This window comes from Phalacrocorax aristotelis, chromosome W (genome assembly GCF_949628215.1).
Source record: "Phalacrocorax aristotelis chromosome W, bGulAri2.1, whole genome shotgun sequence".
In the NCBI taxonomy this organism is placed as follows: domain Eukaryota; kingdom Metazoa; phylum Chordata; class Aves; order Suliformes; family Phalacrocoracidae; genus Phalacrocorax; species Phalacrocorax aristotelis.
Window position 1 is genome coordinate 5,913,943 of NC_134310.1, and position 227,883 is coordinate 6,141,825.

The 227,883-nt window shown below is 50.4% G+C and overlaps 2 protein-coding genes across 6 annotated transcripts; one reads left to right on the top strand and one right to left on the bottom strand.

The window, feature by feature from the left end:
- The first annotated feature begins 33,638 nt into the window (after nt 1-33,638).
- Nucleotides 33,639-78,165, top strand: CTXN1 (cortexin 1). Of its 3 annotated transcripts, XM_075077243.1 has the most exons (4): nt 33,639-33,769; nt 69,939-70,056; nt 75,942-76,052; nt 76,579-78,165. In XM_075077243.1, the coding sequence occupies exon 4, from the start codon at nt 76,740-76,742 to the stop codon at nt 76,992-76,994; it is 255 nt and encodes an 84-aa protein (XP_074933344.1). In that variant the 5' UTR covers nt 33,639-33,769; nt 69,939-70,056; nt 75,942-76,052; nt 76,579-76,739; the 3' UTR covers nt 76,995-78,165. The 3 variants fall into 3 exon arrangements, 2 of the variants coding, with proteins under 2 accessions (XP_074933344.1, XP_074933343.1); XM_075077242.1 differs by lacking the exon at nt 69,939-70,056; XR_012657737.1 differs by lacking the exons at nt 33,639-33,769; nt 69,939-70,056 and adding an exon at nt 71,835-72,158.
- Nucleotides 78,166-79,868: 1,703 nt separating this feature from the next.
- FBN3 (fibrillin 3) lies at nt 79,869-195,832 on the bottom strand. 3 transcript variants are annotated; one of them, XM_075077991.1, is made up of 65 exons: nt 195,686-195,832; nt 192,516-192,818; nt 175,151-175,233; nt 172,840-172,938; nt 167,751-167,846; nt 165,603-165,698; nt 146,275-146,472; nt 144,749-144,874; nt 133,497-133,622; nt 125,917-126,069; nt 125,071-125,268; nt 124,248-124,391; nt 121,319-121,438; nt 119,451-119,576; nt 118,812-118,934; nt 117,820-118,095; nt 117,392-117,445; nt 115,529-115,654; nt 115,026-115,151; nt 114,179-114,298; nt 113,243-113,380; nt 113,112-113,162; nt 111,717-111,842; nt 111,124-111,351; nt 110,851-110,976; nt 110,375-110,503; nt 105,781-105,906; nt 105,324-105,449; nt 104,828-104,950; nt 104,402-104,527; nt 104,134-104,259; nt 103,568-103,690; nt 102,721-102,843; nt 102,220-102,345; nt 101,651-101,773; nt 101,107-101,229; nt 100,245-100,406; nt 99,654-99,722; nt 99,226-99,351; nt 98,784-98,909; nt 98,154-98,303; nt 97,500-97,571; nt 96,311-96,436; nt 95,720-95,845; nt 95,021-95,146; nt 94,666-94,782; nt 94,309-94,437; nt 93,556-93,675; nt 93,069-93,194; nt 92,830-92,982; nt 92,311-92,376; nt 91,895-92,020; nt 91,534-91,653; nt 90,937-91,059; nt 90,516-90,647; nt 89,773-89,898; nt 89,328-89,534; nt 88,939-89,064; nt 87,642-87,764; nt 86,828-86,944; nt 86,444-86,572; nt 85,732-85,851; nt 84,993-85,224; nt 83,293-83,461; nt 79,869-82,497 (listed from the first exon to the last, which is right to left on the bottom strand). In XM_075077991.1, the coding sequence occupies exons 2-65, from the start codon at nt 192,683-192,685 to the stop codon at nt 82,123-82,125; spliced, it is 8,622 nt and encodes a 2,873-aa protein (XP_074934092.1). In that variant the 5' UTR covers nt 192,686-192,818; nt 195,686-195,832; the 3' UTR covers nt 79,869-82,122. The 3 variants fall into 3 exon arrangements, with proteins under 3 accessions (XP_074934092.1, XP_074934093.1, XP_074934095.1); XM_075077992.1 differs by lacking the exon at nt 195,686-195,832 and adding an exon at nt 194,555-194,722; XM_075077994.1 differs by lacking the exon at nt 105,781-105,906 and having other exon boundaries at nt 195,686-195,831.
- Nucleotides 195,833-227,883: the final 32,051 nt, after the last annotated feature.

Below are 227,883 nucleotides of genomic sequence, written 5' to 3' on the forward strand. Positions count from 1 at the left end.
AAGAGCTGGCAAGCTTGGAGCAGGGACCTGTGGGAGGCCTGGGTGTATCCACTCTGTCCTTGATGGAAACCGCCAGGCAGGAGAGTTGGTGCTGGTGCTGAGGATGGTGATGGTGGGCCCTGTTTAACCAGTGTCCAGCCCCTCACCAGAGACACATCTGAGGAGGCCAAGCATCCTCTCTGGCCCTGAGCAGGCTTCTCCGTCCTGGATGCTGTCTGAGGATGCTCAGCCAGCCTTTCTCAGAGAGGAAAGTCCTCTCGCACATGCTGAGCTTCTTGCTCATGTTCTCTGTCTGAAAACTGGGTTGGGGTGCTTCGTGGGGCAGCTGCAGTGTTTCAGGGGGCTCATTGACAGAGCAGCTTGCCGGGCTCTTGCGGGGCTAGCAGAGAGCACTGCACTTTGGGGACCAGTAACATCCTTCCAGGGGAGAGGGAAGCAAAGAGTTGCTGGGGCTCATGGTGCCATCAGCGCTCAGAGGGCCACAGCTGAGCCCCTCTGCCAGTCTCAGCCAGGCTGTGTCCCAGGGGCTGGGTTTGCCCTTGCGGAGGGCAGTGCCATGGCATGGCAGAAAGAATAAGGCTTTGAGAAGGCAAAGCCCAAACTGGAAAGCAGAAGAGGGACTAGAGCAGCCCAAGGTGAGGTGAAGGATCTGTGGGTGCCAGCCTGAGGGGCTGGGGTGGGTGGCTTTGGGCAGGGAGCAGGGTGTTGGCTCCCCAAGCCTGGCTTAGCCCCATGCAGCTGCCAAGATCTGCCGTGGGGAGACCTCCCCTCCTTCAGTGCCCTGGTGAGTGGCACCAAGACGGTGTGGATCCCACCAGCCTGGCACCGGTGGTTTGGGGACACCGGTGGTTTGGGGGACGGTAACCGTCCTTCCTCCCAAGAGCTGGCATTAGGAGACACCACAGCCCTACACATCCTGAACCCCAGGGGACCCTCTGCTCATGTGAATTTACATTTCATTAATAACAAATGAAGGATAATTTGCTGTAATTAGAGCCTGAACCCTGCCAAAGTGGAGGGGTTTTTGGCTAAGCCAATTAACGGTGGCATGTTGCAGTGTTTAACAAGCTTGGGGAGGCCGTGTGCTGCAGGGCACGAGGCAGCGCTGAGATCACTGCAGGGGGGCACCAATTACCCTGGGTGACAAAGCACTGCCCAATTACTCATCAGGTACAAACAGGCTCCTGCATTTATCCTGAGTGATTCTGTAGGGCCTGGGCAGGAGTAAGGGGGAGCGAGCCTGCAGCAGACCGAGCGCGCAAGAGCCCGACGGGGCTGCCTGAGGCCCTGGATGGGCTCCCCCCACCCCAGCAAAGAGCCCCACCCCCAGGTGGGGGAGTCCCAGTCACCCACCCCAGCAGGGATCCAGCCCGGGATGCAGCTGACCCTGCTGAGGACGTGCATGAGGGGCACCTGCAAACTTCTGCTCCCCATCCCTGAGGTGGGATGTGGGGTGACTCGGTGCTGGCCCGTCAGCTGCAGCTAGCGGCATCCCGCGATGGGGGGATGCAGGGCTGCGCGCACGGCCCCGGCACCAGGCTGTGATTGATATTATTTTTTCCTCCCTGGTATTTGCCAAAACTCTCAAAAGATGGTTCATTATTTCCAGGAAATTAAATAATTTTTATGGGCAGAGGCTCTATTTAGAAATCATAAAGAAACAAACAAATAAAAATGTGTCACTACAGCTGTTTGGAATTAGCTTTTCATATAAAACTTTGATGGAAGTGGCAACGTTCGTTACAGACATTTTCAGCATAAAATTTCAGCCATTTGTGGAAAGAAAAAACCACTTCCCTGCATGGATGTATTTGACCCAATATAACAAATGGGTTGGTATTTTCTTGAGAAGTGTTCTCATTTGGATATTCCCATGAAAACGGAATGATTTCAAGGCAAATAGGAATTTCAGGAGATGACATTAGTTTGGTTAAACCCCACATTTTCTGTCATTCCCTTGGCACAGTCGGCTTTCTGTGGTGGACGCAGGTCCTCCTGGCCAGGCGGGGATGTCCTCGCATCACCCGCAGCGACGGTTCGGGCTGCTCAGGCGGCGGGTGCTGCTCGAGTTAAACCATATCCAAAGCAAAGCGAGGTGCTTCCCTCTGAGCCAGGCCATGTGGGGAGGAGGGCAGGCTGGGGCTGGTGCTGCTCCCACACGATGCCCTGGCCTTGGGAAGGAGAGGATGGGGCAAGACCACCCCCCGCATTACCCCTGCTCCTCCTCGGAAGCACCGCTGGCCTCTCTGTGATGAGGCCTTTTGCTCCCCAGTTTTGCCGGTGGCCACTGATTAGACACCTCGGGCACACTGGTTTGTGGGACTGATAGAAGCAATTGATGTGCCCACTGGGAGACAGAATGGATTGAAGCAAAATGGTCCTTGTGGTAACTTCTCCGCTGCTTTTCTCCCAAAGTAAGCTCTCTCGGCAGCTCCCCCCCCCGGCTGTGCCTGTGCAGAGGCGCGCGAGCACCCACCACCACCAAAGCTGGAGAGGGAGACCAAGGCTGCACGATCTCACTGGGGAGCCCAGCAGGCACCAAAGCCACCGTCCCCTTGGCGGGGGATCTGCCAGGCTGCAGCCCAAGCCCTCTCTGGGCCATGCGCCACAGGGAAAGGCTGGGAAAGGGCTGCTCCTCAAGGCTGTGTTGGAGAGTATCGGTGACACCAAGTCCCGTGTGGGGGCGGATTTGGCAGCCCCTCGTTCCCCTCTGCTGCCCATCTTCTGTCTTGGGCTTCTGCTGGCTTGTGGGCCCCGTAACCAGGCGTGGGGTTGTGGCGGGCAATAAAGGCACACAGCGTTTAGATGGCAACGATGAAGCTTGCGATGCTCGTCCCCTAAGCAGTGTCCTGCCTCCGTTCCCCGTGGAACCCTGGCCAGAGGCGTGCAGGGCAGATCTGCAGGGGAGGTCGATTCTGGAGAACCAGGCTTGATGTCTTTCCCAGCTTGGCCAGAGCACAGACCCCTGGCTGCTCTTCCATTTTTCTCGGTGATACGGTCTCCCTGTGGCTGTCTCTGAGCACAGCGAGAGCTGCTCTGAAATGTTGCCTCCAGACAGGGCACGAGCCTTGTGTCCGTTCCCAGGCAGAAGAGTCACGCGATTGATCCAGCCATAAGCTGGCCCTGGGAGGTTGAACTTGACTTACTCCTGTTTTTTTCTCATGACAGCAGGGTAATCGGGAGACCCTCTGGGAGCAATGAGGTGGGAAGAAGGTGACAGTTGGCCAAAGCACCTTGGCGGCTTGGTGCTCAACAAGCTGTGGTGGGCTTGTTTCTCCATGCAGCTCTGCCCCGCTCCAGCACGGCAGGCAGCTCCCTGCACCGCACACGGCGTCGGCGCTTGGCAAACGCGGCGAGCACCGAGCTGGGAGCGACGGCCTCCTCCTCTGCATCCCCTGCACAGCCGGGCTGTCACTGTGCGACTCCTTCGAGATGGATGGAATCACTTTAGCTCATCTCGGCGGTGTCAGAGTGATAAACACATCCCTTTGTAGCCTCTGACAAATCCGACCCTGTGAGGCGTGCCTGAGGAGCCGGCAGGGTGGAGAGGAGGGTGTTGGGTTCACCGCGAAGCTGCCGTCGTTTGGAGTAACTGGTGCTGAAGAAGCTGGGCTTTGTGAGGGCCGTACTCAGAAATAAGCCAGGCTCAAGAGGTGGGATCACCTGGGGATGTGATTCCCTCACGTGTGAGCAGGAGAGCTGGAGGAGTTGCACAGACACAGCAAAGCGCCGCAGTCACTTTGGACATGGGATGCCCTTTCTCCCTGGCACCGGGTTGCCAGAAGTCAGGCCAACGTTCAGGGACTTGGGGGTCCAGCCCCAAAATGCACATGCAAGATTTGGTGAATATGATCTGACTTGCAGATGCTGGGCACTTCCCTCTGCCTCCAGAAGCCCGTGCTGTCGGGTATCAACATCAGTACAGTTACAGCCTTCCATTCTTGACAGCTTTCTCTTTGGAGAAGGTATGAGCTTCAGGATTAAAGCTTCCTTAAGAAATTAGTTCAGTATTTTTTTGTATGCATGGAAACATCAAACCCGAATTTGTTACTCGCAAGCCATTCCCACAAGATTTTGCTCTTTGGCCCTGGGCTATGAGGTTTTGTTATGAATATTCATAGCTCATCCCATTCCTCCTGCTGTTGTAACTCTGTGATTACCGTTGTTATAAATAAATTTCTCGTTTGCTGAAAGCAGTGGCTTGTGCAGGATCCAGAGCTGCCCGGGGTAGCTCTGGTGTTGCGCTGGCTGGGTGCTAGCTCACATCTCTGGGCCAGATCAGGGATGTTCCCGCCCTGTGGAACGGGTGTGAACGCCTCAGCTCAAATCCTGCTCATGGAAACTTACAAATCCAAAAGAAAACGGAATGACTTTTTCAGTGAGGTGACTTATCTCGGTCCTTGCCCCCTCCCTCTAGCACTCAAATCCGCTGGTGTTGACTGGTTTCCAGTATTTACCCTGATCCATCCCGAAGCTGACACACAACACCGCAGGCCTCTGGAAACTGGGGAGCTCTTGGCCACATGCTGCTTGTTGGGACGATGAGCCACGAGCTCCTCAAATTGCTCCTCTGGCTTTCCTTGAGCATCACCTGAAACTGAAAAATATTTTCCTTGGTCATCTCCAGACTCTAATCTTTCGTCATTTAGCTTTGCCAGCTAATTCTTAGCCTGCCTGCAATGGCTCCTGCTGCATGTATTCAGATCAGACACAGTCATGATTCACTGTAATAGCTCCTAAATACTCATTTAAGGCAGTTAAGTGACCATGACTGTAATAAACAACCTCTTGTGCTGTTTCTGCTCTGGCTTTCTACAGATCCAGCTGTGCCTTGAGCTTTGCAAGGTGCTACCACTGCCCCAGTGTGTGGGGCCATATTCCATCGCTGAGTCAGGGGCTTTGGTGGGCCGGCTGCTGCGGGGTGGGGGGCTTGCCCTGGCTGTCCATCCTGGCCTAAGCCTGTTCCCCGCTGGACTCCTGGCTGTATGGTGGGAGAAAAAGCCCTGCAGTACCCTAGGACAGTTGAGTACACGAGACTGCCCCTGGTGAGAGGTCCTTTCCGCCTGCTCCTCAGCCTGTCCCGCACCAAAAGATGATGTTGCCACAGTGCAAGCACAGCAGGGGCAGGTGGCAAGCTCAAACCTTTTCTGTCTGGCTCCTGTTCTCCCTTCTTGGCATTGCCATCACTTCCAGATCCTCTCTCTGTGGTCATAATCAACCTCTTCCAACGTCTGCAGATGATAGGAGACATTTCTGCTCGCCAAGAGGCCAAGCAGCGGAGGCTCTCTGCAGCCAAGTCAAACCCAAGCCCTTTGGGCTTGTCCTTTGCCTTTTCAGATGAGGATGGAGGAAGAGGATCCGTTGCGGAAGATGGTCACTAAATGAGAGTCATTCCTATGCTGCCAAGGCTCATTTGAGGGCTGAGTAGGGCTCTCCATTTTCTGTTTGCTCTGAGATGCTCTTCACACCCTACATTCCAAAGATTTCTCTCTCCAAGCAGTGTTGGATGGTAGGTAGCTCAGGGGCACCTCTCCCTGCATGCTGCTCTACCACTGCTCTGCAAAGGCTGCCATGGCAGCTGATCCAGCTTTACTCCATCCTCCAGAGATTTCTTTTTTCCTCCTGGACAGCTCTGGAGATAATAACTCCCTGGCCTTTGCAGTGAATCTCAGTGCTTGGGACAGATTTATACCATTTGACCTTTAGTATTTCCCTCAGTTCTTTTTTTTCAGCAGCACTCTGATGTCCTTCTGCACCTTTGGTGGGTTTCCAGCCTTCATGCCATATATTAAGGCAGAAATCACATTAGAGATGAGCAGTCACAGTTTGCCTTGTAAATTATAGATTTTCCATGACCAAATCAATCAAAGATGGTGGCTGTGGCTGCCCTTTGCTGGAACATGCCTGGTTTTCCTTCTAGACATTTCCATTCACTGAGGTGGTGTGCCAAGTTTCATGGCTCATGGAGGTCAGTGCAGCTCCAATGACTGAGAGCCTACTTGGTGGGGTGATCTCTCCTGGTGAAGTCCGGCCTGCTCTTCTCTTTGATGTTTTATCTTTATTTTCCTTCAGCAATGTTCCAGAGGAGACCATATGTCCCTGACAAGCGCCCGGTGGTCCCTGCTTTCACTGTTTCATTTGGTATTTGATGGCATGATTCCTCTTGCTGTTGACTGGATGTTTCGGGGGCCCCGAGGAGCTCTTGCCATCACTGGTCTCATTGTGGCCTCCCAGGGTCACTGTGGGCCGAGGAGGGTGCTCCGAATCCTCACTAGTAGCCCCCAGTGGACCCATGATGGGTCAGGCCAAGTCTACCGGCAATGGTTCTTCAGGCTGTGCCAGGTGTCTCAGAGCTCATTACTGGGACTCTCTTCAGCTCGACCACTCCTAGAACCCATCATGGTCCAGCCAAGGAAATGTTAAGGTGTTGGGTGTCTGGGAGCGATACCGTGGCTACTTTAGTGCCATCATGGGAGGAAGATGATGGAGTCAGGGAACTGGAAGGTGACTCTGGGAAGGTGAGTCCCTTTCCCAGAACAGCACCTCTGTGCCCCTTCCTCAGCCCCCGGCACTTGCATCCTTGGGTGAGTGTGGAGGAAACTGGCTCCAGCCAACAGTGCTCTGAATTCAACCTCCTTCGCACTACAAAGGGTATCTGGGACTGCGGAGCTGCTTACCATGTGAGTGCTTCAGTGCCAGGGCCGTTGCACTAAAGGGTCGGTTCACAGGGTCAGCATCACCTGTGCCCGGGGGCTGCTGGGGGCTGCATGCTGGGTTTGGCAGAAATGCTCAAGCTCAGAAGGAGACCTCAGCACCTCTCTGCCCACCTCTAGGGCTCAGCAGAGGTTAGTCCCAGAGAAAGACTGTCCCAAGTATATGCAGAAGCCTTCAGTTTTGGTTCTCAGAGAATTAATGTGACCCAAAGTGGAGGTGCCACATGATTTTAGAGGCCTCCGGGGCTAAATGATGGTTGTGTGTTGGGGGTCAGGGTTGTTCTCCAAGCCTGAGGTGCCATCACCTGCTTGGGCTGAAATCTAGGTGAAGCAGTGTCTGTGGGACGTGGCTGGGGGGCTGTATCTGGGCTAATGGTGGGGGCCCGTGTTTCATTGCTGGGTCCCGTGAGCACCTTGGAGCTTTCAGGGGATCTGTGTGGACGAGTTCGCATCTGGAGGGGGCAGGTTAAGCCACAAATAACAGCACCAGCAGCAACGTGGCTTCTGCCAAGAGGGAAATTGCCTTGAGAGCTGTGCTGGAGGCAGGCTTGAAACTGCCGACTGCTTGGGCAGAGCTGGCAGGCACTGACGGAGGCTGGCAGGAGCGGAGCCCTGGCAGGGACCTGCCAGCGGAGCCGGGGGAGAGCCAGGATTCAGCTGCCTCAGAAAGAGCATCCAGACTCCTGGGGGGAAAGCGAGGCCCTCGTCAGCCAAGAGAACTATTTAAGTACATGGTTATGGTTAAACAGACCCGGAGCAGGGTGTCGCTCGGAGGAGAGTGGGCTGAGTCAGTGGCTGCCGGCTCGGCTGGCGGGATGCCTGGGTCTCATCCCAGGTTTGTCTGTCTGCAAGCTGCAAAGCCTCCCCGGGGTTTTCTCTTCCTCTTTTTCTGCCTAGCAGATTATAAGGGCTCAGCCCAGCTACCGAATGTTGGACGAGGCTATCTGAGACATCCTTGTGAGAGAGGTGGTCACAAGGGCCACCTGCAGATCCGTGACTTGGACGGGCACTGGGAGGCTTGGCTCAGTGTCCCAGGGCATGAAGTAGCACTGAACAGTTGTGTTCAAGCCACTGCACTGAGCCCAAACCTTTCAGTGAACACACCCGAGCTGGGGTCTTCGTCCCCTCCCCAGGCGCTACAAATGAAGTGGTGGCTGGTGGAAGGGTTGTTATATGTCTTGATGCAGCGTAGCCCAGGGTGTGAGCTGGGGCTCCCGAGCACACGGGGACAGGAGCCTGAGCAGCCATGTCGGTGGTCCCTGCTCAGAAATGGTTTTTGTGCCTGGAGGAGCTCACGGGATGACCCTCCTGCCTGGTATCAACCATCTCCTAATGGATACAGCTCCTGTGCCAGCCAGTTCTCCCTATGCCTGTGCAGCACCGGGTCCCTGGGCTCCATTCCTGGTACCGACCTCAACACACGTGACACCAGCGCGTGTTGTGGTCAGGAAGGGGAGGGGTGCGTAGGGAGGAGTATGCTCAGGTCTGCAACCCTTGCTGGTTGTGCAGAACTGTGCCTGCACCCCCCTGAAGAGCCATCACTGTGCAAGGTGCAGCAGGACCTGGGGAGCAAGGCTTCCCAGCAGTGAACTGAGCAGAGAGCGTTCCTGCACAGCACAGCTTTGAAACTGCCTGGTGAGAGGGAAGGCACTGAGGCCTCTCTCCAGTGGGAATTTATGAAACAGCCCCTGATTGTTGTAAGTCAAAAATAGTGCCTGGAACCCGGTTGGAAGTTTGAGAATTTGAGTGCAATCCAAATGGTTTTCCAGCACAGAGTAAGAGATTTATCTGATGACACCGCATTGCAGCTCACGGCTGCTGCACAGAATGTGTTGCAGAAATGTCTGTGCCTCTCCCCAGTGATGTATGAATCAATTGACTGCACATCCACGACTCAAGAGCTTGTTTTCTTTCATGGAGTAACAACAAATGAGGAAGTGTCTTGAAGCACTTGTGAGCCTCCATGAGCCAAGCAAAGCCCTTGATGGCTTGGAGATGTGACCCCTTGTACTGACCCAGGGAACTCTAGGCCAGTCAGCCCCACCTCCATCCCTGGAAAGGCGATGGAGCAGTTCATCCTGGAGGTCATCTCCAGGCATGTAGAGGACAAGAAGGTAATCAGAAGTAGCCAACATGGATTCACCAAGGGGAGATCATGCTTGACCAACCTGATAGCCTTCTGTAATGGCGTGACTGGCTGGGTCGATGAAGGGAGAGCAGTGTTGTTTACCTTCAGCAAGGCTTTTGACACTGTCTCCCATAACAACCTCACAGGCCAGTTTAGGAAGTGTGGGTTGGATGAGAGGACAGTGAGGTGGACAGAGAACTGGCTGAACAGCAGAGCCCAGAGGGTCATGATCAATGATGCAGAGTCTGGTTGGAGGCCCGTAACTCACGGTGCTCCCCAGGGGTCTGTGCTGGGTCCAGCCCTGTTCAACACATCCATCAGTGACCTGGACAAAGGGACAGAGCGTCCCCTCAGCGAGTTCACTGAGGATCCCAGGCTGGGAGGGGCGGCTGATGCACCAGAGGCTGTGCTGGCACCCAGCGAGGGCTGGCCAGGCTGGAGAGCTGGGCCCAGGGGAGCCTCAGGGAATTCAGCCAGAGCCAGTGCAGGGTCCTGCCCCTGGGGAGGAACAGCCCCCCGCACCAGCACAGGCTGGGGGGGACCTGCTGGAGAGAGGCTCTGGGGGTGCTGGGGGGCAGCGAGGAGACCCTGAGCCAGCACCGGGCCCTTGGGGCCAAGGGGGCCAGCGGTGTCCTGGGGGGCATGGAAAGGCGTGTGGCCAGCAGGGCGAGGGACGTTCTCCTCCCCCTCTGCTCTGCCCTAGTGGGACCACATCTGGAGCGCTGCTCCAGTTCTGGGCTCCCCAGTTCAGGAAAGACAGGGAGCCACTGGAGAGAGTCCAGCACAGAGCTACGAGAATGATCAGGGGCTGGAGCATCTCCCTTGTGAGGAAAGGCTGAGAGACCTGGGCTTGTTCAGCCTGGAGAAGAGAAGGCTGAGAGGGGATCTCATCAGTGCTTACAAATACCTGAAGGGCGGGTGTCAGGGGGATGGGGCCGGGCTCTTTTCAGTGGTGCCCAACGCCAGGCCAAGGGGCCACGGGCACAAGCTGGAACACGGGAAGTTCCACCTGAACATGAGGACAAACCCCTTTGCTGTGCGGGTGCCAGAGCAGGGGCACAGGCTGCCCAGAGAGGCTGTGGGGTCCCTTCCCTGGAGACATTCACCCCCCGCCTGGACGCGGCCCTGTGCCCCTGCTCTGGGGGTGCCTGCTCCAGCAGGGGGTGGGACGGGGTGAGCTCCAGAGGGCCCTGCCAACCCCCGCCATTCTGGGATTCTGTGATTCTGTAATATATAGAGAAAAAAGTGGGGGAATTATTTCTGCCTTTTTACTTCAACACTGAACTTTTCACCTCCTAACGAATTCCCATATGCAGTATAAAAGAGATGAAATAACGCCACTGCAAGTTTAAAGTGACTTTTCAGGCAGGTTTAGGTGACATCTGGGGGGCTATTTCACAAGGAAAATGTTTTTATTTTTCCAAAGTGACTTCTATCCTTTGTAGCTTCCGACTGGGACTGGGCTGGGAGCCCTGGGTTGCTCAGGATCACGTGCCTGCAAGGTGGAACTGTGTCTGTAAGTGATGCATAGCCCGGCTCCTTAAAAGCATCTCAAAGCCCTGGATATGCATTTAGATGACATGGAGACATTGCACATTTAGATGCCTTCTGCCCTGGATTGTACACACATCACCTGAGCAAAAGCTTTGTCCATAATTATTTCATGCCTGGAGACCAAGAGGCACCTGAGCCTCACCACCCTGATAAAACTGTGGGTAATTTGGGCAGGAAATACTTGATATGTCAGAACAGACCCATATCGTCTGACGGACCTGTGTGGTGGGACAGGGTGCACAAGGAGTTTGACAGTCACTCTGCTGAGCAGTCTGTAAGATCCAGGGACACTGGGAAAAAAGCAAACACAGCATTTGCTTTAAAATGAAAAAGGGAATGAAACCAGTCTCTCAAGCTGCAGGTCTCTAAGTGTAACTTCTGTTACTGGCAAAATAAAGGCACAAATATTAAAGTGCAAAATTGCCACAAATAGCAAGAGTAACAGAAGCTGGAGCAACAGGCGGTTCAGGCCAACTGGGATATATTTTGCCAGAAAGCCCAAATACTTCAGTGAAACAGCTTCGGGGAATCTGTGAATGGGGAACACGCAGCAGACACGGGAAATTCAGATCTGAGAAAAGCATTTGGTACTTCAGATACAGAACACTTAGAAAATATTTCAGGCGGGAACCATTTGGAATCTAAATTGGAAGGAGGACAGCAAAAGGAAGGGAGAGGTAATGGCAGATTTTCAGGTTCTTGCTGGTGGGATTTGGGCCCTTCTCAGGCTGTCTGAAGTCTTGGTACCTGGCCATCACCAGATCCATCATGAGAGACTCCCTTGAGGGAGAAGCTTTCCTTGGAGCCTCTGGTATTCATCGTTCTCTCCTGTGTTGTCCTTGAGCATCTTGGTACAGAGGTCAGGCATGTGTTTGTCTTTCTGTGCCTCTACAGTGCCCAGAACCGTCTGCATCTGTTTATGTGTGCTCCTGTCCATGTGTGCTCCCGTCCACGTGTGCTCTCGTCCACGTGTGCTCCTGTCCATGTGTGCTCCTGTCCATGTGTGCTTGCACCACCAAGATGATGTAGCACTAGAGGACAGATAACTTGGATGCAGCCAGGAGACGCTGCAAGAGTAGGAGCAAAGGGAGGATGCAGAGGCTGCTGTGAGGCCAGGTGGAAAGGGGAGAAGGAGTGAACAGGATCCAAGCTTGACGTGTGAAGCACCCGCTAAAAGACTGTGAAGCTGATGATTCTTTGGCTGTGTTACAGAGGAGCAGCATGTCTCCAGCTCTGCCCTGGCACCATCCTCAAGATCCCTGCTGGGAACTGCTGCTCATCCCACCTCCACTGTCCCAACCCACAGAAGCTGAGGGGTGCATCTGTTGTAGAAATAAGGCGAGAGAGAGCAGCTGCCCTCCTGGCCCCCTTACATGCTCAGGTAACGGGTCTGACCCACTCATGGGAGCGGACCAGCCCTCCATGCCTATAACCACAAGGCCAGCTTAAAGGGCAACTGGTGCTCTTGACATCCGTTGGGCTGAACAGATGAAAGACTTGTCCTGGGTTTGGCCAGGCCCAGCAGCAACTTCAGGGCTTGTTGCAGGAGCCTGGTTCTCCAGCCTGGCTCTGCAAGTGAAGAGCAGACTTGGCAGAAGACTGGTGGCAGCAGTGATCCCTGATGATCGGGTGGAGCAGTGTGCCAGCCCTACCACCCCAGCAGGAGCACCCCCATCCTGCTCTAGCCTGACCTCAGGTCTCTGGGAGTGGGGGTTCATTGCTCTTCCTGTGGGTATCTACAGCTGAGATCTTTGCATGTGGCTCCCTCACCTTCAACGGAGGCCTCACTGGTGGAGTCCAGCTGTCTGGCAAGAGGTGAATCCCAGCCTACGCTTACTGACCAGCTTGACTGTATCTCACCGCTAAAGCCCTTGCTCCTTACATCCCCTCACCGCTAGATGAGGACAGATTAGGGAATCCAGCTCACATGCTTTGTAGGCACCTTTGGGCATTTGCATGGTTCCACTATTGGTTCCCAGATGTGCGCTTGTAAATCTTACGCTCCCCCAGCTCTCTTTCATTTGAAGTAGCCCATGGACCACCTGCCTTCCCCTAATTTCACATAAAGCCTACAGCTGCATTGTACGTGGCAGTAAGACATGCCTTGGCTGCATATAGTCAGGTGGGAAATGGACAATTTAAGAGCTGTCCCGAGGACTTACACCCCAATTCCCATGGACGTTCAACAGGAGATGCATGTAATGACACAAATTTCTGTGGCAGAGACTGGCCTGAGCCAAGGAGCACAGGGGCAGCTGCACGGAGCCTGGGGGTGTAATTAAGTCCAGCCAGCTCAGAATTCAGCATAGTCACTGACACTTAGCTTATTGATTTTTTCTTAGGAGAAATCTAGTTATGTTTCACAAGATCAAGCAGGCACCAAGCCTGGGAGAGTGTAATTTGATCAAGCTGAGCCTTTCATGCCTACTGTGCCTAAAGCTCTGTCTGTGGGAAGTGCATCAGCTGTTCTGCCTTGGGGGCAGAGGGAGGGCTCAGGACTGACACACCCTTTGGGGACGATGCTGGGGGACATCATGCTGCACCTGAAATTGTTTTAAACCATTTAAGACCTACATCCTTCAAACAATGCAAGAAAAGTCCTTTAATTTGTCATTGAAAGAGGCTTCCCACACTAAGTGCTTGTCCAGCATGGGTGAGCGGGCATGATGCCGTGGCCATTGGTAGCTGGCTCTGGAAGAGGATATCTGTGTGCAGCTGGTTGCTCTGGTCCAAAGGAGCTGCTGTGTCATTGCGTTGAGCACTGTATTGCCTCAAAAGGAAGCCCTTGGCTTTTGGATCAAGCCCCTGGGTTGCTTGCTGGGGTGCAGCTGATATATGGAAAGAGAGCAGTGGTGGATTCCCACCATTGTGCTCAGCAGCCTTCCTTAGGGAATCTGTTCAGCAGGAGAAGGACAACAGCTGCACACAGATGGATCTCAGTGTTTTCTGGAGACGATATCATGCCCCTGGACAAATCGAGGGGTTAGTGAGAGATATTCTGGGTCTCTCTGATCTAATTAGCCCCCTCTCTCCCTTCTCCAGCACCCCTATGGTGGCATGTAGATGCTTCAGCTGTACAAGGACTTGAGGGAGTCTGACATCTTGGGTACCAACAGTTGGTGGGCAGCCAGGATGTCCGGTCTTGCAGAAGGGGATCCATCTTTGGGAAGACTTTAGAGCCAAGTGCCAAGAGGCAGGAAAATGCTGAGCCACAGGACACTGCCTGGGCTTGCTCTGAATCCCCCTTCAGCAGGTGCCGTGGTTGTGAGTGGGATTCCTTGTCTTTCTGTGCTGTGCCAGACATTTTCTGCAGCAGAACAAGCGCTGCGAAGTGGCATTTTGGAGCCCATGCTGGGGCAGTCCTGTAGTGGGACACCAGCTGCTCTCTGTGCAGGCGGGGAGGCGCCGAGCTCTCCTGCACCCTGGATGTACACACTGTACATCCCCTGTGCACACTTTGCAGCAGCCGTGGCCTTCTGACAAGGGCAGGGAGCTCTGCCAGGAACACCTTTGACATTAGCCGTGCTGGCAGTTGTCCCTTGGCTGGGAGGACACTCCTGGTGGGGATAAGGGCACTTGTGACAGCAAGATGTGTCACTGGTGCACAGGGAACTCCCAACCTTCCACGTGTTTGGTGTCCTCTTCTACTACAGACAGTCCTGTCTGCCTCAGCCGTGGGAGGCGAGATGGGCAGCTCCGCTGGACGAGGGATGTGAGAAGAGAAGGCTGTGGGGAGACCTTATTGCGGCCTTCCAGTGCTTAAAGGGGGCTATAGGAAAGATGGGGGCAACCTCTTTAGCAAGGCCTGTTCTGACAGGACAAGGGGTGATGGTTTTAAACTAAAGGATGGTAGATTTAGACTGGATATTAGGAATGAATTTTTTACAATGAGGGTGGTGAAACACTGGCACAGGTTGCCCGGAGAAGTGGGAGATGCCCCATCTCTACAGACATTCCAGGTCAGGCAGGACGGGGCTCTGAGCGACCCGATGTAGTTGAAGATGTCCCTGCTCACTGCAGGGGCTTGGACTAGATGGGCTCTAAAGGTCCCTTCCAACACAAGCCATTCTGTGATTCTCTGATTCCATGTGGGATCAGATGCCTCCCCATCTACTAGCAAAGGCAGGGCAGAGGTCCTAGAAAAGCACAGGGGAGAGGTCCCTTGCTCGATGGATGGAGGGGTTCCCACCTCACAGCTGTGAGCTGTGCTTGACCACTTGGATGTCCCTTGGTAACACAGCTCCGTCTTCCCACCCTTCAGCTTCTCCTGCCTTTCTTTCCACGGCCTCTTCGCAGCTGCCTGGGCACAAGGATGGGTGAAGGAGGGGCCATCCTCCCAGCCTGCGTGTCCCCCCCTACCTGCGTGCCCATGGCTTTAATACTGTCTGTCCACAGCCCCCTCCTACGTCCACCCTCCCTGCCTGCTCCGGTGGGCGTTTTGCCTTTTCATGGAGGTAGCTGAAATCATGGATGCCCTTTTTTGTCAGGGGTCCTGAGTAGCCGTGCACACCCTTGAGCATCCCCACCTCCCTACACTGCAAAGGATGCAAGAGCTACCAGCCACCAGCCCAGAACACCCCTGGCAAGATGAACGGCCTTTGCTTTGCCAAGCTTGGTCTTTCACTCCATCTGCCTGGTAATTAAATAGCATGGACTTGCCACTGAGTCTTGTCTGTCCGAGACGCATGCGTGACAAGTATTTTGGCCTCCACTCTGTCAGAGGCATCTCCGTGGCCAGATTTATCCCTGAGCAGTCCCAGGCAGGGGTGATTTCAGCAGGAGGCTGTTTGAGGGGATAAGCAGAACAGGGACAGTGGGAGGCAACAGGGATATGCTAAGCATATAGACCAGCCTTTGGGCATTGGGGGTGTCAGATGAGAGAAAGAAGGGTCACACTGAGCAGGGGGGCCAAGGAGACCCTGAACAGTGTTTAATGCTGTATTAGCTCTTCAGGCAACCCCTCTCCATCTCCTAGCATCCCTTCAGGGCCTCCAGCTCCTGTCCTGGTGTAAAAGCTTTGCTACAGCTCCTTCCTCCATCCCACTGCCCCTTCCTCCCAAGAAAATCTCCCCAGATCCTGACTCAGATTGGTAGAGGTCCCGTAACCTTGCCAGGGTCCTGCTCTGTGCCTTCTCCTGCGTGGGACAAAGCCCAGGGGTGGCCAGGAGCATTTCAGGAAACGGAGCTGTCTCCGCACTGATCTCAAGGACGTATTGTTCCAGGAGTGGCAGATCCTGCTCGGTGGCTGAGCTCTAAAGAGTCCCTGGTGGCTCCCTCGGACGGCTGCTCCGCTGGCAGTGCCTCTCTGTTGCAGTTCACCTGCTGGGATGGGAATTGCTAGTTTATGTGCTGGCTGGTTGCTGTATCTTAGTGAAAAATGACCTGCTTGTGCCTTGCCCTGGGTGGGGGAAAGCACTGCCCAAATATCATCCTGTGTTTGTAAAACTGCTGCCAGGGCTGCTGCGTGGGTCGTGACGGACTGTGTTGGTCCTAGCCCTCCATCTTCCCTGTCACTGGGGGAAGCATGATCTGGCCTCCTCCCTGAGCATCCCCCACGGGTCCCAGCACCAGTACAGCACTGCAGCTGGTGGCCATCACCACTGCAGGACCCTGCCCTGCTGCTTCTCTCAACCCCAGTAAAACCACTGCGAGCCTGAAACTGCAGAAGGGCTGGGTGCTGCTGACTCCAGGAGCTCCATCCTGGGGCTGCCTCCTTCCTCCCCCACAGCTCTCAGCAAAATCACAGAGTAATGCAGGTGGGAAGAGACTCTGGGGTCCCTGATGCATCCTCCTGCAGTTGAACTTGAATATCTGTGAGGATGAAGTACACCTCGGCCTCTCTGGTCTTTTGTCTCAGTGTTTGGCCATTCTCACAGTGAAAGCCTTTTCTGTGTATAGCGAGAATTTCCCATGTTTCAGCTTGTGCCAGTTGCTTCTTTTCCTTTCATGGTGCACGTTCTCACTCTCCGTTAGGCAGCTGAAGAAGCAATAATCATGACTCATAGAATGGCTTGGGTTGGAAGGGACCTTTAGAGGCCATCCAGTCCAACCCCCTGCAGCGAGCAGGGACATCCCCAACTAGATCAGGTTGCTCAGAGCCCCATCCCGCCTGACGTGGAATGTTCCCAGGGATGGGCATCTCCCACCTCTCCAGGCAACCTGTGCTGGTGATTCCCCACCCTCACTGGAAAAATGTCTTCCTTGCATCTAGTCTAAATCTTCCCTATTCTAGTTTAAAACCATTACCCCTGTCCCCATCTTTCTTATAGGCTCCCTTTAAGTACCGAAAGACTGCAGTAAGGTCTCCCCACAGCCTTCACTCCTCCAGGCTGAACATCCCCGACTATCTCAGCCTGTCCTCATATCATAGAATCATAGAATATTAAGGTTGGAAAAGACCTCTAGGATCATCAAGTCCAACCGTCAACCCAACACTACCATGTCTCCTAAACCATGCCCTGAAGCACTACATCTACACGTTTTTTGAACGCCTCCAGGGATGGTGACTCCACCGCCTACCAGAGGAGCTCCAGGCCTTGGATCATTTTTGTGGCCTCCTCTGGCCCCGCTCCAACAGGCCTGTGTCTGTCCCGTGCTGAGGAGCCCCGAGCTGGAGGCGGCGCTGCAGGGGGGTCTCACCAGAGCGGAGCAGAGGGGCACAACCCCCTCCCTCGCCCTGCTGCCCGCGCTGCTGAGGACGCAGCTCAGGATATGGTTGGATCTCTGTGCTGCGAGTGCACATTGCCAGCTCATGTCCAGCTTTTCATCCAGCAGTACTCACAAGTCCTTCTCCACAGGGCTGCTCCCAATCCTTTCATCCCCCAGCCTGAATAATCTCATCCCCTGAACAAGCCCATTTCCCTCAGCCTCTCCTCAACCTTCCTGTGCTCCAGCCCTCGACTGTCTTGGTGGCCTCAGCCAGTGTCTGTCTTACACTGTTCTTACAGCTGCATCCTCCCAGGAAAAGCCCATGGCAAGACAGAGGAGAGCAACTCTGTCAGGATTTTCCTGCCTTTCTCCCCACGGGAGGGTGAACCTTGCTGTCCCTGCTCACCTCCGTCTGCTCCCCCCTGGACCCATGGCGATGCTTGTGCTACAGGGCTGTGCGGGACTAGCCGGTGTGTCCTGTGTTTGCCCTCTGGTCCCAGCAGCACTGGGAGGAAGGGGTCCAGCTCCATCTTCCGGGGTGCTGGGCACTCAGTGATCCATGATGATGGCTCCCATCTGCAGGATGTCTTTAAGGTAAGTGGAGTTGCCATGGGAATAGTGACTCACTGCTTTGCCAGCAGTCGGCTGCTAAGAAGCGGCTCGATGCGGGGGTCGGACGTTCCCGTGGGCTGTCTCCCGGCATTGGGGGGGTGCCTTTGGTCCCACACACGTCACCAGTGCCGTGGGATTTGCCTGGCTGCAGAGGCTTGGTTACCCCTGTCAGGGATCCTGGGAGCAGAGGGCTTTCCAGCTGTGTCTCCTCCTGGTTGACCTCATGCTTTAAGCTGTGGGGTTTCTCCAGCAGGACTTCAACTGCCCGGGCACTCTGCAGGGGTCTGCAGGCAGCTGAGAGGGGGTGGAGGGACCAGCACAAGGCGAGGGCCAGCCAGCCAAGCAAATCTGTCTACTTCCCCTTAGCACAGTTCAATGTGGCTGTTACTCCTGCTCGTGTGAGATGCCTGGGGCGGTGGTGGGATGTCAGCGTGAGACCACAGGCCAGAATGAAGGATGGTGAGGAACGAAACATGGCCGGCACAGTGTGGTGCGCAGGAGGTGGCCAATGTGACACGTGTTCGTTGCTGTGAGCAATTGCTACCACCTTGAATGGGTTGGGGAGCATCATCATGACTGCCAAGCCGTGTAAGGTAGATGTTTGGGTGCTAATTAAAAAGGAAGGAGAGACCTGCCACATCCCCTGGAAAATAGACCAAAGCCATCACGGAAGACACAGCCTTTGAAGCTGGTACGTCCTGGGGACCCGTGGGAGCCGTGAGGACAGGTGGTCCTGAGCAGGCTGCCCTCCTACTGCTGGTGATGAGGTCATTGCTCCATGTCTACCAGGGAGGCTTTTCCCTCATCTGCCTCCTCTCTTCAGGCCGATATTTGAAGCTGGATTGGTGACACCTTCCCTCTGACCCTAAACAGCCTGCACATGAGGAAGCTCTGGGGTCTTCCGTGTGTCCCTTGCAGGCACTGGGGGTTGCTCTGGCCGCACTGGCACCTCAGCCCAGCAAAGCAAGAGTTGGAAACCAAATATAAGAGAAGACAAATCTTCAAAGCAGCAGAGTGTTCCTCTAGCTCCATGAGATATAGCTCAGCCACAGGAGCCAAAGGAATGACTCAGGAGCATTTTTCCTCCTCAGAGCCGTGCTGGGCTGAGGTGGATGACTGGGGAATACGGCCTCATGTCCTGAGGTCAGATCAGAGCACCTGTCCCACCGCCTTGCCTGTTTGCCTCGCAGGTAGAGAGGCTGCCCACCAGCCACCTGTACCCTTCTGTAGTCTGAAACCTTTGAAACATCCTTCCTCCATCTCAACTTTTTGAAAGTGTGAATGTGTCCGTTTGTGTTGGCGCATGGAACAGTGCAGGATGTTTGTTCACCTTGGCTCCCCAGGCAGCAGCTGCCACTGGGTGCCTACCACAGTCAGAGAACCCCGTGCATGGGTCATGGCCAGGGCATGGAGCATTTCTACAGTGTGCTTTTGTGAAGAGAGTGTCCTCTAAAATCTTCTGCGTCGTAGCAATGGGAGGTAGGTGGGGACCAGCCCAGAGCAATGGCATTCATTTGTTAATGAGCCAAGGGAGTCCAGCTTGGGCACCAGTAGGCATGTGTGGTGTGGGAGACAAATGCAATGTGCACAGAGAAATCTGAGGCAAAATCATTTGGGACTTGGGGCCAGAATGGGGCTGACCAGTGAAAGATCAGGTCTCTTGTCACCGAGGGGGAAGGCTTGGCCTTGAGGCCAATTCTACCCTGCAAGAAACTCCAGTTAAAGGAACTCCAATTAGCAGAGCCACTCATTACCCTGCCAGACTCCCAGTGCTGAAAGCAAGAATCATGCAGTCACCATGATTATAGACACAGTCGATTGCAAATTGCAAGCAATTTGCAGCAGGGAATTTGCCTGGCTCTGTAAAGCGATGTGTATATTTACAGTGCCGTATACAGCAATACAGTCATTACGTGTTATTAATAACATGGCCTGCTTTTATAAATAAAAGTGAATCTCTCTCCCTCTGGGTTTGCTGCTTTGCAGTATAGCTTGAGGCATGGAGCTCTTATCCTGCTAACATCAGGAGTGAGGGGGGCTTTCCTGGTCCCTCCCAGATGCCCTCGGTGGGGTAGGCTCAGTTTTCTGGTAAATGGAGAGTCATGTACCATGTGCAGTGGTGGCAGATGGCCTCAGGCGTTGATGTGGGATGGTCAGGGCTGGCCGCAGAGGTGTCCGACCTCCCAGCCCCAGCCCCTGTCCGCCCAGCTCTTCACCTGAATGCTTCCTTGGGTTGCCTCCTCCTCACCTCACCATACATGATGCTTCTGTTAGCTCCAGCCTGGCTGATCCCTGGGAAGAGCCATCCAAGGCAGGTCCTCCTGCTGCCAGGTCCTGCCAAGCCCCACCTGCCTCCCACCCCTCTGCAGAAGGTGCTGGGGCTGCTGAGGCTGGGGGAAGATGTGGCAGGTGTCCAGGGTGGCACTGTGTGCATCACCCTCTCCCTAGTAAATGCCAAGAAAACCATCACCAGCCATTTTATAATGCTGGTATTTCCTCCCTTTTCCATTCAGCATCTCCTGTTGAAGCAGTTTAACTTTATTTGAATAGGTAAATACTCCTGGGACAGACGGAAAGTGGCTCTGTTTACACAGCAGTGACCGATTTAGCTGTGCAAAGAGGAATAGCTCCAACAGGACAACATATCCAGTGGCTGGTGCCTCAGGCGTGCCTGCAGAGTGTGGGAAATGGGGAACAACAATTTGGCAACAGCTTCACAGCAGGTTACACTTACACCCTAACGAAGCAGGTTAAAATCAGGGCAGATCTCCTCCCCGTGTAGCATCAAGCAAGAAGCCTTCATTGCAGTAAATTGGGTTTGGCAAATAGCTCTTCTGAGGGCCCAAGGGAGGAAGCTTTTGAGGGCTGTTCCCTGAGTTTGGGGTGCAACGTTAGGTGAGATATAGAGTCACAAGTCTTCTCTCTGGAACTGCCGCTCCTCTGTCATGGCACGCTCACGCAAGCAAGCTGTTTTGGTAGCTCCTCCGCACAGATGCCAACGCAGGGTGAGGAGACTCTCCGACGTGGAGCAGCTGCCCATGGGAAGGTGGTGGAGGTTAACTCTCCCTTAGCTGTGGGCTGCTCCGGCAGTGATCTGCTCCCCAGGCCAGAGCTGAGTCTGTGGAGCTGATGTTACTTGACAGTCCGGAGCACGTGGGCACTCAGCCGCAAGTCTGGGGGGACTGGTGGGGCTTGAGCATCCTGGCTTTCTGCGGTAGTGACAAGTAAATGAGTGGTTGTGACCTGCTGGAGAGGGAAGCCCCAGCTGTGCTTAGGAGCAGCTCGTTTACATGCTAATGAGGCCTTTCAGACAGGGTGTTTCTCTGCTGTGGAAGATGTGTCAGTGATGGATGATGCTGTGCTCCCCAACCTCCTTTCCCAGCTGCCTGCAGAGCAGCCTCACCTCTGAGTGAGCCGGGGGTGGTCATCCCAGCTATCCGTGGCCGCAGAGGGCAGCTGGACCTGGGACCCTCAGGGGATGCAGCCTGTGAGGGATCCTTTCCCACCACCCGTGGAGCTGCTTCCCTTGCACAAGAGGTGTGCAAAGCAGCCCCAGCCTCCCCAGCCTCTGCACCCTGATGCCTTGAGGAGCAGGAGGGCTCTGAGAGCTGCCCCCACTCTGGTCTGATATCACAGAACATCCCCAAGCAGCAAACCCCTGCCTTTGGTACTGCAAGGCTGTAAGCAAGGCTCATCACAGCTTGGGGGGTCACCATCTGGGTGCAGCAGAGACGAGCACCCCGTTGGGTTGTCACCCATCCCCGCTGGGTACCCCACTGCGGTACGTGGCTCTGTGGACAGATGTCCTCTCATCACCCCATTCCAAGGGAAGTACAAATAATGATGGTTATTCAATAAATATATAAACATTTCTCATCACATCAGAACTGGTTCTATTTTCATGTAGCTCTTTAGAAGAGGTTTTTATCCCTGAATTTTTCTGCATTTCCCATTGCTATAGTTTGATCCAGTGACTTTCCTGCATCTCTTTTAGACTCTTACAGTCTATTTCCCTTCCAGCTCATTCCCCCTCTCCACACAGGCTTTTCCTTTTTTTATTTTTCAGGCTGCCTTTTTTAAGCCTCTGACAACAATTTATGCACCCTGAACACAAATTAACATGTTTAATATTGTACTCTTTAGGCAAATATTGGCACTTTTAACAGTGAAAATATTGTTTCTGCAGTTGACACCTGAGGCAGCAGATCCCAGCTGGACCTGTGAGGTCTCACTCAGCCGTTCCACTTTCTAGAAAGACAACTTCTGCATTGTGATTAGTCTTGAAATAGTATATAATTTTGTGTTTTTTTTTTCATAAACAGTTCTCTGTCATCCCTCTAGTAGGGATCAGAACATGCATACGAGCAATATTGCTTTTGCACTTTGCCATTATTTTCCTTTTTATGTATTACTTCTTTCAAGTAGACTGAATGTTTTCAGCCTCAGAATAGCTTTTTTTCTTCCAGAAACCAAAGCAGACCATGGTTTTATTTTACCTTTCCATCTAATTCACCTATGCATGCCATCCCAGGGTATTAGTTAAGGTTTAGTTGGAAGATGTCCATGTGACTGTATTTTCATTCTAGTTTTCATAGACTAACTTCAGACAGGCCATTAACTCAAGCACCAGGTCTAACAAGAAGAATTGGTCTAATTTTGTAAGAGTTATTCCATTTTTATTCAGTATAATTGTCCCTGAACATAGACATCTCTCTACTGATCCCAACGAATAAATCCTGCTGCTGCCACACCTCTCTGCATATTTTACAGGTACCTTACACCCTCCTCTGATTTATTTCTTCATACCTACTCTCTGTTCACGGTATCAGCCAGAAGTCTCTGCTCGATACGTGTTCATTGGAAATCTACCTGGACCAGTAAAAAGAGAAGACACTGCTTCTATCCAAGCTGCTTCCCCACTTGGTGCACTCCTGCAGGGTTATTCCTGCAGTGTTATTCCATTTGCCTTCATAGTTTTGTTATGATTTCTTCTTCAAGGCCAGCTTTTGTAATTCTGATTCAGAACCTTACTCTGTCCCCCCAGATTTGTCTGGCTCAGCTTTACAGTGCAACATGCTTCTTTCTCTGCTTAAATCTCTAATTTCCCTCATCATTTTTTCCCCTCCCTGGTTTGGAGGTCTCTTGATCTGCATTACAATGTTGCCTTGAGGTTGGGATTCTACAAGTCATCTGAAATCAAGTATTTTATTCAAATCTCCCATCCATTATGAGTGCTGTAAAATTTTTTCCTTTTTTTCTGGGAGCATGGTGTTCTCACTTTCTATAGCAAATACCAGTGAAAACTGGCTTGTTTTTCATCACTGAGTCTTCTACTAAGCATATTTCATGCCACAATTTAGGGACTTGATTAAGTTTGATATTAATTAATTAGCAGACCTTGAAAGAAAATCTATCTTGTGACCCTCGGTGCTGTCCATTTTGCTGTACTTGCTTTCACCCAGAGACAAAATTCTCATTTGAATTTTTTCTATTTAGCAGCTGTGTTCTTGGAGACCTTGACCTGCAGCAGAATTTCAGGTGGCACCTCCATGTACTTGTGTTGGTTTCAGACGCTGCCTGTTTCTGATGATGACTGATGCTCTGTTTTGAGTCTGTGGTTAATGTCAAGATTATGCTGGTGCTTAGAAGTAAGGTGAATGCATGTGCAGTGGGGTACAGTCTGGGAAGAGGGTGCAGAGAGCCAGATCTCTCCATCTGGTCTTTCAGAGACCAGCAAATCTCTGTCAGCAGCCCAGCTTGTGGTACTGGGATGGTACTGGAGAGGTGTGTCCCAGTCTGCTAGGCCAGCAAGCTGCCTAGATGTGCATGGCTCAGGCACAGCTTTATCCTGCTCTGTTGAACTGTCCTAACCATCCTTTAGGTCAGAACCAGTCTTCAGGGTCAGGTCCCCCTTTGCTTAACTGGAAGGTTCTCCTGTACTGTTTACTCTTGGTCCATGCTCACCCACTCTTTTTGTTTCTCTCTTCCTCTTGTCTTCTCCTTCCTCTCAGGCTTTCCTAAGACTGGAGTTTGGCTCAGGGGTGTACAAGTACTCTAGAAACAGGACACTGTGGCCTCCTTCCCACCCACTGAACACTAAACTCCACTGTGTGACTTCCCTGGAAAGGGAGATCTGGTCTCTGAGCTGTGGGAAGCCTAAGTAGGGTCAGAAAATTGGCATTTTCCAGCAGGTCCTGAGCAGAAGTTAGACACTACCCAACTTTAGTCGTGCAAAACATTGTGGGTCCAATGGGGAATGCCAGAACTGGGTATGGAAGGTCTGCAAGGAGATGCTGGGGGACCCACAGAGAAAGCAAGGGGCAAGGGGCTGGATTGCTGTCCCTATGGGTGTGGGCTGGGCTCAGTCCACAGCAGGGGACCATGCCCCCAGGCACACTGTATCCCGGTTCTATACATCATTGCATCATGTATGACATCTGCTTAAGGAAGAGGTGTTTGACTTCCTACTCACACCCTCCTGAAGGCAAACCAGGGACCTCTGGAGAGGGGAGAGGGTCATACTCCAGAAACATGGCAGAAACAGCACATGAGGGACAAGCAGGGGATAGGGCCCAGCCAGCATGGGTTTATGAAAGGGAGGTCCTGCCTCACTAACCTGGTCTCCTTCTATAAAGTGACCCGCTTAGGGGATGAGGGGAAGGCTGTGGACATTGTCTACTTGGACTTTAATAAGGCTTTGACACTGTCTCCCACAGCATTCTCCTGGAGAAGCTGGCTGCTCACAGCTCGGACAAGTGCACTCGGTTAAAAACTGGCTGGGCGGCCGAGCCCAGAGAGTGGTGGTGAATGGAGTCACATCCAGTTGGCGGCCGGCCACGACTGGTGTTCCCGGCTCAGTGTTGGGGCCAGTCCTGTTCAATGTCTTCATTGATGATCTGGACGAGGGGACCCTCAGTGAGTTTGCAGATGACACCAAGCTGGGTGGAAGTGTTGATCTGCTGGAGGGCAGGAAGGCTCTGCAGAGGGACCTGGACAGGCTGGATCCATGGGCCGGAGCCAACGGTATGAGATTGAACAAGGCCAAGAGCCGGGTCCTGCCCTTGGGTCACATCAACCCCAGGCAACGCCCCAGGCCCGGGGCAGAGGGGCTGGGAAGTGCCCGGCGGAGAAGGCCCTGGGGGTGCTGGCTGACAGCCGGCTGGGCATGAGCCAGCAGTGCCCGGGTGGCCAAGGAGGCCACCAGCCCCCGGGCTTGTGTCAGCACTGGTGTGGCCAGCAGGAGCCGGGCAGGGATGGGGCCCCTGTGCTCGGCCCTGGGGAGGCCCCACCTCGAATGCTGGGCTCAGGTTTGGGCCCCTCGGGACAAGAAGGGCCTGGAGGGGCTGGAGCGTGTCCAGAGAAGGGCAGCGGGGCTGGGGCAGGGTCTGGAGCACAAGTGTGCTGGGGGGCGGCTGAGGGAGCTGGGGGGGTTTAGCCTGGAGAAGAGGGGGCTGAGGGGAGCCCTTCTCGCTCTCTGCAGCTGCCTGAGAGGGGCTGGAGTGAGGGGGGGGTTGGTCTCTGCTCCCAAGTCACCAGTGACAGGACGAGAGGAAACGGCCTCAAGCTGCATCAGGTTGGATTTTAGGTTTAGGTTTAGGTTTAGGTTGGATATTAGGAAAAACTTCTTCACCAAAAGTGTTGTCAGGCATTGGAACAGGCTGCCCAGGGAGGCAGTTGAGCCTCTAGCCCTGGAGGTATTTAAAAGAAGGGTAGACGTGGTGCTTGAGGATATGGCTTAGTGGTGGACTTGGCAGTGATAGGTTAGCGGTTGGACTCGATGATATTAAGGGTCTTTTCCAACCCTAACGATTCTAGGATTCTATGAAAGCTGGGCAAAGAAATGGAAAAGGGAGCAGAAACAAGGATGGGAGAACTTTCTGGAGCAAGTGAAGGCGAGCCTGCGTGGAAGCGGCAGCAGGCCAGGACAGCGTCAGGAGGCAGCGGGCTGGGTGGGGAGAGGTTTTCTCTATGTTCGGTTTGCCTTTCACGATATTATAAATTCAGGTCCTGTCTGGACCTGGAGACTGTCTGGGGGCCAGAGGGCACTGCGGCTGCCAGCAGACGTGAGGTGAAGGAGGGGCAAGATGGTGAGCCAGGTGCAGAAAAGGGCTTTGGCAGGGCAGACAAAACCCAGCCTGGTGCCCTACTACGTGCTCACCCTTAATGCAAGAAGGGGCTGTCCTGGGAAGGCAAAATCCCTGGAGAAGGCGGTTAGGAGCGAGGGATATGTGGGGCAACCAGAGGGCTCAAGACTGCACAGAGGAGCGTTGGCCATGCCAGTCTTGGGGCCTCTGTCTATATTGGGGGGAGCGGAGAAGGAGGAGGACCCCTGGTCTCTCTGCAGACCACGTCTTTCCCAGGTCTACTGCTGCCAGTCCCCAGCTGAAGTCTGCCCAGCTCAGGCCATCTTGGCGGGAACTGTCTGCCTCACTAATTTAATGAGCCCCTAGCTTAATGCATGGCAAATCCTGACATAAATAAAATAAAACATGTCAAAGTGGAACTTCTTTCCAATTACAATTCATTAGTGAGCTCTGAGCCGTGGGCCTGACCACAATCAATACTCTCAGTTGGGGAAAAAGCAATTTCTATCCCTTCTTGGAGACCTCAGGAGGAGGCAGGGCCATCCCGTGCAGGCACGGTTGGAGCAGGGGCTGCCTCCACAGCGAGTCCCGCGTGGGTCCCATCTGGCCTGGGACCCCTGTGTGTGGCACAAAGACAAGGACAAGGTCCTCCTTCCCTCACCTTGTCCCTCCATGGTGCAGGAACACCTGCTGTTGGGGCTGGTGTGACCTGACGGTGTTTGGTCATAGAGGACATGAGCTTCTGACAGCTTAATGAGGACCTGCCTGGGCTCCCCACGTACCCCCTTTTTGTAGGCGCTGCCATACGACTGAGGAGCTGGTGTCAGGCACTGCCCTCCTGGACATCTGTCATCCCCTGCCCACTGCCCTCCCGGAGAGCCCTGGGAAGGCTTTTGGCCATTCTCCATTGCCATGGCCACTGGGTGAGGGGGAGCCAGGTGAGTGGAGCCATAGTGTGCAGTGGCTGTGACATGGACCTCTCTGTTACCTGGGTTATTTGGAGGCTTTGGAGATCAGAGATGGGGTCAGAGGACCCAATGCTGCTCTGGCCAGGAGCTACTTTTTGCCAGAAAGTGGGGAAGCGTCTCCTTCTTGGAAAGCTATGGTCACTCTGTGGAGCACAGCGTGCCAGGGTGGACTTGTGGACAAGTAATTGCTGCCTGTCCCTCAGTGAGCACTGTCCCTGCAGAGCAAGAGCAGTGCTGGATCCAACCGAGGGCATCGTGCCAGCTGTCCTGGCTGTCCCCTGGGGTTCACTGCCTGGGGAGCCGGGATGTCCCTTGCCTGCTCCTGTCCCTCCTGCCTACAGGCTCTACAAATGCTCCTGTTAAATTCAGGGACAAGTTACCAGTGACAGGATGAGAGGAAACGGCCTCAAGCTGCATCAGGGGAGTTTTAGATGGGATATTAGGGAAAATTTCATTACTCAAAGAGTGGTGAGGCATTGGCAGAGGCTGCCCAGAGAGGTGGGGGAGTCACCACCCCTGGGGGGGTTCAAACAACATGTAGACGTGGCACTTGGGGACATGGTTTAGGAGGCCTGGGGGTGATGGTGTGAGGGTTGGACTTGATGATCCTAGAGGTCTTTTCCAACCTTTATGATTCTCTGACAAAGTCCTTGGGAATGGTGGTATGTCTCTCTAAAGAGGTCTTCAGGTCTGGATTAGATGCCTTTTGGCAACAGATGTCTTGGCCAGTCAGATATAAGTAGGTACCTGGCCCACATCATAAGGGAGGTCAGACTAGAAGATCTCCTTGTCCCTTCTGGCATCAAGCACCATGACACCGCCAAAGCACAGGGGTGATCTTGAGAGTCTGAGGGGAAATGGGATATGCTGTCATCTCAGACCTTCCCATGCTGTTGTCTCCAGGCACTCAGGGCTTTGCCTCACTCATCCTGTTGTGTTTGAGTTTAGACAGTGTATTTGCAGACCAAACACTTTGTGCTGAGGATTTTGTTCAGCCATTTCCACGTTTTATGCTTGATTTTGTTGAAATGTGATGATCAGGATAGGTCTTGAACATGTCCCGAGTGACTCCCTTGGTGCACTTTGGTCCTCTGTTCCTCCTCCAAATGGCGTATATTAGGGATGCAGCCCGTGCTGCCAGATGAAATTGTCCTCCCTGGGCTTTCTGGCACAGAGTTGTGTCTTTCCAGACTTTAGCACACAAAGTGTTCACTGCCAAATTACAGCTACAAGAAAAGTGCCGTGCCAAGACCAATGCTTCAACCTTTTTTAAGAACAGTTCATTAGAGGTGGAAGTTTTTTTCTGAATGAGGTTTATTTCATCTTGGGAACGTACCTGCCTGGCCCAGGTACAGGTCCACGGAACAGAACTGTTCTGTGCTGTCGCTCAAGATGCTCGTCTCATCTGCCAAAGCCTCCGAGATGGGTTCATTTTTGCGGTGAATGACTCCAGGATGATTCTTCTCCTTTATTAGATCAGCCCAAAGTGCTGTGAGTTCTCCCTGGGTGCTACTGAAGAGAACAGCAGTGGGTTTAGCCAAGCTCGTTGGAGGAATGAGTTACCGAGAAATGTGTGGATTCTTCTGACAGTGACTATACCCCTACATTTAAAAAAAAAAAAAAACAACCACCAAAAGGAAGCTTCTTTAAGGCAAATGCTTTAAAAACCCTTTCCCCCCGCCAGAAATCATGGAAAGGAAATACCACTTTGAAATGTTCTTTCTGAAATGAAGCATTAGCACGTGGGAACACCTCGAGGCAGGACAGTGTCTGACTTACACGTGCCTGAGCTCCCTGAGCACGGAGAGACCGTTCCCAGCACACGAGGGGGTTTTGAAGGTGCACGTGTTAAATGTGCAAGCTCTTAAGTTGTGGAGTCACTGCTGTGACTCCGGCATGGCATCAGCAGAGAGCCGGTAGCACAACCGAGACATGGAACATCATTAAAAAAATAGCCACACTCCAATTGTCAGCTCTGAATTATGATCTGGGCAGCAGCTGCAGATGCCATCAGCAATTTACTTTCCAGAGGGAAAGTGCTCAGCACTTCCAAACATCACATCCACGTTAAAGTGTCTAGAGGCAGATGCCCAAAATCAAAAGCACCCTGACACAGCATGCCTAATCTGAAGCAGGTTAGAGCATGTGGCTGAACATGCCGCAGCCAGTATCTGTCAGCAACAAGACACAAAAAGCTTGCAGACACCATTGGGAAAACTCTCAAGGATGTCCTGGGAGCAGAGAGGAGGGCTGGAACAGACTTGGAAACCCCACGGGGAGGCAGGATCCAGCACATCTGCATTACCCATTAAAAGGCATCACATTTTCATGTAAATTTTGTACTGCTGGTTTTCAAAACAACCTTTAATAGAGAAATGGCTACAGATTAATAGATGAATACGTTAGTTTTCTTTTGTCCTTGATCTAAATCTTCTGTTTCCCTGGTATGCTTTCAACGGAGGTGTTTTCTCAAACAGCTTTCATTCATTTTCACTCTGCTGCTGCAATACTACTAATTGGTAACTGGAACTATTTGATAGGATTTACATATATTTTGAAAAAGAAAAAGAACAACGTCCAAAAATATCACAATTTTAAAAACGCAAATGCAGCAGAAACTCAATGAAACCATTTTCTTAAAATACACTGAAAATATCCTATGATTTTGAAAGAATCCTTTCTCCCAGAAATGTTTGCTTTTGGAAAGGACACGATGCTGGATTCAAACATCCTGACAAGCTCTAATTGTAGCGAGGTCTGTAACTACGCAATAACTGCCCAGGCAGGAGCAGCTCTTCGGCACACGCTTGAATCTCCCTGGGAACACGTGCCAAGCGCTTGCGGCAGCGCGTGGTACTCGTATTTCCCTGCCAGGCCCACCTCACTCTCCGGGTGTGTGGGATGGTTTCTCCTCCAAATGGCTGGCATTTATTTTTATCCCCACCAGTTGCCGTGTGGGTCTGCACTGAGCATCCAAACTCTGCCCTGACGGAGGATGAGCTCCTGCAGTCTCTATTGACACCATCACGTCTGATTTCCCCGGTAACATCTTACATCCTCTGACACGATCTCCTGTAACCATAGATACACATAAGCGGTGCACAGCAACACTTTTCCATGTTTTTTTTTTTTTTCCTGTTTTTTTTTCCCCCTCTTAGATGCTGTCAGCCTCCTTGGGTATGCGATGGGGCTTGGGCTACTCTCAGAGCAAGGGCTGAAAATTTTAAGGAAATACAAATGGTGAATTTTTCTATGTCATGTGGGGGGGAGCACCCCATCAAAGCTTATCTTCACTCTGAGCATCCCACTGCCTGTGAAGCAAAGGTCTGTGTCTCACCCACAGGCACCTCTTCCCATTTAATAAGAAGCCTCTGGCCCGGGTTCTACTTTGACACATGCATCGCAGAGCTCCTCTGCCGGGTCCCAGCAGCCTCAGGGCAGGGTGGAAGAGAGGATGGGGGAATATGGGGAACATGCATGGTGGGAGCTCTGCTGTGCTCCACGTGGGGTTTTGGGAGCTGCAGACAGCTGCCCTCTGTGATTTGAGGGGAAAATATCACCAGCACGTCCCAAATCTTGTGCCAGCAAGAACCTCCCCTCAGCTCTGCACCTGGTCAGTCCCCTAAGAGCTTTGGAGGGTTTTCCAACAGACACAGCTCTTCATGGTCCTTCCAGCACTGGGGACAGAGGTTAAGGCTCCCCAGATCCCAGCAGGAATGGTTTCTCTTGAATATATCCTGCGCCAAAGTATACTCGCTGGGTAAAACCAGCAGGGACCCGCAGGAGGTGTGAATTTTGTAGCAGCTGTGACTCATCCTGGCCTTGGCAAGTGCAACGGGGACTGATCTCAAATGGCTCCTGAGCTCACACAGAGCAGATGCCAGCCCTCGAGGACACCTGGGAGAGGAGCCACACGGCTCTGGCGGGGTCCTGCCTTTGCTGTTTGCCAGTTACATCTCATCCCTGCCATCTTCTCTTGAAGGTTGTGCAGCCCCTGCAATGCCTGGGAGGTGCAAGAGGAACCGGAGGAGGGGTGTAAGGTAGGATTTAGTCTGAACACATGATGGTTGCTCCTGCCTGTGGCTTCAGCGCCAGCCCCAGCCTCCAGACCAGGTTGGCATGGCAAGTCCTTTGCCGCATCGCAGGGTTTTCTTACCCCCAATGATACAGATGCAACCATGTCACTCTGAGATCACCTATTTTCAGAGCAGACCCTGGGGCTGCATCTACATCCTCTGCACCTGGGTAGGCGAGGGTGAGGAGCTGGTGCTTTTGCCCACTCTCAAAGCCACGGGAGTGTGAGGGAGGAAGACAGAGATCACCCATCCTCCCAAAAATAAGCGTGCCCTCTGTGCTGAGTGCCCAGAGCATCCCTCGGGGAGCACCCAGGACCCTTCCAGGGGAAGGGGGCGACTCTGGGGAGCTGTGGCGCATCTAGCAGTGTGAGCCCACATGTCCTTGGGGGCTGCTGCTTTATGGAGGGAAAACAGGGAGAACGTGGCTCCTCTGTGACAGTCCCATGACAATGTGGTGGTGGCTTCATTCAGGCACTGGTCTGGGAGGGTTTAAAATCCCACCCCGGGCCAACTCATCTGTGCGTATCCTACGGTTCCCCTGAGCCTGGCTGGCCAGACATGGGGTAACACCCCACAGGTCCAGCCCGCAGCAAGTGCTTACTCTGGTCTGCAGGAGCAGAGAGCTTAAAGGAAAAAGACTTTGCAGGAAGGTGTCTGTGCTAACTTCAGAACATCACAAAAAGGACCGCACAGGGTATTGCAGCGACCTTCCCTGGGCAGAGCTCAGGCTCTCAGCACCCAGTGCCACAGGGGTCACCCCCTGGGAAAGGAGCTGGGGGGGAGGGAGCATTGCCCACTGCTGTCACTGGTGAGGCCAGCGCTGCTGGGAGCGCTTGGCTGGGCGCTATGGCGGGGGGTTCCACTATGGGGAATGTTAGAAGAACATTGAGCGTGCGTCTGTGCGGGGGACAGGCCCACAAGCACGGGCTGAGCATCAGCAGTAGCTGTGCTGACCCCATCCCGCCCACCAGCAGCAGCCACACCTTTGGATGCACATTTATTGCTCTGTACATTTATGCTGTACCATTGCAGAGGACAAAGTCCAAGTGACACATTCCCACTGGGGCAGAAGACGGCAGCGTGCGCAGGAGGCTCAAGAGCTCAAAGCCCCTTTAGGCTGAAACAGAGAGAAGGGGACTGTGTGCTCTGCTCCTGGGCTTGTGTGGGAAGCCAGCGCTGGTGCATTGCTCAGGAGAGCAGGAGGGATGGATCCAGCCAGGGGATGGCTGTGGTGCAGCAGCAGCAACCGTGCTTGGCTGCAGGGATGGTCTGAGGGTGTGCTGCTAGCACTTAGCTAGAGGGGACCGGCAGCTCCATCGCGGCTCTCCTGTCCCTGCTGTCAGCCCGTGCCGGGCCCGCAAGTCCCCTGGACGTGCCCCAGCAGGACAGGGGAGCTCTCCTAATCTTGGATAGCAAAGCGGGCTCACAGCTGCGAGCTGGTGCCGAGCACAAGCAGCAGCAATGCTGTAACTCCCATGCTGGGATTTGACAGGGATCTTATCCTGAGTGAAAAATCCTGTGGGGCCTTAGCGTGGATCCCTCCTCCTCTCCTAGCAAGTGGTCTACCACAAGGCTGTGTCCCTTCCCCTGGCATCCCCCTGGATGTGCCTCCTCCCTTGCCCCTCTGCCACCCAAAGGTGCCACCCACACCCTCCTGCTCCGACCTTTGGCAGCGACATCACCCTCTTTGGTCCCACAAATACTGCGGTATGCTTGGGATGCTCCTCCGGGGCTCCCGTGCACCATCCGCCTTGCTCAGCCACCCCTCCTCATGGCACCCTGCTGCCCTGCACCCTCCCTGAGGGCCACCCTCTTCTCCACAGCACCAGGCCTTGTGCCCCCCTGCACCATTGAAATTTCCCTGCATCCTCAAGACAGAATCTGCCACCCCCAGCACTGCTCCGTGCCCCACAACCCCCATACCTCCCATGTCCCTACAGCAATCCGTCAAGTCTCTGCACTGCCCTGCATCCCTACTCCTGTGCCTCCCTGCAGCGCTGCACCCTTGGCAGCCCCAAGGCCATGGCTGCCCCCTGGGTCCCCATGGTCACTCCCGGGGGTCCTGCTACCCCCCTGGCCACCCCCAATTGTACTGCAGGCCCCTGCAGGCACCTCACCCCCCACCCCCCATCCCCACAGCACCCCCATGGCACTACTGCTCCCTGCAGTTCCCCCCCTCTGCATCCCCAAGGTCCTCCTATAGTACCACACCCACTGCAGCCCCCTACCACCCTGCACCCCCCAGCCCCCTGTAGTATCACAGTCCCCTGCATCAACCCCCCCCCCCGCATGATAGCACATCCCCTTGCATTCCCCACCCACACTGCACCCACTGCCCACCGGGGTAGCGCATCCTCCCGCGTGTCCCACACTCCCTGCAACCCCCTTCGCATCTCATCCCCTTGCATGTCTACAGCCCACCCCTCCCTCACCTCCAGGGTACCACATCCCCCCGCATGTCCCACATCCCCTCGCACCGCCAGCATCCTCAGCGTACCACAACCCCCACATCCCCCTACATCCCCTGCACCCACAGGGTACCACACCCCACTGCATCCCCCCACCGCCCCGCACTCCCCTGGCACTACATCCTCCCCACCTTCCCGCATCCCCACGTTATCCCACCCCCCTGCCAGCCACCCCCTATCCCTCCCCCGCATCCCCACGCTCCCACCTCCCCCGCATCCCCGCACTGCCCCCACACCCTCCGGCCTCCTCACAGCCGCTGCATCCCCCCCCGCCCTCCCCACCACACCCCCCGCATTCCTCCACCCTCCGCATCCACACTCCGCCCTCCCCCCACCCCAAACCCGGGCCCCACCCCGGCCCCCCGCCCCCCGCCCAATCAGGGCGGGTTGGACGAATTCAAACCCCGGCCCCGCAAGCACCGGCGGCGGCTCTGCTCCGCTCTCCCGGCCGGGAACGGGGCCGGTCCGGATGGGCTCGGGGAGCCGCGGGGCGGGCGCGACCCCCGCCCGCAGCGCAGGTGAGCCGGGGGAGGGGGGCTCCCGGGAAAGTTTGCTCGCGGTATCACCGGGGCGGCGGCTGAGCGGAGCCCGGGGCTGCACCGGGCAACGCCCGCCGGCGGCTCCGCAGGGGCGGTGCGGGTGGGGGAGCGCTCCCGGTACCGGCTGCACCCCCTCCCTTCCCCGCCCCGGTCTGAGCCGCCGGCGGGTGGGAATCCCGGGGGCTTCGCCCACCTGCGGGGCACCCTGCGGAGAGGGGGATGGGTGGGAAGGTGGGGTGTCGCCGGGGTGGCTGTACTCCCGGGATGCTGTGACAGCCGCGGGGAGGGAGGGGAGAAGGGGGTTTTGGAACAAATATCGCTACTAGATGAGAAAATCGGGATGGGCATTGTGGGGAAGAAGAAGTCGAAAACAGGGAATTCCTGCAGCTGCTGCAAAACTGCTGATTTTAGGGTTCTTATAGCAGAAAGCACTGGGGTGTCTGTGAAAGACCCCTTGTGCTGAGGGGTCTTGGAGGATGCCCACCTCTGGGTCTGGAGAGCCTGTGTGCGTTTGAGAAACTTTTGATTTAAATGGAGCTGATTCCTCCTGTCTGGAGCTGTGGGTCTGTGCGGAAGCAGGGGAGCACTGGGAGAACTGCACAGAGCCTTGGGATAAAGGAACGAGCCAAAGCAGCCCCACGCAGGAGCTGGTGTCTTTTAAATTTCGTCCCCCTTGGGAAGAGTTGGAGCTGTGGGAACTCTCCATGCGATGCTGGGAGTGTCGGAGAGCCCTGCTCATGGCAGAGGGTATTCAGCTCTTCCAAGCCCTGGGAAGACTGTGTTTGCTGGAGACAGTTTTTGGTGCAGAGCCTCATGTTAAATGTGAGGATAAAAGCTGTTAACAGTGGCAGGTGTGGATTTGACAACGGTCATGGGTTTCCCAGCGCCTGACTCCCATCCTCACCTTCCTGCCATTCCTGGAGATGCTCTGTTTTCTCCCAGCTGTTAATATTTGCTGTAAATCTGCCCATAAGCAGGGGAGGTAAAATCCTTAGGCTGACAGGGCAGACCTGTTTGCAGTACGTGGGGAAGCACGACTCTGGTTCTGTCTACTTGACAAGTCTCCCTCTGAATGCACTGCAAGTGCCTTGTCACCCCGAGCTCAGGCTGCGATGCTGTAACAGGGCGCTCGAGGCCTCCGATTGCTTTGCCCGGTTTAGTACCTGTCAGCTTGGGGCACAGATCTTGAGCTGAACAGAACCACTGCACCTGGTGGGAACTTGTTGTGCCAGAAATGCCCAGTTTGGGGCTGGGCAGGCAAGGCCCGGCAAGAGGGGAAAAAAATAATAAATCTGATGGTGTTCCTTGCTGTTAATGTCATTAGGAACGTGCCGGTCCTTGGGCTAGCAGCTGGGAGGTGGTGGGGTTGCAAACATCCTCTGGTTTTACTCTGTGGGAGTCTCTGGCTGTGCCTGGTAGGGCTGGTGTGTGGGGTAGGAGGTGGGACAGTTGTCCTGGCGGGTGGATTAGGTGGAAGCAGGCTCCATCATGTTGCACCTCTGGTCTTGCCTTAGCAGCACAGCCTCAGCCTGCTCCTTGCAGGCAGTAAACTCTATGAAACGTGCAAACCTCTGGGTGAGGTTGTGCTCTTTGCTGAGCTTCAGGGAACCCCTGGGGAGCCTGTGTGGGGTGTATGCTCCGGATGGCTCCCCACGGCTCCGGCTCCAGGAGGGGAAGGGAGAGACCTGGCATCACTTCTGCAAGCTGTAAGCATATTGCATGGGTAAAAGCCCAATCAGCAGGTCCCCCTGGAAAGGATTTGGCACTGCTCCGGGGATGCACAACCATGCTGTCTGCCTGCCAACCTGCTCCCCAGGCTGGGAAGAGGCCGGCTGCTCTCACCAACGTGCCGTTCACCTGTTGCAGGTGGTACTGGCAGGGCTACGTAGGCAAGTCCCTCTGCTTTCCTCGCCGCGCTTCTGCCAGAGAGATCTGCTCTTTTTTCCCTAGCACTTGGCCAGCTCTGCTGCACTGTCTGCAGCGATGCTGGGGCAGCCTTCCCAGCCCTCAGCGGGGATGAAGTGGGCTGCACAGCAGTGACCAGTGCTTCCTCGGTGAGGACAGGGCTGGAGCAACAGCAGGCCGTGGGCGGAGGCCGGAAAGCCGGAGGGTTATAGCAGCAGACTTGGTTTATCGGCTCTGTGGTTTGTTCATGGAAGCCGACATGGGTGACAGAAGCGGGTGGCATCCTCTGGTTTGTGGCTCCGAACTCTCTTGTATTGCCAACTGTCAGCAAATCCTGAGCTGATATGTTTTCCGAACAGCTGCTCCTAGGGAGAAAACACTGTTGGGCTGTCAGGTGCCTGGGAGCTGCTCAGATTTTACTGCAAATATTCTCTACAAACTAAAATTGATGGATCTGAATCTAATATTCTGAAAGGGAACTTAATGGCCATTAGGCTGTTTCTTTCCAGCTTTGAGTGCAGAGCTGTGCCATTTAACTAAAGGATTAAAGGCATAAAGATAAAGGAAGAGGGCTGCCAGATGGGTGGAGGGTGGCAGGGGGCTGGCTGCTCCGGGGCACGGGGCCAGGAGATGGAGCATAAGGATGTAGGGCAGAGGCAGGGGAGGCTGCTGTGAGGTCTATGACAGGAGCACTTCTGTAAGGAGGAGTTGTTACCTGCCACAGCAGAGCTATGGTGACTTGAAGAATGACCTGTAACGTGGGTCTGGAATGGCCAGCCTCCAGGGATCAACACCCCTGAAGTCCCTGGTCCTGGCTCCGCTCTCAGTGGTGTTCTGCTTGTGACTATCAAGGCTGTGGACCCTTTTGGGACAAGAGTCAGTCCCAGACCTGCTGCCCAGCATTGTCCTGCAGCCCTCCTGATCGCACTGAGACAAGCAGACCAACTCTTTGGGCAGGACTCAGGCTCTACATGTGCCAGAAAAGCCAGCATAAACTCTCTAGCCTGTTGGTCAGCCCCTTCCAGGCTGTGCTGTGGCTCCTGGAGCTGCCTTCTTCCCTGCTTAGCCGATTGCCATTTAACTGGCTTTGAAGCAGAGAGCTTAGCCCAGCTTCAGGCATGTCTTTTTGCCCACTCCGAACTGTCCCTGCTTGTTGACATCAGGTCAGTTCTTGTTCGACCTTCTCCAACTAGAACTGAAATGTGCTCCTGCTCTGTGAGGTTGCTGTTGTTCCTATGAGTGTAACTGGGGGTCTCTGCCTCCCCTTGTCTCCCGGCATCGTGCAGTCAGGGGCAGACAAGCAGCAGCCCGTGTCCCTCACCCACCCCTGTGGTTGTGCTCTTTCCCCTGGGGATTGCTGGCAGCCCTTCCCTGCACTTCTCCATCCCTCTGGGCTGCAGCAAGTGTCCCGCCGGCAGGGCTGCGGAGCTGAGCTTGCAGCAATTTCCCTTCTGTTTAATCAGGAAGGGGCGGTGGCTGCTCCCACTGCAGCCTCTGCCACCCAGTGCGGTGCTTGCGGCATCCATATGGTCGAGAGTGTGATTCTCTGAGTCTGAAGCTGGTGGGGAACCTCCGGGGGTGCTTGGCTGCCTGCTGCTGATGGCTCTGGTTAGGTGAGAGCAATCCCAACCCAGTAATTTGGGGGTGGCCTTGGTGGAAAGGCGTTTCCCCGGTGTTTCTGGCTGGGAAGATCAGAGATTTGTGTTTGTTCACAGAAGTGCTGCAGGGTGCTGTTGGAGACCTGGACAGTGGGGGCTCGCACGCTGTACTGATGTCATGTTTGACTGGTGTGAGGGACCCTGCCCGCTCTCGCTCCCGCAATGTGTGGTGCTGGCTCCCAGACAGTTACACCTGTGATAATGCTAGTGTTGGAGCTGCCTTCTCCAAGGTCTGCCTAGAAAACCATGTCTTGGGCAACCTGAGTGGGGGACTTGTGACATTCTGCACCTGTCATTCTGCACCTGCCCTCCAGCATAGGTTGAAGGTCTCTGGTGTGGGGGGGGCAGGATGCTGCTGTGGAGCTGGGACATAGCTGATGTGTAGACCTGGAGCTTGGGAAGCTGCCAGGATCCAGCAACACAGATGTAGCCATGGATATCGATGGCCTCTCAAGCCTTTATTTGCCTTTTCTTCCTATCCCTGGCAGGGCTTAGTGCCTACTGGGTCTCTACATCCCAGACACCAAGGCAGACCCTCCTTTGGGGAGGATTTTTGTACTCTAAACCACTGTGTTTGGAAGCACACTCTGCTGCTTGAATTGCCCAGTTAATGTAAGTGTTTAAGAGCAGAAGAGGTTTGTGCCCACAAGAGAGCAATCACTTGAGTCCATGGAAAGGAACAAACAACTCCTGGGAGCTCCAAGATAGGCAGGATACAATTTACTGAACTTCCAGCCTTGTTTGGGCTCTGTAGCACTAAATACCTCTGAACACTGTTAGGCGGTAGAGCAAAAGCAAGCTCTGTTCTCCTCCCACGTGCCAGGGGTGTCACAACTCACACGCATAAAATGTGGAAGAAAGGAGGTACATTGGGTATGGGATGCTGTTGGTCTGTCTGGCAGCATGGTAGCACTGCCGTTGATCTCTTTGTCCAGTCTTTTCCAACAGAAGGTGCAATGGTGTGGGTGCGATGAGTTTGCTGCAGCTTCACCTGCTTTTCTACACCTTTGGGTGGGATCTAATGGTAAACTGCATCTGGTCTGGGTCCTCAGAGCTGGGGGTCTGAGAGTTCTTCTTCACCTTTGGGTTCCTTTTCAAGGAACGTGGCCACATCCAGACCTGCATTAACACTCCTGCCCCTTGCTGCAGGGCCTCTGAAGGTGCGAGGTGACAAAGTACTGTGTGTGCTTGACACAGCTCTGGACATGGTGCCATCAGGATGCCGACCTTGTTGCGGGAGTCCCTTCAGCCCCACTCCTGCCCAGAGGCTCAGGGAGCTGTAGGACAGCGCTGTTCACCGCTACTGCGACCCAAGGCTCTGTTCCCAGTGTATTCAGTGTAACTTGTTATAGCCTAAAAAAAGGAGACATTGCAATGGGGGAGGGATTCATGCCACAGTATGTTCTCTGCGAGCTGATGGTTGTCTTCAGACTCCTCTTGACAGATGCCATGGGCTGGAGCAGCCTGCCTGATGGATGGGCCAGCACTGTGGTGCTGCAGCAGGGACAGGCATGGGGTACCAAGGATGCTTTGAAACTGAAGGGTGGTAAAGTGGTGGTGGGGGCCCAGATTTGGGGCAGCACAAAGTCTCCTGCTCTTCTCTGAAGCAGTGTGGCCTTTGAAAGCAAGGATCTGAGGATGCTCAGCCCCACTTTTGAACAGGGCCATGGATACCATGCTGGCAGGACACCTGCTCTTTGTCCTCAGAGTCCAGGAGGTGTGGTGAGGTCCAGGTCTCAACTTGCCTCTTCTCTGCCTGCTCAGCCCATCTGCTAAGGGTGCTGTCCCAAAGCACCACTGGTCAGTTGGCACTGGGGCAGTGGTTGAGGGGCAAAGGGGCGATGCTGGCCATGGGAATGTATTCCTAGCAGGTGTTTCTCTCCACAGCAGAGCTCAGGGTTGGATCTGTGGCTTGACAGCTTGGAGGAGCAGGGCAGCAGTGTGGGACTAGAAGCCTGCCGTGGTGGGAGTTCGTCCTGCCTGCAGGAGGCTGGAAAGCATTGCCCACACACTCTCAGGGGCTGGTGTCTGCCACGGGTGTCTGCCTGCACACCTTAATGCCAATTTTGCAAGGGAGAAAGGTATGAGCAACAGGACCTGGATCTCCCCATCTGGCCTCCAGTATGGAGATGCTGGAGGTGCCAGCACTCCTGTTGTGCTCATCCTGGACGTGGGCTGTGCTGATCTCATCTTCAGGCTCTTCACTGAGATTCTGGAGCAGCCTCCAGTCACAGCACTGCTTGGGGCGGAGCAAGGTGGTTTTAGGCTGGAGTGTGGAGTTTCCAGGAGGGATTACAGGGTATGGTGGCTGGTGGCCAGCACCACCTTCCAGGGCCAAGTTTCTAACTCCTGACCTGGAGAGTGACTTACTCTGGGATAGGGCTAGATGGTTGGGGTAGTGTTATCATGGCACTCGGATGCCACTGTAAGCCTCATCTCCATAGGCATTTCATGTGTCTCGGCTGACATCTGCAGCGGTAGCTCCTGGCTAGCTGGACCAGTCCCCTGGATATGGGCTTGTGATCTGTGCCCACCTCCTGGGGAACGGGCAAGTTCTGGCAGCATCACATGGATGTCAACCACTCCCTGCCATGAACGGCTTCATGATGTGTGGCTCCATGTGGTGGGAGCCCTTTGCCTAGAAGAGCTCTTCCCCCCAGTTTGAGACATGGAGAGTCAGAGCTGCCACACCAGGGCTGCCCATGCCAGGCTTGTGGTGCCTTCTTAGCTGTGATGCTAGGAACTCTGCCCAGGGACACTGGTGGCCAGGTTTGGGGACAGGACGGGGATACCACCTGCTCCCCTGGGACATAAGGGTTGGAGCTCTGTGTGTGGCTGTCTCTGAGGAAGAGAAGGGTAAATGACAGGCAGAGAAGCTTTCCTCCTCTACCTCCATCAGGTTGGCTGTAGCACTGTGCAGGAGCAGCCCATGCTTTCAGTGAGGCAGGAATCTGTCTCCCTGTGGCCTCGGGTCCATCTGCAGGTTGCCTTTCTCCAGCACTGATGGTTGAAGTTGGCACCAGCCGTGAGTAGTGCCAGCAGCTGCCTCCCACGCTGAATCCCTGTCTGGGAAGGGTGCTGCAGGTCTGATCCTTGCATATGCGGGTCAGTAGAGCTCCAATGGCCTCAGGGCAGGTGGGTGGATTGATGGAGGAAAGATGCTGCTGACTGCTGGATCTGCTGGGATGGGCAGAGAGACCCCCCATGGGATGACAGAGGGTGTGGGTACTGCGAGAGAGGGGGGTTAAAATATAGGCGGTGCCAAGGATGAAACATGATGAGTTCAGGTCCCAACATCCTGGGATGAGCTTAAAAGTACTTTTGCCTACAGAAGCAATCGAAGCAGAGTCTACACCCTGAGGCTGCTGGGATCATGCTTTTTTCACCCAGCCATGAAATCCTCCCCTTAGCTGACTTTCATGGAGCCAGGATAGATACTGAAGCATCAGCTCTACAGTCCTGGGAGCTGCTGGAAGCAGCAGGCTGACTGCTGTGCGTGGCTGATGCATGGGCTAAGGCAGCCCCCTCCTCCTGCTTTACAGCCCTTAATTGCCATGAAGGGATGAGTGTTGCCCCAGCCTGTCCTTGCACTTGCTGTGGTTTCTTGTGCTGCTGGAGTTGAAGGGGTTCCAAATGACTTGTACCTCTGGCAACAAAGGTTTTCCTACATCATATGCAACATCTGCTGAAGATTCACCTACATCCTGTGCTTTAGGTAGGACCTTCTGAGACTAGTCTGGGCTCAGCAGTGGGCTCAGAGCTCCCTGAGGGAGCTGTTCCACTCCATGGCATGGGAGGCGTCTCTTGAGCCTGGCCATGCAAAGTCATGCCTTCTCCAAGCAACTACTTTCTGCTGTGCTGTACCTTTTCATGTCCCATGAGAAACAATGACATTTCTTCCCCAGGTGTGTCCTTTCCCTTCAGCAGATGTTGCTGCTTCCCGCAGAAGGCACCAGGGATGGAGGCGGGTGCAGGGAGTGAAGCCACTGGGCTTAATGCTGTAACAGATCTTGTGCGGCCTTATTTTCCTCTCCCATAGATCCTGTGGGACCTCCTTGCTTGATATTTCTTTTTCCCTCCCAAGATCTGCAGTGATAGCAGCTTCGGTTTGTTAACTCGGACTAAGTACCTCTTTCACCTCCAAGCTTCTGGGTTCCCAGCAAACAGCAGTTACTTCCCAGGCTATTTCTCCAAGAAAGGAGACTGGAGGTGTTTTTCCCCATAAGTTATCACTCACAGTCCTCATCTCCATGGTGTCCCACTACCTCCACAGCAGGCATCATCCCTGCTCGTGTGTTATGGGGGCGTGTGGCTGGACAGTGACGCTTCTTGCGGCAACGACTGCCTCTCCCCACCACGCAGCTCTCCTACCCCAGCAGCAACAGCAAACCAGACCTGCCACTGCAGCCCTCATGATCTGGCAAGGTGGCTCTGAAGGCACCTCTAAGTGCCGATGCTCTGAGCATATCAATTCTTCAATGCATTAAATAAAATAAAGAAATAAATCCAAGGAGGTAATAAACCAGAAAGTGATAGGCCAAGAACAGCAACAATAAATGGATAAGCACTCAGCCTTCGGGGAGAAGCAGAGCCGTTCATTGCTCTTCAGTGCACATCCGAGCAGAGGCAGGCAGGGCTCGCGGGCAGATATACCTGCCCATAAAGACGTAGATATGTATTCGTGGCAGTGCACACATGTGCGGTCACACATCGCCTCGGCAGCATGTGCAGAGGTGGCTTTGCCATTCCCTCCTCGTTGCGCGTGTTTCTCCGTGGCATTGAGCTCCCGGGGGGGGGGGGGGGCCGGCTCGGGGGATGCGGGGTGAAGGCTCCACTTGTGGGGTGCGAGATCTTGGTGTGGTGCCAGCTCTGGCAACACTCATGGACTTAAGGTAAAAAATCACTGTGGGCTTCACAGTGAAGGAGAGATTTTTGTCTGTCTTGCTGCATCTCTCCCTTTCCTGCAGCATGGTTTGTAGCTCACAAGTCTGGTTTGCGTTAATGCTCCTGCCTGCATGTGCAGGGCACAGAACCACCCTTGCTGTTGCAAACCCATGATCTCAGCACTGCGTGGGGCTACGAGTGCCCAGCAGCACCCTGTTTGTAGCCCCTGCCAGCATAAAGCTCTGCCCATTGAGCTGGGGGCGCTTGGGAGGGGTGGGGAGCTCGTGTGGGTCAGGCAGGGCCAAAGGTTGCAGGTTCTTGGCATTTTCTACAAAGTGTGGAGGTCACAGTTATTGGCACAGTTGCTTAAGGCCCTGGGAGATGTTCTTGCCGAACATGTGATGCTTGGAGAAGGGGGCCACGGACCCATCTCCCACCTCCTGGCAGGAAGATACTAAGGCAAGGTGTCGGGGCACTGGCTTCAGGCTGGGGTAAACCTGCCAACACGTTGTTCTGGATCTCGCAGGGGTGCAGGTTCTTAAGGCCACATGAAGCTGCCACAAAGGACTGTTGCCTTTTGCTGTGGTACTTTGCTTTTTATTGTTTGTGTTGCCGTGGTGTTTAGCGACTTAGCTGCAGCCCAGGGTCCCGCTGGGGGTGTACGATGGAGGCAGCTCACCCTGGTGATCTAGAAGAATGGGGAGACCTATGGGCCACAATGGCAGGAGTGCAGAGACCAAGTGACAGGAAAACCATCGCCTGCGACCCCCAGCATTGTCTCCTGTCTGCCCCCTCCTCATCGCCCTGTTTGTCCTGGCGCTTCCCACCACAATGCCATCTCTCCTCGTGTAGGTCACACCGTTGCTCCTGCCAGCTGCGTGTAACCAGCTCCAGCTCTGCTTGCCCCAGAGACCTCCTGTGGCTCAGCCAGCCCACTCCCATCCCTCCTCAATGCTTGGGGCTCCTCCACAGAGCCCAGTCCCTGAGCGTGGGGGGCAGCTGGACCTGGGGACCAGCCCCATAGAGCTGCACCGCATGGAAAATGCTCCTCAGCTTGGGAGGTTCCAGTTAATGCAGAGGTGAATTCACAGGACCCTCTGTTGGCGCAGACGGTCTGCATTGCAGATTTGGGAGTTTGTCTTTAATTGTATCAGGCATGTGTGCTAACGAAGGGATTAAGGCCTGGAAGGGTGAGCGATGCAGGCCAACTTTTCGTTGCCTGTTTCAAGGTCTCGTGTTTTATAATATTCTCTGTCTCTCCTCTACTTTCCTTCCCTTGTCCCTGTCCTCTGCCAGGAGCAGCTGCCTGGCTTCTCCACCCCACCCCAACCGCCCCCCTCCGAATCTGGTGATGCTGATCCACATGCTGGATATGGGCCACTTGCCCCAGCCCTCCGTCCCCCACCATTCGGCCAAGCCTTCCTCCCATTGACAGAGGGCTGTGGGGCTGCTTTGCTTGACTGTGGGCACCGTGTCGCTGGGGTGGATGTACCTGCGACGGAGAGCAGGCTGCAGCCTTGCTGTGGCTGCACGTGGGTCAGAGCAAGGATGAGAGAAAGGATTTACCTGCCCCACTTACAACAAATACCAGTTAGAGGAATAATGTGACCAAAAGGGTAAAGCAGGGAGGATGGAGCCTGCTCGGGCTGTTTGTGTTATCTCCTCTGCTTCTAGCATGGCTGTGTTGGACACCATGCCCTGTTGGCTGCTACTCTGCTCCTGCTGTTTGCTGTGTGAGCTGGACCTTGTTGTGGGAGAGGTAAGGACTCGCTGGTAGTGCAGCACTGAAGGGAGGGAGCTGTCTGGTCGTAATAAGGTTCAGAGCCAGATGCAATGTAATGCTCGTCGATCCCTGCTGCAGAGCAGGGGTCACCACGTCACTGCCTGTCTCTGGTCCTGCAACCTGGGGAAAGATTCAGTGGCTGAGCACAGAGCTGGTTTCGGTTGGGAGCCACATTCCCATCTGTCCTGAGTCTGTCCCTAAGGAATGTGATGCAATGTTTAACTCCTGCTTGGGTAGACCCAAATCCATTTGTGTGCTTCTGACTTTGGCCGGCAACAAGCTCCATGTTCCCTTCTCCCTGGTTTCTCCAGTGTGCACTGGCACCTTGGAGCACTTCTCCAGCAAAGATCAGGACGCAGTCCAGGGCTGGGCATGTTCCTGGAGGGGGAGAAATGGTCTGTGATGCTCTGTTTCATGTGGGGAGCAAGAGCTGCATCAAAGGAGGCTATCTGACAGCCTGATCTGCTGCGGAGAGCCATGGAGCAGGGAGATGTTCCCATTGTCCAGCCAGGAGATCCTCTTCATTCTGGGTCAGGAGTATGTGGGATGCTGCCAAGGCTTGGGGGAAGTGTCAGCTCCTCCAATAAACCCACTGGGGAGGTGGATGGTGACTGAGAGCTGCTGCTGTGGGTACAGTTACACCAGCAGACCTTTCTGCTAGGCTGTCTTTGCTTGATGGGATTGGTGTAAATGATGGTGGAGACTGGAGCTGTGTCAGGGACAGGTGGATCACAAACACTCCCCTGAGAGCAGAGTTCAGCCGATCACAAGGGAGACAACCTTGTCCCCATCAGCCAAGGGAACACTTGTCCTTCCCTGGAGGTGCCAGGGTTTGAGGTAGAGGCCATGTGTCTCTGGGTTGTGAGTCTCTTTTCCAGTAAGAGCAGTCTCGCCAGAGGGCTCGGGTCAGCCACCCTTCCTGATGTGCTTCCAGGAACGAGCGTGGGGATGCATTTCTCAGCTTTTACATGATGGGGAAGCAAATCAAGAAGCAATGACAAGTGCTTGGCATTGAGATGGCACAAAGTGTCCTGGCACAAGGGGCCTTGTGCAATTAGCAAGGAGCCTAGAGGCAGGACCAACACTGCCCTGTGAGCTCAGATATGCAGCGCTGTGCCAGAGCCTAGCTCCGCGGCAGCCGAAGCAGCTGCAGCCTGAAGCAGGCGGGTGGATGGGACCCGGGTCTCCAGTGAGCATGGTTCTTCAGCAGGTCTGATGGTTTGTAGTTGCAGACAGGCAGTCCTGCCTCCCTGTATGTCCCTGTCTGTTTTTCCTGCTCTGCACACACAGAATAAGGCTGGCACGGTGGATGTGGGATGTGGGAGGGGGGAAGTGTTTCAGCAGTGGGCTGAAAGGATTTGGGGTCTCTTTGTTGCCCGAGGCTCTAGTTCTGGGGATGCTCCTTCCCTCCCACTGCACCTTGTGCCCTGCTTCTGAGGCTCAGAGATACAGGTCTGACCCTTCAGGAATACGGACTGGTCTTGAAATTCCCCTCCCCAGTGGGCAATGGCAGCAGTCACAGGACTTGGGACAAAAAGCAGCATGACCTGCAGCAAAGCTCTCTGACAGTGAGTGCTGAACTTTGGGAAAGGGCTCCGGGTGGTGAACCCCACATAGAAGGAAACATCAGACAGGAGCTGAGTGCCTTTGGCAGCTCTGCGGCACCTGCTGGCTCCAGGGCAGGGTGCCCAGTGTGATTCTGGTGGGCCTGGGCTCTTCATGTGGGCAGTATATATCTACTGGGGTCTGGTAGGCAGCCTGACATGGGGGTCCCTGCCTTATGACCCAGGTGAGACAGGGATTTGGTGATCCCGGTGCTGAGCTGCAGGGGCAACAGTGCTGCTCTGGTTCCCCCAAGCAGTATCCCTACCCCTGGGAGGAGGGCAGCGTAGACCTGTTTCCCCCTGGTTTTGTATGCTGAGTTCCAGAGCTGCAGTGTCCCGCTGTGAGAGCAGCAGTGGGATGCAGGAGCGTTGTTTGTGGCAGCTGGGTGAGATACTCCTGGTGCCAGTACTTCTGGGTATCAACCTGGGGAAGGGCTGGGTCCATTCCGAAACCCTGGGTTTTGCAGTGGGGCTTGTGTGTCTGCTTGGCTTCAGCGTGAGCCTGCTTGGCTGAGCTCTCTCAGCAGTGCTGACCTTGGGGAGGCAGGAGGGCTCTGCCGGGAGGCTCGGGAATTGTGCAGGACCTCGTGCACCAACCAACAAGTACCCGCAGCCTGGCAGTGCTCCTGCCAGGTCTGGGGCAGGGGGGAGTGACTCAGTTGTAAGGCTGTCTTTGGCAATGGTAACAGGGTGGCTGAATCTACAGGAGTTAGCGAACTCCTTCTTGTCTGAAGGTGATCTTTTTGTGCCTTTAGAAGATCCCCAGGGTTCATTAGCACCAAAATATCTGCCAACAGAGGATTAATGTAGCAGGCAGCATCAAACACCAGTATCTTTTGTACTGCTGAATAAGTTCACAGTAGGGATTGGAGAGCTTTGCCCTGTGCTGGACCTCTGAGCTGGCTCTAGTCAGTGGATTACAAAAGCCTCCATGAGCACTATAAAGTCATCAGCTGAGGCAGGAGGGTTTAGCGTGGCTGTCCTCTTGTCCTCATCCCACCATTCCAGCACAGATGCATCCCTGGCCATGGGAGGCCTGGTCATACACTAGAGAAGTCGCGGGGAGCTTTGGCTACAGCCAGGGGTAAGGAGATGATGATGGGTCAGCTCGAGCCCTTGCTGTGACCCAAAGCAGTGCTGTGTCTGTAGGAGGTACATGGTTGCCCTGGTTCTGTATGTCTTGCAGCTGGTTTCTCATGCTATAGACCAGCTGCATCCACCCCCCAGCACATCCCAGGATCAGGCTCTGGATCTGGTTAGACTCAAGAGGCTCAACAGCCCCAGGGCAGCCACCTTGATCCACACAGCAGCTCCCAGCTCCTTTGCCTGCATGGCTAGTTTGGTGCTTGTTGAAGTGTAGGTTGGGCTAGGGGAGCGCTTCAGATACTGGGAACTGTGGCAGATGCTGGGAACTGTGGCAGAAGTGAGATTTGATTAGCACCTTCCCTAAGGGAAAGCAGAAATGGGATACCCTGGCTTCCTGCAGCTTTGTGTCTCTTGCTGCTGATGGTAGATAACATTAAGTTAGTAGCAATCTGCTCCAGTCACGGGAACAGCATCGATTTACACGAGCTGAAGACCTGGCCCTGGAATCGAGCTGCATTTTTATCAGCTCATCTCAGCTGACAGGAGACACTGCTGCGGAGGAGCTCTGTTCTGGGATTGCTGTTGTCAGTTGCCTCAGCTCCTCAGGTCTTCTGCTCAGTCCTGCAATGTCATGCACCTGCCTGCAAAAATTTGGAGGGATGTTCTCCAAGGCAAAACTCTCCCAGGGGACTGCAGTTTGTCTGGGCTGCCCTCACACCCAGACTTTGCAGGTCTGCTAACAGTTGTCGTGGTGCCTTGTGGAAGGGGTAGACCAATTCCTGCAAGATTTTGCCTCTACTTTTCTTCCCTCCCTCTCCTGCTTCCATTTACCTCTTAACTCTGTTGGGTGGAGGAGATAAATTCCGGAGCATTCAACTGCCAAAGGCAGGGTGTTTGCTCTTTTTCCTGCGATGGTCCTCAGTGAGAGCAGTTAGCCCATGCTGGCATTTAAGAACTTCATTCTCCTTTTATTATTGTGTGGGGATGTTGGGGTTGGAGAGCAATTGTCAGTCCCATGGCAGAAGAAGCTCTTACTATGCTGTTGCATCAGCTTGTCTCTGTAGGAGCCTGGCTGTGCAGTTTGTCTGCTGGGCCCCCTCCAGACCTGCCCTCTCCTGGCTGTTGTTCTCTCCTCGCTGCCTTCCGAGTTTAGCAGGAGCCGCTTGAAGATGGGTTGAAGCCATTAATGTCCCTGTTGGAATACAAGGGATAGTCCTCTCCAGTGGAGGAGTCTGGACAGACCTGTGAGCAGGGTTGGACTTCTCATTCGGAGGGCAGGAGCTTTGTGAATTTAATACCCGGAATCCTGGGTTCGACCCTTGCATGAACCCTTTCCAGTTTGATGGGACACAGTGCCCATATGTGGTTTCATGAGTTTTCCCCCCCGATCAGCAGTTGCTGCCCTTCCTAATGCAGCCCAGGATGTGGGATCTGGATACAGGACCCGAGTTACAGATGAGTTCCCCAGCACTGACGAGCTCCCCAAGGTGCGTTATGGCTTGGCCATGTGAAGATGTCCGCAGGATAGGGTGGGCTGCAGCCATGTGTGGCCTGAGCTGTGGATGTTTGTATCCCACCACACTGAAAAGAAATAGTGGGTTGACCTGAGCCCGGTGTGGGCAGGATGGGGAATGGTCTTGTGTGTCTGCTTTTCAGATGTCAGGAGCCCCAGGAGATGTTTCAGATGCTGCGTGAATGCCAGTCGTGGCCAGAGCATGGCTTGGGCAGATGACATTGACTTCTCAGCTACAATGTGGTGGAGCTGAGCTGCTGTGGTTCTTAACACAAGGACAGGTGTGGAACAGCCCTCACCAGGGCATGTTCCTCCTCCTGGTGCCTGCTCACAGCAAGAGGCAGCAGGGCCAGCAGCAGCCTCTTTAGCTGGAAACCAGCCCACCCAAACAACGGGGTTTTGGAGCAGCCTTGGTAAACAGAGGCTGAGCCTGGTTTGACAAAGCAGTATCCATTTCTGGAAGGATTTGTACAACCTTTGATTGCAGCAGGCCAGACTGGCTGGCTCCTGGGGCCCTTCCAGTGGCAGGTTCCTCGTCACTGAGCAAAAGAATTACAAAAACTCCCCAGGAGCTTGCTCTGCCACAGCCCTTGTTTTTGCTATTACCTGGGGCTGAGCTAAGGGGTGAGAAGGCACAGTCCTTGCTAGGAAAAGCATCCTGTTTAACACCACCTTGTCTTCCTCCTGTGTGCTCATGCCTGCTGGCAGACAGGGAGCCCAGAAGAGGGAAAGAGGATGGTTTCACACGTTGCCACTGCTGGAACAGATACGTAGAGCAGCCTTGGGCAAAGTGTGAGCTGTCTTGCCAAAATGGCTTAAATAATTCAGTCCTCAAGCAGTTGTTTGCTGATTTGGAAACACGTGCCAACACGCAGGGCTGAGGGGGAACCACCCGAGGGGGGCAATGCATTATTTTAAGCCTCCCTCTGTTAATGTTATCTATTTCCCTCTGAAACTAGAGCTGCAGTAGAACACACTGCCTGGCAAGGGCTGGCGTTTAGTGGTGATGCTACTATCTGAGCAGAGCAGGAGGCTTGTCAAGAAATGATCCAATTTGAGCCCAGAGCAGACTCTGCAAGGCTCCAACTCTTCTCTCTGACTGACCTCAGAAGGATTTGTCTCTCCTGCACAGCGCGGTGCAGTCCAGCCCTGTCTGGCTGCGTCCTGCACAGAGTCAGCCATCCTTCCACCAAGCAGGCTCAGGCTGTTTGGGATGAGAGGCTTCTCTTGCAATTGTTATCTTCTTCTTGGGTTGTCCCTCATTCCACTGGACCTGAGAAATGCGCTCTGAAACTGGCAAGCAATCTAGAAGGGTGGGAGCAGGAAGCCTTGGCAGAGTTTTTCCTGGGAGGCCTGGTTCCCTGCCTGGGATGCATCCCTCTGCTGTCTTTCTGCAGAGCCCTCTGTATTCCCAACATTGTTCCCACCCCACCGGAGAAAGCAGCAGGACTTGAGAGACTTAAGAAGGACCAGGAGGGCTGACAGAACAAGCTGAATTTGATTAGCAAAGAAAGAGAGTGGACTCTTCCCAACACATAAAGCTGTTATAAAGTGATCAATTGTTCTTTGCTTCTGCTGGGACAAGATGAGAAGCAATCAGTTTAATTTGGAGTTAATGAGATTTGGGTTAGGTATGAGCGAGATGGAGATTGGCGACGAGGGAGTTCTGGGAGAAACCCCTTCAGCTGCGTTTTAACAAAGCAAGTGACTGTTCTGAGCATCCTTGGACTCATTTCAGTGCTGGGGGTAGGTGGGTTTTGGAGACCGTCATGTTTCCATGAATCCAGGATGTTCCTTGTTTAAAACCTTCTTGAAGAGGGCTCTGTGGTAGCTTGTTGTGACTTGTGGATGTCAGCTGCACATGTGGTACTGTGCAGACCCACAGCGCTGCAGGCCGGCAGGGGAGCTGGGCAGGCGGGGGTGGGCAATCCAACACTTGCACCCTTACAGCCAACCTGGATCGTTCTTCTGGGGAATTCGGCTCCACCATCCACAGAAATTCCCAGGCACCACTACGCATGCTGTTACACATGAATGGTACCAGGCAGGACAGCAACCCAGACAAAGAAATAATTTCAAATCACTTAATTGCAGGAATGGATTTCTTTGGAGTAGCATATTTGCCCACTTGCTAAATAATTCATAGGAGAGCCTGGTAATTAAATGCTAAAGACCTGATTTGCTTAACATTGTTTGTACTTACATTACTATTTAAATGCAAGAAATTACCAAGACATTTAATTGCTAATTAAAAATAATGCAGTTACTATCTTATAAGAATTAGTCAGCATTTCTGTGTATTGTTTGCGCAGAGCATAAATGCTCATGCTCCTTTTTAGGCAGTTAACTTGTAAGCTTATCCCTCTATTTGTGCTGATGGAAGGCATGAACCCCATCTTCTTTTAACAGCTATTGAAAGCATGAGGAAAAATGCTAATTCCAAAAAATTGAGCAGCACAGGCTGCCTGCGGAGAATACCTAGCTTTGCCCCTGTCTTCCTCCTTCCTTTCCCAGCAGAAGGTCCCCTGGACACCAACCCCTGCTGCATCTGTGCTTACAAGCTCTCTCGCTGCATGTGGCCTTGGACGGTGTGCGATGCACAACACTGGGATGAATGTCCTGGGGAGAGAGCAGTCCTGAGTATCCAAGAAGTCGTCTTCAAGTTGGGAGTGACAACCAGGCTAAAAAGGCATTTCCTCATCCCTGAGACCTGAGTTTGTTGGGAAAGGCCCTGCGGAGGCAGTGAGATGTTCTGGGATATTCTACAATGCGCAGAGGTGTTACGAGGGTGAATTAGGTGTAACCACCCAGAGGCTGGAGGGCTCAGTCCTATGGAAGACCCTCAGAAAGAAAAAAGACCAGAGCTGCTGGATCAGATGAGGGAGTTGGGTGCAGGTCAGTGGTGCATTGGCCTGGGCTGCCCAAGGAGTGAAAATCTGTGCAGGCATGGCAGAGTGCACGTGAGCTCGTCGGCGTGCGTGGGAGGGAGAGGATGTGTGAGTATGTATGTGGAGGTGGGGTGCATACTGCATGTGTTGCATACCTGCGTGCACTGGAGGCTGTGGGCACATGTGGAGTGTGCAGTGAGTGCTCTCTGTGTGCCGGGGGGTGTTCGGAGCATGCGGGTGCTCTTGGGGGTGGATTTGTGTGCTTGGATAAGGGACTGTGTCTGTATCTGTCTGCGATCCCCAAGAAATAATGACTGGTTCTCAGTTCTTCTGAAGGGAACTTGAGGGATGTGCTAAGGTCTTGCTCCGATGAACTCATCATTAAATATTTTTAATGAGTCACACGCTCCCAATCACGAATGCTTACTCAATGTCAGTTCATTACTGAGCGGCTTCAAATGATTCACTCGGAGCTTTAGATACTGGGAGTGGGACAGGCTGCCTCCACAAGGCCACAGCAAGGCTGGGTCCCTGCAAGACAAAGCCTCTCTGTCCCCCTTCTGGGGTCTTCCATGCATGTGTTTGCAGACACAGTTGGAACAGGTGGCCTCTGCTACCTTTGAGAAAAAAGGGGCAAGTTCATCCTTTCCTAGCCTGGGGTGCCGAATGGCTGACCCGCGCAAGGGTGCCTACTTACAGGGCATCGGCCCCACGTTTGGACCCAGTCCTGACCTAGAGCGGCGTCTCCAGGCCACAGTGAATCAGTGGTAGTGCTGGAAGAGGGCCTGCATTTTCTCAAACCCCTGGCTACTTTTTCATTAGCATTCTGATGTTTTGGTCAATATTTTCCATGGGAAAATGTGAACTTTGAAGGCGGGGGGAAGCTCTTTTCTAAATGAAAACAATCCATTTCAAATGCTAATTAAGATGACAAGGATCTGCTTTATACAACATTTTATTACAATTTTTAATGCTGAAGTGGGGACCAGTTTTGTTCCTGTTATCAATGGGAATGTTTCGTTCTGGGAATCTACATGCAGAAACGCTTACCTCCCATCAGGCTGATTTCACCAGGGTCCCTGAGGACATCAGGCCTGCCCCCAGACGTACTCTTGTCCTGTCCTGACATCTCCTCCCAGAATTCAGGGTTGTGTAGAGCGGAGAATATGGGTATCTGCAGCCTGAAGAGGGGTCTGGAAAGGGCTCTGACCTGGCCAAGTCTCCAGTTTAGTGAAGGAATCAAATAGTCGCTAATAATAGTCTGCCAGTTTCAATTAGGCTCGGTCATTTCCTTCTATTAAGTGATAATCAGAAATCTGAGATGATGACTGTCTTTTAACTGCTTTGTGCAAGCAATTTTTGCAAAAGGCAGTTTGCTTTCCACCCTCTTGGACTTTGACCAGCAAAGAAGTGACTGTGACTTCTGGAAGGGGCAGAAGGACTGGATCTGAGCACAGCGAGGTGTGCTGTTGCGTGGTGTCCCAGGGCAGTCTGGGGGCTTTAACTGGTTGTCTTAGTTCTTGGAAATTAGTCCTTTAGCTCTGGCACCCTCTGCCCTTTCTGCTGCTCCCTCATTTCACTCTCCAGTGGAGCTCCTCTCTTCACCTGTGTTTTGGTTGATGGGTTCAGCTGACACCCCTCCTACATCATACAGCAGTTGGCCTTCATCTCCTCAAGGGCATACAGCTGACTCCTGGCCAACAAGTCGACCAGGACCTCCATGTCCTTTGCTGCAGATCTGCTTTCCAGCTGTTCGGTCCTGGTGTACGGCGTTATTCTGGCTTGGTGGCAGGACTCTGTATCTGCTGAGGTTCCTGTTGGTTCTTTCCTTCAGCTTTCTGAGTTCTTGAGATTACATCTGTACCGATATTGCCCTGTGAAAAACATCACTTGTAATCAACTGCCTGTTCTACTTAAACAATTGACCTTTGAGTCTGACAGCCCATGTAATTTTTCACCCACCCTGCTGTCCACTTTTTGGCCCACATCTCCTCAGTTTGTTTTCCAGAACACAGTGGGAGACTGCCAAAGATGAACCCTTCCTGTCCACATTTCACTGAGGTTTAGCCCAGTAGGTGATGGTGTCATACCATGGGTATCCCATGTGTTATTGCCTGGCTGCTGCAAGAACCTGTGTCGGATGCAGTGAGGTTTAGGCTCTTTCACAGCTGGATCGGCTGGAGGACATCAGAGACACCCCTGAATATGAGCTGACTGAAAAGAGAACCGATAGACATCAGGGGGTTGATGCTCTCCTGGAAGGACACCAAAAGCAGAGGATGGGTGGCTGCTCAGGCTGGACACTTGTGCAATGCATTGATATGGGTCTAAGGGGTGACGACCACAGGTGGACCAGCACCGAAGACTGAGCTGGGTTCTGCAGGGCTGCTTCTCTTCGGTGATCAATGGCTTGGAAGAAAACCAAAATGTGATCTCTGAAAAAAATATCTGGTGGATGTAAAGACTGGGGGGCTTTAATTAAGCTGGCAGCTCAGTGATACAGAGAGTCGGACCGCTTGTTCAGCAGGTGCACCCAGCCAACGGTGTGTGTTTTGTTAAAAATGAAAGCGGTTTGGGGAAGCAGGGTGAATACTGAATGGGATCTGGGCTTCCAGCGTGTGGCTGTGACTGACACTCAGATGAGATCCTTGGCTGGAGAGTTGTAGGCTTCTGCAATAGCAGGGCGATGGCTTTACTGCCGTTAGGCACCGGGGCTGATCAGAGGGATGTTAATAAATTAGAGAAAAGTCAGTGGAGAAAGTGACTGATGAGTGAAGATGGGAAAGAGAGGCTTTAGAGTGAAAGCTTGGGTTATCAGAAGTGTCTTCATCACAGGGTACTAAAGCCTGGCTGAACAACCACCTTATTCTACCCAGCAAAGGTGTACCTAAGCCCAGGGGCTGAAAGATGAAGCTAAATAAGCTCAGGCTAAGTACAGGTGCAGGTTTTAAGGATATTATTCTGTTACCAAAAGTACAGGAAGTTTTCAAAGAATAAAGCCATTCTTAAATATCTGCTGTGAAGAGGAATTGCCTCAGGGCAGGTTAAACACTTCAGCTTCATGACATTCACTTGGAAATAAGCATATAAGGAAAACAATCTACTGAGTGCTTATTTGTGGTCTGTTTAAGCTTTGCTTCATATTTCTAGCTGAACTCTGGCAGTTGGTGCTGCTTTTGTTTAAAAAAGAAAACCAAAAAAACTAAAACCAAACCAACCAAACAACAACAAGAAACCCAAACACCTTCCTGTGACACCAGAGATTTGGCATGAGACTTCTGGCTTCACAAGAGGTATGAGGAAATGGTGAGAACTGGCAAGTGCTTCTTGCCCAAGGGACCTGAATATTGATAACCAGCACGGGTGTGATTTGATTCTGGGCTTTTTGGAGGACCTGGGATTTGCATTTGCTTCCTCTTTCGGTGGGTTTCCTCTTCCCTTGCCAAGATCAGCCATGGGCTGAGCAGACACTAGTTCTGCTCCTGCCTTTGGATTGCTCATCCCCAAAGCTCTCTCGATCTTGTTCTACCTCCACCTTTTCCTCTCCTGCTTAGAGGGGACCACCTGCGGGAACACTTTTATTGGTGCTGTGGGGGAGCTAATCTCATGTTGCCTTGATCGCGCATCCCTCTTGCTCTTATGTCCAAGCCGCTCTCCTGAGATGGAGCCATCTCTCCCTCTCCTCCTAAAAGCTGTCACTGCTGTAGGATGCTTGGGGTTGCAGCCTGAAAGACTGACTCCTGCACTGCAAATCCGTGTTTTGGGGCTGGTGGGGAAGATGTGGGACGGGCATCCCTCTAAAGAGCTGCTGGGAGCTCAGGAAGTGGGTTTTGGCTCTCCTGGGTCCAGAGGAGAGGACACTGCATCAGTTCCCCACCTGCAGTGTAGTGGCAGAGACCATCCCTGCCAGCACGCTCATTAGGGTGTTTTAATTATTGAGACACTCATTCTAATTGTGTTCCCTGGTTCCTGTTCTGCTGAGATTACATCTGCTTCTCATTTTCTGCACGCTGGCTCTTCTCCAAGCCACTCTGCTGTGCCTATGGAGCATGTACAGGGGAAACTCACCCAGCAGACCAGGCAGTGGGCTGCTAATTGCTCTCCTCCACCCTCCCCTAACCACGTGGGAGGAGAGCTGGAAACACCAGGGAGGGCCCCAATGCTGGGCCGGCAGTTTGCAACCCTCTTTTGGGTTGCACGGCTTGGTGGCAACGGCTGTGTCCCCACGATGGCCATGCAAACCCTCCCTGTGCTTGCGCGTGCTTGTATAGTCCCAGCAGAGATGCATCCATGCTTGCATGCAGTGCTGCTGTGGTGCTAGCAGACCCTCAGGAGAGATGCAGCTTCTTCTGGACAAGGAGATTTTGCAGGTGCTTCGTGTAACCCATCCCTAGGACAAAACTAGGGTTGGTTCTTTTCCTCTGCGACCACCTACATTTTCAGTTCCACTGCTGCAGTGTTGTCAGCGTCTGGTTTATGCTCCTGAGGGCCTTAGCTTTGCTGACAAGGGTCTGGAGTGCAGACTGCTCTTGGACACTGAAGGTGGATAATGGGGAAATAACTCAACATAGGAACATCCAAACCTGCTCTCTGCTACAGGTGGTTTAGATGGGGCTATTGGGTTGATTCAGGATCTTCTGAGTAGCAGCCATCAGCATCCCTGAGGCATCTGTGGCCTTGGGAGGTAACTAGAGAGACCCGGTGGGGGCCAGAGAAGCAGCTGTGTGTAACCTCTGCTGCCACACCAGAAAATCTTCTTGGTGAGTAGATCAGGGTTCCTGCGCCCAGGTCACGGTGGCCTCAGGATGAGGAGGAGAACTGCCTGATTCCAGCTGAAATATTTCCCTGCCAGCCTAGGACAGTGTGCTTGAGCTACTCCTGGCCTTTTTATTTAAAAGCACTTCACCTTCGCTGCTCTGTATTTTCTGGTGGGTTTTTTTAGGGCACAGTCATTACCTCTCTGCTGTTTTTCACTATGCTGAGCTCTTCTGGTTTCTTATCACAAAATTTCACATCCCACTGATGCACAGCTTTCCTTGCATCTAGCCCTGTTTGAGACCATGTTTTGGACATGCCTATACTTCTCCAGGTAAGGGCTTGTAAAGCCTTACCCTTACTGTGCTTGTCTCATTATCCTGATCCTTCAGACCCTCTCTTCTTTATGGCTCAGGCTCCTTGATGACCCTGTGATCTTTCCAGTGATGTCCAAGTGTCCAAGGCTTCTGTGATGCCTCTCAAACTAGCATCTTCCTTCCTTTTTTTTTTTTTTTTTTTCCTCCCCATAATCTTCCTTACTTGGTTGTGTCTGGCCAGTAATAGAACATAAATGCGCTCAGTCTTCAGGAATGGGCTGTGAGGAACTCCATTAGAAACATCTCTCTCAATCCCTTTTCAGCAGCCCCCTCACATCTTCCTCTCTGGCTGACAGCTCATCCTATTTTGTTCACCATCACCCCCAGCCTGATTACAGATTTCTCACCATACCAAGGGCTTTGCTGAAATCCTGGTAGATGACATTAATTGGTATTTCTTTCTATAAACAGTGATCTTATTAAAAAGAACTGTCAGCTTGCCTGGCATGGTCATACTCTGTTAATGCTGCAGCATTTTATCTTATTTCACATATATGCCTTTGATTTGTGCCCTTTCAGCTTGCTTTAGAAACCTTAAGTGCTGTTGTTATATGGAGTCTGTAGTTTCTTGCATATCTATTGTTCTTTCCTCAGTCCAGGAATTATATTTGCTGTTCTCCAGAAAGAGAAGGAGAGCAATCAATAGCCTGTAACCACATATCCTGGCTCAGCATAGTAATTAGCAATTCCAACTAAAGATTCCTGACTTTAAGCACTGGTTTTCCAAGGGAGGCACAGCATAGATTATCTAGTCCTGCTGATTGAAATGTGTTAGATCTCAGACTGATGCTCAGCTTAACCAAGCTGTTCCCACTGGCCCAATGCCTGTCTCTCTCTCTGAGCTGGCATCCTTTTTCCGTCCCTCTGGCTGCAGCTCAGGTTCCCAGAGCAGTTAAGGTGAATGCATGAGCCCTTCGCTCTGAAACCCAGCAAAGTCAGGACATCTGTGCCTGCCGTGACCCAGCTGGTCCACCTGCCAGCGAGGTTTGCCTCTCCGGCGATTTCTAGGTAATCTGAAGCAAAATAAGGCACCAGCTTCCCTTCCCTTTGTCGAACAGATTTTCACTGAAGTCCAAACTCTCCGACTCTTCTCCCGCTGGCATTCCTGAGTTTCTGGGTGAAGGAACCATAGCCCATAGAGCCACAGCTCTCTGTGGTTTCTAGAGTCCACAGGACATCTTACGCAGATGTTGGGTGGATGTGTTGGAACCTGAAATTTTCCCTGGGCAGGAGGGAGATCCAGCAGAGCCCCACAGGAGCAGGACCATCACTATTGGGAGAACTGGCGAATACTGGGGTTGTTTCTTAGCTCCTTGAGCATGTTGCTCTATAGATCAAGGCCCTTTTGCACGACGGTGATGTGATAGACACATTCTGCTGACACCAGCCCTCACTGTAATGATGCCCGCACCTCTGGGAGGTGCAGGCGGGTGCAGTCCCTCCAGTATCTTTATATTAGACACCCTCCTGCTCCTGGAATAGATTTCTAGACAAAACTGGGTTATGATGCAATTAAGACTGAGAATATGAATCAGTGATTTAAGGGAATAAAAGCAAAGCTAGTGAGGGAGGTGGCAGTGATCCCACGCCAAGCTCTGCTCTCTGTTAAGACAGAGTAAACTGTATAGAGACAGCAGTTAGATCTGAGCACCTTAACTCTGCCCTGGAGCTGTGCCAGGCAATGAAGACCACCGGGCTATAGCAGCGTGATGAGAAAAGCCATGCCGTAACCTTGTGGTTCATGTCAATGCAGTTAAGGTACGTTGCGGGTACCATGGCAACCTGCACTGGCCACAGGCTTGTGCAGACTCCAGATCTTAGAGTCTCAGATGCTGCGGGAGCCGGCAGGCTTAGAGGTAGATGAGCTGGGAGTGCAACTGCACTGGTGAGGCATCGGGAGGGTGCAACAGGCACCCTGTGTGGGTTGATTTCCTCCAGAGGTGGCTTTGCCTCCCCACTGATGTGGCTGCATTTCTTATTCAGGCGTGGCTGTTAAGTGTTTGAGGATAAATAGTTCAGAGCACTGGACCAGAAAAGCCCTAAATTGATCGGCAATATGATGGGAGAGATGAAGCAGCATGGGCAGGTCAAAGACCAAGAGCGAGTGGCTGGTAGCATGGAGAATGCCCAAGTGCTCCCCACTGGCAATACTCCCGCAATTTCCCCCATGACATTAGGAGAGGTGTTCAGGGTGGTGGAAGTGTCTGTGCCGTGCCTGAAGGAAGGTGTCTGAGGTCTCCGGTTGTATCAGGATACAGCCAGAAGAAGACAGAGGAGCACAACTGCCAAAGCCGAGCAATTAGCATCAAGAGCTTGCAGTTCCAGATTGCCAGCACAGCCCTGAGGAGCCAGCTTGGCAGTCAGAGTCCCGATCTACAGAAGCAGTGACTGCGCATCTTGGTTTCAACACTGAGTTTAATGAGGCTGGGTACACTCATTCAGGGCTGGAGGTCCCATTGCCTGGGACTGGGGGACCCCCTGCTCTCTGTTGGCCCAAGACTACTTGGTCCCGGTCAGGGCACAGCAAACAAAAGCTTAGTATCTGCAAAGGTTGCTCCTTCTCCTGGGGAACTTGCTAATGAGATGCTGAAAGGCTGTTGCTTTTCAGAGCAGATGTTCACTGGGAGCTTTTTCAGCCAAGGAATTGCTGAAGTTGTTTTACACATCCCTTCTCAGGGACATGGAGGTTAAATGCAGGAAGGTTCCTGTATGCAGTTTACCCACTGGTCTCAGCCAGCACAGGGTGGAAGTCAGCTCTTTTTGTAAAAAAAAAAAACCCAACAACTAAAAGAAAATGGTGGAAAATGGTGGAAGATGTGTCCCTTGGCTTTTCTATGCTTATTTGTGGGTCCTTGCTGGAGACGACACCAGCTCCAACCCTGGGCTGAATGCTTCCCTGGGTTCTCATCCCTACACCTCTAGGTTTAGCGGAGATGGATGCTGGCACTGGCAGTTTCGGTGAGATGGTGCCACACTTTGTGGCACAAACCTAGTTAAAAGCATGAGCTTCCTCACCATGGGCCTTAGAGGCGCTGCTGGGAAGGGAAGATTCATTGAATTGTGCCTGGGCTGATCAGTTGTCTTGCAAAAGCTGGCAAACTGTCCTGAAGGGTTGGAGGTGGCTGTTGTCCAATACACCAGCGGTTCAGTGAAATCGCAAAGAGTTGTTGCCCTGGCCTTGGGGCCCAGATTGCAATGCAGAGAGTGGAGGAGGGTGAAATACATTTATGTAGTCTTGGATACAAGACGCCTGGGGAGCTTCGGAGCTGGGTTATCTCCATGTGGTCAAAGCTGTAGGCATGAAAAAGAATGTAAGTGATGTGCAAGACATGGATCATATTTGCTTATTCCTAGCTTGAAGTTACACTGAGCTGGTTTTTTGCTGCCTAAGCCCTTCCATCTGCCCTTTTTTCCTTTCATTCCCAAATAACAGACTCTAGAGGCAACTCAGTTCCTTCACGTCAGAGCCAGAATCTGAATTAATAATGTGCTAAGAAAATAAAGATAGTTCAACAGACTTTAAATCAAGAAGAACAGCATGTTAAAGAGTTCGAACAAATCATATTACTTTGTGTGCAGTTTTAGGGCTAGCAGAAATAAATCTCCCAGCAATTTACTGATGGTGACAAATTCTTTCAGAAAGAGCCTGCCCAGGGAATGCTTCTTTTTATCACTAGACTCTCTGTGTGAATTATCTAGGACCAGATTAACGTGTCCCAATGAAGGTGTCAACACAATTTGTGTCCCGGAGCCTCCATGTCACCTGGGCTGACACATCGTTTGAATATATCCATTGAAAACCACGTTGCTTTTCAGATGCTCCTCCCTTTGCCATTGTTTGGGCCTGGGTTTGACAGAACCATTTCCAGATCCAGGCAGATGGGTGTCCCCAGGTGGAGGAGGATAGGCCAAGGAAGCAGCCTGTCTTAGACTGGACACAAAATCTACTTGTGTAGGCCCATGGCAAGAAAAGAGTAACGAGAAAACTGCCTGGCTGGTGGCTCGGTTGCTGCCAATGCATGCCTGAGGCAGCCAGTCACCAGGGCTGTCCTCATGTGGCTGGTGGGACCAAGAGCCTGGGCCCTGGTTGGTGTTGCCGTGCCCATGCCCTCCAGTGCTCGTCCCGCCTCTGCACAGCCAAGACTCAAGGCAGGACTGATGGCAGGGCTGGAGCAGGAGACACCCCTGAAACACTCCAGAGTGCAGTCGGGCAGGGAGCTGGGCAGGGAGCAGCTTTGCATTCATGCTTTTTTATTTACCGGCAGGTCTATCAGAAAACCACCCTGGCTCAACTAGAAAATGGCCGGCTTTGACTGAAGGTTGTAGGAATTATCCACAGCCGTGGGTCCATTCCCCCTCTGTTGGTCTCGCTTCAGATCCTCGTTCCCCCTGTTAGTGGGCTGTCTGAAGAGACCTCAGGAGTCTTCTTCCTGGGACTCAAGGTCTGGATTCCTTCCTTATGCTTGTCTGTGTTGCCTGGCCCCTGGAAACTATTGCTGCAGGACCTCTTTCCCCTCCTCAGCCTCCTCTGGACAAATTCCAGCCTCTCAGCCTCCACCAGGTGTTCACATCCCAGCCCAAGACAGACTCCCCAGGCAGGGAGCCCTTGCCCTGGCCACCTCTGGGAGGAGCGCAGGGAGATACGGGGACAGTTTGGGGCAGCTCTCTGTGCTGCTTTAACTGGCGTCTGAGTAGAAACAGGGAGGTAAACCCCATCTGCATGAATGAGTTGGGCTGCAAGGCGTGAACTGTTCTGCGGCTTGAAGATGCCTGTTCAGGGGGGTGGGGGAGAGCATGTGTGCATCCATGGTTGTGACAACCGGGGACAGGGAGACCCCGGAGCTCCGTTAAGAGCTGCCCAGGTTCCTGCATGTCTGGATTGCAGACCTGCAGCGAGCTGTGGGAACCCAGCAGAGACCTCCAAGGAGCAAAATTCAGCCTTCATCTGCTTCAGAGCCTGGCCACGGGGGTCTCAAGCTGGGCACTGTGTCTGCCCAGATACCTCTATTTACGCAGCAGCTACACTCCAGCTTAACAGGGAGGAAGGAAGAGAAGTTAATTTATTACTGCAAATGACTTTGAAGTAATTAATTGATCTTGTCAAAGGCAAGGGATAATTCCACAGCTGTATAATCCCAACAGAAAGATACTTCTTGTCCCCTGACAAGGCAGCTTTGATAGAGCTATTTCACTAACACATGCCGAAGTCAGGAAGGGGACAATTTATTTAATGATTCACACTAATTAGAGTGAAGCAGGCATGCTCTCTCTCTGGCCCCCAGCACAGCAGTAGCCGGCATTTCACGTCAGCCCTGTGGTCCCAGCCCATCCCCTGTCCTGCCTGCGGGCACACGGGGGGGCCTCAGCCTGCGCCACACAGGCAGGAAAGATCCCTGGTGACGAGCAGGTCTGGGCATCTCTGTATGGACCTGGTTGGGAGAAAACGGAGCTGGGAATGAGAAGGTCCCTGACCATCCGATGAGGGGAAGGAGCATGAAAGCAACCTCCCATCTCAGGAGGTGCAGAGCTGGTATTTTAAGGACTTCAGCAGATCCATTGTGCAACGTGGCACATGTAACAGGGCTCCTGCAGCTCTGTCTTCCTCAGCAGTCACGTGTGCTAGATTTGGGGTAAAAAGATCAGGTTTTCCCTCATTTTCCTGTCCGTTGTAGAGCCAGGGTTGCCTGGTGGCTTCTGTTGTAAAATCATATATTGATTGCTTGTCACTGTGCCCAGCTCTACCTGTTTACAAGGGCTTGCTGTAAAGCTACCACCGGGCATGTATTTTCCTTCAAAATTAAAAAAAAAAACCACCTGGCTTAAATGAAATTGGAGGAATGTTTCTTGTTGCAAATAAAACCTCTGTCTTTTAGAATAGAACCTGAAACAAGACATTGCGATGATTACCTTTTCACTGGCCCACATGTGTCCATGGGAAGAAAATGTCAGTTCATACATCTGGTGAGATGAGACTGAAACCAGCAACAAATTCCTCCAGAACCCCTCTCTGTCCTCACCCCCTGTCCTGGGGGGGTGATTCTTCAGCACACCTGGAGCTTGAATCCACCATAGCAATGTGAAGGGGTTTCACAGTCCTGTAGGCCAAACAGGGTTGGATGCAGCATGTGGAACAGCAAGGCCAAATGTGGAAAAAGGAAAATAAGCAGAGATACTGAACAGATTCCCAGGCATAGGAAGAAATAGTGAGTGATTTTGCCATTAATTGCTGTATCATAATGCTGTTGCAGAAGGGGGTCTAATTAAAGTCACTGAGACAACCTTCTGTCTGGCAAATCCCAGCTTTCAAGTGGCTTGACCTTGCAACATCAATAAGGTTCCTTAGCTGTGGATTTGGGGACTTAATCCAGGAGCTGCCAATGACCTGGCCAACCCTTTGGCATTGCTGTTTGGTGAGGACAGCAGAGTCGCTTCTCTGGATGCCTGCCGGGGGTGTGGGAAGGGCTTCTTTGGCTTGGGCTATGCCGAGTCCAAGGGAACTTTTTCCCCCAAGGAGGAGCTGGTTCAAGAGACAGCAACCATTTGCTTAAAGCCTGGTCTTTTGTGGCAGCTCCAAATTTGCATTCCAGCCTCAGGTTGTGCACCGGCCCCATGAGCCCTTCTGCTCGCTCTTTCTCTTGGTTACTGGCAGTGGAATAGAATCATAATGACCAAGCTGGACAAACGTAGGTGACCAAGTAGCAGACCTTGCTAGTGCATCATCAACAGTCTGCTGACCAATGCCAGCCATCAAAGCCACAGCAACTGGTGACACATCCATCCTCGATTTTCTTAAGACTAACTATGTCTCTTAGGCAGAACTTGTGACAGCAGCAGCCTCTGGGAGCAGAGAGAAGTGACCTTTGAGATGCTTCTGTCTCACCCAATGCAAACAGGCAGGGAACATGCCTGGGCTTGGGGCCCAGGGCAGCTGGTCTTACCACCTCTGCTTTGCACTATGCTTGCCTGTTTGCCCTCCAAGATTTGGCCTAGGAAGCACATCCCTGTGCCCTTTCCCTGGCATGACTTGGTCCTTAACAGGGCTGACCGTGACTGTGGCAGTCCCTGGCTGCAGAGGACTCAGAGGTGACACTGTCATGAACTCTACGGGTGCTGGAGTATCTGAAGGACCATGATTCCTCCTTCTTCCTCTCCTCTCTGTAATGGTTAAGGGAGCTCTTGGTAGATGCTGGGGCCAGGGAGAGGTCACAACACTTGCAGATATCAAAGAACAGGTCAACTATAAAGCATAATTCATGTTATCGGTAAACGCTTTGCAAAGCTGAACTTGGCTCGCTGGAAAGAGTAATGAGGTGCAATTCTCTGCTTGATCAGCGGCCATTATGGAGGAGTCAGCTCCTCCCCAGTGCTCTGGATGAGCGCGGGAAAGGACACGCTCTTCCCTCGTTGTCACCCAAGCGTGCTGAGAGATGTGTCCCCAGCCCACGGGAGGAAGGTCCAGGTCAGCACTCAGTACTTTCCAGGAAAGGGGATGGGAGCGGGCCACCAGTCCTGCCGGTCTCAGGGGGCTGAGAAAGGGAGTTGGTGCATCTGACCTGGCTCCATCCTTACCGCTTTGGCAGCCTGCAGCAGCTCAGCACGTTGCCTTCAGACCAGGGAGAGGCCAGAAGCGTTCCGAGTTGTCCAGCCCTTTTGAAGCAGCAGCAGCAGCGCTTGCTGCAATCCAGTCTCGCAATGTCAGAAGTTAATTTTTGTTAATTGCCATTGGCATTCAAATTTAAATCTTTAATCGGTAAAACCTGCATGAATAAAGAATGGTTTTCACTGAGCCATGGGCAACTATTTTTGCCTTGAACCGAAGCATCCAAGTGTGCGTTTGCAGTCACTGTCCTCAAAGACAAAAACAGTCATTCCATGCCACAGGGTTTTACCCAGTGCAACCACTGCAGTATTTTACAATATCACTTTGTCAGCACTAAAAAAAAAGTGCTTAGATCCCTTTCTGAGATTTATTGCATTTCATAGGTGAATAGATTTTTGATTAGAGAAACACTCTGCTTTTTTTCTTTCAAAAGTGCTTGGCCGAGCGGTGAGATAATGCAAAAGCTGAACCTCATTTAATTATCAAGTCCTTTAAGTCCAGGCAGAACAAACTCCCTCGCTGCCTCCATGGTGCAATTAGTTTAGCATAATGTAAAGGTTGGACCACCCCTCCTGGTGCTTAGCTGGGGCGGTGACTGTGCAGGCTGTGGTGCGGTATTAAATCCATGCTCTGAGGTGCAGTCAGGATCGATATTTCTGAATGCCAGAGTCTTCCGTGTGCCTCAGGGAACTTGCGTCCCAAGTTTCCCTGAGGCTTATCCAGTGTTTTTTGTTGCAAGAGGCAAAATTTTCAGCAGAAGGATATCCTCCAACTCTGAAACCCTTCCAAGAAGGGAGGGCAGAGTGGGAAGCTCCCCACATAGCAATTCCCCCAGGCATGTAGTTTTTAAGAGAGACTTGAGGGGGAAGGAATCTTAATACAAAAGTATTAGAGCAGTTGGAGTCAGGCTCCCAGCACAGACAGGGCTCCTCTCCCTGCTCAGGGACAGAGGACGAGGGTACGGTGCTGGGAAGGGCGAGGATCAGTGCAGCGCAGCAAATAAAAGTAGGAGAGAAGGGGGCTCTGTGCTCTCAAAGCCTGGGACACGTCCTGGTGTGCGTGCAGGCTGGTCGGGCGCCGCACTGGTGGGCTCAGCCGTGCTGGGGGCTGCGGGAGATGTGCCGGTGGTGTGAAGGGGTGCCCAGGGGTGCGGGGGCGGGGACGGGACGGGACGGGGAAGCTCTGCACCTCTCAAAGCTTGGTGGGCCACAGCCCACAAGCAGACTCTGAATGCTCCAGTGTTGCTCTTCTCTTCATGGCGCTTTTTCCACCTCCTCTGGCACCAGGCAGAGGAGCCCCCAGGCAGCAGCTCCCAGGACAACGATTTCCTTAGGCTAGGTGTAGTCTTGGTTTCCCAGGCTCTAACACCCGGCTGCAGCAGCGCAGCCCTTTCTGGCGTGCAGGTGAGCGCACACGCTACGCTGGCCCTCAGCCGCAGCTCGCAGCGTGGCCTGCACTGGTTTCACATCCTAGTTAAGATAGTCCATTACTGTGTCTTGTTATTATTTTAAGGATAATCTTTAAAAATATTTCCCACCTGTCTGGAGCGTAGGTGGCCAGCTCAGGCAGTGATACAGCTGAAATCTTCATCTCCACGCAATCATACACATACACCCATCCAGCTGCCTGCAGGTGTCCTGGGAGACATGGCAGAGCTACTGGGCGTGCGCTACAGGTCTTGTCCTGTAGGGCTGGTAGCCTGCCTATACTGCACCTGGGATCCTGTGTACACTTGACTATTGGCTTGACTATTAAGGGACACATGCGTGACTTGCCCAGAATCGTTGCTCTTGGGGTACCCGCACATGTAGTCACTAAAGCCATCTTGTGCCTGTACTGCTGCCAGTTCCCTGAAGGAGGGAGAGGTGCCCTCCCCACGCAGACCCCAGAGCTGGGGGGTGCCAGCACAAGGTCTGTTGCTTTGGTCAGGAAGCCTTGCTCTGACGGGCTCTTTGCCTCCAGCGCTGGAAACTTCTGGGCTGGAGGAGACCTGCTTGGCCTCTGCAAGATGCCACCAGGCAGAACAGGAAAAGTTGCTGCCACTTTTGCAGCAAGGAGTGACCCCCCCCCCGCCCCGTGCCTGGTGTGGTTTTGTGCTCCGCGGGGAAGACTCCAGAGCAACCCGGGTTGCAATAGTGAGGGTCTTCGCTGCACCCAGGCTTTGCTGCTGCTCACAGATACTCTGCTCCTTGTGCGTTTGGGAGGGTGTGGACTGCTGGACACCTGCATACTCAGCACTCTCCCTGCTCCTGGCTCTTGCTCAGTGCGAAGAAACCAGTCGGTGTCACAGATGCAGCCTGCTCTGCTGGAGGCAATCCCAGCAAGGGAATTCCTGTCCAACACACGACATGGCTCAGCTCATGGAGGGCCCTCAGCTGAAGTAATTGTGTTTGCACAGCCAACCCTCATCAGTTTAAAGGAGATAAAATCAGCAGGAGCTCACTGAGATGCAGCCACAGTCAGACACCCTGGAGCAGAGCTGCAGGACAGAGGGTGCCCCAGGGCACGGGATGGGCCTTTCTGGGCTGGTGCAGGGTGCTGGCTGCAGCCTGGGTCTCCACGGCAGCTCTGTGCATTGCACCCAGCTGATCTGAGAGCGGGGAACGGCGGGGGAGGCACCGAGGACCCCTCTCCACAGATCGGGCTTAGGAACGGTAGCAAAGGCTGGAGCAGAACTCTTCCCAGAAAGCACGCAGAGTGCCAGGACACCTGGAGAGGGGCTGGTTTGTGCTCCCTTCTTCACAACCAAACAGCCTGGGGCAAAGGGTGGCTGGGAAGGACGCGGTCACACGGAGAGGGATGGGGCAAATGAGCCATGGAGAAGTCCACAGAAATTTGGGTCTGAAAATCAAGCAACAGCTGGAAATGATGAAAACTCATGCCACCGTCTCAGGGACCAGCTGCTATCGTGAGTTTAGACACTGTGCTGGTGTGTGACCAGCTCAGAGGTCTCATCCTGGCTGGGACCTGTGCTGTTCAAGATGTGGCAAGGTTGCTTGGCTGATCGTGGTACATGAGACACTTGAAAATCGCAGCTGTGGGGCCAAAGCGGGGGTTAGACAGGGCTTGACTGGGTTGGACTAGACTGCATTGAGCTAGTCCAGGCTGGAATGGACTGGGCTGAGCTGGGTTGGGGTGGGGTGGACTGCATGGAGGATGCTCTGCCAGTGGGTACCCATCAGGGGGCTCCAAGGATCCTCGGCACGAGCAGGTCCCGTGCCTTGCAGGGGACACAGCCCCACAAACAGTGGAACCACTGAGACAAAAGGTTCCCATGGCACTTCCGTGAGTGGATGTGAAGAAGGCCTTCAGGAGCTGTTCATTCACGAGTTCCCAGTCCTGCCAGAGGACAGACTAGCAAAGCAACATTAATTTTGCAGGGAGGCCACTAATGTGTCCTGTCTCCCCTTTGCCCCAGGCAGGGAGCGTTCCCTGCCCTGATTAAGGGTGAGAATGCTCTCTGTAGGCACCTTTCAGAAAAACCATTTCAATTAGCAGCTCAGGTGGATTGTGCAGGAAATTGGGTCGTTATTTCCAGATATTTACAGTGAATCACCTCATTTTAGGAAGGGGGCATGCTGCACTGTGCTGAAGGGGCTGGTGATCACAATTATGCTCCTCTGGTACCATTACGCACAGAGGAGTTTGATATTATGGTTTGGTGATGAATTTTTGCAGGATGAATTTTTGCACTGGGGAAATTGCTGAAATTTTGAAGAGGAAGCAACATGGGGAGGGACTGCATCAGCTCCCAGCAGCTACATGCAACCTTGGCATCTAATCCACCCTTCTAGGTGCCTCCAACAGACAGTTGGAGTCTCTTCTGTCCCCTCCTGAGCACCCGGATGAGAAGGGGTGAGTCCATTTTTCTCCAGAGCAGGTAGCAGTGGGTGTCCACCCCAGTTCCCCTCACATGAAGTCGCCTCCTCCTCCTACCTGCCTCCATCCCCCTGGGGCTCCTGTACGCCAGGACCTGAGCTCTCTTCTGTTCTCTCTTTCACGGGGATTTGCGTGTGCAATGATCTGCTGCTCAGCAGGTGCCATCAGCCTTACGTGGCCAAAGCAGTGATGGATAAAGGGAGAAAGTGTGCTCAAAGGGGTATCCTGCTCCCAGGGCTTGACCTGAAAATGTTCTCCTAGTGGCTGGGAATGGCCAAATCCTCTTGCTGGGGCCCTGGGAGGAGCTCAGACAGTCAGGCTTCGCCAAGCGCTCAGGGGTTTTCACGGTGTGACCAAGTAAATATTTGCAGGTCATTTTTCACTTGCTGACCTCCCCCTGGCGGGGGCCTGGAACCTGTTATTGCTGCATCTTTTAGCATTGAGGATGTGCCTTGAAGCTGGGTGTGGGTAATGACCCCATGGTCAGTCTGTCCTGGTCGTGGCGACCAACCAACTGGTGCTAGTTCTTCCTCCAAATTGCACCTCAGCCCAGGCTGCAAAGCTCCTGTTACTTTTCTCCAGAGAGGAAAAATACATCCTTCGAGTTTGCTCACACAGATCTGGCTCACAGAGGTGGGGAGGGCAGGCAGGTGGGAGGCAGCAGCAGGCAGAGCCAGTGACGCAACGCTCATCCTCCGGGAGCTTGTGCGGGACTGGCGGGCAGCAAGGCTGTGCTGGGTTCCTGGTGCCACCGACATCGGGAATAAACCTCGTAACACCAATGTAGTGTGAAAAGGCAGGCACTCTCTATTTACAGCGCCGGATGCACGGGGGATCGCTCCTCCTAACGTGCATCCCGTCAGATCTCTTTGTGCCAGCACATGCTTCATAGACATATTCATTAGCTTTCTGATAAAAGGTATACATATTCAGATGTTATTTGCGCCTGCCTGTTGGTGTCTCTGGGTGGTCGTCAGGGGGCTCTGGATGAAGGACATACTCTTTCTCCCTGTGTCCGCTAGTTAACCCTTGTTTTCATGCAGTCTCTGTTCTGAGATGACGCACATGCTGCCCTTGAGGGATGGTCTGTTCTGGTTTAGTCTCTGCTCTGCAGTTCCTTATCTTTATGGCTCTGTACGGCTGCTTTTCTTAAGGCCAAATGTCATCATGACTTTGTTTAGGTCCTTCGCATCTCGAGGCCTCTCTGACTCCCCCAAAGCAACAAGGTTTAGTCACTGTGCAGGCTGTTCTTTTTTCAGCTACCTCCTTATCTTGGCTAAATTTCGGCTCCGGGTCCCAGCCTTAGCTGAGCTGCACTAGACTGTATTAGTAACTCCCAACCATTTATACCCTGAAACACTGCTACCTAAATGTGAGACTTTAATTTAACCCTTAAAATAGAGGTTTAGACCCTAAGCACTAGGAGTGAGGGTTTTTGGGATCTAAAATTAGGCTTTGAGTCGGAAAGGAGGGGTTCTGACAGAAACACATTATCTCTTACATTAAGGATTAACTAATGACTGAATTACAGATTAACAAATATATTGACTGTTCCCAGACTTAATGTTCAGCTGGATGGTATAGCAGCATCCATGTTTGGTTAACTTCATCACCCTGGTTACACTGGTTCAGGTCCAGGCGTGTAGTCAGGTTCCTGGAGAGCTCCCAGAGCCTGGGCACATTTCCCTGTGAGCTGGGTGTGACTCCGTGCAAGCCTGGCAGCATTTTGCATCCCAGAAAGCTGGACTGCTGCTTGAGCCTGGGGTGGGAAGGTGCACGTGGGGCTGCAGTGAGATTTTTGTGGTCCCTTGAGCATCTTCTTGGTCGGCCGTGCTCCCAGCGTCCCTTTGATGCACAGTCCCTTGTCCTGGGAGCAGCAGGCAGTGGCCTGAATGGCAGGGGTGTGCCCTGGAGCACCTCAGGCTGCCAGGACAAGGGTTGTGGGTCTGGGACAGCCATGGGGACACTGTGGACAGACAGGGGTCTTGGATGTCCTGGAGGGGCAGTGATGCAGGCACGTTGCCCTGGGGATTAGGGAGACTTTTGGTGGGGGGAACACAGGATCCAGGAGCTGTAGCCTGGGGCTGGGCAGGCTCAGCCCCCAGCCCTGCGCTCTCCCACGGTTTGGCTTTCCCAGGCAGGCAGCTCACGAAACTTCTTTCGTCTCCAATTGCTGTGCTCCACCTTTTATTATAATTGATTCTGCATCGCCATAGGAACCCGCTCCAGCGTGAGTGAAGAGCAGCTGCCTTCCCTGTGCACTCTCCAGGAGAGAGGCGGCTGCTCCTTCCCTCAGGATGGCAAGTGATGGAGCCGGGAGCCCATGCCAGCCAGGTACCGTCCATGCCCCCTGCCCTCGCGAGTGCTCATCCTGTGGGGAGCAGAGCTGGGGAGTGCAAGGGGGGGTAGTTCCCTCTGCGCTCGGCTGCCAGGGACCCCCACCCCTCGTACTGGTGGGCTCAGGAGGTGGGGCTGGCTTTGTTTGTCTGGTGCAGGGGATTAGCGTATCTTCTGACGACGGCATTTGTCAAGTCTGGATGGAGAGGGCAGGAGGCTGGGCTTTGGGGTGGGGTGGTCGGGAGTAACCTTTCGGGGGGGGGTTAGCTTCTTCCTGGGTGGCTTGGTTTGGCAGTGGTGGGTTTTCCATGTGCTCTGGGATGACCAAGGAGAGGTGGCATGTGACGGGTGTGCTGCTGTGCCCTGCACTTGGCCAGGCTTCCCGTGCCCCCCAGGGGGACCAGGGATCAGAGAGCCTGGAACTGGGCGTGGGGGCAAGCATCTCTGCTTAGCTGGGGCTGGGCTAAACCTCCCCCTTGGCTGATGGGTTGCCCCCTTCAATTGCATCAAAGCAGATGGGACATCCCTCACACTCAGGGTCCCAAACTCCTGCCCTGGACTGATCTGCTCGGTCCTCCCCTCCATGTCCAGGATCTGCTCATCTTCCTCTACTGCTGGGCTCAGTGCAATGCGTGCCTGCACGGGACTGGAGGGGCAGTGGTGGAGGAGGTGGCCTTCCCATTAGCCATGGGCTGGTTTAGCAGAAGACTGGCCAAGCTCTTACATCAGGGTTTGGGGTACAGATGTGTTGGGCTGGGCCGGAGTCCCAGCCCGTCCTGCCAGTCCTTGTGGTGGCAGGTGCTTGAGGAGAGGTGTTGTGAGCAGGCTTTAGAGCATGAGGGGTCCTCTGGATACCTCAGACCAACTGGGAAGTCCTGCTGAGATTTGGGATCTTCCTTGGGCATAGAAGCTGGAAGCAGGTCCAGACTCATGGCAGGATGTCTCCTGGACCACATATGTCCTTGCCTGTCCATATGCTGAGCCCTCGCAGGGCCACGTGATGGAGAGGGGCTGAGATGTAAGAGGTTCATGGAGGAGCCCCCAGGATCCTGCTGTAGGTAACAAGCATTAACAGGCTCCCTAGCCCAGACGTGGGTTGTGGTACCTCGGTACACACTGGCACTGCCTGTCCCTGGGCGGCTGCCTGGTGTTTGCCTGTACTGCCAGGGTGAGATGCACCCCGTAGGTGGTCCAGACACATCCAGGCTGAAGGCAGAGAAGGCAGGGAGGGTCTCAGCATCCCTTCTGGGGCACAGCGTTATCTGTACTATGTATATACCCACCAGGAGGGTCCCTCCCTGCCGGGGATGCTCGGTGGAGGGTGCTGGGGTTAGGGCTCAGGCACCTCCCTGACAGCTGTAGAAGGGAGGCTGGGAAGGGGAGGTTGCACATGCTGCTCTCCCAGCAATCTGGATTCCTGAAATGGGACACAGCTTTGTCCCTGCTGGGCCTCACTCTCTGCTGAGGAAGGACAGAGGAGATGGCCCCTGTGTAAGCCCTGCAGCAACAAGTACAGCAGTTGGTGGCAAAGACAGGAGCAGATTTCCAGGGACAGCACAGCAATTTGGCTTTAGGATGCATAGGAAGGGAAAACAAATATATCTGGATAGTCCTAGCCCTGTTTGCTCACAGGTCAAGCGTGCATCCCATAAAGGAGCTAGAGAACAAAGCCCTGTGTTCTCAGCATCTGTCAGCCAGGAGGTTCACAATGTGCTTTAATATGGGGCAGAAACGCCTCTGAGGACACAGTGCAGCTCGTCGCTCCAGGGATCTGCATCCTGTTGGAGGATCAGCTTCCCCTGGCCGAGCCTCTGGTCGTGCTTACACTGGCAGCCATGCAGGAACCCACTGGGATTCGTTCGTTTGACCCAGCAGCAGCATTTACTGAAAAAGGCAATGTAAACCCTGCCAAGAATTCAGCTGCTTCCCGAGCTCCATGTAGCAGTGCCAAGCACAAGGGTGCACTTCCCAGAAAGGCGTCCAGCTGCCTCCATCCCAGCCGGGGTGAGCGGACCGGCCTCGGACAGACAGACCCTTTGCTTTGGAAGCACAGAAGTGGACAGACGGAGGGAGCAACCACAGCCCTGCTGCACTTGCAAGTAAAGCCTTTTCCCATCTCTAAGGAGCTTAGGTTCTAGAAATCCTCCTACTTAGGCAGGAACTTGTTTGCCTGCAATCCTCGCGAGGCTGTTTGCTTTCGTATCTCCCTGGCGATCGCATTTGCTGTCTGGTTGCAACAGGCGGTTGTGCACCATGTGCAGCAATGCAATGAATGTTAACCAAGGGGAGCACACGCAGCCAGGTTCCGTGAGACCCTTGGCTCCCACAGAGCAGCGATGTGCTCTCAGCCCTTTGCTGGAGCCCTGGGTTAGTGCTTGCGCCACACGGCTCCTCTGCCCTGCTCGTTTTGGCCACAGAAGCATCTTTGCTAGGCATTGCCAGGACCCTGGCTGCATCTACCTTTTGACTTTTTCTCCTAGATGTCTCAGATAGGTTTGTATGGGGAGCAACAGTAGGGTCGTGCTTTTCAAAGTGGGATTAATTTAGCACCCTCCTAATGAATTTGCTCCAGCTCTTATTCTGTGTGAAGACATTTTATTCTGGTCTCTACAAAAGCTTCATTTGAATTTGAGCCCCTCCTAGCTCTCTTCCATCCAAACTAGCTCCGCTTTCTCCTTTTAAGACATTAGTCTCATTTCTCATTGTTATATAATTGCAAATGTCTATTTAAAAGTGTTAAGTTGGGTATATTTAAAAGTGTGTAAACTGAGTAATTCCCTAGTCGTTGGCCTGCATCCACGACACCTGTGTCATGTCCTGTCATCTTCCAGGTTCACTCTTTGAGCAGATCGAGCCTTTCTGGTGCAATTCTGCTTTATTGTGCAAATCGTGTTGGTCTTTTTTTACTTCCTGCTGATAAAATACACACCTTTCAGTGCCGGGTTTGCGAAGCTGACTTGACCTCCCAGCACCCTGAGACAAATTTACCCGTGCCTTGGAGAGCTGCCTTATCGCTTGGCCCCCGGATCCAGAGCTGGGCTCCCGCTCACTGTCCCCTGCGCAGCAGCCGCACGGAGCATGGACTGTGCGCTGGCGCAGGGGGAGGCACGGCTATGCCAGGGCTTCCAGCTTCATCTTTTATTTGCTGGTGGGAGTAAACTGTTGGAAGGAGGAACAGATTTTTTTTTTTTTTCTTCTTTTTCTGAGCAAGGTTACTCCACTGTAAATTGGAAATAAGCAATACTCGAAATGTTAGTATCCAGAAATTGCTTTCTGGCTGTCACAGAAGACTTTCTCCAGCTGCTTTCCCTAATTAGGCTCTGTTTCTGCTTTGGACGCTTCTAAGAATCATAGACTCACAGAATGGCTTGGGTTGGAAGGGGCCTTTAGAGCCCATCCAGTCCAACCCCCTGCAGCGAGCGGGGACATCTTCAGCTAGATCAGGTTGCTCAGAGCCCCGTCCTGCCTGGCCTGGAATGGTTCCAGGGGTGGGCCATCTCCCACCTCTCTGGGCTGGTGATTCACCACCCTCGCTGTGAAAAAAAGGTCTTCCTTGTATCTGGTCTGAATCTCTCCTTTTTTAGTTTAAAACCATTACCCTGTGTTTCTTAGAAGCCCCCTTTAAGAATTGAAATGCTGCAATCAGGTCTCCCCGCAGCCTTCACTCCTCCAGGCTCTTGTGCTTTCCCATCCACTACCTATCTCTTGGTCAAAAACCTGCAAGGACTGAAAAGGGTGGAATAAGCTGGTGCTAGCAGAAGTGTCTGGGTGCAGTCCAGAGTGCGGGCTGAGTCATGCCAGCGCTGTGCAGCCCCATCCCCGCTGAGATCCCATAACCTCCCTTCTCTGCCCACTCAGATTCTCAGTTTGGAGGTGTCTGCAGTGGGAAGGGTGAGCCCTCCACACCAGATGGCATCCTGCATCGGTAAACACTGCTCTGTACTTCTTTTGAAATAAGTATCTCATTAGTTATTTGCCATTCGCAAATTAACATTTAATTCGTGTTTCATACCCAGAAAAATTTCATCACAGTGCTGCCGAATTGTTGACGGTGATCCTCTTCCTTTGTGAGTTCTGTCCTTATTAAGCGATTTCCTTGCTCATGGTATTCTTTTTAGTTACTAAGGGAACATGAATCTTAATACAACTCAATCAAATGTTCCTTAAATAGCAGCTGCCTTCATTTAAATGTCTTATCAGCCGTTTCTTGTTCTGCTCAAAATTCGCGGGAAATTAAGATCTGATCCTTCACACGGGAATGAAAAAGCAACATATCCCAAACGTGAGGGAAATCCTTTATCCTGAATATTATAGGATACAATACTAGGGATACTTTTTAGCAGAAAATCTTGTGTTTTGTCCTGAAAGCGCCTGTTCCTCCCTGCACTTTTGATGTGAGTCAGTTGGGCACCTCCAGATACATGACTTGTGCTTGGGTCACTTATATTGTAGCAGGTCACTGAGAATCATGAAGGTGGATTTTCTTAACCCAGCCGTGTCCATGGAAAGCATGAATCCCCCCTGAGCTGAGGGGTGCAGCGGTGCCCGGGCAAAGCAATGCTTTCAAAGCCCAGGGCGTTCCTGAGGGCCGCCAGGGCACCAGGAGCTCTGCGAGGAGATGGAGCTGTGCCTGTTCCCAAAGACCTCGTGGAGAGGAGTGGGATGCTCTGTCCCATCAAGGGTCCTCCATGGGTGGGTATTCCTCCCCTAGGTGGTGCTGCACGGAGCCATCACCCGCTGGCTGGGGAGGGGAGACCCCAAGTGATCTCTGCCCAGGTGGGAGCTCCTCCAGCTCAGTTCACTCAGCCCCATCCTCCTGCCCTCCCGATGTGGCACCCGTGCCATGGGAGCCTTATTTGACTTACCCCTGCACTCCATGCTCGGTTGGGGGTAGGGGGGGCGGGGAGGGATAAACCTCGGCGTGATGGAAACTTGACAGTCTGAGGCGCTTTGGGATGGCATCACACTAGGGGTGGCCGGTGCCCCCTTACCGTGATGCGGGATGTAGGTACAGCTTCCCTTTGGGGAACTTCCCTGCAATAGCGTACCTATGACCAGCCGGGACAAAGCTCCCCGCTCAGCCCCAGAGGACTTCTGGAGCCTCAGCAAGTAACGGGGAAGCTGGTGTTAGTGGCAGTGCCAAGACAGCTGTTTTGGGGTGGTCAGGGTTTGGGGGTTCAGAGATACCCTGGCCAAATATTGATGCAGGGATGCCAGCTCAGGGCTCACCACCGCCAGGGGCGGGGGCGTTGTGGTGGCCTTTGTCCCAAGGTGGGTCAGGGGTGGACGCCTCAGTGCTGCACAGCCACCTACCAAGAGAACGCCCCATCTCCAGTCTAGACACGAGAGATGTGTTTGGGAAGGGAGAGTACCAAATAACTGGGGTGACAAGCCAGAGGGCAGATGTGTTCACCTTGTTGCTGCTCTCGCCCTTTATTTTTAAAGCGTGCAAGCACTGCTTCTCGTGGTGTCCCAGGAGCTGCAGATAAAGGAAAGTGAGCAGGTCCTTAGCATGAGTCAGAGCCATGTGGAACCTGCTCTGGTCTGCATCTGGGAGCCTTGGCCGTGGCACGGGACTCTGCTTTTTACTTTCCTACTGCTCTTGCTCCCAGACAGAGTATTGCTGCACGGGGGGGGGGTCAGGGGGACGCTCTGGCTCTTTCCTGATATCTCCCACTGCGGCTTTTAATTTTTTACTGGAGTCCCCACAGCACTGAGGGCACTCAGGCTCCAGGGTGCTGCAATGGGTGGTTGGTGTGGATGTTCCCCCAGGTGACCTCCATCCAGACAAGAGACACTGAGAAATTCAGAGGTGCCTTGGGTTGTTTTGTGGTCCTTCTAACTTCTTTTGCTCTCTTTGTCCTTCTGATTTGCATCCCTAGCCCAAGAAATTTGGACCCTGGAGACCTTTCCTCAGTGACGTGGCTGGTTGGACACAGCCTTCCCCTCCTGCTGCAATAGAAATGTTAGTGGCCCCATGCAGCCTCAGTGAGGTAGGTGCCCTCCTTCTCCATTGGGACCCAGCTCCTTTTATACCTGGTGCAAAACCAAAGGTGGTCACTGTGCCAAGGGAAATACAGCAGCTGGACACATGTCCATCACGTGAATGGGCAAACTCTAAGCCTGTGTCCATCTTGGGAGAACTTCAAGACCAGACTAGATAAAGCCCTGAGCAGCACACTCTGACTCCCACAGCTGAGGTCATTTTCAGTGTGAATTTTCCTGTGATTCAGGGCACCTGGTCCAAAGAGGGTCCTGCAGCATCAGCCTTGATAGCTGGTCACCCTCTCCAGAGGAGTGCTGGGGATTTACGACTGGAGGGGCAAACTCTGCACCAGTGCCCTGGATGCCCACCCATCCCATGCCTTAATGTGATCACAAGTGGCTTCCTGAGCTTGCTAGAAAAACAGGGATCCACCTGTGAATGTCCCTGCTCTTCACTGCCCCTGGTTATTTAGCAGAGTTGGTGTCGTCCATGGCCAAGTTCTCCTCCCTCACCACCTCTGCTTTCTCCTCCAGGAGCTCTTAGCCCGGGCAGGAGTGAATCCTGATCTTGGCATAGCAGCGCCGGCGGCTATGGAGTAACCTCTGGGTGTGTGGGCACAGTGGGAGGCTGAAGCTGGCTGCCCTGGTACTGGGGCAGCCGAACGCTCCCTGCCCACACGCTCCTCGCCTCTGCCATGAATGATGCATCAACGATGGATTATGAACTGCTTTCCCCCTCCTTGGTGGAGCACCCAGCCAGCACTGCGGGTATGGATGCTGAGCAGAAAACCGTCTTTGCCTTTGTCATCTTCCTCCTGGTCTTCTTGGTGATGCTGATGGTGCGCTGCTTTCGCATCCTTCTGGACCCCTACAGCCGCATGCCCGCCTCCTCCTGGACTGACCACAAGGAGGGGTTGGAGAGGGGCCAGTTTGACTACGCCTTGGTGTAGAGGGCAGGGATGGGGCGAGCCTGGGTGCTCTGTGTGCCTCCCACCCCAGCTGGCCCCGGCCCCGGCCCCCCCTTCCTCTGTGGTGTTGCCCTGGGCCAGCAGGGATGCTCTGGGCAGGGAGGTGAGGTCGGGCTCTTGTCCAGGGTGGGTTTTCTAGGGATTTCTCTCTTTTCTAAGCACTTTTCAGTTCTCTTCGCAGTCTGCAGGACTCTTGGAGAGATGTGTTGGAGGGTTGCTATGTCTCCGCGTGGTCCCTGCTGCCCACCATGCGCCCGGGCAGCGTGGCGTGCTGCAGTGAGGGGCAGGAGGCGATGGGGCAGGGCATGGCGGGACCTGCCCTCAGCCACGGCCCGTGGGGCTCCTGGTCTGGGTGGCTCTGCCTGTTGCCAGGCCAGAGCTTTGACCCCCACCTCCTCCTGCCCCCCACGTTGCCCTCGTCTGTGTCCTCTGGGGAGTGCTGACCGTGGTCCAGTGCGTGTGTGTGTCCCTGTAGCTGAGCTGTGTCTGTCAGGGGGTTTATAGACACCAGACCCAAGTGCTGGCTTTGTTCCTCTCTGTGTGGCAGCCCCAAGTGCCCCCCCCGCCAAGTGAGGGGGGAGATGGAGACCCCCCGCAATGCGCAGACCCCTTTTGGCATCCAGCCCTGCAGCCTGCTCTCCGCTTTACACCATAGTGACCTGTCCCTGCCCAACTGGTGAAAATGGTCTGAGCAAGGTGCAATCACGCAGTTACCTGCAGACCTGCCTGGGTGGCCCTGCTGGGCTCCCAGGAGGGATCGAAGGTCCCACATAACACCTGGGAGATGCTCCTCAGCCAGCCCAAGCCTGGCAGCCTCCCACTGGTGTCCTGCTCTGGCCAGTCCCTGCTCCAGTAGCATCTGGGTGGCCTCCCCACGTCGAGGGGGTTGCTGGGGGCGGCCGGCCCTTTCCTGGCCATCATGCATCCAGGTGTCAGAAGGGCTGTGTAAGTAGCCAAGGGGCAAACAAGGCTGTCCCCCTGCCCCTCTGCAGGAACCATGCCTGTTGAGCAGGGGTGCTGCAGCTAGCCACAGGGCTAGCAAAAGCCACAGTGGGTTATGGCTGTGGGCCAGTAAGAAGGTTTGTACTAAGGGATTTGAGCCCATGGGGGAGAACCTCTTCCCCCACCATGGAAATAAAGCTGCACTGTGCTAACCCCACACAGCTCTTCCTCTGCTCTTTGATGCGGCCCATCAGGCACTCGAGGAGTACCAGCAGCTCCCCAAGCAATGGTGGGCTGCCCCATCTCTGTCTAGGCCAAGACCCCACATCTCCCAGCACAAGCTGGAGCTGCTCAGCAGGGGATGGGTGACATGTGGGATAGGAGCATCGGCCCCAGGCCTTGGTGCTGTGGGCGACCTGTACCCGGGCATGTGCTCTGCCAGGGACATGCAGAAGGTGCGCCTTGCCCACAGCATGGCACCTGGGCCAGCACTGTTGGGCAGGGAGAGTCACAGCCTGTTCCATCCGCCGCGGGACCCAGGGCTGTGCCTCGTCGTGTCTCCTACATCAGTCTGGGTCTGCCTGACAAGCGGCCGGCAGCAGCCTGGTCGCGTCTGCTGCGTCCAGAGGGACCGGCTGGATTGTGGGTGCAGGTGGTCCCCGGTGAGTCCGTAGTTTTGCATGAGCACTGACATGGAGGAAGGCATCACTGCTGGGTGCTGAAGAGAAGTGATGGGCGGGATGTGGGTCCCTGAGCCCAGTGCACCCTGCTTCTGCGCCTCCTCTGGCACCACTGTTGGACACAAGTCTAACACCACTCCACTACTGCCAAGCCCAGGAGGCTGTTAGAGGGACCGTTTCCAGCTGTCTGAGCTCACCGGCAGAATGTTTTCCTCTGCCCAGGTTTCACTGTGTGATTGTCCCCCCCTCCCAGTGGTGCCCCTGCTCTCCCATCACCCAGGAAGGCGGTGGGCTCCCTCCCAGTTGCGGGGATGCTGCAGCCCTGCCTGCCCTCTTGTGGCCCATGGCTCTGCATCCAGAATGGGAGGCCAAGAAGAGTTTGCTAAAAACAAGAATATCAGCCTGGCACTAGGGTTTGAGCTGAACTCAACCAGCTGGGCCCTGGCTGCTGGACACATGGCATGCTCTCTGGCCAAGCACCAGTATCATCGCACATCCTGCACATACCATTCACTGCACAGTCCAGACAAACCCTGCATCGCACGACCCCATCGCACGACGGCACAACCACCGCTCGGCAAAAACCGCTGGCAAGCAGCAGGAATGGTGCTGCTCCTCGAAGCGGGAAGAGCCAGGGTGACCACAGCACAGGCAGTGCCTTCCCTCACCACCGCACCAGGCGGGGCACGCAGGGCAGGAGCCGCAGGTTTGCCTTTGCTCTCCTGCGTCCCCTTTGTCTCCTCTCCGCCAGCCCTTTTTGTGTCCCCCGTCTCCCTGTAAGCTCTCCCCAGCCCAGCAGCAACGACGGGGCGCAGACACCCCTCCGCCGGGCTCAGCGAGCTGGTCTCCAGCCCCCACCTCCGGCATCACTCTCCTCCGGCTCCCTGTGCTGGGAGAGAGCAAAGGATCAGGAGAGGCTTTGCTGATGTGTCCGTCCCTCCTGCTGCATCTGCCTTGTGCTCTGCGGCTTTGGGAAGGACCCCGAAGCCCCCAGGGGTGCTAAGAAATGCCGCGGAGGGAGAGCTGGGGTGAGGCTGGAAGAGTGAAACTGCGTCGCTGAGGGGTACAGAGAAGAAAGCAGCCTGGCCCCCCCCTCCGCGTTGGCGCTAGGACAGGTGCTGTCACGCTCCCAGGCTGCCCCCCCCCGCGGCCCCCCCGCCGCCCCTCGGCCCTGGCAGACGGGCACGGTGCTGCCGCCGCTGCACCCAGATGAGGAGGAAGACACGGAACCACGTAACCCAAAATAATTTTATTGTTGCTGTTGCTTCTGATACAAAAAGGAATTCCACAAAGAGCCACCTCTCTGTGCGGGACAAGGGGGCACAGGGTTTGGGTTTCGACGCTTCCCCCCCCCAAAAAAAAAACAACCAACCAGCAAGAAATGTCAATTAAAAAAAAAAAAAAACCAACACACCGCACCAGAGAGGAATGAAGGAAACCTTGAGCTTTTTCATTTGAGGCTTTTGGCTCAACACACACACACAAACCCATCTCTGCTAATTTATTATTATTAATAGTTTTTTGGTTTTTGTTTTTTTAAAAAAAGGACCTGTTGGAAAAATGAAACAAAACAAAATAATAAAAAAACCCCCAAATATCAGGCCACCCATCCTGTCACAAGCTCTGGGACTCTTGCAAAAATCCAGAGTCTGGAGCTGCATTATGCAAAAGAGTTTTCAAGTTTGACATTAGCCCAAATACAGTATACATACGCTTCCCCCAACCTGTGCGGCGGCAGCGTACCAGGAAAAAAACAACCCCCCCCAAGTACCAAAAAAAAAAAAGCTACAGGAATATGCACTCCTCACAACAACGAGCAATCATAACTTTGGTGGTTATACATAAATATGAAAGGGTGGATGGATACAGTGCACTAACGCTGACGATTCGATACCAGCACCAGCTTCTGAAAGCCGAAAGCACCTTAGACTTGTTGATAAGGTAGTCTTGTGTGTCACCAGAGTGAATTTAGCACCTTTCTTTCCTGTGACGATGCACAGGGTTGATGCAGAACTGAGAAGAGATTCATGCAAAACTAGGAAATGGCATTGCAGAGACCAGCTGTGTGAAGGACACTCCTGAGGGAGGAAGAAAAGCCCACCTGGACAGAATGATCTGGACAGGCTACTTGAGGCAGCAGGGAGACCTCCATTCACTTAATTAATATTTTCCAGACTCTTTTTAGTGCATTTTGTTTGTCTGCATTCACCAGAGACTGCCCGTCTTGGTTATCACCTTGGACCGACCAAGATGTATGTGACAACCAGAGGGGAGCAACTTGCAGCCCCTGTTTTCAGAAGTGCTCCTCACTGCGGGGGATCTGGCCATAAGCACTGGAGTCACACAGATGGGGTGGCTCGGAGTCAAGGACTGTTTGCAAAATGAAGCTCTGGCTATCCCTGTCTCTTTCTCCCTGCCATGCTGCAGAGATCGTGTCCCCTCCTTGGCCCCATCCCCATCTTGCTCCTGCTGGTGGGAAACTTTTCACAGGATTTTCAAACACTCAGGTCGGTGGTGGCCGGGAAATCTGCCCCTCAGCACGCACACACCTCCTGCCAAGCCCTCCATCCCCTCTGGCATGGGAAGCATCCAGGTGCTCTCTACCAGACTCATGACAATTTTCCTGCCGGTTTAGTTTGTCCAACCACGTTCAACAACGCAGTTATTTGCCTTTCCCCAGAGCTCCTCCTCAGTTGTAGAAGGACACCTTAACCCCTGGACTTGCTGGAGCTCTGGAAAAGCCCTTCCAGCTCCAATCTTTGGAGGGCGTGCACGTGTTTAGCATACCGCGGTGTGAAAACCCTAGGTTCCCTACAGGAGCCTGTGGTCCTGTGGCCTGGCTGCTTTGTGATGTGAGGTTAGCAACCTGAACTCCCCCATCACTCAGAGGTGACCTTTTCTGTTTGACAGAGGAGCCCAAAAGGACCAGAGGACATGGAGAGGACAGAGAGAGACAGAGCACAGCCAGGGTAGGTAGGGGATGGTTTCTGCAGCACCATCTCGACAATGCAGAAGCAAAGGAGGAACAAGAGCTGTTGGGAAATGCACTAATACCACACCGTGCCACAGCTCCCCCAAGCCCCCCTCACATCTCCTGGGCTGTGGGGCGATTTATGGCCTGTGACCATGAAGGACAGGCAGCTTCCCCATGGTACCGCCCTTGTCAGCTCAGACTAACAGTATCTTGGCTAAAGGCAGGAGCTGAGCAGCGGGAGGGAGTCCCTGCTAACAAGGTTTGAACCTTTGGCAAAGCTTTCATGAGCTTTTATGCGGTGTGGCTTGGTTTTGACTCAAGCACCCCATGAAGCGGAGTATCCCTGCATGGCCAAGGTGAGTGCTGAGCCCAGAGGGACATTTCCCATCAGTTGTTCAGTGCAGCGGGGGAGGTGGCGGCAGGGGGTGCAGCGAGAGGAGAGGCAGTTGTTTCCAGGTGTGGATGGCAAGGCTAAGGACTGTACTGTCGGTTGGGTGGGTGGATCTCATGGATGTTAGTAGAGCTGGAGCTGGAGCTTCATCCTCAGTGCTTGGCCCAGCTCCCCTGCTAAGTAGTTGAGGTGGTTCTTGGCCTCTAGTTTCTGCAGTTCCCTCTTGCGGTACAGGGGCACGCTCACGATTTCCAGCAGGTAGGTGCCAGGCACTATTTTCTTGCGGCCGAGGTGCAGGTAGCTGAGCCCCTCTTTTTGGTGGATGCGGAAGTAGCCATCCTCATTCCCATGGGAGATGAGGTACCGCACACGATTCTCCAGGGGCTCCACAGCTGGCAGGAGCTCCAGGATGTGCTCCTTGTGAGCCAGGTCAGAGAGGTTCAGCATCATGGACAGAGGAGCATCCACATCCATGCTGGCCAAGTTCACAGTGTCATCCTTCAAAAGGAACCAGGCATGTTACTTACAGATACTAAGAAAAGCTCACGGCCAGGTGAAGGGAGGACATGATTTAGAGTTCTGCCCCACGGGCCACCCCAAAGCTGCTCTGAGAAGTGACTATGACTTCTATGGTCCTTGCTTTCCTTCAGGCATTTCTTGGTACCCTGTTTGTGTTGCTCAGACAGAACCAGCCAGTACACAGCCCTCATCTTCAGGTAAAGAACCAATAACTTCAGAGGAATTTTCCTCCTAAGACCTGAAGGGCCCATGATGACCTCCCAGTCCAATCTGTCCTGCCCAGGCCTGTGAACTTTGGGGGGAGCCTTGGACAGAGGCCAGAACTTCCCCCCAAGGAAGAACCTGAATTTAGAGTGACAGGTTCAGTCTGGAGTCAGACAGTAAGTGCTGACAGTCCTCTATGGCCCTATGTGAACCGCTCCCCCGTCAGCACCCCTTGCAAGGGGCGTGTGCAAGTGTGCTTTATTTCTTGGTTGCATGTATCGCCAGACATTTGTGGCCAAAACACACAAGTGTGTGTCACTTAAGATTGTCCTGTCCTCCCCTAATGCATTGTGAAAGACTTCCCATTTCTGCAGGACTTCTGCGCTCAGTGGCGTCCCCAAACACCCAAGTGCCCAGCATGGGGAGGTACAGAGTGAGCTGCCACCTCTGTCTGGAACACACGATGGCTAGGAGTGGCACACTGCATGGGGTCCACTCCAGACAGCTACCCCCCAAGTGACCCAGCTCTTGCCTTGCTCCACCCCATCCAGGATGCCACGGATTTCTTACCTGGTGCTTCTCAGTGCCATTGACACTGCGTCGCTGCCGACCCCTCTTGGGGTAGCCATTTATCTTGCACTCATAGCAGGTTTCAGGGGAGAGCAGGTTGTCTTCATCCTCCTCTTGTGGGGCAGGAAGGTAGGCACCTTTCCCAAAACCCAAGCCAGAAATACAGTGTCTGGTGGCAGAAAAGCAGAGACCCACCTTACAGTCATGCTTCAAGAGGGAAATCTTACCATTGCCCTCACAGGTTCTCCGTGTGGCACCCAGAAACACATGGGGGATCATGCCTGGGTGTAGGACATGGCTTGTACAGGACATGCCTGAGGGACATCAGGCCACATCTTGCTTAGATGTGGCCAGAAGGTGTAACCTGTCTGCACCCTGGACTAGATGGATCTGCAGAGCATCTGCTACAGTGCTAGCAGTTGCACTAACTCTTGGGTTAGTGAAATGGAAGAGGAGATGGGCGTTAGCATGAGGATCTCGTGATGGGTGAGGAACAGACCGACACTGAGAAGCTGAGGACTCGGGTGGGAAAGGGAGCTCACTGGCTTCTGGGGCTCTTTCAAACTGTTTTGGTGGGAGAGAGAAGCAGGGTGCTGGGGTGTGCCTGGGGGCACCATGCACATGGCAGCCTGCAATAGCCCCAGGAACATGGAGGAGCCTGTGGAGACTACAGGAAGAGATGCACGGGTGAGATTCAGCAGTGCAAAGAGCACATCACGGACCTCTGGCCCAAGGGAGCTGTGTTCAGCTGCCAGTCTGAGCTACTAATTGTGGTGGAGTTGGGGCACAACTGCCTGGTATCTGGCTACCTACCCTCGAGAAAGCAGCAGAAACCTCTTGAAAGAGACTCAGAAGTGTTAAATCTCTCTCTCCTCTGGCAGTGGAGAGCACCCAGGCACCCTGTAGGGAGTCCTGCTTCTGCGGCTAGACAAGGCACGCACAGAGCCGATGTGAGGCACAGGCTGGACTGGACAGCACCTGATACACTGCTGCACTCGAGGATTCAGCATGCTCAAGGCTGATCTCTCACAGACACGGTGAAGCTGGGGAAGGGGATGCAATTGCCTAGTGGCTAGGGTCCATGCTAGAAAGCAGTCCCAGGCTCTGAGTCCATCTGAGTCTAAAGGCATCTAAGGCTACAGAAATTGTCCAAGGACCAGACTGGAGATCATATGAGCTGAGTTGAGAAACAGTTTCTACTTTTGCTGGTCAAACTGGGGCGTAGTGGGTGAGTCCTAGGCTCTGACAGTCACTCTAGATATGCTTTTAAAATCTGCTTTAACCAGGGATGCTTAAACAGAAGTCTGAGAAGTCTCTGTAGCAGAGAGGTAGCCCTGGAGCCTCACTCTCAGAGAAGTGACACAACGGAGCAGAGGCAGAGCTCTCTCCTGCTCGCTTTCCACATTTGCAGCTACCCTCAGGTGAGGTGTGGCTGGCCAGGCCAGTCTGCGTACTAGACTGGGAGTACTTGTGTAGGTGCCTGAGCATGTGTACTCAGCTCTGTAGGGTAGTAAGCCTGTGGGGACCTGGTGTGTGTGGAAAGTTAGGCATAAAGATGCAAATTAGGCTTGGTGCTGCCACTGGGCAAGCAGGAGTGGGTGTGTTCCTGTGTTACATGCCTTCAGAAGTGTGCCTGGCGTCTGCCTGATGGAAAAAAGGTACCAGGTACCTTGGCAGAGACCTGTTGGTTACTCTCTTACCCTTGTCCTGCTCGGAAGTAGCCTCCAGGACAGCCGCAGAGATAGCCGCCGTCTGTGTTGGAACAGCCGTAACTGCAGGGGCTGCCGCCTGCTGAGCATTCATCCACATCCTGGCACCCACCAAAGGCTTGGTCAAAGTCGAAGCCAGATGGGCAGACGCACTTGAAACTTCCCAGGGTGTTGTAGCAGGAGGCAGAGCCACAGGCAGTGGGGCTGGAGCACTCGTTTTCATCTGCACCCAGGGACAGCAGAACTAGTCAGAAACTAGTGGAAGGGAGTTCCTGTGCTGCGAGTGCTCCCCACCCCGCATGGCCAAGGAAATCTGCCAACGGCCATCGCTAAGCTGGCAGCAGGATCCCTTCTCCTGGCTGCCCTGTGAGACCTCATCCCATGCAGGTCCCTGAAGGACTGCCTTGATTTTTTTTATCCTCCTTGCAACACAGGGAGCTGCTGGCTCAGGAGCACTGGGAACACAGCACTCTGCAGAGCAGCTTCCTGACGGTCCCTGCCGCAGAGGTAACCTGGGACAGTGCAGGTCAGGGCAGGGGCACCATCTCTGGGCACAGGCACGGTTTGTCTCCGGGGCAGGGCAGAAAGCTCAGTGCAGGGTTTGCAGAGATGAACCCAGAATCCAGTGTGAGAGACAGCCAGGGGTGGCTGGAGAGGGACTCAGGGCTTAGCCACCCTCTATCCCCCATCCCACAGCTACAGGATACAAGAGCCCCCATCCCACACTCACCCACACACTGATTCCACTGGTAGTGCTGCACGTAGCCCTGCGGACAGCCGCAGCGGTAGCCTCCGAGCACGTTCTGGCAGCCATGCTGGCACCGATGGTTTCCATCGCACTCATCCACATCTGCAGCAATGTAACACAGGATGGTGGGACAACTTCTCCCTGTCCTGTGGCAGCACTGGGTGCAAAGGGACCATGTGCACATGGCACACGCCTGGGGGCCAGTGTCCTTGAGGGGGTTCATGTGGGTGAGCGGTTCTTCTCACTAATTATGCCTTTGCAGCTTGGACTTGAATAACACCCTCAGCCACACGGTCCTCTTACACCCCTTTGCAGCCCCTGCCTGCATGTTTTTTGACTTAAGGTCTGGCCTGGACTGTTACCACATCTGCTTCAGGCTCCCTGTGCTGAACATAGGCTTTACTTTAGCATAGCACATGGTGGGTTTTGGCCGGCATGAGATCTCCCATGATGAGATACAGGCCCATTCCCTTCCCACCTTTGGCTGCTACGGTTGCAGCACCAAGACCTTCATCTACTTGTCCAGCAGCCAGTGATTCTCCAGGCAGGTCAGGCACCGACCTCTCCTTTGCACCACGGCTTCCCGTGTGCAGCCAGGAGCAGTCCCTTCTTGGCAGGACTGAGTTGCTTTAGAGACTAGGAACTCGTCCAAGTGGAGCACGTGTCTGTCAAAGCCCCAGAAACACAGACCCACCTTCACAGTTGACACCAGAGCTGTCCAGGGAGAATCCTTTCTGACACTCGCAGTTGTAGCTGCCTGGCGTGTTCAGACACTGTCCTTTGGCTCCACACAGAGAGGGTTGAGCTGTGCACTCATTATTGTCTGCAAAACAACGGCGGCCGCTTGTAAGTCAGTCCCCAACGGTGTGGACCTTTGCAGACAGCTGCCTTGCATCGTGGAGCTCAGCCCAGTCTGAGTAGCAAGCAGACAAGCCAGACGCACAACCCCAGGCCAACTGGAGATGGGCAGTGCTCTACAGCCAGAGCTGGGGGGCTGCAAAGACTCTCCTGGGCTTAAAGCTAACCCATGGGGCCCTTACTGGTGCCGTATAGCAGAGCAGCAAATGCCTCTACTCACCGATGCAGGATGAGTGGTGCTGAGTGAAGCCTGGGGGGCATTTGCAGTTGAATCCTCCGATAATGTTCACACAGAGGAACTGGCAGTTGTGCTGCTTGGTGGAACATTCGTCCAAGTCTAGAACAACAAGCACAACAACATGTGTCTCAGTTTATCTCACTGAGGGGTCTTTCTGGTCTGAGTCTGTGACACCCGTGGGTACATGGTGATACACAGTGGTCCTGGGCAGACCAGGACCTGTTGTGGACCAGCCTCAGGAACAGCACGTGCAAAATTCTTACATAAGAATCACAAGTCCAGGGAGCCTCTTCCCACCTCCGCTGATGATCATATACAGACACATTTGGAAGATGCAGAGGTCTTTCTCTGCCTCTCCTGTACCACATAAATCCCAGACTCTCCAGACACTTTCCTTGCAGCCTGTGAGAGCCATCATCACCGTGAGCGGTGGGCAAAGCCCCAGCCTGGCAGCTGCCAGCACTAGGAAGAGCCCTGATAGTTCCCAACCCACTGGTAGGAGACAGGCTGGTTCAAGATGCTCAGGACAGCTTGGGATACGCTGTGCAGTCTGTAGGAAAGGGCAAGGAATATTTTTTTTTTTCCTAATGAGACAGGTCTAGAGTGCCTGTAGAGAGATGAAACCCTGATGCATCCGTCCACGAGGGTCCAGCATGGCACCTTTTTCCATGTCTGGCCTTGTCCTGTAGCTGAACAGAAAGACTTGACCGTTCTGGCACATGTTAATCAGCTCTTGCCATCCCCTCTTCTGCCAGAGATGAGGCAGGGTCTCTGCTGCCTTCCCCTGGGTGAATACCTTTGCAGATCTTCCCATCTTCTTGCAGGATGTACCCTCGGGGGCAGGAGCACTGGTAGCTGCCTTCTGTGTTCTTGCAGATGAAGTTACATGGCTTAGGGGACTGGTTACACTCATCCAAATCTAGACTCGAGAGACAGGACACATCAGCATTCAGAGGTTGTGCTGCTGGACTGGGTCCCCACCACCCCTTGGACCATGCACTCTACCAAGGGGCTCCTGAATACAAGGTGATCCCAGGTTTCATGGGTCCAAATAACTAAGTGGTCAGATGGCCCCATGGATCCTGGCACTCCCTGCTCCAGATAAATGCATCTTTTCCACTCTCCAGGAAGGAGGTGAGCAGAGACAGAGGCTTTGAGGGAGCACCTTGGTTTGAGCCAGCACAATGAATCTAGATGTCCAGCAGGAAAAGAGCTGAATCGCCTCCATATGGATGGGACATCCCACAATATGGGATGTTGCGTGACCTGGTGGATCTGAGTGACATTTCTCCCAGCCCCTTCCTAGCTGAAGAGATGCACAGATGCTCCTCCTGAGTAACTGGAAACATCAGGGAGGGGTCAGCCTTGTATTTCTGGAGCTTTGACACTGCTGTCCAGCAGGGATTAGCAGCCATGGCTCTGACAAAGCCAATAACTTTGAGCCAGGCTGGAGGGTACAAAGCTGGAGAAAGGGTAAGGATGTTTAGAGAGGAATCCTGTCCTGGTGCTCAGGGTCATATCTGTTCTACTCCTAGGCACAGAGCTTGGCTTCTGGGAGCCAAGGCCTCTTTTCAACTCTGTGTCTAGGACACACAGCTGCTGGTGTGGTCCTGAACACCATTTCAGTACTGGAAGTACAGCACAACCTCAGCTCCTTCAGTGCTTCCTCAGATGCCTGCAGCTGTGATTCTAGGGGTGTCTTTTATGTCAACATCTGGACCCCCAATGTGGCACTCAGGCTGGCTAGAACCAGCTGTCCTGCCAACGAAAGGTTTGGCTGTGCACAGACTTTCATCCCTGGATCACACTCCCTGCCAGTCCCTGTGACTGCTGGGGTCAGAGGGAGAAGACAAAGAGCCTTGTTTTTAAGGAATTAAACAACATGGGGCGGCAACTTTGATATATAGTAGCTCATGCAATAGGGCAAAGTGTCCAGAGCCCTGCTACGGACATGCAGGGCAGTATGGCCAGCGGTGAGGGCAGGTCCCAGGTGGGGGTTACAGGACCCTCTCTTTGCATGCTGCAAAGTAGGGGTGGAAGCCTGCCAAGGCCAAGGGCTGTCCAGAGACATGGGTTTCCTTCTCCTGACTCACCCACACAGGCTGTGCCTGTGATATCCGCGGTGTAGCCCAGCCTGCAGTGGCAGCGGAAGGAGCCAATGCTGTTGATGCACTGGCCGTTCTTGCAGAGGTTGGGCAGTACCTTGCACTCGTCGATGTCTGCAGGAGGGAGAGAAGGACCTGTTAGTGCCAATGCTGCCTCTGTCCCCATGCTCCTGTGCCAGCACTGTGCCAGGGCAGCTCAGACTCTCCCTGGGAGCCAAAGAATTCATTCAGGGAGTTGTAAAATAACGTTGCAGAGGCGACTTGTCTGCTCCAGGCACTGTGTAGGTCTGTTCCAGCCAGTTCCCAGGGGAGTTCTGCCTGTACCCACATCTCTGCTTTCTCCCTTTGCATTGAAGGTGATTTGGGCCCCAGCTCACCTCTGCCGTCAGTGGAGTATCCTGGCCCATGAGGACACATTTTCTTGTACTGGGCGGTTCCAGGAAGGGGGCAGAGCTCACACTGGGGGCCCCAGCTGCGCCCACTGTTGCAGCAGCACTCAGATTTGGTGACCAGGTTGCGGTTGGTGGAGGACATCTGGCACATGGTTTGCAGTACTTCAGTGAAGCAGAATCCCTGGCGGGTGTCTGGACAGAGAGAGTGGGGGTACAAGGTCAGGATCTGAGTCAGTGTCAGCACCAGGGATAACCGAGCAGCCTGTCCAGCCCATGCCAGTTCCAGCATAGAGGGTGGTGTGGTTTGGATAATGCTAAAGGTAAAGGTGATGCCCAACAACCTTTACGCTCAGAAACCCTGAAACACCTGAAAAGCATCATCTGCTACTAAAAAGAGGCTGCTCAAGACCCACAAGGACTTGGTAATTACCAATACACTCTGTTCCAGAGGGGCTGACTTCAAAACCTTCGTTGCAATCACAGCGGTAACTTCCCACCGTGTTGATGCAGCGGCCGTTGGGGCAGATTCCAGGTTTGGTACGACACTCGTTCTCATCTAGGAAGGAAGGATTCACGAAGAGCTGTGCTGAGGCATCGGGCAAATTTCAGCTTTCCATGAGTCCTCACGCTACCACTCAGTTTGAAATGCCCTCACATAGTCCTTCAGAACCTCTTCCATGTCCTTAGGCAGCTGAGAAACACATCCACCTGCCCTGGACCTCTCCCAAAGCAGGGTGGCTGAGCACCCGCTTCCCTGGTTTGCACATTCTCCACCTGCAAGCGGCCAAGCTGCTGGGCTAGGAGTGGAGCTGGGCTCACTCTGCATTCCTGCTGTGCCTAATTCTCTGCAGGTCTGGGCTGTCCAGTGCTGGCCCTTCCAAAGGCAGCTTAGTGCAAAGAAGCTTGACACAGACATGGGAAGACTGAACAGAAAGGACACATGATGTAACACTGTGTCATCCTGTGCTGCAACTGTATAGACCCATGGGTCCAGAGATGATCAGAGGTTTTGTGTGTGTGGGCATCTAGTGGGACATATGGGGAGTTCTGACACGTGGGAAACCCTGGGGTGGAGCTGTTTGAAAGGACATAAAATAAAGCTAGATGGACAATGCATGGAAAAGGGTGGCCTCCAGCCTCACTGGGAATCCCTCCCAGGCTTGTCCTTGGTACCTGTGCAGCCCTCTCCATCAGGCCTGCGTTGCATTCCTGGTGGGCAGATGCACATGAAGGTGCCAATGAGATTCTTGCACAGCATCCCTCGAGACTCGCAGTCGTGCAGTCCCTCTGCGCACTCATCCAGATCTGCAACCGAGAACCTCATGAGACCGTGTTCAACCTGCCAGATCTGCAGCACCGTGGGGGCAACTAGGAACTGAGCGCTCACATCTGCACTGCTCCACCAGTCACAGCCTTGGTCCAGGCTGGCTGGCACACAGCACAGACACCAAGGCAGGTGAGAGTGAGCACAAGCCCAGAGATGCCTGCTCAGAAGTATTGCCTTCTCTCTGTGCAGCACCACCGGCTGGCTCAGTGCAGAGGGGTGTGGGGGGAGTGTGGGAGCTCCCCTGATGGGTGCAGAAGGGGATTTTACCTCTGCACATTCTTCTGTCTTCTCGTAGGGCGTATCCAGATGGGCAGGTGCACTCATAGGAGCCAAATGTGTTGATGCAGCGGAAGGCACAGAGCAGGGGATTCAGTGAGCATTCGTTGATATCTGGGAGGCAGGAGAGAAGAGAGAGCTCCACTCCATGCTCTCAGCAGAGTCAGCTGGGCAGTAACAGGGGTGGATCTCCCCAACACAGATGTCTCCCCTCCCTGTGCATTCATCTCATGAGTACTTCATTCCACCAAGGTTTCCTGTCATGGTCTTCAGTTGCAGAAGGACAGACACCTGGTGTCCCAGCAGCTTTGATGGGGACAGGGTCCTGGCTCTTTGGTGAGGCAGCTCCTGCATTTAGGCAGGTCTCCAGACCTCCTGGAGACCTCCTCCTGGGCTCCAGCCTCAGAGGAAGCCAAAGGGGACCAGTGCTGATGTACACACTCATGTGGAGATGAGCCCCAGCCAGCTTTTCTGCACTGTCTGTTGGAGGCTGACCTGACTGCTGCTCACCCAGGAAGTGACCCAGAGGGGTCACACACATGGCCAGTATGCAATGGGTGTGAAGGGGTTGCCCAACAGCAGCATTACCTTCGCATGTCATCATGGGACCTGGCTCAAAGCCCTCATCACAGGCGCACTCGAAGCCTCCCACCACGTTGGTGCAGGTGCCGTTCCCACAAGGGTTGCCAATGGAGCACTCATCGGTATCTGGAGGAAGCCAGGACCATGGTAGGTGGATGAGTTAGATAGGAAAGATGCAGCCTGGTGTCTTCTTGCAGCCAGAGCATTCAAACAAGCCCAGCAAAGCCAGGAGCCGGGGTAAAAAGCAAAGGAGCAGGGGAGAAGCAAGTTCCTTCTCTCCCCACATACACACACACACGTGCTCATAGCCTCTGATGTAAGGGGGATAAAGCAAGAGGGAGCAGGTGCTCCCCATGCAGACCCTTACCCACGCAGTTGACTCCTGTGTAGTCCAGGTTGTACCCAAAGGGGCACTCACAGCGGAAGGACCCATCAGTGTTAATGCAGGCTCCATTTATGCAGACACCCAGGTTCTCTGAGCATTCATTAACATCTAGAAGGGTAACCAAGGTAAGGAAACCTCATGTGAGCATGTGACCAGAAACATATCCCTGTCCTCCCAGGGCTGACCCTGCAATCCCAGATACTCCCTCTCCAGAGCTGGGGGCTGAACCTTTGGTGAGCAGTCAGAGACCATGACCTTGGGAGGGCACCCAGTCCTATGTCCCTCCCCTCCTGCCACGGAGATTCATCCCTACTCTCCAGGTAGCCTAAGTTTGGTTGCTTCTAGGCACCCACTACCCCACAAAACAAATTTCTTCTCATCCCTAGATCAGACCTTACCTTCTCGGGTGTCACCAGGGCCTGGGATGGCTCCGTGGCCATATGGACACAGCTCCTGGAAGGCGACTGAAAGAAAGCAGAAAAGTGAGATACGCTTACAAGTGCTTCTACTCACAGAAGCTAGAACGTGCTTTGTAGGCTTCTAGAGCATGACTGAGAGCTTGACAGCTCACTGCTCATGGGAGGCTGCAAAACCCTGGCTTGTTGGAGAACACCTGTGCTTGCCTTGGATCTGGAGGCACTGAGATGCCTTTTGCCTTATCTAAAGTCCTGCAAAGAACTGAGAGCAGATCCAAAGCAGAAATAAGCCTGAATGTGGCTGCTGGAGACCCAGGGAATGCTGCAGTCCAGTAAGGGATCCTAGGTTTCAAGGCAATACTCTCCAGATGAAGGCGCCCGCTTTGCTGGACGGCTTGCATTGCTGGTTGTCTTGCCTGACGTGCACACCTTCCCCACTCTGCGCATGTCGGAGGCACACGCAGCCATCTCTCCCGTGGAGCTCGGTCCCAGCACACCTACCGTTTCCTTCCTGCGGGCACAGCTCACAGGGGTCTCCCCAGCCTTCTCCTGGCATCTTGCTGCAGCAGCACCGAGCCTTGGTGGTGTTGAAGGCCTTGGGGACAGAGCACTTTCCGTTGTCAAAGCGAGTGAAGCAGAAGCTCTGGCGAGTATCTGTAGGAGGATGGGGAAATGCAGAGGTCATCGCAGACATGCAGGATGGTTATGCTCCCCTCCCCACCATGATGAGCTGCACTCACCAAAGCACCGCCGGCCGTTATCAGACAGCACAAAGCCTGGGGGGCAAACACACTGGAAGCTGCCAGGGGTATTGGTGCACGTCCCAAAAAGGCAGATGTTGGGCTCCTCTTCACACTCGTTGATATCTGGGAGCAGCAGGGACAAACTACTTAAAGAGCAGCCAAAGGTCACTCCTTATTGCATTAAAACCAGCTGAAGTTGCGATGTCTGGGGAGCTCTGATGCCTGCAGGACATCACACCGGCCCTAACCCTTAACCCACCCTCAGGGCAAATGGGACAATGTAGAGGTCAGGGCACAGCAAAACCACAGAGCCTCCGCTGTCATGGGAGCAGGCCTTGCCTTGCTCTGTGTCCAACTGCTTTCAAGAAGATATTTGGGGGTGGTGATGCCCCAGCCCACTGAGGGAGAATATGGTTGTTCTAGGAATAGTCCAAGGTGACCATACGCTGTGCTGGAAATGGAGGAGGCAGAGAGCCAACATTACCAATGCAGTTGTCGTTCTGCACCTCGTACCCAGGGGGGCAGATACAGCGGAAGGAGCCCTCCAGGTTCTGGCAGGTGCCTGGGGAGCAGGTCCCAGGCAGGCTCACGCACTCGTTGATGTCTGCAGAGGAGGGGAAATAACCAGGGATAGTGTCTGTGCTCAGCTTGGAGGACTTGGGTGCAGGGAACCTTGTTGCACCCAGGCCCCGCCTGCAGCTACGCTCCGCTTTGCCCAGAAAGTGCAAGGGAAGCAGATGAGACATTTTCCAGGATGCCCTGCCTTGGATACCCTGGGAACGTGAACTCAGCCCTGCAGGGCCTGGTGCTGCAGGAGGCAGAGCGGTGGGCACAGGTAACCAGAGCACAACGTGCCTCTCTGCCCCCACAGCCCCTGCCTGTGGGGTAGTTCCCAAGGTATCCCTGGTACAACCCTGCATGCTTTAGGGGCATGGACAGCACAGCATTTCTCCTTGCTGCCTGCAGGTCTCAGCACACAGAAGAGGACTGGCTTGACTGTCCCCTGCACTGCTGGAAGGGAGATGCAGGCATGGAGGGGCCAAGTCCTGTTCTCCATGGGCAGCTACATGACCAGGCTTTGGCTCCACAGGCTGGGGCCCTGTGAGCAGTTCTGGAGAGTCCACTGCTCAGCTGCCTCTGATGGGACCAGCTTGGGGACCACGTCTCACAGCACCGCACAGTGCCAGCACAGAGCTCAGCCCACTGAGAAGGGCCAGCCTGCTGCCCGGACACTCACCTACACAGTTCTTCCCATCAGGGGTCCGGTCATACCCCTCCTGGCACAGGCACTGGAAGGAGCCGATGCTGTTGATGCACTGGCCGTTTCGACACACCTGCCCCACCAGGGATGAACACTCATCAATGTCTGTGGGAGGGAGATGATAAGCACAACGGGAAGAGATACGCACAGCATGTGAGTGTCAGTGTGCCGCCTTGACCAGCCCTACACCTCTGACACATACAACCACCCCTACAGCCACTGCCAGGTGACACCCAGAGCTGACCCCCTGCATGCCGCTGTGTGACACTCCATGCCACACAGCTGTTGCCACATTGACCTCAGTCCACGTGGTCAGGATTTCATGCCACTCACCCATGCAGTCATTATTGTGTGTTAACTCAAAGCCAGGGAAGCAGAGGCAGTTGTAGGAGCCAACTGTGTTCTTGCAGGTCCCGTTTCCACAGGGCTGCCGGTCACACTCATCAATATCTGCAGAGAGAAGGTCACAGCTGATTCAGGGGCTGAGTGAGCTGACAGGCACCGTCTTTGGTGTGCAGACAGGGTCCAGGCAGCTGCATGACACTGCTGTGGCTTGCAGGGACAGCCTGGGATCAAGAGGACACAGTGGGCCTTGGCTGTCCTCGGCACAACCCAGCAGGTGCTGGAGAGAGCTCACGTCCATCCTGATATCTGATGCACATGGCAGGGCTGTGGCAGTCACACTGACCCATGCACATGGTCTGCTCCCCCGTGGCCTTGAAGCCGTTGTGGCAGATGCAGACGTAGCTGCCCTCGGTGTCAACGCAGTCCCCATGGCTGCAGACATTGGGGATCTCCTGGCATTCGTTGCGACCTAAAACAAAGGAAAGTAGGCACTAGTGAGCAGAAGGGATGGACCAAGTGGGAAAAGCCGAGGCACTGGTCTTCTGCAGACCCCTGGCTGCTGGTGGGAAGCTGTGTCTGTGAGCAACAACACAGCAGAACGGGGCTTTGGTTTTCTGAGAGGTGGCTTCACAGAGAACAAGATTTATACGCTGCCCAAAATTTTGTTTTGGCCCAAATTTTACATTGCCCAAACAACAAGATTTTGTGCACTGCACAAAAATAAATTTAATTGGAGAAAATGGCCTGTGCTGCCAGACTGAAGCTGCATTTCACAGTGACCTTTTCTCATCCCTCAGGAGCCCACAGTCCCTGGGAATTGTTCCAAAAGTACAGGAACACCGTAATCACAGCACAGCCACATCATAGTCCCCAGGCTTGACAAAAGACAAGGAACCCATGCATGGGACTGGCACGTCCTTCATTCTGTCCTTCCTTGGGTCCACACACGGTGGTCTGCAAAACCATCTGAAGAGCCTAGGCAGGGGTGTCAGCGCCTCGCACACATGTCTCTGGAATAGGTAGCAAAGAGCTCCCATCTTACCCACACAGGCTCCGCTAGGCGACAGCTTGTATCCAGTTGAGCATTCGCACCTGTAACTGCCCGGGATGTTGATGCAGTCGGCGTTGCGCTGGCAGAGGTTCTCCCCGCTGCTGCATTCATCGATGTCTGTGGGAGGAGAGCAATGCAAACCTTGACTGTGCAGAGTGCCACGTGCTCACCAGGAACCATCACCCTGGTAGGTTTGGAGTGGGTCAGCGGAGTCAACCGAATGTAACCCTTTGTTTGCTCCAACCAGCATCAATTTTCCACCTTTTTCTATGGCTTTGCAATAAAATTATGAATTCTAGTTACAATTCTGAACTTTGAAACACTCACGTTTGAAAACTTTTTGTAAAAAAATCACCTGAAGAAACAGAGGAGGGGAAAACCAGACAGGAATGTGAATAAAAATTAGCAATTTTTGTCCAACCACTGATGTGGGAAATGAAGAAGGTTTTAAGAAGGCCGAGAACATGTAGACTCTCTCCATGTCTGCTGACAGCCCTCACCCTGGTGCCCCATGAGGTGGGGAGATGCTAGTGCCACGCTGAGAACCCCCTCCCTCCTGGGCGCCCTTGGCAGCCCCGTTACCTTCGCAGATGAGCAGGATGTTGTTGTAGCTGAAGCCGATGGGACACTCGCACCTGAAGCTGCCAATCTGGTTGATGCAGACACCGTTCGTGCAGATAGCAGGGATCTCACTGCACTCATCGATATCTGCACACAGACAACATCTCTCAGCATCCCGGGAAGGCAGAAGGGTGGGAAGCATCCCCCATAGCTGGGAGACTGCTGCCCTTGTTCATTCTAAAAAGAAGACTAGCATGAAAGGGTCGCCAACAAACAGTGGAGCAACTCCTGGAGGATTGATACTGGATCCTGCCAAGCTAGGGCTGCTCTGCGGAGGTCTGGGTACACAACCGAGCCACACGGGACTCCAAGTCGTAGGAGCCACGGGATTGCTGGCAGAGCCTGAGCAGCACATGTCGGGAAGGATCCTACCCAGGACATCCAACCTTGTTTTCTCCAAGTGTGCCTCTGCAGTAATACAGGCACTTGCTCAGGCTCTGGGACCAGGCTGCAAATGGGAAGTGCAGGGGGTCACTGAAGTACTGAGATGGCTCCTGGGTCCCTGACTCTGTTGCTGTGCCCAGCACAATCCACCGCCAGCCCTGCCAGCCCTGCACTGATACCCTCTGTTGCACTTTCTTCCTAGGAGCAGAAGATTAACTCATCTCGCTCCTCTTATAGGCCCCTGGCTGGCACTGCCAAGTCCAGGTGAAGCCATGATTAAACTCATCTGTTTGTCTCACAAACTACCATCGAGTCCATCTTTCAAGACTGCAAAACATCTGTAGACAGCCCACAAATCTTTCAACAGCTCCTCTGGCCTTCCATCTATCAAAACACAAACATGAAACCTTGGCTCTCAGCGCAACCCTGCTGCTGTAGGGCCAGTGGTGCTGGCAGTGTGAGCACCAGAGCTATGACGGGTCTAGATCTACCCGGCCACTGGCCACTGTCTGTGGTCACTGGCCACTTGTCTCCCCAGGTGGGGCAGAAACCAAGGCACCACTGCAAATGTGGGGAGGTCTGGGCAGCCCAGCCACTCAGGACGTAGGCTTGAAGGCTTGGCCAGCTGCTTGCAGCCATGTCTGCCACCTCTTTTCCTCTCCTCTACTCAGGGCTTAATTTACTAAGGGAGGGGAAGGGAACAAGCTCACAAGCACTGTGGGAAGAAAGCAGACCTGGCTCCGCAGGGCATGGGGGCTCTACTCACCGATTGGCTTTCCTGTGTGGATGTCGATGATAAACCCAGGGGCCTGGTTCCCACACAGGATCTGGTACTCGGCTGGAAGGGGAACACCGAGGTCATGGCCATGCCCGGCAGGCAGAGTGGGGTGCAGCGAGGGACGAGAGGGACAAGGGCCATCAATAGCTGGAGTGAGCGGAGCAGGGCTCTGACAGGCAGGAGAGGGTCTGCACCGTGCTCGGCCAGGAGTCACAGGGGCCGGCACATGGGGAACCCCAAGAACACGTATGGCACCAGGCAAAGGCCTTACACACACATGCACTACAGGGCACGTACACACAGAATAAAAGGCATATCCGTGCACCTCGCCTGCAGGAACAGACTCACTCCTCCACGCAGCGCATGGCCAGCACTCCCCACCGCAATGCTGCCACCCACGGCCAGCCTGCCCACCGCAGCCCACACATCATCTCCTCTCACAGATACCATCCCAGTCCCGTGTCCTTCTAGTGCAATTCATGTCCCCAGGGCGCTTACCCACAGGCGCTGCCTGCCAGGCGTGATGTTCTCCCTTCTCACCATCTATTTTGTTAGTGTATGTACCCCGAAGTGCACAGGATTGCCAGAAAAGCAATGGGGCAGCCACGGTATCAGGACACCTTTCCAGAAAGGTTGACTTACGGCTGGCTGGTGTCGGGCAGGGCTCACATGGCTTGTTCCAGGCCTTGCCAATGTTGTAGGAGCAGCAGCACATCTTCTTGGTCATGTTGAAGGAGAGCTCGTTCTCACACGTGTCATTGTAGTTGCGATAGCACACGCTCTTCCTCATGTCTGCAAAGGCAGCCCAGACAGCATCTCGTGCCAGCCCCAGGAATGGGTGCTGACAGCCCCAGGGCACCCATTGCTGTGGATATGCCACCCTGTCCTGTCCTGGTGTTCAAGGACTGCAGGTGACATGCAGGGGAGCCCAGGAAAGTGGCTGCAGTGATGGGCTGAAGCTCTGCTCCACTGAGAGCATTGGGTCCTGCCCCATAGCAGGCAGCAGCAACGCTGTGCTAGGTCTCTCCCCATAACTTCTGGCAGGGCAAGCGTCAGCCCCTCCGGCACAGGCAACACGTGTGGCATAGGGGCAGGGATGTGGTGAGGCACTGGTGAACTCAGGCGTCCCGAGCCCCAGCCCCCCCTCCCAGCCCTTCTGCTCCATCTGCTCTGCCACGTTGCCCACCCCGTGCTGCCCACAGCACAGCTCAGGGGTTGTGCACAGACAGGGCACTGCCAGATCCCTTCCCGCAGATTCGGACCATACCGTACCCATGCAGTTATTTCCTCCGTTGACTTGCATGTACTCTGGGGGGCACACGCAGGTGTAGTTGCCGAGGGTGTTGTAGCAGGTCCCAGGGCCGCAGATCCCAATGTGAGCAGAGCACTCATCAATATCTGCCAAATAAAGGAGATTGGAGGTCAAAGCTCTGGGCACAGGTAGAGAAGGGCCTGACGAGGGGTTGGGGGTAGGCTGGCACAAAGTATGGATGGGCCTGACACAGGGGACAGGCTGTCCTGGCACTGAGAAAGGGGGTTTGTGGTAAGGATGGGAAGCCTGGAAAAGAAAGGGCAAGGGATTCTGCCAACCACTGCTAGGGCAGCCCAGACACATGCACAACTCTGTTGCACACACATGTACACATGCATGCACACACACGTGTGCCATACATGCCAGGCACACAGACAAGCACAGGCACCATGGTGCAGCTACCTTCACAGATGCGTGTGTCCTCATTGAGGTAGTAGCCAAGGGGGCACTCACACTGGAAGCTGCCAAAAGTGTTCACGCAGTTGCCGCCCTGGCAGAGGCCTGGCAGCTCCTGGCACTCATCGATATCTGAGGAGGAAGAGCAGCCGGGAGGTGTTCACTGCCTGCCAGCCCAGCCCAGGCAGTGCCTTCACCCCAGGGTCCCTGGTGGGTTCATCTCACCACCTCCAGCCCCTGCTGGTGCCCGAGCGGCTCGGCCAGGTGGCTGGAGCACATCCAAGGAGAGCACACACTTGCTGTTTATCAGTCGGTGGTCAGGGGCTCGGTGGGCACCCAGCCAGACCAGTGCCATGGCAGAGTGCCCATATGGGGCTGGGCTCCCCCAGCACCGAAGCCCTTGGTGAGGGGGCATGGGGGCTGGGTCTACTTACCTTCCAGGATGACAGTTATGGGGTTGGGCCGGAAACCTTCTCCTCCAGGGCACAAGGTCTTGTACTCAGCTGTGGAAAAAGTCAGGGGAATCCTGAGCTGAGCGGGCTCCCATGAAACAGGAGGGGTAGGGAGAACCAGGAGAAACCCAGGAGAAATAGGTCATGAGGATGGTGAGAGTGTCCAGATGGAGCAGCCTGACTCCCATCACATGCCAAGCCAGCCTAGCTGCTCTGTCCCTGCCTTCCCACCCTTGAAAGGGGTTATTCCACGTCCACTGCCCAACCCCAGCCCACTCATTCCACTAGGAATGAAGGATCGCAACCTGGATCCCCCAGGCACAACCAGCCTTGTCTCCCCCACCCCACTTCACCCCTCCCCTGTCCTAGTCCACCTGTCTAGCCCTGCACTAACACAGCAGGGTTGTCTTCTCCCTCAGCTTCCCTTGCTCCACCATGATGATAGCATATCCTGGAGCCAGGACCCCCAGCCTGAGTTGAGAAGCCATAGGGAAGCGGCCCCGCCTCTCTTCTCTGCTCTATGCTCCCCATCGGCCCATGGCCAAGTTCACCCCAGACATTTTCCCAACTCACTTGTGTTGGCTGGAGGACAAAGCTCGCAGGGGTTGCCCCACGCACGACCCAGCGAGCAGCAGCAGGATGCCCGAGTGACCCCAACTCCAATCTCTGCGCTGCAGGAGATCCCCCCATCTCCTCGATCCTGGGTGTCCAGGAAACAGTTCCCAACACGGGTATCTGCAAAAAGACAGTAGTGGGTGAGCAAAGCCTCTGCAGTAAAGACAGGAGGAATGAATGGCACTATTGCCTCCAGACACAGGGAGAGGGATAAGGCCCCAGTCCTGTTCCAGATGTCCACACTGTCAGCTACCTGTGTTATAGTAAACCACATCCAGACTGTCCTTGCAGTTCATGACTTTGGAACCCTTCAAGAATAAAGTGTGCCCTGCTTGTCTGGTAAAAGCCACACTATATCATACAGAGGTCGTGGCATGGTAGCCTGTCTTCAAGATGGCTAGGAATCATGACCCAAATAATGCTATCAGTAACCCAGGGCCTTTCAAGAAACAAACACTTAAGAATAGCTCCAGAGCTGCCCAGGCCACTGTTAGTGGTGCCATCTCCACTGGCAAGTTCTCCCTCCTCACAGCGTCAGTTCGCACTGGCGCTTTGCTGCCTCTATGGCTCAGGCTGAAGGAATAACATTGCTTCAACCAGGAGAGCACCCACACCGGTGAGACAAGCTGGGCCAGCCTTAACAGGGGGTAGGTATTCTTCTAGTGTTGCAGGGTTAAGGCCATCTAGGACAGCCAGGTATTTGGCAGGGCAGATCATGGTCTGGATCATGGAGTGGCCAGCTCCAGCTATGTGGGACCAACAAGAAGGGCCACCAAGGTCTTGGATGGAAGGCGTGCTCTCCACACAGGTCCCCACTCACCCACACAGCCCACACCAGTGGGGTTCAGCTCGAAGTCCTGTGGACAGTTGCACAGGTAACTGCCAGGAGTGTTGACACACAGGCCGTTGATACAGTTCACAGGGTCTGCACATTCATTGATGTCTGAAAAGATGAAAAGATGAAGACTGAAAAGAAAGATGATGACTGCCACAGAAACCACAGCCCCATCCCTAAGCTTTGCACTGTGTGTTCAGGGTGTACTCCTGTGACCATGGTGTTTCTAAGGCTCTCATGGGATGGTAGGAAAAGCCCTTCTAGAAACAGATGTTGCCTTGCCCTACCTCACACCACCCTTCCCAGAGACACAAGAAAGGAGCAGAGCTACACAGAGATTTCCCTTCTATCCACTGAAGGCCTACCTCCCAGCAGCATCGAGGCCTTGCCAAGAGCAAAGACACATCACCACATCACCTAGGGACGCTTAGTTGGCTTTAGGCTGCTAGTGCCACTGGTTGGGGCGAGCTCATACCAGCAGATCACAGAGCAGTGATCCTCATCCAACAGCCCTTTGAAAGTCCTGTACCTGTGCAGTTGCCTCCACTCCTGTCCAGTTCATAGCCATCATCACAGGCGCAGCGGAACATCCCGGGCAGGTTCTGGCAGGTCCCAAAGACACAGATATTCTGGAAGGTGCATTCATCAATGTCTGCAAAACAGGGAGAGCTGGGTACTCAGGATGTGGCAAGGCAAGGGCCAGGACAGGCCTCTCCTGCTCCCATCTCAAAGCAGAGCCACCACCCAGCTGTGGGCAGCCCATCTCAGGATGGTTCTAGTGCCATGGGATACCATCTCCTGGGTGTGCAGGACCAGGCATGCTGTATGCCCTCTCCCCTCACCCCTGTTTTGCTGATAATCTACATCTTGCACGGATCCTTGGCTCAGCCCAGCTTCTCTGCAGGCTGGGGACCAACTCCTGTAAGTGCAAAAGCTAGCACTCGAGGAGCCTTGCACCACCAGGTGATGATGGGTCTTGCTTAGGTTAGTCTTGCTTAGTAATGGATCAGGTGGTGACAGTGCAGTGGACAGACCAAGGCCAGAAAGGAGGTGAACACTGGATCTCCTGGAGCAGCGGTCAAAACTCTGGGCACTTACCCTGGCAGGCCTTGCTGTCCTCTGTGGGATTGAAGCCCATCTCGCACTCGCAGCGGTAACCCCCAGGCGCATTCAGACACTGTCCATTCTCACACAGGTTCACGTTGTCCGCACACTCGTCCACATCTAGAGAGTCAAGCATGAGACTGACATGGTGTCCACCCGAAGACGGGAGCTTCCCTCAGCTTGCCCAGAAAATTCCCACAAGCTTTTTCCAACCCCTCTGCTGGGAGGCTGTGAGGAGGGGGCTGCAGTACTTCTCATTGCCTTCATCCTCCCCAAACACCTGCTGAGAAGACACTGGCTCTCTGCTGAAGGTATTTGAGGAGGCTGTGGTGCAGGGCAGGCTGCAGTGGCTTTTGGGGGACATCTGGTCTGGGGAACCCCAGGCACAGGCAGCCAGGCACGGAGCCAGGGCTGGGGGTTAAGAGGAGGTGACTCCACGTCCCAGCAGGATGCCCAAGACATGTTCCTGCTGCAAATTGGGTCTACGGGCCTCACCTGAGCAGGAGAAGCCATCCCCGTTGAAGCCTTCTCGGCAGGCACAGCGGTAGGAGCCTGGTGTGTTGACGCAGTTGGCATTCAGGTTGCACTTGTGCTCTTCAGTCGCACACTCATCCAGATCTGGGCAGGGAGAACACCCTTGTCAGTGTTTTGCCTCTGGCCTTTCCTCTAAGTCTGGGCAGATGGTGCAGAAGCCAGGGGGGTATGCAAATGGCCCAGGAGGCTGCAGCCTCCAGGCACTTGGAGCACTCATGAGGCTCCAACACATCTCTGTGAGCCTGTGTGGCCATGAGACGCTCCCCTCACAGACAGTATGGCAGCAAGATGCTTTCACACACACATACGGCCACCCCAGTACCTCCCCAATACAGACACACATACCCATACCCCTACATCCCTTCATACACACCACACACATGCCAGTAAGTCCCTGCACTCATATATACACACCAGCACATCCCTACACACCTCCCACACCCGTGTATCCCCGCACACATACCACACCATGCCCCAACGCATTGCCACACAGCCAAGCTGATGATGACATTCATCCACACTCAATACCATGCCCACACGATCCACACCCCACAAACACATACCCTCACTCCCACATTCATGGCTTCACAGACACAGTTGCAGAGCCTGACGGAGCAACACCCATACGCCCGCACCTACAGTCCCCCTCTATCACACACCCACATCTCTCCACACTTCCACAAATCCTCATGCAGGGCTCGTGGGGCTCAAGAGCATTTTAAGTGCCAGTGTCAGCTCAGCCCAGCCTTCGCAGGTCCGCAGAGAGCACTGGGACACACAAACATCCTCCCCTGGGATAAGAACTCACCATTGCACTTCAGCCCGTCTCCAAGCCAGCCTGTGCGACACTTGCATTTGAAGCTCCCGGGCACATTGATGCAGGAGGCGTGCATGTCACAGTTGTGAGCCCCGATCTCACATTCATCAATGTCTGCAGGAAAGAACATCAGAGCTGACACAGCTCAGCTCACCCAGGAGATGAGGGGACAGCTGGGTACAGTCCTGCTAATGGCTCTGGGTACCAATAGCTCCTGGCAGTCTGAACCCCAGGGGATGGGAACAAGGTGCTTTGGGAAACAGGCTGCCTGGAGCCATACCCTTGAGTTGAAGAGCTGCTCTGTGCTCACCCCTGGAAGATGAAGACAGAAGGAAGAGCAGGCCTCTGGCTTGGCTATAACCTAGGGAAGTGTCAACTCCTGCCTGCCTTCCTGGCAATCTCTGCCTGCCCAGGAGGGGCTCCCAGCACACAACCACATCCCTAGGTGTCCACAGCATCCCCCAGTACAGGGATGGTGGTGTCTCCATGGCAGCTGCAGGAGGTGTTTGTGAGGGCTCCCACCAGCACCCCTAGCTCCAGGTCTGATGAGTTCCCACCTGTGCAGCCTGTGGTTCCCTTCTTGACGAAGTAGCCCAGCTGGCAGTGACAGATGAAGGATCCCTTCGTGTTTTCACACTCGCCGTGCAGGCAGATGTTAGGGTTGAGATCACATTCATTCACATCTGCAGGAGAAAAAGGACTTGCTTGGAACACCACAGGAACCATGACATGACTCTGGGGAAACCCTCTGTATCCCTTCCTCCATCCAACAGCAGCCTTGTGATGCAGTGCTGCCACGTGCCGAGGGCACAGTCTTGTCCTCACCAATGCAGGTCTTCATGTCCAGGGATGCCATGAAGCCATCAAAGCAGAGGCAGCGGTACTCCCCAGGGATGTTAGTGCACTGCCCACCGTCACAGATGTCTGGATTATCCTCACATTCGTCGATATCTAGAGAGAGGAGACCATTCCCAAAGTAAAGGTATTAGAGCCAGTGAAAGGGTATTGTGGGAGCAGGAGGGAGTCACAGGAGGGGCTTTGCTCCAAACCATGTAGTTACAGGACCATGGAGCCTGTTATAAGGGGCTGGACATTGCAGTGCAAAGCAAAAACATCTGTCCAGGGAAATCGCCTCTCTGGAAGTGACTTAAAAATGAGACCCCCTCACCCTGAAGCCAACCCCACGGCTGGCTAGCAATGGCCGCAGGGGTACCTGGGGCAGCACCTATGAAAACCAAGCTGACTGCTCACCTGCACACGATCTCTTGTCTGGCATCAATGCATAGCCTTCACTGCAGCTGCATTCATAGCTGCCCTCCGAGTTGGAGCAGTGTGTATCACAGCCACCGTTGGTTATGGTGCACTCATCAATGTCTGGGGGAGAAGGGAGAGGTCAGGCAGCTGCTTGGGTCATGGGCTGGGATAGATGCCTTGCAGCAGAGCTGTCTCAGACACAGAGCCAGTACCAGAGACAAGGTGGGAGAGGTGCTGAAGAGGAAACAAGGCTCCCCCAGCCAGAAGAAAGCACCTCCTGCCTCTTTGCCAACCACTTGCAGCTCACGGTAGTTTAACAGCTGACGACAGCCCCTTACCAGCAGTGCCAACCTGGCTGTAGCTCAGCCGGCAAGTTCCCCCCTTCCTTTACCCTCAGACACCCCACTGAGCATTATAAGAGGTATGAGGCCAGGAGGGTTCTGGATGCGTACAGGGGTCTTGGCACTGCTATTTGGCAAAGGGGAGCACTCACCGACACAGCCCTGCCTGTCCAGCGTGGCCTGGAAGCCGGAATCACACGCACACTGGTAGGTACCAATGACGTTGACGCAGCGTCCGTTGCGGCACAGGTTGTCACTAAGGGAGCATTCGTTGATATCTGTGGTGGGAAGAACAGTTTGAGCAGCCAGCATTGCTGAGGTCATGTTCAGCATCATTTGGTACCCTTCCCTGGGTACCCCCCACCTACTGCTGTCTCCGAGGAGAATTTTTCATTGCCCCTTTGGCCAGTCTTCAGTGAACAGCCGGTAGAACAATGTCATAAATGCAATTAAACCCTGGGAGTGACCTCGGTCCCTCCTGGATGAGTGTGTTCTACCCACATATGGGATTGGAAGGAGAGATTCGTGTGCCCAGCATGAGATCCAAGTCTCCCTGTACCATTACCCTTGAACAGGCTCTAGTCATAACAAAGCTTTCCATCATCTCACCTATGCAAGTGTTCCCTTCAGAAGTCAGCTCATGTCCCGGGGGGCAGATGCACTCAAAGCTGCCATCTGTGTTCATGCAGATCCCACCTCGGCACAGCAGCGGGTCCCGCTCGCACTCGTTGATATCTGCAGAATGAAATGTGGTGGATTGTCCCCTTCAGCTGGGTTTTCCAGACAATGGAGTGGTGCTGGTGCCATGTACCACAGTCCCATCACCGGACATACATGCCAAAACAGAGGGACATCACAAAATTAACAGGGCTTGGGTGTGTCCAGTGGACTTCTGGTTGAAATACGCATTTTGGGAAATCACAACTTTTGCCTGACTTCAGTAGAACATGAAGTGCAACGTCAGGAGGAAAGAAATTATTATCTTTGTGCAGATCAGCCAGCAAGGACTAGAAGGTTAGCTCCTAGCTTGTATCCCACCTATCTTAGTACATTTTCCCAAGTCCCATCAGCAGAGGGACAGTTCATCAGAAAACGTGTAGTTTGTTTGATAGACTAACAGACAGGGTTTCTTGGAAACAGCCTTCAGAGTAGTTCCAGTATCACACACAGGGCTAGGAAATAGTCTGTACATTTCTGAAAAAATCACATATGGACGAAGGGATTGAATTTACTCGGATCTGGAGAAATTCCTGAAACAGATTAAACTGCTGTGAGAGAGATGTGATCCAGCCAAAGATTAAACCGGGCTGCTGGCATTAAAAATGAACAACCACCACCACAACAACAAAGTAATAGAACAGTTTATGAATGCCAGACTAAAAAACCCAAATGAGGGAAACTACTGGAATGGTGCACTGGTGATGGCTGGAAACAAAACCCAACAGAACTGCAAGTATCAAAACTGGGAAGCCTTGTTATTGATCCATTATCCGTGGCCCCTGGAGAAAGCTCTTTGTGCTCTACCATGACACCGTACAGGTCTTTGTGATACTTGTGGTGTTGCATGTTATGCTCTTTGGAAGGGCAAGTGCTGGATGAATCTGATCCTCTAACTTTGGAAAAGGGAATCTGAGAATGAGGTTCCTGTTTTGGTCCCAGAATACATTCAAAAGAGTTTGCATTCTTGCACGCCCCTAGAATTGATTCAAGATGTCCTGCACTGACAGTAAGAGAGCAAAAAAAAGGGAAGCCTCCCTGGAACTGCTCAGAGGATTCATCTGTCCAGAGTTGTACTCTGAGAAATATGCATTCAGAATACAAAGCCACTGGGTGTAACATAAATGAGCTGAGGGAGCTAAAAAAACATCCCCCAAGAGCCCCTTAGTGACACCAGACAAAGGGAGTGATGTCAGATGTATTTAAAGAACCCATTTTCTTCTCATATGTTTATTTTTCTGATCCCAATCTTGTATTTAAGAATGGAATCTTTCACCTGTACTTGAATAAGGTTTTCAGGTGAGGTTTTCAGCTTATCTACAGCTAAAGTGAACTGGACTACATCTGACAATGGGGGTGGCGGGCCCCTATTAAACAGCCCCACAGGACCCGTCCCTCCGGTTCTCCGTGGTGGGAGACTGTTCCTAATGAACCGTAGAATGCAGGTTCAGTGCTGATATTGTTTATTGCCATGGGCTGGCAAGAATTCCTTCCTCTTGAGGCTGAAGCCAAGTTTTTCTGCCAAACACAGACGGGAAGAAGTTAATCCTTGACCATGGGAAATGCCATAGTGTCACAACACCCTTTGGGGTGAAACGACTCAATCCCTTGTCACCTAGAAAAAAAGGATAAGGTGGAATTGTGCAGATAATAGTGAGCATTAAAATAAAAAAAAAATGAAACACAACATCCTTGTATAATGGTATCAGAAATCTCATTACTGAAAGAAGTTAGCAGGCCACCAGTGGGGACTGGGACATTCTCAGTATCTCAGAAATGGAAGAGGAGAAGGAGGAAGATGATCAGCGTGAGCTGCGGTAACCCACACTACAAACTGTATGGAGAAGACAGAAAACCATGCCAGTGGCAGGGCGGTGATATATTTTAAAGAACCCAGAGAATCAAATATGAAAAATAAATAAATGGTATCAAATTATGCCACAGATTGATGTGGTTTGAAAGTCCAAGCCAAAACAGAAAGAGCAGAATATTAAGACTAGGTCAGTCAGACGAGTTAGTCTGGCTAGACAGACGAGAAGAGGAACATGGTATGCTAGGAATTAGAGGACAGCAACAATCTGGCTGAGTTGTTGGAGACAAACCGAGGTACTGAGGTCATTGATGGGATTTTTTAAGCTACAAACAAAAATTATTAAATTGAAAACAGATGAGAATCTGACAGAATAAAAACAAGCATTGGCCAGATGGGAGGAGCCGTAAAGAATTATCTGAGGATAAAAGACGAGTAAATGGGCAGGTGAAATTACAATTATAACTGGAAATGGGAGTGGGGTAGAAGAATGCAGACGGTCTACCATAACTTCTCATGAAGGACTTGGTCTGTGCAAATGTTTGGGGAACTGGACAGGGGCCCGATTAATGGTTGAAGCTGGTATGAAATTGCTGCAGATTCAAATCCCAAGGAAAGGTCCAGAAACAGCAACAGTTGATTAGATATCACATGTAAGTGAGACCAGGTTGAGACACGTTTTAGAAAAGATTCAGTGGAAAGCAGCCTGAGAAAATTTGGATGAATCAGCAAGATTCAGGGCTAGAAGAGACACACATTATCAAATGGTGAACCTCTTCCTTGGCAAGGTATGAGATACTTCCATGTCCTCACGCCAGTGAAGGCACATGCAATGACAGCAGGAGGCCAAGCAGTGTTATAAAGACCAAAGCTTAATATGTCTCCTAATACAGGAGTGGAAATAATATATCTAGTAATCTCACCAAATATATCAATGATGATATAACTGACAGCTACTTGCAAGGAACATATATTATCTAGATTAACTATATTTGTATTAACTGGCTTAAAATGACGACGTGGTATGTGAGACAGCATTTAGGGCAGGTAGACATACCAGATTAAGAAGATAACTGTGGTGGCATGGATAGGGCATTACACAAAAAGATCTCTAAGTTGAGAAACATTCTGCAATGGTGTTTGAAAATACATGGTTTAATGTAATCATTGAACATATGATAATAATGTCTGGAGCCAGGTGTTTTAGAGTGTGGCTATGTAAATAATCAGTGGCAGAATAAATAATAGATGGGTAACACAAGGCTGAAAAGAAGTAGGAGATGAGATGTCACATGAAGGAAACAGCCAAGTGTATATGAGGATTGGAGCTCACAGCCATTGGGTTCAAGCTGCTGGCCTGGCAGGGCTCCACTGTGTACTAGCCAATCCCCAGTATAAAGATTGCCATCTCCCTGCGTAGCAGGAATAAAAATACCAGGCATGGATCCTGTCCCAGCTCAGTGGCAATGCCAGGCTCAAGCTCCAGCTGCGGGTGGCTGAAACAAGAATGGTTAGTGGCCAAGGTTTGGTGTAAGGGAAGGTCCAAGCGAGGGGGCAGTACAAAATGAAGAATGAACGTTATACAAGTACATGATGAAAAGGAAAATACAAGGCCTTAGTCTTATGTAAAAACAGGGAGGCAATGTTGCACTGGGATTGCAGGGAAATGCCCTTTGGGTACAGCAAGCAGGAAAGCGATGACAAAGAACTTGAGAAAAGCTGGTTGGTGGCCCCTTGGGCTCCCAGCGTGGGCTCCCACAGCTGTGGTAACGGTGGCCGGGAGGTGGCGGGGCAGGACCAGTGATGTCCCATGAAGGTCATGGCAGCAAGAGCCCAGGATGCTCCCCTGGGCCTGGCACTATACCCAGAGTCCTCCCTGACTGGCCTGGGCTGCCAGTCTCCCTCCCCAGCTCACGGGGTGCCACCAGCCCAGGTGCTGGGCACAGGCTCTGGCCTCTGCTCCAGCAGGTCCTCATAAAGAGAGGTCTCTGAGGGAAGGCTCACACTTTTGGCGCCAAGTCTGGCAACGTTTTCACAGTCCGCCCTTGCTCTGCATGGTGCAGAGCCCCGGGGCACTGCTAGCAGAGACAACATGGGGCCTGTCACTGAACGAATACTGGGCCATGCAAGGCACAGCATCTACACAGGAGGCAGAGGCTACAGCTCTGTCTCTTTGCCCTCCTTCTCTGGAGGAGTCTGGGGCTCAAGCCAAGCCTTGCTGGGGACACAGCCTCTCCCTTCATGTCCTACAGCTTAGAGAGCCTGTGCTGTGTCTCATGAACACCAGAGTTCACTTTGCATATACTTTGCTGTCCTCCTAGGGTTACATCTATGGTGCTCTCAGCTACACACACAGCGTTCCTCTCTCTACATGTGCTACCCTTCAGCCCAGCTCTGCCTTTGCAATCAAAGCAAGGCAGAAGATTCACTACCCTGGGGAGAGCAGAGGCTTCCAGGGCTTTCTGCAGGACAGGGACTCCCACAGCTCCCCCGGAGAGCAATGAAGAGATTTGGCTTGATATCAGGGAACAGAGAGACAGACAGACAGGTAGCCGGACAGCCAGACACACAGAGGGCAGCTTGGCATGAAGGCCTTTGTCAGATCTGGCACCAGCTACTTTCCTCCCTGCTGCAGGAGAGTAAAGGTGGTGCCCTGCCGCGGAGCCAAGTCCTTACCCATGCAGTTCTTCATCATCATGAAGCCACTCTCGTAGCCTTCGAAGCACTCACACTCAAAGCTGCCCGGTGTGTTGACACAGGTGCCATGGCCACACAGGTCTGGTGAGATGCGGCACTCATCGATATCTGTGGGGTTGAAGACCAGCTAGTGGAGGCAGGACAGACTACAAGCACCAGCACACCTGGCACTGGGCTGCCTGTACTGCACATCAAATTCAGTGAACAAGGACCAGCAAGTCTGACCCAGCAGACCAAGGAACTCCTTTTCCTGATGGGAGAGACAGCAGTTAAACTTTCTCTCTGGTGCAGGACTGATCCTTCACCCCACGAGCAGGAGGAACCTTCTGCTCATGTTCCTAAGCGTGTCCCTAAGACAACTGCCATGACTCCTCTGGGTACCACCATCATGCTAAGCATCCCACAAGGCAGGCAAGGCAGCAAGATGGTCTGGAGGGGGGCTACTCTTCCCTTACCTGTGCAGTTCCTTTCCTCAGCATCCAAAGCAAAGCCATTGCCGCAGAGACATCTGAAGCTGCCAATGGTGTTTCGACAGGTCCCATGAGTGCACAGGCCAGAGAAGACCTTACATTCGTTCACATCTGTGGGTGAGGACAGAACGGCAGTGTTTCAGGGAAGGGATGTCTGCAATGAACCTAGGATCCCAGGTTCAGCAGCAGGTTTCTTGGGCTGTAGCTGAGATGGGCTGAGCACATCCCACCATCAGCAGCTCTCCTGTTTCTTCTCACCTTTGTAGAAGGGCCTTCCTGAAAGCACATCTCCTCGGTTGGCAAAGCCGGGTCCCCTTGGGCAGATGGCCTTGTACTCGCTGGAGCCAACCTTGGGACATTCTTCACAATCGATGCCCCAGGCTGAGCCCACAGAACAGCAGCACATGTCGATCCGGTACTTGCCTGGCAAAGGCTCTGTGCACTCATCTTCATCCCACTTCATGTAGCACTGTTCGACGCGCACGTCTGGTGAGAGAGCAGAGCTGAGCCCTTGCCTGCAACATCTAACCTTTGGTAAAACCAGATATATCATTTTCTGTGACACAGTTAGCAAGGTTCCTGGAACAGCTTTGGCTGGGATGCCCTCCAAACAATGCCCAGGTGTGGGCCATTTGGATGAGGCCACCTTGTTTGGGATGCTACGAGAGACGTAACTGTATGGACATGGCCAGCCTGTGACTGTTGGCAACAAGGCCAGAGAAGGGACCCTCCATGGTGTAGTTAGCAGCCCAGATGGCCCCTTTGAAGGGCAAAGGTTTGTCACCGTGTGCCCAGGAGTTGTTTTAGGGCTGAACAGAGGCCACGGTCTGGGTGAGATGAGGTGTCCTTACCCACACATGTCCTAGCAGTGCCATCAAGGGTCAGTCCTTCTGGACACTCGCACCGAAAGGAGCCAGCTGTGTTCACACAGCGTCCATTTGGGCAGACGCCAGGGAAGACCTCGCACTCGTTCACATCTGTTGGCACAAAAGCAAGAGACAGGCATGAGAGTGGCACATGGCCAAGCCCACAATAGTGTTGAGGGGCTCCTGGAGGAGGTGGAAGGTGCCGGGAGCTGCCCAACAGACTAAAACTGCCAACTTGTTGCAATGAAAAACATGCTCCATGCACAGCCACAGCCATGCCCAGGCACTTTTGCAAGGAGGCTGCGCTACAAAGCCTTGTCAGAGTCAGGCAGACAGACAGGGTGGTCCTGTTGTACACGTCTGTAGTTGGCACAGCACTGACACCGCAGCACCAGGACTCACAAACATGAGCACTGCTGATGGAGCAGCTCAGTCTGGAAACCCATTTCCAGGCACATGAATGACAAGAAAATCACCAGTATTAGTCAGCATGGATAGACCAAGGGAAGTCATGCCTGACGAGCATGATAAAATTCTATGATGCAATGACTGCCTGGTAGATGAGGGAAGAGTGGTGGATATTGTCTGCTTAGCCTTCAGTAAGGCCTTTGACACCGTCTCCCAAAAGATCCTCATAGACAAGCTGTTGATGTATGGGCTGGATGAGCAGACAGTGAGGTAGACCTAAAACTCGCTGAGTGGCCGGGTCCAGAGAGTGGTGTTCAGTGGTATAAAGTCTAGTTGGAGGCCAGCAACTAGTGGTGTGCACCAAGGGTCAATACTGGGTCTGATCCTGTTTAACATCTTCATTAGTTATCTGGATGATGGGGTAAAGTGTGTCCTCAGCAAATTTGCTGATGATACAAAGCTGGGAGGAGCGGCTGATATACCAGAGGTCGTGCTGCCATCCAGAGGGACCTTGGCAGGCTGGAGGAATGGGCTGCCAGGAACCACATGCAGGTCAACAAGGAGAAGTGCAAAGTCCTGGACCCAGGGAGGATCAGCCCCATGCACCAACATATGCTGGGGGTCACCCAGCTGGAAAGCAGCTTGGCAGAAAAGGACGTGGGGGTCCTGGTGGACACCAGGTTGAACATGAGTCAGCACTGTGCCCTTGCTGCAAAGAAGGCTAGTGATGTCCTGGGCTGTGTTAGGAGGAATGTTGTCAGCTGGTCTAGGGAGGTAATCCTTCCCCTCTACTCAGCTCTGGTAGGGCCACTCCTGGAGTGCTCTGTCCAGTTCAGGGCTCCTCAGCACGAGACAGAGATGAACATACTGGAGAAAGCTCAACAAAGGGCCAGACTCAAGGATGCAGGGTAGCAACAAATGAAAAATGACCACGTTCACAATAAAAAACATCTGCATCCTGCAGCACTGTACCTTCACACGTGACCCCCTTCATCCTAGCATATCCACGGGGACAGGCAGTATCTGCAAGAAAACAGAGGAATGTCAGCAAAGAAATGGGCTGCATCCTGCATTCCTGATCCCTGTGCCAAGCAGAGCCTTACCAATCTCACAGCGCTCACAGGGGCTGCCCCACGCTGCCCCCAGAGTAGCACAGCACTCTGATTTCAGCGTGGCCCCGTTGATGTTCACCTCGCAGCGCCCATCCTGGATGTTCAGCCAGCACGTCCCTTTCATGCTGTCTGCAGGGGCAAAGACAAGGCCTGAGTAAAGAGCTGTTCCTTGGTGGAGGTTCCCAGCTTCATGGCAGCCAGGCTGCTACGAGAAGCAGCCAGGAGAAGCTATCCCTGAGCTGTAACATGACTATTGCTCTCTGGTGTCACATTATCTTTTAGGCTGTGGGGCCAAGCACTTTGCAGACGGACGCAAACTGTGCTGGGCCTCAGAGCCCTGTCCCAGTGCTGTGGAGCAGCATTTCTGTGCTGTGTATCAGGATACAACTGATACTGCATTAGTTCTGTGTCCTTCCCTCTCCTAGTTCCAGCCTGCTCCTCTTCTGGGTGGAAATAGCCCCTTCTCTCCAGTTGCCCCAGTGATGCCTTGCAAGGCCCTGACCATCTAGGAGTGGGAAGTGGGTATCTTCTTATCATCTGGATGAGAAGAGATCTACTTCATCTTGATGTGCCTTAATGTCAGCACACTACAAACCCATTGGTGAATGAGAACCCACCATCCTGATGCCCTGCAGGATCCCCTGGGACCCCATGTCTGTGCTTTATCTTGCAGCAGCACAGTTGGGTATTTCTGTGTCTGCCGCACACTGCTCAGAGCACTGCCTGAGGTTGCAGCTTTTCACGGTCCCTGGATGCATGAGAGACGTTAATTGTTAACAGCAACCAAGGAAACACTAGTGAGAAAGAGAGGCTTCAAAGGATCCCCATCCCTAAGGCAGGAGCACGGGACTTGCTGCAGATGAACCACAAGGGGTGCTGGTGGGCGCTGCCAATATCAGAGCTGCCCCTAGAAAGCCACATCCTTACCCACGCAGATGGTGCCACTGGGGTCCAGCTTGCTGCCTGGGGAGCACTCGCAAGCAAAGGAGCCCGCATTGTTCCTGCAGACACCATTCACACAGGGGTTAGAGGTGCACTCATTGATATCTGCGGAAAGAAAGGGACTGTCACTGTAATGAGTGCCTGTTCTGAGCCAGAGACTGGGGGAGACGAGAAGCAAAGAACATAAACAACGTATTTTTTCAACTGTTGAGAGGATCACCAGTCCAGGCCATGGTGGTGTTGGTGCAGCTACTGGGGAGTGATGGACTTGCTCACCCAGGGCTGCTCCTGGCTGAGGTGGGAGCAGCCGCAGCACTGAATATGCCCTTCACGTACCTGTCTGAGCCAGCTGTGAGGCTACACAGCATTTGCTATTTTTCACCTTCTTTACAGAAAATCAGTTTTTTCTCTAAACAGACACTGATGTGCAAAGTGCCAGTTCTCAAATGTTTGAGGACTTTGCGGTCAGGAAACAATTTCCCCCACTCCAAACTGTAAGCTTTCAATCAAGTCCCCGAAACTTGCAATTTTGGTCAAGCTAAAGCTAAAATTTTGGGGGCCTAGAGGAAATTGTTCTGGCTTTCAGTCATTGAAAAGCCCAGATGTTCTGGGTTTAGATGTCCACTATTTTGAATGAAGTGTGAAATTTCCCCCTAGGAAAGAAAAAACAAACCCACAAACTCAAGGCCTGGACCTGCTCCAGTTCAAACCACTGCGGTCAAACAGGAACCAAAGACATGTTAGACCTCGAGCTCCCTTTCAGGCAGGACCTCAGGCCATAGCTCTTTACATCTTATGAAGATGTTCTCTGTTGCCTTCAGAGTCACATTACCTTCACAGGTGTCTGTCTCCGTCCTGAAGACAAAGCCCTTGGGACAGGTGCAGGTGTAGCTGCCAGGTGTGTTGCGGCACAGTCCGTTGTCACACAGCAAACGATTGACAGTGCATTCATCAACGTCTGTGGGCAGAGAGATGGGGTTTCTGAGCTACAGCACCAGTGTCCACTCTTCTAATCTGCCAGCCCTACAGGGTTCTGGAAGCCTGAGAGGCACAGAAATGCAGTACCGCCCTCAAAACAATACAAGGAATGTATGTTAAATCACGTATATGTAGTTTCTCGCATAGCAATTTGTGCTCTTCCATTCAGGACGAGGCAGCCCTGAACGGTGACAGCGCTCGAGGGCATCAGCTGCTGTATCAGCTCAGGCTCCTGCGCAGCTGGAGGTCTGCGTCTGGCTTCCAGCCCCATACGCTGAGTGCCTGCCACCCTCTCCCCACCAGCACTGAGCTCGTGGTTCCCTGCGCCCCACAGAGCTTGCGTTGCCCTGAACTCACCCACACAGTTCTTGCCCGTGGGATCAGACTCGTAGCCCAGGTTGCAGATACAGCGGTAGCTTCCACGCAGGTTCTCACACATTCCGTTGGGGCAGATGTCCGGGTTGAGGGCACATTCATTGATGTCTGCACAGGGAAAGACGTCATATTAGATGGGCCACAGCAAACACAAATACAAAAAACCTCCACCCCCTAATTCTTCATTGCTCCTTGGTGTCAATAGCCAGCTGGGGCACCCATCTGCAGGAGTCCCTCCTTCCTGTCCTACCTACCCTCCTGGTTTGATCCAGTAGGCCCTGGGGAGCCTTGTTCCTCTCCTCTAGGTGCTCTGGAGCTAGGCATCTTTGTGCTGGGGATACACAGCTGATCCAGCACAGGGCTCTGAGCTCAGGAGGAGAGAACTGGATAAGGGGTTGAGATAAGCCCAGACTCAGTTCCAGGTCTTGCTGTTATATTCCTGAGTCTCCTTAGAGAATCTCTATCTACCATTTATCTACAGTATCTACCTTTTAACCCTCCTACTGGAAAAGGTGGGAGGATGAAGCTGTTTGTAAGGTGCTGTGAGCAGGACATGGGGGCCAACTGGGGTGAGGGCAGAGCACGATGGACAGCCTGCCTGTGCCTACACAGCCGCCCCCCCCAGGGGACCATTGCTGGGGGCAGAACAGGGCAAGGAGTGCTCAGGCATGTTGGAGAGCGTGCTGTGGGCAGCTGGGCTGGCAGAGGGTCGTGTCCAAGCTCTGATGCCCAGGAAAGAGATTTTACCCTGGCGAGAACCAGCCTCCGCAGAGACCAGGGCAGGTTCGTGTTTGTACAGCGGTGTCCTTGCAGCGCCGTAGCGCCAGCTGGCAAGCAGCCCAGGCCAGGGCTTCCCAGACACTGCTGGCTTTTGTCTCCGCACAGTTGGGGTTCAGTTACATCCCCAGGGAAATGCAACCCTGGAGAGTGCTGAGTGCATATAGTCCTGGCTGCAGGCAGCGATGGGCTGACCAGAGCATGTCTGACGTTAGCTTCTTGCTAGAAAGCGTCTTATCATTAGCCTGAGGCTGACTTCGGCCAAGACACGGTGCCCTGGAAGGAAGCCTAAGAAGCCACCAGGGTTTTGCCTCTGGCTCTTCCCCATTTGGAAAGTTTTGAAAGGCTGTAGCTATCTGGCTGCTTTATGCTCTTCCTGCTGATCCAAGCACTGCCCAGGGCTGGCAGCGCAGCCGCCTGCCTGACCTCTTGCACAGCTGTCTAATTCAAAGCAGCCCCTTGGCAACACATCCCAGCACGCGCTTATCACCTCCCTCGCCCTGGGAGACTGTGAACCCTCTTCTCCTTCGAATAAGGAGCTGTAGGGCAGAGGAGGGGAACGAGCAAGAGGATGCAATTGGTCACGCTCTTCATTCCCATCAAAGCAGGGAGTAAAGCCAAACTCTCTGTGTGCATCCCCAGAAATGTAGTTCCCACAGGGTGCCAGGAATCAACCACTTGATTCGATACACATTCCTCAGGGATGCTTGCTCAACATTAACTCATGGTGCTTTAGGGAGGAGAAAAGACCCATAGCACCCCTCTCCCCCTCTGCCCAAGCTCACATCCCACCCACAGACACTCGCTAACACAGAGATAGGCTCTTGCATGCACCGACACCCACCCAGGCTATGCAAGCTACCCTGCGCTTACTCACAAACAGCTCTCACATACATGGGTGTAACGTGCTAACTCTCCAGCACACCCTCTGCAGTGCCAAGTCGCTCATGGCACACGCTCCCACAGTCACACAGAGGCATGCACGCTCCCTTAAAGGCAGCTGAAAGAAAGAGCTGAGTGTGATATTAGATGCGCCTGTCTAGGTTATGGTACATGGGATGCACATACCTCTGCCATCAGCTGTTATTCCAATGCCGCTGCTGCACAGTGCCTGGAATTCAGCTGTGTAGGAAACACAACGGAGCCATTAGCTTTTCTAGACAGTTCACGCACCGTGACATTAATTTTGGGTAACATTGGATTTATTGTTTGTTTGTTAAAACATCATCTGTGGGCTTCCAAGCAGTGTCTGTTTATACTTATGCAATATGTATTAGTTAGTAGTCCAACACTGTGAAGTCCCTGCAATGAGATCAGCATCAGATTCATAGATCCAACCTAAATTTACTGACTGCATGGCATCCCTTTCCCCCTGCCTATGGCCTTCCCATGTCACTGCCAAGCTGCCTAGCCCATCTCAGTGACCTGTCAGGGACCCAGAATGTCTCTGAGCACCTTCCTGGCTTTTTGCAAACTCAGACAGAAAAGGAGCTCACCAGAGTTTTTGGCCGGACAGGGTTGACAGGGCTCTCCAAAGCCATGGTCTGGGTTAGCACAGCAGCACTCGGACTTGGTGACTGCTCCAGGAAAGGGTCGAGCACACGTGCCCTTTTTAATGCCTCCATAACAGGTGCTGCGCATGTGAGTGTCCACGCAGACTCGTCCATCCACCCCGATAGCCAGGCCGCCGAGGCACTCGCAGCGGAAGGAGCCCTCTGTGTTAATGCACCAGCCATTCATACAGATTCCTGGGGTCTCGCACTCATCGATGTCTGAAAGAGGAAGCACAAACTGGCTGTTACTGACCACAGGCAGAAGGACACACGGACAGGGGCTTTGGGCTATTTTGCAGAGAGACTTGGAGACTAAGAGGGAACTAGAAGTGCAGTTTAGATCGCCACATCCCCTGCATGCTCTGCTGGCTGTCCCTGACGGGTCAAGGGAAGGAAGATGGATCTGGGCTTCTTCAGACTCCTGAGACCCAGACCTTTCTCAGAGTAGTGGGGTCTGGTCTCTACTCTGTTAACGGGACAGCGACCCAGAGAATTCACCCTGTGTCACAGCAGCACATCAAAGAAATGCTATGTTCACCTCCTCCTCCTTTCTCCACTCTGCCTTCACATCCTAACCTTCCTAGCTTTGGAAGGTGGCACACAAACTAGTGGAAAATGCGGTAGAGGTTGGGGAAGCTGGGGAGACGACTGCTGCCAGCTCACATTGGCCATACAGAGCTTCACAGCCCTGCTTAACCTCCTTCAGAAAGAGGATTTTAGCTCCAATTTGTGCTGAAGTAGTGGAGGTGCAAGAACACTTTCCCTTGTGCCCATTCTGCTGAAAAGGGATAGTTTCTGGTGGCAGAGCAGGAGATGCCTGGCAACAGCCTTGGTTTTTTCTCAGCTCCCGTTGGCCTCAGACACATTGCAAGTCCCCAGGAATGTGGACGGCAGGCTGGGAAGAGGGCAGAGACCAAGCCTGGGGACCTACGCACCGACACAGTACCGCCCGTTGGGAGCCAGCACAAAACCAGGCTTGCAGATGCACTTGAAGCTGCCGTCCTCATTGATACACATCCCGTTGAGGCACATGTTCGTCGTGGCACATTCGTCATGATCTGGGGAGGACAAACAGGGAATATGAGCTGAGCCTGGGATCTGCAGCAAGACCCTCCTGGGCTCAAAAACTCTCTGCCCCACATCTCATGGTCAAATTTCTTTTTACAGCAGTGGGTGCTAATCATCACAGCAGAGCTCCCACTGCTGCTCCTGGTCAGAGCTGTCCTGCTGCGTTGCTGCCACTCTCGGTACCCTGGTCAGCCAGTACAGCTTACAGCAGGGCTTGGACACTGGCTGCTGGAGGCAACGGCCTTTAGGGTGATGGAAAATGCCCTGCAGAACCTACAGGATCACTTCAGGAGCACTGGCACCCTTATAAAAATGCCTTCCTATTTCAGTGCAACTGTAGCCTCTCCTCTCGTGTTAAGGCACACTCTGCCCTAGCAGCATCTACCCGAGATAAAGGGAGTACAGCACAGATTAAAGTAACCACCAGTCCCCCAGGAGAACATAGTCTCGGCTCAGCCCCAGCCTCCCCAGGGCCATAGATGACAGCATATCAGGAGATAGCGTACCAACACAGTTCTTGCCATCGGGGGTGATTTCAAAGCCAGCGTTGCAGATACACTGGAAGCTGCCATCAGTGTTAACGCAGCGGCCATTCCTACACATCACTCCATTCATGATGCACTCATCAATATCTGGCAGGGAAAAAAACATAAGAAAGTAGGAGCAGGTGGAGTAAGAAGCAGTTCCAGCTTAATCTGCTCATGAGAAAACCAGGCAAGTGCTCTCAGACACTCAGAGTGTGCCCTGCTCCAGGATCTTCCCCTATGTACAAACTGCAGAAGATGGAAAAGACATGAAGAAAGCTTTCTGCGTGCTCTGGAAGCATTACTACATTTGTGAGGTTACAGCTCTGGGATATAAGGCCCTCCATAATGTCTTTGTCAACCTTGTGCCTCAGGCCCCCTTTGCAACTCAAACTATCCTAGGCCTGTTCAATCCCATAACAGGCAACGAAAGCCCTCAGATCAACAGCCGCAGCTCAGGCCTGCTACTAAGAACCACAGAGGTGCGGTCCCAGGGCCTCAGCAAAATGAATCCCAGGGCAGAAGGTGGGTACAACATGGCTGACTGCAGGGGAGGTGCTGTGTTGCATATCAAGAACGTGACATCCACTTGCTCTGGGAGACAAGCCACTGAATGCCTCTGGGTAAAGATGAAAGATGAAAGGAAGAGGGCTATCTCAGGCAGGGAGTTGTTACTGACCCTTATCCAGAGCTGGGGAAGACAGGATGAGCTATTTTAGGAGCAAAGTATAGCAAACCAGTAGCCTGTCCCCAGCAGCAATGGACTATCCAGACACTTTGTAGGCTTCTCCTAACACGGAGAAGTTCGCTTGAGAGCAGCCTGGCAGAAAAGGGTCTGAATCACAGACGAAACAGGGTGACCTTGCACAGAAGGAAACCTCCTTTTGGGCTCTATCAGCTGAAGAGCTGTGTGTAAGCCACATGGAACAGCTTGTCCTGACAGCTAGAGAGGTCACAGCTGAAGCATGACATCCAATTTTGGCACCACACATTTGAAAAGATAAAGACAAAATGGAGGAGAGTTGAGAAGATAAAAACAAGGACAATGAGAAGATTAGAAACATTATCACAATGAGAGGAGACTGAGAGACTTGCATTTGTTTAGTCTAGAAGGGAGATGACGGGGGGTTACAAGTTGCAGTTCCCCAACATGTAAAAAAAGTGTTATAAAGGAGACAGTGTTGAACTAATTTTCATGGCCAGAAAGAGAATCACCAGAAGAATTCAGCTTAAAAGATTTAGTTTGGAAATTAGGAAAAGCTTTTCACAGTGTCAGGCAACTGGGGGTTCCTTTGGAAACCACCTCATCAGAAGCCACTTGACAGCATAATAAAAAACCCCAAAGGTCAGGCACTGACAGGGAAATCTGCCTTTGCTTCTTGTTCACATGGGACATTACCTTCCCATAACTCTTTTACAGCAGTCCCTCACCCAGAGCACCATCTTGCTGCAAGACTCTGACAGAACAACTTTGCTAGAAATCACAAGCCCTTCACTGATACAAAAATTCTTCAAAATCCTATCTTTTGTCAAAACAAAATGTTGTCATCTTTAAATAAAGTTCTGCTCTTCAAAAGGACTCTAAGTTCCTTGATTGCCACTAGCCAATTTTAAGGTAGATAAAGGTAGAGGAAACTTCTCCTGGACAGACTTCAGGAGTCTGCTGGCAACTCGGCTAAGTTGTTCTGAAATCCTGTCACACACCTCGCTCAGAGGCTGTTTGGTGCCGGGGACTCCCCACTCTGTTTCCACTTTACAACCATTTTCCTTTGGTACCTAAGTCTCTGGTGACCCTGTTGACACTTGCAGCACACTGTGTCCTCGCAAAAGGAGAGACAGAAAATACTTACCGATGCAAGCCTGCTTTGTGGGGGTGCTCTGGAAACCTTCGTGGCACTTGCAGTGGTAGGAGCCAGGTGTGTTCACGCAGTCGCCATGCACGCAGGGGCTGCTGGAGCACTCATCCACATCTGCAAGGAGAAAAGCCTAAAGCCTGTGAGCCACCATCATGCCAGGAATGCACAGCAAGGTACCAGGAGAGGCAACAAAGGCTGCGTCCTGTGAGCTGCTGGGCACGTCCTGGAGAAGAGGAGGCTGAGGGGCAACCTTCTGGCTATCTGTAACTGCCTGAGAGGGGGTGGAGCGAGGGAGGGGTTGGTCTCTGCTCCCAAGTCACCAGTGACAGGACGAGAGGGAACGGCCTCAAGCTGCATCAGGGGAGGTTTAGATTGGGTATTAGGGAAAATTTCATTACTCAAAGAGTGGTCAGGCATTGGCACAGGCTGCCCAGAGAGGGGGGGAGTCACCACCCCGGGGGGGTTCAAACAACATGTAGATGTGGCACTTCAGGGCATGGTTTAGGAGACCTGGTATTGTTGGGTTGATGGTTGGACTTGATGATCCTAGAGGTCTTTTCCAACTTTAATGATTCTATGATTCTAACTCCAGTGCTCAGCATCCTGACAGCATGGCCAGCAAGGGCCCTCTGGATGGCATCTCTTCCCTCAAGTGAATCAACTGTACCACTCAGCTTGGTGTCACCTGCAAGCTTGCTGTCTATGTCATTAAGACATTTAAATAGCATTTGTCCCAGTATGGACCCTTGAGGGACACCACTCATTACTGGTTTCCACTTGGACACTGAGCCACTGACTGTAACTCTTTGCACACAGTACTCCAGCCAATCCTTATGGATCCAACAGTCCATCCGCCAAACCCATATCACTCCAATTTAGAGGTAAGAATGTTGTGGGGAACTATATCAAAGGTCTTACAGAAGTACACATACAGGACATCTGTAGCTTTTCTCTTTTTCACTGATGCAGTTACTCTATTGTCAAAGGCCACTAGACTAGGCAGGCACAATTTGCTCTTGGTGAAGCTGTGTTGGCTATCTCCAATCACCTCCATCTTCCATGAGTTTCAACATATCTTCCCTTCTGAACAGTTTATAGCCATCAGTTGCAGTTCTCCAGTCGTGTGATTAGTCCCACCACATTTCAGTGTAGCTTTCCAGCTGCACAAGGGCTTCCAACTCCTGTTTGTTACCCATGCTGCATGCATTGGTGTAGAGGCACTTCAGCTGGGCTATCAACCCTCTCACCTTTTTAAAGGAACATGCCCTAATTCCTTACAGGCATTGCACAGGTGCAACCCTGTTGGTTCCTAATACATCAACAGCCCCTGGCTCTTCTCTGTTGCTCAAAACTCCATCCCCTTCTGCCACTCAGTCTAGTTTAAAGCTCTCCTTATAAGTATGGCAACCTTTCTGGCAAAGACCTTCTTGCTCCACTTGATCAGGTGAATCCCGTCAGCTCCCAACACACCTGGCTTCTCAAAGGTCGAGACATGATCACAGAAGCCAAAACCTTGAGTATGGGACCAGGCATGCAGCTAGGCGTTCACCTGTTCTATTCCTCTCCTCATTCCTGAATGCCTTCCTCTGACTGGGATGATAGAGAACACCACCTGCACTCCAGATTCTTTTAATGTTGCTTTCAGTGACATATAGTCTCTTTTGGTGATTCTAAGTTGCCTTGTCACAGTATCATTAGACCCTGCATGGAATAGTAGGAGTGGATGATAATCTGGAGGGTTCATCAGTCTCAGCAGCAAACTCCGGTAGAGAAACTGGATGGATGGCAACTGAGTGCTTCGGTACCTCTCAACAAGGAATCTCCAATTACTAATACTTTATGTGCTTTTCTCGTGGCACTAACACATGTGGGGGTTTGGATCAAGGTCCCAAGGTTGGCTTTTCCTGGATCTTGTCCATTAGGTACTCTTCGTTCTCCAAACCCAGAGCACTGAGTCTCTTACATAGGGGCACTTCGGAGGAAGGTTCTTCCTTCTGTCCTGACCAGAGACAAGGGTCCAGTCTCCTTCATCTTATGAGTTGTATCAGTCAGCTCAAGGTTGAAATTCAGGCTTACCTTCCCCTTGCACAGCCTTAAGGTAGGGCTGTCACTTAGCCTGGGACATGCAATACCACGTATCAATCTCTCACATTCCTGGATACCGCGCTGCCTGTTGAGCTCCTCTTATAACATATCTACCTGTTTGAAAAGTTCTGCTAGCTGGGCATACTTCCAGCTACGACATCCACCACTGCCTTCACGTGCTAGGACATCTTCCAGGTGCTGGATTTCCGTACAACCTAAGGTCTGGACAGTTATTTCAGCCCTTGGGAGGACTGCTTGCATGGAGATGTCACCATAGGAAGGCTGTCCTTTGCAGATGCAGTGGGTGGACACCATTTTCTTTCAAGCAGGACACAGTCTCCTTATAGTACTCAGAAAAAATAGCCCACTTACTTATAAAATGGTAATTCTTTTGAAAGATGCCATACTTCTCATTCTAATTCCCCAGAGACCTCAGGCTTCTGGGTAGGCTTGCACAGCCACCAGCTAGCTGGGGTGACCATCAGGGCTGCAGCCTAAGCCTGCAGGGTAAGCAGAGCAGGCAGGAGTCTGATAACTGGCAGAGTGCCCTGCCCAAGGGCCAGTTATATGGGGCTTCCCGCGGTGCAAACTGGCTACCGCTAAGCCAATGGCGGTGTTGTGGCTACCAGAATTGTCACCCTGGATGTTCCTCAGGGGCGGACACATCCTTGCCATCATGCTGCTTCATTACCCGACACAAGCCCTTTATCTCCAGCCTCTCGTGGGGAGCTCTGACTGGGAAGGGGGACTTCGGGGCAGCAGCTCAAGGTGCCATTAGGAGCAGGCGTGGGGCACAGCTGGAGCTGACCCGTGTGCGTGTCGAGCAGAGCCTACTCACCAATGCACTCTCCGCGCACGTCCTGCTTGTACCCCATGTTGCACTCGCAGCGGTAGCTGGATGGGGTGGGGATGCAGCGTCCATTCAGGCAGAGGTTCGTGAAATGCTTGCAGATGTCAATGGTCTGATTCAAAGTGGCGGTTCCTAGAAAGCACAGAGACAGCATCAGGTAGGGGATTACAGCTCCCTTCCTCTGATTGTCCCCAGGAAGCGGGGTCAATCCAAACACTGATGGATCAGTGGTCCTCCTGGGCCCTGAACACCCATGGGGCTGCTGACACAAACTCAGCTGCCTCAGAAATCTCTGCAGGCTGCTGGCATGCTCCTACCCCACTGACATGCGCAAGATGGCACAGCCTCCAGAAGCAAGGTGGGAATCAATATTTATTGACATCCAGTGCATTCTCACAGGCTTCAGCCCTTAGCAATGAGCTATACGGGGATGCACTGAGAGAGGTGTCCAAGGTGGTGGGAAAAACACTTTTGTTTTGGGGAGGCAGAGAGTGAGGCGGTGACGTGAAAGTTTCATTCCTATTTGGTAATTAGAAAGAAATTCTGTACTGGAGCCAGCCTCGGCTCCCTTGCTCTGCCAGCAGACGCTGTTTGATCTGCTTCTGGGCTCAGCATCCTGCTCCGCATTAGTGTCACATCCCATCACTCCCCCTGTGTCAAAATAAACCTTGTAGCTGGCTACGAGCACGGGTGCTTTGCTCATGTGTACACAGCTCAGAGAAGCGGGCCGGCACGCAGGCAGACACGCTGCCTGTGTTCTGAGACAGGCAGCCAAATTGGGTCAGCACAGTAAGAAAGTAGTTTTAATTACCAATGCTTGAACTTCCTGGGCCCATTCCAGGCAGACCTGGGATCCCGCCTTGTCCATTTGCCCCATTTGGTCCAATGCCTCCAGGCCCGTTGAGTCCCGGCCCAACACCATTGGGCCCAAATCCAGGAATCCCTGGAAAGCTCCCAGGGAACCCTGGCACGACAGGGAGTCCTTCGATGCAAAGCCTGCGGTACTCATCTGAAACAAAACAGCTGCCTTAGTGCTTTTCCAAGAGTGTCTGAATCCTTCTCCTGCCTCTGCCAGAGTGCAGAGACCAGAGGGATGGAGATGCACTGGCAGGGAGCAAGGAGGGTGGGTGCTGATGGGAACAGGGCAGATGGGTGAGGAGGGCTTTAACACCCTCCACTCCGGAGCAGATGATGAGCACAGCTTGCCAGAGTGTGTGGCAACACCTTCTTGGGGGGTGTGGGACAGCTGGCACTGTGGGTTCCCTTCAGGCAGGAGGGGACAGGACACAGGAGGGTGTCAGGCACTTCAAAACTCGGCCCTGCTCAGAGCTGGTGATGAGAGGCAGAAAGATCTAAAGCGCTGTGCCTTCTCAAGGCCTCCTGTTGCGTGTCTCACCCTCATTTGGCCTCAAGGTTCAACTATGGTGGAAGCCAAAGAGAGCTGAAGAGGTAGGAGGAAAGGGATAAACTCTTGCCTTGGCTGAACTCATCTGGCTCAACTTCAGACGAGACCCAGGCAGGGGAGCCAGCATCCCCATGTGACCTTTCCCTGGGTGTTATGTTGATGATTCTCCACGTCAAGCCTGGGGTACCACGAGGGCCATCAGAGCCATGAGCTGGCCCAGCAGCAAGCGGAGGTCCTCTGTGTTGCACTTACCAGAGCCCCGGACGGGGCACATCTCTGGAGTCTGACCAATGGCCCAGCAACGCCCTGAGTCACAGCAGCACTGCATCTTGGTGTACTGGCCAGGGAGGTCCCCAGCACAGCGGCCCCCAATCAGAGCAGAGAAACACGTCCCAATCCGCTGGTCTGCAGAAAGGGAGAGGAGAAGGAGGTGCATTCACAGTGTGTCATCACCATACTCTCGGTCAGGTCCTGAGTGCCCATTGCCAATGGCATCTCCTCCAGCTTTCCAATGTTTCAGTCTGACCTCCTGTTCTGCCTCATCCTCCCAGATCATGGGGTTCTCCAGACATCCACCTGGAGCACATCAAGACTGTAGGGCCAGGCCTTATTCCCCAGTATAGATCTCATGTTCCCATTTAGGCTCCTAAATACTACAAGAAGCCTGACCAAGAGCCAGAACAGGCAGAAAGTGGGCTGTCCCTCTCCATTGGATTCTCCATTGGGAGCTGCCTTCCTTGCCCTGCACGAAGGACAAGCTGGCCCAGCAGATTCTGGCTGAACTCACAGAGCAGAAAACAGATGAGATCCCCCACTTCATGACATGTTTCCTCACCTTCCCAAAGAAATGGCATTATTTACGGGTGACTCCTTCCTCTCACTAGTGTTTTTGCACTGATGAGAGATGTCAGGGTCGGGTTCCCCCACTGACCCAACACACCAGTGGGAGAGGGAACGGGCTGAGGGGAGGTGGTCCGTATGAGACCCCTGCAAATGTTGACACTTCCACTACTGGACAGCCTGACCAGCCCCTCAGTGGGAAGAGATAAACTGCTCTGGACTAAATATATTATTCAACAAAATTGCAGCCTGGGGCTGCGATCTCCGTTCTCTAGGTTCCTCCTCTGATGTTGGTGTCTGTCTTGCTCATATATACTATATTTGTGACAGAGAGTTGGCCATCAGTGCAAATATAATAGTACAACAGGCCCTGAACTTGGCCATGTGGACTAGCAGTGTCCTCTCTTGGGCTGTTGGATCCAGCATGATATATTTTCCTCTAACTTCTGCCACTAAAAACACTTCCCTGTGATAAAAACAATCCAGTGGTGCCTGCTACTATTTTGAGGGTTCCCAGACAGTGAGCAGGCATTCCCCAGCCATTCCTGCTCTAGGCTGAAGCTTTGGCTACAACAGTCCTTTCCCTTGTTCTCACTTGTTGCAGGACAGAGCTGGCAGCTCAGGGTGGTCAGCCACCTCCTACACCACTTTGGTCAGGCTGGGGATCCAGGTACAACCCTCCCAGTGTCAGTCAGTGATCCCCGATGCCATGCTAAGCAAGGACCTTACCACAGCCACTGCTGCCCAGCGCGGTCCTGCACACCTCAGGCTTGGCAAGGACCTACCTCTCCTTCCCAGACTGATTTCATGGCAAATGTCCCACATCCCAGGCTTCCCATGAGGAAGCATTCCCTGCCAGGGCCCAGTGGTCCCAGCATCTCTCACTAAGCAAATGGAGCTGTTCCCAATTCCACATCCCTCCAGCATGATCACTCCCATTCCCAGTGGAGGCTTGTTTCAGGTCATGGGTTAGTTCCCACAGCCTGGACTGAGCTGGGAGGAGAACGAGCCCTGGATGGTGGTCAAAGTCCGCGAGCCTGGCCAAAGCCTCAGACACCAAGCCTGGCACCGGTGTTTGGTGTGTGTGGCTTCTGGACAAGGCCCAGGAGACTGAGGGCCTTTCACATGTCTAGCAGGCTCCGTCTGGCACCAAGTCCTCTAGGAAAACCTGGAATCTTCCACTCATTCATCTCCCCTCCTTGTTTCTCAAGTAAATTAATGAGGGGGAAAGTCTAGTCTGATTTGTCATCTGTGCCTCTAGACTGACATTAGCCAGCAGGCTGACACTTTCCTGAAATATAATTGAAATTAATTGCACAGAGCTGTTTGATCTGTGGGCTGTGGTTACATTTCTTCTCTAATCACAGCTCAGTGACTTGCAGAGGACAGTGACCCCATTTAAAGCCAGGATGACTAAACCAGCAGGTCTTCTCTCAGATACATCCTCTCCGCCATTCTGCAGCACCGAGTTCAATGTGAACTATTCCCTTTTAGGAAACTTTATACACCAAAGAGACTTGCAGAAAGACAGACAGTCCAGGAGAAGGGAAATTTAAGTGAGAGAATTGAATGCAACACCAGATTAGCTCCTAATCCTAATGGAGGGAAGTCCTAGCCACATGGGTGTTGGGGTATCCCAAGCCCTTGATCTCTGGCAAGTGGCAAAAATGCAAGAGCAACGCCCGCGCCTTTGCAGGTTTCAGCAGCTGCTGGACTGTAGAAGAGGGCTCTGTTTCCACAGCACGTTGACAGGTGGATGTTGCTTAGCATCAGCATGTAGCCCACACCAACCCAGAAAGAAGCTGCTCTCCGAACAAGCCAGGGCAGAATAGCGGGGCTGTTGGGAAAAGCTGCACCTTAAACCGCTGATGGGAGTTTAGCCAAGTGGGGGCTTTGGGCTGAGCTTAAATGAATTTCTAGATGCGAGGGTGGTAGTTTGGAATAAGCCTTCCAGGCATTAGAGAGGACAGATCCCACCCAGCTCCTTCTGTTCTTTTGTGGGATGCTTGCTCTCCCAAAAGCTGTGATACATGGTGACAGCCAGCCAGCTAATGGGCAAGGAGCGATTTGGAGAACACAGCCTCCTTCTCCACAGACAGGCATGTGCTGACAAGTCTGACAAGGCAGGGAGGTCACAGCACTTTGTGTAACGGAGGGAATGGTCCAGCCCTTATTCATCTGGACAAATGTTTATTAAATTCAGCTGTCTTTGCTGCAGTTTGTAATAATATCTCTCAGAAATGAAGGTCAGAACTAATTGAAAACTCATCTGGAGCTGCCTTGGGCAGAAAGAGGGGTGGATGGAAAGAACAGTGGGTCCCTGCAGTCCCTCTGTGACCTCCTGCAGGACCACCCACACGCTGGTGGTACGAGCACAAAGCCGTTGTGGTTTTGTTCTGCCTCCCTCTGCAGCTGTTAAGGGAACAGGTTTGCACAATAACCTCAGTAAATCAGATAATGCTGCAGGCGAGAAAGGAGGTAAAATTCCACATGTGATTAGGCAGCGCACATAGGTGGGGGATGGAGCCGCAGGTCTGTCAGAGGTCTCTGATTCAGAGAGGCTGTGGGTGCTTTACAAGGTCCAGCCAGGAGTGGCAGAGCAGGAGACAGAGTTTTGCCTGTTTATCATAACAGGACAGGAGCAACTCCAAGCTGGACCTGCCTGCTGGGGTCTGGCAGAGTCTGCACCCATCTGCTGGGTCATGACGCCCTGGTGCACGTGTCCTGATGCCCAGGAGAAGCCCCACACCGGGAGCTGCACCCTCTGAGTGACTACCCAGCACGGTTAACCTCTACCCTCCCTTTCAATGTGGACATCCTCTTTGGGGTCTGCACAAGGTGTCCAAGGTCTGTTGTGCACCTGCAAGGGATTTTACAACTTTCATCCTGATGAAAAGCTGGTTTGTTTCTTTGGTGGTGGGGCAGGGGCAGGGAGAGATGGAGGAATAGAAAATACTGGTACTGCTTCCCAGGAAAGAACTTTAAAGGGTGAGTATTTCTCTCACTTTGTGTCTTGTCATGTACAGAAACTGAGAAGCTCAAGTGACCAAACCCAAACAAACTAGTGGTTGCAAAAGGCAGTTGGCTCTGACTACAAAGGACCTGGGGGCTATTAGTTCAGAAGGGGTCTCCCACCCAAGATGTCCAATGGTGCTTGGTTTGCAAGGAAGAAGGATGCAAAAAGGAGCCTCATACTCTGGTGAGGACAGTCAGTCTGGACCGATGATGCCATTGTATGCCCTCTGCTTCTGGAAAACTGAGGAAAACTAACCAATTTCAGTCTTGTCTGTGTAAGATTAGATTGGTGGTGTCTGTCTCAGTGAAGAGCCATGCCAGAACAAAGGCACAAAGCATTGCTCTGTGCACAGCTCCCACCAAAATGCAAGACCCATGGCACACCTTGGCCACCAACGCTTCTGCTGTCTCACCGCAGGAGGGCTGCAGCGCAGCCAGCGAGGCTCTGGGTGTTACTGCAGGACAGACTCTTTGCTGGCAAGTGCTATAATAAATTCACTCCCTACCTGGTTGTTCACTCTTCTCCAAATTCACCTCCCAGTTCAAGGGTTACAAGGTTGACGTATAAATACATCCCTGAAATGATCTGATAAAAATTATCCTCTCTAGAGGGAAATGCTTTACAAATATGGACTGAATGACCCACTTTTCAGCCCAGGTTCCTGCACAGGTTGAGATTATGGAGCAACTATGGAGCCCTCCTACACCCTCTGGTCCCTGCAGATGTCCAGGCAGACCTTTTCTTGGCAGCATTGCCAGCTCCCTCAGTGCCTTGGGAGATGCTGGGGGGGCTCTGCTTAGGGTCCCTCCCCAGCTCTTTATCAGTCTGTTTCGAATCCGTGACCCTCACACCACTTCCCTTTTGTCATTTCTTGCCCTCATAAATATCTCCTCATATTTCCATTTTCCTCTTGCACTTTCCTTTCCTAGGTAATGACCAAAGTGGGCAAAAAGGATTCTCCAGGCAGGTGAAGTCCCCAGTAACACCCTCACAACCTTCTCCAAGTCCAGGACCTTGCAACGATAAGCAAGATCTGGCCCTGCCTGGAACTTGAGGCAGTAAATCTGCTGATGTTGCCCAAGGAGAGATAAGACCCAAACCTCTCAGAGCCTTGCTGTGCTATCAGACAAAAAGAGCAAAGAAAGCAATGTTCAGGAGTGTTGACTTGTGCCAGACAAGGGAACACCATGTGCGTGTCTGGAATGCATCTGAAACGCCATTTTTCTCATTTGAAAATTACTTTTTTAAGCTGTTCTTGAAAAGCAACCTGCTGCATGGAAAGGAAAAAAAAAAAACCTCACAGTCTGCTGGAGCAGATCCTTCTGCTGCCTGCAAAACACCAAGCCTGTCTTTTACAAGCATAAATGAATGAAACTGTTATGAACGTGTGTGGAACTGGATTCTTTGTGTCAAGCACAGGTGGTTGAATCATTCAATAAATGTTCATTTCAAACTATGACGGACTTTCTCCAGCTACGCTGCTGTTTGCGTTTTACTGAGGAAGGCAGTGAAAGCAGCTAATGAGATTTGGGATCAACTCAAGCTCAGTGTCTTGCTGTTTCAGCTGCAAAAACTACAGGAGATTATTCAAATGCAATAAAAAAGTGTTTACTTTACTAAAAAGGGAGGGGAAAGGGATGGGAATATATCAAGGCTGCCACCATAAAGTCACCACATAGCCAGTGCCGGTGCCCCGTGATATACAAGACACTGCGGTCACTTCCAGTCTAAACATCTGAGAGGTGGCAGTGTGACAATCTCTTCTGCTCTCTCCTGATGCTGTCTGGGCTTTAAGGGTGGCCATGCTATTTATTAATTTTCAATTTTACAAAGTATTTGTTTGATTTATTTAATAGGATATAAATTGTGGGCTTAAACTACCATAAACTCTCAAAAGGAGCACTAAAACTCCCTCAAACGAGAGAAGCAGGGTTTGCAAAACATGGATCCCAAGGCAACAACACCCCAATAGTAACTATGCGTTTTGCCAGAAAAAATATTGTCTGTCCCAAAATGGGACAGCACACTAGCAGCATATATTAGCTCAGAGAAATGGCTAGAGCATGATGTATTGAGTTCAGATGCAGTCATAGTCCACTGCAGCTAACTAAGCTTTGGACTATTTTTAAATCTGGGCTTTCTAATTTTATTTAGTTTTCATTTCTCGAAGAACTTGGTTTCAAGGAAACGTCCATATGACTCATCCGGCAGCCGTCACACCCCTCTGGGCTTGTGGCAGGGTCTGGGAAACAGGGAGGAAAAGCATTTCATTCTCATCAAAATCTATCAGATTCCCAAACATGGCGACTTGTACATTATACTTTACAACATTTTTCCTTCCAGAACTAGAACATGATTAATTTTTACTCCAGGTTCTGTTCCTTACTCTGTTTTACTCTATAGAAAATAATTTGGAAATTAATTTTTTTTCTGTATTAATTTCCAGGACTTTCGACAGAAAGCTGTACCTGACATTTCCCATTGCACTAACAATGATCTTTGCCTTTTCTGCAACTGTTCCTCCAACAAATCATTGCATCCTTTTCTAAAGGCGAATGAACTTTCTGAACAGAACAGCGAGACAAACCCTGGGATTCATTTTGACTAAAATAAGTGCCCCTGCTGAGAGCAAGTAAACAGAGAACTGGTCTATTTATCATAGAAACTGTTGTCTGTTACAAAGAGAAATGGACCATCAAATATTTACAAGGCTTGGAAAGGAATTTTGATCTGTTAAACATGCGAGATTCACTCCAGGCTCTGCTGTCTGAGGCAGGACAGCTCATCAGTCTGGGGGAAGCTTGCCTGGACTCACACCAGTTCTGGGAGGCTTTGAAATACAGACACCTTGAGCCAAACCGAGGCAGGGGCCAACAGGTACATCAGAGCTGGTGGAGCAGCACACACCAGCCCCACCAAGCCCTTCATGCAGTCTGCAGGATGGGGACTGCGAGGCTGTGATTTCAATAAACGCCTGGGAGTCATTTTGTTGCCAGAAATCAGATACTGTGGGAGGAAGGTAGGCTACAAGGTAACATGCAAGAGCTTACACGGCAGCCGAGTAAACCTGCAGGTTCAGCACGCATGCAGGAATAGGTGTCTGCAGTGCCCTGTGCTGTGCTTGGGAAGCACCTCTGTGGCTCCACTGGGTACGGGGGGGATCCGGACAACCAGCTTAGTGCACAGCAACTCCCGAAAGGCTGAATTCAGTGACATGAAGCCAATTGAGTCCACAGCCCTACTAATTATTAGCATGGGGCAGTAGGGACCATGGTCCAAGCAGGAAGGAGGAGGAGGTGATAAAAGTCACCATTTATTTGCATTGGTTACGCAAACACTTGGAGTGAAACTTTCTCCCCTTCACCTCTACAAAGCAAGGGATGAATGTGCAGCTGGGGGATGTTCTCCACCACTGGGTCTCTCTTTGCTCCAGAACGGCTTGCAAACCTTCCCTTGGACTTACACACTCCACAACTCACACTGTGCCTGCGGTTCAGTTGTACGGGGAGTACTGGGGTCTCTCCCCAGTTGATACCCAATGCAGGAGAAAAGGGGGAGTGCCTGGGATTCTTCCACCAGCGGGTGCAGCTCTGTGAGAAGGAGCACAAGGATCCTTCTTCAAACAGACCACTATCCCAGCCAGACACCTTCCACCTCATCCACCTCTTAGTGTCTTCAGCAACCCCTTGACAAACACTTCAAGCACTGAGGCACCTGCAGTACAAGTTATGGAGATGGAAAAAAAGCCCTGGTCAGCAACAGCATCAAAACCCGTGACCAGGATGGACCAGTCAACCATGGCACATGCAAGGACAGCACGTGGAAACGAGCATTTTCCAGCTATTGAAGAAAAAACATGCCCTTTGATTTGCAAATCTGGTGATCACCAGATAGCGATTTGCAAATCACCAGGTCTGGGTTTCAGAGTGTGACCTCTCCCTGTATCCATGGTCCTGAGATCTATGTAGGATCTTACCAATACAGCGTGATCCATCAGGGCTGGTCATGAAACCGCGGGGACACGTGCACACGTAGCTGCCTGCTGTGTTGGTGCACTCGCCGCCATCACACACGCCAGAGATCGCGCCGCACTCGTCCACATCTAGAAAAGAACAAAGCAACAGTGATTATGTTTCGCTTCAAGCCATCTCCTTTCGTATCTGCAGTGCGGCTCCAGGACCGGAGCTGGGATCACAGAGGACAGCAGCTGGTGTTACGGGTTGTTGTAGGGTGCTTGAGACCGTAAGTGGCCTCCTAGCAGGGGATCAGTACGGAAAACAAGACTCCCCCAGAGGGTGATACAGAGGGCTTCGTGGAGTCCTCCTCTTGCCCCTACTGACAGTGTGGGTCTTTGAGTAGGCTGCTGTGAAATGTTTTGCTCCCTGGAGTACAAAGGAAGCTTCAGGATGGAAACCTGTCTGTGCAGGTGCATGACTGGCTGGACAGCAGAGCCCTCTGTGTGGCTCAGAGACCCCTCTGAAAGCAGAGGTACAACATCAGAGACAACGAGTTTTTAAAAAGCGTTGGGTTTGTGCATTATTCACCAAATTTCCCCATACAGGAGGGATTTGGTTCAATTTTAAGCATCTTCAGGCATCTAAACCCAGGTGAAAAGGCCTCTGTACTATCAGTTAGGCAAGGAGGGTCTGGACATGTCACTCCATGGCTTCAGCTCCTCGGTCAGCCGTCCTTTTTTAGTGTGAATTCATTTGCATAACAATGCCACGAGCATGCCATAGTCTGAACCATTTATCTTGTCACAGGGAAGATTAGTGAGGTAGAGATATAAGTTGAGTCCTCGGAGAGATCACACCTAATTATCCATGGCAATCAAAGAAACACCATCCACGTTAGCAAGCCCTGCCACACACAGCTTCTCCAGCAGCCCGCTGCCACGTGTGTGACAATATACCACCCCGGTGGGGTGCACCTCTCTGGGTTTAAGAGCATGGAAAATAAGGACATTGCAACAAGATTTTGTCGAGGTGCAACATCTGGACTCAGACACTGTGGGGAACAGGCAGCCCCAGTGCCCAGACGATGGGAATAAATGCAGAAAGGTTACAAAAGTACCAAAATTCAGAGACAATCGCCCCAGTCGTGTAGCTTCTGCCGTTTGAACTTATGATGTGCTCTACAAGCATCTGTCTAGTGTGGAGATATGGCAGAGCCTCACACAGGCTTAACATGGAGACTAGCCCCACTGCCAAGGTGCTGGATGCCTGGGTCTGGATCCTGAAACAGAGCATCTCTATTTGAAGTCTTGCTCACAGTTAGATTTTAATCCACACTGGAAGAACTGAGCTGGAAAGACGAGACACTGTAGGGTTTGCCTGAGAACTGCAGAGTTCTCCAAACTTTCCAGGCCATTTATATTACAACCTTGAAAAAACTCTTGAGTTAATTATTTCTTTGGCTCTTTTTATGCTGAGTATTTAAAGACCTTCATATCCTTGTGAAAGTTTTAGTTAACAACAGATGGGAAACCACACAGAAAGCCTGAAAGCTACAGCTTAACAGAAGTCAAACTGCAGCAGAAAAGGGTGAGGACAGAGCAGAAAATTCAACAGGACTTATACAGATGATACAGAGAGAGACAGCCTATAACTTCTGTTGCGTGCGGCAACCACTTGGGACCTGAAACTTGGAAAATCACAGGGAACAGAGCAGCAAATCAGCTATTTTGAAAAGTGCAATCTGTTTTCAACAAATTTGACCAAAACGTCAATATAATTAAATGTACAGGGCCCAGCCAAGCTTGCGGGGCACTTGACTCTAAGGACTTGTCTGGGAGCAGGGCTGTAGATTTTTTTCTGTTGCCAACTGAAATCTGTTTCAGAAGCTGAGATGGGATTAGATCCAACCTCTAATTAATCCACCCAAAGGAGCTGGTTGGTGGTCACAGTCCAGGTGGTGGTAAAAGACAGAGAGAATATTTGCCCGATAGTTTTTACAATGGCAAAAATAATATGTCTTGGCAATAGGCAAAATAAATTATTTCTGCTAAGCAACTTTATTTATTGTGTTTTAAATCTATCGTGCTGTTGTGAATGGATAAGGGGATTTTTATATGCAATTCAGATGTTGCCTGGGGCTGGCAGGAAAGTAATGAAAAGGAACTTGTCAAAGTCTGCTCCTTCGAGGGGATTTTTCTGATGTGAACAGTATAACAGCCTTGCACAGCCTGATGGCATTAGCATGTGTGGAGGTTAGAGCTGCTGCAGGGCAAAGACTAATCTGCAAACAAGGCGGCAGAACAGCAGAGACCTCTCATCTGGGAGTGGGGATGGAGGACGTCTTTGGAAGAGCTCATCTAGCAGGCTTCAGTGATGAAGGCAGCATATACACATGGGAAAGAATTACCTGAACCCAACCCATCAGGGCAAGGGAGGGACCAGAAGAAATCTGTGCTGGGAGCCAGAAGACCTGGCTGTGATGACAGACATGACCCATAGTGAGAAATCTGAGAAACGGGCAAGACATTTCTGTAAGAAATGGGTGTGGGCTACCCAGAGGGGTGGTGAACTGTGTCCTGTCCGGTGTGGAACTGAGGAAAGTGTGAGATAGGAAGGAAACGTGTGACTGCAATCTCACAGTGCCATGCAGTGGCTAGCGATGCTAGTGCAGCCCTGAAGATGCATGGGAGAAACACTGAGCAGAAGCAGGTAGGTGATGTTACCTCTTAACCAGGATCATTCCTGGATGCCACAGCTCTGTGTGGTCCCAGCCCTAACAAGAGAGTGTTAACAAAACAGAGGGGTTCAGAGTCTAGGGGGATGACTCAAGGCCTGGAAAAACCTGCCTGACGGTAAGGGACTAGCAGGACTCAATTACATTTGTCAAAGAAACTGTGAGGATGTCATGGGATCACAGAAAAGAGACACACAAAGATGACATTGAGAGCGCAGTACTCCGCAGCCTCAAAAAGAGAAGATGAAAACTGAAGCCAAGACATAAATTCACACTGGAATGAAGCGGACAGATTTACACCAATGGTAGATAATCTTTGGCCTACGTACCCAGGGAAAGGGCTAGTTCTCCAAGGCTCCTGATGGATTCAACTCACCTTACAATACCTGTACTCCCTAGGATTCCCTAGCAGAGGCAAAAATCCAAGGGAGGGCAAGGGGGCAAGAAATCTGGCTGCACAGAGGTGACTCTCAAGGACTAAGTGTTGTCCTCAGTCCTCCAGAAACATTCTCATAAGCTTCATCCTTCTCTTTAAAATTAGAGGGGTTTCCAGCAGCCTTCTGCCACTGCGTCCCAGGCACTGACCCTACTACACCAGCCTGTGGCTGCAGGGTGGGACAGCCATGGGCATCTGATGTTGACAGTTAATTCGCATCACCACTTTCCTCCAAGGGAAAAGATATGTAAGAGGGTCTACACTGTTAGACCTCTAGAGGGAAAAGCTGCAGAAATTGTCTCAACAGAGATGCACGTTGAATTGTGTTCAGATGTGTCAGATGGTTACAGAGCAGGCACCTCTATCGGAGATTTTTCTAGATGCCATTTACACTCAGCAGAAAGAGAGAATCTCATCCAGGCAGTAATTCATCACATCTGAATGGAAATGTCTAAACAGAGCAGAAGAGTTGTGCCCTAACAGCAATGATTTTTCCCTGCGAAGTGAGACATAGTAAAAATTCATCCCACTCGGCTCCGTGATAGGCACTGGCAACATAGGTGTTTAAGATGACCCAAGCTGCCTTTTGAAGTGAAGCATATGGTATGGAGAGAGACCCCCCATGGACGCTTCATGTGGTCAGAGAAATAACCTTCCATTTCTGCTCCTTGCTCACACAACCTATTACGAACACAATTATCTCCTGTTTTACTTTGGCTGCATCTGTGAGTCCTGAGGAATCAAGTGAAACCTTGATTTCAACACGCACAAAATTAAGCCCAAGTGCACAGAGCAGGTTATATATATCCATACACCAAGAGGGGAAGGCACATTCCTGTTTGGCTTCTTAGGAACTCTAAAATTATGCTTTCAGCTAGCCAAAGATTTCAGCCGCCTTTTGCAAACAGCAGAGATATCGTCTTTGTCCTTGCAGTGCTCCTTTAGCTCTTTGATGCTCAGAGCCCCTCCAAGAGACATGACTTGAAACCTCGAAGGCAGCAATGCAAATCGACAGAAAACACTTCCCCCACCTGGGCCCCTGCAGCGAAAGAGATTTTATCACTACAGCCTGCCCTGTCATTTAATTACAGGCCTGTGTTTGGTTACAATTTGCAGAACACTGGAAGGGAAAGAGCTTTTTGATGCAAAAGCTGGTTGTACTATTAGAAATAACCGCTTAAAACTCCTGCATATCTCCCCTGAAGTTTGCTGTATCAGAGGCCTGGAGGCCAGCTGACAGGCAGGCATCTTATTAGCACAATACTTATGACATAGCGTCAGTCATCCAAGAGAAAGTGTACATGTTTGTGGGGGCAGCAACCGCATTCCATTCTTAAGGAAAAACAGAGGTAAATTAAAAGGTTAGATCAAACTGCAACATTTTTTTTCCCCTTGAAAATCCTAGCTCAGATGAAAGCAGCATTAGCAACCCAAGAAGCAGAAAAAAAGCCGGAGCCTCAAGCCTACTTGCACATCCTGTACTTTGAGAAACCGAGCTCTGGTTTTTGTTGTTTCAGTTCTTCCCCACCATATTTGCCTTCTTTATTTTCTCTTTGTAAAGTGTCTCATAGTTTTGATTCACTCAGAGCTGAAAGTCCATGGAGAGCTTGACACAGTGGGACGGATATGTACACCTCTCATTAACGCCCAGCTGCCAGCTCTGGGTAGGGAGTTCTTCCAAATCCAACCTGGCTACTTCATGACTTTTCCAACTCTCTGTTAAAAATTAAAGCAATATTCTGTGTGCTCTGCTCTTCAGACAATGGCAGAATTCAACGCAAACGTTGATTTTGGATCTGGTCTCCAACTCACTGGGTTGGAGTTGGCCTGATCATTAAGGCTGAAAATGCTGGAAGCCAAAGGCTACAGAACTTCAGAAAGAGAGTTGCAGTCTGCAAAGCCCATCCAACACAGGTGCCCACAGACATGTTGAAACCCCAACCTTTCCATCTGCTAAAAAAACAGGACTTGATGAAGAAAACATCTCTGTGTCACGTAGCAGAGGTCATGCCTCATCAGCCCTGTCTCTCGTGCAGCGCACGGGACTCTCAGACCTTCCCTTCCAGAAAGCACAAAGAAACCACAGAGGGGAGTAATGGAACCCTCAAAACCACACCAAATCCATGGAAATGAGCTTTTAATGGATCCAAACAATGAGCTCTTCTGTAGACATTTTGTAAGAAAATTGAAAACACTCTAATAAAATGGCTATCGTGTTCCATTCGTGAGGAAAATGGGCCAGCCTATGCACTCTGCTCATGGAAAATGCAGGAAAGCTCCCTCCAATTCAGAAACATGAATGGGATTCAACTGGGTAAAAAATAGAGCTTTGTCTTCATTAGAAAATTTGGAATGTTGCGTGGTGGTGACGGAAGACCAACCCGTAGGGACATAAGTAGCATCTAACACATCACCCTACAAATGCTAAACAGAAAGGGGTGAGTAAAGAGAGGCAAGATTTGTAATTAAAGGATTTGTTCTCTCTTGGCAGAATCTGTCTCCTGGAGGCACTGAAGACAGTCAAGAATGACGTGCCCTGGACAGATTTGAACAGAGCTTGTTGCACAAAGCACACAGTGCCTTTCACTCCCTTGCCTGGTGTTCCTCTATGTACTTTCTTGTATCTTGTACCTTATCATGCCGGAACAATTTTGGATGTGAGACACTTATTTCTTTTGGGGCATTGGAAAAAATCCTGGGTGAGGTACCGGCATGGCGTACTTCACTGAAAATGGAGCTGGCTTAGCATTTTGTTATGCAGTAGAGGAAGGGCTATTAAGAAAAGAAATTAAATTATTGGCAGAAAACCACAAAAATTATTCAGTCACCCGTAAGAACATGCCATGGAATTATTCCTTTAAGTGTAATTTTTATGGCTGCTTCCAGGATAATTTAAAAATGTCACTCTGCGTAACAACCCCCTACTTCCCTACGATTTATTGATAAAGGTCTTCGTAGCAGGAGGATGTGTCTGATTTCAGCTTTGATGTTTCCTTTCTTCATTTTGCACCATTACTGCCAGGAGTACTTTCTTGTGTCTTCCTCAACAATTCTTTTCTTCCAGCAGGGTTAAGAATTCAGCTGGATACAAGCGTGCCATTCTCTCAGCGCTCACACACTCCTCGTTCCCCTTGCGAACCTCAACAGATCCTGCTTTTTTTCCCCAGCTTCCCCATAAGCTAAGCATAGTATCTGTCAATTTAGCCGTAAACTAAATCTGCCCTCCTTGCTCATCTTTGCATACAGACTAAACATAAATGCAGTCCTTTGGCACTTGCAAAGCTCCTTGTCCCCAGTGTTGGTTAAAGAGCACCTTCCCCTTCCCCACCCTCGGTCCACCCCCCTTCCACTGCTGTGTTTCATAGACTGCTTCTATCTTTCAGAAACTGAGCAGGCAACTCCCTCTGCCAGAAATTTCTCATTATACGTTGCACAGCCCCAAGCTCAGGAACTCTTGATCCCTCAAGCTCCCTCAGAATACAATGAACAAAGGCATAAAATAAGCCACTATTTGAAAGTGTCACATTCATTAGAGATGAGCTGCAGAAATAACTCTGGAACTGAGCAACCCTGAACTTGGAGGATATTTCAGTTCAAATCCAAACTCGATGTTGTATGCACATTCTCATGTTTTGCAGATCGAAAAAGGACATCGGTTTCTTTCGGAGGTTGACCAAAATTCATCCAGTGTATCCAGCTGCAGCCCCCTTGCATGCTTGGGAGATCAGGGCCCAAGCTGGCCTCTGTTATCAGCATTGAAGATCTTGCATAAGAAAAGCATCTTTATTCTTCAGGGATTCAGGGACTGAAAATGGAGCCTAGATTCCAGGTGCCATTTGTGTTAAGAGATAAGTATCACTATGGGAAACGAACAACATTATCTCTACTTCTGCCTATTCCCACCAATAAACAGCCCAAAGAAGATTAGTGGTACATGCTGCTGCGTTAATGAGGGAGACATTAATCAGCAGGCACAGTGACACAGGCTCTGACCTTTGGCTCAAACACAATCCCATCTGCTAACTTCACTCCCCAGGAGGAATCTTCTAAGCAGAAAATACAAACTCCTGGGAACTAGGGAAGAATTTAACATAGATTTTTAATCTAGTTTTAATATTTCCTGGATGCAAGGGTTGGATAAGGAATCTGAAAACAAGAGGAAACTATCTCCTCTTCCTAAAGCAAGATGGTCTCAGTGCAAGCTGAGAAATCACTCCTTTCACCAGCTATGAAGTAACTGCAAACAGACTCAGCAAGTGAGCTCCTGCAGCTTTGAGATTTTAGGCTTGGAGCACACCTGGATAAAGCAAACATCCACTTATGGTTGTGGTCGTTATTTTGATTAAAACGCTTGGCCCAGTGTGCAGGTTGCTTGGACTGACACGACTACTTCGGCAGCACAGACATTTCAGCAAATCAGGAATTAGGTGCTCTATCAGCTGTAACTAACTGTTCGCTCCTGACGTATCAAAGCATGCAGCAAGCTCTGAGACAGGGCCCGGGTCTTCCTGTATTTAAAGTGCTAGCATCAGATGCTGGCTCTCTACTCCCCTGTTCACATAGTTTTAGTAACTCATGAGAGGTACATGTCCTAGAGGGGAGCAGTGATAACCCAGACAAAGGTATCCTCTTCACCTTCTGACTGCCTGGCGGGGACACGCTTGGTGACTCGTGGCTGGGAAACAAGCCCTCGAAAACAATCTCAACCCTGTCCATTTAAAGCATCCCTCATGTTTATGTCATTCTCACAGAAGAACTCCTAGATCAGTAAATCATACCAAAGGAAAGCATCCTCTTTTGGTGGTCTCCTTAATAGTTGAGGTAAGATAAGTGACGGAACAGACTCTGTAGATGCTGGAGAAGTCTCTTTTTATGGCCATCCAGGAAGGAGAGTGAAAGGAAGCTGTTTATGGCCACATCATGCTGCTTTTGCAGGCGTTATGGGAAGTGGGGACCCACGCAGAGGCCCCTCGCATCTGGATGACAGATTCAGACAATGGATTGTTTTTAATCTTGGTATATAGGAGATTCCAGCTAAACTGATTTCATATGTGCTTTGCCTGGTCCCCAGCCAGCACGGGTGAGGCAGACCGAGGCAAGAACAATTTTTTTGTGTCCCGAGGTTGGGCCCATGGTTCTAGTCCAGTTCAACTTTTGCCCACAGGCCAGCCAAATTGCATGGGACATCACTGGATTTGGGGAACTGGTTCTCCACCTGAGATGCACATAAAAGGGCTGTTTTGGATTCTACCGGTTCCAAGTCCCTGGATGCCAGAGCACTGCAAGAAACCCTACTGTTAGAAGTCTAGAAAGTCTCGTGGCATCCTGCCAAGGAAGATCCACAGACACAGATGTCTTCTCAACATAAAAGAACATCCAACCCCCACCGAAGGATTAACCTCTGTAGCTGGTGTCTCACTTTGGAAAAGTTTTTCGGAAGGGCTGAACCCAGGTCACACGACATGCACTGACACAGAGACTACTAGAGTTATACTGCAAGGAAACTGTCTGGGTTGCAGGAGGGCGGGGGTATGGGAACAGTCACCTGGAAGCAGCGATGCTGTTTTCCCTGAGAGCTGACTGTTGGGAGAAACCCCATGGGACAATGTATGCCATCAAACCCACGGTGCCATGGAGGTGCTTTAATGCTTATATGGTGACTGCTTAAGTTACCGTGCTTGTACAGTGGCTGCTTTAAGTGCTCTCCCTGTGTAATAGCTGCCTATGGTTCTGCCACTGTAAATAACTTTGCCACCTGGAAACAAAATCCAGGTTAAATGTCTGGATTCTGGTGCATTCATCATCCCTTGTCTTGGTTACAACACAGCCTTGAAGAGGAATGAAAGGGAGGTGGAGTTCCTGAAGCCCAGCTAGGTGGGATGCAGTCACACCAGCACAACCAGTGCATTTCATCCCTAAAATGGCAAACACAGGCCGGCAGGGTTTCATTAGGGTATGTGGGAAAAAGCTTTAACAACCAAGGCAGGAAAAGTTTAATGCTGTTTTCCTTTTCATTTGCCAGGTGTTTGGAAAATACAACAAATATTTATTTCCCTACTTCTGAGGTGCAGCTTGCCTGGCAAGGTACGCGTCTGGCCCACGAGACCTGCTGCAAGATGCCTGGGGAGAGCATATCCTCCCTATAGAGGTCTGCACGCCTCTCGGAGACACGCTGAGCAGTGGCAGAGGAGGTCCTGAGACAGGCTCATGGAGAGGGCTCATATTGGTGGCACTGTGAACGTTAATATACTGATTGCACCTAATCCTTGCCTGTGCTCCACACTTCACTACAGAATTACATGCCTTATGGCAGGGACCAAGACATTGCCTCTCACTGTCTAGGTGAGACCTGAATTCAAGTAAGGAATGCAGTGGACTAACTTATCCTAAGTCCAAGAGAAAAGAGCAGTTCCAGGGGCTTCCGGGCAGAGTTCTGCCTTAACTACCACAACTGGTCTTAACACTGTTAAATGTTCACACCCCAAATGAAACTAGTCCTCTGGTCTGAGGATCAGGTATTTGGCCATCTCTAAGCAACTCCGCTAACCACTTGGAAAGTATTTCTCTTGAAAATGGCAGAGCTCCCTGCACCATCCTACCAAACCCTGCTGAGCTGTTGAGACTGATCCTTTCTGCTTCCCACAGCCTGACCTCCAGACATGGAGATCTGTCTGCCGACGCTGCAGATCAGCTTGTCCACATGTTCAGAGCAGATTTGCACGTGCACATCTGGGCAAAGCATCTGGGTCCTCCACTGAAGTGTTTTTAGAAGGTAATTAATACTTAAGCTCCTCCAACTTCTGTGCTGAAAACGAGGCAAAGAGAAGTTTCTGCAAAGTTCCCTTCCATCAGGTCAGGAATTTCTCCAGAGAGTTTGAAAGTTGACTGCACTCCCCAGGCTTCCCACAGCACCAGGCTAAAGCTGATGCTGAGAAGAGGCAGGCTGCATTCCCCACTGCTTGGCCTCAAGCTACAGGAGCTCTGTAGCTACCGTTAAGGTAGTAATGCTGTAGAGCATCCCTAACTGTAAGCACAAACCATTCCTCTGAAGCACTGTAGCATTTGCAAGAGAGATGCTGAGGCTGAAAAGGTCGTTTCCATTTACAACTCAAATGAAGATGAGCAAGGTACATCCCACAAAGTAACCAGAAAGACAGGAAAACCAGGCACAGCAGGCAGCCTGCCTGCAGGCAGCCCTGGGCTGGCAGGAAGGTCTGCTTCCCCTGTGGGGCTTCGACAGTATCAGGCCACTGGCCTCAGAGCAGCGCTCCTTTGGGCACGATGCTGACCGGCATGTCTCACCTCCAATACCAAATTTTCCTTTGTGCCTGCTTTGTACTCAAGGACAAGGTTCAGGTTCTGGCCAACAAGTCAGTGTGGAATAATATAATCAAGACAGTGAAGCAACACTGCATTTACTTGATCCATACGCTCATCTCACGGAATCAGGTCTTCTGATCACCGAAAGCCATGATATTATTTCTGGTTGTCCTATTCCATCATCATCCCAGCTAATCAGACTACCTGCTTTGCCTTCCTTCCAGTTACTCTACTGAACTAGAGGCAACAAGTTGCAAAAAGATAAATACCAAGTGGATAAGGAACATATTCCTCACCATGACAGTGCTGCAACCCTGGGACAAGAGCCCAGAAAGAAAAGGCTTTGAGTTCTCAAAACTCAAACTGAGCAACAGAAGCAACCTGATCTAGCTTTGAAGCCAGCCGTTACTAAGCTGTTCAATGAGTCTGTGCTGCCATTAAAATATCTTTCAGAAAACGCCTGCATGAAATAAAATCTTTTTTGTAGTTTAAGAGATGATCAGACAAGCTCTATTCCTCATTTCCTTGTCTTTTACTGTGGGAGACAGATAAACAGATCAGAAATTCATGTTGCAGTATATTTTCTAACATGCCTCGGTGCTTGCAGTGCTCCCTCCTACCTGGAAGCTAGGATCAAGGCTGGCATGGGAGCTCTTTCACATCTCTGCTTTGCCAGCCCTGGAGATGCCTTGTGAGCAGAGAGATTCTCAAGTTTTTAAATGCCCTCAGAGTGTATCTGGGAACCCAGTGCTGAGCAGTCTGGTGAAGCCCTGCAATCTTACCTTCACATCTGTGGCTGGTCTCACTTTGCTTGTGTCCTGCAGGGCATTTGCACTCATAAGAACCCACTGTGTTGATGCAGTTACCACCTTGACAGAGGCCAGGAATGGCTTGACATTCATCCACATCTACAGGAAGAAGGACAAAGATGTTAGAAAATACAACCATTGCTACAGACGAAAGTCCTATCCCAGCATGGTGGGAGTACTATGAGAAAGAAGCAGCTTTGCTCCAAGTAGGTGAATTTACACTTCCTAATGCAATTACCTGTCAGATTACATTAGAGATAAGATGAAGGACAGAAAATGGACATAAAGATGTTGCTGGCTTATCTACACAAGCTGGAGGGAGACAAAAGTAGAGTACTGTTTTCCAAAGCAAACATCAATGTGTCTACCCCATCCCGGTCCATTCCAGGTGGGTAGCTGCGTTGAGGATGAGAGTTGGTTTGGTGGGATGTCCTCCTGCAGCCTTCAGAGAGGGACATCTGCTGCAGGGCAGAGAGGGGAACCTACAGACTGTAAGCTTTTGCTCGTCAGCCCCGACCGGGGAAGACTCATCCTGCAGCCATGGTCTCCCCGTCTGTGAGGGGACGTTGTGCTTTCCAAAGTGCCTCAGGAAGGCCTCGGTACGTGCTGTTAGAACCAGAATGCTCGTACGCTGCAGATATTTATGCTCCTGTTCTGCTTGTGGTAAAAGTGAGTGACAAATCCATTAAATAGGCCAAGCTCTCCTGAAGAGATTGAGGCCATAAAATGCAGATTACAACAGACAGCAAGAAACTTTTCCTCTTCAGGCTTCCCAATTTTATCCTACAGACTCTGGCTAATGAGAGATTTGGACTGTAATTTTGGCTTTTGATTGCAGTAGGTAAAGGCTGAAATTAGTTGCAGATACATAAAAGAATTCAGGCAACTCTGTGTGGAGACCCCTGCAAGCCATCAGTGGGGAGAAGCAACAGCAGCCCCAACTGGATCTGCTGATGGAAAACTCAGTGGACCATTCTGCTGTTTTTGCCTGGACATCCTAGACATTGAATGCAACTTCTAAGCATGTGATTTATGTACATTTTAATTCCTCATGTGATCTCAAAGGAGTTACGGCTTGTGTTTTGAACCAATAATACCATTTTACAGGGCACTAGTCACGTGATACAAGTGCTGATCGTGTTCCAGTGCTGGGACAGAAGGTCCAACAACAATAGCACCACAGAGTGAGGGTATATGGAAGTCTGTAACCTAGTTTTAAACCTGGAGAAACACCAGTCTGATTCACTACATCTTATGGAATGGAGGAACGTCACCCGAGAACCAGAGTGTGGCCAGAATCTTTAAATGAGCTCAGATGACCTTAGGTGATCCCATGAAAGACCCAAGGTCCATGATGATGTTCTGGGACATGCAATTTAGCAAAGTTTACAGAGAAACCTGTTCTCCGTATGGGGCTTCTGGCGATCATTCATCACTCACCCTTTCAGCTCACATCAGGATGGATAAGGGAACATCCTTTAGATGTTCATGGCATTTACCTTGGCAGGCTCCAGTACGGATGTTGGGAATGAAACCTCGGCGGCACGGGTGAGGTTGGGCAGGGCACATCTCACATGGGTGACCCCATGCCCGTCCAATGGTGGCACAACACATAGTCTTGGTGCAGACGATCCCGCTGAGTTGGCCCTGGCACATCTGGTTATTTACTTGGCTAAAGCAGGGACCAGTTCGATAGTCTGAGGGAGAACAAGAACATCCACAGGTTAGATCAAGACACAGACACAAGGTTATCTAACACACAGAGTGTCTCTTCCCCTTCCTACCAACACAGCCACTCAGGTGCAAAGTCAGCAAGTTCTGGAAAAGAAAACCTGCAGTCGTAAAAAGAACAAAAATTTAAGGCCAAGCTGGAGACCAGTACTGGAGGTGGTGACCTTCTTTCTGATGCATGTTTCATGTGATCATCTAAAATTCCTCTTAAGCCAGCTCTTCCTGGTGTCCCTCAGGCTCATCCCATGAACTATGTTTATTCTATATGCCTTGAGTCACTCTCTTTAAGTACTGGCCCTAGAATGGACTCGGAATACGAAGTCAGGCAAAGAGGCAATTTCAGGGCTGCAAGCTCGCCTGTTCTGTGGAACTGCTGGCATCAGCAAAGCAATCAGACTTAATTTTAGTTAGGGGCAAAGGTGCATATGGACATGATGTGGTAGAAGCATCTCATGGACAGCCTTAGGGCCTGAGAGTCCACGTAACATAAACATATAGTATGGCGGTGTTATCTTCCTGCCAGATCACTTCTGCTTGGCTTGCAGAGGAGGAGTCCTAGATCTCACCCACAAAACGTTCTGGGAGAGGATTTCCAAATCTTTCCTTGTGATGTCTACTGTAAATCCCACAAAGGGATTTCTACACCCTCTGACACTCTCTGTAAAGGCAACCTCCAGCAGCAATACATGTTATTGTGATTAATTTCTTCCGTTTAACTCCTAAATGTCCCCTGGCAATTTTAACTAAATCTTTTAAACCCAGCTGCTGCAGAAACAACCAGGCTGTTTCTCATTCCCAGCAAGGATCCTCCTATCCCTTAAAACCAAAAAGATTTTGAAGGGCTTGTTTGCACTAAGGAATGTGGTTTTGCCACTGTCTGGGCTCTCGTGACCCTTGATTAGGGATATTAGCACAGCAGGCATTCATCAGGAAACAAAATTCTTAAACAAGAGGGGTTTTTTCCTGCTACTGGGAATAGATGATTGCATGCAAGTGTTTGATCTTGAACCACGTTATTGTCAGACCAGAAAATTCCACATTAACTGCCCAAGGAAGTTAGGTGTTGGTCAAATAGCCATTATTTCAGAGAGCCTGGCTGAGATTTGCAAAGTTGCTCACGGAATTCTGACATTGGAGTGCCCAGTAATTAGTAATTGACTGTGAACTCAAGTCCCTGCATCCGTACCCAGATTAGCCCACAGCTGTCTTTGCAGTGAAACATTTGGATTTGACATGTGAAGCAACAAAGAACTTGTGTGGAAAGTGGTTATACCTAAATCATGAGCCGTGGGCAGCCACATCTAAAGGCTACTAGTTCCGCTTCCAGAAATGTCTTAGGATAATATGGACACTCAAAGCAAAGCTGATTGTCCATACTCCATTTCTTGGCCTGCAAATTCTCAGATATAAGTCTTTCCACACATGATCTTTGCAATCAGCTCCCTTCTTTTTAAATCCTGACACACACATGCAAAGAATAAAAACCAAGAAAAACAAATCATTAAATTGATGGTTTGAGACAGAAAGCTTTCTCCCGTAGGGTATGTTTGTATGACAGCCACACTGGCAGAACCTACATTTGCATGAAACCATGACAGAGTGCCTTTATCCTGGGCTGTAAAAGATCATCTGGAAGTGCTGGTAATTACTGCAGGCTCTAGACCAACAGTGCCTGTGCTGATGTGCCTTCCTCGCTCCTGTGGCTTGTGCTGAGTAAAAACTGTGTGAGGTTCATCTGTGTCATAATTATCCCACCTGGCATCAGGTTAAGTATTAGCTACATGGAAACGACACAACAAGTCCCCCTCTATCTCTGGGAAAGAATCAATTAGCACTATAATTGTTTATTTCCAGCTTATTGCTCCCTCTGATTTGTATTTCTTAAGCAGCTGGGAGCACAGTCATACTTGGAAAGTGAAAGTGTCAAAAGAAGCTTGGTCTGTGGATGTCACTGGGAAGTAAAAAGCAAGAGGGATTTGGGGGTGAGGGTGGGGAGGAGGTAATAATTTTGGAATTAGGTTGGTATAAAGGTGACACGACCTCATAAAAATGCCTTTGTTTGGAAATCAGAACAGAAATATGTACTATGTTTGCAATGGTGAGTTACCAAACAATCGTCTTTTGGTTTTTGACACAAATTTTAACAAGACACCAAAGCACATGGTCGTCATTACTGACTCCTGCCATGCCAAGTTCAATGCTTCAGTTTGTTCTAGTTTATTCCTAGAAAAGTAATCAACAAAATTCGAGTTGTTTTCTCACCCGTTATCTTTTTTTGTGTAAAACTGAGAGGCTCTTGCTCAAGTTTTCAACCTTGAGGGAAAGACCAAGGAGAGCTCTTTATAACGACACCAGGGAACAATTTAAATCTTCTCAGTGATCATACCCAAAGAACTATGAAAGGAGTTGCTTTGTCGTCCTATTTCACTGGAGAATCAGCTCAGTAACAGACAAAAAGGCTAACAGACTGTATTAAAGTATTAGGAGAGGACCAAAGAACAAAAGAGAGCATCATCACTAAACTCACAGTTTGCTTCTGTCCTGAGGGATGCTGGCGGTTCCAGCCCCCAGCTCAGAAAGCAGCTAGCAGAACTGGGGAAGGATCAGAAAAGGGCAACAAGACTGAGCAAAGCTGTGGAAGAGCTTATGTATGAGGCACAGCTGCACTGGTCAGCAGTCCTCAGCCTGAGAAAGAAACGCCTGGAGGAAGACCTGACAGTAGGGTACAAAGTCATGAGTGGCCTAAGGAGGAACAGACTTTTAAAGCCAGAATCAGGAGGCATCATAGAAAGATGAGAAGGAATTCTGGCTCAAGATAAATTCAGGTAAGTGGTTCTTCAAGCAATATATAAGTTAAGGGGAATTCTTCTAACACAGGATGTTGTGAACTGTCGACAGTTGTGAGCTACAGGGCTGCTGGAGCCCAGGAGTGTCTTACAGAGGAGGAGCACGTTGGGCTGCCCTGTTCCTATGCTGTTCCCCAGACATTAGCTTACGCACACTGCCAGAGCTTTAAGGCACAAACTCATCTCAGCCGAGGGTCCTCAATCCCCTCTCATACCATGTAAGCCACCCAGGCAGTTAAATTTTTAGAGTTGGTTTTGGCTCAGCATTGTGCTGCAGCATCAGCGCAGGTGGAGCCTCTGTGTCAGATAACTGTGGTCAGGTGGGCTGCAGCTCTGAATGTGGCAGTGCCGCTGTGCTTACAGTGAAGTATCAGATATTTTAGGAGCTATTCCAAAGCCTTGTTAACCCTAGGACGATACCAAAATACCCAGTAAAGAGGGCTTGCTTTCCCCCTTTCCTAGTCAAAAGGAGCATGGAGAAGAGCATGTGGCTGATGTTATTGTGGTGGGTACCTACAAAGGGCCCTGACTTAGAAAGTCAGATCGCATAAATGTATAACCCGAAATCGATGCATGGTGGTGCGGTACAGAGTGGAAAGAGGTAAACTTTCACCTCCCATGTCATCTTGCTGAGGCACGGCTGGATGCACTGCAGCAAGGATTCCTTGAGACTGATAATGAAAGCGCGATTGTAAGGAGAACACCCCCTTTTAAACAAATAATTGACAAAAATAGATTTTCATATGTAGATTACTTCTTTGGAGGGAATGAAGCCAAGGAAATTTCAGTCTGGAGTCCAGAAAGGCTGGCTGCATTCCAGCTCCCATCTGTTGTTAATTTTAATGGTCAAATTATTAAATTTTTAATGAGGCACGAATCAAATTTTATTAAGGAAATATGCATGCTTAGGAGATGTCTAAAGCCCTTTTGCAGATCCCACCTTCCAGGAACCCTGTTGCAGGTAGTTGTCCTTCAGAAGTTTGGTCTTTGCTGGAATGTTTCTTAGAAAAACAGAGATGAGGTGCCTTCCCCGCTGAAAGCGGAGATTTCTTCCTATTCCCTCTTTCAAGCTCACTCAGCCTTACAATAACAGTGCCCAGTGGTAGGATATGGATGAGTTCCACCCTGCCATCTGCAGGTAAAGTTCTCATTAAAGAGGCCACAAGAAATACTGGATCAGGGTTTATTCTGGGAATCAGTCAGAATCTTTTCACCTCTACAGAAGAGACTTCTGACGCAGCAGGGCCATGCATACCTGGGCCTTCACCAATCACTTGGAGCTGCAAAAATCGCCGTGCCAGCTCACTGCCTGACGTCACCTCTCCAAATTCAGTTTTGCAAACGGTAAACACACAGCCCAGGACTGACATCAGCTTCTCTCCCAGCATCTATCATCAGCCTCATCCATGCACTGATCTCATTTAACTTTCTTGCCCTATTAATTCCAACGCGCTCAGCATGTTCAGTCTGTGGATTTCTTATCACTGTCGAGCCCGATTAGGTTACTATTCATGCCTACTTGTCTTGAGCAGCCAGCAGGGAGGGAGAGCGCTCAGATTGCAAAAGGCACCTTGGAATCAGAGTTGAGGCGTCAACGTGTTTGTATTAACCACAAGAAATCTGACTCCTTGCTATGCTCTTTGTTTTCGAACCCTCGCCACCCCCACCCCACCGAGGCACTACGGCTTTGAAGCACCACGTAGCCTGGACTAGGGACTTTTGCAGATGCTGCAGATCAGGTTGGGGCTATGCTGAGTCTTACCTACCCAATCCTGCAGCCAGCACAGGCCCCAGAGGTGATCAGAAGAGGAAGCGCAACAGGAATAGACCTCATTCCCAATTTCCATGTTTGGCTGGTTGTCATGGAGATCGTTAGGAACCCCTATAGCTAACGAATGGTCATTCCTGACAATTCCAAGCCGCAAAGCCTTGGGGAGTTAATGGGTGGGATCTCTGCCATTACACATGCTCTCACACTGAGCCACGCTATTCCGCTTGCAGAGAGCTTCCTGAAAATATCCCTGTAGACATTTTTAACTTTCCTAATCACTGCGTCTAGGATGTAAGTGGAGGAATGATTCACAGTTGCTGTGGACATCTGCCTTCACCCACGTGCCGCATGGAGTCCTGCTGGCAGGGGTGGGACGTTGAAGTGCAGTAAGTGGGTTCAAGTACTTCTGGTTCAGCCGAGCCAGCACACAAAGCCTCACAGTTTCCCTGCTTCCAGCACTTGGGGTGCAGTGCTTGACCAGGGACGCCGGCCTGGCTTTGCCTATCCTACTGAACCTAAGTTCACCTTGCCAGAACCTGTCTCACCTCCTACAAGAGGTAATAAAGAACGACACGCTACTCTTTGCCAACTGTGGCTATAATTTATGCCAGAAATGCAGCTTGGTCTTGTTAAAAAAGAATAATCAGTTTCAGACTATTTAAAATTACCACTCTGAGGCTATCAAACATTTATGCGCAGCAGTTGGAAGGCACCTCCTCTATTGCTCAGTTTCCCCAATGCTAAATGAAGACAATGGAAATCTTCTGTAGGGAATGTGTCCCTGGGATATACAGCATAACTCAACGCCATTATTTTGCAAGGAAATGTTAATTTCAGCAACTCAGAGTGATTATCTTGAAGGAGATCTGAGACTGAACACTTCCATAAACAAGGGCATGTCTCAAATGTTTTGTAACACCTGAATGGAAACAGTACCCGAGCCTGAAGTATTTACAACTTCATTTCATATCCCATCTAAAGTACTGCTTCTCTGGGGGCGGGGGGGAAGGCATTTAAAATGAACATTCTATTCCCCTTTAACTGGTTCTTCTATCTCTTTGGGGAAATTGGCAGGTTTTGACAAAGCACTTTTAAAGAGAAGCATCTTGTTTGAAAATATTCACAAGAAGAAGGATAGCTTTCCCCACTTCTATAACATCCCTCTACCCAGCAGGGTGTCACCGAGTAAATTAATGCTTGCAGTAGGAATTCAGATCCCTGGGTAAAGATGCAAAAGCAGGAACAATTGCACTACTCTCATTGCTATTTAAAACAGTCCCAGAAACACGAATACGCCTGACCCCAGCCAGGTAAGCAGATCTGCAGAGCCCAGACTAAAGGGAAGGTGGAGGGCTTGAAGAGCTCTCCTCTGCACTCTCACCCCGTCTTTCAGCCTGTCCTTTCTCTGGCACCATTTGGCTGGAATCCCCTCGTGAGGCAGGCCATGGGCTGGGTGAATTCCTTCTTTACAAAATAAATAAATAGAGCAGCAAGGAAGAAGGGATTTTTCTTTGCTAAAAATCAAATTCCTTCTCATAATAAACAATGCTTTCGCTGAAGGCTTTTTCTTAAAACAGTAAGGACAAACGTTGCCTGTAAGTAATCCCTGGGGAGCTACAGACCTTGCTGGGATGAGGTCACCACAACACATGCCCCAGGCGTTGGCAGACTTCCATGTTGCTTTCTAAAAGCTCCAGCAACCGGGTACAGGAGAGCAAGGGGAGCGGATATCAAGGCCCATATCTATTTTTCTCCTTTCAATGAATGATTTCCATCAGCAGGAGGCTTGGTCCCCCAGGCCATGGGGGCACAGCCTTGCAATTCTTTCTGTCTGTAACCTTCTGGGCTTTTGGAGCAAGACAGCCAGCTCTGGGAGTGAGCGAGAGCCGATGTAACCAAGGCAAGGCACTGATCTGGCAGATCCCTCGGCAAACTTCTACCCAAAAAGATGCCCACACAAGCTCTGGCTGCTTGTGATGGGGTGTTCCCTAGAGAGCCCATGGAGATGGCTGGCTGTGCCCTCTGGGACCTGCCAGGAGAGCGGATAACTTACAAATTAAATGCTTAATGGAGGAATTAGTTCCCTGCTCATAGAGACACCGTGAACATATGGGAAAGTACACAGGGGAAGAGCATCCAAAAGCCACCAGCCAACCAACCAACTGAAAGGAGACACGCAAAAATCCTGCGGTTCTTTCTGTCCCACTAAAAGTGAATGCAGAGATTTTACGACATTGATCGTAGGTCTCGGCACACAACGCAGCTCTCGATATCTGCTAAGCCTCTCAGGCTGTGTCGATACGTGACGGCTTTGGTGGGAGGGGGGATGGTGGATGCAGGGAGAACAGCGCAAGGGTCTCCGTAAAGGGCTCCTTTCTCATGGAATACTTTCTCCACCTAGTCATCTCCTTACCTCATACAAACACAGCCGCATTCCTGATGTTTAACTGTTTGGACTTTTGCAGAAAAGAAAAAGCTGGCTGAGGCAGTTTATAAGGCCAGACATTCCAAGTGCTGAAAAAACATATTCAAAGGAAATAGTAAAGGGAGAACTTTTTAAAGTTTTCCTGTCCTATTTTTACAGTTTCCTGTCAAAGTCTTAGCCTGATGAAACCTGAGATAGAGCTCCATGCACAACCCTCCTCCCTCTCCACTGGAGCAGCATCTGAGGCACAAAGCACATACACGGCAACGTGGGGCCAGTAGTTCCAGCAGTTGTGGGAATGTCTGGGAGAGTTGGAGCAGGGGGCTGGCATTGCCATGCTGCGTCCTACGTCCTGGAAGACACCATGGGCTGTTGAATTGCTGCCTGGTCAGTTAGCGCAGAGATGGAGGTGCTGGTGGTAGCACAGGGGGTTGATAGCTCCAGTCTCTTCCCCACACGCACACTTGCCCCACGTGGAAGCCTTGCACCTCTCAGACTCCGTTGGCAGAGATCATGGCCATGGGCAGGCTCTTGGATATCGAGGGAAAGAGTATATGGGGACGGTGGCTGGGCTGGGCTGAGCTGTGGCTGAATTTGGGGGGATTCCTCCTGGGCAGCTGGCTCTGTGTTCCTGATAGGGCTGAGAAAGGGAAGGAGAAATTTGTGTCTGCCAGGTGGGAAGCATTTTTGGGCAGAGGGTTTGTGAATTTTGCCTAACTCCCTTCTGGGACAATGAGCTGGGAGGAAGTGAGGGCAAGGACTACTGAGCAAGGACTTCCAAACAATGTGGATGGTTTTTCAGGTCTTGCCTGATTGTATTAATGCTACCGTGCATGAGGAGAGTCAGCACTCAACATAGGTTTTGTGTTTCAAAAGTGGCAATGCAATGCTTGTGCTAGGGAGGGCAAGGTGTTCTTTGGAAGAAGCTTATCCACAGCTAAAGTATCTTGAAATAGAAGGAAGAAGTCTCAGAAATGACCGAGTAGATACAAAGAGCATGTTATTAGATTCTTCTCAGACTGAATTAATGGAAGTGGAAACATTGCACTCTCCTAATCATCTTGTTATCCCTGTATACTCTAGCAGGCTTTGTCTTTGCATTCGATGAGAGGCGTTCCAGTTCCCTGCCACAAATGGGGTGTGTGGACCCTGCTTGGTTGGACCAGGCCTGGAGCTGCTATCCCACTGTGAGCTGAGTGCCCATTCACAGAACTGCCCCAGGGCCTTGAGTAGATGTGGACCAAACAATGCCTCTCCTGTATTCCTCCTTGTCCATCTTCATGGATTTGCAAAGAACAGAGTTGATGCACAGCCTTGGCTTGATATCAGTCTACCAGAACTGCAGACGTACACGCATCTACCTCCAAATGTGCTGCACTGAGCCTGTGCCTGCGACGTGATGCCGCATTGCGCGCCCCACAGGCAGACGGCAGAGGGCTGCTTACAGCCCTTGCAGATTTGGGTGAAATGTGAAACCAGGCATTTACCTTCCTGCCATTTTTCTCCCACAAGGATCAGCATGTTTAAGAACATCAGGAGGCTCATCATCATGGACATCCTTCTCCACAGTGAGAATGAGAGAGAGAAAGCCACATTTCACTGCATCCAAGAGCGATGAAGTGCCAGAAGACAAGACAGTGACCTTCCTGCCCAACCCAGAGCAGGTAATGAGGTGCTGGCTGCAGGGACAAGAAGGTCCCAACCCATGCTGGCCCAGCTTTCTCGGCTCACTCAGCTACAGCTGACTCAGATGCTCCTGTGCTTCTTAGTGGCAACGCAAATGGCTTGCCTATGGGCAAGGTCAACTCCTGCATCTCTTTGCAAAGACCTTCTTCGCTATTACTTGTACCTCTGCCAAATTTTACCTATTGAGGCTGAAACAGGTTTGCTCCCGGGCTAAGCAGTTTTTAAAAATCCCAGTCAAAACACTCCTGTCAGATTTTAAGATAAATCTTGAGAATGGTGTTTCCATGAAGGTGTCTGGAGGAAATTAATTCCGATTCCAGAGGCTGGTTCCCGCTGTGCACAGTGAACCAGCCTCTGAGCCACATGCTGAACACCAAGCACCAAACAAAGGTATGAAGTGGCTGCGCTTTGGGAGTGCTGCCCACCCTCTGGCAGGGGGAAACGTAGTATGTGATTGTCTTATTAAAGGTTGTACCATAAACCCCATGGGCGTGCAGGAAAATTATATGTGCAAGATGCGTCTACACCCCACCAGTACTCCCAGCACACTGTGACTGGCTTTCTGCAGAGATCAGAGGGAAATGTGGTTTCACAGAACTATAATTATTTTATCAAGTAAACCTGTATGCAGGAAGAAAACGGCAGCCTACAATTGAGTACAGAGTTGAACTTGACTCACAGTGGTTTCTGCCAGACCTTTCTGCATAAATGCAAGTTATAGCAATAGATGTCAGAGCAACCTCTGCTCTTTGGACTGCAGTTGGTTATCAAAATGCTTTTTCTACCAAAATGTACAGAAATGGGAGCTTATGCCTCACCTTTCCAGGCAGGCTGAGGAGGAGGAACTCCATCACATCTCTCAGCTATGAGTTCTGCTTTCTGTCTGAACATCTGGATTAGCAGAGCACTAGGAAAAATCAGCTGAATGCCTGGTTTCTAACAAGGATGAGAAATCTCTTTGTAAACACAGTCTTTTATTAAAAAGATCATCTGGGGGAAGAAAAAATCTTAACCACTGCCAATACCATTCCTCCATAAGATTTTTCGTTAAAATAATGTCAAGCTTAATCTGGAACTGATAGGAAGATGGGGTTGCCGAGTGTCAGGCAAACTCGTGCCTCAGCTGCACACTATACTCACACCGCTCGGACGGCTTTGAGTGGACGTGACAGAAAGGAGCCACCGTGGCCAGTGCTATCCCTTGTCTTGTTCCTACCCCAGAGAACTGAAACCCAAGAAACAAGTAAGAGTGCACGACGCCCTGGAGCAGCCTCGCAGTCAGGGGACGCATGTGGAGGCCCAGGCGAAGCGAATTTCAGTTTGGTCTCAGGAGCCACATCCTGGTCCATGTTTCTGGGATGCCTCCGTTCCTCTGGGATTGTTGCTGAGTGTTGCTTTTCTTTCAGGAGAGCAGCTGGACTGGACCTCAGGCACAGCCAGAGGTTGTACGGAGGAGATATTATTGCCAACCTGACATTTATTCCCAGAACAAAAATTCTACCGAGCAGCTCAAGTTAATTAATTTGATGTATCTTCCTCTGAAATGCAAAAGCTGAGATTGAAGACCTTTCTGAGTTACCTCAGGTATCACTGAATTTCCAAGAATATTTGCGGTCCCTTTCTTGATATGTATGATGTACGTTCTTGCATGTCTGGGCTCTGGGGGATTTTCCAGATAAAGATATGAAATACATACATCCCTAATAATTATTTCACTAGAAGCAGCATTTGGGAAGTTCAGGACTGTGACCTGAATTAGACGGGAGTGGGCACAGGGACCATGTTTACTGTTGGCTGCTTCCTGCCGCCGCCCTTGCTCGCATGCATGGGGATCAGACGCATCCTGTGTGGCTGCTTCGTTTCTCCTAAGCCTCCAAATAAGGCTGAAAATTTAGAAATAAAAATCATTATGAAGAGGAAACAGAAAAGCTGAGGCAAAGCCATTCTTAATAACTCCTCTCAGGAGGGGGGTTGGAGAGGCCTTACAAGCAAGAATAACGGGGTATTCTGCAATATTCCCACCATCTGGAAATCTGAGTGGATTAAAGTGCAGTTTGTGCTGAGACACGCACTAGCATCCGTCTGTATGTTACAAGATGGTGTTTTGGAACATGTATTCTGTTTATATATGGTCTGTCACTAGAAAAGCTACAGCTGGAGGGAATGCTAGAGATGATTTTGGATTTCTCTTTCCCTTAGACATCTACCAGAATCAGACCTAACCAATATTTGTATAAGCTGCTCTTAAACACTTACAGATATGAAAATCCACAGCCTCCATAGGCATTTATTCTAGTGCTTAAATATTTCAGGACAATGGATGAGTTAGACTGATAGAACTCAAATGAAATTATGAAGATGAGAGGAACTGCCTTCCTATACAGTAAGGATCTTTGAGAAACTGATACAGCGTATAGAAATATGGTCATCTGAGGACTTGCATTAGTCTGACTCATTGTCAATAGAGATTTCTTCCAGGCTGGAATTGTGTCAGTACAAGGAACCCTGGGTTCACTAGCACCCTCCTCCCAAAAGGCATCAAGATCCTTTTGAAACTTTGGAGAATCTACAGACACAGCCATGTTATGGAGACTCAGAAATCCTCCCTGAGTGCACATTAAAGGAGATTCTCGTGTTATGTACGTGCTAAAATATATAAGCAGAATGTCGTGTTTACTAGGGGATTGTGTGGAACTTTGTTTCTGAAGCTGCCTGGGACCTGCTTTTGCCCACTCTGGTTACATCCCGAGGCCCTGATACTCTACGGTGCTTTTGGTGAAGCACTGGACACACAGAACATGATTTGCTCTTCACTGAGTGCTCTGTGGCTTCACCTGGAGACCTGCCACAAAGAGACCAACCAAGGTCCTGCCATGGGATGGGATCAAGCCCCAGACACAGACTCTCAGGCTTCCTCTTTGTCATGTGTTTAACCACTCTAAGAATGGCAATTTTTGAAAGCCCATGTCCTCCTCACACAATGGTTGACAGTCCTTCTTGAGGGATTTGGAAAGAAGCAGGAGAAATACAATCTCTCGAAAACAGCATTGAAATGTTGAAAGCCATGGATTCTGTTGGTGAGAAGCTGCTGTTTGGGAGCATTTTCACTTCAATCCAACCCAGTCCTGGTTATGGTTTTGGAAAGAGAGCAGTTCTGTAGTGAGGACTATGGAAGAACAGGAGATAGACACTGCCTCTTCCATAGACATTGCACAACTAGGACATGCTGTGGCTCTAATATTTGGGGTTTTTTTCCATGTTCGAAACACTGTGTGCAGCAACAGGGCTTTGTTTTCTTGCACTGCCTAATGAAGAGCCACAACTCAGGCACTGGGTGCTGGTTTTAAATATGCTGTTAGCTTTACATGGACACAATCACTTCCAAGGCTCATCATGGGATACAGGACTTGGGAACAACCATTGAAGGCTTCAAGAGCACAGCTGGCTTTCAGCTCAGCCCAGAGTGTTTGCACTGAAGAACAAACCCCTACAAGTTTGTTAGTTAAGCTTTTGGAAACCTTGCACCATTAAAAGGAGAGGACATGCAGACCCAGCAGACTTAGCAAGGGTCTTCTGAACTGGGTGAATCAGAGGAACCACGGTCTCCACAAGGATCAAGAATGCTACTCTAAAAATCTTTTTTTTCCAAAGCCAAAGAATACGTTCTTTCGTGAGAGGTAGCAACTGGCATCCACAGTGAAGACTTCAGCATTCAGATGGAAAAAAACCCCAAATTAAACCTCATCCTTGGAATGCGGGAGGAGCTTCCACACCTTCACCTCAGTCAAACGTTGTCACTTTTTACAACAAATTTTTCCTACTTGAAGGAGGGTGAAATCAAAGACGTGATATCAAAATGTTTCATTTTGCTGTAAAACTATGAAAAAAAATTGGCTTCTCTCCCCACAGATTCATTTTTTCTGTACTGCAGCTTTTCCTCCAACACTGATGTAATGCGAGTTCATGTTACCAAAGGCGGCTGGGGTTATACAATATATTCACTAGTTCTTCGTCCCTGAAGATGTCAAGTAAAGGGAGGAAATGATGCTAAGATTCTCTGAGTACCTAGCCATTAAGGTATTTACCTCTGAAATGGAGTATTTCCTGAATGAAGTGTGAAGGTAGTTAGATCGCTTCCATTACAAAGCAGCCTCTTACTGGAGCCCCAAGCTGTTGAACATGCAGCTTGTTGAGTGTATGGCAGCAGGAGGAACTCAGTTTATTACAGTTTATTACACTTTAAAAATAAAATATTTTTTTACGATTATAGCAAAATTAATTCAAAATAAAGAAAAATTAAAACTCGAAATAAATTTGTAATCTTATAGATGTGTGGGGGTTAAATGCCTTCTTTTCATCAGCACAGATGGGCACATTCTTCAGTCCTTGCCTGACTAAACTGATAGCCCAAACCCTGTAGGAAAGCACAATTCCAGAGAGCAAAGGAACAGCTAATGGCCGCACTGGAAACAACAGCAATTGTACAAAGCTAACAAGCCTTTCTGATGACCCTGACTGCTCAGCACAGGTATTAGCTGAACTAATGTGTTCTTTGAAACAAGTTCATATCTTCTCACGGTATTACCTTCTGTGCATATAACAGTCTGAGATCGTGGCACCACGCTGTGCCTTGCAGCAGAGAGAAGCCTACAGACAACTATCTTTATACTGTTCAGGTGTTTACAGATTATACATCTGTAAGGATGAATTGGTCTAAAGTCCAACATCAACCAAGCCAGCACATGACAACCAGAGACTCTTGCCTAAACCCTACTACATATGGATTAGCCACAACGCATCCTCAGAAATCCCTTCCCTCTTGAGCTGAAGACTGCAGAGGTGGGACTCACTTCTTGAATGGAGAGAGGTCCAGAGTCCATATGTGTGTGGCAGAACTGATCACCCCTCTGCATACGCTTATCCTAAAGGCAACGTCTGCATTTGGTCAGTGAATCCTGCCCCTCGGTGCCATTATCACTCCATCATCTACAAGGTTCCATGGCGTGCTGTGCTCAGCTGGCCACATCTACCCCACAGTCTAAAGTGAAGCTGTGTAGTGCCCCCCTGCACTGGACCCCCCTGTCCAGCACATGCCTGTGGAAGACAGCCAGTTGAAACTGACCCCCTTGTTAAAAACACAATCTGTTTTTTTCCAGTTTGAACTTGTTTTCCTTCAGCTTTCAGTCCCTTTGCCTTGCTTCAGCAGAAGGACCTGGGTCAGTCCCTGCTTCCACAGGTTCTCACACACTACAAGAAAGACTTCTCTGCTAAGGGACATCCCACCCTGCTGTGACAGTGCCAACTAGCCACCTCTGGCAGTGCGTGCACTGCTGATGAGGGTACAGCCCTTGGGGTATAAAGTCTATTTGACCAAAGACTCCTCCTGAAGTAATGGCACCATTTTATCCAGGTGTCCTGGGGGCGAAATGTCCCTGAGGAAGGCTGGCACTCAGCTTGATAAAAACCACTCAGTCATTTCTCCTGGGTGAAAGAAATCCCTTGGGACTGTTGGTAATGCCTGTGCTGAGCTCAAGGGGCTTCTCCTACAGAAATCTTTGGTAAGGGAGCAGGTGAGTGGCAGAGGAGCAGACAGATGAGGTCCCCAAATATAATAGCAAGTTGCAAGCCCAAAGAGTCAGCAGTTCAGTGTCACCTGTGTGCTGGTATCATCTGCCCTGCTCCTGCTACGCTTGAAACACAGATACTGGTGAGTTTTGGTAATGAGGGGCTCTTTAACAACCACATTTCCTGGCATTTATGCCAGGCTGAAAATAGTCAGTGTCTTTTCTTAGGTTGAAGTAACATCTCCACCTGTAAAAGCACATCATCAAATATCCAGTGTGTCTATGCTGGCTGGAGGCGAACCAGCTCGTGGTCCAGAACCAGCCAGCCACAGCAGTATGAGCTGGAGCGAGTCCATCCTTCCTAACAGACTGGTCTCTTAACACAGCTTTTCAGTCTGCGGCATCTTATGGTTTATTTAACACTGTGGCTCCAGCCTGGAGATGACTTATTTGGGAACATCATCAGGAGCAAACCCACAGCTGACTATATCTCAACACACAGTCCTGCCTCAGTTGTGCTCTTCTCACTGTTAGCAGTCGATTTACAAGCCTTTCTGCAACCCTTTGGTGACTCCTCACAGTCCTCGTGCTGCAGCAAAATGTCTACTATTTTACAGAGAAACATAACAGGGCAAAGTAATGAGCTGCCCAAACAAGCGCAAGCAGTGGGCCAGACTCAGAGCGGAGCAGCACAGCTTTGTCCTGTGCTCAGAACGTAACATCTCCACATTCCCCAGCTACAATTCAAACCGACTGCCCCATTTCAGCACTGGGGCTGGGAGAGTTGGGGAGAAGTATCCTACAACACGTCCTCTCTTCTGCAGGCTGAGCGTGGTCTGATCTGCCAGCCCAGCTGGTTCCAATCAGTAGACATCTCTCAGCACAGAAGCGAGGGCAATGACTCTATGTATCACATTATCTCTGCTTTCTTTCCTAAAAGGCAGTGAAAGCCAGCTTAAACTACCTGTCATTTTCTTTGTACTCTGTAGCCAGGACAGTCTCTTTTGTGCTCTCGAAGCTGCAGACACAAGGATGCTCGAGCGCATTCTTACTGCCTGACGCCAGCGTGCCGCGTTTAGTAGTTAGCAATGGTTCCCCCACGAGAAACAACACAGTAGCTACTCTGTGCGGGAAGGAGGAAGGTGAGTGATGCCTCGCTAGACAGTAACTGGCATTAGTGGAAGCTCTACGCCTGCAGAGATGCAGGCAGGAATCCGAGGAATTTCCAGAGTACTCAACCATGTACCCAGCCGTGCTGTAAGAGCATCACCACGAAGCCTTGGGCTGAAACCTGTACTTCCTACGTATGAAGTCAGTGGGTTTCAGGCTCTGCTTTGAATTAATCTTTCTTCAGGAAAATCTTTAGGAATGAGACTCAGAGCTAAACTGAGAGCTATAGATGATCCTTGTTGCTTCCAAGCCTGCTACTTGAGTCTCCTGTTACTGGAAACTCCCAAGGATGCTTGTAAACATGTCAAATACCATGGCTGCTTTAAATGGAGAAACTGAACAGAAATCCAACAGTGGTCATGTCTCCAGCACGTCTGGTGCTTAGGGACTTCATCGTAACAGGCCCAGTGATAGAGCAGGAATTCATTTTCTCCTTGGAAGGGTTAAGTTCTTCGCTGTCACGCTAATTATCCTCGGTAGGTCAGTCACAACCACCTCACCTGGCTGCAAACTCACAGACTGCCCAGCCAGGAGCCTCTTTGAAAAGTGTAACTTTTAACATCTCTTAGCAAAGCAAGCGCTCTGTTTGTCTTGGCAGGGAAGACCTGTGTATACACAGCTGGAGAGCTTGTTTTGTCTCTTAGTACAAGTCTGGACTAAACCAAATCTCTAAAGGCTTTGTAAAAATGCTCTCTTTATTTAAAGAATTTTATACATTACAAGATGTCTCCAAAGCCTGCCCCTGCTCAGACACCACCTTTCCCTGCCTCTTCTCTCTCTCCTACCCCCTCCACTACCACGCAGAGTCAGGACAGTTGGATTTTTCAGTCCCTCCTGGCACTGCTGTATCCAGGAGTTTCTTTGAAACATTTCCAGCTTTCTTTTCAAATGCAGCCAATGTCCGTATCGATTTACGAATCTCAATACTTCAGATCCCCGTGAGCCAGAAAAAAAGAAAGCAGCTCTACAAACATAGTTCTGGAGCTCACGTTTAGGGCTTTAGGGGAAGGAATGCTGCAAGGCAGAGCCTTCAAAAAAGAGAAAGGCTGTTATCATAATACCTTTCCATACCTAAAGTAATGCATAGCTGCACGTGCATATGTGTGTGTGTTAGAAAAAGGCAGGGAGAGGGCTTAGAGTCTAGACAACTGCAGTGCTCAACTGATATCTGTGTTTGCAGGAGAGTACAAAGGAGACTGGAACAATAGTTACTTCAGTAAATGTGTGTGGAGGCTTTTAAAGAGCTTTCCCTTCTCTGCATCCAATAAATGTGAGGCTCAAACCACAGCAGAGGCCTTTTATGGGGCACCTGCACCATTAGGTTCGGTAGATACTTTCGCAACCCAGGGAACATTGCACAGCTATGTTGAGCTCTGTCTATTTCTGCTGGCCGCTGTTCAAGCAGGGCTGACTGATGCCTGGGCTACCGGAAACCAACTGTTATTCCTATCTCACCCTCTAAATCACATTGCCAAGAATCCCCAACTTGGAAAAAAAAACATTAAAGGCAAGAACAGTCCAACCCTTGGACATGGAGTTAAACAGAATTAGCCCAATCTCAGGAAAATGAGAGGCTAGAAAAGCAGAATATTTCCAGGGTGCTTTGATCTTAATCCTGGGAGTTTGCACTTTGGAATCATGTTTCAGTTTCATTTATGCTCTGTGGCACTCTGACCCTCGCCAAAAATCATATCAGAGCAGTGTCGTGAGATGTCCATCTAAGCCAACAGGAAAGGGAGAAATTTCGTGTCTCAGCCAAAACCTCAGCCATACCCACACTGCCCAGATGTAAATCTGATCTGGCCGCTCAGCACACGCTGGTTGGATGAAATACAGCAAAGCCACATGTCACCAAGAGCCATATTCTTAGCTGGTGAAAAGCGTGGTTCTTAGTGGCCCTGTTTCAATTCATACTGGATGAGCAGCTGGCATCAAACCACGTGAGGTTTACAGTAAACCAGAGTTGGCTTATGTTTCCCTTCAAAACATTCTTACTAAAATAAGGCTCTTTCATGGAAAACCTTAAGTTCTGGTCATATTTTTCAAGTAAATATAGTACTAAACCATAAAAATAATTTTGCAAATGTTGGAATATTGACTTTTGGGGTTTCAGGACCATGTTCATTTGAAAATTATTGGCTGTTAGCGTTGGTGACATCATTAGTTTTAATTTTTGATGGTACATGGTACTGACCTCCTTCACCCAAAAGTAACTGTCTCCTGAAGCACACAGGACAGGTCAAATTCAGGCAATAAATAGAGTTGCTGCAGGAATCTGATTCTATATAGTGAGAGAGGCAGGAGGCTACAGAAATGGTCTAACTGATAGAGGAGCTGCGTGCTCGCCCGGTGAATTGCTGTCTGCCCATGTCTGACAGAGTTCCTGTGCGAGCTGGCCAAGTCCTTAAACCAGCGTTTTGCACGTGATCCCTAACTGCGTGTGGTCCCTCACTCCTTAGACATCGCTCCTCTGCGCGAGCTGCAGCGAGCCGCACTTGCGGTGCTGAGCAGGATCAGTGAACGCTGAGAGTTCTGCAAGTCCCGCTCAGGGTAACTCAGGATGGGCACCAAAACTACCTGGCTGTATTGGGTCTAACTGGGATGGAGTTAACTTCCCTCATCGTGGTGCCGTGTCTTGCTTTTGGAGCTAAAGCAGTGTGGATAGCACCCCAGGGCTTTGGCTGTTGCTGAACAGTCCTTGCACAGCGCCAAGGCTTGCTCTCCAGTTCCAGTCCAGTAGTCTGGGGCTGGGCAAGAGGCTGGGAGGGGACAGAGCCAGGGCAAGTGACCCCAACTGACCAAAGGGTTATTCCACACCATATGATGCCATGCTCAGCAATAAAACCTCAGGGAAAGAAGTAGGAAGAGGGGATATAAGATGGTTATGGTGTTTGTCTTCCCAAGCCACCATTACAGGTGCTGAGGTCCTTTTTCCCAGGAACTGCGTGGACATCTGCCTGCCAATGGGAAGGGGTGAATCCATTCCTTATTTTGCTTTCCTACCACACGCAGCTTTTGCTTTCCTTATTAAACTGACATTATCTCAACCCATGAGTCTTTTTGCCTTCCTTCTACCTTCTAACCATCCCAAAGGAGAGGGGAGTGAGGGAGACGCAGGATGGGTGTTTGGCTGCTGCCTGGGGACAACCCACCACACTGGCACGTTTTAAAATTTTGGTTTACGTTTTTCCCTTCTCTCTTGGTGTTTAGGAAGGGACTGATGGTGTACCTTCCCTTCATGAGGGTGCTGTGGTAAGGGGCTTCCTGGCATCTGTACGCCACTCCCAGGTTATCAAGACAAGAAACAGGGAAATGCCCAAGAGAAAAATACCCTTTTCGTACTCAGCACAGGGGCTTATTGATGTTTAACAAACAGCTACAAGAGGCCACATGTGGAGGGAGGAGGATCCAGAGACATCGAACAGCTGTGTGGTCAGTAGGAACTCCACATCCTGTACATGTAATGCCCAGGGATGTCAGGGAGTGCTTTGGGCATGGGGTTGTCATACAGGTTATATCATCGGGCAGCGGAATCGAGCAGAAATTCACATAAAATCATGTATCACGTGTTTAAACATACAACTCCGCATCCGGTGCTCTGTCAGTGATAATATCATAAAAATGCATTCCTTACCTCTCTCACACTGGGGACCGGTGAATCCATAGACACAAGCACAACGGTTTGGTCCAATGCATCGACCTCCATTCTGACAGCCGTTTTCACAGACAGCTGTTTTGAAATAGAAAGAGAAACCAGTGATTTCTGCCCTTAGTGAAACCACAACGAGAGACATGTGGTGCTGGCAGGACTTGGAGTATAACCTACTTCACCCATCAGGAGTCTCCTCCATGCACTGAACATACAGAGAAAGGTCTGATATTTTTTCCTGGAAAAATTACTTCCTGTTTATGAATGAAGCCTTTTATAAAAAGGCCATAAGCTCTTATTTCACTTGAGAGGATTTCCTGTGCTCTGGAATCTCAGGTCATTCAAGTCAGCATTGGGATTTAAATGTCAAGGTCAAGATGAACTGATACAAATGAGGAACTGCATAAAGGCAAATGTTTAACATGTGACAATGGTGAAACATGAGGAAAGGAGATTTGTTTGCCATTTAATCCCACGAACCCAAAGCAAAGAAGAAGCAGTCTGATCAGCACACAAGTATTCATTGACTTAAAATCAGTCCTGCTACCCGTAGCTGAAAGCCTGCAGTCAATATTCTAGGGCAGAATTCAAAGGAGCAGGTTGTTGGTTACGCCCTGGGCTGAGGCTAAGCTAATTGAGCAGGACGTAGGAACACTTCTGCACATGACATGAGCAACTGCTGGTTGTGAAAGATGCTGTTGGCCTACTAGCATCTCAGCAGCTGTACTGACTAATGAGAGGAGTAGTTATGACACTTCCTACAGTTCCTATTCAGAGCTTCACGCTCTGAGCTACCCAGACACCCAGCAACAAACACCAGCGCACTGCAGGTGAGAAGAATATAACCTCCTGAAAGGTGAGGTGCATGGCAATCTCGTTCGATACCTCAGCGTGGCCCTCACTGGTCTAGCGCCAAGCTCTGAGCTGCAGAGGGCAGGTACCGCAGCGTTCCACAGCTTTCAAAGGCTACACCCACCTTAGGGCCGAGGAAGCCGAAATCTGCTCTGCTGGGACGCTGCCAGTGGGACTCTCCATTGTTCCCCACCCTGTCAGTGATGTCTTGCCAATATCTGAACCATTATGAAAACTCTACTGAGGATATTATAGGTGGAGCTGGTAGCAGCACATAATTAAGGTTGCCTAGCACGTTCCATTATAAGCCCTGGTTTGCTGTTACTTATACTTTTCCCAAGTTTTAGCTGTTCAGAATGAAATTTTCCATATGGCGTGTCTGCCTTTAGTTGAACTTTTTGGAAAGTTTCAGCAAAAATGAATCAGTCATAGCTGAGGATAAGTTTAGGGGAAACATGGTGTTTTGCCCATCTTTAAAAAAAAACTTCTCACAGATTTCACTAAGAACTTTAGTGATTCTTACATCGATACAGGGATTTGAAATTTGCCTGGAAAGTTCCATTTGATCACAGATTCTTTCAAAACCATTGTGCATACTTGCTTACTTATTAAAGATGGCACCTAAGTTGTTTGGTTGTTAATTCTACAATGGGTGTGAGCAATGATTTCAAATTGCCAAATATCTTTCATGGGAAATAAGTGGGGGGAGGAAATTAACTTTCTCCCTATGAGAGGTATAGGTGATTTGACAGAATAGAAAACCGAGTCATAGAACATCGTAAAAATTTTTTTCTATGACTATATTGAGGTTTCCCTATAGAAAGTCAGTGTCGTCAAATAAACAGAACTAAAAGTTGAACTCGCCAGGCATAATTTATAATCAATATTGGTTTGTTTGGGGTTTTTTTGGTTTTTCTTCTTCTCATTGAAAGAAGACTTCATTTGAGATAAAATGAAGGTTTCCCACAAAAAGCGCATTCACCTGGAATATGTTCCTTATCTAAAACTATTTACAGATAAATTATATCTAATATACATATATATTTGTATATATTTATATATATATTTACAGTAAAATTATAGCTATAGACATACATATAGATACAGATATAGATCTGTGCCCCCTAAGGAGAGCAGGCTGAGATTCCAGCGGAGAGGAGAATACAGCCTGACGTCAAAGAGCACATCAGCGTGTGCAAGGGGGCCTCCGTCGTGAGGCTGCGTGAAGCCGGCCTCGCCCTGCAGCTCCCCGTGCGTACGGCAGGCGTTGCAGGTACTTACGCTGCCCGCAGTATGTTCCAGTATAGCCCTTCTGGCAGAGGCAGGACTCCTCGTTGCAGCTCCCCCCATTCATGCATCTCACACTGCAGGTTTGGACTGTGGAGAAGAGCAGGGAAATATTACACGCCGACGCAACAAATTGTGAACACCTCACAGGTAACGGGTGTTCAGAACTCTCCTGTCTCGGTGCAGAATCTGAGGGTGATGTCAAGTTAAATGGAGACGCCGCTGACTTCCCATGGTAGGAAAGGAACCCATGGAGCGGTTAAACACTTGCACTTCTGCCGAGGTATAATTACCCCAGAGTTGCCTACAAAAGTAAATACTATAGTCTGTTCTTTATTCCCTAGACGAAAGACATTTTTATTGTTCCTGGTAGTATTAAACTGATCAGTCAGGGGAAAGCCATGAACACGCTGCGAGACCAGGGGTGATTTAGGGGATGTAATTCTTCAAGTCCACCTCATACAGGGCAAGATATCATCGTTATCTTGTGGCAAACAGTTTTTAGAGTAATATCAATAGCCCTTATTCCACAGAAACTAAAGACACTCATTATTTTACTTCATTAAGGAATCTACCCCGATCAAACATCTGCAGCTTTGTCCTTTCGACAGGACGTCCTGTGGTAGCTCATGCGACTGCGAGCAAAGGCGAATTACCCAATACCTCCCTTTGATAACTCTGTCATTCTAAACAACCCTTTCTTTTGGGATACTACACTTTTCAAATATTTTCATACCCTTTTTATTACTCTTTTATGGCTTTGCTCCATTTTAAAACCACACTGTTCACATTCTGGGTTGTCTAATATTTAAAAAGCCTTCATATTAAAAGACCTATGAGATGTTTGGAGGATAGAATTTCTTTGGTGGGGGAAAACCATCAACTTTTGAGATATTGCTCTTTCTTTTATAAATACTGTGTGGCCTTATTGGTGAGATTCATTTAATACAAGAGGAGTTTTATTTTAAGAAATCTGAAAAGAAAAGCATGTATCATCTCTTCTTCTTTCCATGTTCAGCATTCACACTAGATTATGACAAACAGAATATGACTAATGCACTGTAGGGAAACAATAGCAATAAATAAGAGTTGGGGAGTTTTATACTAATGTAGACACAAAGCCAGTATTGGCTTTAACTCTTTCATCACTATTCAATGTTTGAGGAATGTGGTATTAAAGTAGACGAGCCCAAAAGGGGAGGTTTACTGCTAAACACTGAGTTACAAATGCAGGTCAAGCAGATTTTTTTCTTTACTGAAATGCCTGGAACAATGCATTCTTCCTTTGTAAAATGTGACAACTCGCATTGCAAGTGCCTGAGGTTATATAGCGAGTTATGTGAAAACTGTTTTTCAGCATGTACACCACAGTACGTGTCTGCCAGGGATAGGAGGGGCCGTGACTTGGCAGCCTGAAGAAGGTGGGGCTGGAGCGTGCATACGTGAGTGGATGCTCAGCTGTGGCTTGCGTCTCTTCTGTGCATGCAACATCAGTTCCAAGCAAGGAAGAGTTGGGGCCAATGCAAGTGAAATGTCTGTCCAAAAGGTAGTAGGATTCACAAGTGTCCAATAGGGATAATTATATGGTTGACGCCTTGTTCATAGGAAGCCTAAAAGGAAGGAGGAGTGGAACGGGAAGTCTCAGAGCTTTGCATTCAAAATGCTCGGCACATGTGCTGTACATTTAATCCACGCATTGCTAGTGTGGTTTGAATTAGTCATGATGTCTACTATTCTTCCTATTGCTCTACGGCCAGAGATCAGGCCAAATTTAGATGAAAGCTTAATCATTAAGGAAACTAAGCTTGAGGCTTCAAAGCATTGCTCAGATTGTCAGACATGAGACCGGTCTCTCTGGGAAAAGGCACTGCTTCCAGCACATGCTTACCCTACACCCCTCGCTACAATTAATCAGCCCTGGGAAAGCAATTACATACAGCAAATCTGGGAGGGCTGCCCAGAGACAGAGGTAGCTAGGAAGTGTCTGTCTGTCAGAGCTGTCCATCTGTCAGAGCTCTTCCCTACACAGCATCCTGAGCCCTCGCGTTTGATGCATTCAGCAAGGGGCAAGGGTTAGTGAAGCTGAGAAATTTTGGGAGCTCAGGGTCTGGACGTAAGAAAAGCCCTGACACTCATCCAGAAATTTTCCAGCTAATTGGCGAAGCCTATTCCTGGAGCTGCACAGAGCAGGCCCCATTTCTTTGGCCGTGATCCCAAAAGCCCTGAGGTCCCATCCCCAACTGACTTATCTCCAAGGCAGGCACTGTTAGAACCCCCTGCAGACTTGAAGTGCAGAAGAACGTCTTTCAACTAAGAATTTAAAGGCCTGTTACACTTTGTCAGGATTTTCCAGGGTAGCAGAGACCGAAGTTCTAGGAAGAAGAAAATGACAGCTCGCCCTAGTTAACTTTTCCCATGATCGGCTTGGATTGGATTAGTTCTACGACTTATTTTAAAGGATCGGTGGCCACAGCTGTTCTGCCAGCCATCAGTAGTGGAGTTTGCAGGCAGGTTTTCTGCCTGCTTACTGCCTGCTACTATCTAAACAGTCACTTGCAAATTACTCCTAAAATATCTTTACTCCCCCAAGTAGGAAACCAAGGTTTTTGTTATGACAGAGAGAGGCAGAGTGGCTTTTATTGCCTCTGGAATGCACAATTTGTCTGCTTTACCTCCCTGAAGCATTCGTGATAAATGCAGATCCAAACATCCCCACAATGAATGCCAGATTTGATGAAGCCCCTGCAGAGGAACCTACCTCCCTTGAGTGCACGCTGAAATCCACCCCAGGCTCAGGGGAATGCCAGGTCTGTGCCCAAATGTATATACTGCTTACAGCATTCCTTGCATTCCTCCGTGATTGCTAACATATGGACCCTCACTCCAGAAACTTTTGTCTCTCCAGCACCTTCCTCTCAGCAAAGTGCAGGGAAGGTCTGCGGAGCACACGTAGGCGCTGGTGCTGAGCACTTGCCGGGGACATCTGCAGGGCTGTAGCACAACGTGGCACTTTGGAATCAGATGCTGGGAATTCTCTTCTTTGAGTCACACCCTGAATGTGGTTTGGGGGTTTGGGGGGGCTAGTTCTCTGGCCTTCGATCAGATGCCTGCAAGTCACTTTATTAACAATAGCTTGCCCACGGATGGGCAATAATGGAAAATAAATTTCTGGTTGTCTCTAGCAATGGCCTTCTGAGACCTTAAAAGATTACAAAATTGCATTAATTTCTGCATTTTGCATAGGGCACTAGCAAAATCAGCCTTCTTAAAACAATACCGTGCCACAGCTCTATTTCTTTGCTTGCAGGATTCTTTTTTGGCTGGTGTGTTTGAGCAGTGTCATCATGTATGGGTGGTCTGCTTATATAGTCAGGTACAAATGGTCACACAGTATCAGTGCCCACGTTTGGAGATCTAGAGTGCGGGCCAACCCCCGTTCACACCGTGTTCTTGCTTTAGAAACAAGTGAAGCCCCCTTGGGCAGACCTGTTGGTGCGCGTAGCCTGTGCTGACCCAGGTGGGCCTCGTGCTGGTTTACAGGACTGTGGTTGGAAGGGCTTGCTGGACGTCTCCATCCAGCCTCCCACATATTAAGTGGGCTATGACTTTGTCTAGCTAAGTCTTCAAACCCTCCACTGAGGGCGATCCCCCCCAGCTCTGGCTACCTGCCCAGCACTGCATCACCTTCCAGTGTAAAAAAAATTTTCTTCATGCCTGAAGATCTCAAGCTTCAACATCCCAAGCAGCAACTTGTGGCCATCGAGCTCTGTTATGTGACTCACATCCAGCCTCGTGTCTACCGTAACTCCCAGGTCCTTTCCAGCAATACAACCCAGGGGAAAAGGGGGCACGGAGGAGCAATAATACCCTTCCAGAAAGTACACAAGCCTGCCACACAAGGACAGGCTGGGAGAGCTGGGTTTGTTCAGCCTTGAGAAAAGGAGGCTCAGAGGGGATCTCATCCCCATGTACCAGTACTTAAGGGGCAGCTGCAAAGAAGATGGAGACTCCCTTTTTACACGGAGTCCCATGGAGAGGACAGGGGGGATGGACACAAATTGCTCTTGGGGAGATTCCGATTGGACACCAGAGGGAAATTTTTCACACTGAGGAGAGTCAACCATTGGAATAATCTCCCCAGGAAAGTGGTTGACTCGGTCACGTTGGACACTTCAAGAGTCGTCTGGACAGGGTGCTGGGCCGTCTTGTTTAGACTCTGCTCTTCCTAGAAAGGTTGGACTAGATGATCCCTGAGGTCCCTGCCAACCTGGCATTCTGGGATTAGCTGTCAGGGTTTAGACTCAAGCAAGAGGAGTGTTTTCTGTGCAGAGCCATGTGCTGCAGGGTAACAGAGTGGTTGCAAGCAGGATCTGGTCTTGAATATATCCTGCAGGGATTACAGAGGGATATAGGAATTGCCTTCTGGATATGTGACTGTCACACTGCTGAGTCCTCCACAGCCTGTTTTTCAGAAACCTCAGCCACCCAGTCCTCCTCCCAGAGCTGTCCGATTTTTGTCCTGAATGTCTGAGATAGATAGAAGAAAAAAGCAGAAAAAGTGGCAATGCAGGTTCTGTGCTCCCAGCTCAGCTAGCACGCAACTTCATCGTGTCACTGCAGCTTGCTAAAAATGCTGGGCAGTTCTCCCTGACAGCAAAATCAGCCTAAGAAAAACTTAATCAATTTTTCCACTGGAAAAAAATATTTATTTCGTTAACAAAAGCAGTGACAGATTTAATTCCACTTCAAAGAACAGCCAGGGTGGATGGACTCTTTGGCAGCCATGCTGCTATTTGCTGCTGTGAGATGTGGTTTCTGAGCTGCATCCTGCAGGATTTCTCATACCAAAGTAGCAGAAATTGCAAGCAGGTTGTCAGTTTTCTCCAGGTATCGGGGGCAGTGAGGACCCTTCCTAAAAGTGCCACAAGAAATGAAAGATTTCATGACTACTGCCCGATTCAGATCAGAACCCGGCTGCCAAAACAAAATATTTCAGAGATTTCCTTCCACTGCGACTGGGAAATTTTTAAGAGAGCACATAACTACTGCAGAGGGAGAAGGATCACCAGCAACGTTCTCTTACCTCCAGCTGAGCCACAGTTGGGAGAAAGTTGTCCATTGGAGCACGTACACATGTTTGGCCGTGAACAAAATCCATCACCACAAGAATTCCTGCAAATTGCTGGAGGAAGAGAAGGACACAGTGATTAGCACAACGTGCTCTGAACCTGCTCGCAGATGTGTTTTTGGCTGATGAAAGGGTGTGAACTCATCTCTTTTAAGAATAATAACCTGGGGAGGAAGCTGGGGGCACCTACTGAGGACCCTGAAAAAGTGGGAAGGATCCACTTGTTCACAGGGAATTCCTGGAGACACCTTCCTTTTATCACAGCCTGTGGCTGGTCCTGCTACCACATTGCTTTTTCAGCAGCAGGGGATGGGGAACGTACATTTCACTACTATTGCCTGCTGAAAACATTTCTCAGCAGAGACAAGTGACGTCCATGAGAAGCCAGCCTATTCTTTTCCTTAAAATTTTTGTGTTTCCATGAAGCATTTTGCAGCCCACGGTCTGGCATCAAGGAGACCAGCTGTTACCGAGATGCATCTCCGATTGAATGAGGGGCTGAGCCTGAGTCAGCCAGAGATGCATCAGCAGGATGCCTTCATATCAGTCCCCATCCTTTCTTGCCTGGGACCCCTGCTAATCTCTTCCCCTTCCTGTGCCACGGGAGCTAACAGCATAGCTGGCAGTATTGTTCCACCTGTGTAAGCACAGATTTTATTGGAGCCCCATGAAAGTATCTCCTCTTTGTGTGTTTTATAAATACAATTACAACACACAGTCCCCTGAGGACCTCCAGCCCAGATGGCATGTTTTACAGTTATGAGAAAAGTCAGCAGACAACCCTGAATGTCGCTAACCCCGCATGCCACAGAGCGGCTACTTGGCTGTGAGTTCCTTAACCCTTCACTGCAGCCACCATTAAACTCAAGCCTTGTGTCCTTGGTGGGGCATCTGCTGGCCACGGGATGGTGAGGAGGATTTTGTGAGTTTGCCTGTCTCTCCTCATAGGGGAAGGAGAGGGCACAGAACTCCATGCCTTACCATCAACCCGGGGTGAAATCAGATGCAGTTAACTCTTGAGTCATCACACCTCTTTATTGCCTTTCTAGGTGTGTAAAATGCTCTGGTGCTGCTTACTCATTGTGTGCAAGGACACATCAACTCGCCCCACCACTCATAATACAATAGGCACATTTCCTTTGAGAGGAGAATATTTGCAGCTCTGGGCTCAGCTTTGTACATCTGAGGTCTCAGACAGCTCTATTTTAGGAAGCATGAGGTGTTTCTTGCAAAGGTGGCTGAGTTTTACACTCTGAAGGTGGAATTACTTCTGAAGTATGTGACTTGTCTTACGTGGGAGATCCAACTAGAAAGGCCTATTTTTCTCCTCAACTTGAAACCTCCCACTGTCAATTATTTTCAGTAAGTTTTAGAAAAGGGCATTTACATACAATTCCAAGTGGGCTCTAATGCAGAAGATTTATTCAGAAAGCTAAAATACTGGGAGATAGAAGCATCCCATAGTGCTGTCTGCTATTTTGCATGTCCAGGGTATGGTTAATACCTCCAGGACACCATGTATTGACCATGTTTCAGTATGAAGCATGACCAAATGCAGGTGTGATTACCCCTATTGACTCCAATGAGAATCTCATTCATTACTCCTGAGCTGGCTTTCACTTCACACCGGACCGTCCTCCAAAGGGCAGGCTCCTTCATCTCCCTATAGCTCATGCCTTTAACCTACAGAAATGCAAAACATCAGCCCCTTAATGGATTTTATAGGTGTATATCAGCACTTGAGAGCACAGTAATGCTCTGCTCCAAATAGGACAGCTACCTGAGAACACAGGGGTGTGATTTATCTAAATAAGCATCCTGGTTTGGGTGGCCACTCAAAGAAAGATGCAAATTCCTGCTCGGAGACACTGTCTCATGCCATCACGTTTGCAACGTCAGCATCTAGCTGTTGCGCTAGCAACTAACTGAATTGTTTCACCTAAACAAGCAGCTCCAATGTAACTTTCTCAGGAGCCACCAATAGCTTTCCTTTGAGGCTAATCTTCTAAAGCAGGCACACAAACTGTCAAGCAACAAGGACCACAGTGGCAATTTGGCAGAAGATAAAAGGCCATGCACTAAATGGTACCAACTGCAGCCACCCTGCTCTAACCAAGACTAGCAGAGATGAGAACTCCCAGCAATTGCTGCTCCTGTCCCAGCGGATTACGAAATGTTCTGGCATCTGCTGAAGTGTGAGATATGCATTCCCTCCCACATGGCAGTTCGTTCCCTTGGTGCCCTTAACAGGAAAATGGATACTCACGGACAATGCACTGGTTCCCTCCAGGCAGCGTTTTCCAGCCGGGGCAGCAGTAGGAGTGGAACCTCGAGCCACAGACATTGGGTCTGAAAATTAAAAATAATTTTTTCCTTCTGTTTCTGTGCAGCGCCGTTGGATAAATTCAGCATGTATCAGCGCTGTAGGAGAGCACTTGAATAACCTCTTGGTGACAGTTCTCTGCCAAACTCCATTCCCTCGCTGTGAGTTTGAACAAGCTGTGTTTAATTCCCACCAAAAGGAGCCACCATACATTATTTTAGTAACTGACTTCTGACCTCCTGGTGCAGAATGCTTGGGGCTCTGATCTTACAGAGAAACTCGTAACACCATACGGAGGAGCGACGAGCTGAGGCACAGCCAGGTCTACCCTGACACGAAGCCAGAGCACCAGGCCATACCCACAAGGTTAGACACAGCTAGTTGGAGACCTGCATTTCCATGTGAGGAGATAGAGAGAGACCAAGATACCAGACAACCCTAGAGACCACAGGCAAGTGAATGTCTTGATATCCCGAACAGGAGAGGACATCCGTCCCTTGTGACTATAGCTTAGCACTGCTGTTTATGCATAAGGTGGATAAAGTCCTGCTCTTCCTTTCTGACTCTGCATTCCTGCATGCTCCAACTCATCCATCAGCCAGGCTACCCATCATTTTCTTTGTCTTCATTTGTTTGTTGGATCGTTTAATCAATATCACATAGCAAAGACGGCAGGAAACCCAGCCCGAGCATATACCTCAGCACGGCATTTACACCACGTTGTGCCATGCTACACATCCATGCATGAACTAACAGCCTTCCCAATAAAAATTCCCCTCAAAAAAACCACGAAAAACCACAAACCTGAGTGATGTTCATACTCTTGTGACCCTGTCATGTGTGGAGTCATGAGAGCACAGCCCCTTGCAGAGATGCTGGGGCTCTAACACAGGGTCAGACAGATGGGGAAGGCAGTAGAGATGTAAGTGTAGACAGAGAGTTCAGACGTTGCCTGGACCCTGGCCAGCAACCCTCCAATCTCCTTCTGGAGGTTTGCTGAGGGAACACATCTCTTAGAAAAGCATGATAATTTGAACTGAAATCACCAGTGAAAAGAGCATACACTTTGGAGGTTTTCTAGCAATTAATAATCCCCACTGTTAAAACTCCATTCTTTCTTTTGGGGTCTGAGTCCATCTAGCTTCTTCTTCCAGCCATTGGATCTTGTTATCTCTTTGCTTGCTGGATTGAAGAACCATCTGCTAACAAAGTCTTCTTCACCCAGTAGACCTATGAGATTGTTACATCACCCTTTAACTTTCTCTTTCATAGGAGAAGGAAAATATCAGATTAATCTGGCAGGCTCTATTGTCCAAAATTTCTAAATCCTCATTCTAATTTTCACTAATTAAGTTTTACATCAACCACTTCAGCAGATTGCCTGGGGCTGGTGATAGTAACTATCATCATCATTTCACAGACAGGATGGGATTATGCAAATAAATCAGATTTGGCATTTTCTGCTATGCAGTTTGGGATGTTTCTGAAACACAGGAGGTTCCACCTGAACATCATGAAACACTTTTTCACTATGCGGGTGACTGAGCACTGGAACAAGAGGTTTCCCAGAGAGCCTGTGGAGTCTCCATCCTTGGGGATATACCAGCTCTGGATGACCCTGCTCGAGCCACTGGGGTTGGAGCAGATGGCCTCCAGAGGCCCCTTCCAACCACAACCACGCTGTGATTCTGTAGTTCTATGTTCACTGGCATTCATTTCACTGTGAAATACACCTCCATGACTATCAGCATATCACAGCTACCTGTAGAAATAGCACAAGCTATATGGTGCATGGGATTAAATGTATGGATTTGGCAGGCTGGAGCAATAACAATATCTGATTTTTAAAAACTCCAAAAGCATTGGTTGATTTGTTTGGGTTTGGGTTTTTTTTTTAATTCTGAAAAATATGTTGATTCATCCCTGATATTCAGCTAGATCAGCAAATTAATTTCATTTTCCAAGGAGCAGTTTCTTCTTATTTCCCTGTTATTCTGCCACCAGCAATGCATAAGGCAGGCACTGTCTCAGCTTCCCTTCATTCCTTACAACAGCATCCCAACCATTGCCTGTGGTGGCGTAGAAACTGCTTTAACCATGGATGTTTCTCCTTCCTCGCATGTCATGAAGTGCTTACTGCTTGTCCTGCCTGTCCTTGCTCAAAACCTGAGGTCTCTGCTACAGTAGGTGTGCCATTAGCCTTGTTTTCCTGAACTCACCTTTGTTTCTGCCTGGAAATTCTACCCGAGTTGAAATTGAAGATTTTCTTCCTTGGGTTGCTGTTCTCAAGCTCCTGCGGCGAGCCGGGAGTGGGAAGGCGGAGGGTGCTGGGCTGGCTGTGCACCCTGGGCACAACCGCCGGACTCAGCGGCACTCTGTAAGGCTCATCTACCAGATCCCAGCCTGGATTTTGGCAAGAACTTGTAGTGCTTCAGGGCAGCAAATTCCTTTTCTGCCTGGGAGAGGCTAGTGGATCCCAGAACACCCTGAATCAGCTACACAGGCATACGTGAGTCCTCCACCTTCAGCATGATCACAGTAGACGCACAGGAGATACACGGGAGACATGCAGCAAAGATGAAGCACACATACAAAACGCGTGCAGAAAACACACAGCAAACATGAAGCAGACACGCAGCGGATGCAACAGCCGCACGGCGTACGTTCAGCAGTCACACTGACGACGCGCAGCGCACACCCAGCAAGCACACCGAGACACAACACGGACGCAGCAGAACTGCAGCACATATACAGACATATAGAGCAGATGCGCAGCAGGCACGCTGCAGGTGTACCTTTCCAAAGCGGGAGAAGTTGGGGTTGTGCAGCCTGGGGAAGAGAAGGCTGCAGGGAGACCTTACTGCGGCCTCCCAGTGCTTAAAGGGGGGCTGTAGGAAGGATGGGGGCGACCTCTTTAGCAAGGCCTGTTGTGACAGGACAAGGGGTTTAAACTAGAGGAGGGGAGATTTAGACTGGATATAAGGAAAAAATTTTTTACTATGAGGGCGGTGAATCACTGGCACAGGCTGCCCAGAGAGGTGATCGATGCCCCATCCCTGGAAACACCCCAGGTCAGGCTGGACGGGGCTCTGAGCCACCTGATCTAGCTGAAGATGTCCCCGCTCGCTGCAGGGGGTTGGACGAGATGGGCTCTAAAGGCCCCTTCCAACCCAAGCCATTCTGTGATTCTATAAGTAGAATGCCTTTGCATGAAAAAAAGGAACTGGGCAGCATTTGCATTAATGACAAAAACACCGAGCTGGACCAAGAGCAAACTCTAAGGAACCTTGTACCAGGCAATGATGTTGCCATGTAAAAGGACTTCTAGATTCTACTCTTCATGGTGACTAGAAGATCCCTGAGCAGCATGGCCCATGTTCAATGACTTTCTGTGCAACAAAGGGTTCTGCTTTGCTTCCCAGTTCTAATCTTCCCAGAGCACACAGTGACCTGTGTAGAAGCTACGGCAACTGTTTTTTCTAAATGTGCTGCATTTGCCCAGTGCTATGTGGAGCCTCCTCCACCAGCCCTGCAAACATAGAGTCAAGGGCTCTGCTAAAATAATTTGGTGCTATGGTTGGAGGTGGAGAGTGAAAAAAAAAGAAAACTGTATTTTGATTTCACAAGCTCCTACATTTTCCAAAAGCCTAGGCAACTGTTGCTTCTCCTGTGGTTAGAAGTTAAAAGGAGACCTTGAATGCTGTTTCTGCTGGTATGGATTAAGGTTCCCTGCAGATGGGGGAACATCCTGGGTTGCAGTTCCTGGTTGCATTAGGTTGGATAAAACATAAAGCTAGTCAGTACTTCCACCGATATTCAAGTGCAAATCTCCAGTTAGAAGTAGGCACATGTCTGTGGTTGGCATTAACTGGGAAGATAAGTTCACTTTGAGCAGATGGAGGTCCTGTGAAGCCTAAGTTTCAGCCCCCAGGCTCCCAGCATGCAGGACGGATGGATGGATAGCCTTTTTTTGATATAGGAATCTCCATGCAATGCGTAGGCAGCCCAGACAACTCATAGCCAGGCACCAAATATTGCAGTTTGACTGCCACCTGGATCCGTTTGCTGGTCCCCCTTTTCAGTACATGGATGTGAACAGCTATGCAATGAAGGTAGCCGTTATCCTTAGTATCTAATGATCTTCACACCTTGGCCTCAGGCTACTTCAAGCCTTGTTGAAGATTAAAGACTATTATATAGCCATTTTATCAGGCAAAAGACTAAGATGTTGGTTTTTTTGCCAAAATCAGTGAAGGAAGAGGTATCTGGCATCAATCCCATATCCTAAGACAGAAGAAAGTGGAAGTTGAATGAACTTGATAATGAAGTGAGTATTTTTAACTATGGTGGCAAGTATCACCTCTTTCTAAAAGACAGTCAGCCAAGGATTTCATCAATCTCTGTGCAGGGATCCTGGGAGAGGTCCTGGGCACCCTGATACGCAGTAGGCTAAACTACAAGATCACAACTGTTCCTCCAGAACTGAACCTTTATAAGCATATGGTAAAAATTAGCAGAGTTTCAAAACAAAACATGGGAAGAATACATTCTGAATGGCTTGAAATTAATGGTGTCACAGAAATGACCTAGAGGGAGAATGAAATTAGATTCCAAAGCAATAACTCAATAAGGAGAATGCTTTTTTGTAAGAAAAAAAAACCTCTTTAGCAAAGTTGTGACAAAATCGCTTTTTAAAATTACTAGCAGTTATCTCAATCCTGGGAAACACAAGCTGGAATCCCGTGTTCTCATCAGCGAGAAGGCGGGGATAAAAGGTATGTCATTTAGTTGTTACAGAAAAATGCAACCATCATTTGTGATGAAGAGCTCCTAAGAACAGGAAGGTCGAGGAGAGAGGAAAAAAATCATTGAAATTCAATAAACTTGCCCACAACATTCTGATTATTACTGACAATCAAAATCACAGACATTTCAGACTATCAAGAAACTTCATAACAATCAGTCCTAAATTAAAAATCAAGAGGATTTTTTTACCCTAATCCCTGTCAGCTTTGCCTCCCTGCAAGCCAGTAGTAGCAAGGGGGCCTTACCCAGACATGACACAATCCTGGAGAGACAAGCTGTGCTGCTGAGATGGTGCTAACGCCCACGTGACTTTCCCTTTGGGTGTTAGAACCATGGAGATAAGAGCTGACACGTTTGTGCCAGTCCTTCCTAGCAATGCTTTCTGGCAAAGGACCACACCGCTGGTCCACCCCCATGGTTCAGCTGATGCAAAAAATAGACCTGCCAATATGAGGCAGATCTTCCCTTATCACCTTCTGCGCAGCCAAGGAAAGGCTGAAAGAGCTCAGCTGCTAAAGAGAACTATTTTAATGAAAGTGAACACGGCCAAAAAAGTGATGCTAAGAAAGGACAGAGGGAAAGCAATGCTGGCCATAGTGTCTTCTTTGTCCACTTTAAATACACAATAGGCTTATAGAGATAAGCAGGGACAACGCAAGCATGAGTTTCGATTGATGGCACCAAATGCTGCCTGCTGGCAGTGGCCCCATCTGAGAATCAGGAGATGCCAAGAAGAAAACCGCTGGAGCAGAGCAGAGCTGTGGCCATACGATGTGAAAATGCATGGCTGTTAGCAAGAGAAGCCTCTCTCCCAAATCCACAATGGAGTCAGAGGCATGAGCAAGGACTGGGAGACAGTCCATACCACAAGACTGCCCACAGGCTCGGGGTGCCAGCCCGCCTCTGGGGAGAGAGCACAAGCAGCATCTGGCTGTTGCTGTAGCAGCCTGGGAAAGACAGCCTAGAGCAGTGAATTGCTGCCTACTAGCTGAGCAAGCAGCCAAAAGGGACTCAGTCCTGCCAATTATTGTCAGATGCCTAGTGTGACCCCAGCAGAACCGGACTCATTGTTAAGGGTAGGAGAGGGCAGACAGCACAGCATGTGAAGTCCAGGCTGTGAATGCTTTGCAGACTCAGAAGCTGGCCAAAAACTAAGTCAAGTCACCCTGAGCTTCCTGCTCACCCACAGGTATGTCCTCAATACACACACATGCATGCAGGTCTCTGTCCACTCCCCCAGCCTTAGGAGAAAGAATACCCAGCTAAAATGAACCCTGAAACCTTCTTCAGAGAGCTCTGCATGGCCACGGAAGGGCTGGTTTGTGTAATAACTGCAGTGTCCTGCAAGGAGCCATCCAGCAAGCCCCACAGCTAATGAACCCTTGACTACACATAGTGTGTGCTTTCCAGACAGCAAGAACTGCAGCCCAGTATTTGCCTCCCCTGTCATGAGTAATCACTGTACCTCAGTTGTCACTGGCCTTCAGAAGTGGTATGTCCATTCCTTAAATTAGAGGGAGACAGAAGTGAATGAACACTGGTGGCTTGCCATGGCTGGGGTAATTCTCAGAGATGCTCTGGTCTGCACAGGGTTTGCTTGCTGGCTGCTCGCATGTTCTCCTTTCCGCTGGCCTCATCCAGGGGGATTCAACATATTAATTCAGGAAGAATTCACTACAGTTCATTACCCCGTGCCAATTTCCTGCTCTTCTCACCAAGTGGAGACCTTTGTCTGGTGACTGAGATTCCCCTGAGCTGTGACCCTGCCACTAGCCTGCTTTGGTGCATGCTCAGTGGTCTGGCAAATGCTCCTCCCAGCTCATCACTTTCTTTGTGTCTGCCTGGAAAAGTTTGGGCTGGGTATCTGCTGCCTGAGCATGGGGGCCCTTCTCCGTATTTATCAGTCATTCTTTACTTCCCTCCTTGACACATCCTAAAGCTTCATCCTGCTGGGTGAAAACAAGTCCTCAGTGCCGTGACTGTCTCCTGAACACCACTTTCCAAGATATTCCCTGTTCAATGGAAAAAGGAGTCTGAGCTAAGAGGGTCCAGCCAGGATCTGCTGCACTAAGCAATAGTTCTCTAGACCAGTTTGAGTCTCTTGTAAGGACAGAGATGCCAACACCTTACATCTCCTGCAGGTCACCTCTTCTGTCTTTAGGATGATGAGAATAAGGCAAAGTTACAGAGTAGGTGCTCTCAGAAATTCATACCGCTCTGTTTTTTTTGTAAACTAAGACTTTGTTATTAAAAGTATGGCTTGTACTTTTACCAGGTCCCAGATGTGAGTCAGGTAAGTGACCAAGCACAAATCCCTTTTTCTCTAAGTGTTTCAGACAAAACACTCGGTGAAATCCACCCTCCTGCCCTACCAAAGTACAACCGTGCAGGCTAGTAGCAGGGCTGGAGCCCAGTTTCATGAAAGGGTGAGCAGCAACTTTCCCACCAGCGCATGGGATCCACACCTGGTGATTTCGGATGAGAAGCCCCACAGCTCAACTACCCAGCCACAAACCTAATGAAAGAGCGATGAAAGACTCCATCCATGCCACTGGTCCTCAAAAGAGGTGGGTCAGATTCATCACAGAGGAAATCCACAACAGCAGCAGACCACAGCCTGGGCTAGAGTAGGAGGAGCATGGCCAGCAGGTCCAGGGGACCTATTTCCCCCTCTTCTACTTGAGCACAACCTCCTAATTTTAGGATTCTATTAAGCTTGCCCAATCTCAATATTCCTTCTGTTCTTCTCTCTTTGTATTTTCTGGATATCTTGAGAGACATGAACACCTCTCTTCTGCTCTGCACACACATCCAGTTTGGGATGCAGCAATTCTAACAACATACATGGGATGAACGGAAACCCGTTGGCAGGCTTATAGTCCCTACCTTCCCTGTCCCTTATTTTCAGGTTTTTTCTGTCTTCAAGTTTCAGCTTAGAAATATTTACAGGGAAATCAAATCATCCAGCAACAGATTTGGCCAATTCTCAATGCACTTCTGCTTGTTCCGCTTTAGGAATGGCCACCAGCCCAAATACTGCTCTAGTTTTCCCCCAAACACTCAGAATTACCCTTTGTTGTACACTCACCAACTCAGTAACAATCTAGCTAATTCCAGGCTAGCTGGATTTCTGATTTGATAGTGCAACAAGGAGGGCTGCCTGCTATCCACAGAAGAGCCATTTTAGGGATGAGACATGGAAGTTTGCTTTTAGATTATTTGCGTCCCTGCAGCCTATTCTCTTGTAACAAAATTCAAGCCTGTGCAATTCATCAAATAAGATGAATTTGTATCAATATCACCACTACATTCTCTTGTCTTATATGACTTAGGCATGTGGCTTTTCCAGCGACAATGATCCTACCTCTCCCTCAGAGCTGGAAATATTTCCTATAATTCAAGATTCCTTTTGGGTTTGATCTCAGCCTGATTCTTTGCTGGGCCCCAGGGATCGTCTCTCACAATAACGGGAAAACCACTGCAGGCATCGCTCACCCTTGGCCTCAGCGGAGATCACCAGGAGGACAATAATTACTGCCAAATGTGATAGTGGTTTTTGGTCTTGCATCTCCCCTCCCACGGGGAGCTGGGACCATGTCATGGCGTAAGAACACATTGAAACAGTGCTGACTTTCGGATCCTTGGCCTAAAGGGGAGCATATTTGTGTCCTCCTAGTTCTTGACTTACCAGATCCCTCAAATGTACTGCTAGTATTTATTTCAGTGATCTATCAGTTTTACAAGCCTATGTTTGCGGCATACTTCCCCAGGCCTATATGTGTTCATGCAATGGTTATCATCTGATAAGCATTTGCAAATGAAAGAGCAGAGCAACGCCACTGGAGAAGCCAGCTGTCCCTGCCCAGGCAACCCCCCTTTAATGTACGGATGTTGACTCGTTCCTGCAAAGGAGGTGCTTAATTCCTCCCACCTGAAACATTATCCTCTTGTTCTGCTAAGCAGCCCAGCATCTGTTTAGCTTTTAGGAAGGAGTTCAAGTCCCAGTGATTTCAACTATTTTTGGTTCTAAGAATTCGGTTTTAAAGGCGCAGAGATGTTAACTTTCTGTCACCACTGGTAGAAGTCACACACCTTAAACCTGCGAACAGCTATTTTGCTGGGTAATATTGCAAGCACAAAAGCATTCAGAATTCAGCACGTCCTGAAGTTGTTTGCTGAGCTGAGCTATGGATTGCTTTCCTAAGACTCTCAGCAGTACCCGTAATACTCAACTCAGTAATACAGCCGTGGCAACAGAAATATATTTCCTCTGATCTCACCAAAGCCCCAGACTTATGGTGTGTCTCACATTCCTGCTGGAGACCCTTGACTTTCCCTGGCCCCTGGAGCACCCCTACCTCCATCCCCAGGGATTAAGGTGGGGTGAACTGGTGCACAGATCCCTCCTGAGAAAACCCTGGCTGCAATACTGAGCATCTCTCCCATCTGAGCTGGCCTGGGTCTCTGCTCGAGCCCAGACTGAGTAGCTGGGACTCAGGGGACCTTGACATAAGATGCTCAAAGAAAGTTGAGCCTTTCAAGCACCTGAATTCAGCTGTTGATCTTCCACTGCAACTTTTTTTAAGAAAATGGGGAGGTCTGGGAAGAGGTGGAAGAATGCATCACTGGCTGCTCCTCCTCCCAGCACCAAGGAGGGGCTCTAGACAAGAAAGACTGATTGAAGTGAACAACTACTTTTTCTCGGTTATTTGAATTAACAGAAAGGAAGCCTTAATTTAAATAGTTGTTTTAATCTCTGGGTTTATGTTGTAGTTATTTTTTCCTAGAGAATGGATGATCTGAAACTAAAGATGGCCTTGACACCTAATTTAGCACTTTCTTGTAATTAACCAGGAAAATGTATGATATCAAAATATATGCCTTTTAACTGAGCAATTATGTAGTTTCAGAAAAAGTTACTCAAGTGTTTACTGTTTCCATTTTTATATTATTAGGAAATGGGGAGAAGTTAACTTAATTTTCCAGGTGGTTATTACATTTCTACTTCTAATATTTAATTGCCTTTGGATTGAAATTCAAACAGCGTTAAATGGGCCTTTTTAATGCTTGATGGTACTGCTCCCGTCTCTGTGCCCAGGGCTGAGTTTCCTACCATAATTCAGAGCAGAGGGCAGCTTTGGGTGCCTTGGGGACAGGCCATCTCAAATACAGAGATGCAGTCTTGAAAGATTACAGATCTCTGTAGCTCAGCCCCCTTTCCCTCTCCTGCTGAGATGCAGCTACCAGGAAGGTCATCAGTAAGGTGATGGAGCAAGAGACTACAATGAAGGCAAGTCCCATCAGGGACCTCCGGATCCCCAGTACAAAACTGCAGCCCTGGCTCAGAAATCCTCCCTGCGCTCAGGCAGAGAGGTCTCCCAGGACCCCTGGCACACGTGAATGCCAGACACACGTACACAGAAAGAAAGCCGTGCTGAGAAGGTTGCCTGGCTGCCACTGAGGTGACTAGCTCACACCAAAATAAATCTCTGCACTTACAACAAAGCACTGCCCAAGTTTACGTGACCTGAGCCGCGCAAAGCTGAGTCCAGGGCAGACACCTGAATTTTGGCTGAGAACTGGGAAGGGGGAGGGGGAGAAGATGGAAATAAGTTATTCAATATGCACAATTATTATTCAGTTTCATAAAAGGGATGAAGCAATATGCAAGGAAAGTCTTACAAAGACTGTATAGGCTTTGGATTCCATCTATCTAGGTTAATGCCAAGTTCAAGCCCAATAATGTTTACAATTTTTTATTTTTTTTTTTAGCAAAGGAGGTCTACAAAATCTTTTGTTATACATCTTTTCTTTGTCAGTAACACTATTTTCCCTCCTTTTTTCAGATCTTCACACATTTTGTATGACTGATGGTAAGGAAAAATCTTCCCTTATTCAAGCATATTTAAGTTTAAATCCTATATATCAGCAAAGAACCATAGTGAAGACTTTCCTTTGAAAAAGACTAAAAATGCAACTGATTTCCAGGAACTGCTTAACACTTTCTTTTGGAAAGCAGCTTTACCAACTCTTCCTTTTTTTCCCCCCCCCTTAAATTCTGAAATAAATCAAAACTTCAAATCCAGTTCTTAAAACTTCCAAACAAAACCCATATAACCTATTAACTTCTATGCCAGATAATCTTTTGCCATGCCAATACTTGCCTTCATGTTTCCTGCCAATAACAAGAGAAACCAGCCTAGGCCAGAAGTCCAAGATCAACCGTTTCACAATATAAATCAAGACACAAGGAAAATTTAGGAGCAAAGCCTTAAGCCAGAAGTTTCCAGCTACTGCCTTAATTTTGTTCCTTCTGCTGTTTGTAGTATTTAGTCCCTGGCTTCAGAATAAATATCAAGGTTTACACGTGTGGAATATGTAGACCTGGAAGCAGCCGAGATGTGCTCAAGGGGTGACTGGATCACAGTGACAGAAGCTCCAGTTGCACCTTTACTGAAGTGACGTACGTGCGCTCTAAACTCAGCTTTAGCAAGTCTCAGAGCACAGAGACCCACACCCTGCCCAGGGCAGGAATGTGGTGGGAGAAGGCAAGAAACCTTTGCTGGAGTTTGACCATGCTCTTCCCTGCCATGTTCTTCCTCATCATGTCTAAGGGGAGATGCCCCAAAGCTACCTCCTTGAAGATGGAGTCCTCTATGTGTCTGTGAACATGCATTTCACAAAGGGGAAAGGGGAAAGGGGAAAGGGGAAAGGGGAAAGGGGAAAGGGGAAAGGGGAAAGGGGAAAGGGGAAAGGGGAAAGGGGAAAGGGGAAAGGGGAAAGGGGAAAGGGGAAAGGGGAAAGGGGCCTACAACGATCATCTAGTCCAACTGCAATGACATGTGGGCAACCACAAGCAGCACAGCCCATTTCAGAAAGCTATTTTAGTAAGTACTGGAGTCCTGTTGTTACTCTTTGGCTACATGTGCATGTAGTTTCAGTTGGCGTAGTTAAGGACATACCCCACAAATTTGCTTTTCAAAGTATTTAAATCCCCATAGTTACTGGGTCTTTTTCACAAACAACGCACACAATCAGTAGGACAGAGTCTGGTTGCCTAAACTACAGGATTAAGTTGAGAAATGGGACATTTTAGCTTCCACTACCTCTTAGTAGCACCTTGGTTCTTACTCTAAACAGCATTTCATTTTCAAGGGTGTTTTCTACAACTTTGAGGTCAAGAAACCAATTTCTTGTAAGGAATAAAAGCTGGGCTTCTACATTTAAAAGACTCCACTCTAGGACTTTGAGGAAATCAATACCTCTCACTAGATTTACAGTAGCAGCAGGAATGGTAACACTGCAAAAAAGATTTGCTGACTCCAACTTAGGGCTTAGTCCTTTTAAAGAAGTCAACCAAAACGTTATGCTTGAACTTGGCAGAGGCAGAATCAGGGCCTGAATCATGAAACATCTGACAGTGTTGGTTGTGTTCTTGGCATCAGCTCTTTTTAAAGGCACATGTTTTTGATAAACCTAAAGCAAGAGTGAAGAAAATTACAATTGCTGCTGGTCCAAAAAAACCTTTTGTAATTCCTGTACTAAGATGCTCATGGACCAGCAACATCAGGGATGGAGTTGGACTAAAATGCTGATGGAAATCATCTGCTTTCTGTGCACATCTCGGCGTGAGTTGCAAAAGTGGTGAAGCTCATTTCTGCCATGTCCAGTCTCCCCTTGACATTAAACATCATTGCAGTGTCAGCTTCAGTTTAAATTGGTGCCACGTGGCCCAGAATCACAGCCCATGGCTTTCCCACTCCACTGCATCTGAGCTTCCAAGCTTAGGGCGGTGGATGGAGAGTCCATCTACATCCCAGCAACTCCTCCTCAGCTGGTGTTTTGCAGTTACAATGTGCCTTGCCTCTCCATTCCCCAGTGTCAACTTGGAAACTAGGAAGGTGTCAAAAATCTACACTTGGAGCAGCTTGGAAATCCTCATATTCCCCATTCCCCACAATTAACTTAGACACCTCTCCGTCTTTTTGTATAAGTCATAGCAAGGGAAGAGGTATGACAAATGCCTACCCAAACATCCCTTCTTCATCCATCTTCTCAATTGCAGTGGCCATTTCATAATTAATGGGCTTGACATAATTAGTTGTATTTAAAGTCAGGCTATAGCTGAGCCTTTATTCTTACTTGAAAAAACAGGCAGCCATGAACTTACAGGAAACCATACTGCCAGCGAACAGCTCAGCTGGTTGCAGACTAATCATCTTTTCTTTCCCCTTTGTTAAACACATTCTTGCTCTTGGAAACTGTTCAATAGTTCATTAAACTAATAATCCTATTCAAATCCTGCCTCGTAAACGGATTTGTCAGTGCTGTTCCTTTCAGGAGACGGTCATTTTAAATTGTCTGTACTTTAATGAGTTTAAGGACAGATTAAATCATGGCTTCAGCTTTGATTTATTGCTCCACATTACTTTATTAATTGTTATTTGTAAAAGCATTGGTGAATAATAAGCTTGTTTATTTTGCATTTACTTCGTGCTTTGCATTTATTTCATAATTTTCCCTTCATTAAATGAGACTGACATGGGAACAGAGCTCTGAAGAAATATGTTTCCAGCAGAAACATATGCAATCATTCCTCCTGCATTGCTGCTGCCTCTTCTACCAATAAGACATCTACAACTGTCCTCATGCACAGGCAGTTCACTCCTAACATCAGCAAGGAGAGCCCGAGTTGATCACGTTGGAGTTACTAGATTCTCACTAGTTTCTCACTACAAGCTCTATGATAGTAAATGATTCTGTGTATTTCTGTTAGTACTAATTGACTAAGGCTTCGCACAAAGTAACTTGCTGCCAAAAGAGCAGATACCCTGCGCTACATGGGCTTACTCAAGACTTTCCTGGGAAACCCACAGGAAGTTATTTGTGCTGTGTGCAGTAGAAGATATTTAAGAGAAAATGAAGGAAGGAGCACCAAATATGTTTGGGTATTTGACTCTTCCAGAGCTGGTGAAAATTCCCCTGTAAAACCATCTGGGTCACACTTCTCTCTGCAGTTCTGGTGTGATTCTATTTTCTTGTCCAAATTGTGACATAAGACCATTTAGAGATGGAGGGAATCCATGGTGCCGCCCACCCAAGAGAAAAGGAGGCACATACAAGAACAAATGGTAGAGCAAAAGCCAGACCTAGCTTGTCGAGATAGGTGGCTGTCCTTTAAGTCCTCTAATGTATCTGCCTGTCTGTTCATATTCCACTTTGGGAGCAAAAGTATTTCTGCCATGGACAAAATGGTCTGCAAATGGCATGTTAATGTTGTAAAAGGCTTTGAGATCTGGCAGGAGAGAAGGTCTCACAGAGGTTTCATAGGGTATGAAAGGTACTTGTGTTGGGAAAACAAATTATTTCAAGGAACAAATAAGACAGGGCTACAGACAGTCCAGAAGCCCTGAGCAGAAGGTTTCCACAAAGGAGAAAAGGATGCAGAAGCAGGACTCTGCACTCCATCATCATCATATCTAACCAGCAAATCCTCAAAATCTGTTCATCTGCCTCCTTCCATTCAGAACAATACACAAACTTTTGAACGTTCTGACAGAAATCAATTCAGGATGGTGGCTGGGGGTGGTGGCCAGGGCTCCCCAGGGAAGCTGCTAGTTCAGGCCCATGTGATGCAGCTAAGCTTTGCTGTATTTCAATTCCGGTTCTATTTAAGTTCCTTTCATGGAAGCCTCAGAACCAAAGATATTTCAGATTAAAGGTGAATTGGAATTAGTGTATCTTTCTGAAGAAGAAAGTTGTGGGTCTTTGAAAGCAAATGCCGAGAAAATATTTGAAATGGTGTCATAAACTGTTAAAACAGACGCGACAGATAAACATGTTTAGAGGTTCAGATGCATGTTTAGAGGTGTGGCATTACAGAATAGATGATTCCACAGATTGTAATAGTCAATAAGCCACTGGCATGGCCACACTGTAAAACAACATCAAATTTAAAAAGACAAAGCTACCTTCCTTGCACCAAGAAAACTCACTGTTCCTTCATTTCTTTTGGTATTGCAGTGCTAATCTGTGAGTAAACCAAACCTTAAATTATAACTTATCTGATTTTCCCAAAGAAGCGTATCAAACTTGGTTAAATTTCACAGCAGCAAAGAATCCTGATACCTTAAGGCAGCAAAACCCAGGTCAGAGAAGATGTTGATCCACAACTGCAACTCTCCAGAATTGTTTCAAGGCAGAGCATAGAGGATGAGCGACTAGTGTTGTTTGGGGAATCTACAACAAAAATTACTGGGTCTGTGGCTCTGCAGGAGATGGCTTTCGCTGTCTGCCAGACCCATCTACAGCATTGCAGCTGGTGACATCTGTAGCTGCTTGCAAAGCCCAGTAGAGCATTATTTAAAACATCTCTTCAATAGAATTCTCATCTCAAGTGGGTTTTATCTACTTATAAAATAGAGATTTTAAAGACAGATTGCTGAAGGGCTGGAAGTCCTGAAGGAGAGAATTGGACACAAAACCTAGGAGACCGTCAGGGTCACTTGCCACAGAGCATGGGAAGCGCCTGGGGCAGAAGCTCCAGCCACTGAGTTTTGCCAGCTCCCCCTGTGTTGCCCACCATGGTTCCCTCCCTCAAAACCAGACTGTTCTCCCAAGGGCCAAGAAACAATGATTCTTCAGTTGTCTTAAATTATAGTTGCACAGACTTCCTTGAACAGCCCTTGCACTTATCCCAGTGGGTATTTTTTTCTTTTCCTACAGCAATTGCTTCAGAGGGCATGAGGAAAGCAGAAGAGAAAATGAAGGAGGTAGCAGCAGCATCCTCAGCTCTCTGCGGGAGACTGGGAGCCAGACACTTCAGGCCTGATTCTAATCCTGCCTCAAACTTACTGTGTGGCCTTTAGGAACTTACACAACCAATAATTTGGTATTACTTTACTTAAATGTTGGTCCATGTCTGAGGCTTTAAAGTAGAGAAGGGCTTTCAGAAGTAATTTTTAACTTGGGAATCTGGGCTTCATTTTTAAAATGCACTTGGGGTTTGGACCCTTCAGACTGACCAAAAGTCAAAAGGATTTAAGCTGTAAATCATTTTTGAAAACACGATCTGGTCACCTAAATCACTGAGTGCTCTAGGACAAGTGGACACCAGTGACCTCTCAGTGCCGGGGGGGGATGGAAATACTTATCGCTTCCTTGCTCTGCCTTTCCCTTCTCTTTGCAGGGCTGTGTCAGACAGCATTATCCATGCACACATCGGCCCCTTTCAGTCCTTTCTACCCCCATTATGGGCACAGTAATCAATCACATATAGCCCTGGGCAGCCAGACTGAACAAGAGTCTCTGGATCTGGTAGACTGTCATCCCATTCTTTTCAAGAAATGGCCTCCACCCCCGTTAGTCATAAAGATTTGGGATGTTTTATCTGAGGGATGATGGACTTAAAGAGAGGAGCACGGTAAAAGTATTTATGGGTCATACTGGGGGAGACACAGGGTGTCCCTACCCTGCGAGTGAGCTAACGGCTGCTAGTTTTGAGAATACCAGACCCCCAGGACAGTTGCTGTCCACCTTTTCCAAATTCACCGTAGCAGGAGGGAGTGGCCAGGCACATTTGAATTCCAAAAGCAGATGCCGCCAGCCCCACGGCCCTGCCCCTGGCAGCTCCACGGCCAGGCTCTGTGTTCCAGCTCCAGCCCAAACACAGCACTTTTGACTGTCTGGGCTGAAAGCACGGCACTCCATCCCATTCAAGAAGCATTCCCCAGCAAGTGCCGGAGGACTCTGGCACAGCCCAGGCTTCGCGCGTGTATCACGTTCTGCTCTGATTCTGCCCACTGACACAGGAACACTTTCCAAGAACTAGAGCCAGGCAGACTTAAAATAACCCAGAATCAATGCCGGGGCCAGGAACCATCTTGAGAGCATGCAAATACAGCCGAGCTCCAGCACAAGCTTCAGGATTTTCTAGCTGAGCCCTGTCTCCCTCCTCAGGAGGAAAATGCTCACGGGTCCAGCTCTCGCACTGATTTGTCTATAGATGAGACCACAAGCCACAATTATGCTGCACAAGAGACTTAGTGTGACGTCTTCCCCTCAGCAACGATCAGCATGTAGAAGCAGCCATCAGAGGCAATAACCTCGCAACACAGCCCAGAACACTGGCAGGTAGCAGAGAGCCGAAGACGACTCTAGGGTCAAAACCTGAGTTGACAGCGTCCCCACCAGTGATGGTGGAAAGCCTAGCCACAGCCATCCCTCCCACAAACAGGCAGGGTGTGGATGGCCCTTCACAGTCCTGGCAGGTGAGCCCTAAGGTGCTGTGATCTGCTGAACAAAGCACCAGAGCTCTCTGCTTGCATGGGCATCTGCTTGGTTGTCCCCTGTGGCATGAGCTTTCCTCCCACCATAGGTCTGCATAGCAGACTCCTTCCTGAGCTCAAGGAAAGGACAGAAAAGGCAATTCTGTAAGGATGTCTCTATGTGCTACAATAAACCAAGTTCTGATTTGTAAAATTGAAAAGAACATTAAACATACCCTCGTAAAGTGTCTTGGCCTCTTCTTCTCACTCTGTTTGCTGGCTGTCTTTCCTCGTAGCCTGCAAATCTGTCTGTCTGCAAGTCCCCTTCATATTGACCCTGGGCTCGTTCCACGTACATAACCGCTGTACATCCCAGCATGAACCTGGCCAGCCATAATACCCCCATGATGGCACGGATTCCTCAGTTCCCCCGACTGCCCCGAAAGCTTCTTCCAGCTGGAGGGTCCCTGCTGCCTTGGTGGAGGATGGTTTTTGGCAGCAGCCCTTAAGTGCCAAGGTGCCGTCCTACCGTTCCCTTTCTAGAAGCAAAGACAGAGGAAAGAGAAAGAGACACAAATGTTCTTAAGGGCTTTCACATTTTTAAAATGATTGATCATCCCAGGCAGCCCCCCCCCAGAGTTAATACAGCGGGGCCATAGAGTCACACTGAGTTTGGCTCCTTGTACGTGCAGCCAACACGTTCACCCTGTCATTCCCTACCACAGCATTGCCAAACCTTTCTTTCCCAAGAGCTGGAAACCAAGAGAAGATCTCCAAGAGTCATGGTTCTGCCCTTGCATCTGTTTTCCTGCCCTCCTGATGGAGAAATGCAGAGTGACAAAAGCACGTCTGTCCTGGTCCTGCCACGGTGGTGGGTTACGATACTGACCTTGGCATAGCGCCTTGGTTCTGAGGAGCAACAGGAGATGCAGGGCTATGAAGCAAGAGGAGACCAGAAATTCAAGAAAGAGCAGGTCTTAGTTATGGACCATCTTCCCAGGTCCCACAGCTCTGTTTTAGTGCATCGTACTCCAGACAGGCCATGGCACGGAGGTCAGCTGCTGGAAAACAGCCTCCCAGATACGTGGTAATTCTAGCTGGCTGAGGGGAGCGGTCTGCTGGCAAACCTTCAGCAGGACAGGTACGCCAGTGCCGAGGTGGGCAAAAGGGTCATCACAGGCTGGTGTGAGATGGAAGACTGTGAGCTGGAGCGAGACCATGAAGACACGGTGTGTTAAGCTAAGCCTGGTTTCCATGAGGGTGAAGGGTCAGAGGAGAAGGTGGAGGGCTGGGCATGCTGGAGGGATGTGGAAGGAGAGCCCCTGACCTGGGATAGGCAGCCGAGCACAAGAGGCCAGGGGAACGGGGATGATATGGGGCCCAAACCCTCTGTGGAAGGGGGGAGTGGGCCAACAGAGGCAGAGAGGAGACCCCTCACACCCCTGGCTGCAGACGCACCTTGGGGAAGCACAGCATGGCTGGGGCCTGCAACTGAGCCTGTGAGATGGCCGGAGCCGGGCAGGGGCCAGAGCCAGGGCTTGGCCCTGAATCACACCAGGGCAGGTCCTCAGCCCCCAGAGACTTTCCGACCTGAGCAAGCCCATCCTGATGAAAGAGGCCCCTTCCTGGAGAAAATAAGGCACGAAACCTGCCTCGCCCCGGGGGTAGGTGACATGGCGGAGGGGTCCCGTGGGCCCAGCCTGGGGCCAGCGCGAGCAGAGCCGAGGGGCAGAGCCGAGTGGGAAGCTGGGGGTCAGCCCGTGCCATGGGGCGCTGAGGGGAGAAGGAGCCCACAGCGGTCTCTGGAGCAGCTTTGTTTTAGTCCTTACAGCCATCCTGGGTCTGAGAGGCTCCAGGCACTGGGGGGGCAAAGGAAAACAGCCCTGGGCAAGGGGTACAGACCCTGGCAAAACACAGAGCCCCGGGAGTCACGGTGCCCTCTGGGGACTCCCTGGGGTGGCCGCCTGTGACGAGGGTGACGGCCTCGGCACAAGGGTGCTAATATGGGGTGCAGGAGCAGGCAGGGCTGTGAGGCTGGGCTCAGGGTGGGAGACCAGGGAGGTGACAAGAAAGCCCGATGAAAAGGCGCTGTAAAACAGATCACAGAGCAATGTGCTCCACAGACCGTACCCACTTCTACTCCCTCTCCTTCCTCTCCCCAACCCCATCACCCCCCTCCCATTCCCCAAATCTCCCAGCCCTGCCTGTGAAAATGGGACTGGGGAGCCCTTCCTTCCTCCTCCTGGCCAGCGGAGGGTCAGAAAGCATCTCTCACCTTGAGACCCCAAAAGTTTGTTCCTTCAGGGAAGAATCCTCACGGGTCTCCCCTCTCCACCCCAGAGTGGAAATAATCTGCTGCTTCTGCAAGAGGCACGGGCTCCAAGTCCGCTCCTGCGGGGAGGGACAGGGCCCCTGAGCCTCCCCTAACTGTCCCCCTTGCTTTCCCACAGCAGCACTCTCCCGTTCCAGCCCAGCCCCAAAGCAGGCAAAAACTCAGCCCAGACAAGGCAGAAAATGTGTCTGAACCAAAAAAAAAAAAAAAACCAAGAAACCAACCCTGAAAAAAAAAAAACCACCCACCCACTTCTCCCAGTGTCCCAGCTGGGAATCTCTCAGCTCTTGAGGGCATGCATTTTTCAGGCTCTAATATTTCAAATGCAGTGAATGAGAAAGACAGAGTGGGAAGGGAAAAGGCAGGGCTGGGAGCACAGGCAGAGACAAAGAAACTGCCCTTCCTGCAGCCCTAAGAGCTCTGCTACTTTGCTACACACGCCTGTCTGCTGAAGGCTGGGATATGATTATCTTCAGCGAGACAAAAGGGAGAGCGTTTCCTCTGCTCCCAGAGCTCCTCAGATAGAGCACAGCTGGAAAAAGAAGTTGTAAAAAGCATAAAGTTTTGCACTTCGGGAGATTTCCAGCCTTTGTGCAGAAATTTAAACTGAAGAAAGTCCAGATGCATCCATTGCCTCGCGGAAAAATTAGAAGCGTGACAAATGATCGATACACAGGCACATACTCTGAGAGCGTTCACACAAAGTCTTACTAAGAGAGTATGGAAAAGTCATTTACACCATCAAAAGAAAGTTAAAAAAAAAAAAAAGATGCTCAAAAATTATTTTCAGCTCTGAGAAATTCCATCAAACACCACTTGTAAGAAATACACTGACAAAGCAAAGAGGGAATCAATCACTAAATCAGATTTCAAACTGATTTGCAAGTTTGGAGGGAATCAGGAAAGACGTTTCAAAACCATGCCTTTGAGTGTGCAAATTAAATCAATCGACTAAAGACAATGTGCAAAACACAATAAAATACAATTAGGCAGACAAACAATTAGGCAGATAAAGAGAAAGAAATCAGCTCTTAGCTATGCAGCTCTGGATTTAGTCTGAAACTGTTTAAATACCTTTACGTCCTGGAACTGGTGATGTGCCCAGAGCTCCTTTGTTTAGTGGAGATCTGGGCAGAAAAGAAGGGAATAAAACCCTCACTCTTGAAGGAGAGAAGAAAAGGTACAGCCTCATCCAAATTGGACAGGGGGAGGGCCTTGCAGCGGAGAAAGGGGTGCAGGAGGAGTGGGAGTAGCGAGAGGACAACCCTACCGCATTCTTCAGCCAAAAGTTTTTAACTTCAAGGAGGGGTTGGGGGAGAGGTTGGGTTTAGCAAGAGCCGTCTGAATGCAGACATGATTATCACCTAGCCATTCCTCTGAGCCGAGGGCTCGTTTGGTTCAGTTAATTAGGGACCGCTTTCAGTTCAGCTGGATGCATTGACTGCTTGTCCCAAATTTAGGTTGGAGCTGCAGGAGGCAGGAGGGCATTAGTAACAGTGACTTCACATCAAAAGAGTTGGTGAAAAATAATTCATTTTCAATTTGGGACTTACTCTTCTCTTTTTTTTTTTTTTTAAATAATTGTGTGTTAACAGTAGCAAAAAAAAAAAAAAATTCAAGTAAAAGGCACTTTCCTTGCTGATCATTTTCCTGTACTTAGTACAACTAATGTGAAATAATTAAGGAAAGACAGATGGCTTGAAGGATAGGTGATCCAGCTCAGGACCTTTACACTCAAAAGTTACCTCAGCTCCAAAGGAGAAAAAAAATCTTTGAAGTTACAAGCATTTTCTCAAAATAAATATATTTTTTTTAAAAAGTGTTGGTGATGTTAAGTCTTTCTTCTACGGAAGAACTTTGTGTGAATGACAGCGCTGAGTCTAATTCCACGCTTTTGCTCCATGCTAAAAAAAAAAAATCTTTCCTTTGCCTCTTACTTTAGGAATCATTACTGATGGCTTTTCTTTAAATAATGTATAATAAAATGCACATGGCCCTCCTCTCCGAGCTCCCTCAGCTCTGTGCCACTGCACACCCACAGCTTTTCCAGGAGGTGGAAGTCCCCCAGCGTGGACGACGGCATGCCAGAAATCTCCCTGGAAAGCCCAAATCAAGCTGTTTTTCAGGTCAAAGAGGTTCAGAGAAGTTTCTGCACCAAACGGAACCCAAACGGCTGTGCACAACGCACCCGGTGAGGTGGCCGCCTCCTTTTTATCCCACCATCTGGCTCGGAGCTCAGTTACCTCTTTACACCCAGCGGATGAGGGTTCAAATGCAGCTATCGGATCAGTTCACAGAGGTGCAGAAATTCCAGGGCAAGCCCCAAGCTGACAGGGAGACTGTCATCTCTTCTCCTGCCTCTCTTTGAAATGTCCTCGCTGCTGTCTTTGTTCTTGTTGCTCTTCCTAATCAACCCCCTACCAGCTTTATAGAAGTCAGAATGATGCTCAGCCTAATTAACAGCAAACTTGTGGAGACTAACAGGGAAAAGGCAGAGCTCGTTTTCGCAGGCAGCCAATAATGGAGCGTTGCAAGGAATGCAGCTCTGTCAACATGCCTGCAGTGCTCTGTGGAGCTCAACAAGATACAAAAACTATTTCCTGGGCCTGATCCTGCAATATCTATTTCAGCTTAAAATAAATGTGGATTTTACCTGGCTGAGAATAGCAGAACTGGGACATCGTACGGAGCAAAAGAGCAATAAAGGCACAAGCGACTACTTTTTCCTCCCTCTCAAGGGCAGAGCAAGTTGGTGGCAACTGCCAAGGCAAAAGATTCCCTTTCCACTCCAGTCTAGTTTAATCCTTGCTAACTCCTATATTGCGATCATCACGTTGCTTATGTGGATAGTTAAAGGTATTCTGACACCTAAAAACGCACACAGGGTCTTTGCTATATTTGCAGAAGCTCCCAGAAGCCCATCTGCGATTTTTGGCCACCAAATATTTTTAAAACAGACTTTCAAGTGTCCAAAGCAGGTGGTACTACATAAATGGAGAAGTTTTCTTGTTTCTTTTCCAGGTGCTAAATCAACCACAGAGCTTTACTTTTGGAAAGCATTTGCAACGCTGGTTAGATTTTATTTGGGTCTACAGTCTAGGGTATCTGGGCTAGTGAAGACTGATCTTTGTGCTTAGAAGAGATGCCAGCCTGTGTCTCACCTCTGGCATGATCCTGCTCAATCCACTTCCTCTGTTGATCCACCCGTGACTGACCTCAGAGAGCACGTTTAATTAACATATCCTGGGTACACTTGCTCTCCTCTCTCTGCAGCCTCCCTCTGGGGGCTGCAGTGGGACGCAGCCCTACAAACGAGTGGCACAAGAGCGAAATATACTCTTTTTTTCTCCCTGCATTCCACTTTGGAAGGTTAAGAAGCATTTTAATCCCTCCAACATATGCAAACCTCTGTATTTTTAGCTCACTCCCTGATTTTCTAGAGTAGGGCTTTTCAGCACAGCTGCATGTGATTAGGGCACAGCAAGCCCCAGGACTTGGGCATCCCAGCAAGATCTCCTCCAAAGTCTTGTTCAAGCCTCCAACCAGATCTTTATTTCCCTGCCATCAGATGCTTGTTGCTGGCCACAGGGAGTGACAAACACTTGTATATGTTTATCTAGCTCCCCACCTATTTTCCCCCTGGGTGGCTGGGTGTTTCAGCATTGCTTTTGCCCACAGTAGTATATTAACCCCGATCATTCCTGGGTTGGCCTTCGGTTGCCTTGTGGAGAAGGCAACTGAACACCTAACGCGTGTAACCTACCTCTGCTGCTCACATCCAGTATAACGTCATAGCAGACCTCAAGTTGGGGGTGGGAGAAGGACTTGGAGGAAAGTCTTCTTTCTTTCAGGCAATACTGGGGTGCGCATCAGCCTCCTGAGAAACAAGAAGTGGTGGAACAGTTGATGTTTCTCAGCTGGGTTAGAATCACAGAATCATTAAGGTTGGAGAAGACCTCTAGGATCAAGTCCAACCGTCAACCCAACATCACCACGCTTCCTGAAAAGTTGTTTTGTGGTCCAGAGAATTCTGCAGAGGAAAAGCTCTGAAGACCAGGGAAAAGCTCTGAAGGGTGAGGAGCTAAATGAGGATGGCTAAATGCACTCCTGACCAGCCCACGTAAAATTACCCTAAATAAAAACGAGCTGCCCTTCTGGAGTTTTTACGAGTCAAATGGAGAATCCCTGTTTGTAGAAATAAAGGCAGATACATATCAATCACGTGACAGAACTGTCTGGAGCAAAGTTTGCTATAGGGCAGGAACAGTAATCGCTATTTTAACTAAGCCTGCCTAACTGACAAACATAATTAAGTTAAAGACATTTTCTTAACTTGGCCTTTGTAGCTTCCAAATCGCACCCAAAGAAAACTCCCAGGGTCCAAACTTCTGTGAAAGCACATGAACTGCTATAAAATTAATATCATAGGAAAAAATCACTTGCCAGCCTCTCAAAATTAGCAAACAGTTTTTCATGCCAACTGCACCGCGTTTGAGGTCCCTGCCGGTAAAGCAGGATAACGCCTCGCCTTAGTTCACAGGGCTGTCATGAAGATAAACTGCTTGTGAAGTATTTCAGTTTTAATATGTGAAGCGCAGTGGAAAAATTCTTGTAATTAATTATCATTATTAATTATGTGCTTAGAATAGAGCTGTACAAGTAATTTATTTTTTTGCTGCACTGGACAAACTGAAAAAATGAAGAGAAAGGAAGAGTCATTTAGGGGTGATTTGATGAACATTTTAGCTTGACATGAACATATAATTTGACTTTAAACAATGTGCTTACTTTTGGTTTTGGAGGGGTTTTAAATTAGTTTTAAATTATTATATTTATTCATGCTCCTAAAATGTCATTTTGAAAGGAAAAAGTGCAGCATATAATTTTACGATTAGTGAAATGAAAGACTTGCAAATAATTCATTATCTGTCAAAACTATGCGACAAACTGGGTAGAGATTTACCAGCTTTTCATAGCATTGATCCAGCAACTTTTGCCATGTCGCTTGTGCGCCTAGACTGAACTGTGGGCAATAAATAATGCATATAACCACCTGACAGGGCAGAGAAAAAGATCACCTTGTGAGCTCCAGGTATCACATGCACTGCAGGGGACACTCCTATGGAAAAACAGCACGAGAACCTCATTAACTAATGTCGTTGCAATCACAAAAATGCATGGGGAGGATGTTTAAAGTCACCGAGACAGCTGTTAACGTCAAAGTTTTCTTTTTAGTGCTGGACTTGGCTATCTCATGGCTCTTTCTCTGGGCAATACATCATACCAGGACCTTATGAATAAAATTATAATGAGAGATGGGAATTTGGCTTTTTCTGTCTCTCTCCCCAGTGTCAGTTCAGATGTTACACCTCTCCCATGTATTTCTGCACAAAAGTGTAGGTGATGTCTTCAGTCACACCAGTGACGGTCAAAAGCGTAGGACAAAGCTGAGTTAAAGTAGCTTTAACTTTTCCATGGCTGACTTCATTGAGCGTAATCTAAAAAACGCATTCGCTAAAATTAGTACATGTTGCTTCTTGCAAGATGACACAATTGCTGTCAGGACAGCAACAGTTCTTAATTGTGATGTCATTTAAAAACAAAAATAAATCTTGTGTTCAGATTCTTGATGAGAACTGAGGTCAGGGAATGTGGGATTTATGCTGCCGCTCCAATCCCCCTGCGAGGCTGTGTGCTGGCAAGCCCACAGCTGCTCAGTCTAGCTTTGAAACTAAGAAACTAAGAGATTTTATTTAAAGGGAATGGTGTAAAATGGTCTGAGGCGGATACAACGAAGTGGGCACGGCTGATAAACCTGCCCTGCCTGAGAGGTCTGTGGTGCCAGGCTGCGGGATGCTGCCAGCGGGCAGCGCTGCCATCACTAGGACCAGCCACTCAGACGATGGTGATGGAGAGGCCAGAAGAATGCTCAGAAGCCAGATAGCCGTGCCTGTGCACACGGGGTTGGGAGCCAAAGGTGCTCTGTCCTGGACAGAGCTGTGACCCCTGGACTCCTCCTGAAAGACAGGCGGATGTTCCTTGGGCCCAGAACAACCTGCGGAGCATCCCTTCCTCCTGCAGCAGCTCCAGAGCGGCGGAGTGAGGCCGGAGTCCTGTCCGTCTAAGAACAAGACTTGTCCAGAGATAGGCCAGGATCAGATTAGCTGACTAACAGAATGGGAAGCCACATCCCCTGAATCTGCCCCACTGCAAGCTAACAGAGCTCCAGGGCTGTCTTCCAGGCTGGGTTTGCAGGCAGTACAAACCAGTAACCCTGCAATTCAGGATCTGGCGTGGCAGGAGCCGTGCAGCCAAGCATGCAGGGACCCATGTCCGAGGAAACGTGGCAAGGTAGCACAGTGTCTGGTGGCCTGGGCAGATGGGCTGTGGGCAGTCTTCAAGGCAGACAGAGGGCAAGGGACATGTGCTTTTCCTGAAGCAAAGGGCTTCTCAGCATACCTCAAGAGCATGAGTGACGCATAATCTTAAAATTACCCAGCCAATATGCTTTTGATGCTCTTTCTGGTCATTCTACAATATAAGTGATTTTTGTAAGACCAGGACAGAGCCCAAGACACAAGTTCCATCTTTCTTCAGGTCTGCTGAGGGACAATCATGACATTGAGCTTCAGCTTCTTCACATCCAGCTGGGGCATGATGCCATCTTCCTTCGAAACATGCTTCCGCAGTGAATAAGAGTCAAAAACAGATGCAGGGAATTTCCAGAAACTTCTCATCAAATTTCATAACTTATTTAAGATCAAAAGTGGAAGCCAGCAGCACCACATAAAGCATTTAAAGACAGTCAGGAACAAATTCAGACAAAGGTTTCCCCAGGGAGATTGTTCTACAACATTAACTGTTTCATTTGCTGTCCAGTTTAGTGCACAGTTCAACAGGTTTTTAACATCAAACCAGACTGTTTTACCATCTTATCTGATATTATAAATAATGCAGCCCAGGTCATTTTGCTGCCTCACCTTTTACTGAGCTCAGTAACGTTTGTTTGCCTAAGACATATAGTAAAAAAGGTCCTGTGTGGACATCAAGGCACTAGGATTCATGACACGAGCTCTCTACTCACGCAGCCAGTGGAAAGGGATGGATGAGCCCAGGGAACTGGTGGTTCCCGTCTAAGGTTTAAAACAGCTGGACGAGCTGCTCCGTGCACTGCTGCCCACAGTTACTTCCCGAGCAGCGCAGCCTGTGAGGGGAAGGGTTAAGTGATGTTCCAGTACCTTGCCTTTGTCATGAAAATGTGACTCTCTCTGATCTCCACAGCAAAGAATCTACGGCCACCCCCAGAAATTTTCTCCCTCATTAATCACCCTCTGATCTGGTGGACAGTTAATAGGAGGCAGCCATCTGCCTAGGTCAGTGAGAGCGGATGCCCCCAAAGAATGCACATTAGCCCATCTACTGACAGTGGGAAATAGCAGTGGCTTCCACCTCCTGGAACACTGCGTATTTCCACTCCTGCACATTGTCCAGACACCCTTTAAAATTCACCAAAAAAAAGGCCAAACCACAACCCCAAACCATCCCAAGGGATTACCCTATGTCTGATACCTAAATTAACCCAGGTGCATTGCACCCGGGCGTGGAAGAGCACTGTAAAGTCTCCAGATCCAGCCGTCACTGCCTGGGGTGAGCCCTGGAGCAGCTGCCCTCACCAATGCAAGTCCAGGGCTTTTTTTTCAGGGGGAAAAAAAATGCTCTTTAGTAAGATCTTCTTCAAGTAAGGTGAGAGGGTCTATAGCAGGATTTATGGGAGGAGGGGAGGCTGTTAATGCAAATGTCCCCACTGGCCACACTTTACCATCAATCATTGTAATTATAGAAACCCAAGGTTTGCTTGGTGTGTTGCAAGGGAAGCCCCAGGCGTGAGGACAGGCATTTGACTTCCAGCACAACGAGCGACAGGCAGCAGAGGGACAGGGAAGGGACTAGCAGCCCCCTCCTGCTGCACTGAGCAGCCCGGTCACTTGGGGGGGTGCAGGGGTGTTACTGCAGGTGCTGGAAGCTGTGGGAGATGGGGGAGAGGAGTCAAACCTGAGGAGAAAGGGAGAGACGCAGGACAGAGATGTGTTAACTACAGCTCACAGCCATCAGCCTTGCTGTTTCTAACAGTTCCCAGAGCGGGATGCGAAGAGTCCTGCTGCTGCTCTTGCAAAACACAATAACATTTTAATAGTTAAAGTGGTCTTTTGTTTCATAGACTTCTAAAAGCAGAAAGGCCTGATAAAACCAGGGCTGCTGAAATGCCAAACACAGAGCAGGGGATGGCACTTACTTATTTACTTTGTCCTTTGGGTCACATCATCCAGATTCTATGCTCATTGGTGATGGACAGAAAAGGCTGAGGTCAGGCAGAAAAGGGCATCTGTCTTCCAGACATCCAGAGCCGGAGCCATCCTCACGCTGCCAGCGCTCAGTTCCAAGCTGGGAGAGGAACCACCACTACTTTGGATGGCCCACAGACACCAGCGGAGCCTGGGGTGGCCTTGCCCTTGCAGTAGGGCTGGCCTCGCTCAGGTCCTGCTGGAGAGTGATGAGAAGAGCCCAAGGCTCCCTCTGCAACAGGATGGGATCCCACATGGGGAGGGTGTCCTGGCTAGCAGGAGACAGCCCTATGCTCTGGACACCTGGGCAGATGACACTTGCCAACTGCTTCTTTCCCAGGGCTTTCAAGGTTTGCTGTGGCAGAAACCTGTGACGCGTGGAGGAACAGAGCCGCAGGGCAGTGGACATGCTGACACTGCTGTCGCGCTGCTTTGGAGGCCTATTTGCACAAGCCCAAAGAGTAGCATTACCTCTTTGGTGGGAATGAGGTTCTCATTACCAGTCCCTCTCCCACAGCGCCCCGTGCGAGGCCAGCCTGTCTGAATCAGCCTCTGGGGCAGATGGAGGAAAGCTGGGTCCAGCTGGGCTGTGGCCACTGCCCAAGTGAGATGCTTTCTTGGCTCTATCAGCTTTGCCTGAGTTCAGTGTGGATTAATTTGGATGAGAGCCTGTACGCCATCCCGAGACTCTGGGTTCCAGTCAGGGGCATTTAGGCAGGACTGGGCCAGACCTAGGTCCTGATGGGTTTGCCACTGGAAGTCACGGGAATATCTGAGCTGACCTCAGGGATAGGGGCAAGAGGCCAACAGAGGCGACCAGATCCTCACTGCTTTCTGTCTTTCCCAGGAGTGTAGAAATATCCCCTAATTTTGCACACACATGTGAGGTATTATTTTCCTGTGGGACTGAGATGCGTGCTGGGACCGGGACAGACAGACCCGTTTGCTTCGCTGGAGCCAACGGCGAGGACAAAACCCAAGGTACCCACTCATGATAAGCTGCTATCAGTGTCCTGCTCAAGCCAAGGCTCCCGTCTGCGAGTAAGATTTGCAGTCTTAGAGCTTGTGGCCACAGTTGCAACATTCCTTTTGTCTTCTAGGAATTCAGCTCCACCAAGGAGGGAAACCACAGGGAAATTGTTTCAGTGTGCGCTCTGGATTGGGAGAGAAGGGATGGGGCCGAGGGATGATGTATAACACACAACTCAACAGCCAAGATGTTTAAAAAAACACACTTTTATTTAAACCTAAGGAAAGTAACTTTTTTTCTCTTTAGCTTGGCAGGCAGCAGCAGCCGTGCTGAGCCCAGGCAAGTGTAGATCAAAGCCAGGCAAGTCTGCTGTGAAAAATCAAGCACTGGACATTTATTAAGATTTTATTCATAAAAAGCCATGCAGTGAGTGCAGTGGGATTTCACTGTGGAACTTTTGACATGGGAGCTGCCTTATTTAGAATGAAAATTGCCTCCTTCTCCTGCCAGGAGTAAGGCAATCCCTCCATTTCCTGTGAAATTCAAATCAGGGATACAAACACCTTTCTTGTTGCCCTCAGGTGGGCTGGAGTCTGCATCCAGCCCTTGCTCGTGGGGGTGGGGAGCCTCACAGCCACGGAGTGGTCATGTCCAGGCAGATGTGAAGCCTCCCCACCACAGCTGTCTGCTCTAGCCCCAAAGAGGCCCACGTTACTCTCTTTTCCCTTAGTTAAATTCAAAGTCCCCTGTTTTCAAACCTTTTTTTCATTTGTAGCTCTTTTCTCCCCTTTGTGCAATCTGTAGCACAGAAGTTTAACTTGGCAACGGTGCTGGAACAGATGGAGAACACTGGACCAGCTCCCCAGATCCCAGGAACTTCTGCTCAATGCCGTATGCAGGATTTCCAGCCACTTACTGCTTAGACCTGCCAAGGCAAAGCCTAAAAACAATTTTCAGATAGAGAAGCTGGAATTTTCTTTAGGACATCAACAGTCCACAAGCCACCGCATGAGCATACTTCCCCAGTGGAAGGTCCAAAGTCTGAAAATTCGATGTGAGCTAATTTCAAGTGAAAACAAGAGGATTATTTTAGGCAAAGCTGTAATATCCCTTCCTATAACTCACTTCATAGAAGTTGCAGTGTGGTGAGATCCACAGCTAGCTTATCTTGAAGTCGAAGATGAGGCAGAGCTCTGCGCCTGCCTCTCAAGCACATCCACACACCTCTGAGCCCAGCTGCGAGCAAGGCACAGGTTGGGGTCATTCCCCAGGGGACAGAATGTCTCTCTTTTTTCTTTGAGTGCAAACAAATGAGTAAAAAACATGTTCACACTCACACACCATCCAAACCCAGAGCAGTCAGTTGGTGCAAGGAGACAGAGCAAAGGAATGAACCCACAGGGCCTAGAGAGGTTCAGGAGGGGAGCAGAGGGCAAGAGCTCCTTCTTCTCAGTTGGAAAGTGGTTACTTGGTCTTTTTACAGCACACAACAAAGGACAGATTAGTTAAAATTACAGTAAGCACAACTTCATAAAGTTTACAAACAAATCTGAAATGGTGATGGGTAGAATTTTTCTGTGGAAAGCAAATTTTCTAAAAGAAATATTGTTTAAAGATCTGTATTATCTGCAAATTCTTTCAGTCAAAACAAAGAAGGAAATATTTTCTGGAAAGTGATAACTTCAAGTTTTGATATTTCTTAGACTTCTTTATTTTCAAAACAAAACCACGCAGGGACCAGACGGGATGCATCTGAACGTGCTGGTGGTGCTGGCTGAAGTCATCATGAGGCTGCTCTCCATCATCTTTGAAAGACCAACCACGTCCTGGGCTGTACCAGCAAGAGCACAGCCAGCAGCTCATGGGCAGCGATCACTCCCCTCTGTTCGGCACTTGGGAGACCACATCTGGACACTGTCCAGTTGCTGGCTCCCCAGTACGAGGAAGACTCTGGTGTACTGGAGTATGTCAGCAGAGGCCACCAAGATGGTCCGGGGGCTGGAGTACACAATGTATGAGGAGAGGCTGTGGAACATGAGTTTGTTCAGTGAGGAGGAGAGAAGGCAGAGGGAGGATGATCTTGCTACTGTCTACAGCTACCTAACAGTGGGTACAGAGATGGCAGAGACAGGTTTTCTCAGAGGTGCACAGTGAAAGGCCAAGGTGCCACAGACACAAGTTGGAGCAAAAGAAATTCTGCTTAGATATAAGGAAAACCTTTTTTAATAAAGACTGATCTAACACTGTGAAGAGGCAGGGATGGATGATGGAATCTCCATTCTCGGAGATAACTCTCACTCGACATGGACTGACAAGGTGCTCAAGCTGGGCTTGCTTTGAGCAGGTCATTGACTAGACATCTCTGGAGGTCCCTTCCAATGTACATGAGCCTATGCTTTTAAGATTAAAATGACAGCTCCATCTCAAATTTTGCCTGCCTTACTTAGGGTTGATTAAATATAACGTGAAACCAAATGCATTATTTCATTTTAGGTCAAAGGGCAAATTTCAGGTTGACCTAAAGTAAAATTTAGGGTCAATAAAAAAGTAATCAAAAATGTATGTGCTATTAATCAAAACAAATGCATTTGTTCTATTTTGCAGAAAAATTCCCTGGTTTGGGTGGGCTCTGAAGTTCTGAAGGGTGTGAAAAGTCACCCAGCAAAAGCTGGGTAAGAGTGCGTGATGAAGTGCTAGATAATGGCCAAGAATGATATCCTACTTTACTCATGAGGACACGAGAGAGGATACCTGGCATCTTCCCATAGCCCTCAGCTGAGAAGGAAGGACTCAGTGGTGAGGTAAAAATGAGAAAAGTAAGCAAAAATGTTGGAGAAAACCCTATTTCTTGTGTGCAAGAGTCCTGGCTTTCGAAAGCAGATGAGCTGGTTTGTATTTCATTCATTCAAGCAGGAAGGTGAACATGGAAACATTATGGAAAGGCAAGACATACTGGACACTCCATGTGAAAAGGCTGCTGGGTTTTTAAGCAGGATGGGTACCCTGGGAGATCTGCTGGTGTCCAAAGGCTGAAGAGACACTGGCAGTTTTGGGGGAAGGATTAAATGAGAAGTCTTGACCAAACTGTGTGTCCTGTCAGGGTTCTTGTGGTCTGAATAAAACTGCTCTGTGAGCTGGGCCCAGGTCCAGTCCACCACTGTGTTACAGTGACCTGTGCTGTAGCATGGAGACTATTCTGACATCCCCATCATGAACATCACCCATGTTGGAGAGGCAGGATTATTTTAGATATTTCAGGACCTTCATGGTATGGGGGAGTTCTCACCAGCCTGCAGCCCTGAAGGCACCTGCTGGAGGGTGTCTCACAGCCATCTCAGTATTGAGCAAGAGTAGAGCAGAGATAACCACAGGTTCAGAAGATGCCCTGTGCATGTCCTGGGCCAGGTGTTCCCCTCCCCACTAGCTTTCAAGGCACCATCATCTGAGTGACTAATGAGTGTTTTCCAAATGAGATCCCTCCCCACACATTGTCCAATCCCACTTCCAGGCTGAACTCACCTCCTCGTGGATTGCAGAGAGGCAAGTAACAAGCATCCCATTACGTAAATGTGAAAGCAGCTGGGCTAATTAGCTATCTATTTGGAGAATAAAAGCTGTCCTGTGTACGATTTTTTTTTTTTCAGATGGAAAAGACCTGTGAGATCATCTGCTGTGGTCTCTGCCAATGCATGATGCTATACTGTATTTTGTTTTCCCTTCTCAGCAGACAAAACAATTCAAGTTGGTTAAGACCATCAAGCTTTGAAGTTTTGTTCTTCAAAACCTGTGTATGTTTGGTACTGCGCTGTTCAAACAAGTGATTCTTCAGGACTTTCAAAAGCAGGAGCAGCATATGAACCATGCAATGCGAATGATGAGCCATCAGGGATGCTCATCTGGCAATGGGTGTTTCAAATGCAGACATTTTCAACACATCTCAACCCAATAAATTCTAGAAATGTCACTGAGAAGGTGTCCTAGCACTCTGGCCAAGCACCAGAGCTTTCAGCTGACTATCAAGCCAAGGTCTGTAAAGGGCTGTAAAAGCAAGTATGAAGCACAGGATAATTGTGTTTATTAAATTTTGCTGTATGCAGGACACTGCACTAATGCAGCATCGTTCTTCCTTGAATAGATCCCACCCTGCAACACTGACTCTTTCTTGGGAGCTCGACTCACTCTCAAGCAAAGGCAAGATGCCTTTTAATAATCTTTCACATGATGCCTCCTTGAATGCCGTACAAGCCCTACTCAAAGCAGAGAGTTTTAAAGAAACCATTTCTGGAGCTCTATGTCTGCACAGGGATGCACACTAGAGGAGTCTCTGGGTAGAGATGGGGATGTCCTGTGAAGCTGTTACACAGTGTTTCCTACACATTCACACGTGGAGGAGTCCCCGTGTGCCTATGTTCTGTTTTGCTTTGTCTTCAGTCCTGCCCAGTTCTAACACAGAAGATGGGAAATCCTGTGTGTCTTCATTCAAGTCTTCCCATCTCCGAGCAAATTAGTTATAACAGAGACTTCAGCTCCCTGACCACGGCAAGCTAAATAAAATCATGCTTGTAAACGCCTATTGCACATATGGCCATCAGGCTCCCACATACCACCAAGACTGTCAAAACACGTTACGAGTCATTCTCCCGTACCCAACAGGCAGTCAGTTTTCAGCAGCATAACATTGACCAAGCACCCTAAGAGTGGCCTAACCGCAATCCAGCTTTGCTCTGAGCACCTGCTTTCTTCCCAAGCACTTCTTTCTGCATCTACTTCTAAAACTGAAGGCAATGATCTATGCTGGCAAATAACTAGAGTCTTCTGCTTTGGAGCTGGCTGTATTTTAATGTCAGATTAAAGTATTTTTGCATACTGTGTGGGGCAGTGAAAAGCACTGCAGACAAGCACTAAATGTGTGAGCCTCTTCTTTGAACAAGCACAAGGAAAGACTCATCCTGAACTACCAAATATTTAGTCCAAAACTTCATCTAACAATGTACCAACAGAACGGGATCATCTCTGGTTTTGCTAGGTGACCTTTTGTTTTCACCAGCTGAACTATCGTAGCATCTCAGCAGCTTACAGCTACAGAATACAAGAGACAGGCCCTTCCATAGCCTTCCTGAATAATTAGAAAATCAAGAGACATGTCAAAGTGGAAGTACGGCTGGCTTACCCTCCACAGGTTTGAAGGGATCAGGTTTAAATGTCTAGTGAGGAAATGCTGAAGAGCAGAAGGGCAGTGGCCAAGTTTTGTATGGCATTTCAGTGAGTGAATTCAGCTGCAGTGCATTTTACTTTATGTTCAGAAGTTGCCTTGTGAAATTTGTCAGTTATTTCTTGTAACTGGAAACTGTAAGTTCTCAGAGGCTATGTCCGTATTAGCAACTAAATAGACTAGGCACTAGTCCCAGGGCTAAATGGCGTGCCACGGCTTGTGTCGAGCACTCTGCATCCAAAAACTGTGCAGCTGCATCCCAAGGACCTGTTGGAAAGGTTGCTGGACAAGTTAACCCTGCTGAGAAGCACAGTATGTTCCTTCAGGTGGAGCCCGGCACTGAAGGGCCCACTGTGCTTCCCATATATAGAAGGGCCTGTAGCGACAGGACAAGGAGAAATGGTTTTACACCAGAAGAGGAGAGATTCAGACTAGACAGAAGGAAGATGTTCCTTCCAGTGAGGGTGGTGAATCACTGGCCCGGGTTGCCCAGAGAGGTGGGAGATGCCCCATCCCTGGAAACATTCCAGGTCAGGCTGGACGGGGCTCTGAGCGACCTGATCTAGTTGAAGATGTCCCTGCTCACTGCAGGGGGGCTGGACTAGGTGACGTCTAAAGGTCCCTCCCAACCCAAACCATTCCATGACTCCATGACTCTATGATATCCCAGCCAGCGCGTTCATCGCCGACTGAGGCGGCATGCATTGCTTCATGCAGCTGCATTGCCCTGGGTGGATCCTCTTTAATTCTTCTCAGTGACATGCCATCTGTAATGTGGCCGTCGGTTTGTTTTGTTCAAAGGCGGTCCACAGATTTTGATTTGTTTGCCTGTGCAGAATCAGTTGGTAAATGCAGACTTCTCCCAGGTTTCATACTGCCCAGGCATTCTTTACTTCACATCTTCTCCCAAAATTTGCCTCCACAGAAGGTGCTGCACAAAACTGCATCTGTATCGCGGACACTGCCAGACCACACAGGCAACACTGGAGCTGGAACAGAACAGTGTGCGCTGGAACAGTCTTACCGTCACATAGCTGCAGTCCAGTGCCACAGACAACAAACCATCCCAAGCAGAAACTTCAGCCCTGTATTCTCCCTGCAGTAAACTGCAATGTTTTAAATGCTTGAGCAAAGCCTGATTCTGCCACCCACAAGTCATGTTATACCAAAAGAAGGGGGAAGCAGCTCCATTCAAATTAGTATAACAGTCCTGTTCTCCGGCCCTGAAAACAACCATCACATTGTGGATCATGTCCAGGTCCTTAAACTCTCTTCCTGCCCCAGAACAAGGCGGTGACATCAAAACCAGACCATGACCTCACTTAGCCCCTGAGCAGTGCCTGGTAATTGGCTGAAAGACTTCACTGCCTTGCTCCAAACCTGGGTACTAAGGGTTTATCAGCTTGGACTATCACAGACCAAGGGTCAGCCCCACGCAAGGGTCTCTGGTTACTCGTCTAACCCTGTCGTCTAAGAATCTTCAGGATACATTTGAGATGAATTACCAGAAAGCACAGAAAGGCCAAAAGTGATGAGAACAAATCTGTGTCCAACAGCCATTCGGTTACAATGGCCATTTACAAATGGCTAGCAGCACAAGGACGCAGGATTCCTGTCTTAAATCACGAGGTCAGTGCAGCCGTTAGCATCCTCACATGAAACACACGCAGCAGACGTCTTTTGTGTCGTGGGCTGTCTGGCAGATCATTCTGTGTCTCTTGGGACTTGCATCATTATTTTGTCCTCTTGCAAATATTATTAATATTTCAAGGTCTGGGGAAATAGATTTTCCTTTTTATTCTTTTGGCTCATTAACAGACTCTGCTTGTCAGGGTCATGCGCGAGTCACCATCACCCTCTGTTATGAGTTAGTCTATCAGCTGATGTCATTGTTTGGCCATAGTAACCTGAATGTCTTTAGTCCGTCGCCTGCAGGGTCTCCTTTCCAGTTCAGTGTAATGAGAGAATAAACCAAGAGCCAGCAGCAAATCTGTTTCCTTTTAACGTATATAGATTTGAGCTAATAGTTTAGCTCTTACTTCTTTGCCTTCCCTGGGAGGTGCCAAACACCCTCTTTCTTCGCAGCTCTCTGCCTGGTGCCAGCTGTGAACTAACAGTAGAAGCAAATTTTCCCCAGTGCCAACACCTACATGACTTATTCCCTTGAAAAAGGCAATTCATGGCTGACGTCTGACATGGTGCAGGCGGTGGACGTTGGCCTCAGAGGGCTGGTGCAGCTGGTGGAGGGACCAGGACCTCTGCCAGGAAAGGTGCTGGTGTGCGCTGACACCACTCCCATGAGTCTTTAGTTTTGGTACATGTACAAGACTCTCCCTGAGACGGGGAATTAAAAGCCTGAAAGAACAGAATGACAATCAGATTGGACTTCCTGACTAACACAGGCTTAACTGTACGGCCTGTGTTGCTCCCCGTACTGTCTATAATAATCTGTGGGAGTAATTTAATGACAAGGGAAAGGCTAGTGGTTCAGTTGATATCTATCATTAGAGCCAAAGCTTGCTGGACTAGTAAGGTTTCATAAACAAGTTTGATTAAAGGACAGTGTGGATGTAACAGGGAAGGTGCTGCCAGAGCAGATACTGCATGAATGGCATCGGTAGGGTTTGTACTCAACCGGTTGAGTTGTTTAAGACAGCTATCGTTACGGACCACGAGCATGCAATATTTATGGCCCTGTGACGTTTCATGCTTTCATCAGAGGTACAGAAATAAATATAAAAGTACTGCTAGGAACATTTGCAGACCCCAAATTGGACAAGTTTTCAACAATATAAGGACAGGGCCATCAAAGGGAGTGAGCTGAGCCACAGCGGCTGTAAAACAGAGCTACTAAACTGATCAAAGGCCTGAAGAAAGTCCCTGGCCACATGGCTGGGAAAGCTGATCTACTTGGTTTATCAAAACAAAAGGAAGTCTGAGGGATAAATTGGTTGCCATTCATGAATATCACTAGGGGAAGGGGAGAATGGTGGGATAGAAGAGAGTCCTTTACCATTGGGGAAAGAAAACGTAATCAGCTGGACGCCAAAGTTGCATGATTACCAATTAGAAATAAGTAAAGCATTTTTAATAGTAACAGTGATTTGCCATTGCAACAAGCTGCCAAGGAAGTTGTGGATTCCCCAGTCGCTGATGCCTCTGGAGCAAGTCTGGATGCCTTGCAGGAGGAATTGCACCCGTCAAATTAAGTGATTAAGCTCAGTACCAGGATAAATGCATGAAATTCCGTAATCTCTAATACATACGAGGTCACTCTAGAAATCTGATGTCCCTTCTGGCCTCTGGCTCTATGAAGCTCTATCATCATGCAAATGTCATCACACCTGTATGTGTGATGACTTCCTGGTCCTTCCCCAGGCTGTTCATCCACATAAAAATGCAACTTAAACTAAAAATGTCTGAATACCCATTTCCTCTGAACCTATTTCCCTGGGCATTCCTCTCCAAATCTGTCTAAACTCCAAACTTTATCACTATGTCTGTATTTTTAATAAAAGTCTAAGACCAGACTCACCACAGCTGCTGTTGCATCTACAGTAACACAGCTCTGCTCAGTCAGTGTCCTGCAGCATGCAGCAGAGCCTGTCGGTGCTCATCAGCGTCCCCCTAGAGCAGCACAGAGCGGGGAGCTGAACTGGCAGACTATCAGCAAGCTACTGACAAGTGCTGTTGGCCACATCTTGCCCTAATGCCCCAATGGCTCCAGACAGATTGAAGACCTCCGTTAAGACCAGAAATTCTTCTTTGCTTGTGCTACTGAAGACTTTACAATGAGCTTCACTGGTTTTTCAAGGATCAGCCCCCTCATTTAAGAAACAATATTCTATGTGTGTGCATTTCAGCACAGAGGTCTGAGATACTTCCAAAGCTGCCACCTACATGGTCCATCACACCTGGCCTCAGCCCAAAGCTGAAGTCTGAACTTCCCTAACATAGCTTTAAGCCATTCCCAGGCATCCTGTCCCTGGATCCCGGGAAGAAGAGCTCAGCACCTCTCTCTCCACATCCCCTTCTCAGGAAGCTGCAGAGAGCCCTGAGGTCGCCCCTCAGCCTCCTTTTCTCCAAAGGAGATAAACTCCCTCAGCTGCTCCCCAGAGGACATGCCTTCAGCCCTTCACCAGCTGGTTGCCCTCCTCTGGACACCTAATGGGTGGTGGAGACCCCAGAGACCTGCTGACTCTCCTGTGGGTCCCCACAGAAGGCGAGGGTGATGTGCTTAACCCACAAACATGCTCAGCAAGTGGCCCAAGCTATCTCTGTGCCTCCATGGATGAACCAATGCTGGACAGGATTGCTCCAGTTTCACATGAGCCTCAGGGGACATCCCTGGGGAAGATTCTCAACCCAGAGCTTGAATTTACACTTTCTGCAATGAGCCAGAAGACAATTTTCTCCTCTTTTTTCACCCTGGATTCTTCTCTTTTCCCGTTTCCTTTCAGTCCAGTCTCTTGTGTTTCCTTGGCTGTTTCTGCAGGGACACAAGCGAGGCCATTCTGCAGGAAGTTTGTGTCTTTCCCGCAGCTGTATATCACCCAGTGTGTGCAGGGTTTCCTGGTCCTACTCACTGGAGACATGAGTTCATTCAGGCTCCCTCCGGCTAATCACTAACAGGCATGGAAAAAAACCCTCACACACCAGAGGAGAACATAAACATCAGTGTGATGTGCACAAGCTTATGAAGAGGGGACTATGTGAAACACATGGTTCCATTTTAATAAATACTCTTACATTTCCAGTGCACTTTTTTTGCCTTTTTTTTTTTTTTTTTATGGCTTGTTACTGAGCTGTGAATAGCAGTGCTTGTTTTGTTGTTATTGTTGTGTTTTATGAGGACACTACCATGTCCATAGCCGCAGACATCAGATATTTCGGTGGGGAAAATAAGCTTCCGGCAAGAGCTCTTGGCTCCTGCCCAGGTCTCTATTAACTCCTTCTGGGATTGCTCAGGGTCTGACAGCTGGGGATGGGCAACAATGGAGTGGTCAAGAAGCCCCATATGTTCTGAAATATTTTATCTAATCTTCCTTCTTAAACAGTTTCAGCCCCTCCAGTTGGATTCTTCAAAGTCCTTCATGCTTTCTTTGTGCTCACAAGCAATTTCCTGACAGCCTTTGGGGTGCAGGGAAGAGGCTTGTCCACCCGGCTCAGGCAGAAGAAGGTGGATGTGTGTAGGTCAAAGGCCCAAATAGCTCATAAATCTCTGTGAGCACCTGCCTCACTGAAATAGCATTTGATCAAATGTCAGGGTGATGGGGGAAAGTAACAGAAAAGATAAACTTTTCTACCTACATAAATGTATATAATGTCATTACCACCCTCTGTAGCTACAGGGATGAGGTTTGGAAGGACAAACTGCCACAAGGCAGGACCAGATGTGTGGGGTGGACTCAACCTTGCCTGAGGCTCAGCAAGGGGGACTTGGTGCCTCCAGGTGTGAGGGCGGTTCTGCTCTCCTGTCCAGCACATCCCTCCGCACCGCACCCAACACCTTCCTCCTCTGTGGGTGTCCCAGCGTTTACTGCAGGCATGGGCTAGGACCAGGTACTTCTGAGTTCCCTCCTGGATACCTGGAGACAGTGCTGGGAAAGGGAGGATGGCAGAATCATGGGCAGAGGCCAGTTCAGTGAGCCGGACAAGCAATGTGCCACGGCCCCCAGCGAGGCAGCTGGGCGCAGTCCCGCTTGGCTTGTCCCAGTTAACCTTGGTCACGAGGCTCAGGATGATCAAGCCTTTTCTTTCCCAAAGAAGAGGAGACACACCTTGTAGCTGCCTCTGTCAGGGAGCCCACAACTTCTATTTTCAGGTCATTTGCTTTATTGCATGTAAACTCTAGGTGATATAAACATACAGTCTGTTTTTTGGGGGTGAAGGGAACTCAGCACGCGGAAGTTCAGGATGGCTATTTGGGTACAAAATCATGGGACTGGCCTCTTCCTCCTCCTCCTCCTCCCGTGTGTCTGGCCATTCTGTGTTTGCCAACCTCCTCCATCACAGCAGCATTGTTTCCACTTCAAAAGCCCCACCAAATACAATCCAGCCCGCATGGGCCTTGGTCTACAGCAGAGTGTAAACAGGCAGACCCCCTTCCAGCCAGGGCCAGGAGGCCAATTTGTGAAGACATCTCAGGGATAAGGAATCTTGTCTGAAGGCTAAAGCATCCCCAGCTGGACGGGCAGAACCCCAGCAAAGTCACGTTCTCTGAAATGCTGCATTGTTGTTGCTTTTAACACTGGGGCATGAAACATTGTCTTTCTGGGTTGAGGTTAGACAAGACTTTGCAGATAAAGACCAAATGGAGAAGGCGGTTATCCTCAGTGGAGTAGGACCATGGGACAGAGAGCCAGTAGCTTCACAAAGGTAAAAAGCGATCAGACACATCACCAGCACAGCAGAAGAGGGCACACACAGGGTGCAGAGAGCCTCGCATACACCCGAGTACAGATCCCTGAATACCCCTCCCTGCCACTTCTTATTCAGCAGCCAGGCCCCTGCCGTGCGCCTGGGATTCCAGCTGCTTCGTGAAGTGAATGAGCGTGGGCGATCAACAGAAAGAAAGAAGTAAAATTCAGACTAGATCTAATCCCACTGCTTCAGGACTGACTTAATCAGCTCTGCCAGGGGTTTTTAGAGGACCGTGGGTTACTTCTTCATAGTAAAGGCTGAATCCGCTTTGCAAACCGTTTATTTTGTGTGTGTATATGTAGATATATATTGCTTGGGGAAATTAATCAGATTAGGCAAAAAGCAAATATAACAGCACTATTTTAATCTTTCCCAGTGGGTGGATGAAACCTGGAGTTACACAGAGAGAATATTCAGATGCCCAGAATATTCTCGGAGATTTCTGCACACTGCCATTCCACTGCATGCATCCTCTGTAAGGCCTTTCACCCCCAACCAGCCTCTTTTTCTGCTCCCTGTTTTATTCTTGTTACATTTTTTTGTTCATAAATAGGGAAATGAATCTGCTCTAATTGTTTATGTTTTCCCCATCACTAAAAAGAACTGCCCTGGAACAAACCCCAGACGCTCCGGACTGATCGTATAGTGTGCCTGTCTGAGTGAAAAGGGAGAGAAATCCCTCAACAAACACTCCTAAGGCTGTAGGAGCTAGAAAATGACCCAGGTCCTATCCCAGCTCTGCTGACTCCTTTGGTGTCTTCCTGTGCAGCATCACCTCCAGCACTCTCCAGGCTGGGATACGCAGCCCTCTCCTACTGTGCTCCTTTTACAACTGAGCCCCATGCTCTCCCCCTTCTCCCTTCCCTCTCACACTGGACAGTACTATGTTTATTTTGGTATTTACTAGAAAAGCCTGTTTTCTGCCAGCTGCAGGGAAAGAGGCTTGGTTGAATGAGAGAGAAGGGGATAAAAAGAGGAAAGCAAACAGGTTAGGTTGGGGGCAGTGGGTCTCCCAGCCCTAAACATCATCCAGACACCGTGGGCTGCTGTGCCGCACTGGCGCTCTGAGAGGCTGCAGGCAGTCTCAAGGGGAAATCAGGCTTTTCCAGCTTTCACCAAAATCAGTAGGATTCTGCCCACTTCCTAGAACATTCCTGGAACTGAGGACTGCAGAGGTGCAGCTCTCCAAAGCCGTCACGTTCCACGTGGACAGCTGCCACGGCGCTGAGCTCAGGGCTGCGCTCCGTGCGGGCCGAGGGCTGGAGCCCAGCACTGCTTCCAAGCTCTTGGCCACTTCCCCACGCCGCTCGCTGGGATCTGCTGGGGTTGGTCTCAGCATTTCTCCCGCAGTGCTACGGAGAAAATACACAAGTCCTGCTTTTTTTTCCCCACAGGCCACTGCGACACAGCAACCAGCTTGCAAGGGATGCACAGCAAGTCCCTTCGCAGCTCAGGTGGAGGACAGCCTGTTGCGGCTCGAGGTATTGCCGCCTTGCAATGGCGCTACACAAACTCTGCAGTGGTGCACGCACAGTCGAGATGGCTGTTCCTGATCCATTGTGACTTCAATTTAAAATAACCCTGTCTTTAATAATTCACACAAGGAGAACGCATCCTGTTGCAAAGATTGGGAATTTTAGAAACACGACAAATACAAATTACAGCCTGACACATCAAGATGCATTCTGCATTTCATTTGCTCTGTCAACATACTTGCAGACACTGCTCCAGTGGTAGAAAATGGGCAGGTAGGAAATTCACCCTGTGCCGGCTGGGGTGCAGAAGGACTTGTTGCATCTGTCCAAGGTGTTACAAGCTGGTGAAAAAATGATAGGCTCAACCTCTCACACCCTTTGCCACTTCCACATCGCTTGCATTACTGCATCGGATTTCAGCTTCCATTTGAGCAGGCTCCGGCAGGCAGTTTACACCCAGCCACTGCACTGCCTTAAGTCACCTGATGGGAAATTTCCAGTGTTAATTCCAGGCACCTCTGCCAACCCTGCCTATAAGGCCACAAGAACATTTACCAGCCAGCGATAACCACAGCCCTGGACAGGAGCAGAGCACACTAGAAAATCTGATAACTATAGCTACCCTTAACAAAGCAAAGGATGCTTTAGAAGCATGTGAGGGAATAGGGGCCCGAGAAAACCACCCTGACAAAGCAGCTTAATTGCCTTCATTCACAGAGTAAAAGCTTAGAAGAGACAAAATGCACTGGGAGTCATATCTCTCCACTTTATTAGAGCGTTTGATATCGTTCATACCCTCGGAGAGAAACCAGAGAAATCTCTAGCTACTCTAAGATGGATACAAAAGAAATCAAATGAGTGAACACAGAGCAATTGCGAATGGGTCAGTGTGATGCCAGGAAGGGGAGCCGGGACAGCCACACTGCTGGAGGGATCAGAGGATCTCAAGAGTTTCAGGTTCACATGCGATAGGGGAACCAAACTCCAGTTGGGTTTAGCGACTGGCTTGGATATCTCCCAGGAATCTCTGGTTTCTGGCAAGTTGGAAATAAAACAAACCATTCTCATGGTATTTAGCCTCTGCATTCAGACAAAACTAAACAGCAAGGGAGCCTGAATTTGCTATTTGCATAGCGAGTGAGCAGAAGTTTTTCACAGCCCAAGAACGCTGTATTTCTGGTCAAAGCTTATGCCAGCTTTTGGACTATTTATTCTGATGCAATCTACTCCAGCTACCGTGCTGACAGACTCAGTTATTCCCTAGAAGGAAGGGCTGGAATCAAACTTGGGCTGACCCATGGAGGCCGTATTAACACAAGAAAAACACAAAACCCCAATACATTCAGTACAGCCGAGGCATGCCAGAGAAATGGGAGAAGATGGAGTCCAGGAAAACCAGGTAAGTCATGCCCATTGACCAGGAATATCCCTCTGAAAATAAACCTGAATGTAGCTACTAGCCATGTGGCCAGGACTGCCAGAAACCACCAACTGGCCACATCTTGCCACTGGGCAAAGCAGCTGTCCGATCTGGAAGAAGCGATAACATGAGGAACACATCTCTTCTGCCTGAAGTGCTGCCTTGCTTCCTCCTCAGTTCGAGGTCATCTTTTGATTCACTACTTAGACTGGGTTTGGCCGGGATAAAGTTAATTTTCTTCATAGTAGCTCACTTACATTTTGGGTTTGTGACTAGAACAGTGTCAATAACACACCAGTGTTTTAGTTATTGCTGAACGGTGCTTATCCAGCATCAAGGGTGGATTTTTTTGTATGTGATAGCCAGCCATGAGCACTGCTTGGTTCTTCACTTACCCTGGAACTTCTAAAACACCGAGTCCATCCAGTTGCACTTCTAATCTCTTAACAGGACAAATTTTTGAAGTAGCATGGTTTGGGGAATGGGTATAAGTTCATCTCTGTAAGGCTGGGTTTTACTTGGTTAGTCTATGACTGTGGCATTTCTTTCACTTCTGGTATAAACGGTTCTGGTACCAGCTGGCTCCCAGTGTAAAGTTAACAAGTGTTGGGTTTGCTCCCAAGCTCCTGGTCCTGCAGTTTCTGATGTCACACTTCTCTTATGAAAAGTCACCCTTCCAAACTTCTCCTGCCTGTGATCCATGCTGTGCACACCTGCATATCCCAAAGTCATGAGAGCCACTGGAGTTCCTGAATATTTGCAAATGTTGTACTTTGCCTGGCACTGTCAGCCACAGCACAATCCATCCGCTGCGGACTTTGAGTCGCTAATGGTTTCGGTGTCACACCCCTCTTTCCTGCTATTCTGGAGTTACCCGTCATGTAAACCAGAGTGCTGCCCACCCTTCTGAGCCCTTCATGTCCATTGAAGAGTTTCTTTTGTATTGATGCTAATGACTCTATCAAATGTCCTCCAGCAGTTCCCTGTGTCTAAGGTTCAAGCCATCGCTTAGATTCCCTGCCATCGCCCTTTACAGTCCCTTGAGTGCCGTTCCAGCAACGCGTCCATCCATCGCCCTTCTTGACCTGGAGCACTGCTCTCAGTTGCTTCTAATTAAACAGAGTTGTGTTTAATTCAGCAATTGCTCAGCACCTGACAGGGCTGCTCCATTCAATATCTAGGCTCCAGCTCATCTTCATCATGTTTCATGGGTCACTTCACCCCCTAACAACCTGTTTCCAGCTAGTGAGCACCCGCCCTCCTCAAAGGCCAGCTGCAGGGTGGGAGGCCACAGGGTAACACGTCCAGACAGTCCTACAAGATTAGGAAATGGTGCTACCATGGCTCAGATGAGACACACCTTCAGAAATATGTATGAGCAAGGCTAAGATCATGGCATATTGTACACCTTAGCAAAAGGCTGATGAAGGAAATTCTTGGCTCATATTTAAGACACTTTTTCCAAAGCGTTTGTCACTGGCACTCCCATCAACACATACTCAGGGTGGAAAATCTGTCCAACATATAAAACAACACTGCATCCCCTCTCTGTGTTTGTTGTTATGTTGTTCTGCTTTGGTCTAGCCCTTAAATAATCTCTTCCAGTGAGAGAAGCTTTTATTCAGCTTCTCTTACATATGGAGACCTCTATTCCCAGTGGAGTCCAGATCTCTCAGGAAGGAGAACTCATATTTGACTAACTTGTTTGGGAAAAAAGTAAAAGCTATAACAGCCTTGGAAATTCTGAAATGCAATCACCACCCACACACATACATAGCCAAACACACACTCTGAACCTCCAGTCTGGAGGAAAATAAAGACATTTTGGAAACAGCACTAGCATTTCCCTTGGTGTCTTTAGCGTAAGCACTATTTTGTTCGAACCTGGTAAAAAGAAGGAAAAAAAAGAGATCTGAAAAGGCAAGAGTTACAGGTACACAAAATCGCCACTCTGAAATCCACTGAGATCTTCCTACTGACGGTGAACAGATGTCACAGAGAAAGTGCAACGAGAGGGATGAAATACGATGTCTCCACAGTGCCTCACCCAGTACAGCTCTAGAAAGAATTTAATCCATTCATGGACCCTCTGAATCTGTAGGTCACACTATTTCCTTACTAATATGAGAAACCTCACCCCACGCCCCAGTCATGTTTTCAGACCAGTCACCTCTATGTTGACTAACTGATGCAATTAAAAATTGCTCAGAAATTATTTTCCAAAGTCTCAGCTACAGGATGACTACTAACGGTGAGAAGAATCTCAACAGAAATTCATTACTGGCACCTCTCTAAACTCAACCAGACCCTAGCTCACACAGAGAAGGTTGCGGCAACTTGTAACCACAAAGAATAATCACATCTCTGAGACACCTTAAACTAAACAAATGTAGTGATGCCTCCTGCATGTCCCCACTGCAAGAAGAACATCTGTTTCCTATGAAGCGGGGAGATATCCTACGACCTAATAGGTTTTGGAAGATTAGAAAGGTAATAGAAGGCCTTTGCAATTTCTGAGTTTCCTAAAACTTTACATTTTAGCTTCAGGAAGCCTGAAAGGAAGGGACTGAATTTAAGTACGGATGTGTGCTGCATGCAGTAAAATTGGGCTGAATAAAGATCACCAGGAATAATTTACATATCCCTTATCAGTTGGAAAATACTGCATAATCTGGACCTTTCTGACACCATCATTAGCTTTGATCCAAAGTTTCTGCACAAGGAGAGATGAGCTCAAATGTCACTCCATGTCTTGAAAATTGTAACGGTTCATGAAACATGAAGTGAAGCACCAAACGCTGGGAGACTTGCCAATGATTTGTGCAAGTTCAGTCCAGGTATCAGTCCCCAACCACAGCCTCCAGCAGGAAATATTCAGCCTACCTTTGGAGATGTCCTGGCAACATCCGCTCCCGTCTCTCCTTAGCTAACTCGTGAGTGCTCACATCCCCACACCTTTTATCCTCCCATATCTGACCACAGAAGTGAAACCTGAAAAGCCTGGCCCCTTGAGCACTCTAGCAGGGGCTCTGTGAGGAGCAGATGTCTCACTAGTGACAAGGCAGGGTCTCCCCAGACCCCAGCCCAGTCTGCAAGTTGGAGGCAGACACAGCTCACTGGATCACTGGAAGCTAGAAACTCACACAGCCCTGCAGTGCTGTGGACAGCCAGCACTTGGCTGTAAGGGCAGTCATTCCTGTTGCTTCGGACATGCTGAAGGGTCAGGGCTCCTGCATGTGGGGACAGTCATACTGTGTGGTCTTGCTGGGCTTCCAGCTCTCTTTGGAAGATGGTTGATGATATGCAGAGAGAAGACCCTTACCTTCCCTAGGGTTCCTTGGACTCTGTGCATTTCACAATCATCTTAAGGGTCTTTTCCAACCTAAATGATTCTTTGATTCTACAATTCTCATCTTAGAAGAGAAGGAAGCTGGGAATGGAGGAGAGATCCATGAAGTGGCAGGTGGTGAAGAGGGAGCTGACCATGAACAGGAATACTAGGGTAGACAAAGCCCAGGTCTGAGGCCAGGCCACCCTTATTTAGACCTGGCTAGACTGAGCTGACATATGTAGCCACATTAGAGGAGCAGACTCAGTCCTGCAGCCATGACCCCAAAAAGTCAAGGAAGCCTGTCAGCTTGTTGGGCTCCCTTCTTCTATCGAACAGTGTGTGGGAGCTGAGTGGGTCCTTGCCCCCTTCCACTGCTTCTCAAGGGTCTCTTTGGCCTCTAAGCAATTGAGGCTGCCACTAGAGAAGGGAAAGTTCAGCTCAAAGTATGTCCAGGCTGAAGCTGGGTGTTGTCAACTATTTCTCTGCTGAACCCCTTTCCAGAGACATCTGTGCAGGTGAAGTGGGTCCTAAAGAGCTGTTTGCTCTGCTTATTCTCTAGTGGAACATTCTGTGTTCTTCCCATCCCTCTTCCCTATTTTTCTGCCTTTTAGTAAGTAGATGAGATAATTTCTGTACTAGAAGGAAAAGCCTGGGTGGAAACCTTGCGTCAGAGAGCACTGAGCAGAGCAGGAAGGGATGTGGCGTCATTCCTGCTGGTGCTAGACACCAGTCTGACTTCATGGAGCTGTCCACGTGTTTGAGAAGACTCTGGCTGTGCACTGTAATTCCTCTCTAAATATCAAAACCAGATTAAACAAGCTAAGCCTCATGGCATCCATAAACCTAATCTTGTGGGGGCTGCAGAGTTCTCCCAGTGCCCCAGGCAAGGGGCTCCAGGTCTGATGAGCCCAGCCTCCTGCCCAAAATGCACACCAGAATGAATCAAGTCCCAAGACATGCATCCCCCATCGAGGCTGGGGCAACGTCGCCTTATGTTTCCATGTGCTGGGTTCAATTCAGAGAGGAAAGTATGCTACTAAAGCCACACAGCCCTTCTGCTCCTCTTGGGACCGCACCAAAAATGCACCTCCCCTCCCCCTGCATTTCCCCCCGACACACCTTTCCTTCCACTGGAACATAACCCCAAATAAGATGTTGGCCTGACATTAAAGCAAAATGTATAAATATTTTTAAAAAGAGAAGAATTCCTGCCTCTCTAACAGTTTGCTCCAACTAATAGGTTTCAGATGTCTCACATACTTCATTCATTCAGCCCCATTCAGTCTCCTAGGAGCCCCCGCTGTATTTATTAAACACAGCAATTGTGGAATGTTCAGCACTTACAGAATAAAACACACCATTTTTTTTTCCAAAAAAGCGTAATTAGAAAGCTTTGTGAGTGACCTAAAACTGTCATTCTGGTTCCAATCCCAGTGCCCACTCCAGCATTCTGCAGCTGTCCCAAATGCTGTGCCACAGCTTAACCCTTTCTGGATTGTGCAAGCCCCCAAGAACACATGTATTTTTTTTCCATCCTTAGCAGGATCATTTCACTGCCTTCCCAGAGCGCCTCCTTTTCACTCTGTTAGTACTAAGCATGTACTTTTGGACACTTGGCTCTCAAATACATCTTGTCTCTGCAGTCTCAGTAACTCTTCCCACTGCTAGATGCAAGAGTCAAGCCCTGAAATCCTGCAGGATGCCAGTGCTAATTTCAGCAGCAAAGAGCTGGAGAACACGAGATCTTTCCTAGAGGGATTCAAATGGAAGCAGACATAATAGAAGAGCCATTTTTCATTACAATGCTGGCAGTAAGAGCAGAGGAGGATGTCTGGACTAGAAGCACTGTAGAGAGGCAATAGATGGAGGTTGTTCCAGCAGAAGTAACCTGCCAGCACTGGGTGACTGCTCAGAACAGTTTGCTGGAGTCTGGCATTGTCCCAGCCCTTCTTTGGGGAGAGACACACGAAAAGCAGGTCTTAAAGGGTATAAGAGGCCCTGAGTCAGGGCTGGGAAGATCTGGCAGGAGCCAGCAGCAGGGAAATGGCCTTTGCTTAAGGCCACATCTAGTTTGTGTGACTGATGCATTTCTGTCAGGGTCCTGAGTGCGCTAATACGACTTAATGGCTCCCAACAAGCCTCGCCTGGGGCCCCCACGCCAGGAGCTCCATTTCAGCTCAGTCCTGCCTGAGTTACGTCCAAGGTGAGCCTGTCTCCAGCTCTGTCACTGGTGGTCTGGACTCTGGCGACCATCTCTGTCTGTGCCCTGCCCAGACAGCTGGGTTGTCCTTCCCACCTACCAGCTCTCTGTACCTTACGGAGCAGCCAACCCTCTCCCAAGCAATTTGGAGGTGCAGGGGAGGCAGTGCAAGAACTAGGACATGGGAAAGCTGGCGTCTAGGAGTGAGCATGGCTGGGATGGAGCAAAGCACTCGGCTGAGACTCACTAGACATGGGAAGGCATCAGCAATGACAAGGGGGCTGTAGGCACTGCGCAAGGAAAGACTCATGGGTACGCAGCTTCTGGCTCTTGCTGTTGTCTCCAGACCCCGTGGGACAGAGCAGGATTTTACCACACCATCAGCAAGACCTGGGGAAGGCAATGTGTACAAAAGGGTTTAGGAGAACTGCGGTGTCCCCAGTCTGCAAGTTGCTGCCTACAAATGTCCTTGTAGAACTGTGGAAAGTGCCTCTCTGCTGTCCTTCTCCGTGCGACTTCTTCACCCCCTCCACCTCCCCTTTTATGAGCTCTGATCACACGTACTGTGCCATTGCTCTGGGCTTTTTCTTCCCGCAGTGGCAGCAGAACTGCAGTAAGAGCCAAGCCCTAAACAAACACATCATGGGAAGACTGACCTCTCCCCAAAGGTGTTACGATTCATTTTTCACCCTTTTTTGGCTGAAGAGCCCTACACCCATGCCCACATGGGACATCATGGGAACCGCACTGGTGTCACTGTTTCCACATTACTGCCCGCTTCAAAGACCCCAGAATAAGTTTTGTCCCAGACACATTCCCAGAGGAGTCGTTCGTTTAGAGTCAGAATCGTTGATTATTAGTCTCGCTGCAGGAGGTTATACAGGAATAGATGAATACTACTGTGCTATAAAATGCACCAAATGTGCTGAGAGTCACTTCAGAGCAATCTTAATGCTTCATTACAGCACCCTCTATGTCATCTGTCACCATTCGCTGCTTGGGTAGAAGGACAACTCCTTGCTCTGACCACTTCCAGGGGTCTCCCATCTTTGCTGTACTTTTCCCCATCTAACTGTACAGAAGGCAAACGCCCCTGGGAGCCTGGGGTATTGTAAATGCTCTGGCTTGCTCCCTGTCCATCTATTCCATTTCAGCACTGCCTGGGAGCATCATACGCGCAAACCCTTCATTTCCTCTCAGCTAGCCCCCTTCACATCATCTTGGAGTGTTCCTCTTCCTAAATTTGACATATCTATAAGTCAGGTCTCACCTAGCCGCCACTTGCAGTCAACATAAAGGAATTAGCAATCCCAACTAATTCTCTGGCGGGTTCAGGCCCTCCCAGAGGCACCCACTTCTACTTACACAGAGCATCGATTCACACCCAGGTGCCAAGCTAAGACTGGGGTACCTCCAGTAGTGCCATGTATCCTGCTTTTCCCATCAGTATTCTTACACCCATCAGCTACTGTCCCCTTTCTTCAGGGCTTTGCCTATTTGCACATAACTCCCATTACAGTGGGTTATGCTGTAACCTGAGGAACTTGGTGTAGCTGTATGTGAGTGTAGCCAACGCCACATGCTCACATTAAACTCAATAAGCTCATGCTCCGAAAGATGGGAGTAGCGCCACTAATATCTCTAAGTGCCACAGAAACTAAGCCCTGGAAGAATAAGATAGGGCTTGAAGAGGTTAAGAAAGCCATAGAGCACAACATCGCTCAGATCCCCGAGTAACAAGGATGGAAACGCGCAGCTTGTGACCTGTTGCATGTTGCAGGGGAGAAGCAGCAGGAGTCAGGGAGACATTCCTGGGGGAGAGAGATGGCCTGGGGATACACCAAGGCAGGATCATGGGGCTCAGAAGCATTTTTCTCTGGAGAGTGGATGAGGCAGAGTACAAGGTTTGCTCTTTGCAGCTCAAGCCAGAGCAGGGAAGGTGTTGCAGACAGTGTCCTTTTTCAAAGTCAGCTCAAGGACCCTCTTCTTTCAGCAGTCTCTCCTCCCATGCTGAGATGACAACAGTTTGCAGGGAAGAGAGTAACATGGTTTGTAAGGTGGTTGGTTCACAGAGAGGTGAGATGCACAGACAGGACTGGGAGTCGTTCCCACCTTCCTGCAGTCTTGCATTTTCCCTTCCCAGCTGCCCCTCAGCTCTGCCTCCCCACCACCAGGACCCAGGAGTCCAGCCCCTTCCCACAAAACGGAGTGGAAAATACCAGTCTTCCAAGTCAAAGGTTCCCACACTCAGCTTGCTGAACACAGCTCTCCAGGCATCTTCTGGGGTTTCCACCGAAATTCAGGGCCTTCTGAGCTTTCCAGAAGCACACCTGGCAGACAGCTCCCAGGATCTGTTGCCACAGAGCACACAGGCGTCTGTCGGAGCCTCCTTGCCTGGGGCTCCAAAAGCTTTAGGAAACCCCAGGCTAGCTTAGGGATCTGAGAGTCTGTATTCAAGGATCTGGAACAGGAACCCGTGGAGCAACACAAACGCTCAGCTCCCCGTTTCAAAGTTGCTGCTGCATCTTGAATTGTTCCCTGATACTTCAGTGTCCGTCATCCGTGTGCTCATGGCTTATTTACAGATTTTCTGGAGAGAGGCCCAGTCCATGAGCTTTGAACCCATGCCCCAGTCCCAGCATCTGACCATGAATTGGAAAACTCCTGAGGAAGATTCCTGCCCATTCCTGAAACTTGGTGCCTCTGGGGCAACAATACGCCCCGTCCCATTAGGGGTTTCCAGCCTGTTTTGGCTGGCTAAGCATCTGCTGGTGATTAAGGGTTTTGTCATTTGGAAAGAGCTGACAATTACCTCTCATTATTCAAACTAGGTCAGGTTCTTCAGCACAAGTTTGTGTGATGACTGTTGGCTGGAAATGAGGCTTTCAAACCCCAGTGGTGGCTGGAGAGCAGAATCCACCTCCCCTCTGTCACGTTCAGGAAAAAATTTCCTCCCATAAATAACAGGTCCTGCTCTCACAGGACTTGGCCTGTGTGTGTCCCTGACCTCCTGAGCTGAGTCACCGACCGTGATTTTGTACAAACCCTTCGGGGGTTTTGGAGTTTACCTGGAGAATTACTGGTGAGAACAGATGACAGGCAGCAGGACCCAACAGATAAAGAGCACACCCTTCCTCATCAGTGGCTAAATATCTGGAGCGATTATGCATAGCCTGGGTAGTCAGGACAGTAGGTTTCTGCCCGATTTTCTGAATGACTGCATGCATTGGGTCCGGCTGGGACGGAGTTAAATTTCCCCATAGCAGCCCCCACAGCGCTGTGCTTTGTACCTGTAGCTAGAAATGTGTTGATAACACACGGATGATGTTGTGGCTAATGCTGAGCAGTGCTCATAGGACCAAGCCTGCCTCTCCAGCCCCACCTCAAGGGCCAGGACACCGGGGGTGGACAGGAGGCTGGGAGGGGACGCAGCCATGACAGCTGACCCTAAGTGACCAAAGAGCTATTCCACACCATATGATGTCGTGCTCAGCAAAAAAAGCTAAGAGAAAGGAGAAGGAGGGGGCATTTGTTATTAAGGCGTTTGCTTCCAAAGCAACAGGTATGCACACTGGTTTCTTTGTTAAACTGCCTTTATCTTGACGCATGAGTTTTTCATCTTCTGTTCTTCCCCTCTGTCCAGCTGAGGAGGGGAGTGATAAAAGAGTTTGGTGGGCACCTGGGGACAGCCAAGGCCAACCCATAACACTGCAGAAGCTGCAAAAAGGTCAGTGTTCACTCTCTGAGCACAGGAAAATCCTGTAGAGATTTTTTGCTGCACCCCTTCACTGGGCAGCCTTTGTTACATGTAATTTATCTGCAAGGGAGTCCTGAACCACGGCATTTCAGACATTTGTATGTCTGAGATGACCACAAATCCCTTTGGGGATGAGTGTGTG

Excerpts from the sequence above, each read along its gene's own strand:
- CTXN1 (XM_075077243.1), top strand. The coding sequence starts at position 76,740 with ATGAATGATGCATCAACGATGGATTATGAACTGCTTTCCCCCTCCTTG.
- FBN3 (XM_075077991.1), bottom strand. The coding sequence starts at position 192,685 with ATGGGGGTATTATGGCTGGCCAGGTTCATGCTGGGATGTACAGCGGTT. Across the intron at positions 98,910-99,225 it reads GGACACACGCATCTGTGAAG|ATATTGATGAGTGCTCTGCT; the intron begins GTAGCTGCACCA and ends TTTATTTGGCAG. Across the intron at positions 90,648-90,936 it reads AGACAGAAGAATGTGCAGAG|ATCTGGATGAGTGCGCAGAG; the intron begins GTAAAATCCCCT and ends TCTCGGTTGCAG.